The sequence below is a fragment of the Nilaparvata lugens genome, chromosome 4, assembly GCF_014356525.2.
Source record: "Nilaparvata lugens isolate BPH chromosome 4, ASM1435652v1, whole genome shotgun sequence".
Classification (NCBI taxonomy): domain Eukaryota; kingdom Metazoa; phylum Arthropoda; class Insecta; order Hemiptera; family Delphacidae; genus Nilaparvata; species Nilaparvata lugens.
Window position 1 is genome coordinate 72919527 of NC_052507.1, and position 218529 is coordinate 73138055.

The 218529-nt window shown below is 33.8% G+C and overlaps 9 protein-coding genes and 1 long non-coding RNA gene across 15 annotated transcripts in view; 6 read left to right on the top strand and 4 right to left on the bottom strand.

Moving 5' to 3' along the window:
- The window catches only part of LOC120350951, a 9026-nt gene extending 8875 nt beyond the window's left edge, over window positions 1–151 (top strand). Inside the window, exon 5 of the mRNA XM_039426388.1 lies at window positions 1–151. This exon is cut by the window's left edge and continues 325 nt beyond it. The gene's annotated coding sequence lies outside the window, so the exon portion shown is untranslated.
- Window positions 152–11232: 11081 nt separating this feature from the next.
- Window positions 11233–13894, top strand: LOC120350952. Its single transcript, XR_005571120.1, has 3 exons — window positions 11233–11512; window positions 12826–12915; window positions 13468–13894. It is a non-coding gene; the product is annotated as an uncharacterized LOC120350952 (long non-coding RNA).
- A 1554-nt stretch (window positions 13895–15448) lies between these two features.
- Window positions 15449–18903, bottom strand: LOC120351101 (nardilysin-like). The gene is made up of 3 exons (XM_039427093.1): window positions 17114–18903; window positions 16520–16955; window positions 15449–15463 (listed from the first exon to the last, which is right to left on the bottom strand). The coding sequence occupies exons 1-3, from the start codon at window positions 18901–18903 to the stop codon at window positions 15449–15451; spliced, it is 2241 nt and encodes a 746-aa protein (XP_039283027.1).
- A 10014-nt stretch (window positions 18904–28917) lies between these two features.
- On the top strand, window positions 28918–43611 carry LOC120350953 (ras-related protein Rab-1A). Of its 2 annotated transcripts, none has more exons than XM_039426389.1 (7): window positions 28918–29322; window positions 30677–30749; window positions 31334–31381; window positions 32942–32989; window positions 34770–34997; window positions 39596–39835; window positions 42626–43611. In XM_039426389.1, exons 1-6 carry the CDS (start codon window positions 29309–29311, stop codon window positions 39797–39799), a joined length of 615 nt encoding a protein of 204 aa, XP_039282323.1. In that variant the 5' UTR covers window positions 28918–29308; the 3' UTR covers window positions 39800–39835; window positions 42626–43611. The 2 variants fall into 2 exon arrangements, 1 of the variants encoding a protein (XP_039282323.1); XR_005571121.1 differs by lacking the exon at window positions 28918–29322 and adding an exon at window positions 29591–29979.
- Window positions 43612–48975: 5364 nt separating this feature from the next.
- Window positions 48976–72287, top strand: LOC111052453 (probable ATP-dependent RNA helicase DDX56). Its single transcript, XM_022339133.2, has 11 exons — window positions 48976–49344; window positions 51869–52030; window positions 53019–53153; window positions 53645–53835; window positions 61289–61549; window positions 63637–63816; window positions 66330–66474; window positions 67466–67563; window positions 68709–68850; window positions 70352–70552; window positions 72171–72287. The coding sequence occupies exons 1-11, from the start codon at window positions 49273–49275 to the stop codon at window positions 72252–72254; spliced, it is 1671 nt and encodes a 556-aa protein (XP_022194825.1). The 5' UTR covers window positions 48976–49272; the 3' UTR covers window positions 72255–72287.
- A 1615-nt stretch (window positions 72288–73902) lies between these two features.
- On the bottom strand, window positions 73903–79814 carry LOC111052454 (acylpyruvase FAHD1, mitochondrial). Of its 2 annotated transcripts, none has more exons than XM_022339134.2 (4): window positions 79392–79814; window positions 78297–78393; window positions 77164–77307; window positions 73903–74886 (listed from the first exon to the last, which is right to left on the bottom strand). In XM_022339134.2, exons 1-4 carry the CDS (start codon window positions 79526–79528, stop codon window positions 74539–74541), a joined length of 726 nt encoding a protein of 241 aa, XP_022194826.2. In that variant the 5' UTR covers window positions 79529–79814; the 3' UTR covers window positions 73903–74538. The 2 variants fall into 2 exon arrangements, with proteins under 2 accessions (XP_022194826.2, XP_039282344.1); XM_039426410.1 differs by lacking the exon at window positions 79392–79814 and adding an exon at window positions 79039–79057.
- Window positions 79815–81229: 1415 nt separating this feature from the next.
- Window positions 81230–184621, top strand: LOC111049173 (beta-TrCP). 4 transcript variants are annotated; one of them, XM_039426393.1, is made up of 11 exons: window positions 81230–81615; window positions 159444–159678; window positions 163933–164119; window positions 166595–166688; window positions 169206–169376; window positions 171032–171223; window positions 174637–174899; window positions 177099–177209; window positions 178029–178107; window positions 180954–181136; window positions 181659–184621. In XM_039426393.1, the coding sequence occupies exons 1-11, from the start codon at window positions 81562–81564 to the stop codon at window positions 181671–181673; spliced, it is 1584 nt and encodes a 527-aa protein (XP_039282327.1). In that variant the 5' UTR covers window positions 81230–81561; the 3' UTR covers window positions 181674–184621. The 4 variants fall into 4 exon arrangements, with proteins under 4 accessions (XP_039282327.1, XP_039282326.1, XP_022190881.1 ...); XM_039426392.1 differs by having other exon boundaries at window positions 81463–81615; window positions 180957–181136; XM_022335189.2 differs by lacking the exon at window positions 81230–81615 and adding an exon at window positions 136768–137069.
- A 6056-nt stretch (window positions 184622–190677) lies between these two features.
- On the bottom strand, window positions 190678–199143 carry LOC111049172 (E3 ubiquitin-protein ligase RNF180-like). Its single transcript, XM_039426413.1, has 2 exons — window positions 198769–199143; window positions 190678–191236 (listed from the first exon to the last, which is right to left on the bottom strand). Exons 1-2 carry the CDS (start codon window positions 198970–198972, stop codon window positions 191084–191086), a joined length of 357 nt encoding a protein of 118 aa, XP_039282347.1. The 5' UTR covers window positions 198973–199143; the 3' UTR covers window positions 190678–191083.
- Window positions 191708–196609, bottom strand: LOC111049069. The gene is made up of 3 exons (XM_039426390.1): window positions 196139–196609; window positions 195102–195173; window positions 191708–194543 (listed from the first exon to the last, which is right to left on the bottom strand). Exons 1-3 carry the CDS (start codon window positions 196182–196184, stop codon window positions 192136–192138), a joined length of 2526 nt encoding a protein of 841 aa, XP_039282324.1. The 5' UTR covers window positions 196185–196609; the 3' UTR covers window positions 191708–192135.
- Window positions 199144–199575: 432 nt separating the features above from the next.
- Window positions 199576–215440, top strand: LOC111049171 (lysM and putative peptidoglycan-binding domain-containing protein 2). The gene is made up of 3 exons (XM_022335185.2): window positions 199576–199838; window positions 204170–204423; window positions 214150–215440. Exons 1-3 carry the CDS (start codon window positions 199671–199673, stop codon window positions 214424–214426), a joined length of 699 nt encoding a protein of 232 aa, XP_022190877.1. The 5' UTR covers window positions 199576–199670; the 3' UTR covers window positions 214427–215440.
- Window positions 215441–218529: the final 3089 nt, after the last annotated feature.

Genomic DNA, 218529 nt, shown 5'->3' on the forward strand with positions numbered 1-218529 from the left:
AATACACCGTGTCCCATGGAGAGGTTTACAAGTTTAATTTTATATTACGTGCCCATTCATGCACCGAACTTCTTTAAATTTTACACAGTTTGAATTTGTATTTCATAAGATATAATTCATCCAGTTCCGTGATGATCTTTCTATCCGATGGAAATTAATTGTTTAGAATCAAAAATATTATAATTTCTCTAGCATTATTTAGTTCATTTGTTTATTTTTATTCATCTATTAAATTAGTTTTTTCGAATGTGAGAATATTGATACTGATGGGCACGCATAATAATACCATGACTGCAAAACAAAATATTGAAACCAAAGACCTTAAAGCTGCGATTAGACCAATTTATTTAAAAAATGTTAATAACTCAATCCTTTTAGATTATATTAGATTGAACATAACTTATCATACACATGATGAACATATGTGTTTGTCAACTTCCGTTCAATCTAATAGAATCTATAAGGATTAAGTTCTTTCTTTATTCAAAAATTCTTCCTTTATTCAAAAAAAATAATTATACAATCAAATGCATTCCAAAAATCAAATACAATATTGTTTCCTAATTTCTAATATGTGTTCCCTATAGGCTACCCTGTGTGGGGACACTTGAATATATATAATAAAATATTTATATACAAATTTAAATATTATATCATGAAGAACATAATAATTGAATATGGTATTATATTGAAATAAATCAATATGTCAATATTTATAATCATTCTTGCACACATTCATACGCACACACATTCACATATGCGCACACATTCACACATGCGCACAAACACACACACACAACACACACACACACACACACCACACACACACACACACACACACACACACACCACACACACACACACACACACACACACACACACCACACACACACCACACACACACACACACACACACACACCACACCACACACACACACACACACACACACACACACACACACACACAACACACACACACACACACACACACACACTTACACAAAACTTAAAACTATGTACGGAGTGGTTGCTGTTTTTTTTCATATTTAGTTCAATTTTATTCATAGTTAACGTTTCGTTTTTTTTCAAAGTGCTGATGTAATTATACCATAAATGAATGCGTTTTGAAGAAAGATACGGTGATTGAAATTTGATACTGTCTTACTGTTTACGCATACCGGACGGGATTTGTGAGTTCAATGATCTTTGATTGTTGCAGTGTTCATGTCGTGTAATGTGTAAATTATACTAAATTTAGACCTATATTAATTTAGTAAAAAAATCATTCGGGTTGTCTAGTTGTAAAATGAATTTCTTGATTTCTTTTCTAAATAACTGACGAGACGTTATTTTCCTTGTTGTTACTGGAAGTGAATTGAATATTTTTATAGCTATGTATTTGAAGTGTCGTCTGGAATGTTCTAATCTTGGTTTTGGGAGGTTAATGTCCTGTGAATTCCTGAGGTTTATTCTTTCTCTCATCTGTTGAATATCGAAATTATTTTCAGCTAAATCCAGCAATGCTTTGAATAGAAAAGAATGTCTCACTGATAATATTGACAGTTCTCTGAAGAGCATCATTGAACTATATTGTTTAGGTTTATTACAAATTATTTTTAATATATGTTTCTGACCAGTAATCACAGGTTTAATATGAACATTGTATGTACTCCCATAGCATATTATTCCATAATTTATTCTAGAACCAATAATTGCATGGTATAATTGTAACAATACTTCTTTTGGACATAACTGTCTGAGGTAATAGAACTTCCTTATGTATACAAATAACTCATTTTTTATCTTCTGTACATGATCTGACCAAGTGAGCCTACTATCCAATATGAGGCCCAGATATTTAACTGTACGTGCTTGTTTTATAGTTTCACAGTTACACAATAAATTATTCACCTGTTGCGCACAATCTAATTTATGGAAGTAAATACTAGTTAACTCCTGATCCGTGTTTTGAAGATTAAATTGTATTATATTAGATTTGTCTGTGTTGATAGTTAATTTATTTTCGCAAAACCACCACCTAAGGTGCTTAAGATCCATTTCTAATTTATTTTTAAGTTCTTGATTTGTTTTGGCCGAATAAAATATAACTGTATCGTCTGCAAAAGATGTAATCTTTCCCTGTAAGTCACCATCCGTCAAATCGTTAATAAAGACCAGGAATAAAGTACTTGATAACACTGATCCTTGAGGAATACCTATGGTAATGTCCCGGGTTCACTCAACGTATCGTTAATTCTGACCCTTTGACTCCTATTAGATAGGTAGCATCTTAACCAATCATTGGCAATTCCTCTTACTCCTGATAAATCAAGTTTTTTTAGAAGCATGTTTTTATCAATTGCATCATATGCTTTAGATATATCAAGAAACAGAGCTGCACACTTATTATTAACACTAAAACTGTCATTTATTTTTGAAATGAGATTTTTAATTGCCGCTTCTGTACTTCTTCCTTCACGGAAACCATATTGGTTATCACTAAAAAAGTTATTATTTTTATAAAAGTTTTCAAGTCTAATCTTGAATATTTTTTCTAAAATCTTGGAAAAAAACGGTAAAAGTGAAATTGGGCGGAACTGATCTATGTTTTTACAATTTGGCTTTTTAGGAATAGGTAACTACGCTGTGTTTGAACATGCTTGGGAATTTTCCTTTGGCAATACTTAGGTTAATTAGATCGGTTAATTTGTTCAAATAATTCATGTAAGTTTTTTTAATCATGCTTGTGCTTATCCCATCTACACCTGGCGAAGATTTATTTTTCAATTTTCTTATTGTACTTGCTACTTCCTCCGGATTTGTAGGGTGGAGAAAAATTGAATTTGTTGGAGAATTGTATGGAAACCTTATTTTTGATATTCTAGCAGACTCTTCCCTAGTTTGCAATGTGGTTTGTTCTAATTCATCATTCATTTTATTCACAACATTTGCTAATAACTTTGGTGTAAACCCAGCTTAAAGATGCATACCTCTTTAATGTCTTTGATTGAAACTATAGACCTTATACAAATACAGTAATAGACTGGCTTCTCCACACATCTGTGTAATCACTTGTCAGCTGATTTATGATGAATAATTCTATAGTCTGATTTTTACTCTAATATTGGCGTATGAAGGAGGCTCCTTTTTCTTTTTATATTATCCTTGAAATGAAAAATTTCCATAAACCTTGTATATACCTCGACGCGCAATTTAAAAGGAACATACCTGTCAAATTTCATGAAAATCTAACATTTAAACATTAAGAGAAATGCCGAACCGTCGACTTGAATCTTAGACCTCACTTTGTTCGGTCAATGAAGGTTAGGAAGCTGAAATTTTCCCAGAATATTTCCAGATCCTACTTTGTAAACTGTATAAAATTTAGAAAAGTTCGATAAATGAATGGGCACGTAATGTGAAATTAAACGTGTAAACCTGTTCGTGGGACACTCTATATATATGGTCGCATTCGTTAGACCTACCTGGTTAAAACAAACTGCTGATCAATCTCCGATTAAACAGAGATGGTGTATTTGGGTCCAAGGCCCGTATGCAGATACTCGGTTTAAACGGAGAAATGTCAGTTGCTCGTTTAAACTCCGTATGAAACACATTATGTTAAATGCAACCGTATCTATAAGTAAACGTGGTTTAGCTTTAAACTCAGTTTTAGCATATGACCCTAATCCCCGGTTTCTCAGTCGTTCAATAAACAACGCTATAGCTATTGATTCAATAACTATTTAATAATTTTTTATTGGTTTCTTGGACATATTTATATAATCCATAGCTGTCAAAGGAACATACCTGTCAAATTTCATAGACCTCAACTGAACTGTTCAATTCATCTGTTCAATAAATCTGGCAACATGGCATGATCCCAAACAGGCCACTTTCGTAAACAAACATCTTGCCGGTTGCACAAAAGCCGGTTAAATTTTAATCGTGATTAATCACACGAGAACCAATTAGAGAAGCCGTCTTATCAAAAAGGCCTTCTCCGATTGGTTCTCGTGAAATTAATCATGGTTAAAATTTACCCGGCTTTTGTGCAACCGGGCCTTGATGTTATGGTAACCAACCAAATCTTGCTTGTTTATTCCATGTTGCTTGTTGTGAGGTGGGCTATTTCTACGGTACTGACATCTTTTGGCTGATGTTTCCAAAAAAAGATGGCTGACACCAGATAAGGACTAGCAATGCTAAATATAGTGCAACTTTGAATCTGTTTCATTTTTAATATACTGGTGACCTACACTTCATTTTTCGATTGCAACCAAAATTTTATCCATTCCGAAAATTTAACACATTTATCATTCCATAAATATTTATAGGCTGGATTTTGGCACTATAGTTTATCGAGAGATTTATGGATTTAATACGTTTATGGAACGTTCTAGAAACGCATTTATCATGTTTATCGATTCAATAAAGTTATTGAATTGATAAACAGTTTATGGAACGACTGAGAAACCGGGCATAAACCTCCCGTATCATTCAGTAGATTGCTGACAGTAAAGTAGATTGCTGTGTAATCCACTAGTAAATTCAAACGAAAGATTAACTGGATTCATAAATTTAATTACATTGTGTTTGATCAACTCATCATAACTGGTAAAAATGAGCTTCTTCTGAAAGGAAATTCAACATGATTTTCAATTCAGAGAGCATAGCTCGCGGGAATACAGAATTATTTAAAGCTGCCTGCATACAAAATGATTTAGAGCTTCTCATTTTTCTACATTGTAATCTTATTGATGGGATCATTTTTAGTATAGGTCACCTTATATACTGTTATTCCAAGTTGATATGGATTAACTATTAAACTAATAGTACAATATTAATTATTAATATTAATTTATTGTTAATTAATAGTACTTTTACTATTGTACATGAACTCTATTATAGGAATAATATTATTGTTGGCATTTCTTGTTATATGAATAATTGTTATTGTTAGTTATTTTTATACATAATTTCGTATTTATTAGTATATCATAATTATTATTTATTCTAACTGTGATTTCTGTATTTTTATACTATTTTTCGAGGGGTAAATCTGCGTTTTGAAAGCTATTCTCTTGAAAAATCTACATAATTATACTGGTATATTCATTTATTTATCAAGGGAATAACTTTCATTAAACTTTCATGTGTGTGTACTTTGTTCAGTATTCATTATTTTGTTTCATGCATATTTGATGCATTTTTACATAGAAAAATGGATAGATTGCATTTTTCATAATTTTTAATATTGAATGAAAAAGTATCTAAGTATCAATAGTTCTGTGGTTTTTTGTCAATTTCTTAGTCTTTTTCATTCAATATGAATAATTACCACAATTTCAACTTCTCAACTACACAAACATTTTTAATATCTTTAACAAATTGAGATTTATATTGTTTATATAGAAAAATTTCACAAAACTACTTAATCGTATCTACACTACACTATATTATTATTTATATACTTTTAGAATTTCTCTATCTTCTTTCCAATACGTCTGCTACTTTGATATTCTAGTCCAATCTATTTTATTTCAACATGTTTTGAACGCGGGTATTAATATTTGCTTTCAGCATTTTATTTACTGACAAATCTTTTTAAAAAAAAACAATAGAATTTTGTTGGAAATGTTTAATAAAACTACGGTACTAAACATTTAAATTATAACATTTTACATAGTTCATTTCGATTCCAATATTTCTTTTATTAACAAGAACAACTTTGTTGACTTCCGTTTATAGCTATTGAAGATATATTCAATAAGAATTTTAAAATTAAGTCTCAACAAATGCAAATTGATGATGAATGTTTTTTGGTGGTGCTATAACTCTAATTAATAATTATTATTTCTTCTTTTATTGTATGGGAAACAAATTGGAAGTTATTAAATGTATCAGATACCGGTACGGTAATTTTATCTGTGAATACTTTCTCTACATATTATATTGGAATATTTACAAATTTAATAAATTATTTTTATACTAAACAAGTATTTGTTTTTTAGCACATTTCAATCTATTGTATTGTTTTCATCAACTTTTCGTTATGTTTCAGGTATCTCTAAATGAGCTATCTTCTAATGATCACTTTGCTATGCTATTTTTTGTCGCGTTGTGTTTAGACTTTTATAGAGCTCTCATTTACATTGTATACAACTTTTTTCAATTCTCTATTGGTAAATTTCAATAGTATCTCAAACTAAAATTGTTTTCTACAGTATTACCAAATTCAAGTAGACAGCAATTCAAACACCGAAAGATACTCCTACACGTATAATTGATTGTACACTATACTCGTATTAATGAAGCTGTTGTATTGGAATAACTTAAAATCACTTTACTTGTGTGTGCTACTTTATTAAAATTAATAAAAACAATATAAAACGTGTAGTATCCTTTTTATTAAAACATTTTTAAAAACTTTAAAACCTTTCAACGACTAGTTTCAGCTAAATAAGTTTCATTTTTAACTTGAAAATGGCCAGAGTAGGCTGAAACTAGTCTTTGAAATGTTTTAAAGTTTTAATAAAAATGTTACTACATGTTTTACATTGTCTTTATTAATTGGAATAATTTAATAAACTACACCTTCCAGTACAAGTGTTTCATCAAATCGTGTATGGAAGTGCAACCATCTATACTCCCTTTTCCCATCGATTATATTATTCAGAATGTAAAGCTAATTAGTAAACAACAATTTTTCCTAATTACAGTTAATTGTTTAGTCGATTTAATCAAGACAGACAGAAAGTCAATGCATTGTTTAATTAGGCGAAACCTTCCTTCACACCCTGAATGAATCCATTCCAATAACCTGCTTAGGAAACTCTAGAGACTCTAGACTCAACCTTAATAGCTACTAACATAGACTAACAAAATTTCCTATGTTTTCTACTCAATGTCTGCAAATATGATAGTAGCCATCAAACACTAGTCAAATATATTGTCCCATGTGTGCTTCACCTAATTTCTTAATACTGCAAACTTGTAATCATCATAGAGTAACCAAATATCTTGTCTAACTTCCTTGTATTATCTGTATTTAAACTATAATATAATAGAAAACTAGTGTCTAAAGACTAAAATGGTATACCGAAACGTGATAATCATAATGAAAATATCCCGATTTTTCGGATTGTCTCCATTTTGGAATTCGAAATCAGACTCAGTCTTTCCATTATGCGTCCTGCAAATGTTCTACGTGACACTTCTTGTGTTACTTTTCGCCTACCTATGTTACATGAACAATTTCCTACAAACAGTAATGGCCGTTTTCCCTTGGCAAAAGAAAATTCGAAGACTGTCGACTATATTTGAATTTTTCTCTGTCACTGTCATAGTTCTGTCGTCTTGGCTGTGCTGTTTCATTTTCAGTAGGAAAATGTTGATTTTCGTAGATGCATTTTCCAGAGTGGAAAAACTGTTCTTGTTAATGGGTGTAGAAAAATTTAATCATAAATACTCATTCTCGCAAGCACCACAAATGGTTTTAGTTATATGTGTTGTTTCCCTACATTACTTTCTGGAATACCTTGAAAACGGTCACAAACCAGAGCACTTTCTCATTGTCTCATTGTACATAATATTCATCTATCAATTTGTGAACGTTATGTTGGGTATGAGGGCGTATTTTTGTTGTATTAACAACTATTTATGTCAAATTTACCATTCGCGTTCGCTGTACAAGCTACAAGATCGGGAATTCATCACACGAAACCAATACATGCGAATTTATACGATTTGGAAAGCTGCAAAGTTTCAAAACAAACTGTTTCCTGAAAACTTGGACCACACCTCGACTAATCCCAACTTGAATGTAGCTCAAGTTATGAAAGAAATCCACAGATATCTGTCTGAGTTGTGTACAGAGATTAACAGCTACTATGCTACGCAGCTTCTCCTCTGTTTTCTGCTGAAATTGCTGTCCATTACTTTGTCTCTGTATTACCTGTCGTCGTTCAAAGTTCAAGATTTGCATTTGACGTTGGAAGGATTGGCCAGACTGTATCCTGTCATTAACAAGGGATTTGTATTTGCCAGCAATCTGTTACAGTTGGTACTCATAGTCTTTGCGTGCGTCAAAACTACTGAAGAAGTGAGTAATCTATTAAATAGTTTTACCTACAAATTTAACATATTTATTGTACACTAATGAAATCAAATAGTTTTATTATTATTTGTTCTTGAGCAAGTACTCATACAAATAGGAGTTGATATCCTAATCAGATACATAATACATTCTTGATTAACAGAACAATTTATCAAAACACGAACATTAAAAAAACCTGCCAAGAACATACATTATTTGTACATTATAAATTGTACTTTTTGTATTTAAAAGGAAATAATAAATTAGAATCCATTTCAGAATTTTCGTTAGTGAAACATTGTTATTAGTCACTGTCTTTTGTTAGAGTGAGTTGATAATTTGGCTTATACATTTTTATGTAAGGATTTTGGTTTTATGTATTTTCAAAGTATTCTCTATTAAGTAAACTTCATAGCTTTCCTATTTTTACTTCTTTAAACATGATGTTAATTGATAATAAATATTTTACGATTCTATGCTAGTTTTTTAAATTTATAAAACTTTTTTACAAACATTTATATTAATCACTTTTAATAAAAATCGGTAATATTATAATAATATTAATATTTATTAAGCAAGATCAGTCCATATCCTCAATGAAATAGGTCAGAAATATAATTTAAAAATATCAACTAAGAAAACAAAAATTATGGCATTCAGAGGCAAATATCCGGTCAGATCGAAAATTGTTATTAATAATACAGTTTTGGAACAAGTTTCTCAATATGCATATCTAGGAAGTGACATTAGTTACAAAGATGAATTAGATATTGAGAAGAAAATAGGAAAGTTCCAAATGATATGTGGAAATATTAGCAGGACTTTGGGTAAAAAAGCTAGAACAGATACAATTATGAAATTTTATAAGGCAATGGCCGCTCCAGTCCTCCCTCCTCTATGGTAGTGAATCATGGGTTACTACGAAGCCACTTGAAAGTAGAGTGCAGGCAGCCGAGATGAGATTTCTCCGAAGAACCAAGGGAGGTGACAGAAGAGATCATTAATTTTCGGGAATGAAGATATTAGGAAAGAATTGAAAATCTGCAGCATGAATGAGAGTTACGGAGAATCGGCATCAATGGAGGGAGCATGTTCAAAGAATGTCAGCTGAAAGAATACCATTTAAAGTCTATAATTATCAGCCAGTAGGCAAAAGAGATATTGGCAGACCACGCAAGCGGTGGCAATAACAGGATTTTTATGTTTATTTGAATAATTGGCTAGATGTGAGTCGGAACAGGTTAAAGTCTAATCCTTGTTTGTAAGAAGAAGAAGAAGAAGATTAAGCAATATTATAAAATGTACATGCAAAATGGTCTCAACAAACAAAACTCTCAAGCTATTTCTACTTCACAATATCATTTTCCAATCAAAGATTAATCACATCATTAGTCAGATATTGTGAAGAGTAAAACTCCTAATATTTACTTACAAACACTCTGTACTCCATTAAATAAACTTTATAGCATTCTACCTTCATTTATTAAATATTTTTACCATTCTATAATGTTATTCATAACTTTTTTCATTAGAAACCATTTTCTTTTCACAATTTCATTTTTATTATTTGTCACGGTTTGTCGGTTTTAGCACTTTGATTACCCCTAAATTCAAACAGGCTTCCTTGTCAATAAAACTAGTTCTATCAGTTGCTTACCAGATCACTCTGATGCTAATTGTGGTGAAATCTGTGAACGATGTGCTGCTATCATTCTACTTCAACAATCCCCTGCCGAAATTTGAAAGACTTGTACTGGGTTTACAGATCACATCAGTAATGCTCACTAATTTCATGTCCTGGTACAAACACATTCTAAATGCTAAAAGTTTGATTAAGATTATCAACCAATTGGGCACATCTAGTGAGGAAATTGAGTTACTAGGACATAATATTCCTTATAATTTGTTGATAAAAACAGAGCTAACTCTGATTATTTGTATAGCTATCTACGCTTGTGTCAACTTTTCACAAAATACATACATGGGCGAAAACTCGTATGGTATATTTATCATGGTTGTATGCAACGCTACACTACTTTGCGAGTTTATCAACTGCTTATTTCTGATTAAATACTTGTTTCATTTGTTGAATTCCAAACTAGTACGTTATGGAAACGCAAGTGAGAACGATTTTTCTCTGAGTAACTTGAAGAGAGCTGATAGATTGCTGTTTAAAAATGTAAGAAGTGATTTTCAACCCATAAAAAAAATCTGCGAGTTACATAGAGTGCTATCAAAATTGTGCAAGGAGGTCAACCAATTTTTCGCGTTGCCAGTTTTGTCGAGCATTTTGCACAATATTTTGAATTTGACAAGTTTTTGTTATTTTGTTTCATCGTTCACAATTGATCCCCCATCAGATGTCAACGCTTATCTGGTTGTGAGCTTGTCGACAGTGCTTGGAATTGCAATAATGTCTCTAGTACAGCTCAACTTTCTAGCTTATATCTGTTCTGCCACTAGTAAAGAGGTAAAATTAAATTTGAGGAAACTGATTAGGTTTATATCCAATCCCACTGTATTGAGTACTTTAACATAGATTGTCAATATAATCTAATTTTTAATTAAGCCTTGTGCAGTTCACTGCATGTTATTCGCATGGCGGTGAAGCACTACCTCCGTAAAAAACGCCGTAGTGCATTCGTGTGACTTTAGCACAGGTAGGGCTTCTACACCAATAAAATTCGTTGATTTCAGCTGAACTATATCAACTAGTGTTTTTATTGGTGTAGGAGCCCTACATGTGCTAACGCCACACGAATGCACTACGGCTTTGTTACGGAGGTAGTGGGTGAAGGCGACGATTTCACCCATTTAACTACGGCTTAAAATTCTCACGCTCTCGTCACCGTCTGCGAATCGCATTGGTGTGCACATTATGGAGAGGCTCAACATCAATGTATTCAACAAATTTTATTAATAGAAAATTGTAGCTGTAAAATTATTATAATTTCCTCCACTAAAATACATTTGTATCGCATGTTTACTTATTGATATTGAGATTTGATATTTTATTGTAGAACCTAAACATTAGTAAACCTATTACATTAGTAAGGGGAATTTTACTGATTACCTTTGGAAAAACTTCAAATTGCTGTAATCAGCAGCTATTGATAATAATGAGTGTTTTTTCTAATAAAAATTAATGCTATCCGTCGCAAGATGCTAATGTAGAGCTACAAGCGCTCTGAATGTTGTTTATTCTAAGTTGAACTCTTTAAATCAAACTTTAATAACTATATAATTTATGTGATTCTAGTTGTCATATTTCAACTGATTTTTATTCGAAAACATGTCCACTATATTCGTTTATTTTTAACAATCTTTGTGTTTATTTATTTTAAGGCTAGCTTTACTGGAATCCTTGTACATGGTCTTCTGAACAGCGATTTACAGCCAAGAATGAGGAAAGAGGTCAGTTCTTTGATAATTTGTCAAACTTAAAAGCAGATAGATGAAAATTTGCTTGAAGAATCTAGCAGGCTACTCATTTTGGTTGTTTCATAAGAAATTGAATGAATGTCTCAAAAATTGTTATTATTAAGCAATTCCATGGAGAAAAAATAGCGTAAGTAGATATCCCATGGTATAGGACGTTTATGTTTTTTTTTTGCATCCCAAACATCCGAATAATCAGACTGAGGATAAGTCAAAAAGAGCAACCTAAAGGAGGTTCTCAACACATATCATAATACATTGATAAAATACTGTAATTATACAATAGTCACATGAAATATATTGATATATATATATATTATATATATATATATATATATATATATATATATATATATATATATATATACAGTATATATAAAAACGCAGTTAGTCAACATTGTATGTCGAAATTTTTACTGTTAACTCAAGCCGATTATTGTCGATTACTGTTGATTTTTAATGTTTTGACCGGGTGAGAGTGTATGAACGGCACAATATGAGAGGCTACCAGCGTCACACACAGCTTCACGGGAAAGAACTATGTGGACTATCGGCTTGAGATAACAGTAAAAATTGCGACATAATCGCCCTATACCATGGGATATCTACTTGCGCTATTTTTTCTCTATGGCAATACCTTGAAACATATTATGTACTCAAACTGCATGATTTTATTGCCAGGTACAAATTTCAAATGATCTATTCTGTATTATTAGGTACTATTCTTATACAGATATTACAACTTTTCATTACTACACATATCTCAGGAAATTAGCAAACAGAACATTCAGCGGTTATAGAGTTTTCAAGACAAACGCACACCGCTACAGACGGAGGAATACTTTCGCCTCAGACAACCGTCTGTGTGCATATGTCTACATGCATACGTTTATTTTTTCCCGTCTGTCTGCTGCTTTGTGCGTTTGACTTCAGGAGGATATCCATATAATATATCTTCTTCAGACCGCTGGAACTAGGAACGCCTGATGTGTAGACAGGTGTATACACCCTCAGAAATTGATTAACGAGAAAAATCTTCAAGACCTAGGATCTTATTTCATTTTCATTACTTGATAGTATTCAAATTAAAAATGTCTCCTGAAAAATATTTCAAAAACTGGTGTGCAAAGCCTTATATTCTTAATAAACATATCATTATTAGAAAACGTTTTTGAGCAAGTATGAGTGATCAGTGTACTTCTCAAATCTTTCAGTAGGCCTATCATTTTTATAAATACTGTATGTTGATCTGTTACTATATTATTGTATGATGTCGATTTTTTTTCCAGCTAATGATTTTCTCACAACAAATACTTCACCAGAAGATCACATTCACAGCAGCTGGATTCTTCGTGATCGATTTTACGCTTATCAATAACGTGAGTAGGCCTCCTTATCAAATAATATCATTTACATTAAGTTAAGCATTCGCTGGAAATATGCATTAATTGAATGTTTGATTTTAAGCAAATATTCAAAGTTCAACAAATTAACTATTTGAATACTTTGAAATAAACCCTACCAAATTAAAAAATCCTTCTTTTTCACCTACCAAAAATGCCTGCCTTGAACACACCGCCGCGAGATGAGTGTGACACCAGGACAATATTTATACTATATTATAAATTAAATAAAAGAAATTATTTATTTAAAATCGTCTGCATCCCGTTCTTATCCAGCATCTTGAATCTCAATTCAATATTCTTCATTAAATATTTATAATAATATGAAGCATTATTGAGAATCATCCATTGAAATGAATTACACGCTTAATTCAATACATTATGTTTCAAACTGAATGTCTGTTTTGCTCAGAAACATTTATTATTATTAAGTCATCTTTAGGTCTGTTGTCATGTTGATCATAATATGCCTATTTTCACCATCAGTTATATATCCTTTGTTGACTTGTAATATTTTCTACTTTTCAGGTTATTGGTGCTGTGACACATATTTGGTGATTCTCATCCAATTTCAGTTGTCAACTTAGATTTTTTATTCTCTCATATTCGAGTACAGTATAAATCCGTGTTATCGGATGGACACGTTAAACTGTCGTTCCCGGCTGAAGTATGACAGTCGTAAGGCCCATGGACGGCTTAAAATTCAGGCGGTGGAACCTTCCCGCAAGGGACTCCCCACCAACAAAAGCCATACAAATTTACTTTACAGTATAAATCGTTAACTCTAAAATTAGGTATGATTATACGGTGTGGATTCGATGTTTGATTCGATGTTTGGCCTGAGTACCGAAGATGCTTTAGTTTCATTTTTTGAGATATCTATGAGAGTATAAATGAGGGTAAAAAATGTTCAGCATTATATCTAGATATCACTAAAGCCTTTGATACAGGGATCATTCAATTTTATTAAATAAGTTATATGCAGCTGGGGTACGAGGCTTACCATACAAGTGGTTTCATAGCTATCTTCGAAACAGAAAGCAGTGTGTGAGGGTAGGGGGATGCTACAGTAGTTTCAAGAATAGAGATTATGGTGTGCCCCAAGGTTCAGTCTTGGGACCTATTCTATTTCTTGTTTATATAAATGATTATGTGATGCAAAATTGAATGGAAGGTTGACTGCTTTTGCAGATGATACTGCACTCACATATTCAGATGTAGCATGCAATACATATACACAAGAATGAGCGCTGATTTAAGAGTCTTGAATTATTGGTCAGCAAAAATTTCATGGTTTTAAGTGAAAAAACTAAGTACATGATCTTTAACTTGAGGGGAAATTTTTTTTTTGATACAGATCTGTGTTATCATAGCTATTCCTGCTCTGTTGTTAATAACTGTAACTGTCTAACAATTAACATTGTGATACTTTTAAATACTTAGGTTTAGTTATCGACTCTTTATTGTCTTGGAAAAATCATGTGGCGAAATTGAAAAAGGAGTTTTTTAGAGGAATAAGGAGCTTTTACATGCTACGTGATTTTGGTCCTACACGTGTATTATTGAATGCTTACCATGCACTTATTAACTCTCGTATGAGCTATGGTATTGTTTTGTGGGGTGGAACCTATGTCACAACACTGAATCCCATAATTATTTTCAAAAATCATTTATACGTATAATTACCAGATCACTCAGAACTGATCATTCTTGGCCACTGTTTTTTCAGCTTAAGATACTTCCAATCAGAAAAATCATTTATACGTATAATTACCAATCACTCAGAACTGATCATTCTTGGCCACTGTTTTTTCAGCTTAAGATACTTCCAATCAGAAATCTCTATTTTTCAAAGTACTAAAGCTATTCTTTCTAAGAAGCCTCAATGCAAATCTTACTCGGGATATCAGATATGACTTCAGACGGGTTTTAGTTCAAGTTCCCCAATCTAATTTAACAATTTTTAACATTCATTTCTTTCAATGCACCTAGAATGTTTTAATTTAATTTCAAGAAAATTTATACCTCAGTCCCATTCAATATGTTTCTTAAAAGTTTGAAGTTCTATCTGTTCACATTGAATGACTGTGAATCTTTTTGAGGATTGTACATTAGTATAATATTAGGCAGTATAATCTTATTCTTGAGTCAGTGGTTTTTCCCTGTCTTTCTGTTTTCATAATTTAATTCGCTGTCCACTAAAAACATTTTTGAATAATTTTATTTATTTTACTATATTATTTTTTCCATTTAACTTAATTTTTCCATGAAAATCAATGGAAATTCATCAATAACATTACAATTGTTATAATAGATTATGAAGACCTGTATAATACCATTATGAAGACCGTAACACTAGTAAATTTATAATTAATTATTTCACATAAATAAAGTTTATTTCATGTGTAGAGCGTAGCGGTCCTACTACTCTAGTCTTTAAATTTATTTTATTTTAAGAAAAGTGCACTCCAATAGGGCTTATGCCTAGGTGTGCTCATATTTATTCGCTTTATGTTTTTGTCATCTGAAGCAAAACATATAATTTTCATTAGTATTTTTTGTATTGTTAGATGGTACAATGTTTTGTAATAATATATGTTGTGCGGAATAAATTATTTTTTGAATTGAAATTGAATTGAAATTGTTTATAAGTATAGTAAATTTGAATTGAAACATTTTGTAGACAATTAATACAGTGTTCTACTCAATAAAAGAATATCATTGAAAAGTGGGATGAAAATTTGTGTATTAACACATTTACATTACATTTTACTGACATCAACATTTTTGAATCATTCACTGTGATAAAAACTTAGTGTACTTTTTAATAGTTCCATGTTTTTATGGATTTCTTTTCATTTGTTTTAGAATCTATAAATAATAGTTTCGGTCTTCCGCTACATTCCAGACTAGGTGTTAATATACTATCTTTCTTCGACGATTCAACTATTACACTCAGTTTCCGACTAGATTTGCTATCAATTATTTTTCTAAACGTTTCACGAATTTCTTGAAAATTTATTTTGTCGGCCTCTTCAATTTCTTTCTCTCGTCGATCAAATACCGGAACTTGGCTAGTTATCTCATTCCAAAGTATTTTTGATTCTCCAACTAAATCAATTGTCTCAGGTTGAATAGTTTTTGTGAACGCGGTTTTTAATGCTTTGAAAGTGCTTATTGGTAGGTGGTCTAGATCACGAGAAAAGGTTAATAAAAATTCTGTTAAATTTACATCAATAATGTTCAAATCTTCTTTTGATTTCAAAGCAAACATTAGACCCATGATTTTTTTGCCCTTTTCATGGGAACAAGCAAACACATTACAAGTTATTTGTTCTTTAGATTGCTCTCTAAATAGATACCCCTTGAATAAATATACAATCAACCGTAATTCACATTGCTCTTTTATGTCACATATTCCATATTGATAGTAATTGATGAGATAGTTATGAGGGTTAGATTTATCAAAGGATTGAACCTTACAACATAATTCACCTTGTAACAGGTTACTTACACGAATTGGTAATTTCTGCTCGAAATTCTCTGCAGGTGATTCATTGAAAATTGCCATGGCATTTACCATTAGCATTGCTTGCTCTTTAGATATATTCCCATTAATAAAACACTTCAAAGTACTTGTCTGCAAGAACGTTTTTGCAAATGAATCCAAGTGACTTCTTGTCAACGGTTCGTCTGTCTTGTCTACGGATAACTTATCAAAATAGCTCCAACTAGGGGTAAAAATAACTTTTTGAATCATTTGATAACATAATTTAAACGGTTTGTTTTCCAAATCAGTTTTGGAGATAGCGCTTTCAAAAAATTCCTCAAATTCTTCATCCGATATCAAATCAGATATACTTCCAGATTTTTTAACACATTCCAGTACAGATTCCAATAACAATATTAATTTATCATTGAATCCGTATAAAAATATTTCAAACCCATTTTCGTCGAAGCTTAATGAATAATCATACCCACATGTTAACGCTGCGTAGATTTCTTGTCTCACAACCCTATTTAGTGCCAGTGTCAATATTTCAAGCATTACAAAATTCCTTGCGGACTTACTAGCTTCAGGAGAAGCGAATTTTATTATCAAGCAAGATTCTGGCCTTTGAAACTTTGTCTCCAGCTTGTACCAAGTTTCAAGCCTACCGCTCTTACTAATTACTTCTGGAAAACTCTCATCTTCAAGGGCATCCAAATACTAAAATCGTTGGCAATAAACGGATTTGCATTGGGCAAACAAAAATATTCTTTTGCTGTGTGATCCTCTATTTCAAACTCGGAATTATAATCACTCTTATGGTACTTCTTACCGAGCAACGATTCGACATGGTCTAGTGGAACATTTTCAGATTTATTCAAAGATGTGATCATTATGTTAGCCTTGTTAGGTTTCATCAACTCAAGTAACTGTGAAATAAGATCAGAGCCGTATTCGGAAAATATATGTTCGCCTTGTAAATAGTCAGTGGAAGGATATAGACGCATATTTTCAGCCAAATTTTTCACATTCAACAGCGGCCAAGTTTCAGTTGAGTGTGTGAAAAGTATATCTGCCACAGTTTTTATTTCGTTGAAAATCCATGATACCGGGATTGATTCACGGAGGAATTTAATGTAAGTAAAAATAACGCAACATGCGTCTTCCAAATGATCAAGTCCAGTGTGGGTGAGAGTTATTTTGATGGAAAATATACTGTAGATCGAGTTGAAGTCGACTGTGCTACGAGGATCGTTACAAGTTACTTTGGATGCCCAGTTTTTCATTCTCAAAAAAGCCAACAAGGATCCTGAACATTCTTGGACAACTAACCAACGAATATAGTGCAATGGTTTTGATTTGTAGAGTTTTACAACTGACGGTAGTACCCAACTTATTTGTAACAGGTGTTCGTCTTCAAATGGTTCAACTGTGTACAACTTACAAAACTCTTCTGTTTTGAAGGGAGTCTCACAAGGAGGAAATACTTCAGCTGGTAGGTTGTTACAAGGTATGTCAAAAAAATACTTTTCCACCCACATTTCAAGCGTTTTTAGGGCGTGTTTAGATTGGATGGCTAGTGTAATACGATGTGCTGAGTAGTTCTTTTTCCAAAATTCACATAATTGTCGAAGGAGACTTTCTCGAGATATATTCTGGTTTATTATTTTATTACCGTTTACTATCTTATGTGCAGGGTTAGTTTTATTGGCAGTGCTACACATAATAAGCTTTCTGTTAACGTGGTTGTTGCTCCAAACACTGCTTTGAAACTCGTATTTTATATTTTCGATCTCTTCTTCGATAGTATCGTGGTCGAGAACGGGGGAGATTAGGTGTTTGGAAAATCTGTCCAGGAAGAATTGTATGTTGTCTTTGAGACAATCGAAATAATATGTTGCACATTCGCATCTTGTAGCTGAAAAGAACGAGCCACCTAACTCGTGGACCAATGAACCGAATTTTTCTTCGGCAGGGTGAATGCGACTCCCGGCGCCAATCACATGCTCTAACAGGTGTGCCAACCCTGGCATGTCTTCTGGGTCGTTGAAGCTGCCAACATCGACACAAACTGCACACGCAGACATTCCCAGTTTTTCATTTTCATAACTGGAGTCATCCTCCAGCACTGATACCCCTATACTAGATTCACTATGACTGATACTTTCTGTATCATTGTACGATTCATTGAAACTTTCACTCTCTTCGTCTTCAGCGTCATAATTGAATTCAGTCTCTTCGTCTTCTGAATTATCATCATCATCAACCTCTTCGTCGCCATCATAATCCTGGGACGCCCCGCCCAAATCACTTTGATCCGAAATAAGTAAAGCTGTTAACCCATTGTTCAGTTTTATGACAGCGTATTCTTTTTTGTCTGTGGATGATTTAGTAGGTGGAGTTTCGTAGCTGAAGTTTGAAAATTTCAAAACATCTATGGGGATCATTTCGTCCTCTGCATCTAACACATCCATTATGATGAATTTCCATAAAATATTGTTATCGATAGTAAATTAAGTTTAAAATAATAATATTGTACTGTACCTATGTACGATGATATTTTGCAGCACACTTTCACAAATTAGTTGACGCTATGACAAAAAACACACCGTCGATAAGTATTGTGAGATAAATTCTGTCCTAATTGATTGGATTGATCAATTTTAAAGTTTTTGAAACAATAATTTTCCCAAATTCTTGATATTATTACAAATTTAATAAAGTTTTCTTTACAAAGAATTTTATAACCTATCTGGTTGAAAATTTAGAAACAAAAGGATGTTTACTACAAATTTAATCATAGCATAATGCAATGCACTCTTGTCAGCTGTCATTATCAATGCTTAAATACCGTACAGCATAACCATTATTAGCATAGAACTAATTAAATTTAATAGATGGCTGAAATAAGGGTGTAGGCACATCCACCCCTAATAAATTCTATGCTCGAAAACATATCACACTGGAAAGTACTGCTATTGCAAATTTAAATATTGCATATAGAACTGTAAAAGATGAGCATTTTATTGTGTCAATATAAGATAAGATATTGTCTTTTTTTCTTTAGGACTACTTTTGAATATAATAAAAATATAAATATGAGTATCCTTTTCGAATTATTTCGTCACGATATGTTTCGGCTACTAATGCCATTATCAAGTCAAGACTTGGTATAATTTTAAAAGGGTAGGTACATAGATTTATATATTTTTTTATATTTAAGATAAGGTATTTATCTATTGGATAGAGCAAACGATACAATATTTGAAAAATAAAAACAGGCTATTGTCCAAAACTTTAAAACACGTTTTAGTACTGAAGGTATGGTACCAGTACTCATGTTTCTATTTTTGTATCAATGAATGAATCAAGCATTCAAATTATGTAAAATAAATTCCTGTGACCAAAATTTTGAGCTTTATTAATACGTGGCTCAAAAGGCATGCTTCAAAGAGAATCCAATGTTTTAACCATATGTAGAACTAGCCGTCAGGCTCGCTTCGCCCGCCCCCTGGACCCCCGACTGGATCGTCCAAGAATGAGATCAGCAGGCTCGCTTCGCTCGCCTGCATTTTTCATTTGAGCATTTTTATCATATGTTGGGACAATCCAGTCGGGGGTCAGACTAAACGTCTGGCTAAACGGATATGGCGAGCGAAGCGAGCCTGACGGCTAGTAATATAATATTCCCAGGGATAACTCTAATTGAAGTAGCAGTGCCCAATCAATTTTTCCGCGATAAATGCATTTAAATCTTCAACTTGGTGCCAACCTAACAAAGTCAACTCAACTTAATGCCAACCTGACAAAATTATTAATTTAGTTGCCAGTTAACAACTGTTTCGAAGAGGTATTCTATCTAGATTATAGTTCTATAGTAACATATGATATGGAAATTTCCAAAGACCTTAAAGATGCATAGACTCACATGCAGCGCTATAGTGAGGTCCACGTTATAATGGCAGTGGATAAAGATAGAAAAATAGCGATGCTGAATCTCTGAATTAATTAATTATATTTCTACATTGTCAAAACATAATTGGCATCGTTGTGGACCCAGAAATGGATAGTACCACGGGCTTTGTCGAATGATAGACAAGGATAGCAAAACCAAAGTTGATCAAATACTGTCATTATAACGTGGACCTCACTATAGTGTCGTACTTGGAATTGAAATCGGCCATTGAGGGGGCAACCTATAAGATTACAAGCAAGAACCCGTGCTTCGCAAGGATCTACTTTAAAACTTGACAAAATGAAAACTTGACGTAATGAAATTTTGAAGAATTGAGAATAGGCCCATAACCATCCTTGGTTAATAAGAATCTATATGCAAAATTTCAAGTTAATTAGTCCAGTAGTTCAGACGTAATGATGCGTCAAACATAATTTTCCTATCCCGTACGTGCACCTCTTTACTTTATATAATTATTATAGATATAGTTAACGACTGCAAGAGATATAGGACTGTGGAACAGAATAGTGGTGAAACTATGATAGCGCCAGAAGTGTTCAAACACAATAGTAGGTAGGTACTACATGAACTTTTTGAAAGTGATTTGAAAAAATGTTAAAACAACAGAACTGAATCCTTATCATTCTACCTTCATTTAGAGAGGCTTTTGTTTGAGCCAAATGGAAATCTATTTATGAAAAAAATGAATGTCTGTTTGTGTGTTTGTTGTTCCCTGTAGACTTGAAAACTACTTGACATAACGGCATGAAACTTTGGGAATATGTTGTGTGAATATTGGGGATGGTTTCTGAACAGAAATTTTAATTGGGGTGCTAATAATAATTATTTATTAATCCATTTTACAGACCATGTTTCGAAATCAAAAAAAATCCATGTTTTCGAAATTTTCGGCCGAGCGGCTACTGAAGAACGAAAAGATCATGATTCATGATCATATTGTGATAATATGATTTAGCATCTAAAGTTACCAGCTGTAATAAACATATCACCCTGTGATAAATTATTGTGTACTGGTATTAAAACAGTAGTTAGGAGTTGAAGTGTAGTTGATTGGTACCAGCTGTTGATAATGGTTCCTTAGAAGACCTATACAAATAATTATCACGCCCTTAACATTGAGAAACTGGAAAATGTTGAAAAAATTATTCACCTAATGAAAGAGAGTATATATGTATAGTATTCATATTGCATACTGGAGAATGAAAGAATAATTTACAATTTTTTGAATTTAGCTTAGCTTACATTCATTCTAAAATGGAAAGAATATGGAATTCTGTGTGATTCATCGTACATCGCATATTTCCTGGACCATATATCGACAATCTACAGCTATGAAAACATTGAATATTTTTCTTTGAAACACTGATATAACCTTTTTTTTAATTGAAAACTTTACTGATAGATATTACTACCAATTGATTGAGAAGAATAATATGTTTTCGGAATAATGAATGCTGCATGACTAAGCACATAGGAAGTCCGTATTGAGATGTAAATGAACATGTTGATTGTCAGATAAATTTCATGATTCACCAAATAAAGTCAAGTGTAACATGAGATACATTGGCGGTACGAAGTTCGCTGGGTAAGCTAATTGTAAATTAAGCTTTATTATTAATAGACAACGCTGAAAAAGACAGGCTCAATCACCAGGAATACTATAAATCCATGAGGGACCAGTAAGCCATTAATTTTGAGTAGTTCAATTACTTCCATTATGGACACTGGATACATTATGGACAATCAATATGTAGAAAAATTTATTAGCTACCGTACAGAATAAGAAATTTTTGATTGCAGTGACCCCGACTACTGTATTATGAATAACCATTCGGATCAAATATAAGGAATTACTCGCATCTCTCATCAACTCGTAATTTTTATTCACAGAATATTAACAAAAATATATATATTAAGTTATATTTAATAAACTCACGGCTAGTACTTAAGTTTGTCTTTTTCTGGCCATGCTACAAATAAATGTAGGTATATGTTTGACATTTTGTTTCTGTAATCTTGTTGTCTATTAAGAAAGTTTTCAATGTGATTTTTGATTGCAATAAAATTTGAATTTGGAAAAAGAATTATCATCAAACTCCTAACCAAAGAGAACCTTTGTGCTCTGTTCTAATCGGAGTGTATGAGACTCCATTTACAGCTGATAGAAGGCACAAACCAAACTGGCCAAGCATACAACGATGGAACAAACACATGGTAAGCTCGCGCTCTCAATCAAAATCTATTCGATCAGCTAATTGTTGAAATTGTTTCAAGCTTTCCAATGATTACAACATATGTTAGAATATCATGTTTCAATTATTTCAGTTCCATATGGAGTTCACCTTACCATAAGCTTACTTAATAGGATCCTTTTTCATCCTTTGAAATCCTTATTAGAGGCAAAATATCTCAAAATTCGTTCTTAGTGCGCATCTAGCATGTTTGAAGAATATTTGTGCAAAGTTTTAAGTCTGTAGGCCAATTAGTTTGAACTGTAGTGTGATTTTACATCAAAATTTTCGAAAAATGCCCTCTCCTGAACCCCCCTGTGCTCCTGATTGGAATTTTTCTGCATAGATCTGATTTTTTTCGTACCTGAACAAAAAGTTCCTCATGACTTTGCTGTGTAATGAACGGTTAAAAAGTGAAATTTTGGGGGGCCTAGCTCCCTCAGGGGGGGGGGCAGATTTCTGAAAATCCTTTCGTAGTGGATGTTTTGAGGCTACAATAAACAATTGTGAGAAATTTCATGTTTTTAGGCTTAGTAGTTTGGGCTGTGGTGTGATTTCAGTTTGTCGGGGCTTAGCCTTTTAGATATAGGTAGAAGAAGAAGAAGAAGAAGAAGAAGAAAAAAAAAAGAAGAAGAAGAAGAAGAAGATAGATTATTATGTTGCTTTGGCCTGTGATCTGTATAAATGTCCTGTAACAACTAAAGGTGCGTCCACACATGCCGAACCGAACCTCGAACCGCGCAGCAAACCGTGCATTCCTCCGAACATCTTGCCTTTCAACGAACATGAGCATATGTTTCATAATGTTAAAAACCAGCTGTTAATCATTCGCCGTACCACACTCAGAACCATTCGCCGTGCCGCTTGCCTCTGTTCTAACTGCTCGCCTCACCTCACTCCGAACGCTGAACTTTTCAGCCAATCAGAGCCCTCGATTACAATTCGCCGTGCAGCTCGCTCCACAATATTTTGGCTATCCATCACAAGTGGAAAACATGCGAACATGAATACAGAAGTATGGGCAATTTTTTATTTGATTAAATTCATGTTTTGAATAATTCATTGTTACGAATGATAAATTGATAGGAGCTTATAAATATTTTCTAATTCAAATGAAATAACTTCTGAAAAAAATAATGATTAGATAAATATCAATATTGAATTATTGTTGACCAAGAACTTAGTACTCGACAATTCATTCAACTAATTCTGTATTGATAAAATTATAATCATTTTCTCTATTGATAATCAATTTCATCAACTAATCATCAACTAACTGAAAATAGTACTTCAATTTCCATGAATTTATTAATAGAATTATATAAATGTAAAGTGTAGGTCATATCTAAATTCACAAAGAGTTCGATTCTTGTTGGCAAGATAGATGTTATTCAATGCAGAAATCATTGCTATTTTACTAAAAGATAGGATAAAATGAATAGTTCTGTTTCAGGGGGAGTTTTGACAACCCAAAAAACTCATTTTTCATTTGGAGAAATAATATCAAAAAGGTGCATAGGAGGACCTTACTTTTTTGTTCAGCTTGCCAAAATGCCCCTCATTTCAATATTAAAATTTTCGACTGACTGTACAGTGAGTCAATCATTCTATCAAGGCTTGAATAATTTTGAAATTTAAATTAAATAAAAATGGTAGAGAATAATTATCATGTAGATATCAACACCTTTATTTAAAGACATATTAACTGCATGCGTTTTCATATTGCCGATACAGCATTGATAAGACTGTAGACGTTTATTTAGCAGTTTCAAAAAACTGTTCTAGCTGAAAAATTAGTCATACATGCCACGTATAGGCTTATAAATTGCATCAGGAAAACGACGTTCAAAACTATGGTTTTCCTAAACATATGTTTTTGAGATAATTTCTTTGATGCAGCTGTTTCACATTCACCATTATAAATTTTACAGAGTTTGTGAAAATAAAAATATTTATTGATTACCAAAACAATACTATTATCATATTAATGATAATAATTAATTATTAAAACAATACTCCTATTATATCAATAATAATAATAATATCATTAAACATAATTATCAACTATCAGAACAATATTATTGAGGTTGAATGGAATCAGGTAGAAAGCAATAATAGAGCAGATGTTCTTTTTTGAATTTCTCTCATATTATTTTGTTATTTCCAATGATTACAACATATGTTAGAATATCACATGTCAATAAATAAATTATCTCATTTCCATATGGCACTCACCTTACCATGTTCATAACCTTACTTAATAGGATCCTTTTTCATCCTTTGAAACCCTTAGAGGCAAAATATCTCAAAATCCGTTCTTAGTGCGCGTCTAGCATGTTTGAAGAATATTTGTGCAAAGTTTCAAGTCTGTAGGACAATTAGTTTGAGCTGTAGTGTGATTTTACATCAAAATTTTCGAAAAATGCCCTCTCCTGGACCCCCCTGTGCTCCTGATCGAAATTTATCTGCATAGATCTAATTTTTTTTCGTAGCTGAACAAAAAAGTTCCTCATGACTTTGCTGTGCAATGAGCGGTTAAAAAGTACAAAATTTTGGGGGTGGCCCCACCTCCCTCAGGGGGGCAAATTTCTGAAAATCCTTTCTTAGTGGATGTTTTCAGACTACCATAAACAATCGTGCAAAATTTCAAGTTTTTAGGCTCAGTAGTTTGGGCTGTGGTGTGATTTCAGTCTGTCGGGGCTTAGCCTTTTATAAGTATAGAGATTACATACCAATGCCTTTGTAATCTATAATATTACACATATATAGATATAATATCTCGTGCTAAAATACCCCAATGGCGGTCTTCAATTTCAAGTAAGAGCTATCATTGGGAAGGCATAGGCATTGTGGGTCTATATCTCTTTAAGGTCTTTGAAAATTTCAATTATAATTAAGGGATTGGTGAAGAAGAATATACATTCTAAAAGACGAACTTTAAACCCTTAAAAACAACCCTTAGAGTTAAAATATTGCCAAAAGATTTCTTAGTGCAACCTATAAAGGGCCAACTGAATGAACATACCTACCAAATTTGAACGTTTTTGGTCCGGTAGATTTTTAGTTCTGCGAGTGAGTGAGTGAGTGAGTCAGTCAGTCAGTGAGTGAGAGAGTCCATTTCGCTTTTATATAATATATATATATATATATATATATATATATATATATATATTCACTTCGAAGAGAAAGCCTCGAGTGTCTCCAGTACGTGTTATTGTCTTGTCACCAGCTGGCTTAGATCTTCTAATAGTAGACTTGAGATGCACGTGAACACTAGCGTCAGTTCATCAATTTTCATAACGGCAAGGAAAGTTGTATGAGTGCGCCACCGCCACACCAGATTTTTTAGAGTCGGCAGGGCAGGAAACTCTCCGATTGACTGATTGGGTTGGCACCTGGAAAAACGCTTAATATGATCTGACCCATGTCGCTAATATGGCCTAGTACTGAAACAAGTTGTCTCAATAAAAAAAATTTAAGTAGCCTACTAATTGCTTTATTTTACAAAATATTGAGTAGCCCTACAAGATACAATATATCACAAAAAAACAAGAAAATGCAAATAAATAATGGTATGAAGCATTCAAATTATGTAAGATAAATTCCTGGAGCCAAAATTTTAAGCTTTATTAATACGTGGCTCAAAAGGCATGCTTCAAAGAGAATCCAATGTTTTAACCATATGTAGAATGAATTATCTCTTTTCTGTATAGGGCTACTTGTAATATAGATATAAAGAAAATAAAAATCTCAGTACCCTTTTTTTGAAATATTTTATCACTACATGTTTCTGACATTTATGCCATTTTCAAGTGATATGAAGTAAATAAATTTATTTCAAAAAAGGGTACTGAGATTTTTATTTTCTTTATATTTGTAGAATGAATTTTCTGCAATTTGTCCACTTATATGAATGTGGGCATACAGTACAAATACTAACTGACTGTTAGTTCATATGTCCAGCACCTAGAAGATCACAATAATATTTATAGTATATTTTTTATAGAAAGTAGTTTGGTTACTTGTTAATGGCATAACTTAAGGTATTAAATTGCCCAAAACCGGTTGTGTCTTCAAAGAACAATAAAGGGGTAGGGTAACCCAGTGGTCATTAGTTGTCACCCAGCGGTCGGGTAAAGGAACCAAAAGCTGACATCCTCCCAGTAGCTGACACACTTTCTTATTATTCTTATTCTTAAGTACCATAAATATTGATCATTATTATAATGACTGCAACCTTCCAGAATGATTTTGTAGTATGTTTTTAATAAATTGTTAATAATATTATTAGTATTTTTTGATAATTTTGTAACTGTGACACACATGCTGACATAGCCACCTCTGCTAATACAAGGCCCCGGCCTACGTCGCAGTGTAGGCCTAGAATCTAATACATGATTGGTGGAAAAGATCAGCTGGTATTTTTTAAAATCTTTTTCACCAATCATGTATTAAATTATAGGCCTACACTGCGACGTTGCAATATCGTAGGCCGGGGCCTTGTATTAGAGGTGGCTATGATGCTGATCATTACTTTTGGCGGCAAAACAATTGTTGAGATTATGGAGTTCCAAAAACTCTACATTGGTCTAAGGAGTTTCTTTAAAAAATTTCAAGGTAAGCGTATCATAAAATAGTCAAATATTATAAAGTAATAATTATATTGTAACAAAACTGATGTTATAACATCTTAATAATAATGATCCATTCAATTATTTGCTGCCTCATTGGAAAGTTGTCGTTTGTTTTTATGTCAGTTGGGGGATGTCATCTTACTGGAGTTTACTTTTTAGCATATTCACCAGTAGTTTACACACTGTGTCACCATCTGGGAACTGCATTTAAAAATCAAATAATGCTAATTTAATCAATAACTCATGAGGGATGAGAGTGATTTCACATAGGCTACATATTCATTTCAATGCTACCGTATTGATTAATATTTTCCAATAGTTAACACCCCATGACAGTTAATGAGTCATACTATGTCAGCCATAGGTTTTTATCACAATGGCGTTTTAAATATATTATGAGGAGCATATATTAAATTGCATAATAATTATTTATATTTTGTTTGCTTAACAATAAATCTCAAATTTATTAATTTACTTAATCATTTCAGCACGTACATGTGTATGAAATGAAAAATTAAAGCATAATTTTCTCTATTCTTTCAGCACACTCTGACTCTTCATTAAAAGCTGATTCTATTAAATTGAATTTTCAAACAATGAATTATATTATGTTTAAGGATGAAATGAGTTGTGTTCATTGTATATATGAAATTAACTTATTTATCAGCTTACACGTACGTTAGATTCGGGAATTAACGTTATGTCAGCTACTGTTAGGTATGGAGGTTTTTCAGCTACTGAAGGTTGTCAAAAATGGGGGTGTCAGCTATTGGTAAAATTATTGTGTAATTTAAAAAATATATTGATATCAAATATTTATTACATTTCTATTTTGATGTTGACATGTCGTTGAAAAAATTATTGATGAGCAGTTTTTTCATTACCGTATTCAAATTTCAGTCAAAAGTTAGTTGATATTAAGCTTGATTCTGTCCACTGTGTGTCAGCTACTTTTCCTTTACCATATTGATATAATTCTATGAAATTATATTCAAATCCCATAAGAAAGAATTAATACATCAATTCAAATAGTATTGAAATGATGATACAAAATGATTCAAAAATATAATTTTTAAAATAGTTGATAGCATAAGCATATATACTAATAATTTTGGTATAAGCAAATACTGTAGTGTCATGGGACCCTGTAAATTTGATTCATCTATAGGACTCTAGAATTCTAATCTACATACGGTAAGCGTGAAGGTTAATTTCAACAAATATAATATAAGATCCAGCATCTAGAAGAATTCCTTGAAGACAATATTAATCATAGTATGAAAATAAACAAAGTTATGTAAAATTTTTATTTTTAAATTTAGATGAACCAAATTATCCACATAGACACATCTTAAAACAGCGAAGAAAATATTAAAATTGTTATTGCATTTTTTTTATCTTTATAAGTGCTTATACAAGCATTTGAATTTTATAATAATTTATGTAAAATCAGGTTTTCTACTAACATGAAATTTGCATCATTTTTTGTGCAGTGCAACATTTTAAATTTCCCTCTTCTGTGTCCACTGCTATATGAATCGAAAAGTGACATTCATTAATCTTCTGAAAACATTTTTGTTAGATTGGAAATGAGCATTCAATTGAAAAAATATTCCACAAAAATCTAACAAAAGTGGTGAAAAATAAAATAAAAACATCCAGATAGTATATTTGAGTGAAATAGCTAATTTTGTGTTTGACAGCAAGGAACATCGATAGTCATTCTTTGCCGATAGTGATGTATTGCGATTGAAATTACAATTTTTAGTCTAAAAACTGCAACAAATCACATAATTAGTCTTTTTTCAGTTTGTCTAGTCCAAGAAGAATTCTCTCAAACTTTTTATATTCAAGTTCAAATTTATACGTGGAGCCACTACGTCAATGTAGAAATCCCCACCGTCAAATTATTGGTGAATTTCGTGGTAGGCGGAAGCCATATTGTTTTACATTTTGGGTTTATTTCTTAACAAAGACGGACGTTAAAGTGTTCCGTCAATAGTTAGTATTTGTTTTCGTTGTTCCAGTCTTTTTAAAAATGAATCCTGAATAGTAAGTAAACATTTTGAATGATTAATTTTTTTCTTGTAAAAAGAATTTTGCGTATAAGTGGTCCACCTTTGGGCAATCCGTAATACCTCAACTTTGTAGCCTATAATATTTTCCTTTTATTTATGTAGATTTTGTTATTGTTATTTTTAATAATAAATGACACTTGAATATGACTTAATACACCTTATATTTAAATATTTATCCGTGTACTCCTTTGTTTTTCTATTACTTTCTTCAACATTTACTGTGTATTATGACGTAGCCTTATCCAATTGACATGGACGTTCAACGTAATGCAACTGTACCGTAACAAAGTAAAGTTACTTATTCATGTTAATTTTTTATATAATTATCTAAATTAATGTCATGAAAGTTGTTTGATAAGGCGTTTTGTGAGGGTCAAATTTTTAAAACTTATTTTGTTTTGATGAAAACTACTCATTTGTAGTGTGGTAGGCTATGAATCATTACTTTTAAAAGGGCTCTCTTGACTTCTATCTGATGACTAATTTTTCACATTCAGTCGTAATAGCTTGAATAATTTTAATAGCAACAAATTTTTCCTTACCAGAAAACCTTTTTGTAAAAAATATACTTTCAAATACATTTTAAAAGAACTATAAATTTTAAATGGTCAACTTTTTGAAGGATATCAAGGTAATTGAATTTAAAGTTGTCAACTCATGGTTGTTATTTGCTTTTTAGTATTTTATGTTTAGGTAGGCTTAAAAGCGACAAAACTCTACTTTTTTGTCAAATTATTTATTGTATAAGTCTTATTCCTGGATGTTTTGATTGCTATATCTTACTTGCCAATAAGCCATAATATTTATTCGTCAAGTTCAATAATCTAATGTCCTATGTTATAGTTTGATGGTTTTATTGATAAACCTAACTTACAGAACAGGTTTTCTTGATTCGTATTTAGTAAATTGTCTTCCTCTTACCATTTAGGCCTATGTAGGTTAGACCGTAAGTTATAATATTAATATTTTTTTATAGCTTAGAATTATAGCTCATAAAGGAAATCCTAACTAAAATATATAGGCCTTCTCGAACTATTGAGTATTGATTTTATGACCAATTTATTTAAAATGCTCTACTCTTTTTGTTTACACAAAACCTTTGAAGATGAAGAGTTGCAGAGAAGATTGGGTTATGCTACTTTTTTACTTGGGTAAAAATTCAGCTCAAAATGTGTATTAATTATGGGGACCGTTTTATATGTTGTGCACCCTACTATCAATATTGTCAATTTTTGAATGATTATAAATAAATCGTCTTAGCTTCATAAACATACTTTTGCATCTTGTTTGAAATTGTATGATATTTAATTAAAACTTTTCTATTTCAGTGACTACCTGTTTAAGTTACTTTTGATTGGAGACTCAGGTGTTGGTAAATCTTGCTTGCTGCTACGTTTTGCCGTAAGTAAATTTCAATATTTTGTCAACATCATAAACTTATTTTAAAAAGCTTCATGAACCATATACATTTTAATTGTGTTTTTATGGCAGATTTATTTCTAATCCTAAGAGAATTTTCAAATTTATATTTGATAAGTCATCAGTGGGGACTATTTGGATAAGTATAAGAATGTTAAAGTATGACAACATAAAGAGGGTTTTCAAGGCAGAAAAGCAAAAATGAATGCTTTATTCATCCAGAATGTTTACCATTTCGTATACAAGCAACATTATGAAATAACTTATAGCCTATTCAACTATCTTATTGTTTATTAAGAAAGTATCATCCTAAGGAAAAGCTTGATTGACGAGTTATTATTATTATTGGTTAATCAATCAATATTCTGTATTTTCATTCAGTTCCTCATCTTTGAAGTGATTTTTTCTCATTTCAATTTCAGATAAAATTGTCTTATCCTCCTTTTCTAAACATTCTTGTATTTCATTATGTGCTCTGATCTCAGAATTTCCTCGACATTGATCAAGAAAATGTAGATTTCATCTGTGGTAAATTCTCTAAAGACTAATTATTTTCCTTTTTTCAGGATGACACATACACAGAAAGTTACATCAGTACCATTGGTGTAGATTTTGTAAGTATTCAATTAAATATATTCTCTATAATACTGTATGACATGAATTCATTTCAAAATTATTGTCACCATCCTGTTTATACTGGTAAAAATTGTTCTATAATTTGTCTTGTGGTTTTATAGAATGAGAATGATATGGGTTTGGTTTTCCATTTTAACCACTTTTTTGATCTATCAGTTTAAGAAATAGAAGTACTTGCTAAAATTTGTGATAAACCAAGGCTGGTTTTTTTTTAATAAGACATCAACAATTAATTTCAAATATCGGGGCAGCGAGCTTAGCTCGTTATTTTTATTTATTGATAAACAGAACACAATTCTCTAAAATGATCGTGTTTATATTTTTACAGCTGGCTATAAGTCAGCTTATGGATTTCGGGGATGCGATATTTTCATTTTCCATAGAATCACTCGCTCACTTTTTACTATCCACAGGCGACGAAAGTCTCAGCTGTTCCAGCCAAGGATGAATAATCCTTTTAATGTCGTTCAGCGAGTTTTCCCAAGGATGAGACCTAGTGCAATAGAATTTTTATATCATAAACCTATGTTCCAAATTTCGTGAAAATCGTTGGAGCCCTTTTCGAGATCCGTTGAACATAAATAGCCATATAACCAGATATAAAAATATAAACAGATATACAGAAATTGCTCGCTTAACATAATAGGTTAAATTTCTCTATTTTCTATATAATCTTTTTAAATTGTTCTTTCCGAATTTCTTTCTAATAATAAAGGCAATGTAACCAAAAACGAACGTTTTTTGACCACATAGAAAAAAGTGTCAAAAGCTCAATCATGTCAGAAAGAATGCTTCTGAAATGAGGATATTGTTGTTTATAAATAAAAATATAAATTGTTGTTTCCGAATCTCTTTCTAATAATAAAGGCAATGTAACCAAAAACGAACGTTTTTTGACCACATAGAAAAAAGTGTCAAAAGCTCAATGATGTCAAAAAGAATGCTTCTGAAATGAGGATATTGGGGGAAGTTGAATTGTATTGTTATCTGTAAATTAATTTGTTGGATGCTCTTGATAATCATTCACGTCTGGTACTTGGCTAACAAGGCAAACATTTGGCTAAGTTGAGTTTAATTTATGTCAAGGCCAAAAGATTACGGTTCAGTGAAACATTATTCTCAACTTTCTTATCTTCTCTCTTATTCACCGTGGTCCGTGTTTATTACCTCTCATTAGAGACCTATCACAATAGGATAGTGAAAAGATTAGAACACCGATTAGATATATCGATGTATTTATTGAATTAAAACATCAAATTGCAAATTTAATCAACGTCAGTCTGAAATTGGTTCTCACTCCCATTAGTGCAACGAATTCTCCTTCATTAATCATAATGCATCTAAAATTCAGTCAATTATTCGTCACTTGAGTTTTAATTATAAAGCTCCAATTTTATATTTTTATAATGGTCACTCAACCGTATTATTTTCTGTAGTAACATTTAAGGATTGTGTTTAATCATTCATTTCAAATACGTGTTTGGTGTCAATTATCATTGTAACAGTTGTAGCCTAATTGATGTTTTCTTTTTTTTCAGAAAATTAGAACAATAGATCTCGATGGAAAAACCATAAAGCTTCAGATTGTAAGTATTCGTTCATGTTTGTTCAAACTTGATAATTTTTCTCACATTTTTATATATAGTTCAAGTTTATTTAGGAGGACCCCCGAGAAAACTTTTTAAATTGAGCATCAGAAAGTGTGTTTAAAGCTATTTGATAGCAAAGTTATCGGTGTTTGAAGGATCATACATTTATTATTTTTATTTATTTTATTTTATTATTCTAATTTTTACAAGAAACACTGAATGGGAGAGAAAAACTAAGGATACCTCTTGTACTATTTCTCTCCCAAATTTAGATAATAATTTATTTAAAAGTCCAAAATGAGGCTATGATTCCACTTTTCTGAAATTTAGTTCTTTTTCATTTTTAGTATTTAATTAAATAGGTCCATAAATATTAAAAAACAACAAACTGAAAATGTTGAAGGTTGAGAAGCTGGATAGAAAAAAATATTACACTCAAATCACTAATAATTGAAAAATTTTCACGTAATTTTACAAAATCATAGGCCCGGTTGCACAACAGCCGGTTAAATTTTAACCATGATTAATTCTACGAGAACCAATCAGAGAAGCCGTCTTCCCAAAAACGCCTTCTCTGATTGGTTCTCGTGAAATTAATCACGGTTAAAATTTAACCGGCTGTTGTGCAACCGGCACATAGTCTTTGTCTGTGGGTTATATCTATCACTCATCATTAACAGTAAGTTCGCTAGTGAGAACGAAATGACGTCACGAACGTTCACTTCGTTACGTTCAATTATGTGAGTGGCCAAACACATTCTGACCGCTGGGCGAAATTAGTAGATCCCCCATACATGAGGCATCCGGTCGGTACTCGGTATGTTAGACCTTTAGATGGGCCATCCACTAGAACCGTTTTCGTCCGAACTAGCATCGGCCGAAAACTACCGAACGCGACCGAACGATCACCCAACAAAGAAAGGAATAGATGCTCGTCCATTGCAACAGGTTCAGTGCACGGCCGTCTCCGGCCGATCAATTTTTCGATCCGAATTGAATGGGTTTTGCCGGCTCCATCCGGCCGAACTAACTAGTCGAGCTGAGACAACAAAGTTTTCCCAACCTAAAATTGTTTCACAGTCTTGCTTTTTGAAGTTGTTCAGTTTTATAAAGTTGTAACTATGGACAATGAAAAGTTGATGAGTTTGGTTCAAGAGCTAGCTATTCCATTGTACGGTATGCGAGACAAAAGATAAAATGTTTTAAAAATTTCTTATATTATATAGCATTTGTTTATCTTTGTCTTATTTTTGTATATATTACGTTGTGACTGTGATGACTATTAACGTTTATTGTTGTATTTTAGAATTTTTTATTGAATTGTTGACTTTGTCTTGCATTTTTGTTTAGTGTTTTGACAATAAATGAATCTTGATATCATCGTCATGATGTTCAAAGGAATCTGTGAACAAAGATTGCTTAATAATGATTAACTAATTTATTGGATATTTGTTGAAGGTAATGAATAACTGATTTAATTTAGTGGATATTTGTTTATTCAATTTTTAAAATCTCAATATAATCATTGTTTATGAAAAATTTTGGTGCCTGTGATAGTAGTTAATTCAATAATTGGCAACTAGACTGACGTAAACGGTTCCAATGGACGACCATATTCGGCCGAATTAACGGCCGGCAGATTCGTCTGATCCAACTGCCGAACGGATCGGTTGCAGTGGACGGTTACCCTTAACTGAACTATTAGGTAATGCTGATGTACCGTTAACCTAGTAGACAGGATGAAGGGAATAACTTAGACGGTGTTCTTGTTGTGTAGTGGGACACGGCCGGCCAGGAGCGGTTCCGCACGATCACATCGAGCTACTACCGGGGCGCCCACGGCATCATTGTGGTGTACGACTGCACCGACCAGGAGTCGTTCAACAACCTCAAACAGTGGCTCGAGGAGATTGATCGCTACGCCTGTGATAATGTCAACAAACTGCTCGTCGGCAACAAGTGTGATCAGACCAACAAAAAGGTCGTCGACTATACACAGGCTAAGGTAACAACTACCTACACTCATTCTTTCACATCAATGAAATTACAATAAGTTACTAATAACTTGTTGAAATACCAACACGAAATAAATCTGTATAATCTCAACTACCAAAACTAATTTTTTGACATGAATGAAATTAGAATACTAGAAACCTGTTAATGTAACTTACTAACAAGAAAAAAATCAGTTTGCTAATCTTCATTTCGCAAGAATCATTCTTCGACGTGAATTAAATTACAATACTAAAAATATATAAATCGGTATACTTGAAACTACCAACACTCATTCTCTGACATGAATGAAATTGCAATAATAAGAAGTTGAAAAATTACTTACAAGAAATGAATCTGCATACTTGAAACTACCAATACTCATTCTTCGACATCAAATCAAATTTCGTCATAATAAAAATAATCCTTGATGCAAAGTTGAACAAAACATCAATCAATCCTTTTTTATACACGAAAAGTAACTTTATCAATGATAATAAGGGTACAAACACACTGAAAGCGGAGCGTGGCGTGGCGTGGTCGGAGCGTTCATGATACACACAGGAAGTGTCTGAGCTTCAAGCGTCAAGGGCCTAGGAAATGGCGTTGTCTAAGTTTGCACGGACATTACTTTGTAAAAATAATTACTTGAAGTATCGGATACAAGCTAAGCCTGCTAGGACTAGGGGTGGGTTATTGAAATTAACCTAGATCGTCGACTATTTGGTGAATATCACCATCTGTTTAATGTGTTAATAAAGCATGAGTCCGATTTTTTTGAGTACATGCGAATGTCAACTTCAACCTTTGATTATATTTTGACGAGAGTGAATGAAGCCTGATTTGGAAAAACAAGTCATTAATTGGAGGAATCCAATATCTGCTGAAGAAAGACTTGTAATGACACTAAGGTAACCATATTTCATAGAAATATAAATAAAATGGATTAGAATAGCCTTACTTGAGATTTCAAAGTGCAATAAATGAATTTTCTCTTTTGAATAATCAAATAATACACATTACAGGGGAATTTGGACAAACATTAATATAGGTATTACTAGTGTACGTGGGAAAATCTAGTAGAACAAGTGCATAATTATGTACAAGAGTAGACCACTAGTATGTACATTAGTAGGGCACTCGCACTTAGACACTTTAACGCTTGTAGAGCTCCAAAAAACAACCAGCTTCTTCCAAAGTTTGACGTCACGCTCCGCTCCGCTCTGCGAGTAGACGCTTCCAGTGTGTTTTAGCTCATTACTTAACATGATATTGTTCACGACGCTCCTCAACGCCACGCCACGCTCCGCTCCGCTTTTATTGTGTTAGTACCCTAACACATTTGGCGCTGCCTGCCAAACTGAAGTTCTACCAACTCTCATTCTTTGACATGTATGAAGTTACACTGCTAAAAAGTTGTTGAAATGCTAAAAAAAAAATCTTCATAGGCTAAATATGATAAAATAAATTTACATTTTGTTAAACGGGAAGGGAAACATTGGAGGTATTCATAAGGAATACTGACTGTTGATTCAACCGATATTATAACTAATATTACAGTAGATAACAAATGATACCACGGCAAAGTTCTTATCAGGTTCTGTATTAACAACTGAATTGATATAGATTGTATATTTAAAAGTATATTTGTTTTACTGACTGATAGGGTCTATTGAGTCCGACAATAGAATCTTTAATGATAATGTAGGCCTATTTCTATTAATGATGTGGAACATAGCACACCATCAATCACAACACAACAGTGATGTGGAACCATTTCAACAATATTACGAATTTCCTCATATTTTACGAATCATCAGCTATTGTACTCAAGCTATTGTACTCAGCTATTGTACTTTAATGATAATGTAGGCCTATTTCTATTAATGATGTGGAACATACCACACCATCAATCACAACACAACAGTGATGTGGAACCATTTCAACAATATTACGAATTTCCTCATATTTTACGAATCATCAGCTATTGTACTCAAGCATGTTAGCATGTTGTTTTTCAGAACGTCCAATAATAATATTAATTTTATCAATGCTAAATCGAGGGAAGTTTCAAGTTCAAGTTTCAAATTTTTATTGAGCTAGTTGAACATAGAAGCATAGAGAAACAATAGCATAAGTAGATATCCCAGGGTATAGGGCGTTTATGTCGCAACTTTTACTGTTATCTCAAGCCGATTACTGTTGATTATTGTCGAATTTTACTGTTTTGTTGGGGTGAGAGTGAATGAACGGCACAATATGAGAGACTACCAGTGTCACACAGCTTCACAGGAAAGAATTACATGAACTATCGGCTTGAGATAACAGTAAAAGTTGCGACATAAACGCCCTATACTATGGGATATCTACTTATGCCATTGTTTCTCTATGATAGAAGTTACATATAGCCAAGTCACAATTCACATTGAAGAAACATACAATAAATTTCACAGCTACAACAAATACAATAGACAAAAATAAATAAAACAGATCAGTTGAAGCAAATTTACAATTGGATCAGATAATTTAGTGGTCTCCTGTACTTAGGTATTAATAGACAAAAAAATAAGGAGTTTTGCAGAATAAATTATAAATTAGTCTATGGTAGTCAGCTGCTGTAAGTAGTTTGAAATACTTTGGTAATCCAATACGTTAATTTATTCGTAACTTGAAAATCTATTGTTGGATTCAATCTCCTCTGAAACGAAATCAAACTGTTGAATTTGTGTCAACCAGTAAATAATTTCAAGATTGATTTGTGTACCCATTCTAAAGTAAATGTTTGAAATAACTGTTAACCTATGATAGATGGCTAGCTATGTAAACAATGTGTCTTTCGTGTCATCTCATTGAGAACTTGATGTAGGTAAATAAATTTGTGTGCCACCTACTTTTAAAATTTAACACATTATCAAAAATTATACAGTACAATCTTATGGATAGTTGCAGTTAACTCAGGGTGTGTACACACAGAGCGATCGAAATTCTGCGTTCTGAAAACTTAATACAAGAAAACTGATACTGTACATACAAATACTATAGTAAGGTCCGCGTTATAATGGCAGTGGGTAAAGATAGGAAAACAACGTTGTCAATTCTCAGCCTTGCCACTGTTTATAGAGGATATTCAATTTTATAGAATAGACAATAGCTGATATTGGTAACTGATGTAATATTAACTGTTCATTCTTGTTTAAAACAATTAATTATATATTTTTTTGATGATATAATGATAAATTTCCATGATTGTGATTGAATATATAGTATTTGATTGATTATATTTCTACATTGTTAAAAACCAATTTGGCAACGTTGCGGAGCTAGAAAAGAATAACTCTATCTGTTTTTTGGATTGATAGACAAGAATAGCAATACCAATATAAATAAAATACTAACATATACCTCACTATAGTACCCAGACAGACAAGGATAGCAACACAAATTTTTATCAAATACTGTCATTTAAACGTAATCCTTACTATAGTTCTATGTCTCATTGGCCCGGTTGCACAAAAGCCGGTTTAATTTTAACCGTGATTAATTTCACGAGAACCAGAGAAGGCCTTTTTGATAAAACGCCCAACTCTGGTTGGTTCTCGTGAAATCAATCACGGTTAAAATTTAACCGGATTTTGTGTAACCGGCACATAGTATTTTGTTTTTCTTCAATTGAGAGATCCAACTTCTTGTATTTGACCGCCGCCATTTTGTACTTATCAAGAAAGTAGGTGTCATTCGTAAGTGCGATGAGTGCGAGTATTTCAACTTTTCGTTATTTGTGTTTATTATCTAACATTATCAACACATTTCAAATAAAATTAACATATTGTCATTCAAAAGCCGAAACATAACCTTTCTTTTTACATTTAAACACTAATTGAACAGAACCTTTTAGGTTATGTTCATACACTAGACAAATTAAAATCTCGCATATCTGAGGTACTCCTAAGAAATTGGACCGCAGATCTCGAAATGCCTGACTTATTTGTGTTATAACGTTTTGGTGAATACAAGGTCTATAAATACAGGTCATGATACAATCCCGTGATGCATTACAAAACCGCCATTTTGTGGGGTTCTAGTTCACCAATTTTCAAATTTATTTTCAGCTGTTATCATTGTATATTGAACATGATGATTGTGTTTTTAGTAATTATTAGAATTGTAAGAATAATTCTTCCTACAGAATTATAGTATTTAGCAAAATACTAGAAACTGAATTGTTGAATTTTAGATTTAATTGATCGGGAACTCAAAACTCTTTTTGAAGTTGGCCTCGCATATTTCTCTCTTGTCCCAATGCCTTATGAGTCATAATCCTTAGGTTACAAGAATAAGAACAATTTTTAATAATAAATAAATGAATAATTTAAGCATTTATTATTTAAATTTCATCACTAAAAAATTGAAAACCTGAATTCACATAAAAACTAGAATATTGTTTTTAAAATGCATAATGCATGATTTTGCTACGAGCAAATTGAATTAGATTGGATTTTCAAATGTACCGCCATGAGATAGGAACAAAATGGCCGACCCGTTTTTTGTTTTTTTTAGACCTTGGGTGAATATATTTTATTGTGTAATGATGGATGTGTTTTTTCGATGCAGGAATACGCCGACCAGCTGGGCATTCCGTTCCTGGAGACGTCGGCGAAGAACGCGACCAATGTTGAGCAGGCGTTCATGACGATGGCGGCCGAGATCAAGAACCGCGTGGGTCCGCCCAGCTCGGCGGCCGACACCGCCAACAAGGTACGCATCAACCAGGCCAGCTCCAGTCCCATCGAGTCCACCAAGTCTGGCTGCTGTTGAGACCCTGTCCATCTCCACACCAACCGTCGCCACATTGTGAGTACATACATACTAATCATCTCCATCTCCTGTCTTCTTCTTCTTCTTTTTCATCACATGTCTTCTTCTTCTTCTTCTTTCATCTTCTGTCGTCGTCTTCTTCTTCTCATCAATATGGTTGAGGGAAATTGGCAGGGGAAAAAAGAATCCATAATCCATTCAAATTTACAATAATTTATTATCAACTAAGTATCCTGTAATCTGCACTTGAGTGACTGCACATGTGAATATACCTTTACTACAATATTGTCTTAAGCCCGGTCCAGACGCCGCTCAAGTTTAGCTTCAGTTTTTGCTCAAGCAAAAGTCGGAGCATGTAAGTCTGGACGGTAAAACGGATGGGACTTCAAGCTTAAGTCGTCAAACTTAGGATTTATCGGCCGGGAATCTTTTTCGATCAAACCGTCCGTTTTCTGCCTATCCACCAAAACCTAAATCGCGTAAAAATGGCGATAGAGAAATTGTGATTTCAGATTTGGATTCAGCGCCCTCAAATTAATAAAATGCCTTGCGAGTACTTGAAAATAAGCAAGGTTTTTTATCGATTGTATATAACGCTATTTAACCATTTTTTTCTTTCTTGATTCTCATGATACTCTCAGAATTTGATGTTGATATTATGATTTACTATCATAAAATTGTGATTTCAGATTCGGATTCAGCGCCCTCAAATTAATAAAATGCCTTGCGAGTACTTGAAAATAAGCAAGGTTTTTTTATCGATTGTATGTAACGCTATTTAACCATTTTTTTTTCTTTCTTGATTCTCATAATTAATAAAATGCCTTGCGAGTACTTGAAAATAAGCAAGGTTTTTTTATCGATTGTATGTAACGCTATTTAACCATTTTTTTTTCTTTCTTGATTCTCATGATACTCTCAGAATTTGATGTTGATATTATGATTTACTATCATGATATATTGCGATGTACTATTTTGTTGATAATAATACTATCTACAAAATTTCAATCCATTTACAATCACTGTGTCTCGAGATATGACATGTAAACATAGCTATTTAGCGATTAACAGTAATATTTTTATTATGTTGTTAAATATAGCATTATCCAGTTGAATCAGCGAAAAAATACAATTTAATTATTACTCATCTACCGTATATACGTCAACCGTATACAATTCAGACTCAATGAACCATATCACAATTCATATTGAAGTGACACATAACCTCTAGCTACTTTGAACTGTTGTAAAAATTAGAATTTGAACCGTTTTGGGCGTAAGTTAGCCTGTGGTACTTTTCTGTAAGTTGTATAATTCTGAATGATTGAATAAATAAATAAATAAACATATCAAGAACTGAGTTTGTGAGCACAAAAATAGGAAAACGGACGACATAAGACGGATGCGTGTGGACGCAATTTTACATCCGTCTTTTGCTTGAACCAAACGATCCGTCTTTTGCTTGAGCAAACGACTGATGGCAAACTTGAGCGTCTGGACCCGGCTTTAGCCATGTATTATAGTGAGCCAAAACCAACATCATCAATTTTTTTTTATTAAAAGTTGTAGTTACCAAAAATTATTAATCTAGAATTTATTTCTTCTCCATTATGACTATTGTTTTTGTACTTTATTCGATAAATAAGGTGTTTAACACATTGTTTATAGCTTCTACTCTTCCATTGACGGGTTCTTCATTGGGTTGCATGAATGCTCTCGAAGTGTATCATCCTCTCAGTAAATTTTAATAATGATCAAATTCATTATCAATTCAAGGACAACTTATTCCTCTCAAATACAAAACGCTTACTCTCTCAGTAAAGAACAGACTCCTCTCCACAAACAGGCTTAAGCCTTCGTGGATGACATGCATGTAATTTTTTTCTCTCTTTCCTTTTCTATTCTTTTTCTTTTTCGCCTTCTTCTTCATCTCTTGTCTTCTTCGAGACAGGAGGTCTTCTTCTACTTATTTTTCTTCTTCTTCATCGACATATTTTCTTATTTTTAATTTTCATTATCTTTTCTTCATCATTTCATTCTTCATCATCTTTTCCCCTTCTTTCTTCATTTTATTGCCTTATTTTCATCTTATTTTTCTCCCTCCTTTTCATCATCGTCATCCACTAATCACCTAGTTCTTCCTCTTCTTTATCTCTGTCATCTTTCCCCACTTTTCTCAATCTTATTCTTCCTGTTTCTAATTTTTCTTTGGCATCTCATCTCTGTCCACCTCTTCATTTAAATTGTAATAGTTCTTTTTCATCTTCTTCACTTTATCATTTTTTCATTTTCTTATTCATTTCCCCTCGTTTTCTAAATTTTCATGGTCTTCTTTTATCTTCATATTAGGAGTCAGGAGGTCGATCAAGTACGCTACTTCACTAGTTGATGAAAAAGGTAGACAAGTAGAGTATCTACTAGTCGACTGAAAATGCAAGATAACTAGACTTATAGCCTGGTTTTCATTAGTAGAGTTAGTGGTAGAGCTCCCTGGGCGAGTACTAACTATCTTGTGAACTCTCCCAATGAAAACAAAACGTTCATGGTACCGAGAGGCTTTTCATGTAGTCTAAATTATGCAATAGTCAACTAAATGAAACATATTAGTGAAATAAAACATATTATACTCTAGTCGATTGACAGGTTTCATGTAGATTATACACTAGTAGTTAACTAGAATGTTCAATGTGTCAGTACTTGATTGTTGATTGCAAATAATTTACATTCTGATGAAAGTTTGTTCAGTCTTATATCAGTTTGAATTCATTCTACTGTTTTCTCTGTGCATAAATGAACGTATTCTAATGAGATAATTTTTTATTACAGATGTGGTTAGAACAAGTGCGTTCCTCCAGCTATCCGATATCAGTCAATTGACTAAACGGAGGGACTCAGAACTACATCGGTTACAAGGCATACACTAATGGGAGAAGAAATTTTTGTACATAACTATAATAATATTCTGACAAATTTTATATTGCTCTTGTCAGAAAATTCAGTTGAAAACATAAATCATACAAAAACAAACAGACATTTGTAATTCCTTGTGCAGGTTATGAAAAGTGTTTAATGTTCTTGTATTACCAGAAGTGACATAACTAATTATTATGAAACGATATAATTGCACTTAATTGAATTTTTAGCCTTGTATCTTTCGATTTATATAAAAAGGGATTGAAGTGTGCTTGTTTGTTATTAGGTTTCTTTTTACTTTCTTTCTCAAAAAAGTATCTGTCATTTGGAAATGAGAAATTCTGTTATATTTATATCTTGATAGTTCTTGTATTTATTAGAGATGGTCCCCGTTTGTTATTTTTTATTTAATTAGCAACTCCGTGAGGATAAGGTATGATTATATAATGAGTATATATAGTTATTATATAAATATTATAAATAAACCAATATGTAAGTAAGAGATTGTGAATGTTATGTTGATACTGAATTCTTCTTTATATATAATGCTAATGATCATAGTTTGTGATTCAAATCGATTGTTATTTGCAAAATTTACAATTGATTGGTGAGGTCAATAAATTTGCACGCTTTAAACATACCGTAGCTTCTCTTTTGCAGCAATTTCATCATCATCATTATTGTAATAACATAGTTGAAACATTCTCTGTCGCAATTTCATTTGATAATAATTAATAACGATAATAGCTGAATATTATAAATATACAATTTGGAAAAGTGAATTATTTTTTTAAACATTCCATTAGAGGCTAGTAATTTTTTAATTATTTAATGATTTATACATACATGCATATGTAAATGTTGTGCGCAATAAAGTAGCACTGGCATTTATGCCCAAATGTTTGGAATTGTATTGAAAAATCACCCTCGATCCAAGCTCTAATCAAGGGATGTACTAAACATTTCGAGAGCTTGGGTACATCGTTATTGAATTTTAGAGATGTTCAACTTCTACGAATTATTGAGATCTCTTTGATTATGCAGCTTTAATTTTCTTTGATTATTTTTACTCTCCTATCAATAATTTTTTCTTGACTGATTTTATCATTGTTGATTGGTACCTGAAGTAGCAGTTTTGGTTTTTTCAAAGCTCATGATAATAAATTTTAAGTTCTTGGTAGTTTTCAATTGAGGCTAATGTGGGCGTAAGTCGATCTTTTACCGAGATGAATTGTGCCCATCAACAATAATATTGATTATTGGATTAATCAAACGATAATGTAATCAATCAAAATAAAGTTGAAATGCTCTTTACTGTACTTGAATAGTTTTTCAACGGTTATTTTCGAGAACACACTAGTTTTCTTGTTCTAAGTTTTAAATAAAAAGAAACAATTATGGCCTCTTTACCAGTTGAGCAAATTCAAGTCGATGAATATTATTCCTGTTTTACCCTTCTACTATTATGACTTCAGATTCGGCTTTTCATGCATTGTTTAGTGATTGAAGATGAAAAAAATAGTATCTGAATAAAAAGCAAGAATTAAGGTCTCTTTTCCAATTGATCAAATTCATATTTAGGGAAAGATTCAATTTCCAGTCTTATCGAGCTCTCTTCCTACAATGTACAATCATAGAGAAACAATAGCATAAGTAGATATCCCAAGATATAGGGCGTTTATGTCGCAACTCTTACTCAAGCCGACTTGTTATCTCAAGCCGATAGTCCACGTATTTCTTTCCCGTGAAGCTTTATGACGTTGGTAGTCTCTCATATTGTGCCGTTCATACACTCTTACCCGGTCAAAACAGTAAAAATCGACAGTAATCAGCTTGAGATAACAGTAAAAGTTGCGACATAAACGCCCTATAGCATGGGATAACTACTTAAGCTACTGTTTCTTTATGGTGCAATGGATTGGGTATCTTTGCAATTCTCTAATAGGGCTTCTGTGTTCTGTACCATTAAATTAATGTCTTGTTACTGAAGATTTTATTGATTTTTATAAGAGACTATTGACACTTCTCTAGTCTGTAGTAGAGTAATGGAAACACAAATTTCAACTTGAACGTCATTTGTGTTGGAGCCAGTTTATTGCTTGCATGGAATTCTTCATTGAGGAAATACTGGCAACCTTTTCAGTTGGAGAGATAAATGATAAGCTTAGATGGAAACTGGTGGGAGTCAAATTAATAATGTGCCTAGTTTTTATCTCTTCACCATACACGAGAACCAGATGGCTCTCACTGAGAGATAGATATGGCAATGAAAATTCATATTTTTATCTGCTATTTTAAAGTGTTAAGCAAAACACTATTATAACTATAGGTCTATAGTATATTCTATACAATACTTTTCCTGTTTATAAATATTCAAAAATTTGGAAATAGTTATTTGTGCAACTAGTGCGCAAAGTGACAGTTTGCTGCACCGAAAGAAACGTTTACCGGAATGGTTTGTTGAGTGCAGCAGAGGAACTTTGCGCACGTATTTTACATTCAATTTTTCCTACAGTTACCATTTAATATGAAAAGTGGGTAATTATGGGTAAAATTCGCTGAAATCCATCAAATGTTTTTCTGTGTAATTTTATTATTAAAAAAGACCTTAATTTATTGTCAAATTGAATAATGTAGTAGTAAATGTCTGAAGGCGGCTGTCACTCATGTCGCTGTCCTCGGTGTCCTTAATATTATTATAACGTGCACCACAGTCACTGTTACCAACTTCATTTTGATTTTGCTGCACTGTTGCTCCATATAACCTATTAACTATTTTGCGTTGCCATGTTGCAAATCTGGAGTGCAGAAAAAATTTTCCCGCACTAGAGCGGAAAAGTGATTCTTTGCGTTCTGTAATCAGTGCAGGAATGGCCACTTTTCAAGGTAACTGTAGGAAAAAAATTTTCTGAAGATGAAGCAATGCAGTAAAATAATAATGATTTTTACTTTAATTGTATCAGTTCAAAGTCATACATTATCAGGAGGTCTGAGGAGGTTCCATTATCAGGGAGTATGAGGTGGATGGCAGTAGCCTACTGGTCCCTATATGAGAGATTATGATTACTTTGGAAATGGAATTATGTTTGACAATTCTACAAATCTGATATTGAGCGTTTGTATGATACATTTTTCATGAAGTCAATAATATTTTTTAGTGACTTCACATAGCGATATAACTCCTAATTTCTCATGAATGAAAGCAGTGGCGGTTCTAGACAAAAAACTGGGTAGGCAAAACTTATCATACTGTAGGTCTATTCATAGACCTAGGGTAGGGCTACTTAAGTAATTCATGTAAAAAAGACGTCAAAGCATATAGGTATTAAATGAAGATGTATTAATAAATATAAAAATTGTTAATACTCATATTTAATTGTTCAATTCGACACTATTTTGCTAATAGGCCAACCATAATTTTGCTGTTTTAATCATTCTTTCAAATAATATTTCAATTTGATAGGCTATTTATTTGGAATATCGAAGGAAATTTCTGAAATAAATACACATTTTAGTATTCATGAAATCAACGGTTTATTACACTTTAACATTATTTAGAACATAGAGTAATACATTTTATATTTACAACTGTAGTCTTCTTTGCCCAACATTGCTGAACGCCTCGTAAGATTTTTTCAGGGTTCTTAATCAGCCTTTCACTTTCCTCTCGTTCAATAGATAAAATTGAAAGATTAGTTAGACGTTGTGTTGTCATTGTAGACCTGAGGTATGTTTTCCCCGTTCTAAGCATAGAAAGCCCTGCTTTCACGCACTGCAAATGTGGCATAGTATAGAATAGAATAAAAACAATTTTCTGTTGAATCATCTAAAATATAACTCATGACTATAAACATTTAAATATTCTTCCAAAATTTATTTTTTTATTTAACATTTTTAGGTTTACATGAAAAATTTAAAAAAATCTCATAAAAACTGGGTAGGCGGCCGCCTACCCAGCCTAGGCCTAGAACCGCCACTGAATGAAAGTCTAGCAACAAGTGACTGATAACTCGATAAGCATCTAAGCAGAAGAAAGTAGTTTTTTCAATTGTACATAATAATGTTCCTTATGGAACCTACTGTCATATCATACTCGTGCATAAAATATTGAGCTGTTTCCATAGTATTTCTCACTAATTATTATTATTATTGTCATTTGTTACGTGAAGCCACATATCTGAGCAGAGCTCAAGTGGCATGTAACATGTCATGAACATTTTTCTATGCAAAGTGTATGCATCTGCATAAACTCAAAGTATGAAGGCACCACAACATTCCTCCATGGTATAGGGACACGCTTCCACAAGTATATTAGTAATTGAAGACAAGAAAAGCCTATGACTACCACATAACCGTATTCTTTCAGGTAGACAATTGAAGAGCTTCAGTCCCGAATAATATGGTCCTTTTTCCAAAAGTGTCAGTCTGTGAGCGGGGTACTGATATACAGCTGAACTCTTTGCTCTTGTGCTATAGCCATGGCAAACTACATTTCCTTCAAATCTCTCTGAATTTCTGAAGACAAAATTTACAGTCTCAAGGAAGTGCAATGCTGGGACCGTGAGAAACCTGTATTTTCTAAAAATGGGCCTACATGAATTGGATGGCCGCAAGCCCTCCAAAACACGAACAGCTTTCTTTTGCATCTTAAATATTTTATATAAATTATTTTTACTATTCCCCCAAAAGAAGATGCTGTAGCGTATTAGGGCTAAAAAATATCCATGATACACCTTCTGAGCTGTCTTTATAGTGGATGCAGTCCTCACAGTTCTCAGTGCAAAAAGTGCATGATAGAGCTGTTTTATAAGTTTTTCCAAGTGTTTATCCCATTTCATATTTTTTTGCAATTCCACTCCAAGAAAACTAGTCACTTCAACAGACAAGCACTCCCTCCCATTTGAAGCATTCAGGTTTAAAGGTTCAGCATGATGTCCCGTCACGGCAAACCTGATATAGTTGGATTTAGTCATATTCAACTTCAATGCATTATGACCAAACCAATTGTTGAGTTGATGCATAGCCGTTTCAGCCCTAATCATAACTTCACTATCATCCTTCCCAGTAACCAGAACCGTTGTATCGTCAGCATATAAAATGAGCTTGCCATCTACATTATTTGGCAGGTCGTTTATAAATAAATTGAAAAGAGTCGGTCCAAGCACAGAGCCCTGTGGCACACCTTGCTCTACTCTTTCCCATGCTGAAAATACCAGTGAACTCCCATTACTCAATTTAACTGACTGATATCTATTTTCCAAATAGGACACGAAAAATTTCCCTGCACTACCAATAAATCCATAGAATCCAAGCTTATCCAACAACAGCTCATGGTCTACCATATCAAACGCCCTGGATAAATCGCAGAAAAGCCCTAAAGCCTAATCTGTATGTTGCGGATCTCAGAGATCGATACAACAATTCTTGAGCGAGTTCTCCAACCCAGAGGTCACTAGTAATAATAATTATTGTTGACTCTTGTTGATAATGATAAAATATATTTATTCATTCATGAAAATTCAATTTTCCTCATTTAAAAATAAATTATGTCAAATTGTTTTTTTTCTGCAATGAAGAAATATAATAAACCATCAAATATACTATCAGAATTTGATAGTTACTTGCTTTGTTCAATGCCAGACAAGGATAGCCAACCAATGTTAATTAGTTGCTGACACAGAGAAGTCTTCTTCTCTTTGAAGAGTAGAAGACTACTAAATCTAAAGAATCTTCTACTTTGTGTCGCTGACTACTGACTTTATAATGTGAATCACTCTATAGTGAGGTCCATGTTATAATGGCAGTGTGTGATTTGCAATGGTGTTGCTATCCTTGTCTATCAGTCGACAAAGCAGATAGCGCTATCTCTTTCACGCTTTGTGATGTTGCCACATCGTTTATCAACAATGTAGAAATTCAACTAATTGACAAAATATTTAATCTCAATCATATAAATTTATTATTACATCTTTGATAAAATATATTTTCTTGACAAATAAAATATGATTAACACTATTTTCAACAATAATGAACAGTTAAATTCATCAGATATATCAGTATCAGCTGTTTGGGTGGCAAGGCTGAGATCTGAGAACCCTTTTCTCCTATCTTCCTACACTGCCATTATAACGTGGACCTCACTATAAAACCATAGACAATCGAATGCACTCTTGTTGTCTCGGCAAGGGAAGGCCAATATTGGCGAGTGTGAAACGACCTTGGTGCGACTGCTGCGCTCTCTAGCGTTAGAAAAGTGCAGCTTTTGGCTTCTCTATTGCTCTTACGATCGATGCTCTGTTGCTATCTACATTTTAGGTTATGAATGGTTTTGTCATGCTCTTGACTTATGACGTTCAATTACATTTCAATTAATTTTATAAGATTCCATCTTTAAATAATATTTGTTACAACTAAGGTTACTAGTTCATCATGATTTATCACCATTAGCATATTATTAAAATTATTTAAAGTAAAGTGATTTACTTTAGAAGTTATTGCTTTGTAAAAATCTATGTTTGTTTTTGACACCTCGTGCGAATAGTTATTATTTACTCACAAAAATGGAAGATAATGACAGTGATCAAAAGGGTATTCAATTTCATGAGATGGGATTGGATGATAGAATTCTCAAGGTAAACTTTTGCATTTATTGCTTCTTTAGCCTAATAAATACTCTTTGTTAAATTATAACATTGAAATAACTATGATTATCTTCTCTTATTGATGACAGCTCTTAGTTAGGCTATTTCTAATTTATACATTTCATAAATGTACTGAGAAAAAAAATATTAATCATTACAGTATTTCAGATTAAAATATATTTTTTCAAAATATTCAAATTTGTGATTGGTAGCAGCTAACCAGTCTTCTCTAAATGGATTAAGTTATGCATAGGGTAACTTTTGCCAGTGTCACAAACAATCAAAAATATGAACAAAATAGTCCACCAGCAGCTACAAGCTTTGTTATTCAAATTTGATTTTAATTCCATATTAAATTTTTTTATTTTTGTTTTCATATTGACTTTATAAACACTTTCAATGGGTAATTTTTTACTGACTGTGGTAGGCAGTCAACCGTCGTCACAACCTGCACTGGGAAAGAATACTTTCAAGACAACGATGAGGTACAACCATGTTCTCTCTGCATCAAGTTCCTTATGAGTGCACTTTCGCTCTTCTTCAGAATGTAAAGATGTGTTGTTTTTTTGTTAAAAATAGGAGAAATAATAATTTGCCTGAACACTAGCTTATGGACTGCATTAAATACACTATATGTCATCATAAGGAGTGTATTTTTCTGGAGCCGAACGATGATTGTGACTTGCACTGAATCAGAATACCTACTGTATGCGACTGTAAAAGACTGCATAATACAGCATCAGTAGGCGATACTAAATTTTCCTTTTCCTCCAAAGCAGGAAAATAATTATTGATAGTTTCTTGCTAATTTGAGATGTGTCTCCTAAGACAAATTTGATTTCAGTGACAAAATCGAGCAAGTTGACAAGTAAAGTATCATTAATGTATTTGGGTTAAAGAAATAAGACGGGGCCGCCGAAAACAATGGATGAACAGGTAGAAATTCTAGTGACCCTTCAGTGGTCGCCTATTGTTCTTGAATTTCTACATTTTCGTGGTCTATTGATAAGGTTTCCACTCCGAGCAATATATTGGTGGACCAGTGTGGTTACTTAAAGGCACTTTCAGCTGTAAACCAGTGGTAGCATACAGTGATTGGATAAACACACAAATTACTATCGATGATAAGTACAAATTTAGTCAAACGTACATGGTGTGTAAAGCCCACATCGATTTTTGGACGTACATTTGTTTGCCGTCCTTATAAATTCTACGAGATTGAATGGAACTTGACAAACCCATGATACACATCATATGTTTGCCAAGTTGTGTTCAATCTAATAAAATTTGAAAAGACGCAAAAATCGTACGTTCATTAAGTATCGTATTGTGTGTAACTCAAGTTAGTCTGTATACAGCTTGTGAGCAAGTTGAGTTTCATCAAATGAACCATTGGGAATAATACAATTACAAAAACTGGATCACTGATTCAATAATTGTAGTAGAAAACACAACAGATGTAAGGTGCTAAGTAATAGATAAGTTGGTGCTACCAGAGAAGTGCCTTCAAGAAACCACACTGGGCTATTAATGAGGGTAATGAAGCGAAATCAGAGTCGCAAGTATGCTAGTCGAGAGTTAGATGATGAACCTTTTTGGAACAATAGCCCAGTGTACAGGTAGCGCGGCCCCATCTCTTTTATTTTACCCATGTTTCTTTTGCTAAGAGTTCACAAGTGCACAACATCCCCCAAGATTTGTTCCTATTCATCTTGATTTAATGGTATCAGAAAATCATTTCTAAAGCTGCGTACACATATACGCGCTTCCAACCCGCACCGAACACGCTCCGCCCTCGTACCGCCCTCGTTCCTCCATCGAACCACAGTCGCTCCGCCCACGCACCCATCATGAACGTAACGGAAGATGTTAGATCTTCTCGCGTTCCCCGGTCGAACCACTCTTGCTCCCCGGTCGATCATCAATCGCTCTGCTGGAGTGACGTTCGGTTGCGGAGCAGAGTGAAAGTCTGTACGCACCTTTAGCCTCAAAACGAGTTCTTGAGTCTTTGACCTGACATTTTGGGGCCGTCTACCCTGACTAATGCTATGGTACTGTCTGCTGCTAAGATCGTCACCTCTCAATGCAGCTATCGAGGTTCAGATCATTTTTGTCATAAATAGGGACTGTAATGAGAGCCCAAGTTTTGAACCATGTGACGATCCATGTGATACATTTTCTTCTTCTGAAGTTGCGCCCATTATTGACTCAACCTGCTTTCCGTATTTCAGATAATTAACTACTATACTCTACGATCTTCCCTGAAACTCGAATCTACCCAATTTTTACATCTTGAGAACATGAGACACACAATCAAATACTTCGCACCTGAGTAATTTGATCGATCTCTATTTTTTTTTGTCATGTGAAACTGTATAATTTGAGCCTAGCTCCAACAGTGTATGTCACGTCAATTAAATAATTAATAAACATCTAGTTTTACCTCAAATGCCTCTTGAATCTAAACTAGATTTTGAATATTGTTTTGATAACTTTGTTTGATTTTATTTCACAGGGAATCGCAAAACTGGGATGGCTCAGCCCAACATTAATTCAAGAGAAAGCTATTCCTTTATTTTTAGAAGGCAAAGACGTTTTAATGAGAGCTCGAACAGGTACTGGAAAGACTGGGGCTTTCGCGATACCTGTTATACAGAAAATACTATCTAAGAAACAGGTAAGATGATATTCAAAAGGCTTCAATTACAATTCAAATAATAAAAAATCTATTTACTATTTGTATAATTATCAGGCCTACTTGTTGATGGTGTAATAATTTATTTTTTATTTAAATTGCTGATTTAATATAGATTTGTATTTATAATTATTTACCAAACGTAGTGAGGTCTATGTTTTAACTCGATTTGAATTTGTCTGTCTGTATGTAACGCGATTACGGCCAAACGCGTTGATGGAATTCGATGAGATTTGGCAGGAATATTCCTTTTTAAACTGCGCGTCGATGTATTTACAAGGTTTTTTGAAATTTTGCATTCTAAGGATAATATGAAGAGAAAAGGAATTCCTCCATACTCCGATAACACTTTATATATATCATCGAATTATTAACTATATAACTATAGAATTATTCATAATCAATCAGCTGCAAGTGGATTATTCATTGCATGCATTACACATATGTCTGGCCGTGTCTATTTCTTTAAGTAGAGTTTCAATATTTTTTATGATGCTTGCCCATCAGTATCAATATTCTCACATTTGTAAAACAAATTTAATAGGTGATTGAAAATAGAATGAAAAATGATTTAAAAATGAATTGAATAATGCTGAAGAAATTATAATATTCTTGATTGAAAAAAATATTTAAAAATAGTTGAGAAATATTTTTATCATATGGAAAGATTATCACGAAACTGGATAAATTTTCATATGGGATACAAATTCAAACGTGAACTGAGTTTATTAACATAAGTGAGTTTTTGATCTTGCAGAAAACAAATAACAGTTTTTAAGAGTAAATTATGACTTAACTGTGAATTGTGATTCAACTGAATCAACTAGAACAGGTGTACTTGTGGATGAGAAAACTGCGTGAGGTCTACTGTTCACAGAACTACTAGTTATTACTATTAGACCTTTGGATTCTATGTTTCTAGTTTACTCAGATCCTACTTTGTTGAACTGACATTGATATTTTTTTCCAGTTTGATCGAGAACAAGCCATCAAAACTCTAGTATTGGCTCCCACCAAAGAACTGTGTTGTCAGATACATAAAAACTTCCTGGAATTGACCACAAAGTGCTCGAGAGAAGTTCGATGTGTTGATATATCGGCACAGGTAGGTTATTTCAATATTTTATTATTTACTAGCAGGTAACCTGGGTCTATCTTAAAACTTGACAGACTGAAAACTTGACGTAATGAAATTTTGAAGAATTGAAAATAGCATCCGCGGTTAATTAAGAATGTATATGCAAAATTTCAAGTTATTCAGTCCAAAGTAGTTCAGTAGTTCAGACGTGATGATGCATCAAACATAATTTTCTTATCCCGTACGAGTATAAGCCAGTTCTTTACTTTATTATAGTACAGATTATGTTCATCATATACTTGAGCATAACTATCAAAACATTTGATAATTATTAAATTATCTCTTCCAGAATAACTCCTATTTTTACAGTAACTTACCTGATATTCATTAAACTACATAACTAAATGCATATTTGTTTATAAAATTTTAGTCTGAAAAATTGCAAAATGCATCTAAATGTTTTAGGAGATCTTGATAATTCGAACGAGATTTGATCTTGAATTTTATTTTTCTTCCAGGTCGATATCTCAGCGCAAAAACCACTATTGATTGAACAACCTGACATAGTAATCGCAACCCCGGCAAGGGCACTAGCCCATTTGAATGCCAAGACGTTTTCGTTGAAGAAAACGTTGGAAACGTTGATTATTGACGAAGCCGACCTGATATTCTCGTTTGGCTACGAGGATGACGTCAAAGAAGTACTTAAGTAAGTTTCTCTTCTTTTCATCTCTTGGTTTTTTAATAATTAATATCGGGGCACCGAGCTTTGCTCGTTATTTTTATTTATTGATAAACAGAACACAATTCTCTAAAATGATCGTGTTTATATTTCACAGCTGGCTATATGTCATCTTATGAATTTCGGGGATGCGATATTTTGATTTCTCACATACTCACTCGCTCACTCACTTTTTTACTATCCACAGCTGTTTCAGCCAAGAATGAATTATACTTTTAATGTCGTTCAGCGAGTTTTCCCAAGGATGAGACCTAGTGCAATCGAATTTTTATATCATAAACCTACTATGTTCCAAATTTTGTGAAAATCGTTAGAGCCGTTTTCGAGATCCGTTGAACATAAATAACCAGATATAAATGTATAAAAATACAGAAATTGCTCGCTTAATATAATAGGATTGCAAAGGTGATATTGCTGTGTAATGTAATTATTGTTAATGGCTTATAATAATTAATGTATTCACTGATAGAGTATAGCTTGAAGTATTTGATATAGAAAAAAGTAAATTCGTAAGGCTTTTGTTGGTGGGGAGTCCCTTGCGGGAAGGTCCCACCGCCTGAATATATAATTTAAGCCGTCAATGGGCCTTACGACTGTTATACTTCAGCCGGGACCGACAGTTTAACGTGCCCATCCGATATACGGGAGTGATCTGGTTAAAAAACTTTTGGTTGTGAGAGGGTTTGAACCCGGGATCTCTATGCTGCTACGCAAGCACTCTATCCACTAGACCACGGATCACTCCTTTGATATAGAATAAGGAGCCTTTTCAAACACAATTATACCACTGGAACTGTTGGCTTACCGTATTATGTTTAATTGTGATTGGTCAGAGTGGAAATTATTTCCACTAGAAATAATTGTAGGAAATCTTTGACCATTTTTTGGGGTTTAGAATTGTTATTAGTTTTAAAAGCTAAACTACCTAGCTAGGAGGTTGGTAGCACTGGCTGCCTCGATTGTTTGCTCTAGTGTCGTGTCTGTTATTTTTCATATTTTAAAATGTTTTCGATAGTTTTTCATCAATAATCGATAGATTTTTCATAAAAGTTAGTGATGGACTTTCAGTAATGTGTATAGAAAGTTTGTGATTTATTGGAACTTGGATTTATTCAGAATTTCATTTGTTTCTAACCTAGTGGACATTGCAAGAAATTGACAGTTTGATTACACTTTTCGAGCTTGATGAACCTTGAACCCTCTGCTAAGAACCTAACGGATATAAATTTACCCTCACAAAAACTGTCTCTAATGATTACTTTATTGTGAGAAGTGATATAAAAAGGAACACTCCTAAACGCTGTTGTTTTCCGTATCAATTCTTACCCCATCTGTTGCTTGTGTTACGATTGACTGTGAAACATCGTCGGAGTTATCCTTTCTGCTGTTACAGTGTTCAATTATTTTCTCTCTCAGTATCACTCACCCTCTCAATTTCACCGGCTCAATAATTCCTTGTTGTTTTTAAGCAGCTCAATTTATGTGCAACTGATAGCGTTCTCCTTATCTTGTTTTCATACCTGTACAAGAGTTGCCGGCTGACGTGACTGCTAGCAAAATAGGTAGCGTCTTTCGGTTGCTATGACAACGCTGACTGTCGACAGTGACCACCAGTTTTCTTATCAGTGAACTTTCTCTTTCAATAGAACCGGTGTTTTTACTTTTCATAGAGACTATGAAGCCAATGACGACTCGTCAAAGGCGCGAAAATTTGATTCGCGCGCAATCGGAGCTCAATAGTTTAAATGGTGACTTAATCAATGCTGATGTTGTTGAACTGGCAGTTAATGTTAGGGAAACACTCTCTATGATAGCTGAAAAATATTCGAATAATGCAATAGTTGACTTGATTCCAAATATTATCGGAGTCTTAAATAAACTTGACAGTTCTATTTCGGAGAACAATGAATTGAGAAACGATCTTATGGAGATCTCAGTTGAAAATAAACAGTTGGCTAAATCCTTGAGTGATGAGAGGAACAGAAGAAAGGAATGTTTTGAGGACTCTTTGGTCAATGAAGGGAGAGCAGACGAGGAAATAAAATTGCTGAAATCACGCATTGTCAGTCTAGAGGCAACTAAACGCAGTTTGAGTGAAGAGTTGAAAAATAAAAATGCTATTATAAATATAATTCAAACAGAACAAAATAGTTTTTATGATAGAGGATATCCTTCTGGAACAAGATTCAATTAAAGATACGGACTTTATCATATCTAAAAAAGTTGTTAAGCCTAAGAATGGACAGAGAGAGAGTAATCCAATCGTGACAGAGAATAGGTTTTCCGTACTCTCTTCTAACACATCGTCACCTTTGATGCCGGATAAGTTTAAGGTACAAGTTGAAGTTCACCAACCCCCCTCAACGCGAGAAACAACTCACTTGAAACGCCGTAAGAATATCACCTCCAAGAAGAAACAGAGAGTTACTTTTCTAACTGATAGTCAGGGAAAACAGTTCTGTAAACACACGAGAGACCTGGGAGATGATTTTGAGGTTTTAGTTTCCACCAAATCGAGTGCTAAGTTGAAAAATGTTGTTCTTGATAGTTGTAGTTTGATCAAGGACTTTACTGAGAGAGACTTTGTAATTGTATCGGCCGGTTCAAATGACTTACATCGCGGTGAACCGTTCAAGTCGACGTTAAACCAGGCAGTCCAGTCTCTTGCTGATATAAACATTCAGACTAATGTCCTGTTATGCAGTGTACCCTATCGATACGATGATTCTACTCTCAATGAAAATATCTGTAATGCAAACTTGTACTTATCCAGTGCGGTGCGGAACTATACAGGTAGACTTAATATTGACTACATGGATATTAATGCGTTCCTCGTCAGATCTCATTTTACGCGACACGGGCTTCATCTCAACCGGCGTGGGAAACGGACTCTCGTCAACCGACTGACGAATTTTGTGAAAGACTTTTTCAATGCTCGCCCTGCATCCTCGAGAGCTGAATTATTAGCGGAGAAACACAATTTACTTACGCGCAACTCTCACAAGTCACCTGACTCTCCTGTCTTTCAATGTCTAGGATCATATCCAGTCACACCCAGCTCACCAGCCCCTCTCCGCGCGCAAAATTCAGTCATCTCTGTACTGACAGAGAAATCACCTTCAGTTGAAACCATCATCCCGATCTCCTATCAATCACTGGATGAAAACAATTTTTTAGTCAGTTCTCCAAACAATCCAGCTCGTTTTTTAAACGGAACATTTTAGATTCTAAAAATAATCCTAATATTTTTTCTCTTATGTATTGTAATGTTCAATCTCTGAATAACAAAATCACTGAGATCGAGATGATAAATCAAGAGAGGGATTTCGATGTGCTTTGTCTTTCTGAGCACTGGTTAAGGAAAGAAATCATAGATCTAGTACAGATAAGTGGGTTTCTATTGTTAACTGCCTTTTGCAGAACCTCTTTAAAAAATGGTGGGGTTGCTATATTTATTTCCAACAAGTATTCGGACCATGTCCAGCCTCTTGATTTGTCATCTCATTGTCTTGAATTACACCATGAATTTGCCGGAGTTATTGTTAAAAAATTAAAACTTCTCATCATAGTGATATATAGATCGCCTAATGGTAACCTGGAATTATTTTTCAGTGCTTTGGAGAGACTAATTTTATCTCTGAATAAATATAAGAAAAATAAATATAATATTATCGTAGGTGGAGACTTTAATGTAAATATTCTATCAATGGATTCTAGAAGGTCAGATTTAATAAATCTATTAAAGTCCCTGGATTTACATCTGACAAATTTTGAGGCAACAAGACATAATTCTGCACTAGATAATATAGCTACTGATTTAAATCCTGAAGATTTTAGTGTTAAGGTTGACCCGCTAGCACTAGGTGATCATGATGCACTATGTTTCTTTGTGAGATCAAATTTAAATTCGGGAAATTCTGGTAAAAAACAGAGTTTGCAGCCACAGAGTTTCAGGCCAATAACCTCAAGGGCATTGCACTGGTTTTGCTATAGACTTAGTTTGGTCGATTGGACTAGAGTAACCATTCATGACAGGGCTGAATACAATTTTAATGCATTTTTCAATATGTTTAACGGTTTGTTCTTGGACTCATTTCCAGTTGTCAAACGTAGACCGATATTTCCAATAAATCTAAGGCTAAAAAGTTTCTCAATTCACCGGCTCTGAACATACTTAAGAATTACGTTTTGATTGCCTACTATAAACTGAAAAAAGAAGGTACAGAATCAGCTAGGTTGACTTACAATAGTATTAAAAAGCTATACAGAAGTGAATGAAAGTGGCTCAGTTAAACCACAATGCGAATTTGATTGAAGCAGCTAACAATAAATGCTCAGCAGCTTGGAAAATTATTCGAAATAATTCCAAGCCCGCTAAATCTACCGCTACTTCTATCTCAGCAAAGGAATTCAACAAACACTTTATCAGCTCCATTGAGAAAATTTATAAAGATATTGAGCCGTCACAAATTTCTGCTGTTGACCTGCTGAACTCTTCCCCAAAAACGCAGGCAACTTTTGTAATAAAAGAAGTAACCTGTATTCAAGTCCTCGAAATAGTTTCTAGAATGAAGTCTTCCACCACCAAAGACATATATTCTCACTCTAGCTCCCTTATTAAAGAAGTAATTGAATTCATTTTACAGCCGCTCACCACAGTTTTAAATGCATGTATAAAATCATCAGTTTTTCCATCCTTGCTGAAACATTCAAGAACCATCCCGATCATAAGAAGGGTGACATAAATTTTCCAGATAACTTCAGACCAATCTCCATCCCACCTATCTTTGGAAAAATCCTAGAATATATTATCGCAACCCAACTCTATGACTTCCTTGAATTAAATTGCTTGTTTACAGATTCCCAGTATGGTTTTAGAAAAGGGAAGTCAACAATAGACGCTGTGCAATCAGTTATAACCGAAGTTGAGGAGGGCTTTAATAGTAAAAAATACACAGGATTAATTCTATTCGATCTAAGTAAGGGATTTGATGTCGTGGATCACTGCATCTTGTTGAATAAATTACAGTTTCTTGGTGTCCATGACAATACTCTTAAACTTTTAGAATCCTATTTGGAGGGTCGTACTCAGTCAGTGTGTATTAACTCAAATATTTCTGAGCCACTTAATGTACCACACGGAGTACCTCAAGGGTCCATACTGGGACCGTTATTGTTTCTAGTGATGATGAATGATATAGGATTGAATATTTCATCTAAAATAGTTTGCTATGCTGATGATTCATCTTTGGTCACAAACGATGTGGATCTGGGTGTCCTCCATCAAAAAATGTCTAGCTGTAAGGGTGAGGCTTCAGACTGGTTTAGAGCAAACCGCCTGTTTCTAATACAGCCAAGACTCAAACATTGGTGCTTGGACTCAGAAAGATTAGTGAGGGAGTAGATAGTGCAAAGCTTCTGGGCATAACATTAGATCAGAAACTTACATGGATACCCCATATTGAAAGTGTTTGCTCAAAATTAAGTAGGGTTTTATATCTCCTTCGCAGTCTTAAGGAATGTGTTCCTTCAAATTACCTGAGAATGTGCTACTTTGCCTTTTTTCAAAGCGTTTACACGTATGGTTTAGTCTTATGGGGCTGCGCCCTAGAGGTTCAAAAAGTATTCTTGCTCCAGAAAAAAGCTATAAGAATTATATGTAACGCTACTTATCTGGAGCATTGTAAGCCATTGTTTATAAAGGAGAAAATTATGACAGTGCACAGTTTGGTAGCTTTCAAACTTCTCCTCCAGATAAAGAATAATTTAGGTTCTTATAGCCGCAGAGTTGACATTCACTGTCATAATACTAGAAATAAGACAAAAATAGATATACCATATACAAGACTCAAAAGAATATCAACAAGTCCAAATCAAGTTTCATTGAAATTATTCAACACATTACCCGAGATAGCCAGGAACCTACCAATGCCAATTTATAAGAAAAACCTAGAGCGCCTACTATTGAATAATCCTTTATACTCAATTTCAGATTTCTTCCAACTACCAGTGAAGGATTATTTTCAAGTCAAATAGGTAGTGAAATAATTCAATAGGCTACTAATCATGTAAATGTACTTAATTGTTCTTCCTCAGTTTTTCATCTAATGCAAGACAATTTTGTATTTATTCGATACATTGTTACTTTTTCTGTATTGTCATATCAAATCGTACTAAGTGTAACTTTCACTGTATAATTCAAAACTTAAAACTATGTATTATATTGTTGACTGACGTTTCCGATAGCATTGTATGTATGCATTGAAGGAATAAAAAGCATTCTTATTCTTATTCTTACCTCCCTGATGAGATTCATCGCTCGAACTTCGAGTTTCTTGAACTGAAGAGTATAGTAATGAAATTTTCATTATTGGAAATAAACTAGTTGATGTGAATTTTATGTGATTATTGATTAGAGTGTTTGGAATCAAGTCTGTTTCATTTCATATTGCTTTGATTATTTTCTCAATTTAATATTTTTCATTTTATTTTAATTGAGAATAATGTACATAGTGCTCGCTTCGCTCGCCTGCATTTTTCATTTCAGCATGCTTAATTCCATCAGAAATTACATCTGAACGTTTTATGTCAATTTGATCTCGAAAATTTGAGAAAACGTAGAAAAACGCTGGTGAAAACACCTGTTACTATATCGGCGTATCTTTGGCGAACAAAATTCTTCCACCTCAGCTAAACCTGTGTACTGAATTTTTTTAATATATTTCCATCAATTATTGAAAAAGGTGAGAAAACGCAGAAAAGCTGAGAAAAACGTTGGAAAAACGCTGATTTTGGGCGTATCTTTGATGAAATATTAAAGTCACCTCATGACAAAATTTTTACACCCTAGCTACAAAATTTGAACATTTTCTGTCTATTACTTGATGAAAGACTGAGAAAACGCAAAAAAACCGCTAATTTTGGGCGTATCTTTGGCGTTATTTCAAATTCCTTCAAACACAACATTATTACACCCTAGCTGAGCGAGCATGTGTACTAAACATTTTCTGTTCATTTGTTCTCGATAAAGCTGAGAAAACGCTGGGAAAACGCAGATTTTGGGCGTATCTTTGGAAATTTTTCTAAATCTAAGGGGTCTAAAGGGTCAACTGAACATACCTACCAAATTTGAACGTTTTTGGTCTGGTAGATTTTTAGTTCTGCGAGTGAGTGAATGAGTCAGTCAGTCAGTCAGTGAGTGAGTGAGTGCCATTTCGCTGTTTTATAATATATAATATAGACAAGAAAACTTTGGACTCTCTTTTCTCAAAATTGCAGTTTTGGACTTGAGTGCTTATGACATATGACCAAGGTATAAATAAAAACATCCCAACTTCTACGTCCTTTCGTAACTGCCCAAAAATGATAGGATGCGATTAACTATCTAATTAACTATTAATTTTACTATTCTATCTATCAGACACTTGCCGAAAATCTACCAGGCGGCGTTGGCCAGTGCAACGCTATCGGACGAGGTGGTCTCGTTGAAGAAGATGGTCCTGCACAATGCGGCCATCTTGAAGCTGCAGGAGCCCGAGATGGCGCCGGTGAGCCAGCTGGAGCACTACACGCTGCACGCCGAGGAGAACGACAAGGCTGCCATACTCTATGCCTTGCTCAAGCTGCAACTGGTGCGCGGCAAAACTATCATTTTCGTCAACACCGTCGACAGGTGTTACAAGTGAGTGACCAGTTACTTCACAGGTTACAAGTTGATTTCATACTTATTTCCATACTTATACTTTTCTCATACTTATACTTTTCTCATACTTAAAATGAGCAAAACAATTGCTACAAAAGGCTTACCAGTAACGGTAGGACATGCATGAAACACGTATCTCCATCCATTGTGGTGTCATCACACGAATGGCTTCTAGCAAAATTTTGAGGTTCGGTTTTTTTATCTATAATTTTTTTCTTCACTGCTCTATTTGAGGTTGAATTATTTTTAATTAAAAATAATTATAGTTGTCAAGTCAGATCAGAGGACCTGAAATTGATCAGGTACGACCTGTAAACTCTGATAGCAGACATGAACTGAGCTGAACTGAGTCAACCAGGTCACTAATTATATATATTTTTTACTTTGTGTAATAACAGTAAAGGTGATATAAATGTTATCTCATTTTATAAAAAAAAACTCTTGAAGTTGCCACAACCACTATTTTTTTAAAAATTATGAGAAACTTTTGGGCGGTTCATTATTGAATATCGGGGCACCGAGCTTCTCTCGTTATTTTTATTTATTGATAAACAGAACTCAATTCTTTAAAATTATTGGGGAAGGACTAACAGGCACAGCCCAAAATTGTTTCTTCCTAGAATTTTGATTTATACACTATAATATTCCAAAAAGTAGGTTATGTCCATACACTTGAATTCAGGTCAAATTTTCAGTCCAAATATTTGAAATCATAAAAGTTCTAATTAGATTGTTTACAAACCAAATTGAAAACAAAATAACACTCACTAATCACTTAAAACTGTAAATAATGATTAACTTTGAATATTATGATATACCATGTCATGTCAACAAATCAGATTATTTTGATCGAGTCTATTAAATGTCTATATTACCAATTAATTTCTACAAACCAAATTGAAAACAAAATAACACTCACTAATCACTTAAAACTGTAATAATGATTAACTTTGAATATTATGATATACCATGTCATGTCAACAAATCAGATTATTTTGATCGAGTCTATTAAAATTTCTATATTTTTCGCGAGATACGGTAAGCTGATTGATTACACAGCTGATCTCCCACACAGGCACACGCATCTTCTGTTATCGACAGACGACGAAATTATCATCTGTTTTTTCCAAGGATGAATTATCCTTTTCATGTCGTTCAGCGAGTTTTCCCAAGGATGAGACCTAGTGCAATCGAATTTTTATATCATAAACCTACTATGTTCAAAATTTCGTGAGAATCGTTAGAGCCGTTCGAGATCCGGTCACATACAGGTATATAATATAAACATCTAAACATTAAACAGAAATTGCTCGTTTAATAATATAGGATTATAGTTGTCAAGTCAGTCAGATCAATAAGAGGACCTGAAATTGTTCAGGTGCAACCTGTAAACTCTGATAACAGACCACAGCTGGGCTGAACTGAATCAACCAGGTTACTAATTATATATATGTTTTTACTTTGTGTAATAATAGTAAAGGTGATATAAATGTTATCTCATTTTATAAAAAAACTCTTGAAGTTGCCACAACCATTATTTAAAAAAAAAACTTAGGAGAAACTTTTGTGTGGTTCATTATTCATATCTTGTAAATCTGGAGAATCTATATTTCATACAATCTTTTTACACTTGAGCAGATATCGATTTAGTAGGTTTGGGCTAATACCTGCTAATTTTATCTGAGTGTATATAGGTGCGTACAGATATACGCGCCGCGAACATGAGCAATTCACTTTTAATCAGCTGATGCCAAGCTTTTTATATCTGTATCTTACCGTTTCTGTAGAAATACAGATATAGTCAGCTGATTAAAAGTGAGTTGTTCATGTTCGCGGCGCGTATATCTGTACGCACCTTTATACACTCAGATAAAATTAGCAGGCATTAGCCCAAACTTACTAAATCGATTAAGATTGATATTTGTATTGATGTATTGATCTATCAGTTTATCGCTATTTATGAATAAATAGATAAGGTATACAAATTTAAAGCAAGTTGCTTGTTATTTAACTTAATCGGTAGGTTTGCATTAATCATTATGAGATATTCCATTCTTATCCACCAGGTTAAAGCTATTTCTGGAACAGTTTGGTATCGCGACTTGCGTGTTGAACTCGGAACTGCCGGCTAGCATCAGGTGTCACTCAGTGGCACAATTTAATCGCGGCACTTACAACATCATCATCGCATCTGACGAGAAGGCGCTCGAAGATCCTGGTCCGCAGTCGGCCTATCAACCCAAGAGGTTTGTATCTTTTCCTAGCCTTAAAATATGTTGAATAGTTCCACAAATCCAAGGAAACTAATTTGTAATTAAAAATTCGACTGAGTCACTGTCAATGTTGTAGAACCGTTCCATAATGAAATAAAAACTCACATATGTTGTCACATTCTACACAGTTTTATTTGGTACAGGACCATGGTTTCGTGACCACTCAGGTCACATTTTCAAGCTGACATTTGTAATTTGTTAGTAAGGCATGCGATATGTTCTATGATTTGTAATACAAGTATTGAATGTATTGAGGTAGCCTACTCCGATTTTTATATTGCTGATTTTGCCCACATGAGCTTTTAGCTTGTACGTGGGTAATGGAAAGTGCAATGGTGATTTGAAAAGATGTCAAATGACCATGCCTAGAGCGGGATTCGAACCCACGACCAGATAGCGCTAGCAGACTGAAGGGTTCAACGCCTTAGTCGTCTCAACTAGGTTAGCAGGCTAGTTTGGCCGGCAATATTCTAAAAATTCCTGAAATATAAGGATTTTAAAAGTTTTAAGTATAATTAAATTTTGTGATACGTGATAGATTTCTTTAATTTTCTATCAATAGTAATAATTGTGGAGAACTTAAAAAGTTCCTTCTAAGTTTATAATATTTATTCATTGGATACAGTAAACAATACAATAGTCGGAAAAGAAAAACCAGGTTCTTGCCCAAAACTTCTTCAATTTCCTCATTTTGTCTTAAATTTTCCAAATAGTAGGTAATAATATGTAGGTTATGTCCATTTCAATTTATATACTACTTACTTTACTTTTTCGTGTCCGAGCATTGAGGCATTAAAGTTGTCGTGTCCAGTATTGTGCCACCGAAATGCCAGAGGCATTCCCTGCCACAGGTCGTTGATGGTTATTATATACTAAATCACCAATCTGAATAATGTACTAAATCCTCAGAAATCGGGATTAAACGAAGTCAAAACATAAAAAAAAATTGTGCAAACATTCTATTTTGATTACTGAAATATCAGATTTATGAAGTTCAAATGCATTTTAGCCTATTCTATCATAGTCAGAATTGAATTCTTGACCAGTCTTTACAATTAAAATCATTCAGGTAGCCAAGTTTATTAGCTTTGAATTTGAAATGTCTATTTTTCATCATATTCTGTCAAATATCTCAACAATATTGCAGTTAAAAACTCAAATCATTTAATCAATCGGTTTAATTTACATGAAATTGAATCATTTCTCATCTAAATCAAACTATCTTGATACCTAAATGAACCATAAAACATAATAAAATAGTAAATTTGTAGACAGCAATCTTTAGTCATATTCATGTTAAGAGGCAACGCATTTCTAGAGTTCGTGACTCAATTAAATGTTTTGTTTGCGTTTCTTTATTCAATATCTTCAGTTTTGCTATTTTAGTCTAGAAAACCTTTACTTTCATTTTTGAGTTGATTAATTCCTGAAAGTTTTATTATATTCTATAAAACTTAAAAACACTTCACTCACATGGGTTTAAAACTGTTTTAAAACATTTTAAAGATTTTTAAAAAAATAAAGGGTACTACAAGATTTTTATATTGTTTTCATTAATCTACTAGCCGTCAGGCTCGCTTCGCTCGCCATATCCGTATAGCCAGGGGGCTCCGCCCCTTGGACCCCCGACTGGATCGTCCAAAAATGGGATCAGCGGGCTCGCTTCGCTCGCCTGCATTTTTTTTATCATGCTTCATTCCATCAGAAAGTCAAAGTACTGAGAAAACGCAGAAAAGCTGAGAAAAACGTTGGAAAAACTCTGATTTTGCTCGTATCGTTGATGAAATATGAAAGTCACCTCATCACAAAATTTTTAGACCCCAGCTAAACCTCTGTACCAAATTTGAACATTTTCTGTCTATTACTTGATGAAAGAACTGAGAAAACGCAAAAAACCACTAATTTTGGGCGTATCTTTGGCGTTATTTCAAATTCCTTAACAACATTATTACACCCCAGCTGAGCTTCTGTAATAAATTTGATCATTTTCTGTTCATCTGTTCTCGTTAAAGCTGAAAAAACGCAGATTTTGGACGAATCTTTGGATTTTTTTCCAAATCCGTTCTTAGTGCGCCTCTAAAGGGCCAACTGAACATACCTACCAAAGTTGAACGTTTTTGGTCCGGTAGATTTTTAGTTCTGTGAGAGAGTGAGTCAGTCAGTCAACCAGTACTGTGAAAGCTGAACACAAAATCTGTTGCATACTACACTGGAGGCTACGGGAAAACCTCCAGACCTTCCAAATTTTGCCCCCGCCACCCCTGTTCTCCACCAAATATTTGGGACAAATATTTGAGTGCCTTTTAGTGAGTGCCTTTTCGCTTTTATATATATAGATAAAACTTTTATTTTGATTTCTGTGTTGAGTAATTCTTGAAAGTATTCTCGAAGAGTTAAGGTACATCCAGTAGTTGATGATGTTTGTTGTTACGCTCAATTTTAAATTCCAGATGATTCTCTAACTTTTGATTTCGTCACATTTTCAGCAAGAAGAGGAGAAAGGACAAAGAATCTGGAGTGTCAAGAGGAATAGATTTCCAGTGTGTGTCAAATGTGATCAATTTCGACTTTCCGGCTGACGCTGCTTCATATGTGCACAGAGCTGGAAGAACCGCTAGAGGAACGAATAAGGTTTGTGAAGTTGTTTTCCATTCTTGTTTTGTGATTGAAAAATATTGATTATTGAAATCCCTGAAGTGATCAGAAATCATTCTCCACATGATCAAAAAATTACGTATCACCATGAAGAGTGTATACTTACTACTTTTTCTTGGTGATTTTCCATAGAGTGTATAATCACTAATGACGTTTCCTGATGTAATCAGAAATAATTGTTAACATATTCCAAAAAAATACGTATCAGCATGAAGAGTGTTTATATTTCCTACTTTCTACTTTTCTTGCCCTATTAACATATAGGTAAGGAAAGTACTGCTTTCCGAAAAAAATTAAGGTACCCCAATTTCTAAATTTCTCTACGTTTCAAGGTCCCCTGAGTCAAAAAAGGCGTTTTTGGGTATTGGTCTGTATGTGTGTGTGTATGTATGAGTGTATATGAGTGTCTGTGTATACGATATCTCATCTCCCAATCAACGGAATGACTTGAAATTTGGAACTTGAGGTCCTTACACTATAAGGATCCGATACGAACAATTTCGATCAAATGCAATTCAAGATGGCGGCTAAAATGGCAAAAATGTTGTCAAAAACAGGGTTTTTCGCGGTTTTCTCAAAAACGGCTCCAATGATTTTGATCAAATTTATACCTAAAATAGTCATTGATAAGCTCTACCACTGCAATGGGTCCCATATTTGTAAAAATTTCAGGAGCTCCGCCCCATCTATGCAAAGTTTGATTTTAGATTCCCAATTATCAGGTTTCAGATACAATTTAAACCAATAAGCAAGAAGCACCTGGATGCAAAATGCCGTATCGCGCCTCCTCAGGTGTGCATACAGCTAAAGTTTGTCATGAGATGCATTAACTATTTAGCGGTACGAAGTTCGCCGGGTCAGCTAGTTTGTAATAATGGAGAAATACCACAAAATCATTCACATTACAATTACTCGTAAATATGTAGAGGGTTAAATAATTTATTATTATTGTTTGTTGGTTTTTTAGGGAACAGCATTGTCGTTCATTAGTGTGAGAGAAGTGCCACTGAAGGAGGAGGTTGAGGAATCGTTGAAAGGTTCCCTATCGGAAGATAGTTTATTCAAGTGAGTTATATAAATTGAATTCAGTATTACAGCATATATCTTAAAAATTACTGGACAAATAATACTACTAGGACTAACAATATTAGGACTAATAATACTACTGGACTTACAATAATTTCTAGACAAATAATATTGTTCTATACTCTTGCTCAACTCACACTTACGCGACTCAAGTCGAGAAGAGACTACGACTCTATAGTGAGGTCCACGTTATAATGACAGTATTTGATCAACTTTGGTTTTGCTATCCTTGTCTATCATTCGACAAAGCCGGTCGTACTATCCTTTTCTAGGTTCACAACGATGCCAATTAAGTTTTTGACAGTGTAGAAATATAATTAATTATTGGAGAGAATCGGCATCGCTATTCTTCCAACTTTATCCACTGCCATTATAACGTGAACCTCACTATAGTTTCTTCTCGACGCAGCTTGTGTTTTTAAATGGTGACACTCAGACCAGTCGATTCTAGTCCCCGCGACCTCACGACTGTGAGACTGAGTCGAGCGTCGACTCGATATGTTGGTCGAGCATCGACTTGAGTTGCGTAGTAACGTGTATTTTTAATGAAAGTGAGGTTATGTTCTATGAAAGTGCTGCTTTATCATTTTAGATAAGACTATAATAAGAATTAGATAATACTATATATTCATAAAAATTATAAAATTTGTTTTAAATGAATTTTTAATGAAAGTGAGGTTATGTTCTATGAAAGTTATGCTTTATCATTCTAGATAAGACAATAATAAGAAATAGATAATACTATATATTCATAATAATTATAAATTTTTTTACACTCGCGCTTCGCGCTCGGCCGCCCCCTGCACCCCCAGTAGGTGGGTTAGCATTACATTCGAAGTAGTGACGAATTGGATCAAATATTTTAAATAAATTAAGGTTAGAAATGAAGTAGTGACAACGAGCAAAAAAGTCGTAAGGTCGAGAACGGGAGAATCCTCGACTAGAGTCGTACAATTTGAGTCGAGGTAGTGTGTGTTGAGCCTTTATGATAAAAATACATTCATAAGGTATCTTATCAATGTCTATCACACCACATTAGAACATCTCATTCATTTCTCTACGCTTTATGTGCTTGTTTTTTTACTCTTTATGTGCCTCTATCACATGTATTTGCTTGTTTTCAGAACTTACAACTTCAAGATCGAAGAGATCGAGGGTTTCCGTTACAGGGCGAAGGACGCATGGCGGGCTGTGACAAGGATAGCTGTGCGAGAAGCGCGCTTGAAAGAAATCAAACAGGAAATATTGAATAGCGAAAAACTAAAGGTATGTGTAACACAGTTGAAGTCTTAGGCTCAACTCACACTTACGCGACTCAAGTCGAGAAGAGACTGCAACTCTAGTCCCTTCGTGACGCAGCATACGTTTTCAAATGGTGACACTCAGACCAGTCGATTCTAGTCCCCGCAACCTCACGACTGTGAGACTGAGTCGAGCGACGACTCGACTTGTTGGTCGAGCCTCGACTTGAGTTGCGTAGCCTGTATTTCTGATGAAGTGAGGTTAGAATTTGTGTTTCATCTTCATGCTTAAAGCACAGAGTAGAAACATTTTCTTTATTGTTGCTTCTTTTTTGTTTCAACATTTTAAATGAGACAATAATAAGAATTAGATAAGACAATATAATATATTCATGATAATCATAACAAAATTTGAGGTGTAGTGAGGTTAGAAATGGAGTAGCATGTAACTGAGAAAGAAAGTTATAAGGTCGAGGGACTGGAGTATATTCGACTGGAGTCGTACAATTTGAGTCGATATATTGTGAGTTGAGCCTAATTCCTTTAGTTATACGGCCAGTTCTATAAGAATCTAATATAATTGAAACACCATAAAATGATCTCATCTGCCAGACCAAAGACCACGAAAAACTTTTATTGAATCTGAAGTCAATTCAATGACTTCATTTTATGGTGGATAAATTCACTGCATTTTTGTAAAACTAACCTGTAGACTATTTGTCTTGTATTTTTTTGTTTATATATTTTTTTATTCAATATGTATGTATGTGATCGTGTTGACAATATTGTCTTGGTTTACATTATTTTAAACCACGATAAAACATAGTGACACTGTCACTAATATTGCTGAGTTACACATTGTATTTGGTCAACTTTAATATCGGTCAATCCTATTATATAGAATCTTACCTCTCTGACAGATATTAACTTGTTGAAATTGGTAAACAGCGATCCAGTTGTAAACAAGTTTTACAAGAGGTCCCCAAGGCTCTGTTCTTTATTAAATATGTATGTGATCGTGTTGACAATATTGTCTTGGTTGACATTATTTTAAACCACGATAAAACAGAGTGACACTGTCACAAAAACTGATATTTTAGGTTATTATATAAACAATTTTTCAATTATTGAGAAAATTAGGACCGCCGCAAAGTAGACCCACGCTAATCCACGAAAAGCAACCTTATTATCTGGAAAGAGGGGCAACGGTAACATGCCGTGGGATGTTTTGTAAGCCATTGCTAGGCTTCTCCAGACATCTGTCTAATGATAATAATACATGCAATGAATAATCCACTTGTCAGCTGATTGATTGTGAATAATTCTATAGCAATGGTTTACAAAACATCCCAAGGCATGGGTTGCTTTTCGTGGATTAGCGTGGGTCTACTTTGCGGTGGGCCTTATGAGCTTGTCATCTCAATTTTCAAAAATCCCCCTGTTTTGTTGTTGATAGGTGGCTATCAATTTTAAGTTTTGATAGTTGAAATTTTAAGAATATTTTTATATTTTATTATTTATTTCAGGGTTTCTTTGAAGAGAATCCGAATGACCTGATGCGACTGAGACACGACAAAGCTCTGCATACAGTGAAACTGCAATCGCATCTAGCTGATGTGCCAACCTACCTGATTCCCGAACCGTTGAGAGATGTAATCGATATACCCAAACCGAAATTGCAGCATCCTTACAAACCCAAGAAGAGCCGGTTCCAGAAGAAGTGGGTGGTGAGTATAAATTCTTGCTATTTACTAATAGATAATATTGCTGAGTTACACATTGTATTTGGTCAACTGTAATTTCGGTCAATCCTATTACGAGGGTAGGCTGATAACTACTGCACACATGCTTGTAGAGCACAATCTAAATAAACTTGAGAAGCGCGCCTGGTGGCATGTGGAAGTACTATTTCTCCTCTACACGGCTGCGCAGTTTGAAAGCGTTGTGTTCATCCAGTTTGGTTTGGTTAGTGAAAGTATGGCGTCGTGTTCTGGTGTTATGTCAACGTGAATTAAACAACGCGCTGTTATCGAATTTTTAACTGCTGAGAAAGTGAATCCTATTGAGATTCATCATCGTTTAAAGGCTGTTTATTGTGACGATACTGTTGATAGGTCTACCGTATAGGCAAAGCGCTGAATATCGTCATCCACATTCTCCTGTTGTGAAAAAGTTCAAAACACAACCGTCCGCAAAAAAATTCTTTTGACTGTGTTTGTGTTTTGGGATGCTCGCAGAGTTTATGTGACTGATTATCTGGAAAGAGGGGCAACGGTAAATTCTGCTCAGTAAATAAAGACTCTGAAACACCTCCGACGTCGAGTTTGTCATGTTAGAGGCAGCCTGGCGCCAATAATCTTGTAACATGACAACGCTCGACCACACACTTCGCGTGCAACTGAAGAGGCTCTGAGAAACCTGAAGTTTGAACTAATTCCCCACCCTCCGTATTCTCCCGACCTTGCGCCTTGTGATTTTTATTTTTCTCCTCTACTCAAGAGAGACCTGAAGGGAAATCATTACAGCTCGGACAGTGAAGTGAAGGCAGCTGTCGCGTCGTGAGTTTGAGAAAAGTCGGAAGAATTTTTCAGTGACGGAATAAAAAAACTTGTAACACGTTGGGAGAAATGTGTAATGCTTAACGGTGACTATGTAGAAAAATAAATACATGATTTTGAAGTTAAAGGTTTGTACTTTAATTTATTTTTTACCAAATCTTGCTATTTGCTTTTGTTTGCAATAGAACAATGGAGTGACGGTCTTATTCGCGTTCATCAGCAGTTTTCTTTCTCATGATTATTTTGATTTTTGTGTTACCTATAATCAATAATAACTCCAGTCACCAGTAAAAAGTTTCCAGCATCGTGGTGTAGCCTACTACCATATTAATGACTTTTCATGATGATTTTTAATTATTTGAAAACATTGTTGACATTATGAGCCTTCAGGCTAAACTTGGGGTCGCTGAGAACGAATCTGCAATCAGAATTTCTCTATCACGAAAAAAACCCAGCTGTTCCGGCAACCGTTAACAGTCATCCTGCAATGCGGCCGGAACACTTCCAAGCCAGACACCCATCTCAAATGACAAACACGCCAAGCTGTGAGAAACCATCCTGCACTGCGGCGCTAGGTTACAGGACAGGAAGCCGATTGACTGATTGGGTTGGCGTATCGAGAGAGCTTCCTGACCTGTCGTGCCGTGATGACTCGTCTTAAAAACGTCTCGTTTGTCTCAGCCATTACTGATATTTTATTCTGTGATGAATTGTAGATTGATTAACTCTAGAATAAAATCTTGAGTTTTGGTTCTCAAGTAAGTTATATTTTTTCTTTCTGTTTCAGGCTAAGAAAAACAATCCACTTTTCAATATGGAATTTTCTGGATTTGGAAATGAGACTAAGGATGATGGCAATGATGATAATTGACAAAATGTTATAAAATGTTGTTTTTAAGAAACATTGAGAGTCTTTCTTGACCAAGAATTACCAATCAAAAGATATTGAAAATGTGAAAATCACTGGAATTAGATGTTCCGGTAAATGACGGTATGATAGTTCAACTATTAATCTCTAAGTTATATGTGTGTGGAGAGTAGAGATTTGATTATTTTGCTAACACCTAAATAGTAAATTCTTCAATGTTTCTAATGTCCCCAAATTAATAAAAACAATATAGAAACTTGAAGTACCCTTTATTATTTAAAGCTGTAATATTTAGGGTGGGTTTCCGAGCTCGGGATTTAGCTAAGTTCTAGACTGTGAAGCTTTAAACAGCTGTAGTCAGAAAATTAGATTTCCAAAACGGGGGCGTAGTCGCAGTTTTTATAACAGTAGTCGCCGTTTTTATTTTCTCATTTCTATAATTGGAAACGTTTTTCCTTGACGAAATTAAACATTTCGAGATAACTCACTTATTTTGAGATAACTCAAAATAACTCAAACTTTACACTATTTTTTCTTTATTTTATTTTGTGTTTAATTTTCTAGTTTTTTGAAATTTGATTCAAAAGTGACTTTGACAATAACTACGACTACGCCACGTTTCGGAAATCCAATTATTTTACTCCAGCTGTTTAAAGTCTAGAACTTAGCCTAATCCCGAGCTCGGAAACCGGCCCTAAATATTACAGCTTTAAATAATAAACGGTACTTCAAGTTTCTATATTGTTTTTATTAATTTGTAAAAGTAGCCCATTCATGTGAAGTGTCCCCAAATTGTTTATTGGCTGAATCACAAATTTGATTGTGTAGTAGTAAAGTTTATAAGCATGGTTTATTATATAAATCTGAGTACCTTTTTTTGAATTATTTCGTCACGACATGTTTCGGCTACTAAATAATTAAAAAAAGGTACTCAGATTTATATTCAAAAAGTAGCCCTAAAGAAAAAAGACAATGGTTTATTATTGCTGGAAACATGGCATATCATAGGCTGGGGAAAGATTATGATATTCTGGCACAGTATACATACAGTATGGGAACTCGGCTAGTACCCTGGCGCAAAAATCCGCCATCTTGTTAGGAAGTTCCGCATTGTAATAGTATTGATGGGAGGTTCGGATCACTTTACTGATCCGGATCAATTGATCTCGTTCACTGCCGCGAGGCAATCAGAAGACCAGGATTGGAACTTCCTAAGGTCACGTGACGTGTCTAGTATTTGCGCCATGTAAAAAGCATTGGTTGGATAGGCGTTTGATTGACAGTTTCCATTCTGTATCTATTCTTTGATTCTGGGTAGTTATTTTAACAGTTGCAATGACTTTATTACATTTTAACAGTTTCTAATCATAATATTATATTACTTAGCATACCTGTTGAGGACAAATTGAATTAGTTGATTATCTTATAGTGTAGGTGGTTCTGGGTTTAATGTTTTTATGTAAATACATAATATGGTATAAATCACAGTATGGTACATTATTTTATAATGATGTAATGGAATTTAAAATGGTTATTCTTAATGTCAAATATTGAAGAAATCTTAGTGGTGGTTGGAGTTTTAAAATATATTCCATAAAATATTAAGTTGATTATTGATGATTTGGAATAAAAATTGACTAGTATGATTTGATTCAACAATAAGTATAATTAACAAACAATAAAATATACTTTATAAAATAATAAATATATTAATTGATGAATAATATACTTGACAAATTAAAATATCGCACCTTGGGAGGAAGACTGTTACAACTCGAAAATTGTCAATTTTGAGCCAAGGGTGTATTTTAGTTGGTTTCCATGCAATTTATTCGATGGAAGACTGTTCCAATTATTCTATAAATCACGGAATGTTCAGTATTCCCATTTTTACAACCGATGCAATCATTTACAGTAAGACTGTGCCATTTCGATTAGAACAGGCTTCCATTCCAATTCATCCATATTATGAATAGAAACATAGATACAGGCCACTTTTAAGAAGTAATAAATGAACTAAAAAAGTTGGAATCAGAGAAATTGAGTTATAAGAGCAAAAAATCAAGTTTGAATACCTATGAAAACTTTAAAACTGCTCTCCTGAATAAACGATTTTTTTAAGTTGGAACGATCTTCCTCCCGAGGTGCGATATACAGAAAGTTCGGAAAGTCACTGTGCACTATATTTATAGAAATGAAATACTTGGTGCACAGTGACTTTTCAAACTCTATGTATTTGAGTACACATAATCTAAGTCTAAATCGGCTGTGTCGGGCACATGAAAGTTCAATTCTCCATACTTTTCACGGGAAATTTAATTGTCATAATATCTCCTAAACCAGCCTCCACGACATCCCCAGGTCTGATAGGTCCGTTATTACCGGGTGATCCAGTCAGTATCAGATCGTTGGGCTCCAAAGTCATGTATCGCGAAGTGTACGATATCATTTGCTCCATGGTAAACACCATATCCGATAAGAGACAGTCTTGTAGTAGCTTGTCATTCACTTTACACCATATTTTCAACGAGGTGGGGTCTTTTAGATCACTTTTAGGGATGAATTTGCTGACTGGGCAAGCTGTGTCGAAACCTTTCCCAAATGTCCATGGTAGTCCCTTGGCTCTCGAATTTTTCTGAAACATGAAAAAAATTGTAAGGAATACAATTTTAAGTTATCCAGTCAGAAAACTAAAATAATGGCTTTTAAAGGCAAATATCCTATAAGATCAAAAATTGTGATTGACAATAAAGTGCTGGAACAAGTGTCTGAATACACATATCTAGCATGAGACATAAGTTACAAAGATTGGATACTGAAAAGAAAATAAGGAAGTTCCAAATGATTTGTGGAAATATCAGCAGGACCTTGGGCAAAAATCTGGTGTCGCGCACTCACACAACTTTCCTTGCCGTTATGAAAATTTATCACCTGACGCTAGTGTTCCCGCGCATCTCAAGTCTACTATTCCAAGATCCAAGCCAGCTGTTGACAGGACTATAACGCTGGAGACACACGAGGTCTGCTATCTCTTCATAGTGAATGATTTAATAGAATCAACAGTTGCCAACAGTTTGCAATTGAAATAATAACATTTTATCGAATTTCGAGCTTATTTTAAATTCTAGGTGAAAATGTTACTGATCATTAATTAGAGATTTTCATGCTCAATCTTTTCCATTTGTAATTTTTTGTTTAAATTGTATCTGAAGCCTGATAATTGGGAATCTAAAATCAAACTTTACCTAGATGGGGCGAAGCTCCTGAAATTTTTACAGATATGGGACTTGTGGCAGTTGATAGAGCTTAACAATGACTATTTTAGGTATGATTTTGATCAAATTTTCGAGAAAATCGCAAAAAACCCTTTTTTTGACAACATTTTTGCAATTTTAGCCGCCATCTTGAATTGCATTTGATCGAAATTGTTCGTGTCGGATCCGTATAGGGGAAGGACCTTAAGTTCCAAATTTCAAGTCATTCCGTTAATTGGGAGATGAGATATCGTGTACACAGACGCACATACACTCTTAAGGTGCGTACAGATATACGCACCGCGAACATGAGTAATTCACTTTTAATCAGCTGATGCCAAGCTTTTTATATCTGTAGCTTACCGTTTCTGTAAAAATACAGATATAATCAGCTGATTAAAAGTGAATTGCTCATGTTCGCGGCGCGTATATCTGTATGCCTCTACATCTTCATATCACTGAAAAAAGTTAAGATTTCTGTGGAGAGTATGCGACTGCGTAGTGACATCTACAACTTTGACACCAGGGGCAGATACCAGGTCGACATTCCATTCACAAGACTGAGCAGAGTGTGGAATAGCCCTAGCCACCTAAATGCTAGACTTTTCAACAGGCTTCCGGCACAGCTAGGTCTCTACCAAACAAGGAGTTTCTCCGGGGCACTTATCATTTTCTGAACTCCTATGTGTGAAATGAATGAGTTTTTCAGTGTTCCTGAAAGAACTATCAATGTGTTTTACAAAAGTACTTGAATATTACTGTGATATTTTTGTATTTTAATAGACTGAAATCTATATTTATTAAAAACCAATTGCTGTATTTGATGGCTTAAAGGCAATAAAAATCATTTTTTATAATTTACCACTTGAGTGTAGAGTGCAGGCAGCCGAGATGAGATTTCTTCGCAGAACCAAGGGGTGTGATAGAAGAGATCAGGAATGAGGATATTAGAAGTGAGTTAAATATCTACAGTCTGAATGAGAGTGGCGCAGTATCGGCATAAATGGAAGGAGCATGTCAAAAGAATGCCTGCTGAGAGGTTTCCTTTAAAATTTTCAATTATCAGCCATTAGGCAAGAGAGAAGTTGGCGGACTTCGCAAAAGATGGCAATAATATTCATTTCATATTAACCTTAGAATAGGATATTTGAATAATAGTCCAGTCAAATGGTTGCTTTTCAGGAAACAGCCCCAAAAGAATTCTCTCGACGGTTCTATATATATTTTGGGGCGCTGAATACGAATCTGAGATTTGCTGACACGCCAGAAGGCGGCTTCACCCCCAAAACCCCCAAAATGTCGGGCTTTTTTCAATTTTCCCATTTAATCTCAAAAACCTTGAGTTTCTCAAGAAAAATCATTCTAGACAAAATTGAAGAGAATAGAATTACTAATAAATTGAGTGGTCGCGCAGGTTTTTACCATTTTTGGTTCCGGAGCTACGAATTTTCAAAAAAGAGGTATTTTTCAAGGGTTTTTTAAAATTATAAACATAACAAATCGTAAATAGCTGCTGAATGTGAGTCGGATTAGGCTTTAGCCTAATCCTTGATCGTAAGAAGAATATTATAAAAAAAATTGTTATTTTTCGAAAATATAAAAAATTTAACAGTACTCTGTTCTGTCATAATTTATTATAAGGTCTAGTGGATACATACCATATCGTCAACAGCGGTTAAATCTAGAGCTAAACAATAGCCAGCAATGTGATCCATCACTTCACTTGGTTTTATATTTTTTCCTTTCTTTCCTATAATCACTCCCAGCTCCACTTCTTCATAAACGTCGAAGTCTTTTGGAACCTGCAAACATTAAGCATAAAACTAATTCAAACAACTTTCAAATAGACTTGAAAAAGAGTGATTTCTCATCAAATTAGCAATAATATTGGCGTAAAAATAATACAATGTATGGCATAGAAATGGAATTTTGTAATTCTGTAACTCTATTACATTTTCTATTAAGCAAGATTTGATGGTAATCACAAATATATTTTTGGTCTAATATAGAAGTTTTTGCATCAATACGGTATACAAGTTGTAAGAATTAGAGAAAGCCAAGTTCAGACAATATTTAAATAAAATCATTGCGATTATTCAGACTAGATTATGAAAAGAGAATAAAAATGTTCTCGGAGAAGTAAACACCTCAAAATCGAATTACCAATAAAGTTGAGATAGGAAAGAATAATTCAATGAATTTCGAAGTTTGTACAGAGTGGTGCTGAGGAAACGCATGCTTTTCGAACTGTTAGTACTCGGTGACGGGAGGGGGGATTGCCCTGGAACGAATGTTGGCAGACGGCCCATACTACGCCTTTTCAGTTGCTATGAGCGTTGGAACGTACACCATCGTGTGTTCCTTGTAGAGCAGCTTTTTAGAAACAGTGAATCTGTAGTCACAGTGTAACGCTTCTTGGTCAATATTTTAGAGTTGGGCGTCGAGGTGCAATGCCTACATTTTCCGGAATATGAACTGAACGGGGAAGACCAGGTGGTCTTTTTTCATCACAGAACTAGTACTTCTAAACGCTGCAACCCATCGGAGTACAGTATTTCGACCAGGCATTGCACCTCGACGCCCAACTCTAAAATATTGACCGAAAAGCCTTGCACTGTGACTACAGATTCACGGTTTTTAAAAAGCTGCTCTACAAGGAACACACGATGTTGTACGTTCCAACGCTCTTAGCAACTGAAATGGCATAGTATGGGCCGTCTGCCAACATTCGTTCCAGGGCAATCCCCCCTCCCATCACCGAGTACTAACGGTTTAAGTAATTTAGACTCACCTCAATTGTTTGACCTTCCACTATATAGGAACTAGTAGGTTTCAGAAACATCACCGGAAAGGTTGGAGTTTCCAAATTCCTTTCTCTTATTAACGATCTGTAAAGAAAAATATTAATTTATAAAACTAGATATTTATAATGCTTTGGAATAATTCGAATTAACATATTTATTATGTGGCACATTTCAAAGAGAGGGGTGTGTGTAGAAGTGACAAGTGTGGATGGTGAGTTGAATGTGTGGGGCCCGGTTGCACAAAAGCCGGTTAAATTTTAATCGTGGTTAATTTCACAAGAACCAATCAGCAAAGGCTTTTTCAAAAATACGCTTTACTAATTGGTTCTCGAGAATTTTATCACGATAAAAATTTGACCGGTTTTTGTACAACCGGCACTATGCCATCTTCAACACATCTACAAGACTTTTTTTCAAATATTGTGCGATGCGAACGTACTTAAATTAAGCTGTAATTCAATGACAAAATTGTCAAGTAGTTCAACTTAAACCCTTTCATTGGTTTTCCTAGTTTTGATTCCATTATTTGACGCTATTTAACCGCAGTTAAATAAAGTACCGGTATTGAGATCACCAAATTGAGAATCCCTAGATTGAGATCAATTTTAACGTATAACATTCAATTTGACTAACTCAAGTTAAATAATTCAATAAAAATACCTATTACCCTATTATTATTATTATAAATTTATTGATTAGTGCTAGAAAATTTATTTATAATAAGCCTACTTATAGTTTTGGGCTGCACCAAATTGAGAATCCCTAGATTGAGATCAATTTTAACGTATAACATTCAATTTGACTAACTCAAGTTAAATAATTCAATAAAAATACCTATTACCCTATTATTATTATTATTATAATTTATTGATTAGTGCTAGAAAATTTATTTATAATAAGCCTACTTATAGTTTTGGGCTGCACCAAATTGAGAATCCCTAGATTGAGATCAATTTTAACGTATAACATTCAATTTGACTAACTCAAGTTAAATAATTCAATAAAAATACCTATTACCCTATTATTATTATTATTATAAATTTATTGATTAGTGCTAGAAAATTTATTTATAATAAGCCTACTTATAGTTTTGGGCTGCAGCTACTATCTTCTTCCCAAGCTGAACAAAATTTTCACACTCCATTGTGGAATATAGCTTTGGAACCAATGTACGCACCAAATCATTAAGAGAAGTTTTTAATAACGATGTTCTTATCATTTTGAATTTTTTATCTTAATTAGAAATTATGTAACTTGAATTGTTTTTCAAACTATCTTTAAAAGTCAACTAAAGAATAAGGAATTAACGGACAGCCTACACACGTAACCCTATAAAGAAATAAAATATTTTCACCGTGAAATAAATATTGCAATATAAATTAAAATGTACAAGCAAGTAATTATAATAATAAATTAAAAGTATTATTGATTATAATAAATTTCAATTTCATTCCTTTTGAAGCAGACGAAAAAATGCCAGCTGATGCCGAATCTGCAAAAAGAAGAACGGGTACCAGCCTTGAAGAGTAGACTGTCAGAAATTATGTTTTTTAATAGTATAACTTGAATAAAGGAATTAATGAAATAATATTTATATGTGAATTGATATTTCTACTCAATTTATATTATATATCTATTTTTCATATATACTATTTAAAGAGAGATGACAAGAGCTTTTCTCACCTTAGTCTATCTGCGCGCAATAAAAGAATGGTTGTAGTTTGTCAAATGTTCCTGAAAGCATATTACATACAGAGCTACTGGTAAGCGTTGTCAATTTTCATAGAAATATTTTTTCTATAGCAAGCCACTGAATAACAATTTATTGAGGTTTGAAAATGAAGTAAAGTTTCAGATGAGTTTTAAAATGGTATTGTGAACATATTTAAAGGACTAGAAAAATGTCTCAAGTATTTATATAAATTTATAATTCATATTTATTTTATATTTATTTATTCAAGGGTGCTGAAAGCAGGGCTTCAGGCATCATTGCAATTCTTGAATGATGGTGAGAGGGTTCAAAATAGAATATTGAGTGAGTCTCAAAAGAGGTCAGCAGTTTTTAGAATGATAACTCATGACATTTTTTGGGTTTCTAATTCAAGGGGGCAATTGGTTTTGGGTATTCCTGATTCATAAATTTTGAAATGACAAAACAGGCATATACTCAAAAACTATCATTCCAATTGTAGCCTTCAGCTTGTGTTGTGGCTGTGTACATGCCCTCTTTGCTGAAAGGTATGTTGGCCTGTTCTCAACAGTAAGGAGCAAACTAAACTGACTATAGACTCCTAAAGTCAGACTCAGTCTCAGTCTCCTAAAGATTGGCGCACAGTTCTCCAGCCAATGAGAATAGGTGATGATTTGGAAAACCTTCTTGGAGCATGACCCCATAGCACAATGCTATAATTGATATGGCTGTGGAAGAGACCATGGATTGTTTGTAGTAAAGAAATACATTTCGTTCACTCTGAAGCTGTAACCAGCTAACCACTTACCGTACTCTAAAGAAACATGACCTCCCAGTATGCGCATCAAATATGTGACTATTGACAGTGTATTGCATATCATGTCAATGTGGCATTCATCATGAATCCAAGCAGCTTCATACTGCAATACTTGAAAATTGATGATTCCATCTCAGAGTAACTGCAGAGTAGATTTTGTGTCTTTCTTTTCTTGAATGCAGGTTTGTTCGCCCAGAATCAACCACTGGTAATCTCCAACAAATAGGCAGATCTGTAATTGAAAGATTAAGTTTATAAGGTTTGGAGCTTAGGTAAGCTCAGGTTGACTTCGGTGTAGAAATTATTAGCATATTGATATCCAATATCCAAGCAGTCCATAAAAATATTCATCTCTTCAAGCACAATTTTCGATCAGCTAACTAGTTGTCCACTCTCAATTCAAACAATTCTTATTTTCTTTGTCCCAAACTGGTAAAATCAAGGAGTTTTCTTACAATTTTCTTAGATGAATGCTCAGTCAAACTCATTTTCCTGCAGGAATAAGATTTCCATTCCAAGATTATTCAAGTTTTCTAGTTTCTAGTTCAACTCTGAATTATTTACACATCACCTGTTTAATTGGCGTTTTTTCAAAAAACTCAATGTCACCCGTACTTTAGCGCTCCAGTGTCAATTTACGAAAACTCGGTCTTTAGTGTGACGTCACAAGCAGTATTGACTTCCTGTGTGTTATTGTCTGTAATAATTAGTTTTATTTCAATTTTATGTCGTGTTCAGTGACATAATGATTAATATGGAAACAGAGAAAATCCTAGAAGATAGCATAAGTAATTCACAGGTAAGTGAAGTCATCCACATTCATAATTTTCTGTCATAGTCGTACTTACACCTCTCATCAAGGGTTTTAGGCTAGACATTCCTCCATTTTCATTCGTTTATTGTTATTTATTATTATTTTCAAGCTCTATACATTTTAATATATTTGAATTGAGCCCTTATTCCTTATCGTTCAAATACATTCTAATGAGTTTATAACTGAGTATGATTTGACGTTTGCAACTCATTGTGGTGAGGTTATTAGCCTATTGAAGTTCTGTCAACCTACCAACAATTCATTATACTAGCCTATTTGTTTACTTTACAAAACACCTGAGCATCAGTTATGTGATTATCTTTTTTTAATCTACACTTTCCACTCTGTGTGTTATTCATAGAATCTTTGTTTCTTCACTTGTTGTAACATCTGAATCACAGCAATCCCAAAATCGATATTTGATTTCAAGATTTATTTCATTGGTTTAGTGCCAATCTATTTAATAAATTTATTAAGACGCATCCTTGTTATACTACTTGATTTACTATAATACTAGTTTGCTCAATTTTGAAAGATTTAAAAATGAGAGTTTTCAAGGAACCTGATAAGTGCGCATTAAGTTTACATATTTTTCCTACAACCCGTCCAGTATTGTAAATTGACGCTATGAATCCCAATTCATCAATCGTAGACTTGAAAAAGCTTTTATCACTCAACTTATTGACCTGTCCTAGGATAGGTCTAATTGATTAATTCCTCAAGTGGGTAATGGATGGAGAAGAAGGTACCTATTTGAGGATTTTTCCTCAGTCAATGGTGTAAGTGCACGTCCAGTGCCAACATACCTATTATCGAATTTTTGGTTGGGATCGATTTAGTATGTTATTTTGAGCACAAAATAACAAAAATTAAACGGCGCTCACTATTGTTTTTTAAATAAACTAAGTTCAAAGTAGCACAATTTTACATGCATTTAACCTTAGCTACTTATGGTTGCTACTTATAGGTTATATGCATGTAAAGTTCTGCTACTTTGAACTTAGTTTATTTTAAAAACAATAGTGAGCGCCGTTTAATTTTTGTGATTTTGTGCTTAAAATAACATACTAAATCGATCCCAACAAAAATTTTGATGACAGGTATGTTGGCACTGGACGTGCACTTTAGCCATGTAGGTAGGTGTATTTATTCTCTACTCAATTTCTGACCAAGGCTGCCTTGAACGTTCTTAAATTTCTATCTTAAAATAAAATGAACGATTTGTTGTTGTAGTCAGATCAATAATTACACTTTAATAACCTCTGCTTCATTCATTACCCACACTTGTGGGATCGATGGCATCAAAAGACTCAAAACACTTAATTCAACTCAGATAAGATTAGTGTCCTGCTGTTGATTGTCCTTTAAAAAGCCTGTTTGAGAAACAGCTCCTCTAATAATCAATAGTCAACTTAATCAATATTCGTTAGTTTGGAACCCACTTAAATTTCCATTCATCTCTCATCAACATCCTACCTCAGAAGCATGATTCTCCCTTTGAAGCCTGTCGATTTTTCTTTGAAAAGTCCGCTTAAGAACAGCCCCTCCAACAAACAGTTAACATAATCAATAACCGGTAAATTGGAACCCACCTAAATTTCCATTCATCTCTCATGAACATCCCTCCATCAAATGCTTAGGTAGGAGGACTTACATCGAATTTGATCCTCTCCAAAATGGATGGTGTAGGTATAAGGACTTATCAGGAATGGAGATTCCTTCAATTTGGTGTATTTTGGTTTGTTTGTGTGTAATTTGACAATTTTCTTAAATACATTCTGTATTATGACGGTTGAGGTCAAGAAACCCAGGGTTCGGGGTGGGTGGTTTGTAATAAAGTGCAATTTATTCTTGGTCGTCTCGTGACTTGAGTGGTGTGAATGAACTCTTGTGGAGAAGGAGCTGCTCCAAATTCCTTGAGATTTGCCTGTGCTATTGAGAAAATCAATACTGTTGTAGGTCAAGTGGGTAAATCAACGATAACCTGCAGTTGAGTGCTGTACTGCAACACTTTACTATTTTAAAAACTTGGTAAACTTATTTCCCCTCCTCTCTTTCTCCTCTGTCTGTCAGCTTGGGAAATGTTGGCAGCTTGGGAAATGTTGGTATAGATGTAGTACAGTATTATAACCTGAATAGAATAAACTACGTCTTTATGTTTGGGTCGACCAAATATCTGTGTTGCCAGATTGTGTAGCTGCAGATTTCCCATGCAAACCGATGAGACTGATGGCAAAGTGGCAACATCGCTGGTGTTATAAGATGCAGAGTTGTCATACTGGCTTGCATGAGGAAGTCTTAATTTAATACAAATTTCATAACGATCATCGTTAAATACAAATTTCATCAGTTGAAATCATAATTCATTATATGGCTATGCACAAAGAGTACCTGCTAGCTGATAACAATGATTTCTTCTTAAGGCTTGGATATTGCCTCTATCACACTTCTATTAAGTCTCAGTATGTTTCTTATAACTTGACAATATTATAACTTGATTATAATATTATAAGTTGACAGTTTCTTAGAACAATATCGACAAGAAAAATAAAATCAACATAAAATGTGGCATACATGAACGTTTCTGCATGTCAATCTTATTGGTGGCAAATAAATGAATGTTCTCTTGCCTGTATTGCAAGTGTAACTCATTAGTAATATAGAATTGTAATTCTATATCCATTTCCAACCTAAATCGTGCTAGAATTAGAATGCATCTGTACGATAAATTTCAGTAATAAATTCAATGTGAATATGTTTGATTCTCTAGAAATATAAATACTTCCTATCATAATAACTGGACTGCTGTGTGGAAAATACAATCTAGTAACTTATACAGTATTTTAAATTAGAAATGTTCAATTGACAGTAAAAAATTTATAGAATTTAAAATCTAATATTTAATATATGGTACAGGCATCCTTCCATGAAAATATTTTCTCTAACATGGTGGAAATAAATATAATTTTAGAAGTTTTTACATTGTCGTACTGCACTTTTCATTAATAAATATTTGAATATTATAAACCCTCTATATATACCACTAGCCGGCAGGCTCGCTCCGCTTGTCTCGTCCGTCTAGCCAGGGGACTCCGCCCCTGCTGAATCATCCAGAAATAAAACCAGATTTTTTCATCTGAGTCTGCTTCCTCCCGTCAATTAGTCAGTTCAGACCTTCAGGCTCGATTCGAAACCAACCAGTTTTCTGGTTGATAAACAACGCAGAAGACGATGGAAAACGCCGACTTTGGGCTTATTGCTGGCGAACTTTTGAAGCACTCTCTACAAAAAAATGTATATTTTTTAGCTGAGCCTCTGTACCGAATATGAACGATTTTTATCCATCAGTACTTGAAAAAGTTCTTAAGAGATATGTACATGTGTGTAGCTTAGGGTTGAATAAATCTATTTGGGCGTATCTTTAGCGTCATTTCGAAGTATTTTCGGTACAACATTTGTACACCTCAGTTGAGACAGTGTATCTAATTTCAAACTTTTCTGTCTATTCTTCTTCTTCTTATTTGACATTACAACCCAGCGCGGGTCACAGCCTCCCTCAATTTCCGCCTCCAAGCATCTCTGTCCACCGCTGCACTTTTCCATCTTCGCACCCCAATTACTGCTGCATCCTTATCCACTACGTCTATCCATCTTGTTTTGGGTCGCCCTTTCCTTCGCCGGCCATATATTTTCCCTTCCATTGTCATCTTTGGGGGGTAGGCATCGTCAGCTCGTACCAGGTGTCCTGCCCACCTCAGCCTGCGAACTCGCATCACAGTGGCTATATCTGCATACTGGTACGGCCTATAAAGTTTTCTGTCTATTAGTTTTCATAAAACGGAGGAAAAGAAGAAAAAACTGATTTTGGGCTTATAATTGGCGAAATTTTCAAGTCCTTTAGGTTAGCGGAAAATCTGTACCAAATTTTGACATTTTCTGTTTATTTATTATAATAATATAATATTATAATTTAGATGATATAATATTATATTATTATAATTGTGAATGTTTTATGAGAAATAAATTTGAATTTGAAAAAAAATTGCTCTAGATACAGCTAAGAAAATGCTGATACGCTGGAAAAATTCCGATTTTTGGCGTAACTTTGACGTAATTTCAAAGCCCTTTTGATAAAACATTTGTGTACTATCTTAGCTGAACCTGTGTACCAAATTTTAACATTTTCTATCAATTATTACTTGAAAAAGCTGAGGAAACGCAGAAAAAACGCTGAGAAATCACATTTTCTGGACGTATCTATGGCTTGATTTTGAAATCTTAAATTTTAACATCAATTATTACTTGAAAAAGCTGAGGAAACGCAGAAAAAAACGCTGAGAAATCGCCTGTTCTGGGCGTATCCATGGCTTGATTTTGAAATCTTCTTAAGACAAAATTCCAAACTCTAGCTGAACTTCTGTAACTTACTAAATTTGAACTTTAGGCTCATGAAAAAGCCTGGAAAACTATGAAACCCCGTCTAATTTGATAGCGATTTTAAAAGTCCTTTCAATTTTGATTTGCCATCTATTCATTTGCTCTCGAGTTGTTAAAACGCAGATTTCGGGCGTATACTTGGATTTTTTTTAAATCCGTTCTTAGTGTAGTGCGTCTGTAGAGGGGCAACTTTTTTAGATTAAAAAAATGTGAACAAAAAAAGTGTAACATTTCATTTATTTATTTACGATAAAATGACACTGATGTAATAATATTGGTAGTTAAAATAATAAGATAGTCCTTGTGCTATTTTTATTCTTAATTTATAGGTAACACAGTCCAAGATAATTTGACATACATGCCAAAAATGAATGTATTTGGTCTATTAGATTTTTAGTTCTGTTGATGGGTTAGTGAGTGAGTGAGTGAGTGAGTGAATGAATCTGTGCCATTTTGCTCTTCTATAGATTTAGAACAGTGGCACCACTAAATCAATGTTCATTTAAATCAAGATAAGCCTTATTTATTAACATTTCTTCTTAGCTCCATTCATACAATTCCCTTATTACTATCTCGTCTCATTGTAACGAGATGCTATACCGTTTTCCCATGTATATGGAAGTTATCCTTCAGATGTTCTCGATTTCCGTTAAAATACATTCATTCAGTGAATTTGGGTGCAACTTATTGGATACAGACGTATTCGAATAACAGAGCAGTGGTACTGAATTTGTAATGCGGTCGAATTACATTGCAGATCTTACAGCGACTTGAATAATTCATTTTTTGCTGCAACTGGAACAAAATTTGAAATTATTCAGCAAGAGGTTCTTGTGCGACCTCATTCAGCATTCAAAACTTCCAGGCTCCTATTTGCTTGAAGGCCATCCTTTCGTAACACGAGTCTGTGATAGTTGTCACATCTGTGTCTTTTTCGTGAAGTTTATTAGGAAAACTTGCATTTTCATGAGGATCGATGGCAGATTTTGGTCGGAAATATTCAAATAAAATTCAAATTCAAATTGGTTTATTCATAAAATATTACATATTCACAAAATATAAAAGTGTTATAAAATTACATGAATAAATTCTCCCTGTCTGGATGATTTGTCCGTGTGCAGGGAGGAGTCGCAAATTATCAGACAGAGGGCAAACACTAGCAATAATAAAATAAATTACAAACTATGAATAATAAATAAATTTGAAAGCATAATAAGAGAGTTTATTTTAATAATAAATTTTAAAACTTAAGATAGGAAAAATACAATAAATAAATAAAATAAAAGTGTCAGCTCGACGGCGGTTAAAGGGCTGAGTTGGGAGTAATATAGCTTTATTAGCGTGGTACTGTGTGTATTATTTGAATGGTATTTTGTGTTCAGAACTAGAAATATTCATCTATATGGAGAATGTAGAAGAGCCTCCGCAGCATCTGAACCGATGCAGAGAATAGGTCATGTTATTGGAACTGCTTATTTGTTGAACATTTTCATGAGTTTCGATGGAAGAATTTGGTTGGAGATAGGTCATGTCATTGCAACTCTTTATTTGTTAAACATTTTCATGAGTTTCGATGGAACAATTTGGTTGGAAATAGGTCATGTCATTGCAACTGTTTATTTGTTAAACATTTTCATGAGTTTTGATGGTAGAATATGGTTGGAATTAGCTCATACCACAGATATAAGCCTGATGAATACTGTATCTGTGGTATATTCTCTGCAGGCTATTCTAAAATCTGTGTGTATTTTTGTCTGTGATCATACTGTTGCAACTTTGATCATGGAATAGAGCTGGATTTTTCCATGGGCTTCACATATCATTTCAGTATCGTTGCTATTTCATTTCGAATTACTGTGGTACTTTTCTGTAAGTTGTGTAATTCTGAATGATTGAATAAATAAAATAGAGTAAATATAAATTACTAAATCAGATCACTAAATACTAAACAATCTAGTGAAATTGTAAATGAGTGGAGAATTAGGAAAAGAATGAGTCCCGATTTTGAACGATAAGTAATAAGTGTATTTTCAGTAATATGTTATGACTCTGAGTTATTTTCATATGATTTTCCTAAATATTCGGTGATATTGTAATTCGAATGTATTATGCTATTAACTTATCATTATAAAACTTGAACTTCATTTTTTTGTATTGTTATTGTAAAGTATTTGATTGACGATGCTTATTGCTTTTTGTGAAGTGTTTATAGCGAATAAAAATTCTTGATACAATTGAGAAAGCAATGGATAATTTCTAGGCATGATTAGGGATAGTGATTAAGGGATAGAGTACTTGAATAATTTTTTTATTTGCCTATTTACTCATGTATATTATATATTTACTTGAAAAAAACTTATTTTTTAAGTTACAAAATTTGAAAGTTTGCATAAAAGGCCGTTACACTTTTGGTACAAACTGAATTTAATTCGATTCTGTATAACGTTTACTGTCAATATTTTGGCAAACGTTTTCACATTTATTTGACCGAGCGAAGTGAGGTCTAAGATTCAAGTCAACGGTTTGGCATTTCTCTTAATGTTTAAATGTTTAAATTTACGGCGAAACGCGGTAATAGATTTTCATGAAATTTAACAGGTATGTTCCTTTTTAAATTGCGCGTCGACGTATATACAAGGTTTTTGGAAATTTTGCATTTCAAGGATAATATAAAAGGAAAAAGAAGCCTCCTTCATACGTCAATATTGGAGTAAAAATCAGACTATAGAATTATTCACCATAAATCAGCTGTCTAGTGGACTATAATACTACCCGTTCAAAAACAACGAACATCTTGAAAATGTATCTTTCCATCAACGTTGTAGACAGTTGCAGTCAGACCTGATAACAGCGCTCACACTCACATTCCGGGACGACACGTCACGGTACGATAGGACAGAAAGCTCTATGTTTATTAAGGATTTTTTCTAGACATTTTAAATTGATAAATTATTTATTAATTTTTGAGAAAACAACAACAGGGTAATGTAACTTACTGAGCGCGAGGTCTACTGTTCACAGAACTACTAGTAAAATAGTATTATAGTACACTTTAAAATTAATAAAATAATAAAACAAGACTACAATTGTAATTACTAGTTTCGGTGATCACACCATCGTCAGGTTATAAAAATAAATTTCCAATAAATGTTTACTAATCATCTTAAAGATAGTCTCCACATTTTTTTAAGGATTGAGAATGAGATTCTTTTCCTCTGCACTAAATCACTTCTAGATGCTGGTCCTACATTGTTTTTCATTGTTCCGTCATATCACTATCTATTTTATTTATCGGCTACGGGAACTGGCTGTTTTCCGGGGCAAGTCTGCGCATGCAGCCTATAACTGAACGGTCCGTTATAATGTAGGAAACGTGTGACGTCACCACTCTAAGTTCAAGTTCACTTTCAGGATTGCGTTCGGCTTTTTTGAAAGGTTTCAGCGGCCGGACTCCACTAGACACTATAATGAGGCTCACTTACAGCTGTCAGCAAGGTTAAAAGGGGGAAGCAATGGTGGCATTTACAAGGAATACTGTCCGTTTCAAGTGATTCTTACTATAGTCAGATTTACTTCAACGAGTCAGCATTGGTTGTATAGGAATCAATGGTGGCATTTACAAGGAATACTGACAGTTTGAATTGAATCTCTCTACAGAGTTGCAGACGAAATAGTTTTTTGTCGCGGCGAATTTGGAGGCCATCTTGTTTGGACAGGTGGTGTTAGTTTGAATTGCATTGCAATTCCCGTAGGGCGGTATTGTACGTATGCCTTGGATAGATACTACAGTGTTTCCTTCCTGATGCACGAGAATTTATCTTCCTACTATTGTTAGGTTGGATTATTTCCTTGATTAGTTTGTTGAATTTTGTTGGTAGGAGTGTTTTGATCCACGTTGGTATTTCGTGTACACAAATTTATAATAGGCTATTGTATTTTTACAAGGTTTGGTATAGTATGTCTGATAATTATGTAGTTGAATGAAAAAGACTAAGAAATTGTCAAAAACCACAGATTTATTGATACTTAGGTTTATTGACACTCTGATAAACAAACCTTTCTAAACGGTCTTTCTAAGTATCAATAAATCTGTGGTTTTTGACAATTTCTTAGTATTTTTCATTCAATATGAATAATTACCACAATATCAACTTCTCAACTACACAAAAAGTGAAAATTATGTAGTTGGTGGAATTGATTGATTCGCTGCCTTTAAGATTCCTATTAAGTTAATAGTTAAGATAAAGGTAAAAATTGTTTGTAAATTTAATATAAATTGTTTATTAAAATAAATAAAATTTATTTCTTTTATAATGAAATTTTTTAAAATTAATTTAGTTATTTTATTTCGTTTATACATTGATACAGACAATATCATTCTCAACTATGAATTAAAAGGAGCAACAGGCTCAAAGCCCAGAACGGTTCCTTTCCCAGATTTAGATAGAAATTGTTCAAAAATGGGTTATGTTTACACTTCATGATTTTTGTCCAACTGAAAACCTAGGAGGGCGAAGTTAGGGCGCAGCCGGCCCTCTCTTACACTTAACCCTCAAAATGAAAGAAAATTGTGAAAATAAAAAGAATGAAAGAAAATTGTGGAAACCAAGTTATGAATGTACAGTACTTTGAAAATATATGTTTGATAGCCCACATTAATGTATCTTTTTTAATTTATTGTCAGCTTACTTACTTACTACTTACTCCTCAGCTCTACAGGTCTTTGCAACCCTTGGCCTCCCTCACATAGCCTCTCCATCTGTCACGATCCTCGGCCTGCCCCCTCCAGTTACAAACTCCAAGCGTTCTCAGATCTCGTTCCACATCATCCGTCCATCTATTTCTCGGTCGACCTTTTCTTCTTCTTTTATATATCCTGTCCTTCCATATACATTTCACTACTCTTTCATCTCCCATTCTCACCATATGTCCCATCCATCTTATTCTGCCAGCTTTAATAAACCGCACAATGTCTTCATTGTTTAAGAACTGCTCTATTTCGAAATTTTTTCTTCCTCTCCAAAGACCATTCTCAAAAACAGGACCCATGATTCTTCTCACTACCTTCCTTTCAAAAACTCTCAATCTTTGCACATCTCCAGCTGTAAGCACCCATGTTTCCGAACCGTAACTCACCACAGGCCTCACCAATGCTTTGTATAATTGTAATTTCGTAGCTCTAGATATCAATCGAGATTTGAACAACTTGATATTAGCATAGTATGCCCTGTTTCCCGCCATGATCCTGTTGTTAATCTCTGCTGAGACTTTCCCACTACTTGTCACAAGTGTTCCCAGATAGACAAATTCTTCTACCTGTTGAAATGTGTAGGGTCCAATTTTCATGTCTCTAGCAACTCTCCTACCTAGGCCTACTGCTGGTGACACTCTCAGATACTTTGTCTTGGCCTCATTTATCTCCAATCCCATTGGTTCACTATTGATTGCCAGTGATGTGAAGGCTTCTCTCAAGGCTGGTACTGTTCTAGCTACTATGACCAGATCGTCTGCATATCCACAAACTTGCCATAGTCTATTTACTATGGTGCTTCCATGGGTGATACCTTTTACTGCTTCATGGAGAGCCAAATTAAACAATAATGCAGACAACGGATCTCCTTGCCTTACACCGTACTTTACAGGGAAACGCCTCCCAACAGTCTTGCCTATTCTTACTCTGGAGAAGGTCTCATTTAGGGTAGCAGCCACTAGCCTTATTAATTTTGAAGGTAAGTTATTCTTATCCAGTGCTTCAAGTAGCTTTCTCCTGTATAAACTATTTATTGCAGCTAATGAAAGAATATTGTGGAAATCAAGGTTATGAATGTACGGTACTTTGAAAAAATATGTTTGATAGCCCACATTTATTATATGTTTTTAATTTATTGTCAGCTAATGAAAGGAATGAAAGAATATTGTGGAAATCAAGTTATGAATGTACAGTACTTTTGAAAATATGTGTTTGATAGCACACATTTATTATGTTTTTTAAATTTTGTCAGCTAAGGCCCATGTATGCACAATCTCAGTTTAAACGGAGAAATATCAGCTGTTCGTTTAAACCTGGAATGAAACACATTATAATTAATGCAACCATATTTTCATGTAATCGTAGATTAGCGTAAAAGAATATGGTGCATGAGGCCCATGCGAGTGTTCAGCTATCTCCATTTCTAAAATTTTCCAGGAGAGCTGCAAAACTGAATGTGGGAACCGACTATTTACCGTAGTTGAAAGGAAACATTGATATACAGGAAATAAATTTTATTTTTTTCTAAATATTGTAAAGCTTGAAAAGAGGGGTTCAACTGTAAAAAATTCTCATTTTGGCTGAAAATGAAAAATTCTCATTTTGGCCAAAATTGAAAAATTCTCATTTTGGCCAAAAATGAAAATTGCCTTATCTTTTGTGATCAGAAATTGTTTGTGATTAATATGTTTTGTGATTTAGAAATTGAAATTGGATTAGATATCGGGACTTTCTTTACAAAAATAAGGTACACTGTTGAAATATGTTGTGTTAGTTTCACATGAGATGTAATTTCGGTAACTCTTAGGTCACCAACCACATACGATACACGTAAAAATCAGCACAACTCGAAAACGGCTTTTAGCTTCATCAATAACGAACTTGTAACGTCACAAAAATTGATCACCAGATAAATGTTTTTCTAATTTCTTGAAATGTGGCTCTCAATTGTCTCAATCAACGACACCTCTATTATTATTTTAAGAATTCAGCTCGCTATTGTCTCTTGTTGCAACAATTAAAATTGTAATAAACTGTTTTTCCGAGGGTAAAACTAGCGTGTCAAAAAGCAATGCCAGGAAGGAAGTTACACAAATGAAAAATTAAATTAATACTGCATTCAGAGAGAGAACCTTCGTGACCAATTCTCGTTAGAATCACCGCCATTTATTATTTGTAGGTGAGTCGTGGTATCTTTAACGTGTACTGCATCCAATATTGTCAAGTTGGCTATTCTGTTTGTTCATATTGTCATTCTGTATTTCAATCTGCATGAAATGATAGCAATTTATTATAGCTATTGTATTTTGTGGTTCAATTATTGTAATTGTTTTAGATTGATGAGTAAGATTTGGTATTTCACTGAATGTTCTAATATTGTGAATAATCAGAAAACATTTGCGGCCTTGGGTTTGATTCAAATCTGTGTTCATCTACACATATCATGCCCAAGCTTCAAGATTTATACGGAATAATTGAGGATTTCAATGAATCTCTTAGTACAGAAGTTCCCAAACTTTTATGACCCTTTGAGTACAGATATGGCTTGGCGGCGCACCTAGTATAATTTATTTATATCGCATTTTATCATTTATTATAATCAATCTTTTAGTTTATATTCTTAATAGTGATTTATTATCAACTTTACGTAAGATTGTTAATATTTTTTCGCGGCACACACACACAGTCTGATCCGCACTGTTTTGTAGTGTGAGTCTTTGATAGACAACGACGGCGCACCTGGCACTAGTTTGCGGCGCCCCCGGGCGCCGCGGCGCACAGTTTGGGAACCTCTGTCTTAGTAATATTAAATACCTAAATAGAGTTGGGTATAATTCTTTATAATTTGTATTTATCTCAAATGAATGAATGCTTTTGATGTAGGCTAGTGATTAGGCATGGACGTTTGATCATCTCATAACTCACCCTTGCACTCCCCATTACCCACGCACAAGCAAAAAGCTCATGTGGGCATCATCCGCAAGTAAAAAATTTTTTTCAGTCAGTCTTATTTGGAAGGATATTTTATATCCTTCTAAAAGAATCGACAATTATTTGTTGAAACACCGCCGATTTATGATGTTACATCAGATTATTATATTATCGTTATTCCAATTGTATTTCTATATTTATTCTCATTGATTAATTATTTATACTTTGTGAAATTCGTTGGATACATTATCGTCATCTAATGTAAATTAATGTATAAGCCAGTAAATATTGTAACATACATAAATAACGAAATCTAATCTAATCTCTCAGGACAAAACATGTCTTGAGAAATGAAAAAAAGGATTCTTTGATTTTCACTCATTCACGATATTTATATAGGAAATCTCAATCTCCCTGCATCATTTGACTGACCAGAAACAAAAACTATTTCTGCAGAAAAAATCTGTAACTGCAGAAGAAAATAATGGATCACTGTTGAACAAAAGAACCCGCTACTGCGGATATATTTCCCTAACTTAGAGGAATAGAGGAATAGTGGGAAAACTCGTGTGGATTACTCTCGACACATCGACAGTCTCCGTTTTTCCGGTATGGATTTTCAGTTGTCCCACTGACCTACTTTACGATTACGCTTACCACCCCATAATCCATCAACATTGGGTTCAATCCATTTCCTCCTCAATCGTGGCCAATGGTCTGAATACCAGACCATTCCCCCCCCTCTCTCTCTCTCTCTCACACTCTCTCTCTCTCTCTCTCTCTCTCTCTTAAAATAAAGTCAACCCATCTATCTATCTATTTCTCCTCCACACTCACACACTCTCTCTCTCTCTCTATTAAAATAAAGGCAGCCTATCTATCTAACTATCCCTCCCCCCACACACTCAGTCACTCGCTCACTCTCTCTCTTTCATTCACCCACTGCCTCTCTCACTGTCGCTCTCGCCGGAACACTGTTTGCAGACCGATTTCCTATTGGCTATCGATTCGCTGAATGAGGTCTGCACATTCAATTTCAATCAATCACAAGTGCCAATTTCCACCCTCTACTCAACAATTTCCATTCGCTTCAATTTAACGAGATTTCTTTTGTTGGTCAGCATCTATTGTGTACTGTATCAACTGACGTAGTTTGTGGTTGAACGATGTCTATGAGAGCTTTCGTTTTAATTTCCAGTTTTAACTGAAGAAGCCTTTAAAATGTACTGAGTTGCTATTCCAGTATTAAAGCTTCTATTTCAGTCATAATTATTCATGCCCCGCAAGAGACTCTGTCCAACTCCTTGAGGCACAGGAGTTTCTCAACTTCGACACCTCATACTGCTCAGAGTAATTTATTATCTCCAATTAAAAAAAAATAATGAAATTGGATCAATAATACTAACGTTATTATCTCCAATTTAAAAAAAACTAATGAAATTGTATCAATAACACTTTAAAATTTTATCAAACAATGCGAATTGACTTTTTACTTTTATTTATTAATTTATTCATGACTTTTATTACAAATCTTATAATTATGATCATTAGAGATCAGGCTAGCTCAGAACTCAATCTTGATAGGAAGTAACGTGTTCGTAAAATTTCTTCATTCCTAACAATAATTCAGTTCAATTTTTAGTCTTTCTTAATTGCTTTTTAAAAATTTTATTAATATTCAATTGAAAATTTAAAATGTGACCTGTGTGGCCACGAAACCAAATGGAACTGTAGAATTTGACGATATATGTGTTTTTATTTCAATATTCAATCGATCAAATTATAAGCGGAATACATTCACATTATAAAACCTAACAAGATTATATTTTTATTTTCTCATAAAGAGCTAGAAACTTGCTTCATATACTCATTTACTCATTTACTGCGAGTTTCTACAGTAATCATACTTTGGCATTGTCAATTTATTGATTATTATAATTATAACCTAACAAGATTATATTTTTTTATTTTCTCATAAGAGAGCTAGAAATTTGCTTCATATACTTCCTTACTGCGAATTTCTACCGTAATCAATACCTTGTCATTGTCAATTTATTGATTATTATAATATTAGGTAACAGATAATGTATGCACAGGTAACTTATCAAAAATTCTTCAACTTCTCAAATTAAATTTCTTACTTTCTTATTCTTAAAACATTACTCCATAGGTCCCTCCCTATTCAGTTACCAGTTCCAGTTGAAAGCTACGATCTTGTATCAAAGCGCACTAACCTTTCACAAAATCATGCTTCTCACATTAACTTGTAGAAAGTTGAAAACTACTGAATCCAATGTGTGGCTAGCAATTTTACAGCATTATGTAACTTCGAGTTCATAGTCGGTAAATAAGTACACTATATTTTTTTCAAGTTGTATTAAACAACTAAAAAATAGCTCTATAACTTTTAACAAGCTCGTGCTTCTCTCATCCAGACTGTTAAGCTCAAGAAAACTACTACTAATGTAGCTAGTGCGTGTGCGTAGTGCGTGACTATCACGGTCTTAATAGCCAAGTCTAAATGCGTGCTTTACGAGTGAGTTGAGAATTTCAGTGGTGGAAGCTAGGGTGGTGCATATAGTGCATAAAATGTCAGCATTAGATGAATGAGAAATATTGGCTAAATTTTCAAGGAATGCTGTCCGTTTGGAGTGAATCTCGAGCTGCTATAATTCCTCCCTGTTTTTCGTGTTGGGGTTGGATGGTTTTGCTGGAGTCGACTCGAATTTCCTTCCACCACTCTGTACCTGGACGTAATTTGTCTCTCCTCTCTTTCCGGCTCATTTACTCTCGATCCACCTCTCTCTCTCGCTGCGATCAGAAAGGGGTCTTTTCGTGGGGCAGTGATAGTGGTTGAAATTAGGTGGAGCGAGTCTAGTATTAACCCTCGCCATGTTTGTAAGCGTCGTCTGTCGGTTGATATTACTTGGTGCGTGCGCTTTAAGCTTCCACATGGACAAATTTATCGGACAACTGTGTTGTATGTTTCCTAGACTCTCCTAGTAACTTATCGCGACGTGTTACTTGCTGTATTCATTGAAAAAATATGTATTCTAAAAGGAAATAACAAGTACGCAGTAATTGATAATAATCGTAGATCAAGTTGGAAACTAAAATTAGCCACAGTATAACAATTGTGAAATCGCAGTAAAGAGGAAATATATTTAATATAGTAAATCAAATAGAATTTTGTTGCATCTGATTGAAATGTTTTATTGGCAAGAATAAAAAGAGTTTATCAAATCTGAGTTTATCAGAGATTGACAATGGTGTAATAACCGAAACCGGTCTTTCTAAGTATCAATAAATCTGTGGTTTTTAACAATTTCTTAGTCTTTTTCATTCAAGAATAAAAAAATTACAACAACTCAGAAATACATAATAAAAGTAATACAAATCTGACAACATGGGAAAATACCATTACAAAATAAAATGAAATGCCAATTGAGTATTTGCATCTCGAGGTACTAGACCTTTTTGAGATGGTAATATAAAAATTAATCACAAAACTAGCGCTAAAAAGTAGTTACTGAGCAAATACACGGAATGCAGTGAATATCCAATTCAATCAATCAACTTTTATTCCAATCAACACAATACAATATACATAAAATAAATCAAAACAAAAAATCACAAATTATAAATGGTTGATCTATCATGATTTTCCCAAGCATAATGTGAAAGTATAATGTTGTATGATCAGAAAAACACAACAAAGCGAATAGACCGAAAGCAATAAAGATAAAAATATAAAAATATTGTTGATCACTCATGCTTTTCCTAATCTTAATGTGAAAGTAGAGAATCGTTCATGGTAGTATTCAAGTTTGAATAATGTCAAATTGTAATATATTGTAGTACTAAAATTATAGAATATTAATTTCCTTTGTCCTGGTACCTCCAGAAGAAGGGAGTTTGTTACAGAAAATAACATTTATACCAAAGAAAAAACATTTATTGAAAAAAAATGATAAATATATAAATATTGTTGATCACTCATGCTTTTCCTGATCTTAATGTGAAAGTAGAGAATCGTTCATGGTAGTATTCGAGTTTGAAAAATGTCAAATTATAATACATTGTAGAACTAAAATTATAGAATGTTCATTTCCTTCGTCCTGGTAACCCCTAGAAGAAGGGAGTTTGTTACAGAAAATAAAATTGATACAAAAGAAGAAACATTTATTAAAAAAACATTGATACGAAAGAATCAATCAAAAGAAACAGTCACAAATGAAACATCCCTGCAAAGAAGTTGTATGAGATTACCCTCCATTATCCGTTGTACAATTGAATAACTAGAGTGAGTTACTATTTGAACTGCCAGCATTGATTCGGTCCTTTGGCCATTTTCAAGTTTCAAATGAAAAAGTTTTTTACCTGAAAATGGCCAAAGGCCGAAACTAGTTGTTTGAAATGTTTTAAAGTTTAAAATGTTTTAAAGTTTGAAATGTTTTAAACTAGTAGCCTAGTTCTGTGAACAGTAGACCTCACGCAGTATTCTCATCCACAAGTACCTGATTGAAACTATAGACCTTATGGAAATACAGCAATAGACTGGCTTCTCCACACATCTGTGTATATCCGCTGATGGAAAAATACATTTTCAAGTTGTTCGATGTTTTTGAACGGGTAGTATTATAGTCCACTAAACAGCTGATTTATGATGAATAATTCTATAGTCTGATTTTTACTCTGATATTGGCGTATGAAAGAGGCTCCTTTTTCCTTTTATATTATCCTTGAAATGCAAAATTTCCAAAAACCTTGCATATACGTCGACGCGCAATTAAAAAATGAACATACCTGTCAAATTTCATGAAAATCTATTACCGCGTTTCGCCGTAAATGCGCAACATATAAACATTTAAACATTAAGAGAAATGCCAAACCGTCGACTTGAATCTTAGACCTCACTTCGCTCGGTCAATAAAAAGGGTGCTTCATGTTTTTATAAATTGTTTTAACAGCTATAGTATTGAATAACTATAGTGAGATACACTTTGGTCTGTCAGTATTGATTGAATAGGACTCGTTGATGTTATATCCAAGGAATACTGACAATTTAAAGTGAATCTCAGTGTAGTGGATTAATTCACCTGTACCAATGTAAGCCTACCTTTTAAGATGGTGTTGCGTGGTTTTATAAACCATGACTTGAGTTTACTCAACTCTAGTTCATCCTCTTTTGAGTTCACTACTTCTACACACGCAAACTCATAAGTTAGCTGCACATTAGCATGTGTTTGCAAACTGCACTCTGGATAATTCAGTCTGAGATTATAAATCAGTTTGTTTTATCTGGGATAAGATCATTAAAATCACAGTTGACTCATTAAACCATAGTTTATGGAAGTGCACTGCTTCTCCAGATGTAGCACGTAGTTCAGATAATCTATCACTCGAATTATCCGGGATTAAATCATTAGAATCACAGTTGACTCATAAAATCATAGTTTGAAGTGCAATGTATCTCAAGATGTAGCACGTAGTTCAGATAACCTTGTGAAAAATAATTAGGCGGTTATGATTCATTGCTCCGAAAGTCATTAGCTTAGTCAGATTTCATAAAGTCGTGAAATATGAGGAAAGTTGTAAATTATTTCACATTGTCGATATCACTATCTGTCGATAACAAGCTATGTTGGTGATGGTTTTAAATTTTTTACGTGTATTTTTATTCGTTGACTATGTTGGTTGGATTGGTGCATAGACTAACCAAGTACTCAACTTGATCATAGATTCATTCACTTGAGAATTACATCAATGTTGAAATTACTTGTGATTAAAATAAAAAAAAAAGGGTACTTGAATTTTTTTTCTTGATACTAACCAAGTAATATCGTGGGCATACAAGGAATATCCTCCAAGTCCATAAAAGTAAATTTTTCAGGAAATCAATTTAATTTCTAACATCAATAATAATCTCCTTATAGTGATTTTTCACAGAATAATTTCATACTGCAGGAAATTGAATATTCTTCATTTGTTTGATAGTTAATTATTGAACATTCATAGTTTATAGAATTAATTAAAAACTAATGATTATTCAAAGTTTGGAAAATTTTAAATGCTCTAAATTGCATTTTACTTGTACGCCCACGATATGCCTCACAACTGTGTTGTGAGACACAGACAATATTGTGACAAGAATATGTTGAGAGACACATATTACTAAAGAAAGTTTAGAAATTCATTTGTAATCATTCAAGATAAAATATTTTTTCGCCCCACTTGGATGTAATGAGCTGGTTTTCGTGCGTCATATGGAGGCCGAAATAGTTATTTGTATATCTAGAGTGAAAAGTGCTGTTTTTTCTCCCTGAGGGAAAAGTTTGAAGCCCGAGGCGAAGCCGAGGGCAACAATTTTCCTGAGGGAGAAAAAACATTTTTCACTCGTGATATACACAACATTTTTCCTCCACCTAAATTTTTATAAAAACTGCTAATAAAATAATTTTTAAAAACGTATGTGACCAAACAATGTGTTACAACATAATTTAAAAAGTAAACAGAAACAGCTGGCTTGTAATCACAGTTCTCCTCCGACAGCACTATCTGTCGGCTAAAGTTGTAACAACAATGACAGCCAAAACTACAGCCATTATGAAGTTCCCGTTTCAAATTTGATTAGTTAATAAGTAATATTCGTTGGCTGATATTTTGAATAACATGGAATAAAAGAAAAAAATATATACATTTTTTTTAGTATAGTGATATGAAGTTTGTAATAATGATTTCAGCATACAAACATAAATTTTATATATCGATCAAATGTCTGGTTGAGGTATTGAATTTAGTTGGTTTAATGACTACTCTATATGCTTCCTCATCTGAGCATAGACCTTCTGACCTATTCCAAATGTACGTTTTTAAAATAGAGATGCTTCCCATGTTATTTAAATGGAGTCACTTTTACTCCCTAGGGAGTTTTTCTGTTTTTTAGTACCGAGAGCGAAAAAGTGACACTTTAGTATCATGTTTCAGGGAGTAAAGTAAGTACTTTTGACAGTAGGTGGAGGAAAATGATTGTTTTCCGGTAAAAGTTTTACGGCCCTAGGGCTGTAAAATAACCTTGAAGTCAGCTGATTCTGATTCGATGTGAACGTGTTTACAAAATGGTTTATGAAACGGAATCAGTTTATGCTTCTAGAATTGAATAAGTATTCTGCAATAAGATACTATCATTTTATTTGGATGAATAGAATACAGATAAGATATATATTATAAACTATTCAAATTCGATTTTCAGAGTAGGATAGAACTTCTAACCTAAACTTCCGAAGTCAACGACAACAAGCATTGTTGACGTTGACATTCAGATTGGCCAAATTTCAAGTGTGCTAAAACGGCTGATCGAAAAACTTTTCATTATTTGTGTTTATTATTCAAGAATCAAAACATTTATAATAATATCATCTTATTGTCATTTGGAAGAATAAAAACTATAAACTCAATCTCTTACATAATTGAACATAATCTTTTAGGTTATTTAGACAAATCAGAATAAAAAATAAAAATACTTGGCCAATTTCCTGATATTCAGATTACCTCAGATTTTCTAGAGCTATGACCTTCCACTTTTGCTTTTGGAAGTGCTTAATAAACAATTATTCTCATATATATATATATATATAATATATATATATATATATATATATAATATATATATATATATTGTTTATTTTTCTGTGTGGCGAAAAATAGCTTTCTCACCACGGGCAAAAATGTTTTTCCGGCTCTCAATCTTTTCGAAAACCGATTTCGAGCCGGAAAAGTCTCATTTTCGGCCCTAGGTGCGAAATATACTATTTCGACTGTTTTAAATACTGTACTGTAAAAATCTGGGATTTTGATGTGATATTTTACAAATAGTTTTAACAAATCAAGTCTGATATGTATCTTCGAAGAGGTCGATCAGAATATTGACCTCGGACTTTCACAAAGTAATGATCTATATAAAATAATAATAAATACTTTCATAGATTGATACTATGTTTTTAATCAATTACAATAGATTGATTTAAAATTAAATTTCAATGTATAGGTTTTCTGGTAAGGTATATGCTTTTTATATTGTTCACTTTTCAAACTCAAATTTCTTGACTGTAAGCCGGAATAGAAAATTGTCGATTAAACCATTTTTAATAACCTACTTCGAAAATGATCTTGAGTATTCATTCATTTTCAAGCTCCAAGTATTTTTTCCAATACCCGACTTGGAAAGTAACCATGAGTACCGTATTTTAATGATTTCCAAGCTCCAGGTCTGACCCCCTGCATCTTTAGTGAATGCAGCAAATGCTATATAGTAGGGCAAGTATGGTTCCAGGATTTGAAGTATGGTTACTTGGGGATAGCTATTGAAAATATACTTTTATCGACAATTTTATGTGTGTGTGGGTCTCGACGGGTGTTATGGGGGGGGGGCTGCTATCCTTGGGGAGTCGGGACCTCTGACCAGTCTCGGGCTAGACTGCTGTGCTGTGTTTCACATGAGCCTCTGAGTCAGATGAAAGTTTTTGCTTTGTTTTTAGCTCTCCTACTGTACTATATACGCGATACTCGTTGTTCCTCTACACAACTGGTTTTGTTTGAAACAGCCCCGGCCACATCTGTGAGCACGGGCTTTTTATATGAGCCAGCAACCATGTGCCGGCAACAAACGGACAATCGGTGAAATACTTGGTGGTGAATACAATGGTGGTTTGGTATTAGCAATAATTGAACCAGGGCTCTATAGCGAGTTCCAGGGTGTGTGCACACAGAGCGAGCGAAATTCTGCGTTCTTGGAAACTGAAAATATGGAAACTGAAGTTAATTATGGAATTTATAATAATAATAATAATAATTCTTTTATTTCACTGCATTTTTACAATAATTGGTAATACAAATACATACATTAAACATAATGGTTGAACATTACAATTGGTAATACAAATACATACCTTAAGCATAATAATTGAACATAGATAATAATATTAAGCATGTAACAGAAAAAAACCACAGTGCATCCCTCTTTAGGCTAAACCTGTGTTGAGGGATGTCTCGCTCTCTAGTTGAGTCAACTTAATTATAATACAATAACAATTTTGAGGTATCAAACAATAAAGTAAATTTTATACAATAATCAGTGTGCTTTTCACAAGATGGGATTATGAATCTTTAACAATAAATTACATTTGAATGAAGACAGCAAAAAAATGTAAATAATATTACACCTCTATTAAACGTTTTTCTTCATAGAAGCGATTAAGTCTATTCTTAAACAAATTGTAACTGGGTGCATCTGATATATCTGATTGCAGTTTATTGAAAAGTCGTGGTCCCTTAGCAAAAGCATGTAAGGAGGCCACTCTACTTCTTGTGAAGGGTTCTTTTAATTTATTAGCAAGATTTCGACGAGTGGAATATACATGTTCATCCATAACTGGAAACTCTGAACGTCTTAAATACACAAACTTCAAAAGATTTATTTCAAATAGGGTATCAACACTAAAAACGCCAAATTCTCTATACAATACTTCGGTTGGATATCTTATGGGTCTCTTTAAACATATTTTTATTATTCTTTTATAAAGAATTATGAGAGGTTGCAAAATTGAACTCCCACAACTTCCCCAGGATACAATACCATAGGAGATAATTGTCTGTATCAGTGCCAAGAATAACATTCTTAATATTGATAGATAGGAAGATTAAAGATAGATTTGAACGATAAAAACGCTTATATTTGTAAATTGATACTGAATCTCCAGATACTATAGTGAGGTTCGCGTTATAATGGAAGTGGAAAAAATAAGAAACAGCGTTGACGATTCTATGCCTTGTCACTGCCTTCTGTAGAGGATACCTGGCACGGGTATATCTGATGTAATAATATCATTACATTCTTGTTGTAAATAATCAATTATATTTCATTTGTAAAAAAATATTTTTCAATGTCTCAAATAATAAATTTTCATAATTGATATAAAATGTTTTGTTGATTGGTTATATTTCTACATTGTTGAAAAACGATCTGGCAACGTTACAGAGGTAAACAGGATAGAGCTATCTGCTTTGTGGAATGATAGAAAAGGATAGCTACACAATGCTGATCAAACACTGCCATTATAGCGTGGATCTCACTATAGGGATAGAGCCCTAGTGAGGTCCACGTTATAATGGCAGTGGAGAAAGATAAGAAAACAGCGTTGCCGATTCTCTGCCTTGTCACTGCCTTCTATAGAGGATAGCTGATACCGGTATATCTAATGTAATATCAACTGTTCACTCTTGTTAGAAATAATCAATCATATTTTATTCGTGAAGGAAATATATTATTTTCAATGACTCAAATAATGAATTTTTATAATTGAGATTGAATATTTTGTTAATTATATTTATACATTGTTGAAAAACGATCTGGCAGGCGAACTAGGAAGGATAGCGCTGTCTGCTTTGTGGAATGATAGAAAAAGATAGCTACACAATGCTGATCAAACACTGTCGTTATAACGTGGACCGTACTATAGTACTTGGTTGATATAGTGAGAAAAATTTTAAACTATCGGCTTTAATGGAAAAATTGATATTTTTTTATATGAAATGCTGATAGTTTGAAGAGGAGTGAACTTCTAATGTTCATTCTAATATTATGATAGTTTGAAGTGAAGTGAATTTCTTGTGTTCATTGATTTTAAAAAATGCATTAGTAAATATCAACAGTCCACATAATATCATTAAGACCAGTCAAGGAAAGGTTATAGAGGGAGAAGTTGGGAAGACAATTTTTGACCCCGCAGTTTTAGAAAAAAATGTGGCAAACGTGTATTTTAAAAAATGTCACACCTTCTGGAGCGGATATCTCGAAAACTAGAGGAGATATAATAAAAGTTGTGTAATGAATATTGTAGGTAATTATGTAAGCTTTGATTTTTTATATGACAGTCAAGTCCTTAAGATACTGTTGTAGATGTGCTTTTGTAATTGACACTTTATTCATTGAAAGTTTACATTTATGAACAAGATAAAAATAAAATAAAACGTCATCTTTGAACTTATCTCATAAAACTAACTTAAAACTCTAACTTGTTATTTACTTGTAAACGTTTCTTTGCTAAAACAACCACCTTGGCAACCGTGCTCACATGATAAGTATCCATGTAGGGCTAGCCTACATCAATACATAGTCTTTGAGTTCTATGCGAGAAATCAAAAAATGGTACCTTTAAACCACCCTCACCCACTTAGCACAAGGGGTAGGGGTGGGGACTTTTGATATGTTTTTTACCTCCTTACTACTCTTTAACAGAACTGCGGGGTCAAAAATTGTCTTCCAAAAATTGTCTGGACTAATTAAGCATACTAATTTATTATACTGTATTTGCCTATGATTTATAGGCATATTCATGCATGTATTTCTATCCTATATTTTACCGTTACTTAATGTAATATGCCAGCTACAATACATTACTGTACACTCGTCCAAAATCATCATCTCCTTAGCACTCTGAAATTAAAAAGCATCCAGTCTCTAGTGAAATTCATCTCGGACTGTAAGCATTCCTTATACATAATATCAATGTTTCCCATTCACCCAATGCTGACATTTGGAAGTGAATCTCCACCATAGATGTTTTGTCGAACGCCCTAGTGTAATAATGGAGGAGGAATTTCTTTTGAAAATTGGAGTTTCTATTAAAAATGGCGTAGAGCAGCGTCTGTCTACGTAGTAGTAGTTGACAATGGCTCATAAAGGTCGCGCAAATTAGCCTGAAGATGCGGCGTCGCGAATTGTGGTGATTATGATGATGTTGGTGATGATGATGATGATTATGATTATGATGTCAGTCATGGTGTGGTCGATGTCGAAAGAAGACGAGGCGTGATGATGTAGTAGAAAGGTGAGATACAGGAGAATATGATGAACAAAATGAAGAAATTATGATGAAGAAGGTGGTGATGAACCACGCCATGACGAAGAAGAAGACAAACAACAACTAAAGAATGATATGATAAAGATGTAGAATGATACTTGTAACTGGTCAATTATGTGATATGAAAAAAAAAACAGCGAAATTTGCCAGACAGCACACAAAACAATATTGACATTCTGGATGTCTGATTTTCAAACATGGCTATTTCGAGTCGATGCCAACAGGCAATAGTATATAGTCCGTACAAAATTACTTTTGACTTGGAGGAATATGCGGAGCAGAGATATGGAGGGAGTTCAGCCAATTACAGTGATGAATAGAGTCAGAATCAGAGGAGAATGAAAAAGGAGAAATAGAAGTGAGAGAAGGGAAAGACTTTGATGATGAAGGAGGAGAAATAGAAGAAGAGAGAATCAGGGAGGATGAAAAGTACAAATAGAAGTGAGAGAAGGGAAAGACTTTGATGATGAAGGAGGAGAAATAGAAGAGACAATCAGGGAGGATTAAAAAGGAGAAATAGAAGTGAGAGAAGGGAAAGACTTTGATGATGATGAAGGAGAAATAGAAGAAGATTGAATCAGGGAGGATGAAAAAGGAGATATAGAAGTGAGAGAAGGGAAAGACTTTGATGATGAAGGAGGAGAAATAGAAGAGAGAATCTGGGAGGATGAAAAAGGAAAAATAGAAGTGAGAGAAGGGAATGACTTTGATGATGAAGGAGAAGAAATAGAAATAGTGAGAAGAAAGATAGAGAAGATGATGGACGATAAATATAAGTGAGAAAATAGAATGAGTAGGAAAATAGTAGGAGAAGAAGCAGAAGTGAGAGAAGAAAGAGAGGACAGAAGGACTGTTGAGAAGCGTGACGGACTTTAGTGGTACCTTGACCGATCGTTTATTCTTCGCTTCACTGTATAAACTGTCAGCTTTCCTTATGAATGACACCAATGCTTTACATTCAATCAATGCTGACTGTATGAATTGAATATCACTGTAGACTCTCCACGGCAGGAGTGTTGCAAAATTGGCTGCCATCAAAGTATTGGCAGTCGCCAAGCCAAGGTGAAGCTGATGCATGCACTTTTACGTGCAATCAATAATTGACAACACTGTTGGAGAATTATATCAATCGAAAATTCAAATAAAATAATATTTTTTGTACCTATTGCCAAAATTACAAAACATTATCTTCTATCTTCTTCTTCTATATACTGTATATAAAAGCGAAATGGCACTCACTCACTGACTGACTCACTCACTCGCAGAACTGAAAATCTACCGCACCAAAAACGTTCAAATTTGGTAGGTATGTTCAGTTGGCCCTTTAGAGGCGCACTAAGAAATCTTTTGGCGATATTTTAACTTTAAGGGTGGTTTTTAAGGGTTTAAAGTTCTTTTAGCATGTATATTCTTCTTATTCCAATATCTTAGAATTATAATTGAAATTTCCATACCATATGTTAATATAGAACTATAATCTAGAGAGAGTACCTCTTCGAAACAGTTGTTCTGGTAACTAAATTAAAGATTTTGTCAGGTCGGCATTAAGTTGAGTTGACTTTGTTAGGTTGGCACCAAGTTGAAGATTTTGAATTTCAAATTTCAAATTTCAAATTTATTCAAGTAAGTTACAATACATTCTGGTTCATACACGAATCTACAATAAATTACAGTACAACAGCCAATTATGCAACAAATTTCACATATTATGAAAACTTATTAATTACAATGAAGATTGAATGCAACATTAGAATATTGATAATATAGTATTGTAATATAACTACATAAATCAGCGGTGTTTCAACAATGTATAAATGATAATTTCAATGAATAAATATACACCCCACTATATATTATATGTGTTGGGGTATAAGTAATTAGTTGCTTATTGCGTGTAATAATTACTATTTACAAACTTCATTCACTGATATGGGATTAAAGTTTTTTATAATAAAATTAGTAAAAATGTATAATACAAACAAACAAAATTATGGAATTAGTAAATAAATATTAATGTTCTATTAAGGATAATAAGATTGAAAAAGATTGAAATGCATTTATCCAGGACCTCCAAAATACCAATTTATCAAATTAGCCAAAATTAGCGTTTTCTCTGCTTTTCTGCGTTTCCTCGCCTTTTTCAATAATTGATGGAAATATATTAATGCAGGCGAGCGAAGCGAGCCCGCTGACCTAATTCTTGGACGATCCAGTCCAGGGACCAGGTCCTGGTTAGACGGATATGGCGAGCGAAGCGAGCCTGACGGCTAGTCTACAATATCGATAACAGAGTTGCTGTTAGTGAATTTCAGAGTGCCCAGGGAATGTTGATGATTCAGCAAATCACTTTTTTTTACTTTATAAAAGTGTACGATGCAGATAACTATAAAGCGTATGTTTCTCTCGTTTTCTCAAAGGTATTGAAGACTCAATAAATTTAATAGTTATTTGTGCAACTAGTGCGCAAAGTGACAGTTTGCTGCACCGAAAGAAACGTTTACTGGTTTAGAAAGGGAATGGTTTGTTGAGTGCAGCAGAGGAACTTTGCGCACGTATTTCACATTATGTTTTTCCTACAGTTACCATTGAATATGAAAAGTGGGTAATTATGGGTAAAATTGCCTGAAATACATCAAATGTTTTTCTGTGTAATTTTATTATTGATAAAAACCTTAATCCTAAAATCCTAAAGTCCTCGTTGCCCTTGGTTATAATATCTAATTAATAATTTGCGCGTTGTGCTTCGTTGCACCTCTGCTCACTATAGCAGCCCAGTCACTGTTACCAACTTCATTTTGATTTTGCTGCACTGTTGCTCCATATAACCTACTAAGTATTTTGCGTTGCCATGTTGCAAATCTGGAGTGCAGAAAAATTTTTCCCGCACTAGAGCGGAAAAGTGATTCTTTGCGTTCTGTAATCAGTGCAGCAATGGCCACTTTTCAACGTAACTGTAGGAAAATATAGATAAACAACCCCTCTCCGTATTTGAATTCATCATCCAGCTAATGCTGCTACCTATTGGCAGAGTTTTGAAAACGTACATGACAAACTGTCAAACCAATCAGAAGTAAGTAGACAGAGTTGGAAATATTATAACTCTCGTTCTTTTTCCAGTCACGCCAAAAATTATTGTAATTTAATGATTATTTTTATTTGTAAAAAATATTTCTTGTATTTGGCAATATTCATAGCCGCCAACTTCTGCTGCTACCTACAGTCTAAATTCTGAGTTATATTTCAAACTGTTGACCAATCAGAGACGAGAGTAAATTGTCAATCCGACATGTCCTGCCACCTATTGGTAGAACTCCTAGTTGGGTATTGTTCACGCTGTCGACCAATCAGGAAAGAGTAGGCGGAGTCGGAAATATTACCCAACACCTACTGCCAGAGTTCTGAGTAAGATTACGAACTCTTGACCAATTTAGTGATCGTGGCATAAAAGTATGCTCTCAAAGAGTCTTGTTCTCTTTCTATTAGGCCCTCACTTTGACTGGAATATTGCTGCACGATTTCAATCTTTTTCTCATAATTTTACATTGGAGTTTTTTCATAAATTTCAATTTGAATATTTGTCTAACATATTTACAATTATCCCAAGTATTTAAATTAATCTTCATAAATGAATGCTTATTGTTCACAATAATTTGCTTTTAATTTCTCTATTGTAATCTTATTAATTCATGTTTAAAAATATGAAAAATCACATACTTTCATACAATTTTTTGAAGTGTCATAACTGAAACCAATGCTGGAGTATCAAGTGTAAATACGACACAAAAAATATTCTCCGCTTCGAGACTGGAATCCCCCCATTAGGTCAGTTTATAAATAAAACAGCTTTTCAAATTGAAATTTATTCGTTCTTTGCACAAATTCATACATAAAATTTCTTGATATTAATAGAAAAAATATTGAAAGAATAAGACCTATATTGTCAATACCACTTCAATATATTCGAAAATTAATTCATATTACAGAACCAGGTTTCATGGTAATACCTACCACATCTTCAGCTGAACTAATACTATTAGTCAAAGATCTCTTTAAGGTCTTTGCTATTAGTCAAACTAAACTACTATAAGTTCAGCTGAAGATGTGGTAGGTATTACCATGAAACCTGGTTCTGTAATATGAATTAATTTTCGAATGTATTAAAGTGGTATTGACAATATCAGTCTTATTCAATTATGGAGAAATACCACAATATCTCATACCATACAATCAAATAATTAGAAAAAATATTAACCGTACAAAATAACTTGAAGCTCACAAATCTTCAGTTTGATAATAAATTGAGGTAGGATATTGACGTATAGGTAACATTCATTTCATGAATACAGCGATATTTGTTCTGAAATCAATCCGTTGAAGTTGGTACAATTTTCTTCAAGAACCTATCGCAGTGTTGTTATTTCTTTGAGCTCGTTGAATGTTAACTACGATAGTAGAAAGTGTTTAGCCGAAGTTTTGGAGACGGTGGGCGTTTGAAAAATTGTCGCTTCTTTGAAAAGAGTCATCCGTGACGGTCATGCCACTGTAGAAAAACAAAACGAAATTTCACTTTGAAAGTCTCTCGCCGTTTTCTCATGAGAAATGATGATGGCATCTGTTGATGGGATGAGATCGAACAAAGAGAGCTCTCCCGATTCATTCATGTCTTCTCAGTCATTCAGTGTTCAGTATTGGTTAGTGAAAAATGTCATTCATTTCATTTACAAGTATTGTAGATACGATAAACTTGAGGAATTTTCGTAATTTTTCACTAGACTTGTATTATAGTCACTGCTCATTCTATAAATATCGGAACGTTTCGGCTAGTTTGTTGAGAAGATTTGTTTTTCTAGTATTTGATTAATTCAAGTTTTGTATTCTGTTTTTATTTATTTTTTTGTTTTATTTTATACCTTAATGAATGAATGAAAATTTGGAAGCTCAGAATTCAATAATATATTTTTGATCATATTGGAATCATTTTTCAAATACTGGTACTGTTCTGTGTTACAACTCGCGAATTTCATTTCACATAACTTTTTTACATTAACATGTAGCTACTTCTTCAAGTGCCACTGGTTTGAATGTTCTAAACTACTTCTTTGTGTATTGTCATTGAGTATCTATGGTTTTTTGTTGCAATAATTGTCTTCAAATGTTTCGAATAATGACTGTCTACTGTCCATAAATAAACGCTCACTGCTATTCCTTCTTATTTCATAAATATCGGGGCACCGAGCTTCGCTCGTTATTTATTTATTGACTATTGATAAACTGAACACAATTCTTTAAAATGATTGGGGAAGGACTAACAGGCACAGCCCAAAACTGTTTCTTCCCCGAATTTTGATTTTATACACTCTAGATAGTCCACAAAGTAGGTTATGTTCCATACACTTGAATTCAGGTTCAATTATCAGTTCAAACATTTGAAAGCAAAAAAAATTCTTATTTAGATTATTTACAAACCAAATTGAATAACAAAATAACACCATAGAGAAACAATAGCGTAAGTAGATATCCCATGGTGTAGGGCGTTTATGTCGCGCCTTTAACTGTTATCTCAAGCCGATTATTGTCGATTTTTACTGTTTTGACCGGGTAAGAGTGTATGAACGGCACAATATGAGAGACTACCAGCGTCATAATGCTTCACAGGAAAGAACTACGTGGACTATCGGCTTGAGATAACAGTAAAAGTTAGTTCTATGATAACACTCACTAATCACTTAAAATTGTCAAATAATGATCAACTTTGAAAATTATGATATACTCTAGTTTAGACGGATTGTCATGTCATGTCAACAAATCAGATTATTTTGATCTAGTCTATTAAAATGTCTAGCTAGATAATATTTCTCGCTGATTGATTACACAGCTGGAAATAAATCTGTTTCTCTCCCACACACGCATCTTCTGTTTCGACAGTCGACGAAATTATCATCTGTTTTTCCAAGGATGAATAATTGTTATCCTTCAGCGAGTTTTCCCAGGTATGAGACCTAGTGCAATCGAATTTTTATATCATAAACCTACCATGTTCCAAATTTCGTGAAAATCGTTAGAGCCGTTTTCGAGATCCGTTGAACATAAATAACCAGATATAAAAATATGAACTTACAAATTATGAAATGCAGAACTTTTTGTGTAGTTGAGAAGTTGATATTGTGGTAATTATTCATATTGAATGAAAAAGACTAAGAAGTTTTGACAATATTTTTGACAATTTCTTAGTCTTTTTCATTCAAGATATACAGAAATTGCTCGCTTAATATAATAGGATAAATTATATCATGTTTTTCAATGTGAAATAGAAATATCAATCTCTTCCATTCTAACTAGGATTCACGAATATTTTTCATTCTAACTAATGGAGAAACCCAGTTTTCTCAACATGTGTGTCAATTTATTTTAATTAAGGTTCAATTATTACTCTATACTTGACTATCGTAAATCTATGTATACTATACAGCGTAACAGTTTCCGAGGAAAGTGTTGAAAGTATCTTACTCCTAACAGAAACGTTTTGGAATATCACAAGCTAGAATACAATACTATTTCATCTGTATAATCAATAGGGAGTTCTGTTATTTTACTGTGATCAGATAGTTGAGTTCACGTGGGTGTTGTAAGTTTGTAACACTGTTCACAAGAAGCAAGGGCACTTGCAAGTTATCACCTAACAGAGTGCAATACTCTTGGAGAGGACAATACTGTATACGTTGAGACTAACAACACCATTCAACCACTGTTCATGTAATAAACATTTGAAAGGCTTGAGTCGCTATAGTAAAGTCCACGTTATAATGACAGTATTTGATCAACTTTGGTTTTGCTATCCTTGTCTATCATTCGACAAAGCCGGTGGTACTATCCTTTTCCAGGTCCACAACGATGCCAAGTATGTTTCTGACAGTGTAGAAATATAATTAATTAATGCAGAGAATCGGCATCGCTATTCTTTTATCTTTATCCACTGCCATTATAACGTGGACCGCACTATAGTAGATATAGTGACAGCATTAGTTAAATGTGAGGAAATTGATTTTATTCATAATGAATGCTGACAGGTTAAAATGAATTTCACTATTGCATTTTCTATGAAAAGGTAACTTACCATCCACCATTGCATTGATCTTCGGTATAACTAGTCGTGAGAAACTGACAATGAAAACTATTGCTCAAACTTTTACTTCTCTCTCTCTCTTACTCAACTCTTCCTAGATCCTCTGTCCTTGTCTATGTCCGTGTTAGGACGTCATTAGCTAACAGTAATTGCTTCATGAAGTTGGGGATCGTCCCTGGAGGCTATAGTGGGATTCAGTTTAAACTGGCAGTGGTCCTTGAGTATTACATTAATCCTGCCCATTGAAATAATGCTGATATAAGTGAATCTGACTATAGCTGGGAGGTATGGACACACAGTAACTATTCTTTCGCCTGATAGCGTGAACTCGCCCAAGCTTGTCCGGAATTACTGATTAGTAAATAATAGAGGGAAGACTGCGAAATACTGCAGTGTACTGACCTGTTCGACAAACACAATCAATCAAATTATTAAAATTATATTGATTCATGGAAATTGATAGTAAGATAGAGTGAAATACTGCAGTGTACTGACCTGTTCGACAAACACAATCAATCAAATTATTAAAATTATATTGATCCATGAAAATTTATAGTAAGATAGAGTGAAAAACTGCAGTGTACTGACCTGTTCGACAAACACAATCATTGAAATTATTAAAATTATATTGATCCATGGAAATTGATAGTAAGATAGAGTGAAGACTACGAAATACTGCAGTGTACTAACCTGTTCGACAAACACAATCAATGAAATTATTGAAATTATATTGATTCCGCAAGATATATTTCTCAGCGAAAGAGAATTCAGTTGTATAAACAGTTCTAAACTTGACCTCTTCTACAAATTCGTTCAGTGAAGAAAATCATTATATTGAAATATTGATTCTGATATGTTAACGAAGTTGAAGCTGAAAATGAAGTTGAAGTTTTGTAATTTTTTAGAAAAAGGTAAATCTAGTTTTATAAAAATTAGTGGAATTCAGATAAACACTCTAGACTTTGATCTACCAAATACTGCAGTATACTGAAATAATAATTATCTCATACGCAATCAATTGATATTATGAAGTTATAGACTCATGGATAGATATGTAGGCCTAACTCATAATACTTCACTGAAATAGAAAATTGAATAGTTCACAAAAGCATTAAGATAGTAACATAATTTGCACTGAACATTACTACGGTGTTTATAAGTACAGGTTGCATAGATAAACTAGATGAAGACTTCTAGTTTTTCTCAAACAGATTATTATTATTATTAGTATCAAGAAACTTCTCACATCTTAATAACTTGAAAAATCCTCTAATTTAATTATGTTTGAGAGCCATAGACAGCTCACGTTTCACATAACATCCTAGCTCCATGATGACGACATCTGACACAGTCTGTGACATTATTGAAGATTCCTTCAATTGATAAATTCCTTAATCCAATCTACTTACGGTGCTCATGGAAAATTACAAACAAGTCTCAAATACCAATGGAACTCTGTGTACCGGAGAAAATACTTGAAATATTCTAGATTCATACACTTGAAACTACTACTGTAGGCCTGCAATCATAAGTACCAACATAATCATGAAATGTTATCACATTGCCAAGCAGCTCATGGATGTCTGAACAAGAGTAAACTAACTAGGTCGTCCAGAGTTCTCCACGTATCACCGATTAATAACAACAAAACTAATTTCCTACCAGGGAATAATAGGAAAATAACGGAAAATGCCTCTCTACTACAACAAGAAAAAAAGCTGACAAGATAAGGAAGAAATATCCATTATTTCCTTTTTTCTTAGAAATAGCTTGCACTCTGGAAATGGGTCGCAGGGTTCAACAGAGCTGTACTGAAATTCACTTCAAACAGTCAGCATTTCTGGAATTTACCAACAATGCTTCCCATTCATGCAATGTTGACAGTTTGAACAGCTGTTCAACTACTACTGAAAGTGCACACCACCCGCATGCACACTCACGGCAGCGGGCGACATCACACAGACACGTCACATAGTTGTTGAGGATCAGACATCAAGCAGCTTAACTGTTTGTCTACAGTGAAAAACCGCTATAACCAGTTGTAAAAATATCAAACTAATGAAAATGAGGAAGCTGTTCACAGTATTAACTCACAGTCAAGATTGATGTTAATCATGGTTGTCAGTCATAACTTGCCATTACTTGAGCTTGTCTCTGAACAATTACTTGAATACCAGAATACACAAAAACATGAGCTACGAATGCCACAAAACTGTCTTCCTCTGAATGTACTAACCATAAGTCATTAGGTCAAGTATTCTAGGCAAGTCAAGGAAGAGATTGACGCCGGATCAAGATTAACTTTATTAATCTAAAACGATAATAATATAATATTTTATTGACCGAGCGAAGTGAGGTCTAAAGGTGCGTACAGATTTACGCGCCGCGAACATGAGCAATTCACTTTTAATCAGCTGATGCCAAGCTTTTTATATCTGTATCTTACCGTTTCTGTAAAAAACAGATATAATCAGCTGATTAAAAGTGAATTGCTCATGTTCGCGGCGCGTATATCTGTACGCACCTTTAGATTCAAGTCGACGGTTTTGCATTTCTCTTTATGTTTATATGTTTTTAAATTTTTATGTTTATATTTATGTTGCGCATTTACGGCGAAACGCGGTAATAGATTTTCATGAAATTTGACAGATATGTTCCTTTTAAAATTGCGCTTCGACGTATATACAAGGTTTATGGAAATTTTGCATTTCAAGGATAATATAAAAGGAAAAGGAGCCTCCTTCATACGCCAATATTAGAGTAAAAATCAGACTATAGAATATTATTAATCATAAATCAGGTGTCGAGTGGATTATAAATTGCATGCAATTCAATATTATCTCAATGTAACTTAGTGAAAAAACAGCTATTGTGTGGACTATTAATTGCATGCAGTAAGGCATGCGATTGATAACTTGAAGTAGCATAGTATTTTCTCCCGACTTTTCTCTGCTTTCAACTCGGTACGCTTTTGATGATGACAGTAGCATAGCTGTTTACATCAAATTATTAGCATTGTCGATACAACAACCCAAACAGCCATTAGTCGTCTATACACCGATATCTTGCCGACACGACAGGACAGGACATAATTTACTCTGATGGACTGTATTAGAGGAGACTGTGGTTATTACTGCGCGAGGTCTACTGTTCACAGAACTACTAGTTATAGCGTTATAATATTTTAAAAGAAATATATAAACTAATGTTTCGAAATGTATATCATAAGCTATACAATGCTTTGAGAAGCATTGAAATCATATTTCTATTGGTCGTGTTCTGTCTTATATTAGGAGTTTTCCTAATGTTCGTTTTGTTGACTACTATGTGTCAACTATTTTTCTTCAATTATTTATATATACTAATTTTAACCTACAAATTTTTATTTTTACCTACTATAATTGATGATTATTTTCGATCATCTTCGGCTTCTCAGGTCGATTTACTATGGCGTAATTTGCTGGCTTTCTATTGGTCGTGTTCTGTCTTATATTAGGAGTTTTCCTAATGTTCGTTTTGTTGACTACTATGTGTCAACTATTTTTCTTCAATTCAAATAATATCAGAATTATATTGTAACTACTAGATAGTAATCCATTATTAACTACGTTTGCAGTCAGAATTTAGATATTCAACAATAAATTGAAGGAATCCGTTTGAGAAATATAAATGTCTTACTCAAGTTCAGCTATGCTACTTGTATCTATATGACCAGCATTGAATAATTTTCTCAAATGTACACATACTGTATTTTGTGAAATTATGATGTTTTCCCCACTACGTTTAAAAACAAATAATGAAAAAATAATTTATTTAGTAAGGTATTGAATTTGATAATGTTTCGACAATTCCCATCAATTAGAACTGTCAGGTCTATGGCTTCAGTCGATGGCTTTCCATTGGTCGATTCTTTATTGGCTGAAATCGCTGTGTTTTTATTGGTCGACGTCCTATTGGTGCTCAATTTGCTGGCTTTCTATTGGTCGTGTTCTGTCTTATATTAAGAGTCTTCCTAATGGTCCTTTTGTTGACTACTATGTTTCAACTATTTTTCTTCAATTCAAATAATATCAGAATTATATTGTAACTACTAGACTAGTAATTCATCATTAACTAGTAGTCCTTAGAATCCGTTTGAGAAATATTAGATGTGTTACTCAAGATCAGCTATGCTACTTGTATCTATGAACAACATTGAATAATCTGCTCAAATGATTATTATTTACACATATTTTGTGAAATTATAATATTTCCCCACTACGTTTAAAAACAAATACTGAAAAAATAATTTATTTAGTAAGGTATTGAATTTGATAATGTTTCGACAATTCCCATCAATTAGAACTGCCAGGTCTATGGCTTCAGTCGATGGCTTTCCATTGGTCGATTCTTTATTGGCTGAAATCGCTGTGTTTTTATTGGTTCGATCCGCTACCTTTCTATTGATGTATTCCGCTATCTATATACTGGTCAAGTTCCATCGGCTCCTGTTAAATTTCTAGTCTTCCTAATGAACGGTTTTTGTTGGATGAATTTGAATGCTTCATTGGTTAAATGAATTTCTTCTAATGAATTTATCCTTTAATTACTTAGTAATTCTATACAGAGTTCAATATATTGTTTCACACTGATCACACCATTAGGCCATAGGCTATCCAATCAATCAATGTTAGAATAGAAATAGATACTTACTTTCTATCAATATTGGAAAGTGATTGACCTAATGTTTAGAGTTCCATCTAACCTCCATTAGATAATAATTAGGCTAGATAATATAATCCAGTTTTCTATTCTATATTGTCTGGAATCACAGTGTTTCTATTGGTTGATCTCCTATTGGTTCAATAGATTAGGTCTTTTATTGGTGACTGATTAAGGCCATTAACATTTTTTTGACTGTTATTAGTTTCAAAATCATTTTCTGGGGGTTCAGAACCAACTTAAAACTGTAGATTAATGGATCAGCATCACGATCACCCTTCTGTGAAATGATTAATTGATTCCTGTGTACCATTTCAAATATCTTAGAAGAATAATGTTTCCTTGATAATATTGTGATCTTTATATATTTGTATTGCAAATCCATTCTTTTCCACTATTTATTCCAAACATAAATTTAAAAATACTGATGTGAAAAATGTAGTTACTATTATTAGTGACGATCGTTTCGACCTGGTGTAAAACATCATCATCATCATCAGACTGAAAAAATAAACTAGACTGAAACTGACTAGAGTTAGTTTCTTCAGTCTTATGAAGACCTACACCAGGGGCCTGTTTTATAAAAGTTACAAGTCCTGTAATACAGGAGAATCACCATTCCAATTACATGCTCAATATAGCCGATAAAATCAGCTGTTCTTGTATTACAGAACTTCTAAATTTTCATGAAACAGGCCCCAGGTCTAAACGAACGTCACTGCTAATTTATAGTAACTGCATTTTACTTTCCTTGCCCTATTACTATAGGTAAGGAAAGTATTGCTCTCCGAAAAAAATTAAGGTACCCCAATTTCTGAATTTATAAACGTTTCAAGGTCCCCTGAGTCCAAAAAAGTTGTTTTTGGGTATTGGTCTGTATGTGTGTGTGTGTGTGTATGAGTGTATGTGCGTCTGTGTACACGATATCTCATCTCCCATTTAACGGAATGACTTGAAATTTGGAACTTAAGGTCCTTACCCTATAAGGATCCGACACGAACAATTTCGATCAAATGCGATTCAAGATGGCGGCTAAAATGGCGAAAATGTTGTCAAAAACAGGGTTTTTCGTGATTTTCTCGAAAATGGCTCCAATGATTTCGATTAAATTTATACCAAAAATAGTAATTGATAAGCTCTATCAACTGCCACAAGTCTCATATTGTAAAAATTTCAGGAGCTCCGCCCCATCTATGCAAAGTTTGATTTTAGATTCCCAATTATCAGGCTTCAGAAGAGGTTTTAAACAAAAACATTTGAGTGGAAAAGATTTAGCAAGAAAATCTCTACAATTAATGTTCAGTTACATTTTCACCTACAATTGAAAATAAGCACGAAATTCTAGAAAATGTTATTATTTCAATTGCAAACTGTTGGCAACTGTTGATTCTATTAATTGATTCACTATGAAGAGATAGCAGACCTCGTATGTCTCCAGCGTTATTGTCCTGTCACCAGCTGGCTCAGATCTTTGTTTATAAGTAGACTTGAGATGCGCGTGCACACTAGCGTCAGGTGATCAATTTTCATAACAGCAAGGAAAGTTGTGTGAGTGCGCCACACCAGATTTTTTAACTTCATAAGTGTTTGAAATTTAATTTCTATATATCTGTTCAACTTGGTCTATTACCTGAATCCTTGGTTAACAGTGTGATGGTAGGGAACATTCCACAGTAATGTGTGTGAGGCAGACACGTCTGCAAACATGAGACAGACACTCTATGGAGGTCTGACAGACACTCTGCGGAGGTCTGGACCTACTGGGCCAGTGTCTAGTGTCCCGTCAACTGTTTCCCGTTAGCCAAGTGCCATTTATGTGCAGCATGCATGCTCCTTGGATGAATTTGCGCTTTGGGCCTTGAGCGGCACCTTTTTACATTGAATTGTTGGGCCATTGTGTCTGTTGCTATATCCTGGCACTTCAATTGCGTGTCATGCCGACACCTCCTTCCTATTATCTTTTTATTATAATAATTTCTTCTCTCATCCTCTTTCTTCTCCTTCTCCTTCTTCTTCTTCTTCTTCTTCTCCTCCTCCTCCTCCTCCTCCTCCTCCTCCTCCTCCTTCTTCTTCTTCTTCCTCCTTCTTCTTCTTCTTCCTCCTTCTTCTTCTTCTTCCTCCTCCTTCTTCTTCTTCTTCTTCTTCTTCTTCATCATCTTCTACTACACTCATCCTCTTCCTCCTTCTTCATCATCTTCTCCTCCTCCTCCTCCTCCTCCTCCTCCACCAACACCTCCTTCTCCTCCTCCTTGAGTCACCTTCCTCCTCTTCCCCTCCTCCCTATCCTCATCCTCTACTACTCACTTCTACTTATGTATGTTTATTTTCTAGCTCTGTTAGTTATATTTTGACAGCATTATAATCATCTTCACCCATTATTATTTATTTTCAATTCTGGATCAATGTTCTCTTCTCTTCTTATCGCCATCATTTTCGTCTTATTGTTCTCTTTCTACCATTTTTTATCTCTCTTCTCACCTTTCTTTGGCTTCTTCTCCTGCCACAATCATCATTTTCTTCGGCTTATAATCATCTTCTGCTTCTGTTTTTGATTCCTCTTTTCCTACTTCTTCTTCTTCTTCTTCTTCTTTTTCTCCCTTTACATTTTATTTTTCACCACTACTCTCTTCCACCTGTGCATTTTTATTTTCTAGCTCTGTTAGTTGTACTGTATTTTGACAGCATTATAATCATCTCCACCTATTGTTATTTATTTTCAATTCTTGATCAATGTCTCTTCTTATCGCCATCATTTTCGTCTTATTGTTCTCCTTTTGTCATTTTTTATCTCTCTTTCTCCTCATCTTTCTTTGGCTCCTCGTCCTGCCTCAATCATCAACTTCTTTGGCTCATAATCATCTTCTTGCTTGGATACATTCATTTTTCTTCCAATTATTTTTAATTTATATAGTTTTCTTTTCATATCCTATACTCCTACTCCTCATCCTTCTCCTCCTTCTCCTCCTTTAACATCTGTTCTCATCCGTACTCTCTTCTTGTCTGGTTCTCACTTTCTTTACCAACATCTGCTTCGTCATCCTAGTCGTCTTTCCCCTTATTAATATTATCCTTCCTCCAGTGTCTTCTTGTTCAATATAAGAAGTTTAATCTTGTTTAATTCAAGGAGAATCCTTAGTTTTTCTCTCCCAATCAGTGCTTCTTTGTAAAAATATGGCTTTCTAATATTTTTCGCGAAATTGATCATTATCTTCTATTGAATTCTTTGAATTCATCGATTATTTTATATACTTTCTTCTCTTAATTTTCATCACCCAATTACTTCATATTTCTTTTCAATATTAGCTTTCTAATTTTTTTCGCGAAATTGATCATTATCTTCTATAGAATTCTTTGAATTCCTCGATTATTTTCTATACTTTCTTCTCTTTATTTTCATCACCCAATTACTTCATATTTCATTTCATCTATATCCTTATCTCTTCTTCTCCCTGCTTTTATTATTTCGCTTTATAATCTTCCTTCTCCATCATCAACTCCTACTTCTTCCTCATTTACTACTTCATCCTCTCCACCAACTCCCGTGTTATCCTTCAGACGTAATCTCTCCACTTCTTATATAATTTACCATTCTTTTCTGTTCTTAAAAGCTTCTTGTTTTCCCTCTCTCTTTTTGTCCTAATTCGTTTCCACCTCCCACCTCATCCATTGTTAATAAATTTTACTTTTGCTCCTCAACTTTCTCAATTCTTACTCCTTACTTGTTATTTATTTATTCGTAGATACAATCATAAATCATATAAATATGATTAGGAAGGAACAGCAGGCTTGGCCTAAATCTATTCTATTCCCAAATTTTGATAATAAATAACATGTTAAAAAAAATAGGTTATGTTTTCACTGTAAAACGTTTAAGTTCAATTTTCATCCAAAAATATATAAAAGTTAGAAATTTTGAATTTAGAAGAATTAAAACACCAAACTGTAGTTAAATATTACACTTAATCATTGCATTTTGAATTAATCAAGTCATTTTATATAATTTTGAAGCCAAAAATACACACAAATTCTCACTAAGCACAGCTGTTTGTAAATTAGCTGTTATTTCTCAACATTGAACTTCCTTTTCCTGTTCTTCCATCGTGGTTTTTGTTCTTCTTCTAAATTTTATTATTTGTCCTTTTCTTCCAGTTTATCTTATTAGATTCCTTCAACTTTCTTTTCTTTCATCTTATTAGATCTCCTCATCCTTCTCCCTCTTCCTTCAACTTTCTTTTCTTTCATCTTATTAGATCTCCTCATCCTTCTCCCTCTTCCTTTAACTTTTTCTTTCATCTTATTAGATCACCTCATCCTTCTCCCTCTTCCTTCAACTTTCTTTTCTTTCATCTTATTAGATCTCCTCATCCTTCTCCCTCTTCCTTCAACTTTTTTCTTCATCCTATTAGATCTTCTCACCCTTCTTCCTTCAACATTTTTCTTTCCTCCTATTAGATCTTCTCATCTTTCTTCTTCTTCCTCTTATTTGAATCCTTCATTCTTTTCTTTGTTGCTTCTCCTTCCGATCACTTATTCGAATCGATTGGAGTCTCTTTGACAGCTGCCTTCCACGTCTTATCAACGTGAGCATAGTCTGAGTCAACTCCTGACCCGATTACCGTTATAGTGATCCTGCACTGTATCATTGCCAACTGATTGCCGTTTGCAACAGTCGGTCTTCTGTTGCATGCAACGTGTTGCATCCAGAGTCCTGTCTCTTGCTATGTGCAACAACCGGTCATCAGTTGCATGCATCATGTTGCAATCTTGCATCCAACGCCCATATCCTGTTTCAAGATACTCATGGGGATAGGATATGTGTACGGAAGGATAAGATTTGATTCTTTGTCAATGTCACTATATTAGAATCACTTTTCCTAACTGAAACTATAATTTTTGACCGAGCGAAGTGAGGTCTAAGATTCAAGTCGACGGTTTGGCATTTCTCTTAATGTTTATATGTTTTTATGTTGCGCATTTATGGCGAAACGCGGTAATAGATTTTCATGAAATTAGACAGGTATGTTCCTTTTTAAATTGCGCGTCGACGTATACAGGGTGATTCTTAATTATGGTAAAATAATTTAATACGTGATAGTAGAGGTAAAAATAAGAAAAAAAGTTCTTATAAACATATATCCATAAACGCTTAATTAGCGAGCTATAGAGGGTGAAAGATTTCGCCCGGAATTCAGTTCCTCTGGTGAAATACACCGATACTGAATTGTTTGGGTACTAGTTTACCTATGAGTTATTAGTTCTCTCCTCATAAAACAGCAAATTTTCGTGGTGTAATGTACTACATAAGAATACATTTTATTCAACTTTTATTAGTTATAATTTGCTGTTTTATGAGGAGAGAACTAATAACTCATAGGTAAACTAGTACCCAAACAATTCAGTATCGGTGTATTTCACCAGAGGAACTGAATTCCGGGCGAAATCTTTCACTCTGTATAGCTCGATAATGAAGCGTTTATGGATATATGTTTATAAGAACTTTTTTTCTTATTTTTACCTCTACTATCACGTATTAAATTATTTAAGCATAATTAAGAATCACTCTGTATATACAAGATTTTTGGAAATTTCGCATTTCATGGATAATATAAAAGGAAAAAGGAGCCTCCTTCATACGCCAATATTACCGTAAAAATCAGACTATAGAATTATTCATCATAAATCAGCTGTCTAGGGGACTATAGACTAATACTACCCGTTCAAAAACATCGAACATCTTGAAAATGTATCTTTCCATTAATGTTAGTAGACAGTTGACTATAATACTACCCGTTCAAAAACATCGAACATCTTGAAAATTGTATCTTTCCATCAACGTTGTGTTGTAGACAGTTGCAGCCAGACCTGATAACAGCGCTCACACTCACATTCCGGGACGACACGTCACGGTACGATATAGGACAGAAAGCTCTTGTTTATTTAGGATTTTTTCTAGACATTTTTAATTGATAAATTATTTATTAATTTTTGAGAAAACAACAGGTCAATGTAACTCACTGAGCGCGAGGTCTACTGTTCACAGAACTACTAGTTATCCTTGATACCACATATAAGAGACGTAAACTGTCTATTCACAGAGGTTATTCGCTTAGTCTATTTTACTCGTAATACTAAACTTCTGAGAAATTCTAATTTGTTATGAGTTATTAATTATTTTCTTCTCTTTCAGGTAAAGATTACGACTTCTTATTGGCAAACTTCTATTTACGAACACACCCAACAGGTCTGTTAAAATAAAAAGATGAATAAATATTTATTCATTCTACTATTTATTCATTTATTCATGAATAAATATAATATAATAAGATGAATAAAAGTATTTATTTATTCAATCATCCATCAAATTAGATAAAAATTAAAATTCATTATAAATGACTCTATTAAGAAGACTGATAAATTGATATCGAGATCAAGAGATTAATATTATTTTACATAATTATTAAAGTTTGAACCAGTTTATTCAAGTATCCGGATTACTGGTATTAAAAAATTCCAGGCTAATTGTTAAATTCGCATGACAAAAGCACTACTTATTCAGTGTTGGTTTCATGTCCAAAAATATATCTTGATCATATTGCACCGTTAAATGAAATACATTATAATTGAATTAAAATCGTTAGTAAGCAAAGAACTGAATAATCAATGAGTAGTAATCAATTCCTTTTGTGGTTAACTTGCAGTATTGAACTTGGCGTATGAAACAAAACACAATGAGTCATTCAATCGTAGCATCTAGTAATGATTGGATAATCAATTATTCTGTCAGACAATGGGTGATTCGCAGTTGAATTTTTACAACTCGAGTATACTGTATATAAATTAAAATATGCAATTAACTTACAATATACATTACAAATATTGTGTTATTTTTAATTATTATTAATTAGAATTCATGGAACTTTTATCTGTGCAATAACTTCACATAGTTTGGAGCTTTACTTGGGTTATGGATGTAGATTAGTAGATATATAATCATAGAGAAACAATAGTGTGAGTAGATATCCCATGGTATAGGGCGTTTATGTGGCAACTTTTACTGTTATCTCAAGCCGATAATCCACGTAGTTCTTTCCCGTGAAGCTGTGTGACGCTCGTAGTCTCTCAAACTGTGCCGTCTGTACAATATCACCCCAACAAAACAGTAAAAATCGACAGTAATCGGCTTGAGATAACAGTAAAAGTTGCAACATAAACGCCCTATACCATGGGATATCTACAGAAAATAAGAATATCTGAGGTATAATTTAATTTCTCACGCTATTGTTCCTCTATGATAGAATATTCCGCCTCAATACCATTCATTAAACTTTTCAATACCAATTATTGAATCAAACTAAATAAATTACTAGATTCATCATCTCATAAAATAGCCTATTATATCTAACTAGCCGTCAGGCTCGCTTCGCTCGCCGTATCCGTCTAGCCAGGGGGCTCTGCCCCCTGGACCCCCGACTGAATCGTCCAAGAATGAGATCAGCAGGCTCGCTTCGCTCGCCTGCATTTTTCATTTGAGCATTTTTATCATATGTTAGGACAATCCAGTCGGGGGTCCAGACTAAACGTCTGGCTAAACGGATACGGCGAGCGAAGCGAGCCTGACGGCTAGAAATATAATATTCCCAGGATTGAAGTAGCAGTGCCCAATCAATTTTTCCGCGATAAATGCATTTAAATCTTCAACTTGGTGCCAACCTAACAAAGTCAACTCAACTTAATGCCAACCTGACAAATTATTAATTTAGTTGCCAGTTAACAACTGTTTCGAAGAGGTACTCTATCTAGATTATAGTTCTATAGTAACATATGATATGGAAATTTCAATTATAATTAAGAGATTGGGAGAAGAAGAATATACATGCTAAAGACGAACTTTAAACCCTTAAAAACAACCCTTGGAGTTAAAATATTGCCAAAAGATTTCTTAGTGCGCCTCTAAAGGGCCAACTGAATATACCTACCAAATTTGAACGTTTTTGGTCCGGTAGATTTTTAGTTATGCGAGTAAGTGAGTGAGTCAGTCAGTCAGTGAGTGAGTGCCATTTCGCTTATATATATATATATTATATATATATATATATATATATATATATATATATATATATATATATATAATATATATATATATATTACATTTGAGTGTTTCGCGGATGGATATATTATATGTAAAAGAATTAACCGGGTACATCCGTTTGTTTTGACTTACTTGAGTCTGACGTTTCGTCGCCATCAGTCCACTTGAAGAATGGTGTCTCTAAGAGAGCACAAACTAAATCTATCGATGGTTCCATAATGTAACTACTATTCAGTATTCACACTACAAGATTATAACACTACACTAACTGTAACTAACACTTACTTCCACAGATACATCATTTACACCGGTATATTTATAGAATAATGTTCAATAGAATAAATTAATCTCAATAATAAGAATCAGCGCGATGTGTACCGTGTTGTTTTCAAGATTTTTAGGATAACATCAAACTGTAAACAGCAGACATGCAGTTCATCAACCGAGCGCTTTTAAAACTTTGATTGTGCCAACCTGACCGATAGAATTTTTGCAAAACACATTCCTCGTTTTTACGTTATGTTCTGCATTTTCATATTGCAAGGTTGGTAGTAAGGGGATGCCCCAGCTCGTCTTGCAGTACCTATAGGCTTCACTAATGTAGAGTCTATAAGTATGTATATATCGTTTCCATGGCAACGCGTGTGTATAGTACTCCTGTAGCGGCCAAGGTCAGTACTGCAAAATAGAACACGGCATCCCCTGAGCAAAATGCAGCTCAGAACGAATATCTCAGTAATATGGGACAACAACAAAACTCACCAGCGACAAAATGCTTCACGTTTCATACGCACAGCCAGCCTTATTCAGATTCAGCTAATGAGATTAATGATAAGTTATTGAACAATATATAATCATAACCTTATGAATATTCTGGGAACTTTATTTACTTATTCTTATTATAAAAACATTATTTTCTATTGGAATATTTTGGTACAGCCGGGCAGTACTTGATTCCCCCGGCGAGCCGCCATTGGTTTGGGGCTTTACTTGGGTTATGGATGTAGATTAGTAGATATAATCATAGAGAAACAATAGCGTGAGTAGATATCCCATGGTATAGGGCGTTTATGTCGCAACTTTTACTGTTATCTCAAGCCGATAATCCACGTAGTTCTTTCCCGTGAAGCTGTGTGACGCTCGTAGTCTCTCAAACTGTGCCGTCTGTACAATATCACCCCAACAAAACAGTAAAAATCGACAGTAATCGGCTTGAGATAACAGTAAAAGTTGCAACATAAACGAGCTATACCATGGGATATCTACTCACGCTATTGTTTCTCTATGATATAATATTCCGCCTCAATACCATTTATTAAACTTTCCAATAGCAATTATGGCGTCAAACTAAATAAATTACTAGATTCATCATCTCATAAAATAGCCTATTGTATCTAATTAAAATTGTTAATTTGATGGAATTACTCATCTGATATACAATAATATGCAATCTCGATTTATTAAAAACTGAATTATCAAAATTCATCTGCATTTACCAATTCTGCTTTTAGTGTTATCTTCTATCTTTTGGTTAATGTTTGTCAGAGAGCTGAGTCACATGATAAATGTTTATCAGCAATCAGCATTTCATATAATGTTGGATTTCATGAGTAATGTTTATCAGCAATCAGCATTTCATATAATTTGGCTAACGGTTTATCTGTATCTCCCAATTAGTTGCTTGGGCTCATTCGAAGTAATAATTCGTCTTTCTATATTGATATTTGTGTCAAGATTACTTTCACTGTACAGTTATGAGTTCTGTATCATATTATAGAAAGATACAGGTATGAGATCTATATCATATTATAGGAAGAATATCGGGGACCGATATGGAGTACAAAAGCATATAAAATTTATTACGAAAGAAGAAATTATAATAATATTCATACAGAAATGTTCCATCTAATAACATTAAATTATTGAGATTGATTCCCAGAGGAATGCAAAAATTTCCCTCACAAAGGCCCAGTTGCACAAAAGCCGGTTAAATTTTAATCTTGATTAACTTCACGTGAACCAAATCAGAGAAGACCATTTCAAAAAGATGGATCTATCGAAATTATCAGGATTGGAAATAACCAGGTTTTTTTACAACCGGCACTAAGTACCTGATTGAATGATTACAAAAGTTCAACAGCTGAGTCATAATTTTGACACAGTCCCACACACATGAACTCGCTCACTCACTTCCATCACCAACAGACGACGAAATAATTATTATCATATGTTTTTCCAAAGATGAATAATAATTATCATTTTAATGTCCTTCAGCGAGTTTTCTCATGGATGAGACCTAGTGCAATCGAATCTTTATATTATAAACCTACTATGTTATGAATTTCGTGAGAATCGTTAGAGCCATTTTCGAGATCCGGTGAAATACAAACATAAACACATTTATAAACATCTAAACAGAAGCTGCTCGTTTAATAGTATAGGATACAGGTATGAGATCTGTATCATATTATAGAAAGATACAGGTATGAGATCTGTATCATGTAGAAAGATACAGGTTTGCGATCTGTATCAACCAATGAGTTGTTTGGATCGGCCGAAGTAATAATTCGTCTAATTTGTGTCGTGTGGCCTGTCACTGTATAGAAACTGCACATTTGGAGTGCAGTGAGTGAAGAGTGAAGTAAAGATGGCTGTTGCATCCTGTGTTTGTTTTTAGGCAGTCAGTCAATCCAGGGGCCGCAGACCTCGCTGGAAAATAGGCTGCTCAACTCACACTAGTCTGTGTCTATCTTTGCCTCACTGTCAATTATTATTAGATGCTTTGTAGCCCCTGAGTCATGTGTTGTCGTTTTGTCTTCAGTTTATTTTGTCTGTGCTCCTTGTCTCGGTCGTCTGTACTGCTAATAAACTAGGAATAACCGAAACCCAACAGATTACTGAAGAAGGACTGATCAAGGAAACAATAAGTTGATCTCTTTTCTGTATAGGGCTACTTGTAATATAAATATAAAGAAAAATAAAAATCTCAGTACCATTTTAGAATCTTTATTTAAGCAGTATTTATTTATTTACTTCATATCACTTGAAAATGGCATAAATGTCCGAAACATGTTGTGATTAAATATTTCAACAAAATGGTTCTGAGATTTTTATTTTTCTTTATAACAATAAGTTGGTCTACATATGTTGTAAACTAGTAGAAAGATTGTTAGATCAATTTTCAAGTATGTTAATATTATAATTATTACTCATTTATTTATTCCATATTATAAAATTGTAACGTTTGAAATTACACAATAGACTCTTGCCCAAAACTTCCCCCATTTCATTTTATACAACTTATGTAATTCTTTAATCTAGCATCCTGATGAAAGAATTAATTGCAAAATTCATTCCAATCCGTAATTATTAGTATTCCGTTTCTTATTGGTACTAAAGCACTCAGCACTAAATAAAGGATTAGGCTAGACGCACACCTGTTAGTCAAGACAAGACAAGACATGATCAGACACAATACTTCATATAGATGTCTTTTATGAAGACATGTCTAATTGCAATGACTAATCAGTGTGAGTTGCGTCATAAGCAACAATGTGAAGTATTGTGACTAAACGTGTCTTATCTTGTCTTGACTAACTGGTGTGCTCCTAGCCTCAGTTATTAGCTTTTCATTGTTCAATTTCAAATTTTATTTGAATAAAATTTATTCAACATTGATTGAACATCCATTTCAATCAGTAATAAGTGAATACTTTTAATAGTTAATTACAATATTATTTCATTAAAACTGTATTTAGCATTTTTAATGAAACAGTCATTTCAAGAACTTGACAATCGGTTAGAACTTCTCGAAGAAGTTATTCTTATTTCAAATATTTTAGACTCAAAATTGGGCAAAAATCGTGAAGTGTAAACATAACCTATTTTTGGACAATTTCTATCTAAATTTGGGAAAGGAACAGTTTTGGGCTTTAAGCCTGTTGTTACTTTCCCAATCATTCATAGTTATAATTATATTGTATCCATCAATGTATAGATAAATTACTTCCTTACTCTTTTTACCAAACTTTGACCTCTATTAGAGTCCTAATTGTTCAAGAACAATTTTTATTTTCCAATGACTAAAACATACTATGTTTGTATCCTAATTAACCCTAATTAAATTGGAACTTGAATGAGCTTACAATACATTTTTTACACATTTTAAATTCCAATAATTTCCTGCTCAGTTTTTTCTACAATTTCCCTATTGTTTAAAATAAACACGGCTGTCAACAAGTTGTGTTTTTGATAACTGGTCACTCCGTTTTTGGTGATCTTTTTCAAACTGTAATTGGGAAGTAGACAGGATGTTTCTGTTGTTTTGATTCTGTTGGCGGTGCTTCCTTAGTAAAAAGTTGTGGTCGGTTAGGGATATTTTCAACTGTGTTTTAGCTAATTTTTGCAAGAGCCAATGTTGTCTTTGCAAATTACAATATTTTTGAAAAACGTATTATGAAACGAATTTGACTGTCTCAGAATATCAGATTATATGAAATTATCACACAAAATTATGAATGAGTTCATAAGATTGCAAATTAATTCCTAGTCTTCTAGGTGGCTCTGGATAAAATCTAAATCGTTGATTAAATCTTTAGAGAAAAGTATGGTTGTCTCAATAGAATTTGTTTGTAGTGAATCTTGTTTGAATCAATAATTTATTCTGAGTTATCATCTTGAAAAATTGTTCATTTACTGTTGCACTTTTCCATTTCTACTTGAGGATAATAATACTGTAAACCTTTCCAGTTTTTGAGTAAGCATTCAATTGTATAACTCCTTGAAAGTCTAGTAGGTTACAAGTTTTCTTGATAATTCTTATAATTAGCCTCATTTATGTTCTAATTAATAATTAGTAACCTTTCTTTTTCATTTGTTGTCTATGTTCTTTACTCATTCTGTTCTACTGTATTTCGTTATTCGTGTTTCGTAATGTTTCAGCTGCGTTTACACCAAAGTTATTAACAAAATGTTTATTTTTCCGTCCCTATAGCTCCTATTAGATTGAACGGAGCTTGACAAACACATATGCACGTCATGAGTATGATAAGTTATGTTCAATCTAATAGAATCTATAAGAACGGAAAAATAAACATTTTGTTAATTTATATTAATCCTTATAGATTCTATTAGATGGAACCATAGAGAAACAATAGTATAAGTAGATATGCCATGGTATAGGGCGTTTATGTCGCAACTTTTACTGTTATCTCAAGCCGATAGTTCATGTAATTCTTTCCCGTGAAGCTGTATGACGCTGGTAGTCTCTCATATTGTGCCGTTCATACACTCTTACCCGGTCAAAACAGTAGAAATCGACAATAATCGACAGTAATCGGCTTGAGATAACAGTAAAAGTTGCGACATAAACGCCCTATACCATGGCATATCTACTTACGCTATTGTTTCTCTATGATGGAACATAACTTATTTTACACACTATGAACATATGTGTTTGTCAAGTTCCGGTCAATCTAATAGAATCATAAGGATTAAGAATCTATTAGTTATTAACATTTTGCTTATAACTTTGGTGTAAACGCAGCTTAAAGCTTGGTTTACACCAAAGCTATTAACAAAATGTTAATAACTTAATCCTTATAGATTATATTCGATTGAACGTTACTTGTCAAACACATAAATGATCATCATGTGTATGATAAGCTATGTTCAATCTAATAAGTATTAAGTTATTAACATTTTGTTAATAACTTTGGTGTAAACGTAGCTTAACTCTCAAGGTTGTTGAATTACCAGATTGTTCTCTACATTTGACTTCTGCAGTTTTGTCTTTACCTCTGAATCCTTCCCCGTTTGAAAGCATTGTCATGTTCTGTATGTTCCCCGTTGCTCGCTCTCTAGGATATTCCTTTAGATTTAATTGCGTGTTAAGAAAGATCAATATTTTGTTATTTCCATGGACGACAGACACGTGGTGTTTTCTGAGCGTCGTTTGGTTGCCTAGCAACGCCATTACTCACCAGTGCCTCTTGTTTACAATGTCCGGCACTGTGTAAACGGTGAACCCTTTCAGATATGTGTGAACATGTCCTGGGCTCTGGAATACCATCTGTGAAAACTCCCAGGAATTCCTAGCATGGAATGGTTGTTAGACCATCAGAGTCGAAAAACATTCTTGTAGTTCAGTGTCGAATTCTTGTTTTACAACCCATCGTAAATTCACTGATTCATCATCAAAATTTATCTCAGAGTAATAAAGTAATAATTGCAGCATGCATATCTGAAATCTCTATTACAAAATGCAGCATATTCAGCTATTGAATTAGATACGATAGCCTACTCTGCTCATGTAACAACATAATAATTATGCTTTTCAACTCTTGATATCTTTCAAACTGATATCTTATATCTTAAACTGATAACCTATGGATATCTTTCAAACTGATAAGTGTCTCAATAAATCATGTGGAAATACAGCAGAATAGTACCTACATAATACCTTTATTTGTGCAAAAACAAAAATATACTATTGAAAGTTTGGTGTATTCCTCACAAAAATGGCACAGCCAAGGCACAATAACATTGTTAAATCAAACTTGTGTGCGATGTGGAAATGATTGCAAGACCAAAAAAAAACCATGTCCAAGTCATCAAAAATTCTTATATTAAATGTAGTAATTTGTAAAGAAATGGTATAGCGTGGAATTCAGTGCAAAGTTTATCAATAATTATCAAGTTATTAATTGGTTTTTTATCAGGTTTCATCAATAATTCGATAATAAAATTCTAGTTTAACTTCATATAAGAATCATCGTCTCAACATGGTCTAGCTATTAGGTAAACTATAGTGTTTTATTGACCGAGCGAAGTGAGGTCTAAGATTCAAGTCCACGGTTTGGCATTTCTCTTAATGTTTAAATGTTGCGCATTTACGGCAAAACGCGGTAATAGATTTTCATGAAATTTGACAGGTATGTTCCTTTTTTAATTGCGCGTCGACGTACATACAGGGTTTTTGGAAATTCAAGGATAGCCTAATATAAAAGGAAGAAGGAGCCTCCTTCGTACGCCAATATTAGAGTCAAAATCAGACTATAGAATTATTCATCATAAATCAGCTGACAAGTGATTACACAGATGTGTGGAGAAGCAAGTCTATTGCTGTATTTCCATAAGGTCTATAGTTTCAATCAGGTACTTGTGGATGAGAATACTGCGTGAGGTCTACTGTTCACAGAACTACTAGTTTTAAGAAGGGTTCTAGTTATTTCACTCTTATGAAAACTGTTGATCGAATTTAAAGAAATTTCCCCTGAGACAATGAATGGGTAATTATATAATTATACATAGTTGATAGTGAGTATAAATAGCACAGTACTTGTTTCTCTGCAGTATTTTCTCTAATACAGTATTATAAAAAAACTTTTGGTTAGTAATTATTCAAATTCGAATTCAAACGAAGAAGTCATTTCCGTCTTCCATGCATGCTTAAAAAATTCATGAGGGGTTTCATGTAAACTGGCGCGTTGTAATGATTGTAAAGTCGCAAGTGTATGAATAATTGACGATTCATGTCGGTGCGTTTTAGAATTTGGAACGTTTACTGCGAACTAATTATTTTGGCAGTGGCGCAGTGTGTGTTGGCGTCTGCAAGTGATGCAAGCGATTTGTCACCTATCTATTTTCGTTTTCCTCTCCTTTCTCTCCGTCCTCTTTCTCTTTTTCTATTCTTGTTCCTCTCTAGCAGCTTGTACGCAATGTTCGGTCACTTACGCACGCGGGCGTCTGCTAATTTCGACTGTGAAACGTGCCTCGAAACGCGTGCTATGAATGATAGAAACGAGCGGTTTTCAAGTATACAGTAACAGTTATTCAGTAACTAATAATAATTATTGATAGTAACCAAATCCGGTGAATTTAACTGCCTTGTCGGTATTTTATGATGTTTCTTTCAAGTCTTTCAAGTCTTTCTAAGGGAAAGCTGTCTAAGTTATATCATTATGACTTCTCAATCATCAATGTGACTTCGTCTGAGTGTACAATATTCTCCTTTTTGCAACTTGGAGCCCTCAACTTCATCTGTCACTATCACCAATATACTATATAATATCGGGGCACCGAGCTTCGCTCGTTACTTTTATTTATTGATAAACAGAACACAATTCTCTAAAATGATCGTGTTTATATTTTACAGCTGGCTATACGTCAGCTTATGAATTTCGGGGATGCGATATTTTGATTTTCGACAGACTCACTCGCTCACTCCCTTTTTTACTATCCACAGCTGTTTCAGCCAAGGATGAATTATCCTTTTAATGTCGTTCAACGAGTTTCCCCAAGGATGGAACCTAGTGCCATTGAATTTTTGTATCATAAACCTACTATGTTCCAAATTTCGTGGAAATCGTTAGAGCCGTTTTCGAGATCAGTCGGACATAAATAACCATAAATAAATGTAACCAAATATAAAAATACGGTACATAAATGGTTCGCTTAATATAATAGGATTTGATTTTTGTCAAAAATTGCATATTAATTTCCATCCCAATATGTATCATCTATCAAGTTGGATAGATTCAAACAAACATGTCGTAACATTCACGTTTTGCTATTTTCTATTCATGGGTTATTATCGATGGGGGTATTAAATATGCATGTTTTGCTCTTATGATCTGAATTGATGAGAGCCTCTTGTCAATCAATCAAAATTTCTGCAATGAATTCTTTCTAAACAGGATTTTTAACCCACAGTATCCTTCAATCCACATCTCTCTTACATTAAATAATAATTTCTCTGATTGCAAATGAATTGCAACCAGAGGAGTTTATTGACAAAAGTTAACATAGTGACATAGTTGTTATATTATATATACAAAATTGCTAATACTAAACTTAGTTCTAATTATGATACCCCACTATAATAATATGTGTCGGGGTGAAATGAGTTCGCTATTTAAAATATTGTTTACGATGATTACTAATATTATTATCACTGATGACTGAAAAATTGAAGATAATTAAATGCTTTATACAATGAACGAATAGCTGTATACCAATATAATGATACCAATATTATTGTTATATGTATTGGAAAAAAGCTTCGGTTTTTATGAGTAGGCCTCCTACGTAGAAAAAAGATTTGACAAGTAGGTTGATGTCAACTCAGGTTTATCTAAATGTGTCTGTCTGTCTGTCTCTGTTGATAGGTTGATACACTGTCCTGTCGTCTGTCTTTTTTTTTTCGTTTTAATGCTCTCTTCTCCTTCTTCAACCAACCCCCTCCTGTATCTAAATTGTCTCAAATAACCCCCTACTACTCCCTCACAATATTTATCTTGGTTTTGGAGTTTCCTACTTGGAAACGAGAATCCCTTGAGTGATTTACGAACTCTCATTTGATACAGAACGCTGCCTTTCGAAATGAACTGTTTCTTGAATCGATGATGCTAGAGTTTTATGGTAATAATTTTTGGTTCATAAATCTGTTACTATTCATTTTATTAATTTGTTGTCACATTAATTAATTAATGTGAGTTATTAGAGTATAAAATACTTGGGTATTGGGTAATACTTGGGGTTTGGGTATGAGTTATTGTTCTGCTTGGTTCTAATTATAAAAGTAATCCAATGATGGTTCCAATTATAATTACATGATCATCAGTTATTTTGAGTCTCAAAACATGACATAACTGATGAAGCTTAAATATAGCTAGCTGTATAAATAAATAAGTAAATGTTTATTTCCCTAAAAACTAAAACTACTACATCAATTACAGAAAACATTAAATACATATTACAATTACATACAATAGTTAGTTACAATAAATTTTTTTATAATGTGTCCTCTACTTGTCTAGTGTTTTCTGTATGGAAATTGATATACTCCACTATGGCGTACCATGTTCTAGAGTAGGTTTTGTGAAATAATAAGACAACTTATCGAGTTGAAATCAATTAGTTTACAAAAAAGCTGCTGAACGTTTTGGTAGAGAAGTTAATGAGAAATATGTATTTCTTCATTTAAAAGGAAAGCTCTCATTCCATGAACATGTTTAATCCTATTATAATCTTGATGATAGTTAGTACAGTAATTAGTGAAATCGATACACATTAGCTGTTGACACACTCTCTAAGAAGATTGATTATTTGATATTAATATTGTTTAGATATAATTTCTCTCGGGGTTTCCTAATTAGTACGTAAAACTGTTCGCTATTCTGGTAATATCGATAGAATTATGGAATGACATCATATATTGTGTGTTTCATTCTCTCTCATTTTGAAGAGTGAACTCATAATATAGACCTTCCCTATAGGAAAATCCGAAAAACTATCTGATTGATTCGATTTCTGTCTCAAAGTAGAGTGTAGAGTTGTTGAACAATGTTTTGAATAATAGTTTTATATACGTTGTTTTATAGTTAACATTTTTATCTCAAGTTTCAAAAAATAATTGACCGAACGAAGTGAGGTGTAAGATTCAAGTCGACGGTTCGGCATTTCTCTTAATGTTTAAATGTTTATATGTTGCGCATTTACGGCGAAACGCGGTAATAGATTTTCATGAAATTTGACAGGTATGTTCCTTTTTTAATTGCGCTTCGACGTATGTACAAGGTTTTTGGAAATTTTGCATTTAAAGGATAATATAAAAGGAAAAAGGAGCCTCCTTCATACGCCAATATTAGAGTAAAAATCAGACTATATGTAGAATTATTCATCATAAATCAGCTGACAAGTGATTACACAGATGTGTGGAGAAGCCAGTCTATTGCTGTATTTCCATAAGGTCTATAGTTTCAATCAGGTACTTGTGGATGAAAATACTGCTTGAGGTCTACTGTTCACAGAACTACTATAGTGAAGTCCACGTTATAATGACAGTATTTGATCAACTTTGGTTTTGCTATCCTTGTCTATCATTTGACAAAGCCAAGGTGGTACTATCCTTTTCCAGGACCACAACGATGCCAATTATGTTTTTGACAGTGTAAAATATAATTAATTGATGCAGTGAATCGGCATCGCTATTCTTCTATCTTTATCCACTGCCATTATAACGTGGACCTCACTATAGTTACGTTTGTTGCTCATAACTTGCAACGTGTTGCCGACAAGCGACAAGCAACAGAACAGTAGAGTACGTATTGAGCTTCCTCTCCACAGTCTCGAAATCTCACAGCCTGGCCTTGTCTGTAGTCTGCTCTTTCTTCCTTCCCAAAATTCAGTCCAGTTGAGTAGAGTGTTGTGTGAGGTTGTATTTCGAGTTGCTCAAGTTTACGCCACAAGTTTCTAGTGTAGAAATTGTGCTTTTGTGTTACCCTTCTTGTTGTGAGTGGTGCAATCAGTGTTTATTTAATCACAGTTACTAGTTTCCTCTATAAATTAATTTTTCAAATCCATGTTACAAATTGAGTTTTATGTCGTCTTGAAATTTATATTAGGTTGTGGTGAAAAAAGCTCCAGTATTTCCATCCACTTGGCTTACTGCTGAGTAATTGTTTTCTATTTCAAAGTTTTTAAAAGGTGAGAATTTTCATTTATGTAGGAAGTAATAAGTTCTTTGAAATACCTGTAGAACATATCTTATTGAGAATATTCAAGGGGTCTCGTATTAACTTCTATAAAGTTTAACGATTCAACTTGAAAAACAACTTTTGGAACTGCAGTGTGCTTTCACAAACTAGTTGATTGGTTGTGAGTAGCTTTTAAAATATTGACTCTATCTTGTTAAAGGTCACTGATTTCATGAAAGCTTTCAATATTTCGTCTCAAAGCTGTTTGAATAGGGTATGCCCTAATAGGGATTTCCCTTGCAAAATTTAAATGTTGAAATGTTTCTGCTCAGAATAACTAGTAAAGGATGGTTTCGAATCAACAGTAGAGATAAGATTAAACCTGTATTTTCTAAAATTGTATCACCCGATAAATTTCAAATCAACTGTAAAATTGATCACTCTATAAATTTTAAATAATTCAATGAACTCTACAGATCCGTATTTAATAAGAATTGTCGTATATTAATATGATATTTCTATTTAATAGAAAATTATTATTAAATCACTTTTTGCTTTTAGAAAAAACGACTAGCAATCAGATATTTTACAATAAATGAATTAATCACTCACTGGTGAGTGATTAATCACCAGTGAATGATATTGTAAAATATCTGACTGCTAGTCGTTTTTTCCAAAAGCAAAAAGTGATTTAATAATAAGCAGTTCGTGATGGAAAACAACATTGAAGAAAATTGACTCTGTCAATCCAAGAAGAAATAACTTTATGACAAATCCCGTCAAATTAATTTCTGATCTCAAATTGAAGTCACATATTCATATATTTGAATGAATAATGAACTAATATATCTTTGCGAAGAGGCTGGTGGAGTTACCAATTTAAACTTGAGATTTCAATTTGAGATGAAATTTTCATCTCAACTTATCAGCTCAACATTAAGTTATATTGAAATAGATTTTTCTCGTTATTTCTAGGTTTATGACTGTCAAATATAAATTGGGAACTCCACCAACCTCTTACTAATGTAAAAGTAGATATCCTTTTATAGATTACAGTATTTTTTTTATTATTTATGAACACTTTTATTCTGATCTTCTGACACATTTCTCAAATATCGTTATCGTTATAGCTTTCCTAGTATTCTTTCCACTAGTGTTACTTTATATACTAATAAACAATCTTTTTCAATAAAATCTCGAGTTGATAATATAAGTTGAGATAAACTGAGAAAAGTAGATATCCTTTTATAGATTGCAGTGTCATTTTCATTTTTTATGACCACTATTATGTGATCTTCTGACACATTTATCAAATATCGTTATGACTTCACTAGTATTCTTTCCACTAGTGTTACTATATAGACTAATTTTTTTTATCAATATTTTTTGTCAACTATCTTCATTATTATCGTCTGATAAAGTGAACGAACATCAATAAAAAACCTAAATGGACCAACATATATTTATTCTCCATTAAAGAAACTTGCCACTAAAACGTCGACAAAAATTCACTCAAACATATAAAACGTGGGAGACTTTCCTAGCATTTGTTTTTGGCAGGGAAAATCTGAAGTATTTAGGTTAATTTTGTACTAGAAAAAATGAATCACTAGAATTATGTGACATTTCTAGTGTACCAGAGCTACTTTTTTACCAGTCCAGTAATAACAAAAATCCCACGTTGTACGTCACTCCCAATTCGGATTGAACTTCTTGGTATAGTGAAGTCCACTTCAAATAGTCATTAATACCCATAAATAACTTCTCATTCATTCTATGATAACAGTCTGAAGTGAATTTCGCCACAGTTCTATTATTAGTCACCAACCTACAATTTGTGGCTGGTCTTTCTCATTGGAAATAGTCACGTGACATGAATTGCAGATAAATGACGATTGCCAACTGAAATAGAGTGACCACTGCTCCGGTCATGCGATGCAATTTATTATCTTCTCGTCACTCAAATAGATAGAATGTCCCCATACAAATAATTGACCGAGCGAAGTGAGGTCTAAGATTCAAGTCGACGGTTTGACATTTCTATTAATGTTTAAATGTTAAATGTTTATATTTATTTATTTATACATTTATACATTGATACAGTGGCTACAATATAATTCTCAACTATGAATGATTGGGAAAGGAACAACAGGCTTAAAGCCCAAAACTGTTCCTTCCCCAAATTTAGATAGAAATTTTCTAAAAAATAGGTTATGTTAACACTTCACGATTTTTGTCCAATTTTGAGTCCAAAATATGTATAAACTAGGAATTTAGAATTTAGGAAAGTTGAAAACCAAATTAAATAAGAATACTTCACTAAATCATCACTAATAACTGAAAAATACTGTATTATAATAATTAAAAATTTTAAAACGTGAAAAGAAACTCAAACTAGAAACACTTTTGACACCATTTTTCACAAATTCCTTATATGTTGCGCATTTACGGCGAAACGCGGTAATAGATTTTCATGAAATTTGACAGGTATGTTCCTTTTTAAATTGCACGTCGACGTATATACAAGGTTTTTGGAAATTTTTCATTCTAAGGATAATACAAAAGGAAAAGCAGTCTCCTTTGAATATTACCGTAAAAATCAGACTTTGGAATAATTCATCATATATCAGCTGGCTAGTAGACTATAATACTACCCGTTCAAAAACATCGAACATCTACAAAATGTATCTTTTCATTAACGTTAGTAGACAGTTGACTATAATACTACCCGTTCAAAAACATCGAACATCTTGAAAATGTATCTTTCCATCAACGTTGTAGACAGTTGCAGCCAGACCTGATAACAGCGCTCACACTCACATTCCGGGACGACACGTCACGGTACGATATAGGAAAGAAAGCTCTATGTTTATTTAGGATTTTTTCTAGACATTTTAAATTGATAAATTATTTATTAATTTTTGAGAAAACATAACAACAGGTCAATATAACTTACTGAGCGCGAGGTCTACTGTTCACAGAACTACTAGTAATATCATTAATAATCCATTAAGATGAATATCTTGTTTTTGTTTGTTTCAAGTTGGGTGTGAGTTTCATCATAAGTTGTGACAAACAAACTTGATTTGATCTGAACGTGTTTCAGTCAGATTACTGTCACAAATATAATATTATCGTAACGATCTTGAAGTAAAATTGTTGTGAGAAACAGTATCGCCTTGATCATGATCGATTCTAACTGTTGTTTCTTGAATTTCACAATTTCTTCTCAATAATGACATTTCTGTATATATATATAATGAGGTCCACGTTATAATGGCAGTGTATGATTAGCAATGGTGAGCAAATGAGCAATGATTAGCAAAAGTTGTTAATTTGACATGATTGCTATCCCATGTCTATCATTCAACAAATTGGATAGTGCTATCTCTTTCTCGCTTTGCTCTATCGTCTTCGCTTATCGTCTTTTAACAATGTAGAATTAATAATTAATTAACAATATATTTCATCTTAAATATGAAAATTCATTATAAAATTATTGAAAAATATGATTTATTGCGTAATAAAATATTATCGATTATTTAAAATGAGAATGAACAGTTAATATTACATCAATAAACATGTATCAGTTACCGTCTATAGAACGCATTGCCTAGACAGAGTATCGGAAACGTTGATCTCCTATCTTTTTCCACTGCTATTTTAACGTGGACTTCACTATAGTAATTAATATACTTGCTGGTATAGACTTTACTTATTTCTTGAATTTTTAAAATTTCTTCTCAATAATGGCATTTTGGTAATTACATAGTAATTATTAATATAGATACTCGTTGGTATTACACATATACTGTACTAATAGAATAGATAGAAAGGGAAGTAAATAAGGCATTACCATTATAGCTTGTTTGTTCATAGTTAGCTTTCATGAATTAATAAATGAATTTATTTCGTCCTCAAATCACATAACATATAATTAGAAATTAAATAGTATTTTGGAAATTTCACCGATCACGTTTCCAGTAGTGTGATAAGAAAAACATTATGAAAAATAATAAATAATAGAAAGAAAAAAACTAGTATAAAGTAAGAATTAAAAGATGTGAGTCTAGTCCAAGGTTTTAAATTAAAATACTGCCTGTAGCGCATAATTAGAAAAAACAGAAACAGCCCTAAAATAAAATATGTGTATGCTGTGTAAATAATATGAATAATACCATTAACAAATATCGATAACAATACAATTTAATAAAACATGATCCAATAATCAAAATGTTCAATATTCATCTTATTTTTCTAATTTTCATTGGTAGGTTTTCTTTGTTCAATGCTGTGAATGTGTTTAGAATATCAGTGAAATTGGGCAAAATATTTCCATAACCATTAACATGCTTTTATGGATCATTTGGTCATGATACACTTTGATTCTTTTAGTTTTAGTAAGTTTTATGTAGGCGTTTAATTGCAACGTGCGTGCAAAGATTAGAATGTCATGTTTCATAATTGATATTGAATTTTAATAAATCAATAAAATGGTAATTGTTATCCAAAACCCACAATCGGTTCTACATCAACTGGTGTGTTGATCTGCCTACATAATTGCCGTATGTAACACGTAGAACAGTTTAATAATATGTTGTAGAAAATCAATAGAACTATTACTAGCCTAAAGGTAGCCCTCTGTGTATGTTTCCAAAAACGGAGTGCATAATTGACTATTATCATTGGAAAAATACTAGTTCCCTTCTTGTCATAATTTTTGTTCATACCATTTCTTGACTATTGAATTTATGTATATTTTCTTCGTATTTATTTCTAGATAGATGAAACAAATCAATAGAGGAAGAAAAACTCTCTTGCACTAAATCTGAATCATCGATGATTGACAACAAAATTACATGAGTTCTTCTTAATATCCTCTCCAAAGATGAGCTTTTTCTTATGAATAAAACTAGAATTCTAAGTGCCCTTTTTACTTTCCTTACCCTATTGTCATAGGTGATAGGCTAGACTGATTTTTTCAAATTTATACCCTGTATCCTTTAGTTATTCATCAGCTCTATCAACTGGCATGAGTATCCTTCCTGGGAAACTATATAACAGGGGGTCCACCCCATCCTTGAAAAATTGACTTTGTAACCTCCTTCTCGTGCATGAGGTAGGTAGATAGAATCACGGTATATAGAAGAAGACGGTAGGTATCACGCGCATGTTTGTGCTAAATTTTTTGTGTAGCTGACGTCATTTTATATCCAAACTATCCTCTACTAGATCAATCAAATTGGAATGAATTTTAGACTGAGTTTATGGATAACAATATTTCCCCAAATTCATTTCAATATTATATAATGTGATGAAAAAAACTAGTTTATTATAATAATTTTAATTGAAAGAAACACAATTATGGAGAAATACCACAACATTTTATACCACAAATTATTATAATTTTGTTTATGACTAGAGAAATATTTCAAACCATTAAAAAGTTGATACGATGAGACATCTCAACTCAAACTCAAGCTGTAGAGTTCCCCAATTTTATTGTACTGTACTTTTCAAAATCTGCTCTATCCTATTTCAACCACATTCTTCAACACATTACCAAATTTTCACTTTCACTGTTTTAGTCCTTCACTCAATTGTAGGTACAAGGGACAAAACTTTCTGGCTGATACTAATTTATATATATATATATATATATTGCATTTAGCTAGTATTTAAATAGAGCTTCAAAAGAGCTAATGTATAGGGTATAGAGATTTTAAATTAGCTGGGTATTATAGATTATAGCCTGGTTTTCACTAGTAGAGCTAGTGGTCGAGTAACTGGCATACTAACTACTCTACTTACTTGGTCGAGTAACTGTTTTCACTACAATTGAGAATAGTAGGTGAAGTGTGTTGTCTAGTGAACAGAACTAACCTTAAAATGTCAATACTTTTTAATAAATTAACACTTGAACACTTATTAGAGAGTTAAGTGTAAGAGAGGGCTGACTGCGCCCTAACTTCGCTCTCTAGGAAAAATAAAGACAGTCATTCAATTCAATTCAATTAACACTTTTTGGTAAACAACTATACTTCTTAAACTTGATAGCCTATGGTACGACTACTCAGAACTACTACAGAACTAACCTTAAAATGTCAATACTTTTTAATAAATTTAACACTTATTAAACCTTATCTTGTACTTTGTCACCTATAAATTTGGAATAAAAATAGCAGAAGGACTAGTTATTATTTTATCTACAAATGTTATTACATAAGTGTCATTTGCATTCTAAATAAATAAATATTAACACTTTAATAAATCAAACTTTCCAATAAATGTTAATAAATTGATAATTTTTAATAAATAGCAATACTTCTTAAACTTAATAGTCTACGGTACGACTACTCTACTAGCTCGAGACTGTTTTCATTAGCATAGTAGTGGTAGAGTAGAGTGAGAAGCGATGGTGGGGGAAGGCAAGTGGTAGATTACCATCCCACGGTGCTATACCACTCTACTCTACTAAAAACTAGTACTCTACCATGAACGTTTTCCATTGGGAGAGTTCACAAGATAGTTAGTACTTGCCCAGGGAACTCTACCACTAAATCTACTACTGGAAACCAGGCTTATGAGTAGTGGAGTTTGTTGCAACGTTTCATTGCATGATGCTGAAAGCTACATTGATGATGATGATGATGGCAATGGTCTGCATTATGACGTAGCTACACTTGTGGATGTCGAATGTTGAATGCTCTTCGATGCAGCAGTGTTCTCTCTGACAGAACGAGAGAAAGCTGAAACGGAAGAAATGAAGTGAGAGAGAGCGAGAGTGGCCAAAGAGTGAGAGGAGACTAGACACTGGTTGGTGGTGGAGAGTCCAGTCGAATGCTGCTGTTGCTACTGCTGCAAAGCTGCACATCATTGCAAGTCGGCTAGACGACCTACGCCTTTGCCTAGAACCTAGATGAAGAATAAGAAGTAGTAGTAGAAGAAGAAGAAGAAGAATATGAGGAGGAGGATGTAGAACTAGAGGAGATGATGGAGAAGTAGTGGAAGAAGGATGAAGAAAAAGAAGAGGAAGAAAAAGAAGTTGAAAGAAGAGTCTGCGACTCGACCACTCGTGCAAGGTGAATCGGTGGTATTATTATTTGAAGACAGCAAAGAAGTTTACTCTGTTGGATGATTAGTCTACATTCGCAACTGTAACTTGGAAGAAGGCGAGAAAGATCAAGAAGGAGAAGATGGTAGGGATGAAGCTTGAATAATATAAAAAAGACAAAATTTAAAAGAGCATGAACTTGAAATTAGTACGAATAATACTATTACTTACTTATTTATTATATACTGAAGTGTTGAGTATCCTGAAGTTTGGCGAAAGTAAAATTTCAGCGGATGAATTGAAGGAAAATTACAAGAAGATTATTGTATTCAAAGGTGATAGAAATGAGAGAAGGTAAGGAATGTGAGAAGGTGAAGAAGAATTGAAAGAACAGGAAGTAGCGAAATGGACAAAATATTGATTTAGTAGTATGGGAAGAAATTAGATGAAGAAGAATAAGAGGAAGAAAACATAGTTGATCAAGACGGGACAGAACGTACAAATTGTATCAATATGGGATTATGAGGACATGAAGAATTGAAGTCAACATGAAGATTGAGATCAATCTAGATTCTAGGAAGAAAGAGAAAACGAAGAAATATTAAGACAAATGAAGAGAAACATAAATAGAATAATATATTAATAATATATGCACTTAGTTTAAGTGCAGTAGGATATACTTATATTTATTTTTTGTAAAGCTTTTTTGTATTTTGTTTTTTGGCAAATTAAATTTATTCATTAATTTAAAAAAAATAAGAAAGAACTTTAAGAAAGGGAAAAGTTTGATTTGAATATAAATTTTTTACTGGATAATGAATGAGACGAATGCTAATTTCAAAGAAGTTGAACATTTCTGTTCAAAGAAGGGAAAAAGGCAGAGGCTGAACACTATTGCGAGGCTTATGAAAATAGTGATGGAAGAAGAATTTGATGAATAATGGTGAATGGGGAAAAGTGTGTGAAGATTATTAGGAAGAAGATGAAAAGTGAAAAGAATATTGAATAAATCACAGATAATAATTATTGTATATCACAGATAATCTTCCGTAATCATCTATATAATAAGAGAGAGTAGGGTTGTGTTTGTTCGTTTGTTTGAACATGTCAACTTGTGGATTGCATACCGGAAAAACGGGAATGATTTAGATCTCCAAATTTTGCTCATAGATTCTAAAAATATCAATCTCGTGCACCTGGAAGCCCAAATTTCAATTTTCCTTCTAGATTTTTCAGAATTAATGTCCAAATTTCATTATGGTACATACGATTTCATAAAAAAATAAAAAAAATCACCAAATCATATGGGCGAAATTAAAAATTAATTAATAATTAAGTTTTCAGTTTGTCAAGTTTTGAATTTATAATGCTTCCAGTTGTTGTATGGAAGCAGCTGAACATTTCTTTTTAAAGGGCAATTAGAAGATAGGTATTGATTGGGAATCCTATTCGATTAATAAAAACAGGTTTTCCGTCCCACCCAAATTTTGTCCACCATTTTTGAACCATTTTGAATCCAACTTCATTTCTTTTTAAATTGGAAGGTGGTCATATGATACATGATTTCGATGCAGGATTTCAAGAGAAAATATGGTGAAAACAGCACATCAATTTCTCAAACCTTTCAAAAGTTATTCAAAATTCAAAGAGACTGATATAATTGTTGTCACATCCTGGTCTGACTAACATGGGCCACAAACTGCTTGTCTTGATCTTGCTTGTAGCTCTAGCACCTTTATTTACCATATAATCCATGTATCAATCATCTTCTATACTATAATGAAGGAAAGAACTGGCTTAGCCTATACACGTATACATGTGTAAAGGATAGGAAAATTATGTTTGACGCATCATCACGTCTGAACTACTGGACTGATTTACTTGAAATGTTGCATATAAATTCTTGATCAACCGAGGATTCTTATAGGCCTATTTTCAATTCTTCTAGATTTTATTAAGTCAAATTTTCAGTTTGTTGAGTTTTAAAATAGACCCTTGCGAAGCACGGGTTACCTGCTAGTAAGATAATATTGTAATCACAGTGATAGTCTTCTACGTTTATTTGGATAGACCCAACTATTCAATAAGTAGTGGGAAGTGAAGAGATCTCAGAAGAATAATACTTGTAGTTGAAGACCAATAAAAGTAAGGAACTGCAGAGAGGATGAAGCTCGAAGAAGAAGTAGAAGAAGGTAACCAGACAGGATTACGGTTTACGGTTCTTCTCCTTTCGACAAGCCAACATCATCGTCATCATCATCATCATCAAAGCACGCGCACGCGCGCCCTTGTAAGAGAGGGCAGAGCAGACCGGAGCTGAGTCTCAGAGACCGGTGAGACCAGTATAGTATGGTGGACCACGGTATATGTACAAAAATATATGTCTCTTCTTTTATACCGTAGTGTGGACTTTGGCCAACCATAGAAAACCGTAATACGACTGGGTTGATACGAGAAAAATTGAGAAACAAGAGTTTGTTGTTATTGTGAGGAAGATTTTGTTGTGATTGAAAGGAGGATTCTGTTGCCAGGGAAAATTTTGTTCATTTTTATTTTATTGTAAGGGAAATTCTGATGTTATAAGATGGATTTTATCGCATTGTGAGAGAGATTTTGATTCTGATGGTTTTTATTGACATTGGAGGAAAGGAGAGAAGTTTCTGTTGCCATAAGTACTATTTTAATAGGAAAATTTATACAGCTATTTAGCAAGATTCAGTTTGAAATAGTTTGGTTGATAAGTTGATTTTGGTGTGAAGTAAATGAATTGTGAATGGAAGTCTTTAGTATTCTCCAGATGTCTAAATAGATATCTATTTCCAAGAATAGGAAATATTTTTATGTAATAAAATAGTAATTATAAATGATGGAAATAATGGACTGGTGAACCAACCCAACCCACCCCCCTCACGGACTGGAGAACTCGCCTAAAATGCCGCTGATATTTTTTATGCTGTTCTATTGAGATCTCCGGTTGGTTCAATTTTCAATATTCCATTTTTAGACTTTCGCATGATTTTCTCCTCTCGTGATTATTAATTATAGGCTATCTTGAGCATACATGATAAATACATAAAATAGAATAGAATGACTGCCTTTATTTTATACCTGGGAGGGCGAAGTTAGGCGCAGTCGGCCCTCTCTTACACTTAAACCTCGGTGACATAGTGATATTGAGCACGTACCCTCGCCTTTTCAAAGGATAAATCAAATCAATCTTATTCCCATATTCACACAATATACATGTTATAGTATAATAAGAATTAATATGAAATATTTAATGAAAATGAAACTATGGGATAAAGGAGTGTCAATCTTATTTTATAGAACAGAAATTTGATGACTTATTGATTATTCTGTTGTTCACCGAACTCTAATTGTAATAAATAGTTCAGATAATATGTGTTGAAAGTTATAAGTAATTTGATAAAAATTTGAATTTGATTGATGAAAGCATTCGGAAGCTATCGTCGAACGTACACACAAACGTTCTACTCTAGCCTCAAATCAAAAGTGGGAACTCGTTACGTTTGTTAAAAAAACCGTTGATGAAATGATTGATTGGAAATATTGATATCACTCTTTGAAAATTCATAAAAATGAAAAAATTGTGAAATAATGGGGAGAAGAAATAAATTTTGATTTTGGTTATAGGCTTTCACATGATTCACATGGTTATCTCCTGTCGAATTACACTACTACAAAGCCATAGTGCATTCTGGTGACGTCAACACAGGTAGGTCTGTCTCCTACACCAATAAAAACAATAGCTGATATAGATCAGCTGAAATCAACGAATTTTTATTGGTTCCTACACCAATACCTGTGTCCTACCTGTGCTGACGTCACACGATTGCACTACGGCTTTGTTTACGGAGGTAGTGATAACACTGAATGCCTGCTATGGTCTTTTAATTTATTTATTCATCAATGATAAAATTGATTATATGTTATAAGAAATAATAAATCGTAAAGTGTCTTGTAGACGTTGAATGATAAAACAGGAAGTTGATCAGTTATCTGTCAAAAATATAATTTATTCATACTTTTCCAAAGCTATTGACGGCAAATGTGAAGTGCATCCTCTGATAATCAGTAGCAGGAGGATTACTAACACTTGATCGTCCGAAGACATGAAGCCTTCCTCTGAAACCTGGTGAACAAGGAAAAGATATCGGCCTGGAGAGGAAGTTTTGTGTCTTGTGCCTGGTACAGAGTGCTGAGAACAGGAAACCAGTTTGGCTTCTATTATGACGTCACAGTCGCTGAGATTACCAGATTCGTTGTCAATTTTTTAGTCACTCGCTCGCTCCTCGGTACAATCACCGGGTATACACCAACCAAGGTGAGCTGTTATTATAGTCACAGTCATTCACTTCAGACAGTCAGCTGTGGTCGAATTGGGAAGCAGAAATGCTATTTCTTAGTATTTCTGACAGTTTAAGGTGGATCTCACAATAGGCTGTCGTTGTTACGCACGCATACTGTGTATTGAAAAGCCGAGGGGGGCCGTGGGTGGTTCTCATGGATATACAGTTGTTGTGAAATTGAGTAGTTTGTTGTCAATATCTCCTTGAAAATTATGTGAGTTTTGAGGTTGTCTCTGTTGTGTCTTGCAGCAAACAAAATAATAGAGCTGGCCGAAAATCAACTTATTTGACATTGTTGAAATTTGGTGGTTTTGTTGTGACGTCTAGCTTACAAGAGGGTAAGCTAATAATATCAAAATGGAGCTTGAGATGAAATGAGTTTGAATTTGGTGGTTTTGTTGTCAATATGTTCATGAATTTCTGCAATAAATAGAATGGTTCAATGAATGAGTAAAATTTATAGACAGTAGAAGGAATGAATAAAGAATAATGTTACATTTGTGTGTATTTGACAATGAAGATTGGCAGAGAACATTGCTATGAAATGAGTCTGAATTTGGTGGATGTGTTGTTAACATTTTCATGAATTCCTCCAATGAGTAGAATAGTAGAATGATATTGTATGTATCAATGTATAAATAAATATAGATATACTTGAATGAATAATAAGTAGATGTCGAGAATATAGAGTTGTTGGGACAAGCCCCCCCCCACCATAGGAATAACTGACAATGACTTTCGTTCATTTATTTGGTAGCATGTAACTAACCAATAATCTTTCATTGCTGTATTGCTGTTTGAATCGCCATTTTGTTTTGTCTGAACCAGTAATTGGGGAGGGGCTTGATTTCAAGTCATTCATACTTCATAGTATAAAGTAAATGGTATGTAATAACATTTTATAATTCTGTGAATGTGACAATGAAGATTGACATAACAAATGTATGAATGAATCTTTCAATGAACAAATTCTCTTGAACATAAAAAATGTTTTGCATTGCCCATATTTGATTATTCTGATAACTATTAGCAAGAAATTAAAATACTGTAATTGAATATCAATATTCCTGGTGTAGATGTCTAGATGAAAATAAAACGTCTGGTTCCAAAATAGTTCACATCTAGCTGTTTACCTAAACATGTGTACAAGTAGCTGTAAGCTGTAAACAGCCTCCTACATGTCTTATCCACTTCCTCTTGCGTTAGTGCTTTACCCAATTCTCCAGCTCCAGGCTCCAAACACAGACTGGAGCCTCCAGCAGTGCAGTAACTGGAACTAGAATCGTTTTTGTAACTCGCAATCTGATTGGTTGACGCATGAAACCTACATATCCATCCTCCATACATGCTACACTGATTCACTGTCTGCATTGATTAGATGGGAGACATTGATGTTACACATAAGGAATGCTGACCGTTTGCAGTGAATTCCACTGAAGAGGCTGGAATACCATTTTCTGTTTGCTGTGCTGAAGGCCCAAGAATAGTATATAAAATAAAAGTATATAGTATAATAGTAATAGCTATATACTATCCTTGCTGAAGGCCTACCAATTCAGTATTGCAAAATCCAGACCACAGATTCAACTAACGACAGTGAAGTGCACTGTTACTGTGTACAAATTTGATAAGCCGCCATTAGAGGATATCTATGATTCAGACTCCATCTAATGGTAGGCATTGTACACATTTGATAAGACACCATTATAGGGTATCTATGATTAAGACTCCATCTAATGGTAGACAGTTCTGTGAACAGTAGATCTCGCGCAGTTATAAACCACAGCCTACTCCTATACTGTCCATCAGAGTAAATCCTGTCTGTATGTCGTGTCGGCGAGATATCGGTGTGAAAACGGCTAATGGATGTTGGGGTTGGTGTATCAAAAATGCAAACATCAAAAGATAATCTCCTTCAAGACATACTGGCAACAAGTCAGCCAGAGTTCAAAGCAGAGAAAGGTCGAGAGACAATACTATGTTATTTTAGTTATTAATTACATGCGTTATTGCAATCAATAGTTCATTTAACAGTGCATGAAAATTGCATTCAATGCAATTAATAGTCCACACAGCAGCTGATTTTTTACCAAGTTACATTGAGATATTGAATTGCATGCGTCATGGCATGCAATTTATAAACTACTGGACAGCTGATTTATGATGAATAATTCTATAATTTTTACTCTAATATTGGCGTATGAAGGAGGCTCATTTTCCTTTTATATTATCCTTGAAATGAAAAATTTCCAAAAACCTTGTATATACGTCGACGCGCAATTTAAGAAGGAACAAACCTGTCATATTTCATGAAAATCTATTGCTGCGTTTCGCCGTAAATGCGCAACATATCAACATTTAAACATGAAGAGAAATGCAAAACCGTCGACTTGGATCTTAGACCTCTATTCGCTCGGTCAATCAATATTGTTGATGCCTCATAAGCCAGTCTAGTATTGTTTATCTTGAGGTGCATACAGATATACGCGCCGCGAACATGAGCAATTCACTTTTAATCAGCTGACTATATCTGTATTTTTAGAGAAACGGTAAGATACAGATATAAAAAGCTTGGCATCAGCTGATTGAAAGTGAATTGCTCATGTTCGCGGCGCGTATATCTGTACGCACCTTTATGTACTACGTCTTGGATTTGGTACAAGCATCGTGAGATTCACTTGAAATTTTCAGTAATGGATGAATGGGAAGTGCTGATGCTATTCATGAGAAATGCTGACTATTCATTATTCAGACTATGATTTTACAGGAATAGTGAATCTAGTGACTATATTAGGAATACAGATCTCACTATTATAGCTCTTTGGAGAAACCCGTCATACTGCTAATCGAAAATTTATCGTGTCTTGGAATATACAATTTGCCAGCTTCCTGTAGAAAGCCAACACCTGTTTGGACGGACATGTTTCGCAGTAAGGGGGAGGGATACGGGCACTTTTTAATTTCCTCTGCGAAATTAGATTGGCGTGGGTTTGCCAGTATAGTATAAATAGCGCAGTCGCTGTCAAGGTTGGCTTTTTGTTGATACTTGATAGATTGATGGCCGAATTTTTGGGCCAATAATATTGATTGATTGATTGATACCAGCTATAGAAAGTCATTTTCATTCTATACTCACTGGCCAGCTGTCAATGTATCTGTATTATTTATTATCGTGAGTTTAGACTAGACTACATATTCTCATTTCACACTTATTTACTGTGGGATCGAAATAGCATGAAAATCCTGTTGTAATATGGAAATTTGTTAGTTGATAGCTGAGTGTTGTCAGTTTGGTCTAGTCTCTGCTTGAAAAATATGGAATATTACAGATTGATGTGTTGTGTGTATGGTAGTTGAGCACATTATATAGAAGGGGTTAGAGAGAAGTTTATTTTATTGAAGAATTCAACCTAATTATTCAATTCAACCTAGCCATATAAGAATATTAATATAAATAAAAATATAAATCTGAGTACCCTTTTTAAAATTATTTTGTCACGACATGTTTCGGCGTGAGAATAATGCCATTATCAAGTGATAAAAAAATGATAATATTGATAATGGCATTATAAAGCCGAAACATGTCGTGCCAAATAATTTTAAAAAGGGTACGCAGATTTATATTTTTATTTTTATTCAAAAGTAGTCCTAAATAAAAAAGACAAGAATATTAACTCTTTATACAGAGTGATTCATAATTATGGTAAAATAATTTAATAATTTAATGAAGCGTTTATGGATATATGTTTATAAGAACTTTTTTTCTTATTTTTACCTCTACTATCACGTATTAAATTATTTTACCATAATTATGAATCACCCTGTATAAGTTATAATATTCAACTTGAGAGTTGACATGAATCAATTTTGTCCTAATGCTCTTTCATTTCAATAATATACTGTACTAGCCGTGAGGCTCGCTTCGCTCGCCATATCCGTGTAGCCAGGGGGCTTCGCCCCCTGGACCCCCGACTGTATCGTCCGAGAATGAGATCATCAGGCTTGCTTCGCTCGCATGCATTTTTCATTTGAGCATTTTTATCATATGTTAGGACGATCCAGTCAGGGGTCCAGACTAAACGTCTGGCTAAACGGATATGGCGAGCAAAGCGAGCCAGACGGCTAGTAATATAATATTCCCAGGAATAGCTCTGATTGAAGTAGCAGTGCCCAATCAATTTTTCCGCGATAAATGCATTTCAAACTTCAAATTGGTGCCAACCTAACAAAGTCAACTCAACTTAATGCCAACCTGACAAAATTATTAATTTAGTTACCAGTTAACAACTGTTTCGAAGAGGTACTCTCTTTAGATTATAGTTCTATATTAACATATGGTATGGACATTTTTAAATTATAATTAAGAGAATATGAAGAATATACATGCTAAAAGACGAACTTTAAGCCCTTAAAAACCACCCTTAGAATTAAAATATTGCCAAAAGATTTCTTAGTGCGCCTCTAAAGGGCCAACTGAACATACCTACCAAATTTGAACGTTTTTGGTCCGGTAGATTTTTAGTTCTGCGAGTGAGTGAGTGCCATTTCGCTTTGAAACTAATGTAAATAGTTACTTATTAAGTGTGATGCGACTGAAATACACATAATATAACTTGGTAAATCTGAAAATCTTTTTCAAATATGAATAAACTAGGATATTTTTTAATTAAAGAAACTTCATATCAGTCTTTTGCAATTGTAATATAATTATCTTTTGTTGTAGGAATAGTTGATTAATATTGAAACACCTCCAAAATCTTTATCTAGACTAATAGCATTAATGTTATTTCAAAATAATCTTTGTTTAATCATTAAATTTTCTTTGAATGAAATACTTGATTAGAGCAGATAACTGTATCCTTCTAACTGTAGCCGTTGTCGAATAGATGATGCTTCAAACTAGAATGATGATTTAGAAATCAGCTTCACCAAAACAGGAAAAACCAGTATACGCTGATCTTATCTTTATCACCTTGTAGTGCAGTGCTAAACTTCAAAATATTTATTAGAAATGCGATAAAATCTATTTTTATTCAACAGTTTTGAATTTTACTAATTTTTATCACTTCTCTAACATTTTCAAGTATATTTACGGGCCTCTTATCAGTTTATTATTGACTTTGTATTGGGTATGTTGTTCTATGGTTTAATTAAATTCATTTACTTATATTCGAACCAATTCTATTTTGTAGCTCTTGAAAATTAAAATTTATTTTTGGCCAGTACCTCTATTGTAATATTTCTTGACTTTTAATCCTCATCTTCCAAGATCGCATGTGTCCTATTTGGATTTAGAATAATAGGAGCATATATTTTTTCATATTTACTACTCTTGAAACTTCCATCAATCTCAATTTTATTTGTTTTTGTTTTTTTGAATTCGTAATGAAATAATAATATCCCCATTGTCTTTTTTTCTTTAGGGCTACTTTTAATATAAATAAAAATATAAATCTCAGTACCCTTTTAAATTATTTTGTCACAACATGTTTCGGACAGTAATGCCATTTTTAAGTTTTGAAAAAGACATTATGAAAATAATAATTATAATAAATTTTATTGCCAAAATTAATACATGTTAACATTTAATAATAGATAAAGTATAAAATAATTATTTTAATTCCTTAGATACAATTCGATAATGGAAATCAAATTTAAAACAAAACAATTTAAAATACACTATTGGCATCACCCAGCAAAGGAAAAATCCTGTGGCATTAATGAAAAATGGCAGTAATGCTCGAAACATGTTGTGACAAAATAATTTAAAAGGGTACTTAGATTTATATTTTTATTTATAATAATATTCCATTGTATGCTTCAATTCTTGATTAACTTCTGATTAAATTATATAATATTCAAATTGCTTTTGAAAATTAAAATCTCTTGACTAGAAAGAAGATATCCCGAAGTCCGATTGTATCAGGTTTCAGGTTTCTTCCAGATAACTTCCTAATCTTTCCATCATGAAATATTTGAAATTGCACCTTAGAAAGTATAATGGTTCATATGATTAGTTTAGTAAAGTTTTGTCTTTTGAAATTTGAAATAACTTGAACCACGTTAAAGATAACCCAGGTCCCGTTTCATCAATTTTCTGTGACTCACTAATTTTTTCATCACCTTTCAATTCTGTTACACTGTGGATGAAAGTTGAAAAAGCTCCACTCCTCTCTCCAAGTATTACAGAGTCATAAGTATTCATCCGATTCATCGATTCCAAATAGACCCGAATACATGTTCCTTGAAATTAAATCTCATAATGTTAAAATGCTGATTGGAGTATGTTATCGACCACCTCATATAGGATTCTTGAGTGACTTTGGAGATACCCTGTTGCGTCTCATGCTGCCGTACAGCCATATAGCTGTAATGGGAGACTTTAACACTGACTTACTAGGACGTGACACCTATGACAAGACTCAACTCACGACTATGTTTTATACTGGTGGCATGACCCTGCTCCCCCTCCAGGCGACTCATCATACCGCTACGTCTGATACGCTCTTGGACCTGATTGCTGTTTGTGATGAGCGGTCGGCTGTTGGCCATGGGCAGATCCCTTTCCCTGCACTGTCTGCTCATGATATGGTTTACCTTGTATATGGCTTAAAAAGTCCCAAACAGAAGCCAAAAATCATCGAATACAGAGATTACAAAAACATCAACTAATGATGTTAATTACATGGTGAATGAGTTGCATAATGGTGTATCCTATTTATTCAATAAGTATATTCCACTTGTGCAGCGCAGAGTGACAAGGGATCCTGCTCCATGGATTTCAAGAGAAATACGTCGGATGATGGCCGAGCGCGATCGGTGTAGTAGAGTTGCACGACGCACAAAGAGCTCTGTGGATTTCAATAGCTACAAGCGAATGAGAAATTTGTGCAAGCAGACCATCAGAAACGCCAAATCCAGATATTTCCAAAATCTGATCTCCTCTGCTGGTTCATCTGCTTGTAAGTGGCGTAGACTGAGGTCTGTTGGAGTTGGTGGAGAGGGGAGCGGGCCTGTTGTGTCTCACTCACTGGACGATCTCAACAACTTTTTTACTGACATACCTGTTGGCTTGGATCGTGCCCATGACTACATCAACTCTTTGCCAGCTCAAGTAACTGGAGAGCCATTCTACTTTTCATGTGTCTCAGCAAGTGACGTTTTGGCCGCTATACTGAAAATAAAGAGCAATGCTATTGGGGCTGATGATCTACCATTGAAATTCATAAAAATTATGCTTCCCCTGATACTTCCCTTCATCACCCACATCATAAATACATCTCTCATGACTTCCGTTTTTCCTGAAAATTGGAAGTCATCTATAGTCATACCCTTAAACAAAACTCCCAACCCGTCCTCCCTTTCAGACTACAGACCCATCAGCTTACTATCTGTGCTCTCCAAAGTACTAGAGGTGATTGTCCACAAACAGATGAGTGAATTTATTTGCAGTAGGGGGCTTATTAGCGACTTCCAGTCAGGATTCAGGTCTGGTCACAGCACCAATTCTGCTCTTCTCAAGGTGGCTGATGACGTTCGCAGAGCAATGGATGGCAGGGAGCTCACACTCATTGTCCTTGTTGATTTCAGCAAGGCCTTTGACTGTGTGTTCCATCCCATCCTATTGTACAGACTGGAGGGTATGGGTTTCTCTCGTTCGACGGTGGCATGGGTGCGGTCCTACTTGCAGAATAGACGTCAGTGTGTGAGACTTGGGGGTTCCTCTTCGCGCTGGCGACCAGTGGGACGAGGTGTCCCTCAGGGTTCAATCTTGGGTCCTCTGCTATTCAGTGCATACATTGACAACTTGACTCATGTACTAAATACTACAGAGCATCACTTGTATGCTGACGACTTGCAGCTGTATAAGCATTTCAAGCTTGGTGATGCGGCGACAGCTGTGAGTGACATGAACCATGACCTTGCCCGTGTGATCACCTGGACGGAGAATAATGGTTTAAAAATTAATGAGAGCAAATCGCAGGTCATGGTTGTAGGTCACTCAAGACTCTTGACTAGACTAAGCCTTAATGACTTACCCCGCATAAGAATAAACAATGTTCAACTTGACTACAGCACCAGGGTGAAGAATCTTGGTTTGACTTTTACAAATACTCTCGACTGGACAGACCATGTAAACTCGACCAGTAACAAAGTTGTAGCTGGGATTAACTCTTTGAAAAGGATTGGACACCTTTTACCTTTTCCTACTAAAATCATGTTAGTTAAAACATTGATATTCCCCTTTTTTTTCTACTGTGACTTAGTGACTATGGACATGACTGTTCAACTTACTCAGAGATTGCAGCGCGCTCAGAATTACTGTGTGCGCTTCATCTTTGGTTTACGACGTGACGAACATATTACTCAATACTTTGGACAGCTCAAACTTTTAAGACTGCACGAATACAGGAGTCTCCATGCACTCATGTTCCTCTTCAAACTCTTGAAATCTCGGTCTCCCAATTACTTGGCAGCAGGGTTTCGCTTCATGGGTGATGTTGGCAGGGGTGGGACGCGTCATGGAGCTTGCTCATTGTCCGTTCCAATTCACAGAACTGAGCTATATAATAAGTCATTCCATGTTAGTGCGATTAGATTATGGAATTCACTGCCAGCTCATATTAGGCTGCTTGACAGTCAACGCCGGTTCAGTGCGGCTGTCGTGGCGTGGATCAGGGAGGGAGGGCTTAACTAGGCGGTTTTACTCTATGTTCTTTAGAGGTGTGAGTGTAAGTGTGATTGTGTGGGTGTGTGTGTGTGTGTGTGTGTGAATGTTTTGTGTGAGTGAGATTATTTTCTATTAAGATTTCTTGCTTTTAGTTTTCTCTTTTTTTCCTCTTGATTTATTCAATTTGTAGCAAATTGATTTAGTAGTTTAAGTAATTTAAGTAATTTTAATTTTAATAAGTAATTAAGTAATTTAAGTTTCCTTATAATTTTTAATTATCATTTAATTTCAAATTGTAATGTATATTGTTATTTCTATGTTACTTATCATCGTGGGTTAAATGGAAGAGGGGGCTTCTATTGCCTCAATTTCGCCCACATCACTTTTATTGTAAAGTGTAAATAAAAGTCTTCTTCTTCTATCAAGTTGAAATTTTGTTGGCCTTTGCATCGTAATAGTCGACGCTACAACTTGACACAGTTTGAAGCTTCTTGGCTTGTCTGCTTAATAATGTAACACTCTTAATAGATCTGCATGTTTGTGTTGCTGGTGGGAGCTGGGAGGGGGCCATCAATTATTACTCGTGCAGTTATTTCTGGAGTTTTCGTTCAGATTAACCTGGTCATATCGTCGTCTGCTACACTGAGATTAATTCCAAACTGTCAGCGTTACTAGAATAGGGAGGATTGATGTTTTTTTATTAATGTAATTTGGTAATTTCCTCTAAAAAGATTTTTAAAATTAGTAGCCTAATGACATGACATGTATTAATCATCCCATTCATGTTCCTACAGTGAAAATGTCTAAAAGTACTTCTTTACATTCCAATATTCGGAAATATGACTTCCATTCGGCGTTCACAACCTGTTATGGAAACTTTAGAATGACAGTGTAGAAAATCTTTGGGAATGGTAGTGATCTAGATTTTTATGTTTTCCTTTAAGGTGCATTTTCGTTTATGCGTAAATTTCCGCAGTCGACGACGACAAGCATTGTTGACATTCTTATTGTTCAAATTTCAAGTGTGCTAAAACAGCTGATCAAATAACTTTTCATTATTATTTGTGTTTATTATTCAAGAATCAAACATTTCTAATAATATCAACATATTGCCATTTAAATGTATAATAAAGTATTAACTCAACTCCCCCATTAAAACATAATTGAACATAATCTTTTAGGTTAATTAGATAGACCGTTTGAAATCTAACCAATGTGAGATCCTCACCCTGTCGTGGTCGACAACGGCATTTACTCACAAACGAAAACCCAGCTTTTGATCAAATATTCTCGTAGGACTCGTACGCAGTAAAGATGTCCCTACATGGATATGTAGATGACGTCGAGAGTGATAATGCTTTCAAAATGCTCTCAACGTTATTTTTCGTTCCACACCAGTCCAACTATCCATGATTGGCAGTGCGTTCACTTCGATTGTGCAAAATTTCCAACAACTACCGACTCTGCACTGTTGCAAACTGTAATATTCAAAATATACCAATTTCCCTACGCCTCCTGTGCTTGTTTTCAGTTTTTAGAATTTCATTAATGTGTCCTTGTTGTATGGCCAATAGTGTCTACTGTTTGACTAATTATTATTTATAATAACTAGTAGTTCTGTGAACAGTAGACCTCACGCAATGTTCTCATCCACAAGTACCTGATTGGAACTATAGACCTTATGGGAATACTGCAATAGACTGGCTTCTCCACACATCTGTGTAATCACTTGTCAGCTGATTTATGATGAATAATTCTATATTCTGATTTTTACTCTAATATTAGCGTATGAAGGAGGAGGCTCCTTTTTCCTTCTATATTATTCTTGAAATGCAAAATTTCCAAAAACCTTCTATATACGTCGACGCGCAATTAAGGAAGGAACATACCTGTCAAATTTCATGAAAATCTATTACCGCGTTTCGCCGTAAATGCGCAACATATAAACATTTAAACATTTAAACATTAAGAGAAATGCCAAACCGTCGACTTGAATCTTAGACCTCACTTCGCTCGGTCAATTAGGTTTATATGGTTGATATGGTCCTTTGTGTATACTGTGACACCCGTGTGATATACTGTGTTTTAGTGGCATCCCGACACATATTCATTTATGGTGGGGGCCACATTTTCTTAGATCAGCAAATTATCAACCAATTGTATTAATATCTTGTAAATAATTGTAGCTTTTTGTAATCATGTCCATATTTTGAATAAACTCCTCTGGTCGTGTTGTACGAGAAATATTACTGTTTGACTAATCAGTGTTTGTTGTGTGATTGGTTGCAGTTGAGTCCAATGACAATCCTGTACGACACGACGCGCAAGAAAGAGGTGACGCCGGCGGGGCCCCAGTTCGCCTCGGAGCGCGAGACCTGCCTCAAGTACTTCGAGCGATGGAGCGAGCAGGACCAGATCGAGTTTGTCGAGCATCTGCTGTCGCGCATGTGTCACTACCAGCATGGCCACATCAACACCTATCTCAAGCCCATGCTGCAGCGCGACTTCATATCGCTACTGCCAAGTAATTATAATCTCCAATACGTTTTTGTAGAACCTACACATTGGTGCATTGCACCTGGCACCCAAAAATAAATTAATTCCTAATAGTCCAGTCAATATAGTCATAAAAAGGGTGTGTGCTTGCAATTTATATTGTAGTTCTGATTTTTTAATATATTATTAGGGTTCATAAGAGAAGTCCAGAACCAATTTCAGAAATAGCTGAAACTGGACAATGAGCCGAAATTACGATGGTTTTGGGCCACCCTGTATCTAACACAAGGAAATTTTGCATGAAGAAATTGGTTTTGGACTTCTCTTATGTACCCAAATAATATATTGAAAAGTCAGAACTACAATATAAATTGCAAGCAGACACCCTTTTTTATGTCTATATAGACTGGACTATTAGGGATTAATTTATTTTTGGATGCCAGGTGTATCTGAGAAACATAGCTATATCGCTAATGCCAAGTAATTAGACTCTTCTAAGTTTTTTTAGTATTAGGGGTCTATTAATTGTTGAGTGCCAAGTGTATATCGTCGGAGAATGTACAGTGAATGGGATTCTGTAAATAAATAATTGTAAAATTGATCACCTGGTTTTGTAGTATTAGCGATTTATTCATTTTTGAGAGCCAGGTGTGTATCGTAGGAGAGAAAGTACAGTAAATAGGTTTCTGTAAATTTAAGGCCGGTTACAGAGCTTGACCGACCGTCAGTGCGTATGTACCATCCTGACTATACATCAGTATTTCTGACTCACAAAATGAACGCCTTTAAAGATTGTTATTGCAGCTTATTATCTTCGTAAACGAAAGATTAAAAGACGTAGATATCAAGTTCACCCGATGGTCGCCCAAAGAGCATTTCAAAGTGAATTTAGTACATTACTTTGATTGGGGTGATGATACATTTTCCAACTACCTCAGAATGTCCATCAGAAATTTTGATGAGTTATTTCGAGCTTGTATTGTCACCATTGGGAACACTTGCAGTCACTTTAAGCTACGGATCAAATAAATGTAGATAATATTAATAATATATTATTTTTTCAATAACAAATTTAGAAATGATTGAAGAAATGTATAGAAAAACTCTGAATTCAAATAATATGACACTATTAATTGAATTTACTCATTATGCTATTCAATTCAATATCAGCTGATTGTCGGACAGAGGTGTCAGCACATTTGTTATGTTGCGATCGGGCTATTATTCAGTACAGCTCTGAAAGCTTCTATTTGTTTCAATAGCGCGTCAGTCGACCGATGGAACGGAATTGACTAACTGGTGTGTGTCTACCCTAAGATTCAAGTCATTTCTAAAAGAGGGGTCCATAGAGTGCAGTATAATTATGCATCTATAGGCAGTAGCTGAGTATGGGCTTCTCTTAGGCTGGCCACTAACGGTAGAACATGAATGTCATGCACATGCACATACACATGTTCATCATATCGGAGAGGCTTCTAACATAAAATAAACAACCAATAACAATAAATAAACCACTGGAAAATTACAAGTTATAATGATCAATTAAATCAATTAGAAAACCCAATCTAGAAAAAAATGTAATCTCAAATAGAGCAGCAAAGGAAATAAGCAACAAAAAAATTCGAGAAACAAAAACCTAACCTCGAAAAATTTTGCTCGAATCGTTTTGCTGTGATCACACAACAGTGTATGAAAACTGTGTATGATGCATGTTCTACCGTTAGTGGTCAGCCTTACTGCACTCCCATATACTGTAGTGACTCTGATACTGTTTATGACTTGCATTTACTGCTCTCACATAAAGTGCAGCAGTATATGGACTCATTGCACTCAGTATATTCGGCACATTGAACGAAAGTTGAATAAAGAATAATTAAGAAAAGAATGAATAATTAAGTTGTCTGTTGCTTCAAACGGCTGCCCAGCATTCTATCAATGTGAGAACAATCGCCTAATAACTATTATAACGCCATTCATATTTAGTACCCGTCAGGATACTCTATAGATATCCATAGGAAAGCTCTCTCTCTTAATAAGTAGTGTTTAACGAACATAAATAAGACCCTGCAAATAGTTTTAACTGCTGATCAATAATGTTTTTGTAATATATTCATTTGAAGTATCATTTTTTGGCTAATAGTGTTGATCGGCTTAACACCAAGTTTTGACAAAACGTTGTGGTATTGTTGTAAACGTGTTTAAAGCTCTTCAAACTAAATTATTTGAATTATTAATGTTATACGATTTGTATTAGATGCTTGTTACTACGTAGATCTCAATTTAGAAATAAATGGGAAAAAAGAATTGGGTAAGCCTTATTATTGGCTATTCACCTGTCGAAGTTATTGAAAGAAACTGGAAATCATGGAGTAATATTATCAGTATTGCGTTAAAACAAACGTAATTACTAGTTGTAAAAGGCGTGCAGTAACTATTTCGAGAAGTTAAATTATCTCCTCTAATTCACTGAATTCAGTGCTATGTGCATCCAATACTGTAATTTGTTCTTAGAAAATCTCAAATTTACCTCTCTTATTAGATATTTCCTCGTAAAACTGATAATTTTCTCGTTGTTTAATCCGTGTTACTAGTTTCTTGGGTTATTTAGAATGGCTTTATAAGGCAATTGACGGTCAAACAATGCTATCAACTTGTTGGGAAAGAGAAGTGGTTTGAAATACAAGTAATCAATTTTTCACCTCAAGGTTTATTTGATTTGCAGTGTGATAGTGTTTTGAACCATTCTAGATCAAGTTTGTAGTGTTAAGAATCAATCATTATACTACTCGAAGAAAATTATTGAAGATGAATGGAATTCTCTGGAAACTGGGAAATTTTGGGGATAGTACAGTGGATGATGCCATTAAAATGAACATACAAATTAGTTTATCTCGCCCCATTAGCAGAACAATAGGCAGAAGTCTTCATATCAATATAGCTTGGAAAATTTTGAATTATCCCCTTTGAAACCAGTTTAATCAGTGAACTAATGAACTGTTGATAGTTGACTCAACTCTTTCGATGTATTCAACTCTTTTTGGAACAGTTGAATTTTTTCAATTTAGAGTGAGAAAAACCGAATAAGGAAATATTATGAATTATTAACATACTAAACTTCAAGTCCTATAAACATTTTGATTCAATAATAAATTTGAATAAAACTGCCAACACCGCCGATACTAACCAACTAAATCCTACCTGTTAATGTCAACGAGATGAGGATAGCAGTGCTGAAAATGGATGTAAATCCATATAACTATTATTCAAAAACTAGATTGTAGTGTTGTCAAAAATAGTTCAAGAAAGATTTATTAACTACCAGTTCGTCATGGAAAGTGAAATAGATGAGAAATATTATGATAAATAAATTTAATAAAGTATATTATCAAAGTTTTTTATGCTTGAAATTTTGTATATACAGGATGACACAGAATAACGGGAACTTTTAAAAACGCCATAAAACATTAGTGGGGAGGGCAAAAATGATTTTATTCAAACTAATGTAAGGTTCAAGACTTGCCATTTGAGAATTATTAATAACATCTATCACTTTTCGACAATTACTTCTTTAAGATGGCTTCCTCCTGAACGAATACACTCTTGAAATCTGTGTTGACGATTCCTCATTGATTGCTGCAACATCTGCGTTTCCTGGACCCATGATCTGTCCACCTGCGATTTTCTGTTTGTGGAGCTATCTCAAATGAAACGTTTTCACAACTTGACCAATAACGGTGGTTGAATCATAATAGACTATTCAAAATGAAATTAACAACATCCCAGCTGAAATGTTGCAGCAATTGTTCAGGAATCTCAACACAGATTTCAAGAGTATATTCGTGCAGGAGGAAGCCATCTTGAAGAAGTAATTGTTAAAAAGTGATAGATGTTATTAATAATTCTCAAATGGCAAGTCTTGAACTATTAGTATGAACATTAGTTTGAATAAAATCATTTTTGCCCTTCCCACTAATGTTTTATGGCGTTTTTAAAAGTTCCCATTATTATGTGTCACCCTATATGACGTTGACCATACATTTGTTGAAGTGTCTTATATCAATAAAGAAATTTCTATTTATTTAAAGAAATGTGGAATTATTGCATAAATTGATGAAATAAAAGTAATTAGGTATTTAGATAGTAATTAGACAGTAGTATTAGTAAAGTAGAAGTTGATGCTTTCTGATTACAGTATAAAGAGTTGATCGTGTGTATTATTATGTTTTATTCCAAGTCTTCGGTTGATACATTATTCAACTATCTATTTTCTCGTTTTTTTCAGAGAAAGGACTAGACCACGTAGCGGAAAGCATCCTATCGTATCTGGATGCGGATTCGCTATGTCACGCCGAACTCGTTTGTAAGGAATGGTACAGAGTGATCTCAGAAGGAATGCTATGGAAGAAACTAATCGAAAGAAAAGTTAGGACAGACACATTATGGAGAGGCTTAGCGGAAAGGAGAGGCTGGTGAGTGATATACAGAAAATGTTTATACAAGTCTTTAAATTTGAAAATATCTCTAAAATATTAGAAGTTTTGATCATAGATTATCAGTATAAAAACTTCCGAAAAGTATGGTACGATCTTGCATAATTATTACAGATTCAGCGGAAAGAAGAGGCTGATAATTTATTTATTTATTGAGAATACATTACATGAAAAAAGTACAATTCGAAGAGGTTTACAGCTTAGCGCCAAAACAAACCTCATTTACACAAAAAGTATGACACAAATGATTTATAAATAATATCATCAAGATCTCAAAATTAAAAAGCAAAACAAAACTAGATAAAGAAAACAGAAAATAGTTGCTTAGAGAAAAAACTGTTTAGAAATAAGAACTTAATATTAAAAGTTAAGATAAACTTGATTAAGAAAACATAAAAAAGTTGTAAACTTTATTATGAAAACAGAAAAAAGTTGCTTAAAAGAAGATAAGATAGTTAGAAAAAAGTTGATTATAAATAAGAACTACATTTTAAAAATTGAAAAAAAAACTTGATGAAGAAAACGAAAAATTTCATGAAAAAAAGAACGGGGGGAAAAAATGAAAGGAAGAATATATTGGAGGTCTGCAAAATAATGTGACAGTTAAAATTGAAGAGCTTGCATAGATTTAAAACAAAATTTGCGTAAATTATCACCAAATGGGGTCAAGTATTATATTAGATATATTAGATACTGTATGTATACAGTACTCAGGTCCACATTATAATGGCAGTGTTTGATTAGCAATGGTATTGCTATCCTTGTCTATCATTCAACAAAGCATATAGCGCTATCTATTTCTCGCTTTGCTCTGTTGCCAGATCGTTTTTTTAACAACAAGAAATATAATTAATTTAATTTTTATTTTATTTTAATTAACAAAATATTTCATCTTTATTATGAAAATTCATTATGAAATCATTGAAAAATATTTTTCCTTTGTTGATAAAATAGAATTGATTATTTTAACCCTTAGACTACCAAATAGGGTCTATGAAGCTTGTCCCGTCGAATACCAAATAATTCAATTTTACAATTTTTGGGATAATATGTCCCAATACAAAAAAAAAACGATAAAATTAATAACATTTAGTAAATAGCTTTGTAATTTCAATTTCACATGTTACTATTGATATTATATGAAGTTATTCACTTACTTTCAACTCAAAATGACACTGCAAATCACATTAGAAAAGCTTCATTCAGCACAAACGAGAATGAACAGTTGATATTACATCAAGAAACCGGTATCAGTTACCCTCCATAGAAGGCATTGACAAGACAGAGGATCGGCAACGTTGTTCTCCTATCATTCTCCATTATAACGGCCATTATAACGTGGACCTCACTATAAAAAGTAATTAACGGAAAAATTTTCAATAACGGTTTTTTTTAAAGTTGTAATAATTCATTATCGATCACTTCAACATTCTGTTATACTAAAGATATAATAAATAAATAAATGAATGAAATATAAGTAGAATGAGATTTTTTCAAAAAAAGAGTACGGTACTATAATATAATATTATTTTATAAATAAAAATGAGTAGCCCTGAATACATACTTTTTAAGAAGAATGAAAAACATTTAAATTATAATTGAAAATCCTTTTTTTCATCATTAATTCGTATTATTTAAAAATATTTTTGTCCATGGAGATTAGATGTGTCTATATAAAGATTTTGTGTCGTATTTTTTCTCTATGGCTACTTTTAATATAAATAAAAATATAGATCTCAGTACCCTTTCAAAGTATTTTGTCACAACATGTTTCGGACATTAATGCCATTTTCAAGTTAGATTTTGAGAATTTAAATGTCATTTTCAAGTTACATTTTTAAAATTTAGATTTTGTGTCTTTCTTAATGATTAGGCTATAAAAGAAAAATGTGTTATTTTTGCCAGCTTGTGGATAATCCGGCTATCTGTTGTCAGTGACATTTGAAGCCAATCTTATCGTTTCTGGATCATTAAAATGATGATATTTGAAGCTAAGATAATACTATGTTTCTGGTGAATTGCACATAAATTGTAAAATTGTTGAGGTCAGACGTTATCATTAACGACTTGGAACTGGTTTTCTCTCACTGGGATTTCTTATCGAGAAAGGTCATTGATGCTTCACATTTTTCTTACTGAGAATCCAATTTTGTCATTTATTTTTTGAATAGATGCAATTCTGTAGAATTTTGCAAATACAGCAGAACACTGTTTGTGACCATTATCAAACACGTTAATTTATTGTAAAAATTGTTGAAATTCGGCATTTTAAAATTTTTCTTTTGGAAAATTACTGTTGACTAGTGGTTAAATACTACTAGAAAATCGATAGTATACAATGAAATTATGATATAATTTATGAATATTATTGTATACATTTGAGGTATTGTTGTTTGATTGTTCTTTTGTTATTTTTTCAAGTTAAACTTTATATAATAAAATTATTTTTTTCAGGATTCAATATCTATTCAAACCAAAGCCAGGCAAACAGCATCCTAACCATAAATTCTACAGAACACTATTCCCTAAAATAATCCTAGACATAGAAGTAAGTATATCACAAATTGTTCAATTCTCACTACTTTCGCTGTATCAATTCTTGAATTGTAAATTATTTCAAAGCTGCTTGAACTGTTCGTAGTAAAGATGGTCAGAAAAGACGAGTGAACGTTTTTATGTGGTCTGTTTTTTTTAGTATCCAGTGAATATTTTTCCAATGGATTGTCGAAATATTTGTGTTAGTATTGTTTTAGTTTTCAGCACTAAAACTCAATATAGTTTATTTTCAAATACCTATTTATTAATTTTCAAATCTATTATCAGTGTTGTTACTTTTTGTATAATAGTACATTGTTATTTATTCAACACAATACAGCAAATTATATAGTTGAAAATCGTCAAATAATACAAGAATAGAATATCATATCAGGTAATATTCTATTCTATTCTTGTATTATTCGACGATATTCAACTATATGATTTGCTGTATTGTGTTTCATGAATAAATATTATTATTATATAAAAACTAACAAAGCTGATGATAGATTTGAAAATTAATATATTTTCGCCACACTGCACAGAAAGCAGCTGTTTTCCAGTCCCCACGTAGATCCGAAAGACCTTGTTTGCAGACGACGTCAGAAAAGGGTTTCTTTTCCGGTCTAGGCCAGAAAGTTGTCTCTTTCCAGCCGCTTATGGCTGGAAACAACGCGCTAATTATTATTAATAAGTCATCCGCTAGATCGGGCGAGTGTCCACTTTCATAATAAGCTGAAGTCGCCATGATTTTAGTTCCAGTTTCGAATCAAACTAATTCGCTTCGCAACCAGTTTTATTCAATTATTTATTGTTGATTAGTGCATTCCGAATTTTCAAAAATGCTTGAAGATGACTGTGGTATTCCAAGTGAAATTTTAAAAGAATCTGAAATCCTGACTGCAAATCTTCTACCACTAAAATCAAGAGATAGGTACGATAGCTTAACGAGTATTCTTTATTTTGTATTCTTTATTTATTTTGTCAGCAATACCTGTGTGTGGCGAAAAATATCGTTCGCACCACGGGCAAAAATGTTTTTCCAGCTCTCAATCTTTTCTAGTCCTCGGCCTACGGCCTCGGACTTGAAAACCGATTTCGAGCTGGAAAAATCTCATTTTCTGCTCTAGGTGCGAAATATACTATACTAATTGCAATAGACTGTACAATAGAATAGTACATAGTACTGATTTGCAATACAGCAAATCATGTAGTTGAAGATCGTCAAATAATACAAGAATACAATATTACAGATAGAAATAAATTGGAAGTTGCATTTGTTCAAATGCTAAGTAATGAATAATTAATTATCCATTAATTATTATTAAACGAAAATACCAATTAAATGCTGTAAATCACCCCGAAGACTTCTGCTACTGCAAATATTGTCAACATGGTAAACAGCTAGATGGAAATTCGATGAGCGCTACTATACAAAAATTATTTGTCAGCTCGGGAATTGTAAATAGATCGAATTTCCATCTAGCTGTTCACCCTGTTGTCAATATTTGCAGTAGCAGAAGTCTTCGGGGTGATTTACAGCATTCAATTGGGATTTCCGTTTCATAATAAATATCGGGGCACCGATTCGCTTGTTATTTTTATTTATCGATAAACAGAACACAATTCTCTAAAATGATCGTGTTCATATTTCACAGCTGGCTATATGTCATCTAATGAATTTCGGGGATGCGATATTTTGATTTTTCTCATACTCACTCGCTCACTCACTTTTTTACCATCCACAGCTGTTTCAGCCAAGGATGAATTATCCGTTAAATGTCGTTCAGCGAGTTTTCCCAAAGATGAGACCAAGTGCAATCGAACTTTATATCATAAACCTACTATGTTCCAAATTTCGTGAAAATCGTTGGAGCCGTTTTCGAGATCCGTTAAACATAAATAACCAGATATAAGAATAACCAGATATATACATACAGAAATTGCACACTTAATATAATAGGATTAATACAATATTATACATGAGAGGTCATACTTGAGACATAATTCACGCTAAAAAAAACATATGAAATGAGTTGTGTAATTGTTTGGAATAAGGAAGAATGATTTATCTGCTATTTGAGATTTATAGATGAGAAATTTGTCTGTTCATTGTTAACAAGACAATCTGTATGAATAGTTTCTACTTATTGATAGTGAACATGATTTTCAATATTTTTATTTGGCAAAGAAATATTTGAAGACAATATTAATAAAAACAATATAAAACTTATATTACCCTTTTATTAAAACATTTTTAAAACTTTAAAACATTTTAACGACTAGTTTCGACCTACTTTGGCCATTACTTGGGTTGAAACTAGTCGTTGAAATGTTTTAATAAAAGTTTACTACAAGTTTTATTTAGTTTTTATTAATTTGAATAAATTAAAGTTGAGTGTTTTTTTGAAGATTTGATTTTTTCCTTTTCTTGTTGAAATCAAAAACAAACTACACATTACACGCTTTTGCCAGTCAACAGAGTGCAATATTAGCAAAATCTGATGTCTTGTTTTGTTGTGAATTTCAGAGTATAGAAAACAATTGGCGAATGGGTAGGCACAACCTGCAACGAATCAACTGCCGGTCGGAGAACTCGAAAGGAGTCTACTGCCTGCAGTACGATGACCAGAAGATCGTGTCGGGTCTACGTGATAATACTATTAAGATATGGGATAGGAATACGTTACAATGCGTCAAGGTACGTCATTATCATACTCATGTGAAGAAAATTCGTGTAAAGTTGGAGAGCTTTTTTGCAGTTCAACAACTATGTAGAACTTCTTTTTTAAAATAAGTTTACTGGCCAAAAATTTTTGAAATTTAGTATTTCAACTAATTTGATTTTGTAAAAATGTTATGCGAGTAGGATGACAGTCTTTTGTGAGCTATAGGAATAATGAGTGGTTTTATTGAAAGTTTATTTACATCAGCAAATTAACTATAGTGTGGTCCACGTTATAATGGCAGTGTTTGATCAGCAATGGTATTGCTATCCTTATCTCTCATTCAACAAAGCGTATAGCGCTATCTCTTTCTTGCTTCCAGTTCTTCTTCTTTGTTATTGAAAAATACAATTTCTGCTTAATAAAATATAATTGATTTTTCAAAAGAGAATAAACAGTTGATTACATGAATAAACGTGTATCAGCTACCGTTTATAGAAGGCATTGACAAAACCGAAGATCGGCAACCTTGCTCTCCTATTTTTCTCCACTGCCATTATAAAGGTGCGTACAGATTTACGCGCCGCAAACATGAGCAATTCACTTTTAATCAGCTGATGCCAAGCTTTTTATCTATATCTTATACCGTTTCTGTAAAAATACAGATATAGTCAGCTGATTAAAAGTGAATTGCTCATGTTCGCGGCGCGTATATCTGTACGCACCTTTACGTTATCCTCACTATAGTATTGTTTTGAACTGATCCAAATGCACATATTTTAAAAAAGAAGCTATTCAGGTATACTCGAATTCTGATTTGATTCAAATATGTCTGATCCCTTCTGTACGTATTCTGATCTTGGTTGTATTTTGGATCATTGAGTCAATGAAGCTTTTTCAAAATGCATTTATGAATTATTATGTTCGATCTATAATTTTTCCATTAAATATCGATTTGTTTCTCAAATTAACAAAATTTCCACTGACAATATGAATAAATAATTCAGCCATTCAGCATACTTAATGTCGTTTGCACAGTGTCAGTTTAAAGTAAATTCTATTTTAAACTGGACTAAATTCTTATCAAGTCTTGTCCGTTATAATGTGCTTCATTTTGAGTTAAAGCCGCTGATTGAAGTTTACAGTTTAAGCTTTGGGGCTTAAATACCCCCACTCTTCCCCTCTTGACCCTTGCGCTTGGTGGAGGAACAAGGAGCAGGGCGAGTTGCTCAGTCACAGTATACATACAGTATGGAAACTTGGCTAGTACCCTGGCGCAAAAATCCGCCATCTTGTTAGAAAGCGCCGCATTGTAATTGTATTGATGGTAGGTTCGGATCACTTCAATGATCCGGATCAATTGATATCGTTCACTGCCACGAGTCAATCAGAAGACCAGGATTGGAACTTCCTAAGGTCACGTGACGTGTCTACTATTTGCGTCATGTAAAAAGCATTGGTTAGATAGGCGTTTGATTACAAGTTTCCATTCTGTGGCTCAGTTATGTCCCGGACGTCAACCTGAACGCATCTAGTTGCTGCAAAGACACTCATTCATGATCTCAAATTTCCCTATGTTTTATCCTACGGTGCATAGTCTACATTCTATCAAGTTGTATTCTTGGTCTTCCATTTATTTAGAATACTTACTTATCGTTCAGCAACTATATGTGCTGTTGTGTGTTGGTAGGTGTTGACAGGGCACACAGGCAGTGTGCTGTGCCTGCAGTACGACGACAAAGTGATAATCAGCGGGTCGAGCGACAGCACGGTGCGAGTGTGGGACGTGACCACCGGCGAAATGGTCAACACACTCATCCACCACTGCGAGGCTGTCCTGCATCTGCGCTTCAGCAACGGCATGATGGTCACCTGTTCCAAGGTTAGCCCAAAATATTCTTTATTGACTGATGCAATAATTCAATTCAATTCAATTCAGTTTATTTCCAAAAAAAACATAATACACGAATAAGAAATACAATATACAACATATTTTGGAATCCCCCTACTAGACTATCCATCTGTGTGTAGGGGGGAGTTCCACTTTATACATAATAAGCTTAATCTGCTCATAGAAGTAAAAAATAGAGAATACACTTATATTATGGATGTATTATTAATATTCTGATTATAAAATAGATAATATATTGTGCTGATGTATATTTAAGAATGAGTATGTAGAAATATGTATGTAGAAATAAGTATACTTAATACATTGATTGATTAAAAGAATAAATAAATAAGAAAAAACAATATTTTATTGAAGACCGCAGTGGCAGGGATTCCAGAAATTCTCAGAAGAGAGAATGAAAAAAAGCATAAACCAGAAAGGCAAAACAGTCAAATCGGTTATATCAATGATAAATAAATACCAATCAATTGTCTGGAAACCTTGAAGTCGTGTTGGTCACCAAGCATAACGAGATTGGAGTAGTTCTTCTGAAGCTTCCCAACCAATCTGGTACAGCCACCTGTCCTCCCTCTTCCTAAACACTACCAAACTAAATGCCTCTGCTTCCCTTATCACCCCTGGCACATTTCTGTACAAGATAATTATGGGCCAGGTATGAAGGATTTGTCAATTCAGAGCCGTGAGTCAGCTGAGGTATCTCAAAGCTGTAATTGGATCTATGGCGAGTTGATTAGCTATGGTTAACTGTTTCTCCCAGAAGTTCAGTTTTGTATTTTTTGATGTGGATCAACAAAGATTTAATAAAAAGTTGTCCAACATTCAGTACGGGAAATTTGATAAACAATTGTATTGTTGGGTATCTAAAGTCTCTCTTCAAAATTGTTTTTATAATTGATCTTTGGGTGACTGCAAGAGGCTCAATGACTGAGGAGGAAGCCCCTCCCCAAGCTAGAATTCCATATAGTATTATAGATTGGACATAGGCAAAGTAAACTACTTTGCACTGATCCACACTCAGAACATTACTAAGCTCTGAAAATGCATGAAGCAGCTTTCTGAGCCTATTCTTAGCACACTGGACATGTTACAAGTAATAAAGACATGTAACATGGACATGTTACTGGACATGTAATAAGTACATCATCAAAATGATAGGGAGAAAAAATAAGGTAACCTTGTGCTATTCCTCTCCCAAATTTAGATAAGGTTACACATAGTCCGAAATAGGTATAATATGCTAGTATTATTCAAAAACGTTTGATAATTTAATATATCAAATTCAAATATAGAGTTTAATATATCAAAATATATTTTAATATATCAAATTCAAAAGGTAGAGTATTTGACCAATAACTTATCCTGAAAGTTACAGTATTATACTGGGTGCGGCAGGAAGGGTGGATGTTTTTAGAACAGATAGTATTCTGATTTGGGTAGTCGGATTGGGCCAGCTGAAGTGAACATGTGTTCGGTAGATCATACCATTTTTTCTAGTCATTGTTTAATCGGCATCATGGATTCGTGGAATGTGCAACATCGTGTGTTTACTTACGACAGTTTTCTGCGTAATAATGAGAGTATCATTACAGTTCGGCGCGAGTTTCGTCGTCATTTCAATCTTGCGAGAAATGAAAGTGTACCCACTCGTCACACCATTTTACGTTGGGTAGAATCATTTCGTTCAGTAGGAACAGTAATGAATAAACGACCACCAGGGGCTCATCGCACTGTACGCACTCCACAAAATGTGGAAAGAGTTCGGCAAGCCATACTCCGTAGTCCTAATCGATCTGCTAGGAGACATTCTTCTGAACTGAACATCAGTGATCGGTCAGTAAGGCGTATTTTACATAAAGATCTAGGATTTCATCCCTACAAAATGGCCATGGTTCAACAATTGAATCCTGGCGATTATGTAAAGCGGCTGAATTTTGCTCGAGAAATGGGTGCCATATTTGACCAAAATGAAAACATCATTTTGTTTACGACAGATGAAGCACATTTTCATTTGAATGGTACCGTTAATCAGCAGAACTATCGTTATTGGTCAGATGAAAATCCAAAATTAATGCATGAGAGACCATTACACAGTCCCAAGGTGACAGTTTGGTGTGCTGTGAGCAGTATATTTGTTATTGGTCCATACTTTTTTGAAGACGACAACGGGACCACTGTAACTGTAACCTCAGAACGTTATAGACAGATGTTCACTGAATAATTCTTCCTTCCTGAATTAAGAAGGAAACGTATTCCTATCCGGCAAGTATGGTTTCAGCAGGACGGGGCGACAGCTCACACAGCAAGAAATTCAATGGAAGCAATTCGGGCTGTTTTTCGTGGTCGCATCATTTCTCGGTTTGGTGACATTGATTGGCCTCCTCGTTCTCCAGACCTGTCCATGTGCGACTACTTCTTGTAGGGTTTCCTGAAGTCACGTGTTTACCAGCATAAACCACGTACACTTCAAGAACTAAAGGGAGCAATTCGTGAGGAAGTCGAACAAATTGGCAGGGCAATGTTAGAAAGAGTACAATCCAACTTGCTGAAAACGGCCGTCACCTGTCAGATATTGTTTTCAAACATTAATTTTCTAAAATTGTAAAATAATGTGAATATTGTTCTGTAAATAAATGTTTTTTTTTATGCATAGGTAACGACATATTATTTTTTTGAAAACCGTTCATCCTTTCTGCCGCACCTTGTATCTACAACAATATCCAACTTATTGAAGTGTTCCCATACAGTGACTCACTCTGTGTAATTATGTACCTGAATATTCTTAAGAACCAAAGAACAGGTAGAAACCCAAATCTATGTTTTTTCAACTCAAAATAGATAGATAGATTAAATATCATCCACTGCCCACCTAATACAGGAACTTGTCAAAAACTCTAAATGGTCGAAGAAAAAAAGACACAGCCCACAGTAACAAATACACAAGACACAGGAAAAGAAAGCATTGTACCATTCATGTGGAGTAATATTGAATGTACTCTTCCTTTGAGTAGAAAGCACTCTTGCAAAAATCTATCTCTAATTGAGATCTAAAGTTGCGTTCATTCATACTCTTCATGAAATCAGGTAATATATTATATAATTGGATACCAGAGCTTCTGACGCCTCTCTTATGAAAGTGGAGCGATGCATCTCATCTGGAAATAGAACTTCAAATACGAAACATTTTCAAATATTTGTATACAAATACTTTTATTCATATATACAATAATTTTAATAATACTTTTCACTTTTCATTATAATCTTTTACAATATTCAATTATTGTTCTAATGTGGAATTGTATTATATTTATGTTCAATTGTATTAAAATATTCATGTCTTGCTATTTTGATGATCAAAAATGAACGTTGGCAATAACTTGTTGTAGGACCGTTCGATAGCGGTGTGGGACATGGTGTCGCAGACGGAGATCACCCTGCGCCGGGTGCTGGTGGGGCACAGGGCGGCCGTGAACGTGGTGGACTTTGACGAGAAGTACATAGTTTCGGCGAGCGGCGACCGCACCATCAAGGTGTGGAACACCAGCAGCTGTGAGTTTGTGCGCACGCTCAACGGCCACAAGCGAGGCATCGCCTGTCTCCAGTACAGGGATCGGCTCGTTGTCAGTGGCAGCAGCGATAATACTATTAGGTCAGTCGAGAAAAGGATAGCGTTAGAAAAGATAGCGTTATAAAAGACAGGTGAAAGACTATCCCATCAGCGTTCTTAGACGTAAGCTTCAGGAGTGGCTGGTTGGACATCCCTTTTATGTTATTACTGAGTTCCTAGCTTTGAATGATGGTTCAATTCATTTCTAAGTTCAATGTATTGCGTATTTTATTATTGTAAAGTTCTGTTATTTATTGTTTACATTTTATATTTATATGTTGTATGTGTATACGATTGCAACGTTGTCTATTGCTTTTTTTCAAAGTTTAATGACAATAAAATATTATTATTATTATTATTATTATTATTATTATTATTATTATTATTATTATTATTATTATTATTATTATTATTATTATTATTATTATTGTTATCTGTTTTGTCCAGTAATGGACAAGGATAGCAACACCAATGTTAATCAATAGTCCAGTCACTATATACATTGTTGCTTGCAATTTATATTGTAGCTCTCATTTTTTAATATATTATTTGGGTAGAGAGAAGTCTATAGTGTGGTCCACGTTATAATGGCAGTGGATAAAGATAGAAGAATAGCGATGCCTATTCTCTGCATTAATTAATTATATTTCTACACTGTCAGAAACATAATTGTCATCGTTGTGGACCTAGAAAAGGATAGTACCACCGGCTTTGTCGAGGGATAGATAAGGAGAGCAAAACCAAAGTTGATCAAATACTGTCATTAGAACGTAGACCTCACTATAGAACCAATTTCTTTAAGCAACATTTCCTCGTCCTAGATACAGAATGGCCCAAAAACCTCGTATTCTCTGTTCATTTTCCAGTTTTCAGCTATTTCTGTCAAATCAGTAATTGGAATCGAATATATATTATTTATTGGAGTGGGAAGAGGGGAAAAAGTTTCACATTCTCACTAGATTTGGAAATTTTATCAGAAGTATTTTACAAGATATGCAGCTTTGAATATAGAAATTGTTCATTTTTTGTGTATTGGAATATGGGCTTAAGTAGCCTACACTCAACAATGAATTTCCATTTTTCGACCGAATTTGATTCATGATGTATGATTTTGGACCGCCTTGACGAGCCGAGAAGAATGAAGTGTAGTACTACTACTACTCCTTGGCGCTACAGCTCATTCAGAGCCTTGACCTCCTTCAAAAAACCTCTCCATTCGTCTCTATATCGGCAGCCTTACATCTCCATCCCCTGACACCCAGCTTCCTAATGTCGTCCTCCACATCCTCCAGCCAACGCTTTCTCGGATGTCCTCTCAGCCTTCTCCCTCCTGGGTTGTTCCTGAAGACCTTTTTCACAATTCTTGAGTCACTCATCCTCTCAACGTGTCCCAGCCAACTCAAACGCCTCAGTTTGATCTCGTCAACAATTTGACATTTCTGGTACAGATCATGCAGCTCTTGATTTGATCGTATTCGCCATTCACCATTAACATATACAGGGTCAAATATCATTCTCAAAATCTTTCGCTCCCAAATATTTAATAGATCCTCATCCTTCTTGGTCGAAACCCATGTCTCTGCTACATACAAAACAATTGGCTTTATGACTGTTTCATATATTTGCATTTTCACTTTCCTGGACCAGCTAGTTTTGCTTTTATGTCAGTCTCAACATTATTGTCGTCTGTTATGATGGATCCAAGATATTTGTTGGTAATGCGTTGGTAATGATACGAATAATGATGAGAGAAGAGTGGACCTACTGGCTACAGCTTGAGGTGGGTTCCGAACCAATGGAAAGCTGTACAAACTTTTAATAATAATGATGAGAGGATAATGACTTTTAGAATAATAATGAGAGATGAGTGGACCTACTGGCTACAGCTTGAGGTGGATTCCGAACCACCGGACAGCTGTTCAAACCATTCAAGCAATGAAATCTTGTACGAAATAATATTGAATTTTAGGTGAATTAAATAACATTCGAATATCTATAATGTATAGGTCAAAAACGAATGACAACACAACACAGTTGATCGAGATTTTTTTATGTCAGATTTTATGGAGAACCTACGGTTAATAACTTACAGATTACACAACTGTTGAAGGACATTGTACACCCTGTCTATTCTGAGGTTGCATACTATCATAACATCCTGATGGGTTTTTAGGATCTGCTGTCTCTTGGATGTATTATTATTTGTGAAATTGTATTGATTGTATTTTTTGTTATTTTCAGGTTATGGGATATTGAATGTGGTGCATGTTTGCGAGTGTTAGAAGGTCACGAGGAATTAGTTAGGTGTATACGATTTGATAGTAAACGTATCGTGTCAGGAGCCTATGACGGGTAAGCATTGTGTCCAATTTATGAAGCATTTTTTATTCAAACTATTACATTTTTATATCATTTTGATATTTTTTCAAGATAGAAATAACTTGTCAGATTCAATTTTTCTAAAAGCTTGACGTTTTTGCTCGTCTTGGAATAGTTTATACCATAATCATTATATTGAGAGAAAGAAGTTTTAGAAAATGATACTTTCTAAAATTAGTTACAATTACTGAAACTAGAATCGATATATTTTCACAAAAATTGTTCAAATGCTTTACTCGATGAGTACTCAAAGAACACTCGACTTAACCTTTTCAATATAAAGTAATTAATTCTTGAACAGATTCTTGAACTTGAACAGATGGAAATTAATGAGAAATTGGATTTATGTAAATGCTAATCAATGAATAATATTATTAAACGAAAATTCAAATTAAACTCTGTAAATCACCCCGAAAAATTTTTGGATAGTAGCTTTCATTGAATTTCCATCTAGCTGTTAACCCTGCTGTCAATATTTGCAGTAGCAGAAGTCTTGGTAGTGATTTACAGCTTTTAATTTTGTTTTTTTAATAATAATTATTCTTTAATTCTTGTGTTGATCATAATCTATTCAAATTGAAAATACAATTATTTTCATATCAATTCATTAATCTAGGTTATTGAAATGGAAATTGTCTACAAATCAATGAATTAATCAATGTAAGCTGTACGTTAATGTTAGCTAATTTTTTGATAGATAAACCTGATTTCAATTTTACTTACCACGATGTTAGTCATTTTGTGTTACAATATTCTTGTTATCTTGAACTTATTTCTTGTGTTTTTTTGCAGTAAAATAAAAGTTTGGAATTTGGTGGCCGCGTTAGATCCTAGAGCACCAGCCACCACGCTTTGCTTACGTACCCTTGTGGTAAGTGTCAACTATATGCATCAAACCTATATAGTGTCCCACGTAAGGTGTTACAACCGAAGACCATTCATTCTACATGAAATTTGCGACAAAAATGTCCAGTTAAATTTTCTCATATCAACCTTAGTTTTCGAGTTGTATTGATTTATCGATATTTTTCAAATAGGCCTACTTACCGTTATTAAAACGTCAATAACTAGAAAAGTATCAGACAAAATCTAATTCAAAAACGTCAATAAGAGGAACACATTATTTGAATCTTGAGAGGAAATTTCTTCTTCTTTCCAAACTAGAATTAGGTTTGACTGATAGTTTTCCAGTTATTGACGTTTTAATGACGATAAGTAGGCCAATTCAAAAATATCGATAAATCTTGAAGACTAAGCTTGATAATATCGGGGCACCGAGCTTCGCTCGTTATTTATTTATAAACTATTGGTTAACAGAGCACAATTCTTTAAAATGATTGGGGAAGGACTAACAGGCACAGCCCAAAACTGTTTCTTTCCCGAATTTTGATTTATACACTATTATATAGTCCAGAAAGTAGGCTATGTTCCATACACTTGAATTTAGGTTCAATTTTCAGTCCAAACATTTAAAAACAAAGAAGATCTAATTTAGATTATCTACAAACCAAATTGAATAACAAAATAACCCTCAATAATCACTTGAAATTTTCAAATAATTAATGACTTTGAATATTATGATATATACTATTTCATGTCAACAAATCAGATTATTATATTATTTTGATCGAGTCAATTAAAATTTCCAGATTTTTCGCGAGATACGGTAAGCTAATTGATTACACAGCGATCTCCCACACAGGCACATGCATCTTCTGTTATCGACAGACGACGAAATCATCATCTGTTTTTCCAAGGATGAATTATCCTTTTCATGTCCATCAGCGAGTTTTCCCAGGGATGAGACCTAATTATGATATACTCTAGTTTAGAATGATTATCATGATTCATGTCAACAAATCAGATTATTTTGATCAAGACGATTAAAATTTCTAGATAATATTTCTCGCTGACTGAGTACACAGCTGGAAATAATTCTGTCTCTCTCCCACTCACGCATCTTCTGTTTCGACAGACGACGAAATTATCATCTGTTTTTCCAAGGATGAATAATTTTTATCCTTCTCATGTCCTTTAGCGAGTTTGAGATAAAACCTAGTACAATCGAATTTTTATATCATAAACCTACTATGCTCCAATTTCGTGAAAATCGTTTGTTAGAGCCGTTTTCAAGATCCGTTGAACATAAATAACCAGATGACCAGATATAAAAATATAAGCAAATATACAGAAATTGCTCGCTTAATATTAGATAAGATCTTAGGATAAGAAAACGTTACTGGACTTTTTTGTCGCAAATGTCATTTAGAATTTAGGGTCTTCGTCTGTTACACCTTTCATGACACATTCTGTATATATTTACTTTTCCGCCAGTATAGATTTTTTTCTTAAAATATAATAACTTTTCCCTGTATATAAATTTCCGCCAAATGAACATAAAATATAAAATACTTAGCCTAAATAATGTTTAATGTATTTGCTGTCACTCTGAAGGCTACTGCTACTGAAAATATTGACAACACAACAACTAGAAGGAAAATATTCCTTCTAAATATAATTGGAAATATTCCAAAATACATTAATAAAAAATAATTTTATAGAAGCCTTAATAATTCAAGTAGCCCCCATTGAAATACGTTTTTCCAAAACACATATCAGAAGGTGGTAAACAGCATTCAATACCATACATAAAAAGTATGATCATATATTTGAGAATTTTGAGATGGTAAATTAATCATTATTAACAAAAATCAACAATAATATTAATATCAGATGAGATTTACCGGTATAACTTGAATCACAGAGCTATCTACTGTAGAAGGCGGTGTCAAAGCATAAGTAATTTCACTATCATTTCAGTGACTTTTAACTTCATAACTTGATAACATGAATCTCATAACAGCTATGAAAAGAAGGCATTTTGGCCACTCATCCATTATTCACCGTCTTCTATAGTGGATAGCTGTGATTCAATTGTTTCCCGTAAATGTTATATTAATTATTGATGATTTTTGTTAATTAAGATGAATATTCTTTCTCAAATATATTTCTGTCAAAAAATAAATATATTTTTTTATATGTCTTAAAATGTGATTCGTGCTTATTTATTTATTCAGTAATGTACAATAATTACACTTATGTGAGAAGTCACAACAGGCTTATGCCCAAAACTGTCCCTTCTCAAATTTATACTACAGTCCAAATCAAAATGTAGGTTAAGCTACTATCAATTTTTAAAATGAGAATCTACACTTCAAGAAACAAACAAATCTCCAATCATTTGGTAGAGAGTTAGTGGGGAGGATATTTTTAATATATGAAATCTATATTTCGAATAAATTGGAAAATTTTGAACCGAAAATCGCACTATTTATGTTGAGGTAATCAAATATTATTTGATTACTATAAACGATTAAATCATAGCCACCTCTAATACAAGGCCTCGGCCTACGATATTGCAACGTCGCAGTGTAGGCCTAGAATTTGATACATGATTGGTGAAAAATATTTTAAAAAATACCAGCTGATATTTTTAACCAATCATGTATCAAATTTTAGGCCTACACTGCGACGTTGCCAATATCGTAGGCCGGGGCCTTGTATTAGAGGTGGCTATGATCAAATACATCATGATTGTGTAGAATAGGGCGTTCACATCCCGTTGCTAATGCATGCTCAATCGATTTAAGTTAGATGGCTAAGTTGCGTTGGCTAGGATGATTTAGAGGGTGTATGCGTGTTGTGCCCTTGCCCTAGGAGCACACCGGACGCGTGTTCCGTCTCCAGTTCGATGAGTTCCAAATCGTGAGTTCGTCGCACGACGACACCATCCTCATCTGGGACTTCCTCGACTGCTCGCCGCCCGACTCTGCCGCCTCCGCAGCCGCTTCCGCCTCCTCGGTCGCCGCGGTCACCGCCCAGCACATCATACAGGCCAATGTGAGTATTCCCTGCACCTCGAGAGCCAGCAAAACTATCACTATAGTAAATAAGTATAGTAATTTGTAAGAGTGATCCGTGGTCTAGTGATAGAGTGCTTGCGTAGCAGCCTAGAGATCCTGGGTTCGAACTCGCTCATTACCAAAAGTATTTGACCAGGTCTCTCCCGTGTTGTCATATGGGCACGTTAAAGTGTCGGTTCTGGCTGAAGTATGACAGTCGTAATGCCCATTGACGTCTTTAATTATATATATATTCAGGCGAGATGGGACCTTTCAGCAAGGACTCCCCACCAACAAAAACCTTACGAATTTACTTTTTATAATAATCGAATCAATTTACTGAAATTTGTAGTAAAGCTTTTTTTATTGATTGGTGAGGCTAGAGAACCGGGAATTATGTTGAGATCAAGTAGCTAAGTTATTTCCACTAATATCAAATTTACTTCCACAATTAATTTATTGGTTGCTTCTTTCTGTTTGTTGCGTAGTAAAAAAATGCATTTACTTTGTTTTCTTTCAGGCTGTGAACGATTAGATCGACGCCAGTGATTGGAAAGTTGTGTGTTTGGGCTTCCTATGTGGTCAGAGGAGAACTCCCTGCTGTAACATAAAATGTAAGCCTGCGTCCGAAGTGGGCTCGACAATGCATGCGAATCAATGGCACTCAGGATGGACATACTGGTGACGTCACAGTCCGCAAGTGAAAATGCCGATGAACATTGTGCAAAAATGTCATCTTGGTAGTTTCATGATTCAATCAGACCAACCGATAGGGAACAAATGAATCAGGTCTGAAATCCTTTCATCTTGTTACCAACGTTTTATGCTGATTTAGTTACGATTGATCGATATCGTCCTCTTGAATTTACTACACCATCCATCTGCAAACACCACCAATAAGATGATATTATGCCTCCTTTTAAAAGGACACACTTTTAAATACAGTTTTTTTATTATGTTCCGTGTTTTAGATAAGAAATTACAGACTGTATTTGTAAGAACGGTATTTGTCTATGGTTGTATCGATGATATTACCTCTGATTTACTTTCAGAGATTTTCTGATTTTACCTTATTCGTAAACTGAGGAATTCATCAAATGTTTCCTAGTTTGAATAATACTTTATTGTTTCAACGAAATGCTATGATAAATTTACGGACGGGTTAAGAAGCGACAAAAATTTGTATTAGCAACAAGCTAAAATCGTTCAATCATCGCTTTCACAACTGATAAATTAAAAGATACAAACTAGAAAACGATTTACTGGATCTTCACATACTCAATAACATTTTATTGTTGCATATTTTTGTGTTTTGTCTCAGTGAGCACAATTATTAACAACAAAATGTCATCATTTACTTCGTTCAAGATTACATTAAGTAATTATTAAAAAATGATATTGAATACTCGTAATTTCTATTAAACTTCCTTGGTTCCAGTAAATCGTTCTCTATTACCATAGAGTAGCTCGTTCATGTGAATTAATTATGATATTTCGCTTTATTGGGTTAACTGTGAAATCTACCTCATAGTAATAAATGGAATTAAGGTTAAAAACCACTTCTTATTCAAGATAATTATTCAGTTGTGTTGAAAACTTTTTGCCATTTAGTAAAATGTCCATTTTTTGAAGTTACAACCCTCTCCCTTCACTCGATAGAGGATTTCATTAGTTTACTTTTTTGCATAATATCCTTTTCCATTGAAATGGAATTGAATAATTCCAATGTGTTTCCTGAATACATGGGGAATAGTTGAACTATCTTGGTAAGACAATTGGAAATCCAAATGCATTTGATATTTCTATGCAGAACTAATATTCCGCTAAAGCTAGTTCAGGTAACCTACTTGAATTATCTTGCCTCACTGAATTTACCATTTTTCCGTTCGACAAGGCAGCTCTCAATAATAATAATGTTGTTGGATGCCTGAATAAATTCATACTTTTTTTAATCAACAGTTCAATCATTTCAAAATTATTCTATGAAACATTAAACCTCTTGTGAGGTATGTATTTTTCAGTTTTCTCTAGAATCTAGTGGGCAATTGTAATATCCGAATTGATTCTCTGTATCTCTCAACACTTTTGTTTTTGGAAATTGCCAATATAGCTGGATTCGCACACTACAGTGACAGTGATCAGTGAAAATATAAAACCCATGAGTTTTAATTGGACTATTCCCACTGAGACCGACCGAGTCAGTATGAATAATATCATTACAACTTTAAGGAATTATATGTTTACTGTCACTGTTGGGTGCGACCCTACTTTAATGACCTTAATTCAGTATAAGTGGTTGGTATTTTGAAAAACTTCAAATAGTTTCACAATGTATAAATTAGAATTGGAACCGTTTTGGGCGATTTAGCCTGTGGTACTTATCTGTGAGTTGTGTAATTCTGAATTCTGAATGTATTTTGGAAATAACTATTGAGAGCTGGTAAAAATGATAATGATATTGGTATTCAATTTCGTGAATGATTACTACCTATTTTTCCAACTCTATCTAGGACCCCAAAAAAGTTGTAAACAACCAGAATAATTGGGCTACATTTCTCGATATTAGTTTAATAAGCAAAACAAACTAAATATGTAGTACAGTAAGTTGTGCAAGCACAATATGATTGTAATTACTAGAGAATTTTGTACATCGTCGGAAATATTGTAGATCGTAAAATAATTCAACATTTTCAAATAATTAGACTTGTCATATTCGGCTGAGTTTTCATAACTCAACTTTCTGATTCCTAGTATGCAGTAATGATAGTAAATATAAAATTCAAATAAATCATACTAGACTATTGTCTTTTTTCTTTAGGGTTACTTTTAATATTAATAAAAATATAAATCTCAGTACCCTTTTAAATTATTTCGTCACAAATAATAATTTAAAAGGGTACTCCGATTTATATTTTTATTTATAGACATAATATGCATAAAATGTATCTCCATGTGATTCATCCATAAACTATCATCACAATATACCATATATAATTATAAATTTCAAAACTAGTGCAGTCATCAAATTTTTGTAAAAATGTATATTTCTTCCCAATTTTTATATGTTTAGTCATCGAAATGTTCATGTTTGAAAAATAGGCTGTTGTAATTTATTTGTGTTGGTCAACTCTACTGTTGCTTTTGAATGTTATAGTTTACAAGTACGCTTTCAGATTCTTCATTGCTACTATGAAATCCTCTCGTATTTTATATTTCAACTTTTCTATACTTTTTTCAGTCTTGAAGTCCCAATTTTTTACTTTTGAGTAGATTGCATTCTTATATTTTTTCTAATAACTTTATTATTCATCAACTTAGAATCGAATAATTGAAACTTGTACTGTAATCATTCTCCATGGTAGTGTTGAGCTAGATTTACACTATGTAGCAGAGCTACATGTAGCTCAGCTATATAGCTCTGCTACAAGTTCAAAAAGTGACACTGGAGATCTGCTATATAGCAGTTTTAAGCCTATTTTCTCAGCTATATAGCAGAAAATGAGCTATCCAAAATTTTCGGTAAACATCAAAGAGAATCTGAGCTATATGTAGCTCTGCTACATGTCAATTTTTGTTTATAGCAGAGCTAGATGTAGCTGCTCTGTCCTTGAAGGAAGGCTGCCGCAGCTGTTTACTGCTGTTTGCAGTTGTTTAGTGCCTAGCCTGGGAAAAAGAAAAAGAAGATATTGAATAATTTTGTCTCTATTCCAGTCAAATTCACTCTCCATCATTGCACAATAATATATAAATCAAAAATAAATGCTCGCAATGCGCAGTAACCCTAATTTCTGTTTATTCTTCTAAAATTTTTCACTTTCTTCGATTCTTACATCTATAAATTTTTCAAAACTTATAAATTTTCAATTTTTCCTAACTATCCCTCTACCGTAACTTCACATTTTCTTGATTTCAACTGTATGAAACTTATTAGCACTCTGACAGCAAATGAGTAAATCTGGTGTAAACCCAGCAGGCACTAAACAGTTGCAAACAGCTGCGGCAGCCTTCCTTCAAGGACAGAACAGCTACATCTAGCTCTGCTATAAACAAAAATTTACATGTAGCATAGCTACATATAGATGTGCTATATGAAATTAGCGTTAAATCTACTTATAGCAGAGCTACATCTAGCAGAGCTGTATGTAGCTGACTGAGCTATATAGCTCTCCATGTACATAGTGTAAACGTAGCTTAATACTAATCGTAAAATTTCCCAGTAAAAATTAAATTGTGATAAATTGCGATTCAGATTTTTAATTTTCAAATCTGTAGTGTGAGTAAAGAAGGTACAGTATCCGTATATAGATGCTGTGAACTGTATTAGTGTATCACTGCCTGTTCGAATGACTTTGAAGTAATTAATCAATAATGATAAAAAAAGTATTCTAAAGTATGTTGGACTTGGAAACGAATGTAGACTCAAATATTGTAAAATTGAAACATAGTTAGCCTGTTAGCTTCCTTCATCTCAAACCCCTTGTTTTTGTCAATTTAAAATCAAACTGAAACTAATCTCTATCATGTATAAAATAATGGTAGCAATTTTTTTGTTTGTCCAAATGTTTCTCAACCGGTTCAACGTTTTTAGTGATTAGTTGACTGTTGAGGTATTTAGAAATTGATGTAAGACATTTTTTATAAGATACGGTAACAAGAATACTATTATTGTTCATAGATGCGATAAAATCGTTTCCAATAGGAAAAATTTGACAACTATATAAATCTTACTTATGCTATTCTACATCTTAATAACTATAGTTGGTATTACTAGTGGTTTCGAGTACCCTAATTTCTGTTTATTCTTCTAAAATTTCTCACTTTCTCCGATTCTTACATCTATAATCCTGTGATTAATTAATGTATTTGTTGTTTGATTTTGTTGAAAATAGTCTTCATATTCATATATGGCAGTCCCCATTTATCAAAATGATCTCTGTCATCTTTTTGTTATTTTTATTTTCTACTTAAAACCTAATTACTATTATAAAGCGTACTGTATTTGAATATCATCATAGAGAAACAATAGCGTAAGTAGATATCCCATGGTATAAGGGCGTTCATGTCGCAACTTTTACTGTTATCTCAAGCCGATTACTGTCGATTTTTACTGTTTTGATTTTTTCTTGTCCTGGCCCGGGCAAGATATTTATCTCGGGCCACTACCGTGTTTCGGATAGACACGTTCTCCGTCGGTCCCGGTTGCTTAAAAAGCAGTCGTTAGGTCATGTCAGAGGCCCTGAAATTGATCAGTTGCGACCTGAAAACTGTGACACCAGACCTGAACCAGTCAGGTCACACGATATTAATATTAATTAACTGTTTTGACCGGGTAAGAGTGGATGAACGACACAATATAAAAGACTACCAGCGTCATAAAGCTTCACGGGAAAGAACTACGTGGAGTATTGGCTTGAGATAACAGTAAAAGTTGCGACATAAACGCCCTACACCATGGGATATCTACTTACGCTATTGTTTCTCTATGATATCATTTACTATAGTGAGATTCACTTTTAACTGTCAGTATTAGTTAAATGGGAAACAGTGATGCTATCCATTATGAATACTGACAGTTTGAAGTTGATCCCACAACTGTCTTAAATCATTGTAAATTGTTATGTTGGGCATAAGTGAATACATTAAATAATTGTATCTAGTTAGTTTCTTGAATGACGTGCATGAATTGGCGGATGTATGTGAGGGATGTAAAACTGACTGTTGATTGTGTATATTATTTATGTTTCGAAGACATTGCAATACCAGTTGATATACTGTAGTTGAATGTAAATAGAATGTCATAGATAATTTTATAAAAAATATGTATTGTGATCAGAATGAGACTTTTATGTGAGAATGTGGTGTGTATGAGTGCGAGCGAGTTAGCACAAAGTAAAGAATGTTTCAGTCTTTCATAATTTTATCCATTATTTTTCGAAGTTAGTCAGGTGCAGGCGAATGAAACATGATGGTAGTTTTGTTGGAATTATATTGTGCATCATTCCAGACAATAGCTTTTATCCACTTAATTTAAACCGCTTATGTACTTTTATACTTTCGATTCTCTTGAGTCAATTTTCCCACCATATATTGTCAGTTAGTGGAAATAGACTAGTTTGTTTCAATTTTAGTTTATTTTTATTGCATACTATTATCGTACAGTGCACCCGAAATTTTACCATTTTATTCATCCATTATATAACATAAATAGATCGACTTAGGCGATGGGAGATGAGAATCAACTGAAAGCAATAATCTAAGTACCGGTTGCACAACAGCCGGTTAAATTTTAAGCGTGATTAATTCCACGAGAACCAATCAGAGAAGCCGTTTCTCTGATTGGTTTTCGTGAAATTAATAACGGTTAAAATTTAACCGGCTGCTATGCAACCGGGCCAAAGCATCCTTTGAAGAAAATGTAAGATTTATTATTAAAGAAAAATTTGAATAAAAAAATACGGTTTTGACAACGTTATGATATTATAGTAACAGTATAACCAACCATTCCGCTGAAGGTAACGGAAAATACATTACCTATTCTATCTTGTGGATTATATGCAAGATTTACAATAATTGAATGAAAAAGACTAAGAAATTGTCATTTATCAGATGACAACTGATTTATCAGAGATTGACAATGGTGTAATAACCGAAACCGGTCTTTCTATATATCAATAAATCTGTGGTTTTTGACAATTTCTTAGTCTTTTTCATTCAATATGAATAATTACCATAATATCAACTTCTCAACTACACAAAAAGGGGGAAAAATTTAAAATAATCAAACATCGATTTGATTTGCTGGAAAACGGTAATTGATATTACATTTTTTAAATAAATTGATGTGTGAATTTCACTGAAGTAGTTGCTAACATTTGAAAAAAATATTTGAAATTGGATGACATAACTTTCTGACCTTAAAATCGGTATTAAAATATATTGTCAATTGACTCCTGTCCATCTAAGAAGAGATATGATCGCTGATACCAGATACGTCTAGTTGGTAGGCTAGAGTCTCGTTCGAAGTCGGAATTACTATTTTAACCGGGGAATTACATTGTAATCTGATTACAATAAAAGTAAATTTGTATGGCTTTTGTTGGTGGGGAGTCCCTTGCGGGAAGGTCCCACCGCCTGAATATATAATTTAAGCCGTCAATGGGCCTTACGACTGTCATACTTCAGCCGGGACCGACAGTTTAACGTGCCCATCCGATAACACGGGAGTGATCTGGTTAAAAAACTTTTGGTTACAATGATTGAGTCTGATGAATCTGATTGAGTCTTACCGTATCAGGAATGCAACTTTGAAACTCTATGATATAATATAAAATTCAATAGACCTCATGACTGAGGTCTGTTAGTGAAATGAAACTATTAGTAAAACGTCAAATTTGAAACTCAGATTTATCATAAAAATGTAAATTTAATTAAGAAATTGATCGCCTTGAATTCATTCAGTCTGGCTTTGTAAGAATTGTAATAAAACTGCAATATAGTAATATTGTAAAATTGATTCTTGTATAGAACTGCCTCCTAGCACGGACGCAAGTAGAACTCAGCCACTGTGCAACATATCGTGAAGCTTAATAATAAATGTATTATACTCGAATTTGTATCAATTTTGCTGAAATTGGACTGGATCCTCGCTTCTGTATGGAATGTTCCATTTATTTGTATGTTACACGATAAGTAGCGCAGTGTCTGCGTTCAATTTGCGGCGTTTTTAATTGTTTTAAGTTTGCGAAATGTCTCATAATGATATCACATTTTAAAATATTTTAAGGATTTTGAAAAAGTCCTTGTGTAGTTCTTTTTATATGAATAAGTAAGCCGAATAAACTAATTTATGAAAACTGAAAATTGTATTCAATTATTTCTGCCTATTATCTCAATTATTCAAGTCTTTTATGTAAATCACGTGCACGTCCTTGTGAAATCGAAATTTAGCATATATAATCTATAATCATAGAGAAACGATAGTATAAGTAGATATCCCATGGTATAGGGCGTTTATGTCGCAACTTTTACTGTCAACTCAAGCGATAGTTCACGTAGTTCTTTCCCATGCAGCTGTGTGACGCTGGTAGTCTCTCATATTGTGCCGTTCATACACTCTCATCCCAACAAAACAGTAATAATCGACAGTAATCGGCTTGAGATAACGGTAATAAGTTGCAACATAAATGCCCTATACCATGGGATATCTACTTACGCTATTGTTTCTCTATGCTATAATATAATAAAGGAAAGAACTGGTTTATACACGTACGGGATTGGAAAATTATGTTTGACGCATCATCACGTCTGAACTACTGGACTGATTAAATTGAAATTTTGCATATAGATTCTTAATAATTAAGAATCTTGGTTAATTATTAACTGAGGATGGTTATAAATAATAATAATAATAATAATAATAATAGCCTACCTTTATTTGTACAAATAGACAAGTTAGAACACATCTAAATACACAGAATAATAGTAGGTTTTTAACGTGCAGAATGACAGCTCAAGGCCTTTGTGAGTTGCACAAGTCAAAAATGAAAAGAGAAAAAGTTCAGGTACATTGATACAAATGTCTTTATAGGCCTATTTTCAATTCTTCAAGATTTCATTACGTCAAGTTTTTAAAAATACCCTATAACATTAAGAGCAGGTATAACCCGTGCTCCGCAAGGGTCTTTGGAAAACAAATAGATGGCATTATAGTTCTATGCTGAACATTACAAGTATTATTCTACTAAATTGAAAATATAAAAATTTATTACAAAAATAATTGATTTACATTATTTTGTCAAATTCACATTAAATATCTTCATTCATTAAAATTGAAAATACATAGCAAAAAGTATGGGGCTTCCAACCTGGGGCCACATCTATAGCCGCGCGCTACCTCTAGTGCACGCGTTGATATGTCCATTCGTTTGGGCATTTATAGTAATGTAAACTTAATAAATCACGAAATATATAGATTTAAAAAAATATAATATAAAATATAATAAAGGAAAGAATGGGCTCATACACGTACCTACGGGACAGGAAATACTCTAATGACGCATTATCACATCCGAACTACTGGACTGATTGAAATTTTGCATATAGATTCTCAATATTATTACTGAGGATAGATACAGGCCTATTTTAAATTCTTCAAGATTTCAGTAGATCAAGTTTTTCATTAGCCCCTTGCGGAGCACGGGTTACCTGCTAGTTGATTAATAAAAAGAATGAAGATAAGCCAATAACCATCCTCGTTAAATTAAGAATCTTATTGCAAAATTTCAAGTCTATCATTTCAGTAGTTCAGAAGTGCGTTTAATTTTTATGTATGTAATGCATGTATTTTCTATCCCGTTCAGGTTATTTTAAATTCCTTTCTTTTTATAATATATGATAAACTTTAATATTATGATACACTATAATGATATTGTGCCCAACATATTAATTAACAGATTTATCCCTACATCTTGTCAAAATGGAATTTGTAATGTGATCCAAAAATTTCATTTGAAGGTGAATTGAAAAAGTGTCACATTTTTCATCTCTCATAGTATTATAGTTTACTTTGAAATATCCAATATTCAGTAAAAATTAGGAATCTAGTATAAGATTTAGAGTAAATTTAATTATCTAAGAAAAGTAGTCTAGGAAACTACATAAGTTTATGATAAGGACAACTAACATGATTTGAAAAATTCCCAGAAAGAAATTAAAATTGAGCTTTTAAAATTAATCTTGTGTTTAATACATATTTGTATTAATTTTGTATAAAATAAAATTTGCACAATATTTACATTAATAAAATTGTTGAAATTACATATCCCGACATACGGTACTTACAATTAAATTACATACGGTACTCAAAGGAGATTAAGAAACATCAATCAGATGAAAGGACTAAAATTTCCATTCATCTGTGATTGTAATGAACATTATGGTAATATATCAATATGGCGCATAATCAACTTTGCTTCTGATCAAGTGAACTGGCGGTAGAACAAAAGCATCACAGTCGCACTTTGAGCCATGCACGAAGTCAAAAGAACCCAGTTTGGCCGAGCATTGTGCACATGTCAGTTTTCCTTTCAACCAGTTAGCCTGTGAAACAAAGCAAATAAATACATCTTAGAAATACTTGTTCACAAAATATTCAATGTTATGAGATACTCAATTTACTTACTACTACTACTAATCGTACAATTAATGTTGATGCGCCCCCCGGGCAATACCAATACCTACTATTACTTTTTAATATATAATACCTACTATTTATATTTAATAGTATACAAATGTCTTTAATCTAAAATTTAGATAGTATTCCATCCAATAAAAAATCGATACAGTAACAAAAGTTACATTGATAAACTACTATGATCTAGGAAGAATCAATCTACATGTTATGACGTCATTAATTAGTTGTGGGGCCTGAAGCAATACCTACTATTACTTATAATAATATAAGTAATAATAATAATATAGTAATAGTAATAATATAAGTAATAGTAGGTATTGCCCCGGGGCAGGAGAACTCGCTGGGAAACTATTTCTGGATTGATCTACATTTACCAATTGGACGGCATTAAGCAGAAAGGAACCAATCAACACATGGACAGTTTTGGGAAAACAGCCACCAAAGTTTAATTGATACTGTAAATGTAATATGAATGGGATATAACTCTTTTTTTTGTACTGAATCACTAGTATTTTTATTTGTTTTTTAATAAAGTTATCTTGCCTTCAAATTCAGTATTTCATTTTATATCTAAACTTTTTGTGGGTTGGTTCCTTTCTGCATTAAATGAAAAATGAGTAACTTTATTTTGCAGAAAGAGCACTGAGGTTTGGTTCCTTTCTGAAAAAATTCAAAAGTGAGTTATACAGCAGGATAAAATAATCAAAACAGAACATTCACAAGAAAATGCGTTTATTATTGTAAAATCATGAACATCTTAAATCTTTACTTACAAAAATGTTTAAATCTATTGGAAAATACTGCTTTAGGCTGTATTTTCATCCTCAACTTCAACTTCAAAATCCAGATGACCACTATAACCATCAATATCATCAATCACTGATCTATCGCCATGAAGTGATTGATAGAATGGTTTGGCATCGCTGGGAATCAGATGTAATATTGATTTGAGGTCCTTCAGCTTTGGTGCAGCAATTTCTTTCCCAGTTGGCCATAAGGGAATCAGCGTATCCTTGAAACTCAACTGAGCATCCGTAGATTTACGTCCCTTTGTTGGTTTTTTCTCGATGTCAATGACATTATACGTCGATGTAAAATCTGTCCTAGAAAATATCTTCATTGGTTCTTCTTTTTTCAGATGGATCTCTCGAATTTTCAACCAACTTATTTTCTTTGGGCTCTCTTCATCTGTTTGTTTCCTATTCACAATTTTTTTTTCCAAGTGTGCAGTTCCGATAAAATCTGTTGCTCCCATTTTACTAACACAGAAAGGTTTCTTTCTTCTACAATTTTTAATCACCTCTATGTAATCTTGAGGCAAGTACAATCTTTGCACATGTTTTAGAGCCGATTCTATATCAGAAAAGTCTGCATCATTCGGCAGAAAGCTATGACCAGGCATTAAAAACTTCAAGGATACTGTTTTTAAGGAAGGGTGGGCCTCAAGACAAGCTTTCAAGATCAGGACAATTTTCACATTCCGGTTTTGTCCACCGCATGAATCGCTCCAGAGTACTAAGTCTTCTACCTCTCTTCCCACATAATTTTCAATGTGTTTGAGAAGACAGGAACCAATCTCCTGTGCCCCTCTTCCTGCTTCACTCTCAGTCCATACATAACAAAACCCCCTCCCAGTTCCCAGTGAATGCACACCAGCATTATAGAACCAAAGTTGCCTCTTATAGAAAATTACATTTGTAGGGATTCGAGGCAAAGGGAGTGTTTTCTCCAAATCAAAAGTAAGGCATTCAAGTTTGTTATTTTGCTTTGCTTGTTTACCGTCCTCTTTTAGCTGTTGTCTAGCTTCATTAGCCAAGTCTAAATGTTTATTATGCTCTTCTTGTAATTCAATCTTCTCTTCTTCAGATGCAGATTTTATTCTCGCTGCAAAACTATCGCAGGTGTTGCACGTGTCTTTCTTGAGCGGTTTAAATTTCAAATTGAAGTGCTTTAAGAATATTTTTCTATAAGAAGAAAAGCTTACAGCATTAATACTTTTTATTATTCCTTTTCTTTCTTCTTGATTTGCACAGCTGAACTGTCTTATACTGTACTCCTTTTGAAGAGAACAAGTTTCAATTTTTTCTTCAATATACTTGTTGTACATTTTTTGCAGTGTCATTTCGGGTGGCAAAAAATCACAATCATTGTTTTCCCTTCTATAATGTGACTTGTACTTTGGGATTTTGTTGATTTGATCTTTAACATGATTTATTTGGTCATCAGTTAATTGGTTTCTACCTCCTTGGTCACGTCCACGTCTGTCTTGCAAAATATTTGACCTCATTTTAACAAGTGCTGTATTCACCCTTTTTGAAGAAATTCTGAGAGTTGATGTGAACATTTGTCGACAAACAGGTATATTTCGTAATTTATAAACCCTTGAAAATGTTCTCTTTGATGTATCCCTTCCATAGGTACGTTTTTTTACATCTTCTTTAACACATGATGTTATGTATAGGTTTTGGGCATTGTAGTCAGCCAGTTCCCAAAATTTATCATATTCTGATGTTCTAATAGCTTTACTTACACTATCATAGCACTTTTGTTTACAAGTACATTGGACATCTATAAATTGCTTTTTTTCTTGAAGGTTGCCTCTGCTGTTGTAATATGTAAGATTGCTATTTTTTCTCTTTTTTGCGATTTCTTTGTTTTGTTCTGGAAACTTTCTTTTTCTTCCTCTTGCTTTTCTATCAGAGTTGGCCGTACCTTGTAATCCGTTGTTGATAGTTTCTTCATCATTATTATTTTCAAAGTTTTCTTCACATTTGTCCGAATCACTTCCACTTTTGTCTGAATGATAACTGTTGTCAAAAACTGGTGTCCAGTCAGGATCATTATAGTAAGATTTTGATGTTTCAATCGTATTGTTAGACTGAATGCCTTCATCATCTAGCGTATTTATCAGATCACTGTTATTCAGTAGGCCTAAATCAGTTAAACTAGAAATATTTAAAACACTATCTTGCACTACTGCATTTGCTAAAAGAGAGGTATTTTCATTGCAGTCTAATTCTGTTGAAGTATGATCTTTTACTTCAGCTGGTAAATGATCTTGATATATAATTATTTGTCCATGCTGCAGGGCTTCTAAGAATTCCGGATCATCATTATTTGAAATTACATCAATGTCCATTACAACAGTATTGCCAGTGAGAAGGTCCCCAGTGTCAGAAGTTGGATGTTCTTCACTTCGCAGAGGAACACCATCTGGAAAAAACCATTATTGAGCCATTATTTATTTTTAGTAACATAAACTAAGGTTGTGTTTTCTTGAATCCATACAGATGAAAGGAAAAATGTTTGAAACAATACCTTCTGGAAAAATACTATTATATAATACTTTTTTAATTGTGTGCTTTTATGCTAAGGAAATGACAGTTCCACCTGTTTTGCCATGTGCGCTGGATATAGGGAATATACTAGTGCGGTAGCTAATACAGGAGTCCATTATGTAGTTCTTTAATCACTACTTCATAACCCAACCATTGAGGTATGGTAGCTTTATAAGAGAGTAATCTTTGTTGTTTTCTTGCTTGTCTTATATTCAATTCAATTCAAAAATTCTTTATTAAAGGCGAAGTTAAGACTATCAAGTCTTTTCTTCCACTTAACCTTATATTACAATTATTTTAAAATATCAAGCCGAAACCTTATCCATAGATGTTAACAAATTTTGACAAGAGTATTGAAATAATTCTTTGCTCATTTTACTGTATTACTCTTAAACATATAGGCCTAAAAGTACATCTCAAATAAATGTATTACCTTTATCAGGTGATTCAAATAGGCCTTGATTGGATGGCTTTGGTTGATCAAAGTCCTTGTTGATTGACTCGCCTGAAATAAATGCATAATAATAAATTATAATAATGTAGGATTATGCTTGTTCATGCATTTATTGTGTGTTCAGGCTTCAAATGACAGTTCCACCTGTTTTGCCACGTGCGCTGGATATAGGGAATGTTTTTTAGTGAAAACAAAGATACATCAAATTTAATTTCATTCAATTTCCTCTCATTTGGAGTGCGCTCCTAGTGTTTTAGTGAATCTAGTTGCGGGTATCTACTAGTGCGGTAGCTAATACAGGAGTCCATTATGTAGTTATTTAATCACTACTTCATAACCCAACCATTGAGGTATGGTAGCTGGATTTATAAGAGAGTAATCTTTGTTGTTTTCTTGCTTGTCTTATATTCAATTCAAAAATTCTTTATTAAAGGCGAAGTTAAGACTATCAAGTCTTTCTTCCACTTAACCTTATATTACAATATTATTTTAAAATATCAAGCCGAAACCTTATCCATAGATGTTAACAAATTTTGACAAGAGTATTGAAATAATTCTTTGCTCATTTTACTGTATTACTTTTAAACATATAGGCCTAGAAGTACATCTCAAATAAATATATTACCTTTATAATTATAATAATGTAGGATTATGCTTGTTCATGCATTTATTGTGTGTTCAGGCTTCAAATTTGTGATACTTTAAAGTTTGAACTCGATTATTTATTTATTAACCTGTGTGAGCGCCGCGAAACTTGTATGTTTTTATCATCAGAATAACATATCAAATTGGTTGCAACTAGAAATTTGACGCCAAATGGGCATGTAAAATAAAATTATGCCTACAATAAATTTAAAAAATTTTAATAAAAATTTATTTCATTGATATAGGCCTATTTTCATAGTCAATCAGGCCCAGTTTCATAGGAGTTGCTTAACCTTAAAACTGACTTCTGAAAAACACTAATAATAATAAAGACGTTTAACTGAGGAAAATAAACTGAGAAAGAAGCTTACCTGTTTTCTTTTTGGCCAAATCCACCAAGTATTGTCCTCTTGACATTCTTTTCGACTTACTATAAACAACTGAATCTTCTAATCAGACATAACCTGAATAGCAACACAGTATTAAAGCTGATGACAGTGATGACAGCTGATGTTGTAGCACATACAGTATAAAGCTGAACAGAACCAACCCACTTGGTTCCTCTCTGAAGAAATATTTCATAGGTTTATCTGTTCAAAAATCGGGAGCCAACCCACTTGGTTCTATACTATCAAATTGTTGTAGTATGTTTATTAAAGAACCAAGCTTGGTTCTTTTCTGTTAAAACTACTACAGCAAATACAATTTCCAGAAATAAAATAAAACTAAAAAAAAAATATTTCCAGCTGATTGAGAGTTGGTTCCATTCAGCTAAATGTACAAACTGGCATGAATAATGCACTGGTGAACCAAACTCAATAATTTGAATTTTGTGGGTTGGTTCCTTCAAAACTACTCTATGTCGTCATTTATTTGATCATTTTGAGGATATGCAAATGTCCTATTAGTGTGGAAAAATGTTGACGAGCAGTATACGAATTATCGAATAATACGAATTATCGAACGAGCAGTATATGACCAGCTTATCCTGCATCTGGAGAGCAACAAACTCATAACAGCACAACAGCATGGATTTAGAAAACGTCTAGGCACTACAACTGCAATATCTGAATTGTGTGACAATATAAACCAACTTTGGGAGGAGAAAAATACTGTTATGGGACTGTTTATAGATCTTCAAAAGGCCTTCGACACACTAGACTGGAACATCCTAAATCTGAAATTGAGAGAATTGAAAATAGAGGGAAGAGCATTGGAGTGGATAGAGGACTACCTCACCAACAGAAAGCAGTATGTGGAAATAGTGCAGCACAAGAAAACTGCTCTTATAAACTACAAATCCTCACTCAGAGCAGTGTCCCAGGGTGTGCCCCAAGGATCCATCCTTGGACCACTGCTGTTCCTTGTCTACATCAATGACTTTCCCAAGGAAATTGACAACAGAAACAGCTGCATATTGTTTGCCGATGATACCACTATCTTGATACCATCGCAGAAGCTTCAAGACCCACACAAAATTGTCGAGACAGCACTGGAAGAGGCCACAGATACATGCAATAGACTGAAGTTGACCATTAATAGGAAGAAGACAGTCCACATCAGATTCGCTCCAGTCAGAAGCAACCCGGATGAGAGACAAACAAATGATGACTCAATGATGACAGACTGTACAAGATTCCTGGGGATAACAATTGACTGTCACTTAACATGGAGAAAACATATAGAGCTGTTATGCAAGAGGTTAGCATCTGCCGTGTATGTTATACGAAGAATCAGAAACATATCAGAGAAAAGTACATCATTCATAGCATACCACTCACTCTTTGCCTCACATCGGCATCCCAGACACACCTTGACAGAGTCCTGAGAATACAAAAGTGGGCCTTGAGGACGATATTGGAGAAAAACATGATGGAGCACTGTAAACCATTATTTGTGGAGAGTAAAATACTCACAGTAGTCTGCTGACATGACCTTCTTTGAATAAATAATAATTTTATTGCCATTCAACTGATCATAGTTACAGACAACGTCATATTCTAATTCTTATTCAACACACAAAAAATTCAAAATCAATTGAACCCACTTTGACAAGGGCTGCAGTCCTGAGGAGTTGAGGACAGCTATGCTTGAGTCAGGGTGTTTGCAACAAACTTGTTTTCTACAAACCTCTTACTCCTCAATGAATAGAGAACACAGACAATTTGTTCAGCCTCAGAAATAGAAAGGAATAATAGTCTGCTACAGTACAGCTGCTTGGATTGATTCTGGACATGAAGCTGTCGTGAACCAGTTAAGGTTGTTTGGAGGCTATTGTTTTTAAGTCCATGTGCTGTTCCTGTTGTTTGGAGGCTGTTTGCTGTGGGCTAAGCAGGGTAGTCTTCCTACTGAGAGAGCTAAGAGATAGTGTTCCCATGCACTACCTCAAGGTTTGCTACTCCGCTTTATTTTAGAACATCCTGTTGTACGCCCTTGTTCTCTGGAGTAGAGCTACGGATGTTGGACAAGTATTGAGCATGCAGAGGAAAGTCTTGCGGGTTATCTGTGGGGTTGATAGACTAGCTCATTGCCGCCGTCCTCTCTTTGTAAGAAAAAGGATACTTACAGTATTTCTTATTTTTCTATCCTCTTTGCAGAACCTATGCAAATGAAGATGAGGTTGCCACCAGGCAGAGTTTTTATGCTTATGATACAAGAGAAAGCCATATGTTGGATGTACCTTATCTGCTAGAGGCAGAGCATGACACAAACTGGTTTTGCCTAATACCTACCTATCCTATCAACAAGACTTTTCACCAAAGCAGCAAGATATCTGCTGGCCAGGTGATTTCAGGGCGCGGTAAAGAGATTGATGGTGGATAATCCTAGTTTTTGCTGGTGATTTTTTACATTTCTGACTTTGTTATTGTGAATATTATCTTTATTCTTCATAATTTACTATTTGACATGTTCTAGTGGTTTTTCTGAATAGACTACATCATGGACCTAAAATACTTTATAAACTATATTAATTTAATCACAAACTAGAGTAAAAACTTACATCGTCTACTCTTTCACGAATCCACCTCGGCATGCAGTTTTCGACAAAGTAAAAAACTTCAGGTGACTTTTTTAAGCAATGCTTATTTGCTTCCCGTACATTCTCAGTGTCCAATAAAAGTCCATGTGCTGACAATGGACCTTTTTTGAAGTCTTCGGTCAAAACATTTCGACATTTTTTACATTTGAGCTGTAGGTTAGACATTCTATTGCTAATAAAACAAATGAAAATAACAACACTTGAATACCTTGATATTCAATTGGATCACATTATAAAACTTTACTACTTAGTTTATCCTTTATCTAATATTTATTCTGTCAAATTTTATGAGGTTAGGTTGTGGTTCAGGTTAGGTATCTCAATTTTACTTATAATCGAGACTCGACTTTCCTATCTCGATACTTCTCTTGATATCGACTTTTAAATAATTGACTATTGAATTCTGTTGTTCTCATTTCTAAAATTAATATTTAAAATGAATCATGAATACGGTGATTAAAAATAAAATGAAAATTGGATTAACAATATTTGTAGTACACTACAATAATTTTGTTGTTTACATTATTGTAAAGAGTTTCGTCAGACTTTTTGTGTCAGTATTTTTGAAAAAATCTGATTCAAATCACAATAATATTATTATTTACCGTATTCTCTTATGTATATTTTCTTTGAAGGAATTTCAAATTTTTATGAAGAACGTTTTTATTTTCAGATACTGTACCTGTTTCGTTTCGACTTGACATATCGACTTCCAATGTCGATTATTATCAAAACTATTTTACATAATAATCAGCTTTCAGCAATCAGCTGACTTTCGTTTGGTGAAAGATGTCTTCTGGAAGTGTGTGCTGTTGTAAATTTCGTGTTTAGTTGTTTATAAATTTAGTTTAGAATAGTGGACTATGGCAGGAAGTATTATGGACGAAAGAAAGTCTATTAGAGATTCGGCCAAAACATTAAAAAAGTATGGAAGCACAAGCAATCATATGAAAAGACAGGAACATTTCATAAAACATGCTGTTACAAAGAATGACACCCTTCAAGGATTAGCTTTAAAGTATGGAATAACGGTAAGAAGATTTAGTATCAACATTTAAGTTTATCTATTATGAATATAATAGCCTGTTATTGATAGTAATTAATTCATTTTTGTAAATCTTCATTCTAAAACAAAGTCAATGATAATAGGTACTTTTTTATAACAATATGACCCTAGTAAATAAGTTGATGAATTGGCAATGTATCAAAACTTATATTTTTGTTTAAATAGATTCATTTATATTTTATAATAGGGTTCTTAATTTTGAGTTTTTTGTTATCCGGTTTTTGCATAAAAATCACTTTCATCAGGACTGTGCATTTTTCTCAACAATAGATCCTCGAAGGAATACGATGTATAATCAAAAGCACTCACTAAGCTAAGATTATGTAGCCTATACTAGTATATCAACAAATGCTCAGCATTTGTTGATATAGATTTGGTTACACTGCATTATTTCTTCTCTGCTATATTTGTTATCCATATTTGCGTAGCAGTATGTAAGCCTATGGTAAAAAGCTAGGATATAAGTGTGGATGTTGTCAAGTCTACTAAATCATAAGTTACCAATCTATTCTTATACTTAGGCTAATTACTTTAATACTTGAAGTTGTTGCCAAGCACTGGGATCTCCAGATAGGCAGTGTCAAACAATTTATTCGGGCTAAATAATTTATTCTACCGTACGGTACCTATTATATTAGTTGTTTTTTTAAGAAAGGTGATATTTTAGATGTAACTAAAGTTGAAAGGATGGATATTAGTTTATAGATGGGTGAAAGAAGAATAGTGTAGATACTATAAACTCAAAGGCAACCATTTAAAACGTTATATTGGATTAATTAAAGCTTATTTGCTGTTAGTGCTTAAACAAGGCGTTAATTTTATAAAAAACTTTATTGTTTCAAAAAAGAAGTATTTTACCTTTATAGAAAATATATGAAAATGTTGAGAAACGTTTTGCTGGTCAACTTACAAATTTTCTCTTTGTTTTTTATCCCAACCATAGGCCTAATTATTTTTCATAATATTAAACATAACTTAGACCTATCCTAATACATTTCCAAGTTGTAGAAGTAAATCATCTTTCACCTCTTATTCACCCACAAACATAATTGGAGATTTTTTAGGCATCACTCTCAGCAGCAAAAAAAAAAAAAATAAATGAAGAAGGGCTATGGTACGGTATTAAGTTTATTTAAAAATAGTTTCCACATAACTATTCATACTAATTAATTTTGTTGATTCAAGTTAAAAACATAGATCGACATAAAATAATCTTGAATTAAGATTATGCATGTCAAATTTATGCAAATGTGTTTCAAGTATACTTCTAAACTAAAAATACTTCTTAGTACTAAAAATAAAAAAGGAGTTTTGTGTAAAATGTAATTTTATTACAAGAAATATCTCCCTCTTTTTCTTTATCTTTCCCCCTTCTGCCACTACTGCGTAAGGGTACAATCGTCTGTCCATCTCCTACACGTTGTCCTATCCTCTGCCATTCTTCTCATATCTCGCATCGTCCTGCCTCTCTCTCCACCCAATGCCTCCAGATAACCCTCTCAGTTATACCCTCTAGGTCCACCCCTCCGTCTCTTTCCTTCCCTTCTAGCCTCCACCACTTCCTTCACCGGGCGACATTGTTGCATTCTGGTGAGGTCCCCAAACCACTTGAGTTGCCTTATACCTTTATACCTTCTTCTTCATACATTACCCACAATTGTAGGATCGATGGCGTCATGTCATGAATAAAAAAAATATAACAAAAACCACTAAAATGATCAAGTTCAGATCGAAAAAAAAATTATATCATATGTGATGCGGAAAGCGAAAAGGGACCCAAAGTCGCTGGAGAAAATTTTTCAGGAGAGGCAAATCAAGTGATCAATGTCAAAAATATCGATACTCGGTTTTTAGTCGATTAATTTAGTCTGCTTCATTCTGTACAGGTTAAACATAACATCAACTGTTGGAAAACATCGATTGTATTCGATAATAATCGAATAGTGGAGCTATGTTCTGTTTAAGAAAAGGGACCCAAAGTCGTTATGGAGAAATAACATTGTGTGACAAGAGGTCCCTTTTCTAAAACACACTACTGCATATGGAAGTGCTGCACAAAATAACCTGCTATGAATTATTTTGGCATTGAAGAGAATTAGTACAGTTCCATACTTCATACAGAACATTATTTCTGTTAAAATAAACATTTTATCCAACAAGACACTGTTGGCAGCCATGCTATTCCACAAATCAAATCAATTAATTTATTGCCATTCTTTTTTTACAAACAAGTGATACAAAAAACATTCTTATAATGTTATAACTAATTATAATCTAAACTAATTTGAAAGCATATTCAATTTTCTTTTATTTTAATATTGAAATAATGGGCTCTCCCAGAAAAGCTAATGCTTGAGCTCTGGAAGAGAGTTCAAAAAAAATGTTAAAGGTAATCAGGTGAAAAGTGATTGGCAGAGAAACAGCTGTTTGAATTCACTGGTATTTGGAATAGAGGGAAAACATTTTAGTTGTAGTTTTATTGTTTGTATTTTCCATCTTTTTATTTTATAGTTTTTAGGGATAGGGACATGGGGGTTATGAACGAGCTTGTGGGAGTGATGGAGGGGGATGAGAAAATAGGGAGGGTAGGTGTAAAGGAAAGGAGAATAATTAAGGATAATAATTTATAAGTATAAGCTACTTAAGTTAAAAGGAGTGAAAAGGGGATAAGTAGGGCCTATAGAGGTATTAAAAGGATAAGAGAGGGGTGGGAGTGGGGGGGGGTGATGAAGAGGGGCGAGCAGATGGGGAGGATAGGCATAAAGGGAAGGAGTATAGTTATTAAGGATACTAATTTCAAAGTATACTAAGGAGAAAGGAGTGAAAAAGGGATGAATATGGCCTATAATAGAATGATGAGGATAAGAGAGGGGTGGGAGTGGGGGGGGGTGATGAAGAGGGGCGAGCAGATGGGGAGGATAGGCATAAAGGAAGGAGTATAGTTATTAAGGATACTAATTTCAAAGTATACTAAGGAGAAAGGAGTGAAAAAGGGATGAATATGGCCTATAATAGAATGATGAGGATAAGAGAGGGGTGGGAGTGGGGGGGGGTGATGAAGAGGGGCGAGCAGATGGGGAGGATAGGCATAAAGGGAAGGAGTATAGTTATTAAGGATACTAATTTCAAAGTATACTAAGGAGAAAGGAGTGAAAAAGGGATGAATATGGCCTATAATAGAATGATGAGGATAAGAGAGGGGTGGGAGAGGGGGCAGTGATGAGGGGGTGAGGAGTAAATTGAAATGGTAGGAATAAAGGGAAGGAGTATAATATAAGGGATAATGATTATCAAGTAGACCTTAAAAGAAAAGAGGATAAATGGGGCCAGTAGAGGTATGAGAGGATAAAAGAGTGGTAGGGAATTGTGGTGGGGGGGGGGAAGAGTAAAGAGGAAGGGGGAACTTTTTCATCAATTTTTTGATTGTTGACACATTAAAGTCTGTTTTGATGTATAATTTATCTCTTAAGTATGTGAAGTAAACAAGCAATAATATGTTATCAAACTTTGAAACGCGTTTTTCTCAAAACTACCATTTCAGTTATGAAAACTTCAAACTGCCATAACTTTTTCAAATTTACAGATAAAAATTTGAATTTTGCATTGAATTGTCAGGAATTCATAGCTTAAAAATACAAAAATATTATCTCAAAATGTTCAAAGTGCGACTTTGGGTCCCTTTTCGCTTTCCGCATCACATATGAGGCCTTGCTCTTCAACATAATGGCACTTTAGCCTGATAATATTTGAGACATTGAGACAGGTCATCATTCACATATTCCTGTACATCGTAATAAGCCCTGGTTCTCAGGAACCGGTCACAACTCTCTCGAACCCGCTGAGGTCCAACTGCTTCACCCCTGCAGGCAGCCTGTTGAAGCAGCGTACTGCTGGCTCCTATAGTATACTAGCGATTTATGGAGGCGCACCCTGCGGACGTCAAACAGCTCTCGATGCCTGGTGTTGTGGTGATGCACATCGGTCCGAGTCAACAAATTTTGTTGATTCTTCTTCACGTACATGAGGCAGCAGATTACTGTTAGAGTACCCAGCCTAGCAAAAATCGGCTTGCAATGATGCCTTTCCATACATTTGTGCCTTTCTTTAATGTCCTCCATCAGAGTTCTTCTTCCCACTTCTCCTCTCACTCTCTCTTTCCGCCATCTATCACGTCTTGTCTTTCCTCTTGCTCTCCTATGGAACCTCATTACTGCTGCAGTAACCTTACTACTTATTACAATAACATTTTTAATTATTGTTTCCTTCCTATCAGTTTTACCATTTTTTTCTTTGCAGACCGAACAAATACGCCGTGCCAACCGACTATGGACGAACGATAGTTTATTTCTGAGAGAGAGTCTTCTGATCCCGGTGCCCTCGGAAAGTGTTTCGTCGCCGAGCGATGTGAGCATGTCCGGTTCGTCGGCCTGTTCGCCCAGTTCGCCGCGGCAGAACGGCATCAACGACAACTACAACGACTTTCTCAACAAGATCGACTCGGCTATAGCAGAGACCAAGAGTCAGGTCATGCTTGCACAGGGAAATAGCATGTGAGTAACTGGCTTGTAACATTAATCAATATTTCACTCACTACATCAAATAGATAATTGGAAGAGAATCAAAAACATAAACCCTAACCTATTCATCTGAAAACACTGTGATTTTGTCAAAAATATAACTCATTTATTGTAAAATAACAAACATATTTCGATACCAATGGTGTCATCACTGGGGCTGGGATTTTAGTGTTGAAATATGTTATTTTACAATAAATAAGTTATATTTTTGACAAAATCCTAGTGTTTTCGTTATTGATAGATATCACAACATCTCACCAACAACAGTATCCACTATCTATCTTCCTAATTTTGATAATTAGTCTGAATGAGGTTAATAACGTCTGCTTCATCCATCACCCATACTTGTAGGATCGATGGTGTCATAATCCATCGTTCGACATAAGGGTATGATCACATTGGAAGTGTGAATGTGCAAGTGTATATCAGATCATGCATGAGCCAAAAAACAAAATCTGGAAAGAGCTATTGAAACGCGTTGCAACTTATATAGCTGCTCACCAGCAAGTGCACGCGTTCAGTGTGAGTGGTCCTATTGTTTTTTTCAGATTTTGTTTCTTGTCTGCAAGCTTGACCAAGCGTGCATTTGCACATGTACGCATACAATGTGATTATACCCCAAGGGTGAGGATAAACACTTCTAATAAAGATATTGTTAGTGTAATTATATCACAAGGTTTTACCAACGTTTGATCTACAGTTAGTAATAACCTTGTGTTGGGTTGCAACAAACAAGATCAATATTAAATTTTGTTTAATAATATTATTATTTTTAATAAATTTTGTTAAATAAAATATTATTAATATTAAAATTAATGGTTTATCAAGGATCTGATATTCATTAACAACATATCTACGATAAAACATTAATTTTCTTGGAATAATTTATGAAAATCTAATTTTACTGTATTTACAAAGCCTCCATGCGACGACTAATCAACATTAATTTTCCAAGTATTGTTAAATGTTGACCTCTAATAACAGTTAAAATAAAATTTGAACAATTTAATTTTACTAAATTCAGGGAGAGAAGAAGTTTTAGGCTTATGTCTGTTTTTTCATTCCAATATTGTGATGTTTTAACCTAATAAATGAATAAATAGTTGTATTGTAAATGTTTACAACTAAAACAACAGAAAATCGACTACTAATCGATAACTAATAGTACTATTTTATTACTAAAATAGTTAGTACTATTTTATTTATTTCGACTCTATGTATACTTGTAATGTCTGTACATGTACTTTGATCTATTTCGGCCCATCAAGTCTTCTAAATTTTATGAAGCAGCTCCCAACCTATCCTAATCAGCCCTATTTGATGATACACTTTGGACTGCTAGAGCTTTCCAATGAATCACTGCCTTGCTGACTTTAACTCAAATAGAATGCCGAATAAATTAGTTTTATTTGACTATTCACGCATAATTTAGTATGCAAATATGCGAACACTCACTTAAGAACCAATGGTTTTCTATTTCTGCCCAGCAAAACTGAAATTCATTGGAAATAAGGTCAAGATACTTTGACGTTGTAGCTACAAACATGACCTCATGCTGAATTATGCATAATAATAAATCCAATTATTATTAAATCCATTTTGTATGAATCCAAATTGAAATCTCATAATCTTTTTACTAGGATTAGGCTATTTCCATTTCTTTCTTGGTCTTCCTATGCCTCGCTTTCCTTCGGGTTTGTACTCCCATGCTTATATTGGGAGCCTATTAGATGGCATTCTGAGTAAATGAGTAAACCAGTTTTATCGATTTTTCTTCAGTATATCCAATAGCGGTCCTACATTCAGCTCAGCTCGTATGTTGCTCTTATTTCATCCTATCTAGTACAACCTTTGAACGCTCGTAAAAATCTCATTTCAGCAGCTTGTATACTAAATTCAGTTTGAAATCGAAATCTTCATTATTTATTGTTGATTGAGTCTAATCAATCAGTTCAAACTGTTGCATGGAAGTAAGATACTAGTAGTTCTGTGAACAGTAGACCTCGCGCTCAGTGAGTTACATTGACCTGTTGTTGTGTTTTCTCAAAAATTAATAAATAATTTATCAATTAAAAATGTCTAGAAAAAATCCTAAATAAACATAGAGCTTTCTGTCCTATATCGTACCGTGACGTGTCGTCCCGGAATGTGAGTGTGAGCGCTGTTATCAGGTCTGGCTGCAACTGTCTACAACGTTGATGGAAAGATACAATTTTCAAGATGTTCGATGTTTTTGAACGGGTAGTATTATAGTCAACTGTCTACTAACGTTAATGGAAAGATACATTTTCAAGATTTTCGATGTTTTTGAACTGGTAGTATTATGGCCTCCTAGACAGCTGATTTATGATGAATAATTCTATAGTCTGATTTTTACGGTAATATTGGCATATGAAGGAGGCTCCTTTTTCCTTTTATATTATCTTTGAAATGCAAAATTTCCAAAAAACCTTGTATATACGTCGACGCGCAATTTAGAAAGGCAATTTAAAATTTTGTCAAATTTTATGAAATCTATTACCGCGTTTCGCCGTAAATGCGCAACATATAAACATTTAAACATTAAGAGAAATGCCAAACCGTCGACTTGAATCTTGGACCTCACTTCGCTCGGTCAATAAATTTTAAAGGAATCATCTGAAAATTAGTAGACTCAATTTTTTGGCTGTTCTGCAAAAATACTCGTATGTTTTTTTTTGGGGGGGGGGGCTCTGAGGAGTAGAGGTGGCTTTTGAACACTGTACATTTTTTCAATTTTAATCAAGTTTTGTTTTGAAAAAATGGTCTATTTTAAACGGTTTTAAAATAAATTGGCAGCTTTCAGGCTACGAAGTATTCCATACATGGTGTATCTTCTTTAAGTAATAAATGAATGTATGAATGCTGTCATTTTATAAGAATTTATTCTACTAAGCATTTGGTTTCTATTTTGATAAATAATTAGTTTCGTCTTCCATGATTGACAGAGCAGGCATAGGCTATTGTTCAAGTCAGTACTAATTACTGTAGCGTGATAATGGAATGCATTTCATTCGTAAATGATACGTGATATTCTAGAATCAATTCAGACAGCATTTGTCCATTATTGCTATATAAACATAATCTAGCACGTTCAAGATAAGTAATAAGTTGCATTTCTTATTGCATTATTACATCAACACACCTCGTTATTTCAGAGTTGTTTAGACTAGAGCTTAATGAGTTCATTTTTATAGTTCATCAGAAATGCGATTTTTTGTCATACACTTGTCCTTATAAATAGTTGATTTATTTCTTCATAAATAATATTATAAAGACATGCAATTATAAACAATCATATTGGATCAAGTTTTGATTTTCTGAGAGGGCCTTATTTTCTGTTAAATTATTATCTGATGCGAATCTTTTGTCATACACTTGTCCTTTTCTGAGTAGGCCTACGTTGATTCATTTCTTCATAAATAATTATAAAGACAAGCAATTATAAACAATCATATTGGATCAAGCTTTGATTTTCTGAGAGGGCCTGATTTTCTGATAATTGAGAAAATTATGAATATATCCATTTATTTTCAAGTCAATATTCAATTGGAAGTATTTTAGAACAATATAGCTTACTTTGGAACAAATTTTACCTATTCAATTAAGGATATACTTAGCAGCAAGAACAAAAAGAGAAAATAGGGTTCAATGTATGCGGTGTTATCCACGGAAGAAACCAGAATTTATTTTTACTTTGATTGAAAATTAACAATCTATAAACTAGAAACTAAATTTCGAACTCTTCTGATCGAAATTTAATCTTATCTAGCTTCCTAGTTCCTAGTGTACCTTACAATAATTGTACACTATAACAATGTGTAGCTACAATAACTTGCAAATTTGCTGCCTACTCTCTAGTAAAAGCGTCTGATTCATTCTATTCTCAAATCGTATTATATTAAATCTAGAATTTTCCTATTCTTTATTTCTTTAATAAACAAACTAATAAAAACAATGCAAATGTAAAGTCAAGAAATGACTGTGATACGATTGACATTTCTATTTGTTTGGGTCCATCAAGTGGAGTAGAACGTGATAAGATTCTTATGTAACGGCTTGAATATTATTCTTTTCATTATCACTATTTGGTATTCAAATAAAAATGTAGTAATACATTGTTGAAAGATAGTTTCGTTCAAAACAATCAATCCATTGAATAGTATGCATTTTTTGTCTTAGCCTTGAATTAATTAATTTTTTACAATTATTCTCTTATCTGCGTTTAACAAGTAGTATATTGTATGACGCGAACATTTGATATCAATGAATGAGATTACCTCACCTATAATATTAGTCCCCCTAAAATTATAACATAATTTTAAATGATAATAATAATAATAATGCTTTATTGACATTCTAAATAGAACAAAAGCCTCATATATGAGGTAATGATATTTTGTGCTGGCAGCTTGACAGTAACTTCAATAACTATTTACAAATTTACAATTTCTTGATGATTTTCTCCCATCTCTTTCTGTCCCTGGCTATTGTCGGCCACATATCTCCAACTCTTTGGGTGAGCTCGTCTCTCCATCGGCACGCTGGACGTCCTCTCACCCTCTCCCTCTGGCCCGATCTCGTGGTATCCACTCCGTGCATATTTTCGCCCATCGCTCTGCTGTCATCCTTGCCACATGGCCAGCCCATCTCCATTTTATCGGGTGAGCTTCTTTTTGTAGGTATTTCACCATCACCTGCTTCAGTAAGTCTGTGTTTCGTCTTCTAAGATGCAGTCGCAGTCCCAAAATACTCCTTATCATCTTCGTCTGCGTTGTCTCCAGTCTCTTGTCTGATTGAGCCGTCAGGTACCAAGTCTGAGCACCATATAATAAAGCTGGATAAACACATTTCAGAAGCAATTTCGCTTTCAATTCATTCGAAAAGTCGCCCTTGAATATCTTCTTCAGTGCCCAATATTTTTCCAACCCTTGTTTATCCTCAAACTCACGTCCTTTCCCGTTCGGTTCTCAAAAGAAAGCAGTTGGCCCAAGTACTCATACTCATTCACATATTCTATTCTACCACCTGTAACATCAATTCTTACCGTGTCTGAGTTCGTCTAACTCTTGTTTTGCCTGCATTCACACACAGACCAATTTTCTTGCTGGCTTCTATAAGTTCATCAAACATTTCTCTCATCTCTTCCGCACTTTTTGCCACTAACATCACATCATCTGCAAATCTCAAGTTGGTTAGTTGATAGCCATTTATGCGCAAGCCTTTGCTCTCCCAACTTAAACGGCGAAAAGCATTGAATTTAAAATGATAATAACAAAAAATCGGTATTATCGTTATATATGTATTGTGGATGATTTTGTGGTATTTCTCCATAATGAATAAACACAAAGTAATGTTGTGAACCACTGGTCAAAATCTGGTTGACAACATTAATTTATGTTTATGCAGTATTATTGATAAATTAATAAAAACAATATAAAAATCTTGAAGTACCCTTTATTTTTTAAAAACTTTTAAAAATGACCCTAACTTAGGTCATTTTCAAGTTGAAATCAATCTATTTCAAAACTTTAAAATAGTTCAACAACTAGTTTCGTTCCTAACTTAGGTCATTTTCAAGTTCAAATAAATTGATTTTTTTTTTAAATAAATGATTTAATAAATTGAATTTTTTAAATAAATGATTTGGTTGTTAAATCAATTTATTTCAACTTGAAAATGACCTACCTAAGTTAGGGTCGAAACTAGTTGTTGAACTATTTTAAAGTTTTTAAAAAATGAAGGGTACTTCAAGATTTTTATATTGTTTTTATTCATTTATTAAAATATAGCCCATGTGAGTAAAGTGTTTTTAGTACTATTGATTTATGTGTTGAATTGTTCCAATATTATTTGCAATTGAAAACAAGAATTTTCACAAGTCGATGACAAAATGTTGCAGTGTGTGTGTTTTTTTTAAGAAATTGCCAACAGATTGCTGCAATTTTTGTTGAAAACTCAGTTGACAACTTGGCTTAAGAACTCTACTAATTTATTATTCTTGAGCCACGTTTACACCAGAGTTTGTAAACTAAGTTTTCAACAAATTGCGGCAATTTGTTGTCAATTTCCTAGAAAGCACAGAAAATTTTTGTTGTCAACTGTTGGAAATCCTTGTTTTCAACTCTTTTCTGTTTCCCACTCAGTGTCGATAAAGATCAAAGAAAGTTGTCGAAAATAGGTTGAAAACTTGTTGCTGCGCTCAAAACGAGCATCAACTTGTGGAAGACTGCTAACGTTTCTTGAACTGGTATTACTTCTTAGTAATTTGTGTCACGTTTCTTGATTTTATGGCCGATCAACAAAATCAAATACTCGAAGTCACTCAGAGAGTTTTTAGTTCTGCCGTTGCAACTCAGCTCACTACTCAACAGATCGATGTAATCTCGGAGATCAGCTATCATGTCACTGCAACTGCATATTATGTATCCCTGGCCTTCAACGAGGGTCTCACCCAATATTTCAATTTCAATCTATTTATTTCAATATCTTCAGATACTTTCTGTACAGTGGCTGGCTATAATGACTCAGTCAGCCATAGCCATATTTGCGTCTTCTATGTCCGACATTCTCAACACAACTGCCTATACTGAGCTTCAAATTATAATGGCAGTATTTGATTAATACTATTTTGGTGTTGCTATCCTTGTCTATCATTCGACAGATATGCTTTGGAACTTTTCATTTCTAGAATGCCACATTATAATGGTAGTATTTGATTAACGTTGGTGTTGCTATCCTTGCTATCATTCGACTAATATGTTTTGGAACTTTTCATTTCTAGAATAACACTTTTTCCATTGACTTGTTTTTTTGCCATTCTTTCTTTCTTTATCTATTCTCCCCTTTATTTAGATCATTCAATAATTCCGTTTATTCATTCGTGGTAAAGACCATATAGAATTAATATACAAATTAATATACTTAATGTAAATCATTTTTTTACTGTTATTAATTTTACAGAGATGACGGCCTTCCTTAGCTATTCTTACTTCTTCTTAGGCCAACCCAAGGTGTGATGTGTACCGTGCTTATGGGTGGTGCTTTAATATGGGATCTCTAAAGATACCTGCAGGACACCAGGCGTCTCCTGTAGTATTTTGCCTTGCCTGGACATGCGGGGCTCTGTTTGGGTCGACTCCACTTCCCTAGCTATTCATGGGAATCACATGAACAAACCAAACCCCAAGGCAACTCCAGAAGTTGCCTTGACTTCAAACCCATCGGGATATGCCTCATCAGGGCAGTTTCCTAAATCTAAATGAGTGCTTCAGAAACACAGGAGGTTCCGTTGCACTCTTTATGTAGAGCTATCAATATTGAGAAGGCTTCTACTGATCGCGACATGGATAACGTAAGCACAATCACACCATCCCAACTAGAGAGGGAGGATGAGCTTTTCAGAAGTCCAGAAAAACAAGAATCTGCAGGAATGCCTGAGGATGCAATAGAGCAACCGAGCAGTTTGCGGGTGGAGAGACCAAACCTCGCCACTGTTTAAAAAGAAGGGCGGCCATTCAGGCAAACCTTCTTGGGAGAGGTGAGGCTTTTGACCCTTCAAAGTTTCTGAGGGGCAAAAAGAAAAAAACCAAGTGACTAGAGATGGGTGAAACTCCAGGTACAAATCTGGGTCAAGAGGCTGAGTCGAGGGTGGCCAAGCGCCAGTCACCCTAGAGGCAATTTGGCGACCCCTCCCTCAACGGAAGGACCTGCAAAAAAGTCCTGGAGTGGAACTCACGTAGGTCGCGAGTTTGCGGGTGGAGAGACCAAACCTCGCCACTGCTCAAAGAGGGGCGGCCATTCAGGCAAGATTTCTTGGGAGAGGTGATGCTTTCAACCCTGCAAAGTTTCGGAGGGGCAAAAAGAAAAAAACCAAGTGACCAGAGATGGGTGAAACTCCAGGTACAAATGTGGGTCAAGAGGCTGAGTCGAGGGTGGCCAAGCGCTAGGCGCCCTAGAGGCAATTTGGCGACCCCTCCCTCAACGGAAGGACCTGCAAAAAAGGCCGGGAGTGGAACTCACGTATGTCACGAGGACCAATCAGTCTGGAGAGACTGCCAAGCATATCACACTGGATTGCGAGAGTCTAGGGGTAAGGAGAAGAGCTCTGTTTGGCTGCAAGCAACCAGGTGATGAATGGGTTGTTAGTACAGGGAACAACAAAGATGGAAGATGAGGAGTAGATGATGAGAAATGCTGAGAGAAAGATTAAAAGGTGTTGGGAAAGGATAGGAAATGAAGAGTAGGAAGAGAAAGGATAGAAAATATGAGAGGAAACTGATGATTGAGGGAGAAAAGAAGTGACGAATGAGAGAGAGTGTGTGTAAATTAGCAGAGAGGAATTAAATAATTTGCTGCGATGTGGATATGAATTTTTTATTTTCCATGTTTTATCTTGGTGAAATAAATGTTCAATACTAATTCGAATATGACTAAAAATTAAATACTTTTTACTCTCGTTCCTCAACCAAATAGGTTATCTGTGGATAAATAGGTTATTATGACCCACCATTTGGAAGAAGAGATCGTGGACGTCCGAGGAAGAGATTGGTTGATTTTAGAGGCACAGAAGTTCGTAACAGGAAGTAATGCGTAATCTCCTGGATCTTGTACAGGACACGGGAGTTGGTTTGCCTATTTAACATACTTTTGGGACACACAATAAGCTTCGGTTCACGTGTGAGGTTCTTCGAACCTTTGGATCTTTGAATCCGTCCCTTCAAACATAACATATCATTCGACAAAGCTGATAGTGCTATCCTTTTATAGCTCCGTAACGTTGTCAGATAGTTTTTTAACAATGTAGATGTATGATTAATTCATAAAATATTTAATCTCAATTATGAAAATGTATTATACAATTATTATTGAGAAATATATTCAAGTATGAATCTATTATTGTAAGTAAGAATGAACAGTTAATATTACATCAGATAAACTGATATTAGCTATCCTCTACAGATGGCTAATATCTATAGATATTTTCAAATCATTATTCCTGAACCAAAAATCAAGTGACGAAGCAGTGTGTGATTTCATAAACTTAACCTTTGGACAACATAAACATTCTATCAAAATTTTTGGAGAGAAATCGTACAGGCTCAGCCTAGTTTTTCCTCCAATGTCATACCGTAACTATATTATGATTATAGTGTTTTGTAAAATGAATAAAATAAATGGCAGAGGCAAGGCTGAGAATCGGCAACGCTGTTATAGTATCTTTCTCCACATCAGTGCAATGGCATCAAGTTTTTCACTTTGTTGTTCTACATGTGAGAACAGCAACTAGTTTTCTAAAAAAAGAAAAACTATTTGTGGGCAACATTCTGTTGATAACTTTGGTATAAATTGAGATTTATACAATAATAACAATAATTTAACAATAATTTAACAATAATTTGCACTTGTTCAACGGCACAATACATTTGCAGTTTCAAAGAAGTTTATTTATTTATTCATCACATTATGTACAAATTGAGATTTTTACAATAACAATTGTAATTTTCCACTTGTTCAACAGCACAACTTGTTTGCAGTTTCAACGAAGTTTATTTATTTATTTATCTCATAGTGTACAAATAATTAACATGAGGAAAGGTACAACAGTTGAACATTAAATACAAGGTGAACATTTTATTTTTCCAGTTTCAAAGGAGTTGAAAATTTTATTTTATATTGCAGTTTCAAAGAATCCGACGACCAGCTGTTCATGAAGCGGCGCGCGCCGATGTCGCGCCTCAAGCACCAACAACAGCAGCAGCTGCAGCAGCAACAGCAGTTGAGCAACGACCCCTACCAGCCGCAGCAGTCCTACCAACAGTACAACCATCGCAGCAACAGTGCTAGCAGCGTCAACAGCAACTGTTCGGATGTGCCGCTGGTCATGACGCAGGGCCGCAGGGTTCGCAGCTCGCTGCAGCGGCTAGAGCAGCAGCGTGACGAAATGTTCGAGTTGTAGCAGTTGCTCAATGCGCATGCGCGAAACGCCAACCTCAACACCTCATGCAACCTCAACGCGCCCCACTTATAATGGTCAATGTTGGATAGGTGTCACAATGAACTCTCATTAACAATTTAGGGGTAACGATGAACAGTTTGTATTCAAAGTTATTTATGATACGATGAACAGTCTGCACCCAAAGTATGCTACCGAAAATTGTCGAATATTTCATATTCATTCTGATCCTCATATTTTCAATATTCCATATTCATTCTGATCCACTCGGTAACGATGAACAGTTTGTATCCAAAGTTATTTATGATACGATGAACAGTGTGCACCCAAAGTAATATGCTACCGAAAATTGCCAAATATTTCATATTCATTCTGATCCACTACGGTACCGAAAATTATTGAAATACACTTTCATGTATGGTAAATAATGGTGTAATCTCAACATTTGATTCGGTATCTTTAAGGCTGTGCAAAGGCTAAAAATAAACTTTCTACTGGTGATATTTTTCAAAGTTTTTCGATTTGTATATCATGAAGCTATCCAAATGAACAAGTTATCTCAGGAAAACATTTTTTCTGATTTCTTTGAGATATGAGCGCTTAAAGTTTAAATTTTTGGGACAGAACATTTCAAGTTTGGTAAGAGATAAATCAATGAGAATTAGCGGATAGATTCTTCATGGTATTGTTGATCTAGAAAAACAATTTTTTTGAAAATATCAATTTTTGAGAAAGTTATTCAATTTACCAAAATTAACTCAACTAAAAGTTATGTTTGGTCATTTTTAGTAAATTGAATAACTTTCTCAAAAATTGATATTTTCAGAAAATTTTTGTTTTATTAGATCAACAATACCATGAAGAATCTATCCTCTAAATCTCATGGATTTATCTCTTACCGAATTTAAAAAGTTATTTGAGAATTTGAATAGTTGAGTTATTTTTGTTAAATTGAATAACTTTTCCAAAAAAAGATTTTTTCAGAAAATTTTTGTTTTATAGATCAACAATACCATGAAGAATCTATCCTCTAAACCGAATGGATTTATATCTTACCGAACTTGAAATGTTCTGTCCCAAAATTTTAAACTTGAGGCGCTCATATCTCAAAAAGTGATGATCGAAAAAATATGTTTTCCTGAGAAAACTTTTTCATTTTGATAGCTTGATGATATACAAATCGAAAAACTTTGAAAAATATCACCAGTAGAAAGTTTATTTTTAGCCTTTGCACAGCCTTAATAATACATTACCCCGTATTCAAAATTGGATAGGGGTAACAATAATTGGCACTCTCAATGGTCAATGTTGAATAGGTGTAACAATGAACTGTCCCTATTTAAAATTGGATAGGTGTTATAATGAGCAGTCTTATTCAAAGAAATATGATACAATAAACAGTCTGTATCCAATATCCTACCAAAAGTTGCCGACTCGTTCAACAGTGTAACCTCAATAGTTCATACTAATTTCGACCAAATACCGAAAATAACAGATATACACAGAAATACTGAATAGAGTAAACTTCTGATAAGTAATGATGCACTACCAAAAATTATTATTGAAATACAGTCTCTTATGGTAAATAGTGTAATCTCAACATTCAACATGGTATGTGTAATGATACATTACCCCGTATAGGGTAGGGGTAACAATGGAAAGTCTGTATCTAACGTAATATGCTACCGAAAATTTCCGAATCGAAACAGTGTAACCTTTGAACGTTGAACAGTGTAAACAGTGAATAGTTCATATTAATGTTGATCAACTATTGAAAAATACACTGAATGTTGAGTAGAGTAAACTCCTGATGAGTAATGTTGCATTACCGAAAATTATTGAAATAAAGTCTCATAAGTAAAAAGTTTAACCTCAACATTTGCTATTTTTAGTGATACATTACCCGAATTCACTCTGAAATGTTGAACCACTGAAACTTACAGATAGGCTATATTATGCTGATATACACCGTGTCCCATGGAGAGGTTTACACGTTTAATTTTATATTACGTGCCCATTCATGCACCGAACTTTTTCAAATTTTACACAGTTCACAAAGTACGTTCTAAAAATATTCTGGGAAAATTTCAGCTCCCTAACCTTTGTAGAAACAAAGTGGTGGCATATTGAGAATTTTACCAATTCATTAAAATGTTCAAAATGCCGCAATTTTGTTTCTATGAAGGTTAGAAAGCTGAAATTTTCCCATTATATTTTTATAACCTACTTTGTGAACTGTATAAAATTTGAAAAAGTTCGGTGCATGAATGGGCATGTAATATAAAATTAAACGTGAAACCTCTCCGTGGGACACTGTGTATACTGATATATTGAGTTAACTCTTGATATCTTGATAGATGATCATGAACTACCTAAAATTATTGAAATATACCATCATATTATTTATGTTGAAGAGTGTAAACTTAACCTTAATGATGAGGTATCTGAAATAATACATGACCGGAATCCACTCGGAAACGTTACATTACCGAATAAACCCATAACGTGAAATTACTGGAAAGTACTTTTAAACGTTAATGGGTGTAACCTCAATAGTCATGATTCATTACCAAAAAAGGCTTCCTTTAATCAAAATTTCTACCGTAGGCTGGATCTATATTAGAGTAGACTTCTTCCGTATGTCTGTTTCTCTATAGAATTGTTATAGGATTGAAAGAATAAGACTTTCATATTGTCAATATCACTTTTACAATATCAAAGTCTTATTCTTTCAATTATGGAGAAATACCACATCTCATACCATACAATCAAATATTGTTATAGGGTTAGAGTCGGTCAGACCCTATATAGAATTGGGTCGGTCAGAGAGGACGGAAGGAAGTTGGTAGAAAAACACGTTTTGATCATATCTATAAACATAGATCTCGCCAGTCAGTCGGAGCTGGGAGAGAACTCTAGTGGTTGAAAATAGTAACAAAAGAAATTGAGAATAATCTTTATTGATTATTTGGCATTACTATTGATTAAATAGTATCCAATATTTCACGTATCCAACAATGCATAGGCTACAGTACTACTAAAGAATGGAGGTTCACCAAATATTTTCCTGGATGTTTCATAGTGAATAAGGAGTATTTCAGTGAGAAAATTAAGAAGTTCACTGTCTACATCCAACAACTGTTCATCCTTATCAATCTATCACACTATGCGACTTTAGCAAAAAATTGGCAATTTTTTAACTTGCACTGTCTTTTCATTATCAACACATTTACAAATGTGAACATGCTTTGATTAAATTGTAAATTATTCCAATATTGATTGATATCTGACTGTGCAATATTGATAAAATGTAAAAATATGTAAATACACGTTAGGATAACAATTATTTAACGGATGTAGCTAATAGCAGTTGTTTGTTATTTCATATATGCTATTATGTGAATCTAGTGTTATTTTATAAGACAAATTTATCCTACTTTTATTAGATGGAGCGTTAACCAAAAGTGGTTTGTTATAGTTGAGACTGATGAACAAATTGTGGTTAATTTTATTTTTATGGTTTATTTGATACTAATTATAATTATAAGTATCCATAACCAACATACAAACCCTAATTTCCATGAGCTTAGTTATTTTTTTCATTAATATTTGATTAATTATTTTGGATTTTTCCTCATTTTGAATTGAATAACGATTTTGTTGATTTTTGTCACAATAAATGAATTTAATAATTACAATGAATTATTATAATAGGGGTTTCAATCATGTGACAGCAAATTGAAAACACAATGAATAAACCTTGCTTATTTTGCGAATTTTCAATTAATAAATTATTTACATTTCATGAAGAATGTACTACTAATAAATGGAAGCGAAATTCTTGCCTACTTATGGAAGTAATACATCAATTTCATTAACTTTTCATTAAGTTGGTTTCATTATGTCTTTCACTCGTTTATTTTTCATACTATGAGCAGTTTCGAGTTTATGCCGCTTTATTATAATTTGGAAGGCTTTCAATATACTTCATTTCTAAAACGCTTAATGTACCCTACTTTATTAATAATATACATTTATCTTCTCTTAGAATAAAATCGGATATACATTTTGAAGAAATGGAATATAATTGAAAGTTCTAAATTTTA

Excerpts from the sequence above, each read along its gene's own strand:
- LOC120351101 (XM_039427093.1), bottom strand. The coding sequence starts at position 18,903 with ATGGATGTGTTAGATGCAGAGGACGAAATGATCCCCATAGATGTTTTG. Across the intron at positions 16,956-17,113 it reads AAGATGAGAGTTTTCCAGAA|GGTTGTGAGACAAGAAATCT; the intron begins GTAATTAGTAAG and ends GGCACTAAATAG.
- LOC120350953 (XM_039426389.1), top strand. Across the intron at positions 30,750-31,333 it reads GCTTGCTGCTACGTTTTGCC|GATGACACATACACAGAAAG; the intron begins GTAAGTAAATTT and ends TCCTTTTTTCAG. Across the intron at positions 31,382-32,941 it reads GTACCATTGGTGTAGATTTT|AAAATTAGAACAATAGATCT; the intron begins GTAAGTATTCAA and ends CTTTTTTTTCAG.
- LOC111052453 (XM_022339133.2), top strand. The coding sequence starts at position 49,273 with ATGGAAGATAATGACAGTGATCAAAAGGGTATTCAATTTCATGAGATG. Across the intron at positions 53,154-53,644 it reads GTGTTGATATATCGGCACAG|GTCGATATCTCAGCGCAAAA; the intron begins GTAGGTTATTTC and ends TTTTTCTTCCAG. Across the intron at positions 53,836-61,288 it reads GACGTCAAAGAAGTACTTAA|ACACTTGCCGAAAATCTACC; the intron begins GTAAGTTTCTCT and ends TCTATCTATCAG.
- LOC111052454 (XM_022339134.2), bottom strand. The coding sequence starts at position 79,528 with ATGATAAGAACATCGTTATTAAAAACTTCTCTTAATGATTTGGTGCGT. Across the intron at positions 77,308-78,296 it reads TGGAAGGTCAAACAATTGAG|GTTCCAAAAGACTTCGACGT; the intron begins GTGAGTCTAAAT and ends TAATGTTTGCAG. Across the intron at positions 74,887-77,163 it reads TAACCGCTGTTGACGATATG|AAAAATTCGAGAGCCAAGGG; the intron begins GTATGTATCCAC and ends TTCATGTTTCAG.
- LOC111049173 (XM_039426393.1), top strand. The coding sequence starts at position 81,562 with ATGATTAATATGGAAACAGAGAAAATCCTAGAAGATAGCATAAGTAAT. Across the intron at positions 169,377-171,031 it reads ATACGTTACAATGCGTCAAG|GTGTTGACAGGGCACACAGG; the intron begins GTACGTCATTAT and ends GTGTGTTGGTAG. Across the intron at positions 174,900-177,098 it reads AGCAGCGATAATACTATTAG|GTTATGGGATATTGAATGTG; the intron begins GTCAGTCGAGAA and ends TGTTATTTTCAG.
- LOC111049069 (XM_039426390.1), bottom strand. The coding sequence starts at position 196,184 with ATGTCAAGAGGACAATACTTGGTGGATTTGGCCAAAAAGAAAACAG. Across the intron at positions 195,174-196,138 it reads TTTGGCCAAAAAGAAAACAG|GCGAGTCAATCAACAAGGAC; the intron begins GTAAGCTTCTTT and ends CATTTATTTCAG. Across the intron at positions 194,544-195,101 it reads ATTTGAATCACCTGATAAAG|ATGGTGTTCCTCTGCGAAGT; the intron begins GTAATACATTTA and ends GGTTTTTTCCAG.
- LOC111049172 (XM_039426413.1), bottom strand. The coding sequence starts at position 198,972 with ATGTCTAACCTACAGCTCAAATGTAAAAAATGTCGAAATGTTTTGACC. Across the intron at positions 191,237-198,768 it reads TTCGTGAAAGAGTAGACGAT|GCTAACTGGTTGAAAGGAAA; the intron begins GTAAGTTTTTAC and ends TTTGTTTCACAG.
- LOC111049171 (XM_022335185.2), top strand. The coding sequence starts at position 199,671 with ATGGCAGGAAGTATTATGGACGAAAGAAAGTCTATTAGAGATTCGGCC. Across the intron at positions 199,839-204,169 it reads CTTTAAAGTATGGAATAACG|ACCGAACAAATACGCCGTGC; the intron begins GTAAGAAGATTT and ends TTTTCTTTGCAG. Across the intron at positions 204,424-214,149 it reads CTTGCACAGGGAAATAGCAT|TTTCAAAGAATCCGACGACC; the intron begins GTGAGTAACTGG and ends TTTATATTGCAG.